This window comes from Strigops habroptila, chromosome 7 (assembly GCF_004027225.2).
Source record: "Strigops habroptila isolate Jane chromosome 7, bStrHab1.2.pri, whole genome shotgun sequence".
NCBI lineage: Eukaryota > Metazoa > Chordata > Aves > Psittaciformes > Psittacidae > Strigops > Strigops habroptila.
In genome coordinates, this window is record NC_044283.2 from 2562712 (window position 1) to 2795485 (window position 232774).

Below are 232774 nucleotides of genomic sequence, written 5' to 3' on the forward strand. Positions count from 1 at the left end.
GAGGATAGATCTCTGCAACACATTGCAAAGCCTTGTTATGGGAGATATCCCCACAAACCATCTGCAGAGTAGAGGAAGCCCTAAAAAGAAGCTGTTATTGTCCCTAAGAGCTGTGACCAAGGCAGGTAACAGAGGTAATGGGTGCAGCCACATGCCAAAGCTACAGCTTTGCAAGTCAAAGCAGTAGGGAGCAATCGTATATATGTGTCCTGATATGGGAACCACTGGCTTATGTAGGGCTGGATGAGACCCTGCTGTCATAGTGCTAGACAAACTGGAAGGCATCATGCCATAGCTGAAAGCAACTCAGAACATACCACAGTCTCTGAGCTTGGAGGGCAGCTAAGGATACTCGCTGCTCTTGATGTAAGATCCCAATTAAATTCCTGCCAATTAAATCCCTGGCTATATTCTACCCTTGAGCAGATTCCCATCCTGCTAGCACACTGCACTCCTGCCTGCTCACAGCTAAAGGAGCCTTCATGCTAGCTGGCACAGAACTGCTTCCATGCGTGGTTTGGGGGAAAAGAAACCCAAAACTGTCCTTTCTGAGTCTTTGTTTGGGAGGTTTGGGATGGATGTACTGCAGCCTCTCCCAGCCAGCGCACTTCTCTTCCAGCAGCATGTATCTGGGTGTCAGACGCTCTGCAATGGAGGGAGAACATGTTTTGGCTCCTCCAGGTCCCTTAGTTTTGCTGCAAGCTTAGATTTTTCCTTTTTTGCTCACTTTAGTACCACTCCAGCATCTCTTTCCTCCAAGAAAGGCAGCTTGGGTTCAGCCTTTTAAAGTAAGTATAATCAGAACTATCAGGATGCTTCTGCTATGGTCTCGCAAGTCTGATGATACAACAGCATCAAAGTTTCCTTACCAGCACAGAAACTCCTTGCCCAGTACATCCCACAATGACATTTCCACAGATGTCTTCATTACTTAGGTTATAAAGACCCCTTATCTCCACATTTTCTCCTCTTTCATTATTTCCAAACTGTAATTTTTTCCCTTTTAGTCAAACTTTTTGTTTGATCCCATCTGTTCACACTCTCCAACCTTATTATGTTCCACCCTTCTTAGCTCTCGGGCTCAGGCATTTTGTCTTTTATGGTAATTTCCAATTCTTCCCTCTGCAGAGTCGTTATCTCTGGACTTACAGCCATCATCAGCTCCCTGCTCTTCCTTTAGTCAAAACTATTACTGAAAATACACATATACTTTAAAAATGGATTAATTTCTCATCTTTCAACTCCATTTAGAAACTCTATTCCCACCTATAGGTTTCCCTTCCATCAAAGCCTGTGTTGCCTACACCCTGTCTCCAGCTTGGTGCTTACTCATCTTCACAGATTCCAAACTAATGCTCTTTTTCAGGAAATAACTAAATAAATAAGATGCCAGGCATGATGTCAGCAAATAGATCAGTGAGGTGCTCAGACAGAATGCCTCTCATATTTCTCTTTTCTAGGAAAAACACTGTTTTATGGCAACAAATATAAGAAGAAGGTATAGGAGGAAAGCAACTGTGGCAGGTCCTTGTCTTGAGCAACAGCTGATTTCCTACTATGACAACTGGGGTTCATCCTGTCTGGTTTTTGATGTCCATGGTGTACGCACAAGATCTAATCACCCAATGATGCTGCGAGGGCTGGAGCAGCTCTGCTCTGGAGCCAGGCTGAGAGAGCTGGGCTGGGGCAGCCTGGAGAAGAGAAGGCTCCTGAAGGGGAGACCTTAGAGCAGCTCCAGGGCCTAAAGGGGCTCCAGGAAACCTGGAGAGGGGCTTTGGGCAAGGGCCTGGAGGGACAGGCCAAGGGGAACGGCTTTAACCTGCCAGAGGGGAGATTGAGATGAGCTCTTAGGCACAAGTTCTTCCCTGTGAGGGTGCTGAGGCGCTGGCACAGACTTTTCCCAGAGAAGCTGTGGCTGCCCCATCCCTGGCAGTGTTCAAGGCCAGGTTGGACACAGGGGCTTGGAGCAACCTGCTCTAGTGGAAGGTGTCCTTGCCCATGGCAGGGGGTTGGAACTGGATGAGCTTTAAGGTCCCTTCCAACCCAACCCAGGCTGAGATTCCACGAATGTGCCACTTTGAATCCCTTGTGCTCAGGGGGCAGAGCAGGTACTGGTGGGCGGCAGTAAATCTGAAGAGCTGCATGCAAGGAAAAGATGTCATGATAAACCTTAATCTTGTGATCAGCTTGTGAATCCCTCAACCCACTGTGCTAATCGCCTTCCTCCTCAGCAGACTTCTACACTGGCTTTGCACAGCGGCCCTGATAATGAGCTGCGGGCTATCTATCTTTTCAGAGACCTTCCAACATCAAAGTCTTTGAGGGCCCAGTCCTAGGCCCACTGTTTCACTGGATGATTCTTACTGATGTGATGCCAGAGATATTAATCTATCCCCTGCATCGTGAGCACTGAAGCTGCAGCTGCTGGGAAGAACTGCTCCAGGCTGAGTCTTGGCAAAGATCTTGGCATGGGAACATTGAAAAGATGACTTAATAACTCCAAAAGATCCCAAATCATGCAAGGACCAGGGAATCATTACGTATTGGCAGGACATGGGATGGGAGGTCGCCAGCACAACTCATCTGCAGCTTATAAGGTATGTACAAGCCCATAGGGTTGACTCTGTCGCCAGCTAGCTCTAACTGGGGGCTCAACAAGTAAAAGGTAGATCAGAAACAGTCAAGGAGGAGAATATTGTGAGGTTACAGGCAGAGAAATGTGTAGCCAAGCTTATCCAATGTCACTGTCTTTATCTGAATTCCACCTCTCTGTGTCCTTGGTGTATTTTTCACCAATTCCCATTTTATTGGTTTAGGAGAATTAATCGTATCATCCAATTCTTCAGATTTTTCATCCAGTCCCTCCTCTGAATGAGGGAGTTAAAAACCCTGAAGATTTAGTTCATGCCCATTATAAAAGAACAGAACACCTATAAAATGTGCACTGTATCTTTATGTTCTTCTGCATCCCCACAACGTTTCAATGTTCTGTAGCCACATGTTGCCTCTGTCTTTCTAGTGCAACTCCAGACTTACACTAAGGCCCCAGATAAACTTTCCCACAAGGCACCATAGCCCCAGAAAGAGAAGAAAATATTGAATGTGTGTGTGTCAAATGCAAGTAAAATGTTTGCTGGGGAATGAACCAATTTATCAGAAATCCTTTGCTAAAGGTAAGATGAGAGGTAGGGAAGACTAAATTTCTCAGAGCACTGAGTTGTCTTTAACTGGCACTTTCTCCATGCTGACATGTTTGCAAGGGTCCCCAGGACAGAGGAACTTCGCTAAATCCCCTGTCTCTTGTACTATAAAATCTCTCAGACACAAGCTGAGGTGTATTTTGTCACCCCAGGTGGGAAAGATGCAGACACCACTATGAATTTATCTCTCTTAATTCCTTGGATGCTTTCATTCAGGGACTGGCTTCTTAGCACTGCATTAACAAAGCCCACTCCCAGGCAGAATTGCCTCACCAGCCTCATTTGTGTGCTGCAAGATAAGAGCATGAATTTGGCTGGTTGTCAGTTAATTAACAGACTGCTGATGAATTTGCGCCACTATCAGCTGGATATTATTGCTCTCCTGGGCACCTGCTGTCAATGGGAGGTGGAGGACAGAGTGTTTCGGCAATATCCGTGCTACAGAGCAAGCGGCCCCCCGGGTCTGTACCCCCCTGCCAAGAGCAAGCGCTGTTGTTACTGCCAGATATCACAAAGCAATGGATATTTCTAAAGAAAAGAGAAAATTGAGGACAAGATGCCCCCATGGCCTCCACTCAGGACAGAAAGACTTGTACATACACCTGAACTGTAATTACTCAGCTTGAACACATGCAAGGAAATAACATCTTTTTTTCCTTTTTTCTTTCTTTTTCTCTGTCTTTTTTTCTTTTTCTTTTTCTTTCTCTCTTCTTCTTTTTCTTTTTCTTTCTCTTTCTCTTTTTCTTCTTCTTTTTCTTTTCCTTTTTCTTCTCTACCCTTCTCTTCCCTTCTCTTCCCTTTTTTCCTTCTCTTCCCTTCTCTTCTCTCTTCTCTTCTCTTCTCTTCTCTTCTCTTCTCTTCTCTTCTCTTCTCTTCTCTTCTCTTCTCTTCTCTTCTCTTCTCTTCTCTTCTCTTCTCTTCTCTCTTCTCTTCTCTTTTCTTCTCTTCTCTTCTCTCCTCTCTCTTCTCTTCTCTTCTCTTCTCTTCCCTTCCCTTCCCTTCCCTTCCCTTCTCCCTTCCCTTCCCTTCTCCTTTCCCTTCCCTTCCCTTCTCCCTTTCCTTTCCTAATGATGAAGAATTCCAGCAAGTGGAACATGAATTTCTCCCTTCCCTGTGAGCTTCTGCACTCCCGGTTGCCACAGGGGTTTGAACACTTGAGATGGAGGAATAAATGAATGGATTTTTCCCCCTCATCCTTCCTTGCACAATTCTTTCACTCTTTTGAGGTACCCAAATGAGCTCAGCCCAAGGGTCAGGGTGGGTTTCATTGAAAATGGGCAGCATCTCCCAGGGTTTGGCAATAGAAGCCTGCTGTCAGCAGGAGACACATGGCTTTGGCGTGAATAGATGTGGCTTTGGGGAATTCTCTTTCTCGCTGCATGTTTTGGGGACTGAAAACCTGCTGATCAGGAGGTACCTCTGGTAAGGGATAGGCAAAGAGAAAACACATGGAAGGGAAAGGGAATGTGAGCACATGCTCTGTATGTGTAGGGAATAATCTGAGCTCAGGATTGGGCTTGGAGCAACGTAGTCTAGTGGAAGATGTCCCTGCCTGTGGCAGGGGGTTGGAGCTGGATGAGCTTTAAGGTCTTTTCCAATCCAAACCATTCTGTGATTCTATTGATATGATTCTATGAATGTGTTTTGTTTAATCAACCCTTAATTCTTCTAATTCTTTCACTCGAAAAGTGTCTCTCTCCCTCCTTTATTTCTACCCTGAAACGAAAGACTGAGAAGAATAAATATATAAGAATCATGAGACATTTTGGACTTCCATAGCATCTGTATAGTAGTCCAACTACTCCCAACAGGTTGCTGTGCCAGCCCAAGAAGGTGCATGATACAAAGGGAGTGAAACAAGTTTCTTCAATAAAGAGTTTGGTGTTCGAAAAAGTAGTACATGACATTGTGCAGGAGACTGGTCTCAAAGACTTCAAAAAAGCCACTGAAATACAAGTTCACAGCCAAAACTTCTTTATTTCCATACAGTTACGATATTGGACATCCAGCAAACATCAGTTAAGCCAGGTTTGTATGGTGGGGAATGCTGCCTGAGAAGCAGTAACTGAAAGGGATTTTTACAAGGGGGAATGGATTTAAACTGACAGAAGGGAGATTGAGGTGAGATCTTAGGAAGAAGAAATGCTGACCTCTCACATACACAGCCTTGACAGCTTTTTTTAATCATAGCATCACATTGGGCACTGGGACTTACAAGGTCAATCCCCAAATGACAGGATCACAGAATCCCAGACTGGTTTGTGTTGGAAGGGATCTTAAAGCCTATCCAGTTCCAAGCCCCTGCCATGGGCAGGGACACCTTCCACTAGAGCAGGTTGCTCCAAGCCTCTGTGTCCAACCTGGCCTTGAACACTGCCAGGGATGGGGCAGCCACAGCTTCTCTGGGAAAAGTCTGTGCCAGCGCCTCAGCACCCTCACAGGGAACAACTTCTGCCCAAGAGCTCATCTCAATCTCCCCTCTGGCAGGTTAAAGCCATTCCCCTTGGCCTGTCCCTACAGGCCTTTGTCCAAAGCCCCTCTCCATGTTTCTTGTAGCCCCCTTAGGCACTGGGAGCTGCTCTAAGGTCTCCCCTTAAGGAGTCTTGTCTTCTCCAGGCTGAACGAGGCCAGCTCTCTCAGCCTAAAGGAGCCACAAGGTGATTGAAACAACTAAAACCTGTGGGGTTTCACAAGGGGTAAGTGTCTTAGTCTCACAGGAAATAGGTGGCTTTTCCCTTTAATCTGTTTTGGCCTCTAAACAAGCTATAAGAAAGCATTACATCTTTCAGTGAGGGGAAACATTTCTGCAGGTCTCCCTCTACTCAGATGACTATCCTCGGTGATTTCTGGTTTGTCATTTAGTTTTCTTTCTAATTGAAGCCCTGCTGTAAAGAATTAAAAGTTTCTTGATGAAGGGATACACTTGCTTGTAAGTAAATCTGTGCAAGCTTTATCCACCCCTTTCGGACCTGCTCGGAGTTCTGTGATTTACTGATGTGTGTCTTTCTGTACCGAGTTGCTTTAATAGATATTTGGTATTTGCTGCTCTGTCTGTTAAACGCATCTGCAGCCCTCATGTCCTTGTGTTCTCTGCCAGGCTTGGAAATGCACCAGCTCTGATGAAGAACCTGCTGAAGAAGGAACAGGAGATGGACAGAAGCATCCTTTGAGGTGTATCATGCTGGCGGTCTCACATCAACCCAACATGTCCCTGTCAGCAGCCCTGGCCTTTCCCCTCTAGTACCATGGCTTTCAGCACCCTACCTCAAAGCACAGGGCCAGATGACAAGGATAAGTAGTGAAATGCAACAGAGAGACTGACAAGAAAGCAGAAGTGAGGAGCAGGGAGGATCTCTCATGTAGGGTGGGAAGATCTAGGGTTCAACAGGGGAGGAGAGGCCAACAAAAGGGGAACTCTCAGGAATCAGAGCTAGTCAGAAACTCCCTTTAGCTCAGGGTCATCCTCAGTTCCAGTTCAGGTGAATGCCTGATTGTGAAATCCCCTCCTTCACTGTCACCCGCTTGGGCAGATTGATGAGTCTTGGGAAGCCCATGTGCCCTGTACATCCAAGTGCAAGGATAAATAAGGCTACAGTGTGGTGGTTTCAGTCCAAGTGCTGCAGGAAAGCCAGGAGGTCCTGGCCATGCTTGCAAGGCTAGTGTTAGTCTTAACATCTGCTGTACTGTGGAAGGGTTCAGCCCTCTCCACTCCAATATAGGACAGTTCCTCCACCGACAGATATTGGGTGCCTCTGTTTGGTTCAGTTTCAGTTTATATCTAATGAGACCTTGCAATGAGTTTTTAACTGCATTGGAGAACCCAACCCCAGGCACCAGAGAAAGCAGAAAAGGTCAATTTCTGCTGATGGCATGGAAGAGAAGAGCGGCCTTTGCAAGAAGAAGATGTACGAGGGCGGTTTGGCAGCGGCTTCTCCCTGGTTCACGTTATTGGGGTATCAGTAACAAGGCTAATGGCCCTACGGTTCCAGATACAATGTGCAAGGCTGTTTATAGCCTCTGCTGAGAAGCAGTTACTTTTACTCTCATTGGCAAATCATTGTTTACGTCTCGTGTTTCGAAATCAGCTGGGTTCCAGCCTTCCCTCACCAACTGGCGGAGCCGAGTGAATCCGTGCCCATGTGCTGCTCTTTAGCAACACAAACAGCACAGCCAGATTCCACTTAGCAGGGTTTACTCGCTCCCCAAACATGCACGGCTTGGCTACGAGCACACCAGCTCGTTCGCAATGGCTCCTTCAGCACAGCAAGCACTGTGGAAGAGTCACAAGCGGGTTAAAAGGTGGTTGAGAACCTGCGAGATGCCCTGGGACAAGAACAGGCTTGATTCTTATGTTGAGGTCAGGGGTGCGCTGTAGTTCATCTTCTTGGAGTGATCAGCTCTGCTTTCCCAGCTCCATTCGTGGTTTTGGTGATGGCAGTTGACTCATGTAGCCATAATTTCATTTTGGCCTTCTCTCCATCTTTTCTAGGTCTATCAACAACTTTGCGTTTGTCCAACCTACATGTTGCAGTAAAGACCCTGGAAGCCCAGAAAACAGTTTAAGTTTGTGAAAGTGGAGGTGAAAGGCTTTAGCTCTGAGAAGATCTACATGAATACGTAGGGTCAGCTTGGATGGATCACATTCACCCATTAGGAGCTGCTCATGCTGCAGCACCGGATGTATGTTGGTGAGGCACTGGAACAGGTTGCCCAAGGAAGTTGTGAATGTCCCATCCCTGGCAGTGTTCAAGGCCACGTTGGACACAGGGGCTCGGGGCAACCTGCTCTAGTGGAAGGTGTCTCTGCCCATGTCTGGGGGTTAGAACTGGATGAGCTTTAAGGTACCTTTAACCCAAACCAGTCTGGTACTATGTTATTTGGAGCAGTGCACTAAAGCCACCCTTGCTGTTCTGCTTACTCCGTCATCAGATCCTTGCTTGGAAGCACTTTCATTCATCCTTGTGGGTTTATTATCTGCTATGGGAAGAAGAGACACAGTATCCAGACTAGAGGAGCTGTTATTGCTGGACGTCACCTGCCCATTGCCTAAATAAGTCGCAGATGCCCTTTTAGGCTGGGAAGTCTGTGCAGAACTCCAGCAGTAGTACAGTCAGCTACTAGACTCTCAGTAACTGCATTGGCACTTACAGTCCAATAAGCACTGCAGACATAATCTTTAAGATCTTTTATGCAGAATTAATCTACAAGGTTTAGACACAACTTAGAGGTGAAGACCAAGCTGAAGGTAATGCCCTGTTTATTGATGGGTGCTGCAAATGAGAAGGTGATGTAGAAAAAGCTAAAGAATTGTAGCAGAAGTGTTATAGCGATGTGTCAATGCTGTATTTTAGCCAAGTGGGCAATAACACATTGTTCAGTGGGGATATCTGAGAAACAGGGGCTGAAGCTTGTGTGTTGAAAAGAGGGAAACAGAGGGAAAAGGAGAAATTTAGAGGAAGCAAGGGCAGAGCACTAAGCCAGCCCACAGCTTGTTGGTTCATCTTGCAAAGGTAGGACATTTGAGGTCTGTTGACCATGCTCAGATCCAGCTCCCAAGTAGCTGTGTTTTGAGTGCTGGGGATGCCCACTGTATTGTTCCTCCTCTCTGGGAAGTGAGCATGGCTCAGAGAAGAGGGGAGGACCTGGGAGAAGCTGCTGCTTTTGTGTTTCCAGGTCTGGTCCCAGGTTCAGGCCTGACTCATGGGCATTGAGCTGTTTTGAAGGAGCCATATGGAGCTCCTGACACCCTCTGACTTTGTGTTACATAAAGGAGATACACCCCAGTGCCAGATGTGCTATATCACATTCCCCTTTAGCAGAATGCTTCGGCTCTCCAAACCATGTCATGTTTGTGTAGACTCCCCAGCACCAATTATGCAATCTTTCCCCTTCTCTCTAGCGAACAAACATCCAATTAAAATGTGCAGTTACCATGGTTTCTTCCTCACCAACCTGGGTAGTTTGGATGTGAAGTTTGGGTTTGTGGGGAAAGAAAGGAATAAAAGAAGAAGTATTTTCTTGTTAGGAAATGTACTCATTAATCTGATGGTCTTAAAATGTTCTTTTCAGCCCACTTTGTGTTTGGGAGTTTTGATGCTGTTATTTTGAGGGGTTTCCACTCAAATACATGGAAAAGGAAGAGCTTGGAATGGTTTACCAGGACAAATATACTGTTTTCAGAGTAAACTAAGCAGCCAAAGATGAGGACTGGAGCTGGGGAATGTTTTCTGGAGTATATGAATGTGCTGTTGGAAATAGTTTGTTGTTGGTAAAAGCTGGGTTTAATTGTAGTCTCTTTAAATTCCCTGAATGTCATATAAAATAAAAAGCTTTGCAACAAAACATGTCTTTTAGGGCAAAGTTGAAAATGAATGTAGAGCTTAGAAACAAACTGGAGTTGCTTAGACTGGGTTACAAAACCATGGCTTTTGTCATGCAGCATGTCTCACCGTCTTCCTTTGCAGAATCATCACACAGCAGAGGAAAGTGGACTCAAAACCTTGGCTCCATGCAATATCTGAGTGATCAGGCAATGTAATCCAACTAATTTCTCCAGTTTTCCCTGCAGGGAGAACAAGAGAACACTGCAAGCAGGCCACAGCAGCTGCAGAGATGGAAAGCAGAATGTGTCAGTGATATGGTGAAGTTAATCTCAGTTGAATCCCATTGCATGTTGAGACAGTGCAATGCTTAGCCTGGGCTGTGATAGAGACAAATAGCATTATTCACAGCTGTCCAAGCCATTGGCTCATATCTTCTTCCTTTGGAAACCTAAGGGAAGGCACAGGGAAAAAATGTCAAGACTCATTAAAACACATGTAGGTCTGCAGAGAGTAGCAAGTCATCGCAAATAATCATCATAATAATTCATTGTAAATAATCCATCATAAGTAAATTCACATAGAACCAGCAAATAAGTGATTACAAGAGCTGAGCAGGCCCAGCCAGGTAGTTAGGAAGGCCCTGGAGACATTTCATCTAGACAGATTCATCAACTTTGGCTTTCTCCTTTGGCTTCCTCCTCTCCATGTTCAAGGAAGATGAACTGAAATGGAAAGAGGCACAGAAAGGAAGTGACAGGATGACATTAAAGGGAGGCTATTCTACAAAAAAGCCCAACACCCCAAAAAACCAAGAAGAAAAAGGACAAGAACATTTGCTGGCTAACAGAAAGCCACGAGACATCCCAGAAGCTGGCTGGTCTACCAGGTGTGCTGTGCCACTAAGCAGACATAATGGCATAATAAATAGGATGGAGAATGGGTTAAAACAAGTCAAATGATAACCTAAATGTTTTCATCTCCTCAGTAGGTTTTGGTCTGGTCTGTGCCAACTAATGCGGTCCCTAACAAAGTGTGGAGACATTGCAGGGGACAGCAAGAGTCAGGAAATCTATCCTATTCTGCAGTAAGGGAAAAGGCTATGATCACAAGCCATGCTGGTCCACTTGTCTTTAGGGGCAGAGAAGAGACCTTAGCCCTGTTTAATTTGCTAATCAACACTTTGCCCTGCCTAATGCATTGTTTTTATAGAGCTTGGTTGAACTGAGAGGGTATGGTTGGGGTGAATAACAAGGAAGAAGAAGAGTTATGGAAGATAACAGTCTGTCTGCACAAACACTTGTGGTATAAACTGTGGAGGAATAAATTCTGGATGGGGTTTAGAAGGTGGCTTTTTCACACCACAACCATGAGGTGCTGAACAGGCTGCTGATCTGAGTGGTGGCTGGAGAAAGCTTGAGCAGACACATTCATGCCAACCCTGCTACTGCTACTTTGCAGTGCCATTCCTCATCCTATACTCATCAACAGGGTTTGACTTGGGCAGCAAGTCTTTGTTTAGCAGATGAAGATTGGCTCCTGGTGCATCCTGAGTGTGTTTTCTTCTGTGCTGAATTTTGTAGAAGGGAAACCTTCTACGAAAGGCAAAGCAAACCCCCCTGGGATCAGAAACATGAAACAAGTCTTTCTGGGCAATCAGAGACAGGAACTGGATGCCAAGCCCTTTGTGAGCTTAATGGAGACGTAATCTGATGGGAACACAGTGCTGTCATGCTTAGGGGACCACTGCTATGGGAATGCACACAGGTTTGAAGTGGTACCTTGCAATGACGCTGATGGTGAACTGCAACCATCTGGGCAGAGTGGAAGGTGACTTTCATGACCTCCCAGGTTAGGGTAAATCAAGCACCATAGCCACAAGTCTGCACCTTAGCAAATAAAGCCAGGACTAAGCAGGTTTCTCTAGAGGTCAAGGCATAGGACAGACTGCCTTCCTCCAGACCACTGGAAGGGGACTGGAGCTACCAGCTTTCCCATTTCTCTCTGGTAAGTGTGGCCTGTGCAGTTTCAGCTCATGAGATCATCTGCTTCCCTAAGGTTAGGATGGAACAACATTTCACCACTGGTGGAAACCTCAAAGCGAAGCAAACCCACTGAAGCCATAATTATGTCTTTATTGTCCAAGGCCAAGCTGTGTGCGGCCTGGCAACATGCCTTCCATTCTGCAGAGGCGATTACAGTTCTACATTACACATTGTGGGTTGGGGTTGGTAGTGCCGTTGTAATTCAGCGAGGGGCATCTCCATTCACATTACTTGCTTGGCAGTGCTGTGAGGGCCATGTGTATGTAGATCCCATAAGGAAGGACTTTGTTGCCTTTCTCCCAAGCAAGTCCCTCCTGGTCACCACATGGAGCGATGTAAAAGGGCTTTGTGTTGCTTGTCAACAGGAATGCTCTCAGCTGAGACTGAAAAGGGCATGGATGAGGTGGGTGCACAGCTGAGGCAGCAGCAAAGGAGCAGTGCAAAGGCAGTTGATATTTAGGCTGGTGAGAAAGTGTGGGGCTGGGGTGAGATTTGTCAAAAAGAGGTTTTGGATGTGGAGCAGTCTAGTGAGGAAGGTGGAAGAGCTGGAGGAAGGAAGATGGATTTGCTGAGAAGAAAGCCATCCTGATGGCAGGATTAAGTCCATATGGGTGGAATGACGGCAACAGCAAAGAGATGGATATAGGGTGTGAGCCAGGGCTGTTTGAGCAGATGATCGTGATGCTTGAGACCAATAAAGGAGCCCAGGGCTCAGGTGTGTGGAGGGGGAGATGTTATTAAGGTGCCCAGGTGTGACCAGGAGGGACTTTGATGGAGATGGCTGGAGAGGGAGAGAGGATGAGCTCTTGAGTGAAATAGTGAAAGGCAGAGTTGAAGCAGGGCTGCTTGTTAAATGAAGAGGAATGAGGGAGAAGAGTTGAGTCAAGATCCAGAGAGGATGAGAGGAGGGGCAAGAGGAGAAGGGTTTGACAGGGGCTGTGCCATCAAAGCAATATGTTACAGTGAAGAGAAGGGAGGCAGGTGAAGTGGTTTGAGGCAAAGGACCTCAGAGAAGAGGGCAGAGGCTGGATGAGAGATGGATATGGAGACTGGAGGAGAAGTGATGAGGAACAGATGGGGCTGTTTGTTGCAGGAGACTAAGGTAAGGGAGAGTGGGAAAAGGAGGGAGCTGGGAAAGGGTCTGTGTTTCACATGGCCAGCGTAGGATGGGATATGGGGAGAAGGAATGGGTTGAATACTGCAGAAACACTGGACATGGTGCCTCCATACTTTCCCTCCTGCAGAGTTTGGAGAGAGCAGCCTTGCTCCCTCGGGGCAGGGGTTGTCCTTTCTATTTGGCCCTACAGCAGTTGCTCTCATCCACAGCAGGCTTTCCTGCACCAACCCTATTTCTTCTCTCTCCTGAAGATTTCCTCTAAATCCAGGACAATGCCAATGAACTCTTGAATTGTTTGGCATTTAACCTGCCCAAACCCATTGCTCACCCACCTTCCATACCACGTGTGTGTGCAGAACAAGTAAACCTTAGGGTCTTTTATCACATCTCACAATTTTTAAGACATTGGGGAAGGAATAAGGTGCTCTGGTTAACGCTGAATGGCAGGTACTAAGGAATCAGTTGAATAACTCCTAGGAGATTGAGTTTCATGTTGATGGACAAGAAGTGATGAGTTTCATGAGTGTGGGAAGAGCCTGGGGTATTCATGACCACATGGAACTCCACTGACTTTTCAGGAGTGGCAAAGTACTACCTTGCAGTCAGGGATGGGTGGTTGGCCCTGGCTGAAGGGAAAGTCCAAGATTTGAGGAAGCTGATGTGATTTGACAGCTTCTGTGTGTCTTGCTTCTTGTCAGAAGGCTGCAAGATGGTGGTGGTGGTGGCTGGACCACAGAAAAGAAGGAGATGCTGGGCTGAACCACAAAGGGAGGGCTGAGAAATTGGCTTAGGCTTTGTTAGAGGAATATGCAAAGTTCAGTGCCATGAACCGTTGGGCTGTGGACATGTGTCTCTATGTATTGAATAAACAATGCAAATCCAAAGTAAATGTTGAACTAGCTAAGAATAACATGTCAGCTTAATCCTCAGACACCAGCAGCCAAGCGAAAGACAACACCACACAAACCACACCAGATATTTAGAGTGGACAAGATCTCTGCTAATAACCAAGATATTATCATACCATTTCTGCAAAACTGTGTTTCTTTTCCACAGAACAGGCTGTCCTGACCCCCTTCTTTGGGAGGGGTGAGCAGAAGCTGAATTGACTCTATGGGGCAGCAGTGGTCTGTGGAAGACCTTGCATTCCTTAGTTCATCTTGGCCATGCTTTGACTCCATGGCATGAGGCAGGGCCTTGTCCAGTTGAGTTTCTAAGGAACATCTGGGTAAATGGGTGTGGGATGAGATGAAGTGCACTGCAGTCCACCCTCCAGTGGGGTTTATTAGGGGAAGGATCTAGAGCATACTCTAAAGGACACTTGGGACATGTCTGGCACATGCTCCTGTCCTGTAACATAGACACAGCCAGAATGAGTAGGGAAAAGCTCATTATGGGAAGATGCCGCTGATTCTAAGACTGCTTAGGATGCAGAAGTAGTGGAGTGGGAAGCTTTGTTGCGTCCAAAATAACACATGGGCCAATGGTAAGTTATATTTAGACACCACAAGGGTAGTTTACCCACCAGGTTGGGACTTGGATACTCTTCCAAAGTTCCCTTATGGGAACTTGAATAAACTATTTCACCTTGTGTCACCTCAGCAGAACAGGGTCATTACTGCCTCCTTCAGCAAGATTGTCAGCATTTCTATATGTACATGTCTTGCTGTGCACCACAAATGATGACAGCAGTCATGGAGAGCAACAGACTGCTTGATGCAACTTAAAAGCGGCAGAGCTAAAGCAGAAGAAGGGAAGTTTAGGCATTGGAGCGTGTTGTTCCAGGATGTACCTGAGTTGAGGAGAACTCATAAAAACATCATGAGTATGGAAACACTCGCTATAAAATACTCAAAATGACTCAGTTTGAAGCAAAAGCCAGGGAGAGGTTCCCTACAGAAGTGACCCACGTTATTCTGCAGGAGATATCCAGGTCCTCCTGGAGGTCTCTCCACCCAGTCCTAGAGGGAAGATAATGGATGAAAGGGCCTGATTCCTCCAGGCAATCCTGTGTCATCTGATGAGCAGACAAACACCTTTCCCATCCCCAGCTCGGCCTGTCCTGGTGTGACAGGGAGGCTTCTCTGATTAGGTAAAATGCTTTGTGCAACACCAATGTCTTTTGTCACATTAAGGGCAGAGTATTTCTGAGTGTCTTGGCTCTTCCACATTTAGGGAAAAGACAAATGAGCATCCTGAGTTGCCATGGTAAATAATATAGCAGCAGCCCTGCTTAGTGCCACTCTGCAAATACTTCAATATTGAATGACTGTAATTTTGCTTCGGAGTCTGGAAAATAGGTTCTGAGACCAACTGAACAGGAGCTGATGAAAGTAATTTTGCAGCAGTCTCTCAAGCAACCCCTAACCCAGCCAGTAGGCAGAAGCCAGAAAAATAAGAAACCTTGTAGTTAGGGAGTTTTATAAGTATCTTGAAACAGGAATTGGATTGTAGATGTGCTATCAATGCACTTACTGGGGATGTGGGTTTGCTAGTGATTAATGGCAGGAATGCCTACAGCATACATCTCCATTATTTATGAAGTATTGACAGTGCACATGGCAGAGGAGAAGTCCCAGTTTTCAGCACAGTGATTTAAATACCTCTTTGGAGCAATGCTCCTTCAGGGGAACTGTTGAATGTGGTGAATAGCTTTGGGAAAATAAAATTCTCCAGATCCCCCTCTTTTTCCTGATTTTTAGTCCCTGATTTCTCCTCCATTCCCCTGTCTCAGCAGTCTGAGCAGAAATGCTGTGGTGACTGGAGAGCATAAATTGTCCTCTCTGTGGCAGGGCAGAACTTCACTTCATACCTCCATAACTTAGCCCTTGTTTGGTGTGCGATCAGCCCATGCTTGCCTAAGCTTCTTCCCAGGGCAGATACTTCATGCCTCAATTGCAATGGAGAAGAATGACAGCTCTAGCAGACTTTGCTGATGAGGAGTGAGGGGAAACTGGACTCTGCCCTTTGCCACTGCTGTCCTGTTTCTCTTTGTTGAGTGATGCCTCTCTGTGTTGCCTTTTTGGACAAGGAAGCTACATATGGGTTCAGTATCCCACATCCAGAGATGCTGTTCCTTACTGAGTTTGCTACATCCCACTGTAGCACATGGGGTAATAACAGACTGAGGTGGCATTGCAGCGGCCCAGCAATGGCTCTGCCAAGCTTCTCAACAGCACCTTTTATCAGTGGCAAATACACTTTAAAAGGCTTCAAAGTGTCCCACTAAAACTCAGTTCAGCTGAAACAGCATCTTCTTCACCTGCCCAAAGTCAGGTTGTGATGAATAAGAAGGTGCTAGGCACAGCAGAAAACCCTCACAAACACCTAGCCTGAAGAAGGAGTGACGTTTGTTCCTCCAGCTGGAACCAGTTCACACCATCACAGCTGGAGGTGATGGCGGTAAGGAGTAGGAGAACATGCACCATGCTGTTAAAGGTTGGACTTGATGAAGTTAAAGGTCTTTTCCAACCTAGTTGATTCTGTGATTCTGTAGGGGAGCAGGATCAGTCTTTGTAGGTACTGCCTCTATGCTGCTCTGTGAAGGAGGAAGCTGGAGAAAGGCAGAGATAAAGGCAGTCTCCTCTCAGACCCAGAAAACACTAGGGAGCATCTTTGGGCTCACAGCAGAGCTGGACAGAAGTCTGGTCTTTGCACCGCCTACACTCTGGGTGAGAAGACCAGCATCAGTCAGGTCCTTAGGCTATATCCTGGACTAAGTGGGGGGACTATACATGCACTAAGAGGAATGTGCTTAGTATTTACCCAAGGTACTGATCTTAGTACTTAGTCTTTTTCCAAGATATTGATCAACCAACTAGCAGCCTGAAGTGGTAGATTTTGGATTGTACTCATATACACTGAAAAGCATTAGCAAAGGTAAATACAAGAACTCTCCATAAAATCCTCTGGCTGTCTCTTGAATAAGACTCCTCTGAGTATTTAGTTGAGGGCACTGAAGAGATGTCTTCCCTAAAGTCCAATCAATGCATTTGGAATGTATTTACTGTCTTGTCCCACTGCTGAAATCAGCATCTCCCAATAGGAGAAAGGAGAAGCAAATGGTGGCTTTTTCTGTCTTGCCTCTCAGGGTCTCAGAAGGGCGGGAGTCTGTGGTGAGCAAAGGGTGCAGGAATATCTGATTTCCTTCTTTCCCGTTCTTTAAAACAGAAACAACTGAAGGATTCCTTAAAAATAAAAATAGAAAAGTTGTGTACAGAAAATAAAAAGGTCCCTCCAGAAACAAGCTTTATCCTGTCCTGTATCCTGGTGTTAGAGAAAAGATGACAAATTCATTCCCTTGGTAAAATACCAGTGGTAGGTCTCAACAGCATGTTGAGACACCAGTTTCTCCAGGAGATTTCTCATTCATTCACAGGCCTGGAATACATGGCGTGCTTCAACCACTGGGCAGGCTTGTACTGTCAAGTATTCATTCCTCCCTGTGGTTTTGGTGGCTGAAGAAGCTGGAAATCAGGATTACTCGATATTCTTCTGCCCAGCTCCAAATTGTCCTGCTCTTTTCCTGCAGCAATCCCTTCCTTTAAAAAAGTACCACCAACAATCAGAGACTTGAGAGCTGGTTAGAGACAAATCAGAGATGAAGACCTCAGTGCTGGCTGGAGCACTTGTGTGCGGGAGAAGCTCTAAAGCCTCGGTGAAGACTTGGACAGCAATAGGTGAATGAACTTCTGTTTTCCATTGGCATTTTGCTGAATTTCTATATAACACAGCCTGGTCCTATGAAGGGTTCATCACTCCTAAAAGGAACTGGCCTCTCTTGGTGTGTCAATGGATTAGTCTTTTAACGAGTCAAGCCTCGGTCTCTGGAGATGGCTTGGGTGGACTCTCACATTGCTAGGACCGTTTTCTGTGATGTGAGTGCCCACAGTCCTTTAAAAGCATTAGAGCTGGCCAAGGGCACCCTTCCTTCTGTGGAGTTGCTCCAAGAAGGGCATAGAGGTAAAGCCAAGCATCTGGGACAGGAAGGGAAGGCACAGAGGTTATAAAGAAGGTTTCCACCCATCCCTTCTCAAGGGAATGGCATCTCCACAAGTCCCTCTTGAGATGGAGGCTGCTGTAAGCTCAATGTAGGTCCCAAGAGTGCTATTTTTCACCCCTTTCCTCCCAACATAGAGCACCCACTACTCCTTCCCCTCTACAAATCACACCACTTTGGAGGGCTGCAGTTTTACTGTTCCTTCTCTCTCCTCTCTCAGCCTCTGTCATGGCTGGCAATGCATTCCATTGTTTGGCCTTTGCAGTGTCATTCATGTCCTGTAGAGAGGGGTTTCTCTTCTTTAAAGGGGACTTATAAGATGGGGGCAGACTTTTTAGTAGGTCCTGTAGCAATAGGAAAAGGAGTAATGGCTTAAAATGATTTAAAACAGGGTAGACTCAGACTAGATATAAGGAAGAATTTTTTTATGATGAGGAAACACTGGACCAGGTTACCTACAGAAGTGGTAGACGCCCCATGCCTGGAAACATTTATGGTCAGGTTGTATGAGGCTATAAGCAATGAGATGTCCCTACTCATTGCAGGGGGGTTGGACTACACGGTCTTTAGACATTCCTTCTAACCCAAACCATTCTATAATTCCTCTCAGAGCAGCAGAGACTGCTCTCTGGCTTGTGGGTTGCACACAAAATACCCTTGAGAAGACTTCTCGAGTTGGCAAGACCTTCTCTCCTTCTCCTGGAGCCCTTGTCCCACTTACCCTGGTTGCTTCAAAGCCATCCCTACAAGACTAGATATGTCAACAAGTGAAGGCTGTAAGGGCTGGTGATAGCAACCCCTGGTTCCAGCAGACATTTGCTGCAGAGATGGTTTTGAAGGCAGGTTTTCATTATGTGGGAAGTGTGTATCCAAGCTGTCCTGCAGGGTGGCGTGGTGCCTGTATTTACAGTGCTGGCAGCTTTCAATAGCAATCTATTTTTAATGAAACCAAGCTGGAATGTGGTGCCTAAACCCTTGATTTAAGGCAGATTTCTAGAGGGAAGATTTACGCAAATTTGCTTGATTGGAAATTAATTACTCCAACAGTCAAATTCAGCTGAAATAATCTTGCAGAGACGGCCGCAGGAGTCAGATAATTCATGTCAGGGAGAAGACATCAATTCACATTCCTTACATCTCCAGTTGGAAGGCTTCCTAATTCTGGAGTGAGCAGGAGGCATCACAAGCAAAGCAGAGGGGGGTGGTAGTACATTGAGTCATTCCCCAAACTCCTCCTGACTTTCTGAAGTGAGGAGCCATTATCAGGTTTACTCCTGAAGCAGAGGAGTGTTGTGGGCCTGGGGAGGCCCTGTTGGGCTCTAATCCTGTTTGCATTTCACAGCTTCTCCCTCATTTCCTGAGCCATTAGCCAGATTTGGGGAATGGGAGAGGAACTGAGCCAGCTCCAGGTCTCTACAGGTGATGGGGATATGCAGTATTTAATGTCACCCAGCATTACAGAAGTGTCTTAGTCACATAAATTATTTCATATTTAATTGCACTTCGGTCCTTAAAGCACTCAAGAGATGTTATTCCCTAACCCTCCCAAGGCATGCCAACCAGGTATTTCATGTATTTATGGCAGGATTAAGACACGGGGCTCTCTCTTCTCTATTTGTGCCCATGGTGAGCTTTATACCATGACTGGGGGCCACTTTCTGTGTTGTGTACACCTATCATCAGCTCTGGGACAGATTTAATTGCCAGCGAGCATCTTCAGAAAGCTTGAAGAATGTATTATTCAGGTTGGATATAAGGAAGATGTTCTTTACTGTGAGAATGGTGAGGTGCTGGCATAGGGTGCCCAGAGAAGCTGTGGCTGCCCCATCCCTGGCAGTGTTCAAGGCCAAATTGGACAGGGCCTTGGGCAACGTGGTCTAGGGTGAGGCTTCCCTGCCCGTGGCATGGGGTTGGAACCGGATGATCTTAAGGTCCTTTCCAACCCAAGCCATTCTATGATTCTCAAGTCCTGACCAGGATTCTCTCTAGTTTGGCTTTTTCTAAGAGTTGAAACCTACCCCTATTCACAAGGTCTGAATTTGGGCATCGTTATGTCTGAACCCAAGGCAGGAGGGAGGCAGCAGGAAGCAAAGAGTGGGGAGAATAGAGTCAGGTTGGGAAACCTGGCAGTGCCTTGGCAAGGTGCCTGCCTTAGCCCATCTCTAGCAATTGGAAGTGATTAAAGAGATGAAGTTCTCCTCCTTCCCCTGCTGCGTCCTGCTGGGCTGTCCAGGTTGGCAGAGGCTGTGGTCTGGGTTTCTCTTGTTCTCTCAGCTGGAATGCAGCTCCCGTGACAAAGAGGGAGGCTCTGGCTGGTTTACTTGAGCTGTTTTCAGCAGCGTCTGCACCTCCTCAGCCTCTCTGCTGCTTCGTGTGCCCCAAGTCCATTTTCCCTGCCATAGTCACTGCGCTGCACTGCAGGAAACAGACCCAGGGTAGGAAGGACGCTCCAAATCTCTGGAGCGCTGAAGGCTACATTTCTCTTTGAAGCTGACTTGTTTTTCCAGCCTTTTCCAGTTTGCTGTTGATCAGTGTGACATCTCTTTTCCCCCGCCAAATGCACTTCAGGAATTTCTCTGATCCTTTCCTTAGCCAGAGCGGAAAGCAGGACAAGTCATCCCTTCTCCTTCCAGGACTCAAAAACGAAGAGACTTCTAACGGAGCTGTTGCACCCTTGAAATGGAAATGACACCTCAGTTCCCCCTATTTGCCCACAGTTATCAAGAGCTTCACAATCATTGTGGCTGCAGACCACAAGGTGGGAACTGCTGAAAGACCTGACACCTCCTTGAAGGAGCTGCTGCAGACACCCACCTTGTTAAAATGGTTGGCATTCCAATGAAGTCCAGCTCTAGCCCAGTGCAATGTTATTAGTACATGAAAAAGGAGCTGTTGGCAAATAAGGACATAAAAATAGTCATTTGTCCTGGATTAAAATGTCACCTTGTCCATTCTTTGCCAGCGGACAATAATGAAAATACAGGAAAGGTGTAGGCAAGTCAGCCCAAACTTTGCCCACAGATTCTTGCCTCCAGTGAACACAGCTTAAGATGCTGAGGTCTAATCCACCACGGTGCTGTGCATTCAAGAAGATCCAGACTTTTCTGGAAGATAATGTGGAATTTAATAACTGCTTGCTCTCCTCCATTTTCTTAGAACTGACAAGTGGCTTCGAAACATATTGGGGGCAAACAGACGAGCACACCATGGAGCACAAACTCCTTTTCCTAAGGAGAGCTGGATAAGAAGAAATAATGGGAACATTAACAATGATGAATAGAAAAGTATCTTGTTTTCCTACCATAGGATGCTGCATGTAAAACGAATAACATAGAACATTAAATCTGCTTCGAGAAAGTGGCTGACAGCATCCTTTTAAGCTAATTAAAGTAATTCTGGGTAGCTTTTCCTTGCTCGAAATTAGACAGGGTAATTTTACCAATATTTAGGTCACTCTCGGTGCACAGACTGTATTTAGCAATGCAGGCTCTCTGACTAATGTGACTGTCTTTGCTTGCATTCATGGATATCTACAGATTTTTCTTTGTAGATAAATTTATCCCTGAATGAAAGATGAAAGATGAAATCTGGAGGATTGCTGCTGGTTGTTCCAGCCAATGAATATACACCCTCCTTTGAGCTTGAGGAAGGAGAGGATGGCCTATATTCTGTGTGGGAGATCATGAATAGTTTTACACAGATACAAAGATTGTGTTTTCTCTTTTGTTGTTCACCATGGTCTAATTAGTTCAGGATTAATAGGAATTAAGTGCCCTATTTAGCTGGAGTAGGTGCCCATGCCACTGTTCTTCGTGCAGTCAGCTGCATTTGATATTTCTGAGCAAGGGGTCTTAAGCAAGAGAAGGCACCTTGGAGTGATTCTCTTCTTGTTGAGGAGTCCAAAGTTTCATGTCTAATTGTACTTTCATGCAGGCACCACAGGCTTTCATGTGGCTTTGCCTCCTCATTCAAGGAGCAGTGCTAGCTCTGGAAAACTGAAAGGCAATAGAAGAGGACAGGGGTTTCAGCAGGCTTATGACTCTTGGCTTTACATCAAGGTTTTGGGCAGAAGTGGCAGGAGTGACTTAGTGTCTGGTGGAGGTTGCAACAAGGACAAAAAGCAAACAGATCCCAATCTGACGTGAAAAAAGCATTAACTACACCTGAGAAATTCTTGGCCAGCACCAAAGAAAAGGTCAGAGAAAAAGGATGTCAAATCTCGGTCATTCCAAGGTCCATCTAGCACAGTCCACAGGAGGCAAGGAAGAGATCATTAGATAAACAGTGAAAGAAGGATGAGAAGTGCAGTCACTTTTCCCTGCGGCACCTTCCAAGCTTGCAGCAATCAGCGGGTTAGAGATGACAGCTAGAACATCAAGTTTTGTTGCTGATGTTAGAGCCATCCCCCAGCAATTTGGTAATTCCCCCGGGAGCCTATTGATATTTTTGTCCTCCTTGACATCCAAGACACTGTGTTCCATCAGATTGCAGGGCACTTCATATGAAGATAGTACTCACTTGTATCTGCATCTTTGGCATCTTGGAATTAAATTAAACCAGCATCTGCCCACTTTGACATGGACTTACATCTTGGATTGATGGCTCTTGGTGACAACTTGTCATCTGAGGAGTCTTACTTATCTCCTGTAACACTATAGGGTGACCTTAAGCTTCTTCTGGAAGGGTTTTGGGACTTACTGTTTCATTTCTGTCATTGTGATCCCAGGACTGAGTACATCTCCATGTGTTTCCCTGTATGTGTTAGATGACACTGCTTCACAGTTAAGGACTGCAATTTTGTATGGATTCCTACATCTAATACAGCTCTGGCAGTGAACATGCTGTGTTGCTCCTGATCTATGTTCTCACTTACATGGAAGTGAGAAAAAGATCAATTCCATGGGATGTAGGCTTGTGACAACTGGAATCAATAACTACCGCAGGCAGCTTTAGTCCATGTGTACATCAGTTTACAGAAACAGCTGAAGCAAGGGCAGTAGTATCTTGTTCATAACTAGTGTGACAGTTTTTCCCCATGGAAAACTTGGAGGGGTTTTTTCCATTAAAAAATAAAATTTCAATATTTTAATTGAAAAAATCCTGATTTTTTTAAGTATCACTGAAAGCAGTCCCTTAGTGGGCCTTCTGCACCATTCAACTGCAACAGCTCATGGCTTTTCCCTTCCCATGCTAGCTCCCCTCAGGGTATATGATGAGTTTCTGTGGCTGTGGTACGTCAGGGAATCTTTTGTCCAACTGAAGTCCTTTCAATGAGAAGTAAAACACTAAAACACTGCTTCCAGGAAATGCAAGAAAATAAAAAAGTTATTAATATCTTTTTGTCCAGTTTTATTATTCGTAGTATTTGAGAAACTCAAAAGTACTAGTTGTAGATACAGCTAAATCTGTGCCAAGTGCTGTGTAAAGGAGAGAAAGACAGTCCCTGTCCCAGATTGCTTTCAATTGATGTGCAAGACAGGAGACACTAAAATGGTTTTCTAGGAAGGTTCCCAACTGCTACCACTGATAATGAGGCTGGCACCTTTGTTGGTGGATGTCACGGGTTCTTCTATCCAATTTATAAGGCTGTTACGGCCTGGAAAACACAAAGATCATTGCAGTTCCTTATATTTATGGCTAACAGCAACCTCTCCTTTCTGTTGTCAGATTGCTCCCTTGGGTTAACATCCTCTTGAGTTGTAATCACCAGATCATTTTGTCACCAAGGCAACCTCAGCATCCACTTTGGAAATCCGGGTGCACATTGCTTTAGCTTTGCCTATTGGCTCTGAAACATCTCGTAAAACTGCCTCCAACCTACTTCCACAGGAGAGTCTGGTTTTTCAGGGATAAATAACCCTTTGGAGAAGGCAATTTTCTGCACCCAGATGGGAAGTCTTAAAATTATAAGAGAATGATTTAACCCTGTCCCGGCCTGCTGAAGTTCTCCAAGCTTTAGTTACTCAGTGACACAGAAACAGCCAGAGCGTGCCAGAACCAGTGGCCAGCTTTGCTCCAGATCTTTGCTTTTGACATGAATCATTTCCAGCTGTTTCAAATAAAGATGTAAGAAATGTTACGCTTGATAAATTATGCAATTTTCCCATAGGGGAAGTTTCATCCTAATGGGCTGTTGGTAGCTTGTTTGTGCTCTGCAGTACGAGAATTGATATCCCTTTTCAGACTCATCTAACGTAGCTGAAGATGCTCCAATAATCAGATAAATGCCATTTTCTTTCCTTTTTAATTCTTTTTCTTTCTTTTTTTCCCTCCAATCTTTCTAACCTCTGAGCTTGCATAACAGCTCTTGGTGATGAGTGCCACTGCTTAATGGCGCATTGAAATCACGCAGTTGAAATTGATGAGGTGCTCTGCCTTTTAACTGAGTTGGGTGGGTTGGGTTTTTTTGCCTAGATATGATGAAAATAGTAAAATAAGGGATTCCCAGCCTGCTTTCTCAGAAGCATCCATCATTTTGTGCCTTACTTTCATGTCCCCTCTTCTCCCTCTCTGCTCAACGAGCTGTGAATTCCCCAAGGCAGAGGAAAGCCTTGTTCTGTTTTCTGATCTGAAATTCTTCTGAAACATGGCAAAAAAATCCACCTTTCTCAGCAGTGATGTGAACGTGGGGAAAAGCCAGAGAAAATATTGCCATCCCTGGCAGTGTTCAAGGCCAGGTTGGACACAGGGGCCTGGAGCAACCTGCTCTAGTGGAAGGTGTCCCTGCCCGTGGCAGGGGGTTGGAACTGGATGAGCTTTAAGGTTCCTTCAAACTCAAACCATTCTATGATTCTATGGAATATCTGATGTGTGCTTCAGCAGAAGGGCTTGTGGCTCCAGGAAGAGTTTTGCAGGAGCAGAGTGGTCTCACAGGGGCACATTAGGTTTGACCCATTTGCCACAGAGGAAGACAAACCCTTTTCTTTCAGCTTTTTGCTTTGAAAGAGGGAGGAGAGAGACAAGGAAGCTACATTCAGACTTCATCATCCAATTTTATTTTGACTTCTGAGGTAAACAGAGTCAAAACAGGATGAAGCAAGATGCTGTGAAGTTGAAGAATTTAGTCTTTTAATCTAAATAGTGTTGAAATTAAAAAAAAAGAGAGACATTTCAGACTTTCAGCTTGGAATTCATATTTTTTGATAGAGATTTTAAATTTTTTTTGAGGAATAAATATTTTTCTTTCTCAGAAATCCCAGACTAAAACCTTCAAATGTCCCTATCAGGAGATAGGATGAATTATATCCTAGTTAAGAAAACTGATTGGGGCTTAGGGGATGTGGATTTATTTTCTGGCAGGGTTACAAATCCCCTCTGTACCTCTGAACAAGCCATTTGGAAATAAATTCTACCATGGATTTAAACATCATAGTCCTGAGTGCTTCATTACCCCTTTTTGAGGTGTTTACTGCCTGCAATGGGACTGAAGTCCCTGAAGCGAAAGGAAAGGAGGCCAGGGAAAACATCCATATGGAAACAGCAGATTTTTAGTCTACCAGATTTTCTCGTTCAATGTTCTTCATCTGTTTTAAGCTGGCAACCCTTTCCTGAGAAAAAAAAACCATCCTTCCAATCCCTTACAATGCACAGGGATGATCAAAACTGTAAGATGTGCATAATCTGTGCAAAGATATTTGAGATGCTGGGAGAGATTGGTTTTGCCCTGCAGTCATAATGGGGTTTGCAACATTTTCCTCTTGGATATCTCTTTGCTTTAGATTAATGCTCCATCCCTGGCAGTGTTCAAGGCCAGGCTGGACAGAGCCTTGGGTGACATGGTCTAGTGTGAGGTGTCCCTGCTCGTGGCAGGGGGTTGGAATTGGATGATCTTAAGGTCCTTTCCAACCCAAACCGTTCTGTGATTCTATAATAATAGGATTTTTAGGGGTTTGGGACTTACTGACTTCCTTCTGTGATTCCTGCAGGTATCACAACTTCCAGCTCCAAAAAATACAAACAGTGTTTTCCTCTGCAACTGCAGGATTTTCCCTGCGTTAATGTCTCAGGATTACAGGTTCCTACCTCTCCCCAGATGTTTTGCAGGTGAAAGGGGAGGATATCCTTAGTTATAGGATGGGCATGCACAAGATCAGCCCTGCAGCTCACAGTACAAAAATAGCAGAAGGGCTCTAGACACTACCACAATTTTTATGGTGATGGATCTCTCATACCAGAAAAACGTACTTGAGCAGAAAGACGTCCTGCAGAGATGGATAGCAAAGGAAAATCTGACTGTTCTCCCACTGTGACATGGCTAGCCTTTCCTCCTGTCCATGGAGGGATGCCACATGGAGGGTACCACATCTGGGAGAGCATCTTGATCCTGCTCCCACCTGCTGAAAACAAGCCTACATGCAAGTTTAAGACAAACTTGCTGAGGCTGCAGATCTCAGCTGCCAGGGCTGGAGATGTGTGTCCTGGCTTTGCAGTAGAGGCAGGACCTTTGAATCTGGCATGTTTCTTCTGAAGGAATACTGACTTCTGCAGTCCTGTGTCCAACATAAGGAGGACGTGGAGCTGTTGGAGCGAGGCCAGAGGAGGCCATGGAGGTGCTGTGAGGGCTGGAGCAGCTCTGCTCTGGAGCCAGGCTGAGAGAGCTGGGCTGGGGCAGCCTGGAGAAGAGAAGGCTCCTGAAGGGGACACCTTAGAGCAGCTCCAGTGCCTAAAGGGGCTCCAGGAAACCTGGAGAGGGGCTTTGGACAAGGGTCTGTAGGGACAGGCCAAGGGGAATGGCTTTAACCTGCCAGAGGGGAGATTGAGATGAGCTCTGAGGCAGAAGCTCTTCCCTGTGAGGGTGCTGAGGCACTGGCACAGGGTGCCCAGAGAAGCTGTGGCTGCCCCATCCCTGGCAGTGTTCAAGGCCAGGTTGGACACAGGGGCTTGGAGCAACCTGCTCTAGTGGAAGTTGTCCCTGCCCGTGGCAGGAGGTTGGAACTGGAGGAGCTTTAAGGTCCCTTCCAACGCAAACCAGTCTGGGATTCTGTGATTGTAAATATTTAATACAAACCAGAGACAGGTCCACACTCCACCATGCCTTGAGCTCATCAATGCAGTTTGCTAGCAGAAAAGAGCTGCTGGGGACTGCTGTCTCTTGCTGAAGAGTCATTTAATTTGAAACTTGCTGCTCTATCAGAGCCTAGAGCCACCAATCCCTTGGGAATAGTGACACCCATCTGTTTACTGAGCTCTACATGTCCAGGGCATGACAAGGAACTTGGCCAGGTTGGTTTGAGGAGCCTGTTTTGAGTCTTGCCTCTCTTTTGTGGGATTGTGTTGGGGTAGAAGTGAATCCAGAGATGGCCTTTGATGCTGCCACTTGCTGGCAGCGTGCTGCAGATGTGGACGAGCGGTTCCTTCACTGTGAATGTGCTGAAGGCATGGGCAGAGGGCAGAGCGATGCTAAAATAAATGATTTCTCAGGAATGGGGTGGGGACATCAACAAAACCTCTGCATTATGCAATTGCTGCCAGCATTCCAACAGATTTAAAGCAGCTGCTGCTGGCTTTCCTTCTTTGCTTTCATAAACTGGTTGTTTGTCTCTTTGCTAGATCCTAGTGGATGAGGTGGTGGGGAAGAAAGAGGGGATGTGTGAATGGGAAGCACAGAGATGGTCAAGTGGGGGGATGGTGCCCACATCTGCTGTCTTTGATAGAAGAGAGCTGGATGGCTTGAAGCTTGGATGACCTGACATAGACAGCAGTGCTTTTGTAGTCCCAGGCAAGGAGCATGAGCTAAGGAGGTCCATAAAGAGCGAGTGGTATGGTTGAGCCAAAAGGATGTTCCTGAAAACACCAACTGGAGAGGAACAAGATGTTGCCATCAAGGCCAGACAACAGGCAACTCCTAGTAGCTGAGGCACAGGATGAGAACAGTTGAAGCAAGGACTTTGCTTCCACAAGCAAATAGGAGGGGATGTCTGATGTGGTTTTGAAGTAGCAAGAAGCAGAAGTGGTAAGAGTTGGACAGAGCTGGAGTGGGTGGTTCAAAGGAGAGGACTGGGTTTAGGGTGACACTGTGGAGGTGACCTTATGTTGCAGAATGGTGACTGATCCCACTGAGGTTGGGTTTGGCTGTGCTAGGCCTGAGATGGTGGTTGAACTGCTCATTGACAAGTAAGGTAGAGGATGGGATGGTGCAAAATCCACTTGCAGGGGGTGACGATGCGATGCACTTGTGTATGAAGATGAAAGGAGCAAGAGATCATAGAATCACAGATTGGTTTGGGTTGAAAAGAACCTTAATGACCATCAATTTCCAACCACCATGGGCAGGGACACCTTCCACTAGACCAGCTTGCTCAGTGGGGTGAGGGAAGGAAGAAGCATAAAAGAAGGGAACCAGGCAGCACAAGAAAGTCTACAGTTGAGAACTTGAGTCTCCTCTCTTCCCTCCAAGAAGGACAATTTCCCAATTTCGGGTGCAGTGAGGCTTTAGTTTCACTGCTTTGAGCAGCCTGCTTGAAACTCTCATAGGATGAGAGAAACACCCATGCCCAAACCATAACCAGTGCCTACATATGCAGAGCACCTGCCTATGGGTATGACTCTGCTTACATGTCCCATAGGGAAGCCTGGCATGCATTTTCCATTTCACCCCAGAAACAGCATCTCTGACACAGAGCCCTGTAGCAGCACCATGGACCATAGCTTTAAAACTCAACCATTAAAAAGAATGACAGGATATCCTTGACCCAGGCCCTTCCCCAACGCAAATATCCTTGCCTTCAGCCACATATTGCTGCCTTTATTCAGCCCAAGTATTCACCAGCTTCTTACTATTCAAATAATACTGAAAAGATGCTCATGCAAGGGTCAGCATATCTTAATGTATAACTAGTATTTCAGCAAAACCCCAGGAGCAATCAAATCATCAGTCACATAGAAAGAGCCGAGCCAGATATCCACAAAGAAGCCTTTTCCATCATTCCAGGAAATAGTCCCTCAGCTGTCTCCAGCAATCCTATTGTGAATAGATGTCTTTTGCCACTTTCCCAGAACATCCATAAATGCAGGGGGTCTGAATGCAGGGAGGACAGTGCAGGAAAACCAAGATTTAGAGTCTTGGTAGAGGCAAAGAAATTGCCCTGCTACTCAGCCCTCCCTCTTTAGTTGACATGAAATGAGCTCCAGCCCTACCAGTGATCCTCATGGTATGAGACAGAGAAAAAGTGGCTCTTCTGAGTTTCTTTTGGCTTAGGCCAGTCCTTAAATGCATAATTGGTGCAGTTTAGGTGCTGCACAAGGGGTCTCAGAGTCCAGAACGTGATAAGGTTGGAGAAAGGGTGGCAGTCAAATACTGCAAAGGGTTTTGAGCACTCATTTTCTTCCCATTTGTTTCAAGTCCAGCTGCCCTTTTGCAGTGAGTGTGTAAAGCAATTGCCATGGAAAACACCTCTCAGCACATCAGCTCTCCATTTTCCGAGGCTGGATTTTATCTGCATGGTTTGTTTGCTCTGTGGGCTGGTAGCCACATGTGTGTAAGGTCCCTTGGTTTTGCATATTGCCCTAAGCAACCAGCTCATTGCTGAGCTTCGTGTTTCCAACCTCACTGTCTCTTTCATCTTTCATGCTAAAAAAAGGAGCAGACACCTGCAGAGCTGCCATTTCTTTTTAACTCTTTGAGCTTTTCTGGTGGGAAGGTCAGAAGATGGAAGAGCTTGCTCCGTACCCTGGGTTTCTTAACAGACTGGTGTTTGTTTTCACATTAGAAAGGCTTTGTAGATAAAGTTTGTGCCTGAATCCTCACTCATCTGCCTGAGACAATCTTCTTCTCGCAATCCTGTGACCACTCCTATTAGGAGAGGCAGGAAAATAAGCATAGAAAGATGCTGCTCACCTTCACCATAGTCTTCCTGAACCCGCAAGGCATCCTCACCCTGAGTCAGGGAGTTAAACCAGATGGAGAATCCAACACAGGAGCAGACGTGCTGGTTGCACGTACTCTCTAAAACCCTGGATCCTTCCCCTTTTCTTTGATGGGCTTTTCTGCCCTGGCAAACGGAGATCCGGATACGGGTCTAGTTCAAGCAGAAGTGAACCCCACATGCTGAGGGTCAGTCTGGTCCATTAGGCAGTGTCTTTCTGTGTCACACCATCTATTTTGCAGCTTTGTCTCCACAGACAAAGCAAGATCTGCCCTTTGTGGACATGTCCTCTCCACCTCCTCTCCTCCCTGCTGCTTGGCTGGCCTGGACACATTCAGCCAGCTCCCCACCAAACACCCCTCTGGGATTTGCAGCAATAACCATGCCAGCTGGTGGAAATTTTTTCCTTGACTTAACCACCTCCCAATGAGAAATGTTCCTGTCTGTTTGTCAGTCCGTTTCTCCCCACCGGCACCAGGTCCTGGCAGGGTGCCCCATCTCCATAACTTGCCCTGCAGCTTTTTCTGTGGGGTGAAAACAACTAGGCGAATTAAAAGGAAAAAAAAGAATTCCATTGAACACTTAAACACAAAGACCTCACTTTTGGCTTAGGAAGCCTCTGAGCTGCAATTGCAGACTGACCGAGTATTGTGGGCAAGCGTTGCTACACGCTGCCCCTTTTCTTATGCTCATCCTTAGGCATCGGCTGTTATCACCCTGGCCAGAAGATAGGACATGGGGTTACTTGGACCCTGGCTTAGCTGCTGTGTCTGCTCTTGTGTGCAGGGTTAGGCCTGTGTTTCTTCAAGCGTACTAGAAGTAGCTTGCAAGGACCTAGAGAGAGATGAGCTGAAGCCTTCCCTCCCCTTCCACATTTTACCTTCTGCTTATTTAGTTTAAGATTAGAATTGTGTATTTTGTATTGTTTGGTGTTTGTATTGTATTAGTACTGCGCTTGATGTTCTCTATTGGTATTGTATCATGCACCTCGTTTTCCTTGTTTGTTGTTCAGCTTTAGAAACAGGAGCAATATACATTTCTAGTTACATCATCTAGCTTTCTCATGAACTAGAAGTTTTCCAGTCCCTAAGGTGAAAGGATAATTATGTTATCTTACCAAAACCCCCTTCTTTCTCCTAAAGGAGACTTCTGAGAAAATGAACACTTAGCTGAAACAAAGGATTATAAATACTCTGAGTAGAAATTGCTTCTCATTTCTTATTATCACAGCTTCACTCTTGTTTTAGTTCTGATTTCACAGCTGTCCTAGTTGGAAGAAACTATGGCAATAAACAAAGCTGAGAAGCCCTGTACTGCATGTTGGTGATATTAGAGCAGCAAGTGCAACAAACTATAGAAAATCTTATAAAACCTGAAAATACATCATATATATGCAGATTAATTGGAAAAGGAATAAAACATCACTTGTCTTTTTTCAGTTTAAATGCATAGAGTGGTTTCTCACCCAGCTGAAGTCCACTGTGCACCAGTTAGCTAGAGGGTTGTAGGGAATATTTTAGCAGCTGCTTCAGTCAAGTGACCTCTCCAGAGCTCTTAGTGGGATGTGTGACTTTGTCTTTGGCCATTGTTTTGTTCTCCTTTTGTTTAGTATCTCTTTCCTTTATGTCAGTAAAAGCATTGGGTGAGGGAGGGATGCTGCAAGGGGAGGCTTTAGACCATTTTAATGCAAGCCAGAGAGGGGGATAGCAGGCTGAAGGGTTGTGCAAGAGGCAAAACAGCTCTACCCACATTACCTGAGCATTAAAGGGCTCAGAAAAAATCACAAAGATGAAAGAGGATTGGAAACAAGGGCTTATATTGCCTTTTCCATTACAATACTATCGTGAGACTTTTGAGGAGTTCTAATATAAATGAAGAATTGGGTTTCCCACGTATTGCAGCACTTCATTATTAGAGAAAAATAGAGATAGACTAAGTGCAGATATTCTATTTATTCAGCAGTTATTATTTGAGAACAGTGTCCACATATGAAAAAGATTTTTACTTCAAATGCTTCCAAGGCTTTTGAAGCAAATTTGATCGCTGGCTAGGTCAAATATTACTTGAACACAAATAAACCCTTCCTCTTAACATTTCTGCTCTTACCTTGTTTGCTATAATGCACCTACTGAAAGGTTGGACACTGAGTGTCAATTCGTATTTCTTTCTGATATATCCCTTTCCAAACTGGAGTGTAGAAGGTAATGACGGGAGGATATTTACTCTGAACAGACACCCTGGGTCTGGGTGCACACCAGCTCCATGGGATCAGAACAAGGCCAGTGCTCTACCTTGTAACACCAGTCTATAGGAGATGTTTGGGGAGGTGCATCCACCAGCGCAGGGCCGCCATGGACAGGTACTGCTCTCCTGCCTCTAGTGATTTGTGACTGATGTCTTTATCCAAGGATGTTGCTTCGTGTTTAATAACATACAAGGGAGCTTCTCCCATTGAGCTGCCCAATTGCTTCTGGAGCTTGGGTAACCTTTTCTGATCTTAGGGAAAGGACATGTCCTCCCAAGTCCTGCCTTCTACACTCCTCAGTAAGAATGATCATTCTTACCACCTCAGGGATGGCTTTGGGACTGTCTGTAAAGCCCCTTGTACTGATGGCACCATAGTTCCTCATGCAAGACTGTACATTTGCATTGCTATTGGTGCAGAGAGCTGAGAACCAGACCCAACCCCATCAAGGTGCAGAGCTCAAAGGCTCAGGGCACGGCTGTGTAGGAGCAAATTGGCATCCCCTCTGTCATAGAGCCCAGTACACCCTCATGGTGGACCTGATGCCACTTACATGTCTTGCACATTGGTCTTGTGGTTGGCAAAAGCAGGATAAGCTGAGGGAGCCCCATGGTCACAGAGAGAAAGGATGTGAGGAGAGATCTGTGGCCAGGAGGTCTGAGGACAATGGGAAGTCTTAAAATGCCATTAAAAGCAAAAGAAATTTTCACAATGGTATTGAGCCATTACCGGGCTGAAATGGAACAAAAAAAAGTGTTGCTAATGATGAAGACAGAAAAGTTCCCAAAGTATTTCTGCTCTGTAGTTGGGAAGAGCCAGATAATGTAATCACAGCCTAGATGGTGAAATGCTTTCCATTCCAACAGTAACCCCCTAAGGGGCATTTGGGCAGCAGCTATTTATTCTTGACACGTCTGGGCCTAGATAACTGCACCCAGGAGCTTTAAAAGAGCTGCCTGAGGAGGTCTGTGGAAAGTTAATGATGTTTATTTTCAGTTGGTTTGGGTGGTTCTGAAAGATGAAAGTCCAGCCAATGTCATAACTGTGTTTTCCAAAAGGTAAATGGGATATCCTAGGAAAGTGTAAGTCCATTAGTCTGGCATTAATCCCAGGGAAAATAATACAGAATCTCACACAGGACACAATAAATTAGGGGAAGATCATTAATAGAGGAAGGAAATTAAAGGAGGGTAACAAAATAAGGCCAAGTAGTAATGCTGTTGAGTGAATTTGGTACCTTTTGTAAATAAGATTACCAAGTTTTACTGAATTGTAAGGCCTGATTTCATAGGTTTTGTCAGAAAGTTACTTGGTGCTTCAAGTTAGACCTGGTTTTAATTTGAATTAGAGTTACAATAGTGTGGAAGACATTAAATGGTTTGCAAACTAGCTAATGAAAGGATTCAAAGGGTAATTGTAAAGGCAGTAATAAATGTAGTGGCCATGTTCCCACTGGGGTTGGGGAGAAAGCATTTCCATGCTATTTAACATTTGAATTAATGACCTGAAGAAAACATACATTTGCTGCTGATAAAACCTTCCAGCTGTCCCAAAGAGCAGGGAAGTCATAAATGATGAAGGAAAGAATTGTGCAGTACAGAAAAATGTTGATTCTTTTATTGCCACACAATGAGGGTGCATTTGAACATGGCCATGTATGTGGGTAGGCAATAATCCATCGGCATGGGCTTTGGGAATTTGGGGGTGCAGTGGGAATCATGTGAATCTGGGTTCGCACTGCTCTTGGATGACCAGAGGGCTGAAGTGACCATGGTATGCAAAAGTGGTATGGAAACATAAAGTAGGAACGGGAGGATTGTGCTTACCATGGACTTAGTCCTTACAAAACCAGCACTGGAGAATGATCTGGAGTTCAGAGAGCCCAGGATGAATGTTAAGATGCCACTCAATCCTAATCTATAAAAGCCCCCATGGCGTAGCAAAGAGGGGTCTGACAGCAGAAGCCTCCTCAGTATAAACAAACCATTGCAAAACACAGTGGCTGGAGTGGGACAGACCAGGAATAAAGGATGTGAAGCAGGTTGCCAAGACCTAAATGAAAGATTATTATACCAAGCATTTGATTAGAAGCTGCTGGGCACAGATTTCTTCTCATCAACGTTGTACACTGAGATGATGACAACTGAATGACGGGGTACCTATGGCCCTCCATCGAGAGGATGTGCAGTAGACTTAGATGCAACAAGGTTTTGTCCCTGATGACACCACCAGTGTTGCTACAGCACAGTTGATTTTCTCTTTCACTGAGGCATTTTCTTTGGGCAAAATCAGGAGGTTGCACCAATTTCTGACTGTCCAGTCCCCTGATCTCTCAACACAGGGCAGCAGCTCAATGCTTGGCCCTTCTTGAATGGCCAAGGAGATGTTGACCCCTGAAAGCATGCAGCCAGCTCTGGCAGCACCAGCTGCATTAGGAAATCAAAGTGGCTCAACAGCAAGCACCATCAAAAGGGGGGTCTTGTAACCAATGCTCTTCCTCAGGGCTCTATTGACTGTTGCCAAGGTTGCACAAGCTTTCCTGAAGACTGTTGTTCTACATCAAAGAGGTACTGGGTAAACAAGGGAAGTGATGTATTTTCTCTGACAGATTGTGCTCTCACCTGGGCTGTCCCTGACCTTTTGCTGTGAAATAGCCTGATTCCATGAATGTCTAAAACTCTGTTGAAGTGCTGCCGAGGCCCTTTGAGAGCTGCCCATTATACATATATTTCCAACAACAACAACAAAACCAGGCAGGAAACCTATTTACTTTTTCCTTTATCTTTTCTTTCCCTAATCTCAATCAGCCCTCTGGCAAGTTAAAGCCATTCCCCTTTGTCCTGGCCCTACAGGCCCTTGTCCAAAGCCCCTCTCCAGGTTTCCTGGAGCCCCTTTAGGCCCTGGAGCTGCTCTGAGGTCTCCCCTTCAGGAGCCTTCTCTTCTCCAGGCTGCCCCAGCCCAGCTCTCTCAGCCTGGCTCCAGAGCAGAGCTGCTCCAGCCCTCGCAGCAGCTCCGGGGTCTCCTCTGGCCTCGCTCCAGCAGCTCCACGTCCCTCTTGTGCTGTTGCCCCAGAGCTGGATCAGGACTGCAGGAGGGGTCTCCCCAGGGCACAGCAGAGGGGCAGGATCCCCTCCCTGAGCTGCTGCTCACGCTCTGGGGGTGCAGCCCAGCACACGGGGGGGTTCTGGGCTCAAGCGCACACTGAAGCTGGGTCATGGGGAACTTCTCCTCACCCAACACCCGCAAGTCCTTCTCCTCAGGGCTGCTTTTAATTCACTCATTGCCCAGTCTGTATCCATGTTTGGGGTTGCTCCAAGTGAGAAAGCTCTTGCAAACACCATTAGCACAAACCAGCATTGTTAGCACATGACTTAACATAGAAACCTTCTTTGCAAGGAAGCCTGCTCTCAGCTTCTTCAGCTGGAGAAGCATGTCTTCTGGAGGTCTCAGTTAACAAAGCTGGGAGTACCAGGCAACAGGATTTCAGAAGCAGCATTAAATTCACCCTAATGATTGAGCTAATTAACAAGCAGTGGAGCCTGCCTCTGCTGGGAGATTTCCTCAGCCCTGTGGTTATTCATTATGGTATTTGTGATTTTCTGTCTGAGATGGCCTCAGAATTAGGGGGTGGGGATAGTATTTCCTAGACACAGAGTGGTTCCTGCTGTGCTTCAGAGGTGGCAGGGTGGGAAATGCATCAGACACTGTGACCTCCAACTACAATGTGAGTCATGACAGACATTATTCTCTGTCTCGAGAGGAGAGCTTTGCCCTGAGCAAAAGATGGCCAAGTTCATAAGGGCCACGAAGCAGGTTGTGAAGGGACAGGGAGGTACAAGAGGATGTTATTGAGGGTTGGTTTTGAACAATGACCTGTCCTTGGCTCTTCTTGAATGCCAGAAAGACGAGACACAAGTGCCCTACAAACGACAGGGAAGCCTCATTTTGAAGAGACAGTACATGCTGCAAAGTGAAGCAGTTTCCCTTCAACTTAAGTTGCCTACAGTCTTAGGCGTTATTACTGGGAGGCAAGGGAATCAGATCTTCTCTCCTTGGTGTTTCCTACCAGAGCTAAATAGAGATTTAGTGAAAGAGGGCAAAAACTGTCAAAAAAACATGCTCTCACATCAGCACAAAATGAACAACACAACAGTCCTGTTCATTGGCCAAGAAAAGGTCTGGCATGGAAAGCCACAGCTTCAAGGTGAAGTTCAATCCCGCTCCTTCAAAGGGCTGATGGGCACTAAACTCCCAAAAGTGACTTAACTCTAGGAAAATCAGTGAGAAAGCTCTAGATTTACCCAAAATCAAAATATGGTCACAAGGGCTGGTTGCTCTAGCTTAGTCCAGATGTGGGATTTAAAACACAACCCAAAATGCAGCACAGCATCTACTGTCATATTGATTGTGTAAAGTAAAGACAAATTTGTGGTTTTTGTTTTCACTCCTCTGACCCATTGTAGCTGAGAGATTCTTGTGTCAATGAGCAGCTATATCCCATTTTCTTAAGGGTAAGGCTTTACACAAGGCTCACCAGAGCCTATGAAAAGACATTGTGGAGGCCAGTGGATGTTAGACCTGGCTGCACTAACCTGCTAGGATATCACTGGAGGACAATCTGGAATTCAAAGAATCATAGAATCCTAGAACGGTTTGGGTTGGAAGGGACCGTAAAGCTCATCCATTTCCAATCCCCTGCCATGGGAAGCGACGCCTTCCACTAGAGCAGGTTGCTCAAAGCCCCATCTAGCTGGCTTTGTTCACTGCTTCTTTCCATCACCACCGGGACAACATTTGCTTTTATTTGCTTATCAGATTAATGTATGTGATTTCACAAATAAATAAGAAAGATAAGAAGATCACAGTGAGAGTCTTAATACGGACAGAAAAGCAGCGGAGAGAAAAAGAATGTGACTATTGTTTGCAAGAAGATTAATACAGTATCAAACAGAAATGCTGTCAGATTTCTAAACCTTATGTAACATTTTTCGTGGTCACTGCTTTCTGGGCCACCATAAAGAGCTTTTGTCATCAACACCTGAAGGGTTTCTAGCTGCCTCTTCAAGCTTTTCTCAAGTAGGGACAGGAATGGCAGATCCAAATCTGCTTGACAAATTCTTCTTTATTCTGTTGCGCTTTTTTTCCCTCTCTTTTCTTAGGGATAAGTGGTTTCTTTTAATAATGCTTAATCAACCCAATGCACAATAACATTCATTCACCTTGAGAGAGGGATCAGGCACTCAGAGCTTGCAGCTGCAGAGTTCAGGTTGGACGTTCAGCTACAGCTGTGTCCCCATTTCACCCCAGCATGGGGCGAGCTCTCTGGGATGAGACGTCACCTTATCAGTGCCTTCTCCAGCATCGACATTTCAAAAACAGCCCCATTTTGCTCAGGAGCGGAGTCACCACAGGGCTATTCCCACCAGCACTTATTCAGTGTTGTCTTCTTGTAAATAAATAGGAGCATCTTCTCTAAAATGTAATTGCATATTATAGAATCATAGAATCATAGAATGGTTTGTGTTGGAAGGGACCTTAAAGTTCTTCCAGCTCCAACCCGCTGCCCCGGGCAGGGACACCTTCCACTAGAGCAGGTTGCTCCAAGCCCCTGTGTCCAACCTGGCCTTGAACACTGCCAGGGATGGGGCAGCCACAGCTTCTCTGGGAAAAGTCTGTGCCAGCGCTTCAGCACCGTCACAGGGAAGAACTGCTGGAACTAGGGGCTTAGTCCTCATTGAGAAAAGGGAGAAGCTCTTAAAATATGCAAGTAATTCAGGTAGTCAAAAAGAAACATGACTAAAATTGCTCAGTTTGGACTATACTGTAAAGACTTAGCAGCTGATAACTGCAGATACTTCTCTTTATCCTAGAAATTAATCTCCTAGCTATTGAAAATATGCAGAATTTTTGGCTGAATTCAGAAAAAGAACCCCACATGTTGTGTTGTAACCTTGATAGACAATCTACTATCAGTCTTTGGGCACCCTTACTTTGCAAACTGACACAGATGGGAATTCATCCTTTGCTTCACGAGCTTCTGCAGGTATCACCAGGAAAGGGTTATATCCTCCTGTGTAAAAGACATCTGCAAATGTTTTCAAGAGTGTTTTCATTGTGACTTCCTCCCTTTAATTTTTTTTCCTATTGTAAGCAGCTTCGGAATTACATTAAATCTAATCATGAAATTAAGATAACAGTTATCTCATTAGTTAATTCATTAAAAGTTGATGACAAATCTACATATAGCCTTATATGACATTCTTTCATTTTGCCAGTGGAGGCTGGCATCAGAAGATGTCCACACTGACACATTCAGTCAGTAGCCTTGCTCCAGGAGAGAACATCTATTTGAGTTAATATAACAAAAGCAAGTTGGTTGTACTCTTGGGAGAAGGTTTGAGTTTATATAAAGAGCTGAAATTTGGGTATCTTCATTCACAGCCTTGACTAGGCTGCTGACTGGGACAGATGTTGTCAAAATGCAGTCTTTCTGAAAAGTGATAAAAGGAAGAGTTTGGGAACCACAAATGTTTCTCTGCCACTCACTGTTTCTCCAAAGCATATGGAGAGATTGTTTCTTTACTCCAAAGTCAGGGCGCACATCTCCTGTGCTCCTTGCCAATCATTAGCCATGTAGCTTTTGCTTCCCTCCTGCTGTTTTTCCCAAGGATGAATATTTAGCTGCTATGTATTTTGAGAAATCCACCTGCACATAGTCTTTCAGCATAAATGTCATCTTGGTCTCTTGATAGCATTGGTGAAGTTAATTTTATGATTCTATGATTCTGTTTTCGATGTTGACTTGGTTGTCCCATGGACATGGGTTGATCCCAAATTTGGGAACACAGTGATCTTCTCTTCCAGACACTCTGTTTTGCTTCCCAATTGCTTTTCTTCATGTCTCTCTCCACTAGGCTCATACTGGTGAAGCAACCAAGACACTGTGTGTCTGCCGATGCAGTTCAGCTCAAGCCGACCATGAATTCAGATGGGTCTCACTGTGAGCAGCATGAGAAAAGAGCCATCAGGTCTGTTTTGATACAACTCAATGTCCATTTGTTGTTGCAGGCCACCCTGATTTTCAGTTTGCATTTCCACAGCAAACTGCCCTGTGAAATAATTCCCAGCAGTGTGAAGACGTTGACAAATGCCAGCACTGGGACAGAGCAGGATCACTACAGCTGGAGAGTCTCTGTGTTTTATGTGGTTCGTGGAGAATGCACAGTACGAAACTGCAAAAGCTTTCTAGGAAAATGTCTTTGTCGACAATTCACAAGAAAGAAATGTTTTATACGGCACAGTGTACTCAGCACATCCAGTTCTAATGGTCCAAAGCAAGTCCAGTTTGTGAGCATTGTGCTCCTCTATCATTTCGAGCCTTGGCCCCATCTTGCCACCACATCAGCCAAGGTGAAATGCCATGTAGGGTATCGCAAAAGCCACATCACCAACCTATGTCATGGGACACCCATGTGGGGCTGGTCTGCTGCTGATGGGTCCAGTATACAGCGCAGACACACAGCAGGACATCAATAACAAACCATGTTATGATGGTACCGCTTCCTCTAAAGCAATGACAGCAAGGGGGGTGCAAGATCTCTAGACTTTGACCCACTGAAATCCCTCCAAAGAGTCTGGATCCTTTCTCAAAAGCCAAACTTGCCCAGAACATCACACGCAGACCCGCTGTTCCCATTCAAGTCTTGCTCCTGCTTACTGGCTAAGGACAATGCAAGAGCTGTAAGACTCCAATATAGTATATAACTAACTTCTAGAGAGGCTGTAGCTCACAACTCTGTCTTTAAAAACATATTTTACAGCTCAACACCCTTGATTTCCGGGAACTCATAAATAGAGAAGATATATTGTTCTTGGTAACTAAATAATATCATTAGAACCATTATGAATCCTGCAAAGATTATTCCTATCTACCTAATTTAATCATGTAACAATGACTATTACTATCTTGCCTTCTGCTGTTGCCATTTGAGATTATGGCCCTGGATGCGTGGGTAGCTATTATATGATCCAGTTCTTGTAAATGTGCATTACTCTTAAATCTCAAGTGCCTGTATTTCAGTTAGCTCCCTGAATTTATCTGTTCCAGGGCAGTATGGTGAAACTGAAGAAGAAAATGAGGAGTTCAAGGAACAACAGAGAGATTAACTCCTGTCCTTGTCATATGGATCAGTGTCTCATGACTGACTTCTCAAGTCTAGTCACACAAGAGATCCAGTGGAAGCTCCTCCTACGATTGACAATAACATCGCTCTGTGTGGCTTCTCAAGTGTCTATAAAAGGCTTGAACTCCTCAACAGCGTGGTCACCCCTGTTTGTCCTTAAAGAATGTTGTATTTTTGAAACCCACAATTTTCAGCTGATTTTGGCTCCATACTCTCAGGCTCTTGTACCACAAGTTGTCAGCTTCAAAAGGAGGAAAAGTGAATCCTTGTCTGTTCTCATCGTCAGATCTTGACATCATTCTCACCTCAAAAGTGTGATATATTGAGCAGACAGCACTCCCTTGTTGTGTGACTGTCTGACCTCTCCCTCCGCACACAGCTTCATTGCACAGGCCTCATTTCCTTAGGAAACTGGCTTCTAGGGAAAAACCCAAAATCCTCTACCCTTTTTTCTCCTTCTTTGGTAATGAAAAACCAGTGTATTTTTTTCCCTGATCACAGATTTGAGCTGAACCAGACAAATCCGTTGGATTCCCACAAATAAAAAAGAATAATAAATGTGAAGTCTGCCTTACTTTAAGATTAAATCACTGTGAGGACAATATTAGCCTCAGCAGAATATGTTTCATGCAGGCAAAGTCCCTGCAGAGAGCAGGGTTCATCTGTAAGGATGACTGCTGAAGGAACTCAATGTACCTCCACCTTACTCTCAGTTCTCTGCTGCAGTGGTGCTTATCCTCTGCACTACAGGAGCAGATAACAGTAGTTTCTAGGCATCTCCAGCAGGAAACAATGGTGTTTCTGGTGTAAAGAATGGAAAATAGGAAATGTTATTAGCCTACTTTACTAACACAATGGGGTACATAGGAGCATCCTGTGTGAATGTAAATGTTATTCCTATCCTACTCCTCCCTGATGCAACATTTTACTCCTTGTGCTGGTTCCAACCAAACCTGAAAGAACAACAAAACTACTGATTTTCTGCTGAGCAGAAGTGAGAGACCTCAGAAATCTCCTATGCACCCCTCCTCTCATGGCAAGTCCGTGTGGATAGCAGCACACACCCCGCCACCCCAAATCCATAGGAAGGCAGACATCTGTGTTCAGTTATTGCCACAACTATTTGTTTTTCTATCTGGTTTTAAGTGAGAAGGGTTGAGGATGCCAGATTCTGCTCTGGATGTAGGTGCTCACATAAGAGCAGCTCAGGTACTCAGTTACCAAGACATGTGTGATGGCATCATCCTGCCTTCTTGAGCCACTACATGTCTTCATTAAAGACTGAATGAATGATGCTCCATCTTTCACACTGACAACACCTCTGTGAAGTTATTGCTATTACTATCAAAAATAGCAAGACAGATCCCAATTAGTGATTGTAAATGAGACCTGCCAGAGGAAATCCCTCTTGATGGGTGACCTGATCTCTGATTTGAGTCTTAACACGCTGCAGCAAAATGCTGGCACCAGTTGTGATGTGTAGTATAACCTAGCTGTCAGGGACAACATGTTTGAAAGCTGAGGTAATTTCCATGCTGGGTGGAAACTATTTTCACCGTGGAATTCTTGCATTTCATTAATTACGAGTGATTTTACAAAGCAAATGGGTTGGAGGATATCCCCTCCCCATTCCTGGGCAGTATGGTAGAGGTGTGCAGTCAGGGCTCTGTGCCTGTCAATGACAGAGTCAGTCCCTGCAGAAACCTGCCACAAAATAGAGTAACCTGCAGAAAATGGGCTAAAATTGAGCATCTCCCCCTAGTGTCCCAGGCTCATTGCAAAGCTATACAGAGGGGACAATAACATCATCCCCTCTGTTTCAGAGCTCTTTGCAGTATATGTACTACCATATATAAACCAATAGGTAGTTTGCTCTCCAAGAAGCCATGCCATCTTCAGAGCCAAGACTGAAAGATGGGCTTTAAGTAAGACCAGCATCACACTGAGTAGGGAGTATATAAAGAAATAGCAAAAAACTTTGTTTTTAGTGACAGGCCCTGGTGAGAGGAGGAATCCCTAATATTTGTGATTGAGCAAATCCAGACCACAGTGAACAGATAATACAATACATTTGGGTAAAGCTCATAACTTTGCAACTTTAATGAAGTTTTTTGATTATTTTTTTAGACCCAATGTAAGACCCAATATAATAACACAAAGGGACGTGGAGCTGCTGGAGTGAGTCCAGAGGAGGCCACGGAGCTGCTGCGAGGGCTGGAGCAGCTCTGCTCTGGAGCCAGGCTGAGAGCTGGGCTGGGGCAGCCTGGAGAAGAGAAGGCTCCTGAAGGGGACACCTTAGAGCAGCTCCAGTGCCTAAAGGGGCTCCAGGAAACCTGGAGAGGGGCTTTGGACAAGGGCCTGGAGGGACAGGACAAGGGGAACGGCTTTAACCTGCCAGAGGGGAGATTGAGATGAGCTCTGAGGCAGCAGCTCTTCCCTGTGAGGGTGCTGAGGCGCTGGCACAGGGTGCCCAGAGAAGCTGTGGCTGCCCCATCCCTGGCAGTGTTCAAGGCCAGGTTGGACACAGGGGCTTGGAGCAACCTGCTCTAGTGGAAGGTGTCCCTGCCCGTGGCAGGGAGTTGGAACTGGATGAGCTTTAAGGTCCCTTCCAACACAAACCATTCTGTGATTCTGTGAGGAATGATGAACATTTGCACCTGGTAACATGAGGACTGTGTGACACAGCCTTATGTCACATAATATAAAAAAATTAGATAGTATAATACAAAAGAATGAGATAATGAAATAAATGTCATATAATTAAAGTGAGATTTACTGTCACTTGAATAGGTACTTGGGTGTATTTTTTTTTCTCCTCAGAAACTGGAATAAAAGCCTCTCCCTGAGATATGGAGTCTGTAATGATACTGACCAGCTGATTTTCATTTCTTTTAGTGTGGTTCCTTGACATTTTCCATCTTATCAATATCTTGTCACTATTGTGAGACAAAGATAAAGAAACATGCTCTGATACCAGGACAAGCATCTTATTCTGGAGAAGAATCAGGAGTGTGGGATTATACCAAAACCCTACTTACAACCCACAAAACCAGCCCTTGGAATAACATTGAAAAAGCAGGGAAATGAGTAAGAACCAAAAGCAAACTTAGCTGTATGGTCTAAGCCCTCCCTACCAGGTAGTCCCTCAAATATCCCAATTCTTTTGGAGATCTTTTACCTCACTTATCACTCACTATGGCTTCTCTAAATCTCTCCCTTCTGTAGAGGACACCCCTCTTGGAAGAGCCCTGTTCTGCCCCTGCCTCCAGGTGAACCAAGTTTCCCCATCAGCCTGCCCAACATCACCTGTGCAGCCTCCATCCCACCCCAGTTCCCATCTGCTGTGTTTTCAAACCCCAGGAAGATCCCAGGGAACAGCAATCACCACTTCACACCAACAGCCCACCAAGCTGAACATCTCATTGTAGCTTGAACAGCTACTCCTCATTGACCCATCTCCCTGCCTGGAGGAGAAATGCTGCCTGGCACACTAAATACTTCAATATTAACATTCTCCAGGCAGGCCAAGCCTGGGCTGTTGGACCACTGGGTTTAACCCAGTGAATTGAGGAGCTTCCACCACCACAAAGTGTAAATTAGCTTATAGGAAACAGCTGAGGGTAAAGGCTAAGGTGGGTGGGGAGGAAGACAACTTCCCCACCCTCATTAGAGGACCTGGCCACTTTACTGTGTACCTTTTTTTCTTCTCTCGTAGTAGAGAGGGGCTCTTTCTTCAGGGCTTTTGGTGGGGTGATGAATGGGGTGACTCCTCTGGGAGCCAGTAGGAAAGGAGGAGAAGGAGGGGGCTGCATCCTCCATCCCCTGAGCCCTGGGAAGATGAAAACTGAGTCAATAGAGGTTCTGATTAATGAAAATGGGCTCTCTGCCCAGCAAGGTAAGTTGTGCCTTTTGTCTTTAGATGCTTTCTAGTCTTTTTGTGGCTGGTTTGACTGAAGGAGACAATGGAAGTGATGCAGTGAGCCGTTGGGCTTTGTGTGTGGGGCTGGTAAAGTGAGAGAAGTGGAATGCTGTTGAACAGCTTGGTTAAAGGGCATCTGGTTTCTGATTTTTTTTTTTTTTGTATTTCCTTTTTCTTTTTAAGGATTTGGGGGTTTTTAATGTGTTTTTGAGGAGCCCTGCTTGTCTGTTGTGCCTTTCCTGAGAACAGTAATGCTCAGGGGTGATTGGAGAGGCCTCCCTGTAAAGGGAGGAGGGTGAATGGGTGAAGCTGTGGTATGATGTGAAACAATGAAAGGGGCAGAGGTGAGAAATAAATTCTTTCCCTTGAATACAAAGGCTGATGTAAGGTATTGCTTATTCAATTATTATTAATCTTCCAATATTAAGTTGCTATTAAAAACCTCCATCCTATTATGCATCCCATAACCGACTCGTACTTTTAGCTTATAAAAACCCGTTGGCAGAGAGACTACACCGCAGCCTGGGCAGTGGGGAAGCCAAGGTGATGAAAGGCTGTGTCTCTTCTCCCTCAAGTGGTGGCATCTCTAACTGTGCTTTTCAAGAGAAAAGGCAGCTACTGTCAATAGCTCCTGGGAAGGAATTTCCTTGCTCTTCTTCAGAGGAACAGCCAGCAAAGCTTCTTGTGCCTCCTGTGGTAGCATAAGCTTGTGGACAGGGTTATGTATGAGCTGTTTAGGTTAATGCTAAGATTTTCCTCACCAGGAGAAGCTAAGTGTGTGGGTAGGAGACCAGGCAATGATGTCGCTTGGGGATTTCATAAAATTCCCAATGAGAGCCTGGGCTGGAGGGGGATGAAATAGAGTGTGAAAGGAGCTACAAGCCCCTGGTCACCAGGGATGAGCCCACAACCTGTGTAATGCTGTGGTGGATAACTTGGCACAGCTGCCTTGGGAGATGGTGTAAGAGATGAAGAAGCTATGGGGATGGACCCTGTGCAGTGATTATTCCTTCATCCACTTATGAGAGCAGCCTTTGAGCTGTGCCTGTTATCTCTGGGTAAAAAGCCACCTTTGTATGAATACTGATGGTGGGGCAATGGGGAGACTCATTGTTCCACGAGTGATTTCTTTTCCTTTACTTTTTGTTTCTTCTCATCAAGATAGATCTTGATGGGTCAGATCACTCCTGAAGGGAAAGAATGAGGGATGTGGGCAACCGTAGGGTGGGAACTTGTATGTAGGTGACATGAAGGGGATTGAATGTTTGGTCCCTTTTTCAATGTATACATTAGGTCTGGGGTACAGGCAGCTCAAGGGAAAGTGTTCCCAGGTATGCAACTAGATGGCTAGGAAAATACCCCCAATCCCTGAGACTGCTGCTGATTTGGGATACTATCATATCTAAAAGGTTGTGTTGCAGCTGGTGTGCTGCTGCTTAAGAGAGGCTCAGGTGTGTCTTAGCACATAGCAGTTAATTCAGTTATCTGCTGCACCCACCTGTGTGTCTGCTCTGGAGTTCAGATATACTCTGCAAACTAGCCACCCAATACTTGTTTCTGCTGCTTAGGACTTGATTACAGGATAACTGTTGTGAAAGGAGGCACTTGCCCTCCTTCCCAGAGGACCTCAGTCTCTCCCTGTGTCCTCTGCTATTGTAGGGGAGAGGCTATAGAGGAGAAAACTGCCTTTCTCCTGGGAGCTGGAAAACTTCTCTCTGCATGGCCCTGGGAGAAAATGTGAGACTGAACTTCCCCACAGTCTAATCTTCAAAGCAATAATCTAATTTGCTGAACTGAGATATGGAACTGACCCAGAATATTAAATTGTCTTCTATTCCTTGCAGTGAATAGGAGCTACAGTTCAAAAGCTGAAGGCCCCTGTTGTCTCCCTCCTGATGAATGTCTCCTGTGATGCCGTATGCTGTTCCTGCAGATCAAGCAGTGGGGTGGGACTCACATGGGAGCCTTAAGGGAGGCTCTCGGGAGCAGAGAAGACATTGCCCTTTCATAAATCATTTGGTCGTGACAGAGGAGCTCCCTTTGGGGAAGTAGTGGTTGCGAACCTTCTAATGAAGTGTGCCCAGCCAGACTCCTCTTCCTGGGAAAGCCTGGGTTCAAAGGGTGCCTTTCAACTCTGAACTGCATGGTTCTCTGGTATTTGAAGGTGATTTTAACTAGAACTCTATTCTACTGCAAGCTTTTCCCTTAAAAAAAGACTGGAATTGAAACTTGGACCTTTAAAATAATCCTTTTGTTCTTGATGGGATGAGGCCTGTGCATCTGCTTGGTCTGCAAGTTCCACTCCTGTTTCCTTGATTGCCCTCTGTCACCTACCCCCAAAAAGCTGAATTCAAATCCTCTGTTGTTTAACTCACTGACCAATCTTAACTGTATTTGATGGGAGTATGTGTCTCAAAGGCTTTTGGGTCCCAGTGTATTCAGTGATGCTTTATTCCAACTACTTCTGTAATTATTATTTCTAGTAAAGTGGGAATCTTCAATCCCCAAAACCTACCAGCAAAGAAGGGGAAAAGCAGAGCTGGCTTCTTGATTACTTTCTGGTTTGCAAACCTAGGGAAGGATTTCCCTTGTCAGAACCAAGAGCAGATGCTGTAAACCTTCTCGTCTGCATTATCTTGGACTGATGTGTTGTATCTTAAGATCATCTTGAGGGAGAAAAAGAGACAGGATGCTTGTTTTGCCTTATAGGATAAGAGTGAGAAACTCTTAATAGCCTCTGGAGTGGATGTTGGTACCCTGTCTGGGTAAAAATGGAGGATGGTGTTCTTGTGAGACCTCAGGTACATGGTTTTGGGGGAAAAACAAGCTGCATTGTACTGTTTATCATTGAGAAGTGAGAATTCAATCAATTGGGCTTTTGACCCTTCATCACAGTGACCAACTTAAAATACAACTTCCTAGTCAGCCTTAGAGGATTCAGTAGCTACAGTCACCAGAAGCTTCTGCTTCACACAGATATACCTATATACGTGCACTTGGTTAGAGCCTGGAGATGGATCGAGTGAGCTGCCCTTTGACAAACCCATCTTCTGTCCCATAATTTACTGGTGTTGATGTAGAACTGACTCTTTAAGTTTTGCTCCCCCCAGCAGAGTGCAGGGTCAGAATTAGGTGGCGTATAAAGTTAATCATCCCATCTGCATGCTCATGACAGGAATTGAGGTAAGGGACATGCTGATAACATCAACCATACAATATATATGCTAATGTAGGAGACTGAGGGATGGCATGAACTCCAGCTTAGTCATAGGCTTCTCCTGGTCTTGGTAGGGGACAGATTTGCATAATACAGAGCACAGGAGAGGCTTCCATCATCGGAAACAGTGCCTACTCTTACTTATTTCCTCATGTCTGCTTGATATCTCTGGTGTTATCCTTTGGACTGGTGTGTGGTATCTTGAGATCAGCTTGGGGAGAAACAGAGGTGCTTAGTAAAGCAAAACATCAACAGGATGTTTGATGTTTTGTTTTGTAAGAGTGAGAAACACTTAATAGCCTCTGGTCCGGGATATTGGTGGCCTCTCTGTGTAAAAATGGAAGTTGGTGTTCTTGTGAGACCTCACATGATTCCAGGGGGAAAAACAAGCCACATCGTACTGTTTATCATTGAGAAGTGAGTTCATAGATCTTCTTTAACTTTTTATGTTTTAAAGTGAGGTATTCCCCAGGAGGAAGATATTTTGTGGAAGGAAGGTCACTGTGTTGTAAGCACCTACTGACTTCCACCAACCTACTGAGGTGGGATGGAGGCATTCAGTATCATGGCTCAGCAGTACCAGTGCTGAAGCAGTACTCGGTGAGGAAGCTATGAGGATGCAGGATCCTCCAGCCATACACTTAGTGTAGATAAGATTATGTGCTGTTGGGAATTGAATCTGCTGTGTAAATGCTATGATAAAGCAGTTTGAATGGTCTGCTGGAGCTTGGAGAGAGCCCTTCACCGATCTCCCTCTAAGCCCTGGCAAGGGGCTGATTCATTCTCCTATCTGGGGTTTTCTGATCTCACTGTGGCTCTTTCTAGAAGTTATGGTGCAGTTGGAATTAATGGATGTACTTTCCCAGAACAAAAAAACTTACATCAGCTGTTCCCATTAAATGGAATTAAGGCCAAAATGTCCAGATGTCACGCATTGGGGTTTTTTATCTTCATTTGACTATAGGAACTCTTCCTTAGCAATTCTGCATTTTGTTCTATTCATTAGCTGAGAAATCTGCACCGGGTTATAAAGAAATGAATGTGTTTTTAAAAGCATAATGCATGTTGACATGGGTGTGTTAGGGCTTGTGGCTGTATCCATCTAGGCAAGGGGTATATTAATACCACATGGTAGCTATGAGTGGTGCCTGGAAGACCAATCTAAAATAGCCTATAGGTATTCCATCCGAAACATCCATTCTCAGCATGTGCAGAACATCTTTGCTGATGGTAACTCTCCTCCTGCGGGTGGTACTTGTGCTGTCATGCTCTTGCTCCTACGATGGCAATGTGATGTGTGTCTAAACCCGTTAGCTGGAAGACTGACTGGTCAGGACCTGCTGCTCCTGCTGTGAGAACATCTTGATTGCTGGCTTCCTCATGCTAATCGAATCAAGCCCATTGCTTAATTTAATTGAAACAAAGAGGGATCTGATATGTGGCATCTGTCAGCAACCTCAGAAGGAGGTAGGGATGCAATTTGTGTGGTAGGCAAGAGCATTTGAAGTATTTCCTAGAATGTCATATTTCATGGGAAATGCCTTTAATTAGGTTTGGATATTTCCACGCTTCCTCACCAGACTGGGAGTGGGTTGCTCAGCTTGATGCCAGGATGGAATATCTCCTTTGTCAAGTTAATAAAGAAAAAGGTTTTTAAAAAATAAAGTAAATAATCACCTGGCTAGGCTTTCTGTTTTCATAGTTGGTTCCATGGTGTCTTCTTTATACATTAAACATCGTTATTATGCAGATATATAATTACACATGTATAATTGGTAATGAAAAAGTCCCCCAAGCTTGTAGCACAAAGCTACTGCAAGCATATTAAGATGTTTTTAGAGGAGGAGATGGTGAGGGGTGATTTGCCTACCCAGACTGTTGACTGAAATCAGAGCCAGTGATATAAGGAGGATGAAGACTGTGAAATGTTAATATCCTGGTTGATGCATGCCAGTGGAGGATCCAACTTCTGCTGTTGAACATGGTGGTGATTCAGTACTGAACTGCATGACAACTGGCTCCAATTGCCTTCCTGGTTTTGTTGTAGGGCAGAAGGAAAACTGAGGCTTTAGCTTCCTTCAAAAGTCTTTAAAAAGCCTCAAGTAAAAGGGTAGCACTGTCAAAGCACAAGGAACACTGCTCGTGTACCTATGTAACTTCTTGTTCTTGGATGGGTGGAAGACTTGAGAGCTGAGGGACTTGCAGTTCTCATGGTTGTGAACGTGTTACTGGTGGATGTGGTGTATCTGTCCCGCTAGCCTGAACTTGCTTGATCTGTGATGTGTGCCAACCTTCCTGAGTCATTGAGCATGAGCTGAAATTGAACTTGCATGAATTGAACTTTGCTTGGAATGAAGTATGTGCAATGACACATGCAAATGCTTAACTGGATGTGGATTTTTCATAAAGCTGTTTCAAGCGTTGCTTTCTCAATGTTTGTGTGTGTCGTGGTTCCTGATGTGGGGCTGGGGGATGCTGGTCCTTGGATGAGGATGGTAGAGTAGATAAAAGAAATGCAGATTTGCATTGGGCAATCAACATGGGCAGGTTACAGGGCACTGCTGGCAGCACAACTCCCTGAAATGATGCAGGGGCAAGAGGCTGGTGTGATCAGAGCTTGGGAGGCTGCAGACAGGCAGATGTGCAAAGAGCTGACTTGCTGCTCCTTGGTTCACCTGCACAAGAAGCTCCTTTTCTCTCCATGCACTCATTTTGTGATGTTTACTTATCTCTTTAAAACTGAAAATGGCACAGGCTTTTTCCATCCTGATTTAAGTTATTGAAAGGATAATGGCAGATAATTATCTGATCTAGCTGAAGATGTCCCTGCTAATTTCAGGGTGCTTGGAGTAGATGACCTCTGAAAGTCCCTTCCAACCCAAACCATCCTATGATCCTAACTACACTTCAGTGGCTGAGTAGTAAAAATCCCTGACTGGGATAGCTCCATTTGTCTTGCTACTTCCAGGAGTGCCTTGCAGCTTTATTAGCTCAGGCTGCCTGGTGTTTGAGATCACTTGCATGCTAGAACAATGCACGAACTCATATTTGTTTTAACCCAGGCCGGGTTGTTGGGAGCTCCTGTTTCTCCTCTTAACCATGTAAATGTTTTATGAAGTGAGTATAAAGTCAATAAACACTTCCTGTTTGACGTCTGCCTCGCTGCCTTGTGAAAGATGCTTTATAAAAACATCGGATCTCTCGCCCAGCACACGGCTTATCTCTGGTTCCCTGCTAAGCATGATATCAAAACTCATCTGGTGGAAAGAAAATAGCCCAACTGAAAGAGAAAATAAACTTGTGTCTTCCTCTCAGTGATGCTGAATAGATGATGCAGTAACACAGTGTATTGAAATTACTCTGAAATTGGTTTTTGGAGCCAGCTGAGCTTCAAATCCTGTTGGAAAGGCTCATGGAGAAAGCTGGACTGCACCTAGTGAGGAAAGCAAGCACTTGGCTTGTTTCTCTCTTGCCGCTTTTCAGCGTGACAAATGAAATCTGAATAATTACTATGTAAACTGAGAGCAGTTGTTTGAATCTGAGAGGGCTGAAAACTATGTGCTTTTCAGCTTTGTTTGCTCTGTTGCTGATGTTGATTCACGTTGATCGTGGTTGGCATCTTAATATTGTAGAATACAGCAAGCATTTCTGTTGAAAGTGGTAGGCAGGTTCCTGTTTTGCATGACTTTGCAAAGTTGCATTTGGCACAGCCAAATCTGGCACAGGCTCGTGGCTGGCAACTGTCTGATACCAGCAAGGGCTTCGTGCTGCCAGCATCTTCCTGTACTTGGCCAAGGCAACCCCAGGCCAAAGGTGGGTGCAGATATAAATGACTGAGGTGATGCAGATCAGAACCTTGTCTTTGCTCTTCCTTTTGTGTGAGCTATTGGCAGGTGTCTAGTAGGTATTGGCTTCGAGTTTGCTCTGCTTATGTGTATGTGTATATATATGTGTGTGTGTGTATATATATGTATACATACACACACACTTATTTTTAATTGTTCCCAGACCTCTATGGTACTACTTTCATTTGAGGGGAATGGCCTCTGTGAGAGATGTTATTCAGGCTTCTACTCTACTCCATCAGGTGAAATATCACTTAAGGAGTAGAGCTAACACACAATCTATGAAGCAAGAAAGATGAGTTGGTGAAGGAAAACACTGATAATTCCGTTTTCTTAGTGGTTGTGCGTATGTCTCTATCATATCTTAAGATGACAGTGATTCTTTTCAAACTGTCAGATCCTCTGGAAGATGTTTCCTGACAATAATAGTGCAATAGCTGGCTGCAGGACAGGACTTGGAGCAACCTGCTCTAGTAGAAGGTGTCCCTGCCCGTGGCAGAGGGTTGGAACTGGATGAGTTTTAAAGTCTCTTCAACCCAAACCAGTCTGAGATTCTGTGAGATTCTGTGTCCTGTGCAACCTCAGTTCTGATTTGCAGGGCTGCTGCACCACTGGCTGTCTCTGGTCAGCAATTTTAACTTGACTTGCATCTTCACACAAGGTTAAAAAGGACTCCAGCTTTACAGCTGCCTGTGGTTGACATAGTAGTCATGGATTTAGTGAATTTAGAAGTCAGGTTTATTCTCCCCCCAAATTCTTTTTCTTTCTCCACCTAAAGCTTGGAAAATGCAACTGTACCTCTTGTGCTCCTATTGTAGCCTTGACTCCTGAAGCAGTTTTGCTTGAAAAGCTTAGTTAGGGCAAATGTAGTTCTCCCATCCTCTATGTTTTTTGACTCTTCCTCCAGTAGGCAACTGCATCAGACATGCCTTTTCCCTTGCAGGAGAACCCCTGCTGTTCAGTTACAATGATTGCTCTCATGAGACCTTACAGGTAACAACCTCTGTGTTTTGCCCTGTGTGGGAGAGACTTGAGTCAAGATGAGTTTAACAAGTAGCCTCTAGCACAAATACTGTTTTATTGCTCTAAAGCTCCTTTGTGCCATTACAATTAAAATTAAAGGTCAGACTTAAGATAATTCCTCCCACTCTGAATGTGTTGTATCTTATAAAAGTGGACAAGCTGTGAATAGACAAGGCAGTAAAGCTCTTGGAGGTGGAGCTGTCAGGCTGATGTTACTGTGCATGCATGACTGCTTGCTGGCTTATGCAAATCTGAGCTGGGGTTGGGCTCTCTGGGTTCAGAGGATAAATCAAGAGCCTCTCAGATTGGTTGGAGATGGCTCCCTGCCTCTGAAGTGCACATGAGGAAGGCTGGTGATAGGTGCTGACAACATCCCATCCCTTGCCAGGGTAGTTATGTGCAGCCATGGTGAGTCTGGAAAGATAGAATCTGATCCCCCTTTGGATGTGGTGATGTCACATTCAACAGAGACACCATTTCACAACTCCCATCTCATCAGCTCCCAGCCTGAAGGAACTGGGATGTGTGATAGCTGGAGCCTGAAGAGGATTGCTTCCTTTTGAATGGCTCTCAGAGCAGATACAATCTGCTGTTGCTTTTGAAATGCCTTGTATGACAGCATAGAAATGTTTTGGTCCCTTTCCCACCTGGAGGGAGGGACTGAAGTGAATGTGCTTAATGCATCATCTGGCGGAGGAGCCCGTATTCCCTGACGCCTTTAGGTGATAAGATCTGGCAGGCAGGCTCCAGAAACCCTGCAGCAAGTCCTAGCTAGCTGCCTTTGCTGGCATCCAGTTTACCAACTGCAGTGCTATAAACCAATGCCCAAGAGACCAGTTGAGTGTGGCTCCAGGACAGAAAACAAGCCACAGTCTAGCCTTGGTTAACACTTTTCTGTTTCATGTCTGTGTTCACAGCAGCCTGAAGTTGGGCTGCTCTTTGTGATCTTTGATCTGAGGCTGTGATGCTCCCAGCATGACCATAGACATCTCCAGAGACCAGCTCTCCTCTTGCCTGAGAAAGCTGTTGAAATCTCAGCTGAATACATTTGGTTTTGGAGGGGGGGCACTGTTACCTTGTCACTGCTGCTGAACTTGGTGGCTGTAGGCTCTGTGAAATGCAGGTCATAAGGACAGCTGAAAGGAAAATACCAACTTGTGTGTAGCTCTTTCTTTGAAAGATCTGTTTTTCATTAGTGTTTATGGGCTGTATAAATCTCTGTTGTTAAAAGCCCTGAGGTAAGACAGTGGGATCTCGGTGGCAAAAGTATGGTCATGATGGGAATAGGAAAGTGTTTTGTTAGTATGCCTTGGATAAGGCACACAATATGGCAAGGGAAAGGTGTTCAAATGGTTCTCAATCCTTTTCAGGAAGCCACTGCTGTGTAGACAGTCTGTTTGCAGGGTCTGCCTTGGTTTGAGGTACTCGGGTGGGCAAATACCACTAGTTCGGATCAGCGTTTCCTTGCTAAGTGGTGCACGCCTATCCCAAAGTTTCTTAGCCTTAGCAGACTGACCAGCGTTGCTTGTTGGAGAGTCACATCTTGTAAACAGAGAATTGGCATCCTGGAATGAAAAGAGGGGGTAGGGGGGAACCCAAAACACTCCCAAACAAACAAAAAACCCACACCAAAACTAACAAACTGCCCCACAGCTTTGCCGTGTTCTCTGCAAAAGGACTGTATTTTCTTCCTCTTGCTCTCCCAGATTATTGTGTATTGTCTGCCACTGATTGCTATCTCCTGGCAGGCAAGTCAGGGTTTCCTTTGATTTGACTGCATTTGGAAACTGTAATTCTGCAAAGAAAGCTTGTGATTGGCAGCTGTCAGAAATGCCACTTGCTCCACATCTGAGTGCTTGGAGGCGGAGAAGCTGGTATGGGAAAGCGTGTTTGTGCACTGCTGTGGCTGTATGCAGTCCTCATAAGAGAAAGGTTAGGAGGACATGAATGAGACCAAAAAAAGGGAGTCTGACAGGGCTTTGATAGAAAATATGTATATTCCTTTTTCGCCATGAATCCCAGACTGGTTTGAGTTGGAAGGGACCTTAAAGCTCATCCAGTTCTAACCACCTGCCATGGACAATATGCAATTCAACTATTCTCACCCCAAGAGTTACCCACCTCAGAATGTCTTTTGTACTATCCACACCAAGGGAACAAGTGTGTGAGATCCTTGCCTTGGCTATCTTGCAGCTGAAAGTCAAAATCCCAACAGCAGCATCCCTCTAGCCCTGTTCTGCACAGAAGTACTTGTCTTGAGGCCACTCCGGGTAGACTTCCCAGCCTGCTTTAAGTTTCCTTCAGGAACTGTTGTTTGGCCTCATTCTGTGACATGACTCACTGGTGCTTTCAGCATCAACAGTGGCAGAAATAAGCAGTGTTTCTTCCAATGATTAGACATAATTTGTGCAGGTGTCCTGGTTTGAACTGAGATAGAGTTAATTTTCTTCCTGGTAGCTGTACAGTGCTGTGATTTGGCTTCAATGCTTAATAATAATGTGTTATCAATGCTGATAGCACACCAATGGTTTAGTTGTTGCTCAGTAGCACCTATGCTGATCAAGGACTTCTCAGTCTCATTCTCTGCCAGTGAGGAGGGGCACAAGAAGCCAGGAGGGAGCAGAGATGAGACACCAGGCCCAAAGCTATATTCCTTAATATCCCAAAGGGATATTCCATACCATAATATGTCATGGCCAATATATAAGCTGGAGGCGGGGGTTGGCCAGGAGGCACTTAGTGCTGCCTGGGGACAGGCTGGACGTAGGTCAGCAGGTTGTGAGCAGTTTATTCCACTCTCTATCTCCCTCTTCTTTCGTAGTATTATTTTACTTCACTTATTAAACCATTTTTATTTCAACCCATGGGATTTATCTTTTTCTAGTTGTCCTTCCCATTCCCCTAGGGTGGGGGGAGAAGGGGGCAAGAGCTGTTTGGTACTTAGTTGCTGGCTGGGGTTAAACCATTGCAAGAGGATAGAGAAGTCTGGAGTGGAATCATACTTTACCTGTGTGGCTGCTGTCCTGAGAGGAAAGTGCCTTTTATTTCTTGAGCAAAGATTGGCATTCTTAGTAAAAATCTACAATTTGAAGCGTAGAATAAATAATGTCGGAAGGGAAGTCTGGAGGTCTTGAGTCCAACCCCTTGCTCCAAAATCAGTGGGTTTTAAAGCCAGGTTTGTAAGAGCTTGGTCCAGTCAAGCTGTGAGTAATTCCAAGGATGGAAGACTCTCCCACTTCCTTGACATGCTGATCCTGCACTTAAACACTGTCATTAAGGAAGAAATAAAGAACCCCACAATGTTACTGAGTTGGCATTTCTGTTTTTTACAGGTGGCATTTGTTACTGTGCACCTCTGAAGTCTGTCTTCTCTATTGCCTTATGCTAGGTAGCCGTAGGCAGCAGTGAGATACCTTCTTAGCCATTTCTCCATGCTGAAATGATCATTTTTTTCCCCACCCTTCTTGCACATGCTTCAGTCCCTGATGGTTTTGGTACTTCCCTGCTGGTTTCACTTCAGTTGCCTCTAGTTCTGGAGACCCCAGGACTAGATGTAACACTCGGGATGTGGCCTTATCAGTCCTGAACAGAAGGGAAGAATTGCCAGGAAGTTATAGAAGAGCTTCCACATTCATGATACCTGGCAGAAGATGCCAAGGCAAAGTCCGCTGCTTCCTGAGGTCAGATGTAGCATGCTGTCAGAGGTTGGCTGAGACGTCGTCAAGTAGCAAATCTGAATCTGGCTCTGTATTGACTCTTAGTCACTGGTAGAGCTGCTTGCTTTAAGATGGTGATTAAAAGCCAAGGGGAGTCTAGCTTTCCTGGTTGGTTATCTCTTCAAAAGAAGAGAGGCAGAACACAAAATGGCATAAGATGAGAAACTAAGAGCTTAAATCTTATTATGAATCTACAAAGGAATGAGAGTAACACTACTTTGCCTTGACCTAGAGATAAACACAGTGGACTCTCGGCTGTCTGAAAGGAAAGCGTTCCTCTACTGTAACCTAGTTCACATGTGTCTGTGCCAAAAGGAGATGTCCCGCTGAGTTACCCCTCATCCATGATGTGCAAGCCCACAGCTTTAGCTGTTTCTTTGGATCTTGTTAGATCAAGAAAGTAGCTGATGGCATCCCCTAAAGTATTTCAAGAATAACAATAACCACTCCACATCTCTGGTATCTTCTTTCATTCTTCATTTTCCAGGTACATTCTTTCAATAGTTTTTAAACATTGGCATTTCCCCAAATAACTCACTTCCTCCCCTGTTCCTTTAGGAGAGATGACGCACTTGCTTGTGAGGGAGGTGACCTGATGCTCAGGCTCCTTCTTGTCTTGCATTAAGGTGATAAACAAAAGGTTTAAGGCTGCAGCAAACAGGCTGCAGCTTGGTATCGGCTCTCAGATGAGTCATAATTGAAAGGTGTAAAACTTCATGCACCAGCTGCTGCTTTAGCAATAAAACAATGGGCTTCTCCAGGCAATTAGCCTGGTGACTTCTGAGTTGAAGGCTTTCACCTGCACAGACAGTGAGACCAGAGGACTCCTTAGGTGATTTCCTGGATTCCTTTGTATATGGCCAGGCTTGTTAGTGCGACAACTCTGCCTTGGCCCTGCCTTGTTTCCTAATCTGGTGGTAACTTTGGCATGACAGACGCTTCTTTCAAGTGCAAGAGTCTGTATCTGACTTCTCCTTAGGATTTCAACAGTGTTATGCAAACGTCTGCTCTTGTCCTAACAAGAGGTCTGAACCCACGGCTGTTAAAGTTTGTCTGTGCTTATTTCTTGTCAGGAAGTCAGACTGGTATACTTCTTGCTCCAGGTCCAGTTCTTTTCTGGTGGGAGCAGTTCAGGCACTGATATATCTGCCTGTATTTGGTGGTGGTTCAAACTGGGTCTTTCTGGGATGGCTGCATAATGAGGCACATTCCCTAGATCAGAACAGTTAGACAATGCTGTATGTCTGCTGAAGCTGTCCTCAAGACTGTTTGTTTTGCAAACTAGAGAGCTAAGTTATCTTGCTAAATCAGCCAAAGATAAAATGAGTGCTGGGATTTTCCTTTTTTTTCCAGCACAGTGTTTGTCCGTAACACTGCTACAGTCATAGAATCATAAGATGGTTTGTGTTGGAAGGGACCTTAAAGACCATCTAGTTCTGCCATGGGTAGGGACACCTTCCACTAGAGCAGGTTGCTCCAAGCCCTGTCCAAGCTGGCCTTGAACACTGCCAGGGATGGGGCAGCCACAGCTTCTCTGGGCACCCTGTGCCAGCACCTCAGCACCCTCACAGGGAAGAACTTCTGCCTCAGAGCTCATCTCAGTCTCTCTTCTGGCAGGTGAAAGCCATTCCCCCTTGGCCTGTCACTAGTTCAGTCCCCAGACTTCCTTCTCTTGTCCCTCACTGGTGGTTCAACTGCAGTTTCCCTCTGCTCCTGGGAATGGAGCAGAACACTGCAGGTTCCTGGGGAAAAAGTGATGGGAGATACCAATCGGTCCTTCCCCCTGCTATGTCTGGGTCTGCTGGTAATGATAATACCTATTTGCAGTAAGGTCTGGGATTAGAGTCTGACATCTGAATAATCAGAGCCTCCATTTATCTACATCTATGTTGCACATCAGTGTCTGCTTGTGCAAAAATATCCTTGGGCTAATCCTAGAGGCTGTTGGTTTACTAATCTCTGGATTCCTGTGTTCTTGCAGTTATGGCTTCCCTCCATTCTTCTCTTGAAAAGCAGGAATGTATCTCTTATGAATAGGAGGGTTTGGCTCTCCAGGCCCTATCATCCCACTGGCATCCCCCCCGAAGAGATGGGAATTAAGGATTGAATTTGTAATAACAAAACAGCACAGCAATGCCTTGTGCAGCAGAGATGAAATGGCTGTTTTGTGTGCTGGAGGCTTGTAGCTGACAGATTGCTCAGCCTGGGGATGCCTTTTATTCCAAACCATAGTAAAAATAAATGTCAAAGCCTTTGTAAGCTGTTGTTGTGACTGAATGAGGTACTTGTCCTCAGAAATGTTCCCCTGGACTTGTGTGCACCACGAGCTGTCACAGTCCCTGAAGAATCAAACTTGATTGAGCCTCCAGCACTGTCTGCATCTAGATCTTGTCACTCAGATCTATTGTAATCTCTGCATAGGGTATTAGAAGTAGGCTAACAACTATGGAGGAGATGTTCCTAGCTGCTTCCCCCCCCTAAAGGAAGCAGGTTTTATGTAATGGTGCCACGTGTCTTTCCTTTCACAAACAACTAGAGCCAGACTTGATGGGTGATCTCAAAGCCTTTTACAAGACTAAAAGGACAGGGATGCAAAGAGGGAAATAACTAACTAGCATCTCTGCTAAAGGAGTTTGCTTGTGCTACAGTGGATGCTGAGGAATCCACCTGTGATTTTGATTCCAGGGGTGAATCAGTCACTGACTTTTGCTCTGCTCCTCAAGGAAATACTTGTTTATGCAGTGCTAGTCTGAAATACTAGAATCCTGCTCAACTTGGATTATGTAGCCATTTCTAACTAGCCCCTCTTCCTGTTCCTTGATGTAGGAGAGAGTTGGAGGCCACCCTCTGAGTGTTCAGAGCACTGCAGTCTCAATATTTTATTATTAAATAAAATGAAATAAAAGCATTATTAAATAATGCTTTGCTGGATGGAGAATGGTTGTATTAAACTTTTATTCTGACAAACTCTTTAACTCTGTACAGTTGAACCTTTTTCGCTTGGCTGTCACTTCATGATGAATGATGGTTCATGACAGCATAGCAAAACTGGCTCACAGTGTAACATAGCTGACATGAGGTGGGTGACAAGTTATGCTGGCAGTGGGTGCAATCCTCCCCCAAATCTTATTCACTCTGATCTTGGAGCATGTGCACAAAGCAGTTGTGCAATTGGGTTAAAGTATATTTACTTGCAGGAAAAACACGCTGTTTGGAAGAAGGATGTTTTGGTGGACACTCAGCCATGTTTCTGTTGCTTCAGGAAAACAGGATACATCCAGATTCTTTAAGACCTCAAAGCAGATGTATGAGGCTGAGAGACTCTTGAGGTTTGAGAGGGCTTGGTGATACCTCCTGAAGCAAAGCCTGCGTGTACACACAAAACCCATAAACATCATGTGGCTGAGCTGAGAGTTGAACCTTCCCCATATTGGTGTCGACCAATTTCTCAACTTGTCAGGGCAATATCAGTTTGTGTAAGAAAAAGTGGATGTGGGTGAGGTCATTCTGAAGACAACTTCTTGTGATTAGGATGCTAAAATGGGTAGCAGCACCCTTCTAAGAAACAAGAAAGCAAAGGAAGAGCTCTGCAGATGCCTATCCTGCAAGACAATGTGCCTTCAGGCGTTTACTGCACAAGCACAGAGGAAGCGATAGTGTCACTTAGTGAGAGTGTTATTTAGCTCATCTATTCACAGACCTCTGCAGCTCAAACCTGGTTAATGAGGCTATGCTAAAACACGGCTGGAGGGAAAGGACCTGGTACCTGCTGCTCAATCCTTTTCCAGTAAGGAAAAGGTTGTGATGAGCTGCAGTGATTCATATTGGGATGAGAGGATGGATGTAGGATTGTTCATGTCAAGTATGGAGCTATTGGATCTGAGCAGAGCTGCACTTGATCTTTGTGGTTGAAGTGGGGGAAATGTGACATACCTGGGGAACTTCTGTTGGGCTCATTAAAGCTCATTTAGACAGCTTTTATCTCTGTAGATAAAAAACTGATCCTTGAGGATGGGGTTGGGATTTTTAGGAAGGAAGCTGATATAAAGCTTCAGGATCTCCTCAGGAAGCATTTTGTGGGAAAAGCCTGTGGACTGAGAGCAGTAACTCAACTACTCCCTGTGGTTGGAAAGCCAAGAGATCATCATCTTAATTGGATGAGACCCATTCTCTGGCTTGATATCATCAGGTTTGGAGGGTGTCCTCTTTACCTTTCTGCTAGTCTTGTTATTACCGTTAAACTTACAAGAATTTAAAACAGTTTTGCTGTGCCCAGTAGTTGTTATAAGGATGATCTTGCAGGGCAAGTCAAAGTTGTTTGACATATTTGGGTCTGAGTTGAGACCATTAACAAGCACTTGCCTGACAGAGGTTGGCAGAATGACTGTTCAACCTGTCCTGTACTATAAGCACAGCTGTTTAAAGCACAGTAGGATTGTAGAACTGCTAATGAGGACTCTGCCTAGGTTGGGGATCCAAAAATCCTCATTTGTGAAAGCAATCCCATTGTAAACAATCTTTTTCAGTCTCAGCAAATAGACACTAAGTGCTGTGAAATTGCAAATAGTGAAACTGAACTGCAAGGGGTAACATTTAGGGGTAGAATCCTGTTTTGGACAGGCTTCATTACCTTTCTTCAAGGCATTAATTCAATAAAGCAGTGTAACAGATCCATTTCTGCCTCATTTTCAGATGCTATCATATGTTTTTATTGTGCCCTGAATAAGTTATAAGAAACTTTGGATGGATGAAAAGCTGGCAAAGGCTAGAAAAACAAAATGAAAGCATACAAAGTTGACCTTCTTCAGAGTGTAGGTTGACGGAAGGGGAAGAAAGAGCTGCTGGGGTCGAAACTGAAGGTTAAGTTTGCATAAGTTGTGTACCTCTAGTTGCTTACACATCCAACATAAACCTCAAAACACTTGACAGGATTCTTCCTCTTCAGCTCAAAAATTACACTGAATAAATTGAGGAAACCCAGTCTCTACAGAAAGAGGTGGTATGTTACTCTTTTCACGGGTAGATTTTCTGCTTTAAAGATCTGGTATGTCATTGACTAGAAGCAGGTATACTTGGCTTTCACCAGCAAATGGTGAAATGCTTAAATACTGCAGTTAACCCTTTGCAGTTATATTAGAGACTCATTTTAAGCATAAAAAGTCATAGTCGGCTGTTGCCAGATTTTGAAGCTTCTTTGAAGGAAGAAAAGATCAGAGTTCTTACTCCTCATAAAGCCTGTACCACACAAGTAAGACTGCTTGAAACTTGTGCATATGTCATCGAGGTAAGCTTTGAACTGGAGATGCATCCTTCATCTCAGTGTTTTTGACATCAGACGGCCAGGCACTTCACTGGGTAATTGTATTTGTAATCTTTGCACCCTGCATGGCTAGTGTACAATGTACAACTGGTTTCTGTCTTTGGGTACTGTGTAGACCCCCTCACTAGAGCTGGCAACCTCTGGAGCAATCTATGATGCTAGAATGATAGAATGGTTTGGATTGGAAAGGACCTTAAGATCATTCAGTTCTAACCCCCTGCCACAGGGAGAAACACTTCCCATTAGACCATGTCACCCTAGGCTCTGTCCAGCCTGGCTTTGAACACTGCCAGGGATGGGGATGGAGCATTCACAACTTCCTTGGTCAGTATCTGTTGTTGACTCCATGCAGGAAGATGTGACCATAGCTCATGTCTGTTCCAAAACATAAAGGCAAACTGAATAATAACCAGATACAAGGTTCTACAAATGTGGAGTAAGGCTTAGCAAACAGCACTGCTTCAGATCTGTTTCCCTTGAGCATAATGCCCAACGCTCAACTTCATGCCAAACTGTTAAAAACGCGCAGGCCACAAAAGCAGCGCTCGAAAGCACAGCATAATGGAACTAATGCTGTATGTTTTATGGTTGGATAATTAAAGACTGACTTACCCTCTTTCCCTCACAAAATAAGAAAAACTTGCAGAAGCTAATTCCTGCTTGCTACTGTGAAAGTGTTTGTGTGCTTCTGGCAGTAGCCTTGTCCATCACAAGGTTTGCGTTTCCAGAGCTGCTGGGCAGGCTTTGCTCCTTAAAACCTCGAGCAGCAAAAGGCTTTTCCAGTTGAGCAGCACTGGATATACACAATGTACTTTGGCCAACAGCTATCCTGACAAGGAGAAGGGGTGAAATGAGGATCCCTCCATGATACAGAAAGGCACGTTCTGTGGTGGAGCTAGTAGAGGACTTCTTCCAACATTCATCCAACACTATCTGTTGTTACAACTCTGGTCTTCCCAAGCAGCTACCTTGGCCTGCTGGCCTCAAACCTGGGTTTTGAATCTCCTTCAGTCACCAATTATCTTGTTATATCTCCTGCTGCTGCATATTTTCTGTCCTTATTTTACTGGCCCCTATTCTTCTGTTTGCCCCATACCTGCTTCCAATTTTACTCAGCAAAGCCAAAACCCTCGAGTCTTAAATTCTAATGTCTAAGGGTTGTTGAACATATGCAATTTAGTTGCTTTTCCTTCTCCCCTCAAAAGGCTTATAATTTGCCTGGGCTTTGGCGATGACAAAAATTAAATTGGACACACAAAGCCATCCCCTGCTCATTAAAGTCCCAGTTCTAAATCATGGGTCCAAGGCTTTTCAGAAGGGGGGAAAAAAAGTCACCAGAAATTGAACAAAACAATGTGTTTATTCCCATGCTGCTTTCTGAGAAGCAGTTGAATTCACATGTTCCAAAACAACTCTGCCCGAGGCAGACCCGGCTAGCATGCAAACTCTTATCCCGAACAGCCAGAACTTGATGAATTTATAAGCAACTGAAAACAGTACTGGGAAGGGTTAGGCAGCATTAATAATATTGTCTAAAGATACAGTTTTGGGAGGAGGGTTATCTCTTTTAAACGTGTCCTTTTAGAAATATAAATAAGAAAATGAAGCCCTGCTGAATTCCCATAAGAACACGAAGGATTTAGTTCAGACTTGCCGCACACTTGCGCAGACATCCACAGACCCCACATCATTTCTGTTTAAAAAGCCCAGTATTCTTGAATCCACCACAATAGCACAAAAGACAAATGGAAGCGATTGTGTGCTAGCAGAGTCTCTTTTCTTTAATGGATGCATTTCAGGGGTCATGGGCCATGTGGCCCTCCCTTAGATATACAATCAGGCCCTGAAAGAACATTGTCTGCTGGAGAACTTCCTCTGACACACCACCCTGCTGAAACAGCATGACAACAGCCGTGTTTCATTTTTCAAAGAGCTGCATTCAGCCAACTTTGTAATTAGGACAATGAGGAATACGTATCTCTAAAGCAGAGTGCCTTTTAATAGTTGATTTATTTTTAAGAATGGGTGTGATTCAACAACTTCTTAAAAACTTCTTCATCTCCTACTGTCTGTATCTTAAGGAATAAGCCTGGTGTTGATCTAGTGATTCTTTAAATGGGAAGCTGGATTTAGGTGACTTCACTGTTTTGAATGTATTTTATCAATGTTATCCCAGTGTCTGGGTTCTAAAGACTTGCTCCTTTACTGCTCTATTACTGCCAGTCTCACAGTGTGTTCATCTGACCTATTCAAGCGATGGAGATGTTTCCTCTGAGAGGTTAGTGGCGTTTGTGTAGTCTGACATCAGTGTGTGAGCTCTGTAGTAGCCAGCATGAATGTCTATGTGTTAGATGGGGCTGTGTTCCCCCGATTTTGGAGGTTGAAGGGGAAAAGAGCTGAGTGTTCTGGGGTTTTTGCTGCCTGGGTAGGAGGTTACGGTGTATTACTTGGTGCTTCACAGTGGGCTTTGAGAAAATGATTTGAAGTCTTTATTTCCATTGGTTTGGCCATCATGTGTGTAAAGGCTGACATGTGAGTAATCCTTTTATGCAACACCTCTAGACACCTTTTCCCAGGCCTGAATCATACTGGCAAACAAGGCATGGTGTTGTCAACAGGACTGGACATCGGGTTTTGCAGTAGGGAAGATGAACTGCAGTGGGTGATCTGGTCTTGAACAAGTGGTCTTGAGGCTTATGTTAATTCAGCTGCTTTGGTCCCCATCAGAACTGTCCCTCAATGTTCCCTGAGGCTTTGGCTGTTTGGGTACTGTAGTCAGGCTATCATTGTTTTCAACTGCTATCTTTAAAGCTGAAGACCTACATCTCCTCCTAAGTGCATCGGTCTATTTTTTGCCTTCCTCTGTACTTTCCAAGCTTCTCATGCTCTGAGCCTTAAAAGCAGTTGAGTGCTTAACATGTAACCTGGGATGAACATGGGTGCCAAGCTTGGAGATGAACAAAGCTGACCATCCCTTCCTCCACCCCACTAATTAGTCACTTCAAATTCAAGCTACACTTGTTGATGGAAACTTAAATTGCTCTTGGCATTTTGGGTGGCCTGGGTATCTCCCTGACCAGTCCTTGAAGGGTCTTGCTTGTAATAATGTTCCTTAGTGCTTGGCGTGGGCGAACAGCACTGAACTCCCAACAGAGCTCCATGGTAACAAGCAATGGGATTAACAAGAAAAATAGCCAGTTCTCCTGATTGCTAGCTCTTACAAAACAGCGTCGCAGCTGGAGGAGCACATGTCTGACTCAGGTGTGACCTGGGTTCAAACTGAAGTAGCAACTACAACTGATTTGTGAACCTACAACCCAAGTCTTGTTGTTCTAATAGGCTTTTGTTCTGCTCTGCAGTGCTCTTCTGGAGCCGGAGTAAGTTCAGAAAGGTACTAAGAAAGAGCAGGCTGTGAGCTCAGTGATAGGCATCCATTTCACATGCACTCCAGATATTGCTGACTCCTTTGCACCAGAGTAGCTAGAAAAACAAACTCTTTGATTTGGATTTCAGCATGACCATCTTAAGGGTCTTGCTATTAGTGTGGGATGGGGAGCAAGCAGGACAAAGGATAATGAAACTGGATTTTCCCAAAGCTACAGGATTTCCATTTCTACTCAGAAGGTGGTGATAGTTGGCAAGTGTTGGTGAGGATTTGTGTTATCAATCTCCTCTAACTTTCAAATGTTCCTAACAGTATATCTTGTACTCTTGAAGCTAAGCGATTTATCAGTAGTCCAAGTTTGCGTGTGTGAGTGCCACCTAGAAAAGCCTCAACTTCTGTGCTGAAAGAGTTGAGGATTTCCCTTATGTATAGACTACCTGAAGGTGAACACCAACAGGTTGGAGGAGACCAGTTTTTGTCTAGTGGAAATGCTGTTCAGTGCCTAGAAACTGGCTAGGACTTGAGCTGACCAGGCAACACAAGAGCTATGACTAGATCACAGATTTTGGAGGCTTTCTGCTGATAGTGCATTGAAATGTTGTGTTGCTTCAACCTTTAACCCTCCCAAAGGAAAGGAGTCCTCGTGCTCTTACCTACCACATATGAGAGTTGTATGAATATAATCTAATAGAAAAACAATAGAGCCTCAAGGCACAGCTACCAATGAGTTTAGGTACTGAAATTGCAGCCTGGATTTGGGGTAAATGTTGTAGGATCAATTTGAGAAGGCTTTGGCATCAGTTTCCATCACTGACAGATGTTAAACTTGGGAATCTACAACCCCTGCAACTGCTCAGTCACTGAGCAACCTTAGCTCAAATTTGAGAGCATGTCCCAGATGGAGGTGTATGGATGCTGGTGGCAAGGGAAACTGTTGGAAGCCCTTCACCCCCTTGGTGGGCCTGACATGTAGGGAGTCAGTGTGGTACATCTGGCCATGTTTCCATCTTGTGTGGCAGTATGGGGAGAAGGAGGAGGTCAAGAATAAGTGTGGGCAAGGAAAGGACTGTTTGTGTCCATTACACAGAGGTGGGGGAATGATTTTGAACATTGAATTTCTATTGGCAACAGCAGAATTCAGTTGCTGATTTTTGTTCTTGGTCAATAGTTTTTGTTTGTGCGGAGTAGAAAAACAGTTAAACCTGAACGATGGGAGCGCTGCTGCTGAAGCATTAATCACTTTTCTGACAAGTTAGGGTTTTCCTATTCTTTGATGTTTCTGGTAATGAAGATCTCCAAGGCTGACTGAAGAGCTGTAACAAGCCAGAGTACTGCTCCCCACTGCATTTTGTTTAAATGTATATATGACTCCCATCTTGCTGATTAGGGGAGGAAAACAGATAAGGTACCTCTGATGGAAATGTGCTTGGAAGAAGGACCCTTTCTTTATGAGAAACTTGAATGATTTTTCCCTGCTGAATTATCTTAACTTTTCTTCAAATGGCTTTTTTTCTTTTTTTTTTAATACTTCATGATGGCACTTAAATAACACTTTATGTCTCAAAAGTACTGAGTGTGCATTAAATTCTACTGTAGCTATTAGGAAATAAAGCTCCTGACTATTGGCAGAAAATGAATGTGATGCTTCTGTATTGGAGTCATTTACTACCTAAAATAGTAAAAGATGGGGGTCTAGCAGACAGTTATGTAGCCTAAATGTGACACAGATAGCTAGTAAGGAGGCCAATACAGTCGGGTATGGGAAGATTGAAATGATGAGCACTAATTCTCTGAGGCAGGTTGCTATTAACATGGCTATTTCTTGAGTAATTTTCAGCTATAGCTCTTGTCTCACTCTTCTACATGGATATATTAAATGGTACATGGTGTACCAGCAACTGAGCAATGTACTACAGGGAAGGGACATAGCCACACTGTGATGTGGCTTCTTCCCCCAGCAGATAAGGGTTTATAACCGGGATTGTCAAAATACAAAGATAGGGACTGGCTGTGTGAGGATGTTACCGGTTTTGCTCAAGTTGCTTTTAAATAAACAAAACGGGTTTTTTCTTAAGCAAACCTTCTTTGACAGGGGGGAAGAGAAGATGTCTTAAAATTACAAGCTTCTTGGCTTAACTAGCATAGTTAGCAGTTCATCAGCACTGTATATTTGTGGGTGATAGCTCCTTTCTCCTGAAGGAAGGAAGGTATGGTTAGTGATTACACATCTTGGTTTTGGTTTTAATTCATTGTGATCACTTTACCCTCTTTCTCAGTTGATATTGGTGTCTTGTTAACTTGGTTTATCCTTTTCCCTCTTGGAAAACTATTTTCAGTTCCTTTAGCAAGCTGAAAACCAGATTCATCGTTAATTCTTATTGTATTTTTGTGTTTACTCTGCATATATCAACTGTACTTTGTTCCTATTGCTGTTTTCTGTGAAGACACTATAGGTCTGCATGTCCCTCTGCTTCTCTAGCTGCTACTAGTTGAAAGCAGGAATTCAGCTTTCTTCGTGTTGACAGATACATCAGTAAGTTGTCATTTTCCTGCAGAACTAAAAATCTCTCCGATGTGTGAAGCTGGGCATCAACCTGAGCTCAGTGTAGCTTAATCTTCATTTGTGGCACTCTCTTCACCACCAAACACCCCAACCCTCCTGTTCAATTCTTCCAGGGTGTCCTGTGTGCCGTGGTCTCCTGTATCTTCTTCACTGAGACAGCTTTTGTCCACTCCAATTTGCACCTCCTAGAAGGTGGATTCTTTATTGATCTAAATGTGGTTTTATACACGAGCATCTGCTTATGGTTTTTCAATCTTGCTATACCTGGGAGGCTGGTTAATTATGACATCTCTGGTGTAAGCAGTTCCTTTAAGAGCTGGGCTAATGTTCATCAGGAGTGGTACTTGACTCTGAAAATAAAGCAGTTGGAAGCTGAGCCTCTTTAAGAAAGCCTAATTGCACAGAAATAGGAGAAGCTTTGCTTTCACTGTCCAAAGGCAATAGGTGACAGCTTTAGTTCAAATTAATCAGAGTCTGTGCATGGATCATCAAGAAAGAGTGTATTCCAAGTTCAACAGAAGCTCTTTAGAGGATTGGGGTCTCTACAACATAAGTGTTTTCCTCATGAGGCAGAGGAAATGGTGTTCCTTAGCAAAATGCATCTGCAAAAGTTCTACTAGAGATCCTGGTCTGGGAGATGGTGGACTTCATCCATGCTCAAATTGCAGCTGTGGGGGTTCTGGTGGAACATGGTTCTCATTCTTGCCATATGAATGGATCCTGATGTGTTGATGCTGGACTGTTGCCTTCTGTATCTGAAGGGGGCCTACAAGCATGCTGGGGAGGGACTCTTTGTCAGGGACTGTAGTGGTAGGACAAGGGGTAACAGGTTCAAACTTAAACAGGGGAAATTTAGGTTAGATATAAGGAAGAAGCTCTTTACTGTGAGGGTGGTGAGGCACCAGCACAGGCTGCCTGGAGTGGTTGCGACAGCGTTCAGGGACAGGTTGGATGGAGTCTTGGGTGACATAGTTCAGTGTGCGGTGTCCCTGCCCATGGCAGGGGGCTTGGAACTGGATGATCTTAAGGTCCTTTCCAATCCTAACTATTCTATGCAGGTACTGTATGGAGTAGTGCAAAGACTCTTGGAGGAGAAGAGGTCTGTGCATGTAGCTCTTAACCTGACTCAATTCTTTTATCTGTATGTGAACTTTGAGTGGAGAGTATTCACATGCCATGAATGCACTGTGGTCACTTGGTGTCTCCAGCTTTGCAGATGAAAGAATCTGAGAACAACATCTTTTTGGAAGAGTTTTAAAGGATACACTGATATAACATGTGAATATTCATCCGTGGAGGCGGGTTGTGTGTCTTGGAGAAGAATGCAAGTTTGTTTGCTTGCTTGGATGATTGCTCGACCACCACTTACAATGTGAAATATGAATTTGGAGAGCAGCTAACAGTGGCTCCAGTGACTGCAGGCAGATGTGGGGTGGGGCAGGCTCTCTCCAATGCTTATTTAATGACTCTGTTTTAAAGGTTGAATGCAGAAACACAGCTATGCATGCACATCCTCTGTAACCCTTGCAAGGCCTTTGACTGTTCGATTCTCACTTAATTGTTTCAGTTATACCAAGTGGGTTTGTGTGAAAGAATTGGGGGCAATGTTGAAAATAGCATCCTGTGAAGTCCTGGAGAAGCAGCACTGCAAGTTTGGCCTTACTTTTCACTTCTGATGGATTTTGGAGGCTTTTGAAGCCTTTCCTGAAGTGTATAAAAGCAAAGAGTATTGCTCTTTATCTCCATGGAGTGAGAAGGAGCGACCTTGACCCCCATTGTAACAAACCATCCATCAGCTTTTCACACAGAAGAGATGGGGTGATGGGGTCTGCTCTACCTGACTGATCACATGGAAGGGCAACATTAAATACATCTGTAATACAGCTTCAGATGAAACACCCTGTATGAGTGTGGGTTTAGCTGCATTTATAGTTTAACTGAAAGGCAGCCTGGCACTGACAGCTTAAAAGTGAATCTATAGTAGGAGTGTTGGGGTTTTTTTGCTGTTTTACTATTAATAAGTAAAATTGGTCTCCTCTATCCAAGCACTAGCAAAAGCAGAGCAGGAGATTAAAAGAAGTTAATACCCACCCCATTTTGCCTGAAAACCTCTTAGAAAATACAGTTCTGCATGGCAGACTGAATTATTTACAAGCCTTTCACTGCAGATTGGATGGGAAGAATAAAACATCTAAACTCTTTGACTTCTGCACAAACTGTGGACAATCCAGAGCACTCAGCTGCAGGTCCATGGATGCCCTTAACATGAAGAGAACAATAATGTCCATAAGCCTGCCTAAAACAAGCTCTGTGACTGTGGCTGCCCCACCCCTGGCAGTGTTCAAGGCCAGGTTGGACACAGGGGCTTGGAGCAACCTGCTCTAGTAGAAGGTGTCCCTGCCTGTGGCAGGGGGTTGGAACTGGGTGAGCTTTAAGGCCCCTTCCAACACAAACCAGGCTGGGATTCTATGGTGTGATTCTATGACACTCCCTCCACCTTTAGGTGGGTTTAGAAGTTTGAAGGTAAACCCATTCTAGTTGTTCTAGTCATTCATATCTGAGGTAACAATGCTTCCAAAATCAGGAAGCAAGGCTGCTTGCAAGGTTTACTTATTAGGGTACTGTGATGTTAATAAGTATTGTGTTTAAATGGCCACTAGTGATGATCTTAATGAGGGTGTTTGAAATTGCCGGTGGGAAAGTATGAGGCAGTTGGTGTTTAAAGCAACATTGTAATGCCCGCTTGTATTACCAGGCATTATATTAATATAGAAATACCTGTATCATCTAAGCACTTAAAATGAAATTTGCCTTAAGGGTCCACTCAGGGTAAGGCCATATATCTATTACATAGTACTCAAAACATCCTGTCTAAGGTGTCTGAAATTCCCTGTGGGTTAACCAAGCCTTTGGCTCATCCCGTGTGTCATTGCAGCAAGAATCTGCCAACCAAAACCAGCCTGATCCACTTAAATCAGCTCTTCCCTCAATGTCATTGGCCATTTTGGGCTCTTCTCTTGAATAATACACATGGACTTCTGGTCCCTCATCTTCCAGAGAAGCTGTGAGAGAAGGGATCATCATTGTGGCTTGTAGAGGTGTTCCCTGTCTTCCTCTCCTCTGGCTTTGGGATGCTCTGTTCTGCCTATGAGCACTCCTCACCTGCAAAATGAGGGAGGACGACTGCATTAAGGCAGACTTACCTGTGTTAGGACTTCCCCTTCACAAAGTATAAGAGGGATGAGCTGTCTGTGGTTGCACATCTTGCATGGGCCTTCAGTTAACTACTGCACCCAGATGTGTTAGCCTAGAGGATTCCTTCCATCTCTGGCAGCAGTGTTTCTTTCAAACTAAATGAACTTTGAGATGAAATGCAAAACAACTCTTTGAAATTAAAGCTTCTTAAGCTTAAAGCACTGCTAAAGTCATGCTGGGTTGCGAGATAGGTCTGAGTTTGCAAACCCCAACCCTGCTAAGAAGTCTCCCATGCGAGTAATTTCTGCCTGTTAAAAAGCTAAAGTTAACCCCTGGGATAACACCCCACACTACAACCAGAGAACAAATTTCTCTTTCTAAGGCACTGAGTGTTAAATTCCTACAGACTCTCTCCCTTGGGACACAGCTTGACACTTTATAGCAGATCTGAGAGCCTTTTGAACTTGGGCTCCAGCAACTCTTTCTGGCCCCATGTCCAGTTTCACATCTGACAAACTTCTAACTCGGAGTGTGTGAAAACAGATCCAGAACTTATCCATCCTCAATCCAAAAGGGCCAGGAGTTCAGGCCCACTTCAGAGGGCTTTTAGTCGAGCAATCCTGCTTTATGGGTTTGATGGCCAAATCATACTACAAGCCTGCAGGCAAAGGTGGTGTCATAGAGGTGGCATGAGAAGTGGCTGCGATAATGATGTGTGAGGTTGGCAAGGTTGCAAGGGCTGAATCCTGTGAGATTACACACATGAAACTTTGCTATGAAGCAACAGATGTCATAGCAAGGCCAAGAGGAATGCTAGCCAGGACTGAGCAGAGCAGACCATACATACCTATTCTGGACTTCGTTTCGTTGGCTTACAAAAGCATGGTGGTTGTATGGTGGTTGGGGTTCCTCCTCACTCTGTCCTTGGCTCTTCTGGCTGTACAAACATGCCATCCCCAGAAAAGCCTCTGATACTCAAAGGCACTCATGCTGGGAGATGTCAGCCCTCTAAAATGCTCTTTTAGGGGGGAAAAGAAGCAGAACTCTGCAATTAAATTCAGTCCAATTCAAGATGTGCAGAACAGGAATCCTATGGAGCAGGACAAAGCAGGACATGCTGTGTTGTGTATTCTGCTGGGGTTTCCTTTCTTATTAAATGACTTAACAGAAGGAAGCCATAACCCACTCTGTGTTCCGTCTTTGTCTGGAAGAGTTAACTTTGCAGCACAGAAACAATCCAGCACAACAGAATGACTGCATGGAGTGTAGCATAGCAATCCATTTGCTAAATGGTGGGTTTGCAGAGTGCCTCTCTCTAAGAAGGAACTCTTATACTACTGGGGGGGTCTTTTAGATGTAGCAAAGTCCATTTTGACTAATTCAAGACATTTACAGTGTGCGACCTTGCTATGGGCTGCATTCAAGTGCCACTACCTATTGAAACGGCCTTAGTCATCAGCTTTGCTTTGGCCACCCCATGAGAAAGGGTCTCTGTGCCAGGATGGAGTGGGCAGGGGGGAGCTGGATGTGAAACACTTGTCACTAACAAAGTGAGGGAGCAAAACAGGCTGTATTGTGGTTCCTACCTCTAGAAAAAATACTCTCAGGTTGTCAAATCTTTCTGGTTTTCCTTGGAGACATTGCTAAGACGAAAATAACCAGACAGCTTATCTGGCTCCTTCTAGAGAAGTGAAACACCAGTGGAGATGGATGAGGACCCATTCAGAGGCAAGGGTATAAACAGGAGTCAAGAAAGGTCTTAGTAGCTCTGACGTCCCTTCCTCTTCAGGAGATGAGGAAACGCTTTATATTGGGTTTACGTGGCAAGGTTTTGGTAGTGGGAGGGCTACAGGGGTGCCAGTAGCTTCCCCTGTGTTCAATGGAGCCAATGCCAGCCAGCTCGAAGACAGACCCACCACTAGCCAAGGCTGAACCCATCAGTCACGATGGTAGAACCTCTGGGATAATGGATTTAAGGCGAAAGAAAACTGTGCAATGCAACTACAGCTGGAAAAGAGAGGAGTGAGAATATGTGAGAGGAACAGCCCTGCAGACCCCAAGATCAGTGCAGGAGGAGGCAGAAGGTGCTACAGGGACCAGAGCAGAGGTTCCTCTACATCCTATAATGCAGACCCATAGTAAGGCAGGCTGTGCCCATGGGAGGTCGCATGAAGGTGTGTTAAGATTTGGGTTTATTTCTCATTACCTTACTGTGATTTGGTAGCAAAAAAATTAAGCTCATTTCCCCAAGCCCAATATGTTTTGCTTGTGATGGTAATTGGAGAGTGGTCGTTCCCTGTCCTTATCTCAACCCACGAGCTTTTCAGTATATTTTTCTTCCCCCCTGCCCAGCTCAGGAGGACAGTGGCAGAGTGGCTTTGGTGGGCACCTGGCATCCAGCCTTGGTCAATAAACCACACAGCCCAAATGACTTCAGTTTCAAACTTAAACAGGGGAGAATTAGGTTGGACATAACGAAGAAGTTCTTTACTGTGAATGGTAAGGTGCTGGCACAGGGTGCCCAGAGAAGCTGTGGCTGCCCCATCCCTGGCAGTGTTCAAGGCCAGGTTGGACACAGGGGCTTGGAGTAACTTGCTCTATTGGAAGGTGTTCCTGCCCGTGGCAGGGGGTTGGAACTGGGTAAGCTTTAAGGTCCCTTCCAACTCAAACCATTCCATGATTCTATGACTTCTCCAAGGTCACCTAGTGCTGTGATGGTGAGCTAAAGGTTACAGAAACAGGGGAAATTTGGACAGCAATTTAAAATGATGAACTGGCTGCAGAAGTTTTTCTGCAGAGCACTTGCTTTTGTCTGCACCAGGTTAGATCTCTCTGGAGATTGCCAGATTGCTTTTATTGAGCACCTTAAAGCCTGTTACAGATGTTCTGCTGTGTTTAAGCATGTTACATTCCCTCTGTGTGCCTCTGGATAGCTGTAAACCTAGAAAGCAGGCTTTGCAGGCCTGCTGCCTGCTCCTTTAATACTTCTAAGAACTGAATGCTGCAAGCAGAGTGTGTTTGTGCCGGGAATGTTGTGGCACTCAGAAGTGACACCCTTTACTGGGCTCTGCCTTATAGATAAACTTGTTCAGTAACAAAACACAGCATTTCTTGCACACAACTCTGAACTTTTTAAGTTTGTTATTATAATTATTATTATTCCCCCCCTATCCCCTTGAGCCAGGAAGCTTGAAGTAAATTTTCTGTTCTCAGCTGTACTTCTCCTCCCTGCTGTTCCTGGTAGGAGTAGCCTTTGTCTGAGAAATAGCCCCTCTGAGGGCAATAAAGGAGCAGGGATGAGGGTGCCAGGCTTATCCAAGTGAGAAATGAGCCACGGGCATTGACAACATGAGGAAGGATCACCCAGATGCATGGCTAGGACTGGAGAGACCTCAGTTTTGCTCCTGTTGCTCTATTCCCTATGAATTTGGGCATGTGGCTTTCTCTGCCTCAATCTCCTCCAAACCCTTCTTCTTTGAAAGGGAGTAAGGGGAAGCCCATGCAGGAGCTGGGGCACCTCAGGAGATGCTGAAAGGATGAGCTGCTTTTGGACACTATTATCTGCTCTTGTGGCTTTGTTCCCGGTGCCCAAGCACGGCCCCTGGAGCTGTCCCTGGACATGGGTAATTGTTAGAAGCTGAGACAAAACACGGCCAGCACAAACAGCTTCCCTGGCCGGCCGAGCCAGGAAGCTGCTGAGTGAGCGCTTCCCCTCGGAGCTCCTTCCGGAGGCAGGGAATCTTCCTGCATGGGGATGCCAGCCCTTTCCCGGCTATATTTGGAGGATCCGTGCACCACAGCTCTGTGTAACTCTTGCTGCATCAGTCCAGCTTTGGGCTGCTGTGGCGGAGAGGAGAAAGCCTCACTTGTGGGTTAGGATAAAGCAGCAGGTCTGCAGGAGGCAAGGTGGTTGCCAGTGGTGGAATAGCCCATGGCCGTGGTCTGGCTTCCCCCAGCAGAGGTGGCGATGGCAGGGCTGATATCTTCATCCGTATCTATTGGGTACTGAATGCCTATACCCCAAAGAGTGAGAAAAGGTTTGGGGATTGCATTACTTGGCAAATAAGACTGCCACTGGTTCTGAGTAATCCCCGTGGCGTTGCTTCAGAGTACAGTAAAGTATTTTGACTGTGATAGTTCAGGTAGCAATCATCAGGTAGCAAACTAGCACTGATTTTTGGATGGAGAGGCTGGAGGCAAGGTTATCTGTAGGAAAGCTGCTCAGCTTGTGCCTTTCTGCCTCCACCTTGGGATAAGAGGTCCTGATGGGGCTGTGAAGCAGATGGTGAGATCTTGTCCTAATGCAAGTTGGTTCTTATTGCTTTCAGACTTGCTATTAGTGTGATGAAGTGACTTGGTTTAGTGGTGGCCTTGGCAGTGCTGGGGTAAAGGTTGGACTTGATGGTCTTAAAGGTCTTTTCCAACTTACTTGATGATATAATAGAAAACAAGATGTATCTGAATGGTGAGCATCCTGTGGATCAGACTGTGGTGCAATGTGGTGAGGCATGCAGTTGAGGATGAGGTCTCTGCCCTGCAGAGCTGCAGAGTGGATGAAGGAGGTGCAGGGCTTTGGTATACCCTGGAGAGCTCCAGTGCTTGCTGGTCCTGCAGCTTCATTCATGCTCCTAGCGCAGGTACACAGGCAGCAGCTCAAGTTGGCCAAGACTGGGATTCCCAGCCCTCTCCAGCTCTCAGGAGTATGGGTTAGCCAGGAGCTGTTCATGAAAAGTACCTGGAACTCACCCAAAAATTGCTGGTCTTAAACTTATGGAGAGCTTCCAGCTCTGAGGAGCTGGCTCCAAAGCAATGCAGGTAGAAAAGGGTTGCTGTCATGTTTTCCTGTGCCAAGGAACCGCGTTCCAAGATTGTAATGGTATTAAAGGGAGTTTTTGACAGCCTTGGGGTCTCTTGGATATCGGAAGATATCCTGGTTATCTTGGATAGATGTGGTATCCCAAGACACTTCCCAGGACTCCAGTACCCCTCTCACACCAGCATGATAGTCTGGCAATGGGAATACCACCCTGAGGGCACTGTCTGCTCAAGGAATATGAAAGCCTCTGCTGTAAAGTGCAGGAATTCTACTTCACAGGTAGACTTGTTGCTGCTTCTATCCTGATCCCACTCTCTAATCACCCTGTTCTCAGGAATGGTTGATTGGAAGTATGTCTGTGTGTATGTCCCTCTAGTAGAGAAACCTTTACCTGTAGGAAGCCTGCTTCAAAGCATCTTAGCTCCTTCCCCCACAGAGCTCCCTGTTCTGTTCTTCTGGGCTGCCATGCTTTGTGCCTTCCAAAAACCTCTTCCAGATGGCTGTAATCACTGTGCAAATCACCTCACTTTGGAGCAGAGGTGCTATTGCTTCATCAAGCACCAGATTTCTGGAAGTCTTTTGTGTTAGCATCAAGTATTTTGTTGGGATAATAACTGGACAATTTAACTTCCAGCTTTAGCTCTCTGGTGCTCTCTGTTAATCAATGCTATCTTCATTAAACTCTACTCCAGTGTCATTACTGGAGCGTGATTTACAGAGGGAACTGGAACATCAACTTGTGTTATTGAGCTAAATTTGTTTAACCTACCTAAAATGGTCTGTCAAAGTTGTGTTCCTCCGGGCCACCACTAAATCTGTTTGTGCGGCTGAAGATCTGAATGACTGTGTGTGATCTAATCTCCCTTTGATTTAGGGTCTCTTGGTTACTGGAAGTGCAGTGAGAAGTTTCTGGCTTACCCAGACAACAATGGAGGAAAAGTACTATGACCTCTGGTAGGTGAGGAGAGGCATCTTCATGTCTTTGCTTCCCTTGTTCCTTTAAACTTGGCTTGTACTCCTGTTAAATGCAGTGCTTCAAAATGCAGAGGTGCCTATGCTGCCCCTTGGCATCATTGGAAGGTCAGAAAGGTAATGAGGAGGGACAAGGTCAAAAATAGGCTCTGTACAAGGAATAATACAAAGTTAGATTATCTCCAACCTGGAAAAAGTCACAAAGGAAGAGACTGAAGAGAGCAGACCAAGGTGGGAAATGAAGGCACATTAAAGATCTAGCAAAAGGAAACTCTTCTTGTGCACTGCACTAAGCTGTGGAGCTCCCTCCTGCAGGATTTTGGAGATGCTCAAATGCAGATGACCTCAAAGAATGAGTGAGCCCTTCTATGGAACGAACACCATACCCATTGTCAGCAGTTTGCATTGTGTTCAAAGGTAATGTACTGATAGCAGCAGTGCTCCAGGCTTTAGTTTTCTCTGCAGAACCAAAACCTTAATGGGATGTTTGTGTGGGAAGCATGGCCAGAAACACTCAATGTGGGTGTTGTAAGGAGATGGGCTGAGTCTTTAGATGTCTGCATCCTGCTTTTTTCCCCAGTTCTTACTAAGCTGTTCTTTGTTTTTCATAGGACTTGCTAACTCTTTCCTCATAGTTTCTGCTGCTTGTTGATGATCGTAACTGTTCTTATGGAGGAAATGTACCAGGTGAACCTCTTAGACTTTCAGATAATAACCTTGAATCTGGCAAGGATGGTGCTCTCAGCTCTTCAGTATGCTTTGTGGGACCAGGACACTGCTAGTTGGTGATTTCAACCTTTTTAATGAGTGAGGCTGAAAGCAGTCTCAACCCACACCAGATCTAGGCAGTGATAAGCTTGATATAGACTGAAATCAACTGCTAATTGTGCTAAACTGTTCTGAGCTGGAGCATGTATGTTGGGCAATAACAGATAGGACTTTGGTAAGGCTATGAGCTTCTCTAGAGCTGCCAGATCTCATTTACCTTGCTTGGGGTAGATCTTGAAACCTGAGTGGGTTTTGGTACTGAGGCAGAGCAAGCCTGTCTCTGGTGAGGACAAGAATTCCTTCTCCAGTCTGCTGATAGGGGATTAAAACCAGGGACATGATGTCTAAGCAAGCTGCCTGGGAAGAATAGGTCATGGTGAAGACACACAAAGCTGGGTAGCAAGCTCAGATCAAATCTTCAGTGAGGATTTCTTAGCAGGAGGGATTTATAAGAGCCTAATTTACAAGTGTGAACCAAGATGGAATATCTTCATCCCTATCTGTTGGGCACTGAATGCCTGTATCCCAAGGAGGTGAGAAAAGGCTTGGGGAGATTGTATTACTCAGCAAATATGACCACCATTGACTCTCAGCACTTAGCAATCCCCATGGCATTGCTTCAGAGTACAAGAAAGTATTTAGACTGTGATAGTTCAGGTAGCAATCATCAAAATAGCTTGACTAAGCTAGAGGGGAGCCTTGGAGCACATGCTGACAGAAGATGGCTGGCAGTTAACTGCTGTGATGTTCTCAGTGTATAATCAATAAAATACTTGTAATGGCACGCAGGTCCTCTATTCAAATGCTCTGTGGGTATCTGCTTTGTATCTCCAGGCTGAAAACAGCACTGTACTAGAGCAGCAGCCTGCCTGAGTTGCTCCCTTCATTTGCTCTCCTCTTTTTCATCAGCTGACAGTATTACAGCCTGTTGGTAGCTTAGTCTGACAGTGAGAGAAAGATTTGAACGAATAAAGTTCATGTCAACCATGACTCAGGTAGGGGGAGACGGACAAACATCTTGAAATAGCTGCATGGCCAAGGAGATGAAGTAGGGCTAATGCAGCTTCTTACCTAAATGTGTTTGTACTGTTTTGGGGAGGAGCATTGCTTGATGTACAACATGAGTGCTTGGCATGATTGTGTATTAAGGCAAATATACTTGCAGGAATTTTTGGCCAGATGTCTTTTCTGGATCAGCATATTGGTACCTGGAAGGGGATGAAAGGTCAACCTCTTGCTGCCCTGCAGGAGGCTTGCTCTGGGAAAGGCATCACTGAACCTCTCCTTCTCTAAAGCTTAGAGCAGTATGGAGTTATGGTAAACATGATCACTTAAGGACATCCTCCACAGCATCGTGCATTAGTTGGCTTAATAACATCAACTCTGTGACCCTAATTCTCGCTACTTCTCTGGTTTCCAGCAGGTCTCAAGTTCAAGATCTCAGTGTTCAGAGACAAAATAATCTGAGGCAGGTGCTGTCTTGGGGAAAGAAAATGCTGCAAATAGAGGAGTTGTTCCTAGCTCTGAACTAAAATGTTCTTAAAATCAAACTGCTGTCTACCTCACCAGGGTGTAAAAATACTCTCCTGTGGGAATAGCAGTTCTGCAGGCCAGTCTGATCAGCTGAATGTAGCTGCTTCTCTTCATGACAGCAAAGCTTCTCAGACACCAGAGGTTTTCAGATCTGAGATGCATTTTTCTCAATTTTGTGTTTTCAGCAGGAAAAGGAGCAAACCCTTTATGCTACCAAGAGTATGTGGCTTCATTTAGAGGCCAAATGGCTGTTCTGTTGTGGATGTTAAACCAGTGCAAGGGAATATTCTCTCCCTATAATGGGGTAACGGGTTCAAACTTAAACAGGAGAGATGAAGGTTGGATATAAGGAAGTTGTTCTTCCCTGTGAGGCTGGTGAGGTGCTGGCACAGGGTGCCCAGAGAAGCTGTGGCTGCCCCATCCCTGGCAGTGTTCAAGGCCAGGTTGGACACAGGGGCTTGGAGCAACCTGCTCTAGTGGAAGGTGTCCCTGCCACAGGCTTGGAACTGGATGAACCTTACAGTCTCTTCCAACTCCAATGATGATGTGATTTTAGGTGAAACCCTAGTTTTGGTGGTTCTGGTGCTGAGAGATCAGAAATTACAGCAAGGCTCCTTCCCCAAGCCCATCATTGTGGGTGCTTCAAACTGGTTGAACTCCTGTGGACTTTGACCACACAAAAGCAAAAAAGACAAAAAAAAGGAAGGTCATAGTGTTGCGTTGGAGTTGTTTTCCTGACATACTTTAATCTCTCTTTGTGTGTAATCACTTGCCACATCTTAGGACTTCAGAACCATTCTTCCTCACTGTGAGGCTGGTAAAAGGGCAGGGCACGGCATATGGGAGCTCCTGAGAAGGAAATTACTGTCAAGTTGCACTGTGCTTTAATTTGAGTCTTTTCTACCTACTTTCTCAGGATTCCTAGCCAGGAGCCAGTCTGTCTGTGAGAGGAAACCATCTGAATGGATGACAGCATGCCAGCGTTTCTGTAGGTGGCTCTTTGAAGTCTACTTGTTATCTTCAGCTAGGGCACCCAAAAAATATCTAGCAGTGAAGGACAAGGGGTAGGTGTTGTAGGTGTTGTAATTGCAGCTGTCTGCAGAACAGGATCTGCAGCTTGGCATACACAAGTCTATCATGGTGAACGATTCTGAATGCAGCTCTCAAACTGGCAAATAAGGGTTGGGATTTGTCAGGTTGGTGTATAAATCTTGTTTCTGCGCATTGTTGGGGGAAGAGCTCTGCTTTAAGACACGTCATATAGTTCTGTAATCTCAAGTGGAGAACGAGGAAAGGGGAATATGGATGTGCTATCTAAAAAATAGATTAAAAAATTAAGTGATGGAGTCTTAGAGACGTTAGTTTGAAGCTTTCAGGCTTGGCTGGGCACTCTGTGGGTTTGGTGTTGTGCACCAAGGCTGAGTGCTCATTCACATTTGTATGAGCTGAAATCATCTGGATGAGTTATGAGCTCTTTCCTATGTAAGAAAATCTCTTACCAAAGGGGTTTGGTGTCTTGAGGCATTTGTGCATTTGAACATGGTTAAATAGTTGTGTGCAGTTGCAAGGTTTAAGAAATGAATCCTACATTGAACATCTTGCATCCCTTTACATGTAGGGGTCTTTCCAGTGACAAGAAAACATTCTTCTGGCCCAGGATTGATGGTAAGACACTGAACTCGGAGAAAAAACCCGCTTGTTTCTCTTCCAACTCTCTGCTTAATAGAGAGAAACCCCAATAGAGAATAGAGAAACCCCAACCACACCAAATCCCCTTGTTTGCTATATGGCAATCTTTGGGCTTTTCCAGCGTGTGCAGGAACAATGCCCTCCTAGGAGAGGATGAATAGGCTGCATTTAACTGGCTTAATAGTTGAAACCTTTCCTGTTAGTAAGCCAGAATTACTTTGCTTGGTTTTGCTCTGTTCCTTCCAAGTTCCTCTGTCTCAAAGCTCGTCCTCAATTGTTTTCAGGTCAGTTTGCTGAGAAACCATAAGAATTTTATTGCTTGCTCTCAGGATCCTCTTTATCTCTGCCAACAATGTTGGAAGGAGTGATTCCAACTGCAGGCTTTAAACATACCTGCCCAATGCTTCATGCCAAGCAATGGAGCTGAATTATTAAAATGCCAACTGCTAATGCTGAGCTGCTTGATTATGGATATGAATGGGACAAATGTGAGCCACAAAACAGGCACAAAATCTTGCAGTCTACCTGGAATTTTTCATGGAACAGTTTCTCCTTGAAGCTTTTATAGAGTGGCAGGTGACTTCAAGCATCCTCAATTGGGTATCAAATGCTTAAGTTTTCCTTTCTCCCTTATAAAGACTGAGAAGAAACCTACAAGCCTACAAGATCACTCTGTAACAGTTTATCCCTTTTACAAAAGGTTGTAGAAAGCAGACTTTACCATCTCACAGTTGGTATTGATGATCATTGCAGGTCCCTTCCAGCAGCAAATATTCTATCTCAAGAATGGCTTGTCCAACTGTCTATTCCCTCTTATGGGAAATAGAGGTGTGTGGCTGGTGTTAAAAAGGGGAAAAAACCCCAAAAACAACCAGTGAGGTGGTGTTTGGTTGTAGAGAAGGTGCAGAGGGCTATCACCCAGCCTCAGCTAGGTAGGTGTATTTCTCTGCAGATTGCTTGAGTTCCTGCAGAAGGTTCCTTCTGAAAGGAATCTTGGTCTTGCTATTGCTTCAGTTAGGAAAGCCTTGGGTTGAATGAGAAGGAAGTTGTGTTTATGCTTATGGTAGGGTGGTGCAGCCATGCTGAACCTTGCTGGTTCAACACAGGCCATGGATAGCTCCCCGTGCAATGATGGACTGAAATGCAAGGTTAAGAAGCAAAGCCCTGAGCTTTGAGTTAACATCACCTACACTTAAAATACAGCTTCACAGCATGACTACTTGCATTAACCAACAAAGTGCTTGAACAAGAAAGATGGCTATTTGGAATGCTTTTGGGCTCTTTCCTGCTTGGCCTTATACTTTGCCACTATTCACAGGGGGAGTAGGTAAGTCTCTGATGGTATTGACAGTCTGTGGCATTTAATGCAAAAATACAATTATACAGGTTCTTAGCTGCTTCATAATGTCATCAAGAGCTTTATTTATCCAGTTCTTCAGGTGGTGGAAATGCTACTGGTCCAAACTAGTTTTAAGAACAAGTTCTATCTAATAGCTTGCATATTTGAGTCAAGCTTTTAACATCAGAAGAGGTTGATTTTGTTCAATATGGCAGTAGGGAGGGTAACTCTTGTCTGGAAGGTAGATTACAATATCTTAACTTACTGTTGAGAGGTGCTACTAGTGTTTATAATAGAGTGATGGTGAAGTCTGCGTACCAGCATCCTAAACCATGCTAGGTAATGGTCCCTCCGAACCCACATCTACTTGTGTGTGGAAATGAGGCAAAACTCTGGCTTCATCTTCAGGCAGTGGCTCCTCCAGTCTATTATGCCACTGATCACCAAACAGTTGATTAAGTTTTTGATTGAGAGCACTATTTTAATGATTTCTGCTTCAGTACGTGCATACCCAGCTACTGCTTTCATGCTTTAATTAGCTCTGAAAAGCTGACTTGTAAATGGGAATCTTTCTATCCCGTATCTCTAGGGCTGGAATGAGATGGAAATCTTTAATAATTATAAAACTTGAGCTATTTTACTGGCTTTTCTTATATATATGAATGCTGCCTGGCTGCTCTGTGCTAGAACATTTCTTACCCAGGAAGGTGGTAGAGGTGGTTAACATCTCCTTAATTCTGTAAATGACCAAAGTGCGTGCATTCATTCCTTAGTGCAGATAGGGGACTGCAAGCAAGGCAGCTATAAGCTCATCCCCTAGTGCCCCAAACCAAATTGAAGTTGCTATTAAAAGGGTTTTGTCCTATGTGTGTTGTTGAGGTGCACTGGTAACTACTACAGCTTCCACTCAACAGTGGGAAAACAGTTCCCCTTGTTGCTTTTAGTGCAGCCTGGAAGTTGTGTTTGTGCTAATGGTGGGGTGGTGAAGCCATGAATTGTTCTGTCCATAATTGAGATTAAGCTTGGCTTAACCTGAGCATCTGTAACTAAATTCAGTTCTAACATAGCTTTATTGCTGGTGAGGCCTTCAGCTCACCATAAACCTCTGCATCTAGGTAGTCAAGAGGTAATCCAGTAGGGACCAGGTATTGGCATTGCATTCTCTTCCTCATCTGTTAAGGTGAGCTGAGTCCCAAAGTGTTGCTCCGCTGTTGGTTGGTGCTGTTGTATTAGCTTTTACCATTGCTTTACTTGTTTTGGAGGGTGTCTCCTTAAAATTGGTGTTGCTCTGGAGTGATGGGCTCTCAAACCTGAGCAGAGGAGATAACCCACGGGTATGTGGAGACCCTCTGCTCCCAGTGAATCCACAGAGGATACAACACCTACTCTCTAAAGACCTGAACAGGAATGATGCCTTTCTCACACTCAATTCCAACCCTTTGGCTACTTGGACTTGACATGTTTCTTGAAATGCCGCCTCTTCTGCATCCTCTTTCCCAGTTCTGGTCCCAGTCTGCAGTGTCAAAGCCAGAGATGTCAAGCTGTAATCACTTAACTTAAAAACCCAGTGCATCCCTGCTACTTGTACCCTGCTGTCCCATTGCTGGGGGAGGGTGGGCCTTCAAGAAGAGAAAAGCAAGAGGCATTTCATGCAACTTAATTTCAGTTAAACAAGCTAACAAACTGTGAATCTGGTTCAGCAGCGAGTAAAACACTGTTTGGGCTTTGAAGCTGGTTGGGGGACGTGAGGGGGTTTTTTCAGTTCTTGTGTGTTTTTGCTGCCAGCAATTGTATCTGCTCAGTGAGATGAAAGTCGTCCTCCCAAAGTGTGAAGAATCTTCAAAACCGCATCCCAGATGATGATCCCTTTTTGTGTTAAAAGTGGGGATTTTAGCTTCTGGAAGCTGTTAGAGCAGCTCTTGACTACCAGTTTCTCTGTGCTGCAAGTCCTCATGAACCTGCTGCTGAGTCTTTGCCTGGGAAATGTTGGTCTTTGTTAGGCTTGTCTTTGTTCGGATTGTTTTCATCTCTGCTGCTTCCCATGTGGTTTTGCTTGGCATGAAGCTGCGCTGCTGCCTGGTGCCCTCCTCTTCTTGGTCATGAAGGTTTCAGGTAAACATTTACATCCCTTTCTGTTGTGTGATCTAACTGGATGTGTTAGGCAAGGGGCTTTGCAAGTGTGCATAGCTAAGACTTGGGTTATTCCTTATTACATTTTAAGATGTTGCTGAGTGTTCCTGTTTTTTATCTGTTGCCCTCAGTTGTGTAATTCCTTATTGCTCTATTACATGACATCATCTGGATCTGCTGTTCTAGTCTGTTCTTTGAGCTTCATAACACATTCAGCTGAGTCTTGGGTAAGGGCCGCAATTTACGTCTAAATCCATTAGAGTTCTGCAAATAAATAAATGCCGTGCTAAAGCCCTTATCACCAGCACGTTGCCTCCAGCAGCAGTGAAAACATTCACACTGTCTGAGTTGCTGCTCGCTGTAGAAGACAGACTGGGTTCCCAGTGTCTGCACTAGTTACTGAGGGGGGTTTTGCTTTAAATTATGCTCTTGCACAAACATCTGGCAAGTGTGTTCTCTACTGGAATCAACAACCTCTTCATGCTCAGAGGCTAAACTAAAGCTCAAGTCAGCTATTCAGTGGTGGCTCTGTGCAAATCTATTGTTTAGCTCTGCCTGAGATCTATTTGTTGGGCTTGCAGGGCTTTGGGTAGTTGTAACATCATGTAAGAGTAGGCTTTTCCCATGATCTTACCAATGTAGAGACCAACATAATGGCAAATCATCCTCTGAATGTCACCGAAGTGGCACGGCCAGGTTTGCTAATCCTGTTGCATAAGAATATTGTGTCCTGTAAGGGTGATATGTTGGTTCTCAGGCATGTGCTGGCAGGAGGGAGATGGAGCCTGGGTGCTCTGGTTCTTGGTTGACTCGGGAGCAATGACATAGACAGGCACTGTGCCCTGTTGTCAATGAGCCATGAAATAGAGGCAAAGCTCCATGGAGACATCCTCTATTGAATTGTGACAGAAAGGTAAATTGACACTCAAGTGTTAAAGTGGCAGGCTGCAGCTGAAGCTGCTGGCTGGGAGATGGATTTCAATCCCATGTTTCCTTAGAATAACCCTTTCATTTATACTAAAATAACCACGAGCAATGTTCCTTCAAACTCTGGTTCAAATCTTGCCCTCAGTTGGAACATGCTCAGGAGCCCAAGGACAGACTGTAGCTGTAAGAGCAATGAAGCTCCACTCTTGTGCTGTTCTTTCTACATCATCCCCCTTAGCTCTCTTCAGCTCTCCTACCCTATTTAGGTGTGATCAACCTTTCCTTTCCTGTAAGAGGTGGAAAGACTTGAGATGGCATTGGTGTGTTGTAGGACTCTAAGGTCTGGATTAGATTTAGATAAGGCTTTGTGTTGGCACTTTGCTGGGGGAATTTCTCTCTTTTGGAGACATCTCCAGACAAATTTGCTTCCTAAACTTTTTAGCAGACCACCAAATGTCCCTCTTGCTCCCTTTGTTTCCAAGTTAAGCCCAGCTAATGAGGACCTAAGTCTGACCAAGTCTTAGTACACTGCTCCCATCTTTCAAGTAAGATGTGAGTTTGGCCAGTGTCAGGCTGCCTGATCTCAACCATGGCTTGTGAAATGTCTTGTTAACATAGGTGGCCGAATGAGGAGCAGCTCTGTATGTTCTTACTGAGAGGAAGGCCTGAGCATCCCTGCTTCCTGGACACATGGGAAGGGAACGATTTTCTCACTGTATGGTCTAGGCAGCTTCCAGGTATGACCAAGTAGTCTCTAGTTAATGTTTTGGCCCTTAGGGCACCAGATAAGGAGAATGGGGTTCATTCAGTCCGTGCTAATCAATCAGGAAACAAAAGCCCAGGTTGTGTTGGTGTCTATCACATGAACCACAACTTAGTATGACAGACCTTACAGTCAGGATGCCTGGGTTTTGTTAGGGAATCTCTATTCCTGCTGCTCCTGTTGGTGTGAGACATACTTGAAAACTCCTCCAAAGAGGAAAAGACTTATTCCTGCTGCTATCCCCTGCCCCAAATTCATGTCCTTTAAGAGGGCTGGAGCAGGGACTTTGCAGTCAGATCCTCTCCAAGCAGTTCCCTCCTGTGGCATTCAGCTCCTTCCCAAGAAGATACTGGTTGTGTGAGAGTTGCTTCCTTTATGTGCTTGCAAGGGACCTTAAATACCTCCTGGAGGTGACAGCATCTTTGTCCCAAGAAGAATGAATCCTGTTTTGGGGGATGGGGAGAGGGCTTTTGTTTTAGGATAGGGACTTGTGTTTAGAATAAGGACTGTGCAGCAAACACAATTACAGTGTTTGAGCACTCAGTCCTGCTCACATCTCCCTGTTCTAGCTGGTGGCAATACAAGTTGGCTGTGCAGTCCTGGCCTAATAAAACCTGCATGCTGGCATAACTCTTGCCAGGGAGTTTCTGCCTCCAGCTCTGGCAGAGCACACTGGAGGAACTGGCTGCCTTCCCAGCTCCTACCAGTGCCAGGAGGAAATCACCATCTGGGTGCAATCTGCATCTAAAGAAGCCTGACCTTCCCAGCAGCCTGGGGTTTGAGCACCAGCTCCGGTCCTTGCTGGCCCTGCATAGCTCTGAGCATCTGGAAGTGAGAGCCAGCAGTGCTTGAGGAGCTGTGGGAAAGGTGTAGGAGAAGAAACTACAGCAGAGAGACAAAGGAATGAGTATTTGTATGTACAAATACATTTGTAAATACATATAATCTAACTCTTAACTATAACGAACTTCTTTTGTCAGACATGACTGGCTCTTCCCTTCTTAGTTGTGAACATGAGCAAGGAGAAGCAGAGGGTTGTGTCTTTGCCTTAAAGCACCAGATATATGGGTCGGCTCCTTGTGCTGCTCCTTCTTAAGTTCCCCTGATTCCCCCTGCCCTATGCTAAAGGCACTCTTGTGCCTTGCCTTGGAGTTGTTTTGTGACTGTTTCTGTGCTCTCCTCTCCTATTTGGATGAGTTGCTCAAGTGTGGGGCAACCCTAAAAGACGCGATTCATAGAGGGTATCCTGAGATGTGCTCCCTTGCATCTGGATGGACCAACACTGTTCTGCCTAATATTGATTTGTGCCTTTGTGGGCTGGAGGACAGACACCAAAAACCAAAGTGATAGTTGCTAAACTCACCCCAATGTCTTGGTCTGCAGGCAGCAAATGCTTAAATCACAAAGTCACTATAGTAGCCTTGGCCTCTAATATTGAATTTTCTTGAATCTCAAAGCAATTCTGGTGCCCCAAACCAGCCTGGGTCTCTGCAGAACAAGTTCAAATGCATGTCCTGAAGTGGGATACTTAATGCTGCGGTTGAGACCTGTGGGATCCAGCTCCAGGGTTGAGACCAAAGAGCGCTCAAGCAGATAGTGGTGAGACAAACACTTAAACTCTTTCCAAATGATAAGAACTCAAAAGGATGCTGTTACCTGGTGTTTTCCCCCTCAAGAGGGGGGTTCCTAGCAGGACACTGCTCCCTCTGCTGTGCTGCAGTATTTATTGCACTGTCCTGCAAGCAGAGCTGGTGGCACAAAGCAGGGGCTCCACTCGGGAAGCTGAGGTTTCACCTCAGTTGGAGTCAAAGCAGCAGGAGATTGGGGTGGGATTTAAGGCATTCAGGGCATGATTAAAACAGAATGAACCATCTCTGGCTGCAGGTATGGTAGTGCTTTATATCCCATGAGCAAATTCTTTGATTTTGTTTAGTCTTGGCTGTGCCACAGGCATGGGAATCCCAGTGCTGCTTCACGCATGAGTGTTGGTAAGGGTTTCTCTGCAATGCTTGGGTCCACCTAGTGTTTCTTTGCTCCAAACTCTTGCAGTCTCCAATGCCAGCCCACCAGGAACATCGGTCTTGGTAAAAGCCTCCTACCAAAATCAAATGTACCTGGTGTTTGTCCCTGGCTTTGAGGAAAACTGAGTGTCTTCTGCTCAGATGCACAGCTGATCCTGCTGGACCAGGCAATCAGGTCCTGTATGATCTGGTTATGAAGGCAAGCACAAACCCACTTCCCACTGGTTCCTAGCCACAAACCAGCCTTGGTACAAAGAGCTGCTTAATGCCAATCAGACAGTCAATAAGGAATAAGTTGCTAGGAGAGGATAATGAACATCTGCCTTGAAGAGAGGTGCATAAAGTTATGCTTCGTGCATAAAGTTAGTAACCTGTTGGAGCAGAATACTCAAATGAGACTCCTCAGAAGCTGAAGGGCTCAGGGTAGGGTGTAATTCCTGCTTCCTGGATCCAGCTCCCTTTGGGTGACTCTGCTTTGCTTAGCTGGGCCGGTGGAGCCTGCTTGTAAAGAGCAGGTCTGGAGCCACTGGAATAGACCAGAGAGAGCCAGACAGAAGGGATCTGATGTCTTCTCTGGTGCCTGGCACCATAGCAGATAAGCTGATACCTTCTAGAAAGCTATACTGGTGTGGGGGTAGTATTACTAGCAAAAGGCACCTACTGCTGTAATAACTATTCATCTTCATAGGGGAATATGGTTTGGCTTGATACATAAAAGGAAATTACTATAGGTCCTGTTTTCCACCGTTAGCTGTGTGTCCATAAGGATGTAGGTCTTGAAGAAATCCTGCAACACCCTGCAGGAGACCTGTATGAAATGCAGCCCTGCAAAGCTGTCCTTGCATGCTCTCACATGTATTCCCATAGCCGTCTTCTTCCTGGTTGTACTCTTCCAGGAGGAGCTGGCAAGGTGTAAAGTGTGTATTTGACAATGTGTTGTCTTGAATGTACACAGTCTAAACCACTAAACCAAGCATTAACTTCTGCAGTGCATGCATTTTCCAGCCCAACATAATTGGATTCGAACCAGATCTCCTCACCCTTCTTCCTATGATAATTTTTGGGTGGGAATAGGTTTCTCTTGTGAGCTGAAGGAGGTAGAATGTAGCATTTGAAACTGCAAAATAAGTCCTTGAAATGAATTTAGGTGCTAAACAAGCATGAATGCTCTTTTCCTCAGTATATGCTTGATCTATACAGTAGCTTAAGCCTTCAAACCTTGGAGGGGGTTTCCCACCTCTAGCCGAAATGATGTCAAATGGTTTTCTAGGTGCATGTTTCTGGATGTGGTTTGCTGATGTAGAGGATGGGGATGGTTTACTATGATTATGCTGCCTTGACACCAGGATCTGTAGCAATCAAATGCTGAGATGTCTTTAAGATCTCTCTAAATGTCCTTCACTCCCAATTTCCAAATTGCTTGCTGCAGCTGGATCTGCTCAGACCCTTCTGGAGGAAGGAAAGATGGAGAAACAAGACAGTCCAAGTTCAGTTCTTCATTCTAGTAGAGCTATTTATCCTAATATGATAGAGCGTATAGACTGGAGGTGATGCAAATGTCCTCTTGCCTCTCTAATTGCTGCCTTGCTTTTATTTCAGTGGAGGAGTGTTAAGCTTCATTCACTGCTTCCCCAACTGCTTCATGTTCAGTGCTGCTGGTGTTGGCATCTACCTTCAAGGGAGAGTGATTTGAGCAGGGAGGCAAAAAGCCCCTTACCAAGGCTTGCTTGGGTTGTGAGCAAACAAGGCAGCAGCTGGGGAGAACACACACACAAAAAGAGCAGTAAAGTGTAAGAACTTAAAAAATGTGCCTGTTCTTTTCTTAAAGCAAAGGCTGCAGGTTGGGAGCATCACTCTGTGCCTGCTTTTAAAAGCTTTGTTGTTGCTGCTTGATTTTGTAAAGAAACTCGAGGTGCATCTCTGTGCTGAGCTGCAGGGGTTGATTTTTGAATCTCAGCTGGCTGCTTTTGACTCCAATGTGCCTGTGCCAGGCTATTTCAGTGGCAGTTCTGAAGGGGCAGAGAGAAGCTGTCCGAATGATGGGACCCTGTGGTGTACATCAGCACACTTCATGGGAGAAGCAAGATCTGTCAGCTCAATGCTTTTTCCCAGCTCTGAAGCTATTAGCAGCATCTCACCTGATAAAGCTTCTGGTGTCACAGAATGGTTTGGGTTGGAAGGGACCTTAAAGCTCAGTTCCAACCCCCTGCCACGGGCAGGGACACCTTCCACTAGAGCAGGTTGCTCCATGCCCCTGTGTCCAACCTGGCCTTGAACACTGCCAGGGATGGGGCAGCCACTGCTTCACTGGGCAACCTGTTGCAATGTCTCCCCACGCAACCCTAGAGAAGTGAAAACTGATTTATTCTTTTTAATTGAAGAGACGAGCCTCAATATAGGAGGTGTGTGAGGGGAGAACCGACTTTAAGTCTTTTCCTTCGGAGCGCACCAGGAGCCGGACGCGGCGCGATGTGCTCCGGCGGCGGGGAGGGCGCTAGGACCCGGGCGGGGGTGTGACCCCGCTCCGTCCCCTCCCACTCCGCGGGTAGTTCATTTAATTCATTAATTAATTTTGGGGGCTGTGCTGCCTCCCTTTAATTTGTATTTATGGGGTTTGTGGGGTAATAAATAACTGACCCCCACCCCCACCCCCGTTTGAAACCACAAGAAAGCCCGAAAAGCGTCATGAGGAGGATGATGAGAACGGGATGAGCGGAGGAACCGAGGCAGCCATGGCAGTGAGACGGGTGTTCCACCTCCAGCCATGCGGTGAGAGGCAGAGCTGCCCCCCTCCGCGGGCAGGGGGGCACCCGTGTGATGAATTTTGGCCGGCAGTTTGCGGGGTTTTCCCTTCCCACCCCCTTGTTTCACTCCTGCTTTGTCTTATGCAGCAGCGGAGGGATGGGATGTGATGGGGAGGGTGATGTGGAGGGGATGTGTCCTCTTTTCCTTCTTGAAAACGAGGGGGAGATGCGGGAACTGTTCAGTTTGCATCTTTGCTCAAGGCTTTTTGGTTGAGGAGCCTGTTGCTCCCTGCAGGGAGGGGGGACACCCAATATCTGGACTGTAGCGGGATGTGTCAGCACACATACAGCATAAAAGTACCACCAAGGGGTGAAGGAGGGATGGAAACATCAGGGCTGTGCCTTCTGGAGGTGTTTTTCCCTCTTTATGTACTTACTTACACCTAATGATGGGAGGAGGACACAGTGAGGGGCTCAGCTCTGCTCTGGCACTTTGCTTGCGGATGCAGTTGCCTGACTTCATGTTGTAAAAGCTGCAATAAAAATGGGGAAGAAGAAAAAAGGTGTCACTGTGTGGCTCAAACTGAACTAATGTAAAGGGCTTTGGGCAGTCGTGTGCATTGGCAAATGGCTCAGTGATCGCTCCTTTTCTTCGGAAGGAGGGAAGAGGATGGGTTGAAATGCATGGTGTGATTTACACTACACTTTACAAGTTGTTTTCTGAGTGCCTCCCCCCTTGCCTTAGCAAAGGAAGCACTTCCTTAATCAGCATGGCTGCGTGAACATGGGTTTGACACAAAGTGAAGTGACAGGGACTTGAGTTCGTGCAGGAAAGTTGGGGTTTGTTCTGGAGTAAAAGCAACTGTAGGTGGCACAACAGCTTTGCCGCCTGCCAAGCAGTGACCGAGAGGCTGCTCCTTCAGCTTCTCCTGAACATTTTTTTCTCCAGGAGGATTGTGTCGTTGGGGTTTTCCCTCTTCCCCTTTCAGTTTAATGAAAACGTTTTGCTTTGGATCGGATGTTCTCGTCCTTAAAGCTTTCTTCTATGCAGCTTTGTCATAGCATCCCAGAGTGGTTTGTGTTGGAAGGGAGCTTAAAGCTCATTCAGTTCCAAGCCCCTGCCACGGGCAGGGACACCTTCCACTAGAGCAGGTTGCTCCAAGCCCTGTCCAACCTGGGCTTGTTGTGGCCACGACTGTCACTCTCCCTCTGATACTATACGGTGCAGGCTGGCTGTCCAGCAGCAACGCACATGGGAGCAATCTGCTGGGAATATACAACAATTTTCCCATATTACTGCAACTTGTGATGTTTGCAGGACTTCTCATGTGTTTTCTCTAGGTGTAAACCTATCCTCATTTATTCTTTGCAGAGTTATTCCTCCTCAAATGCTATAGCTAAAGTATGGGGTAAACCGCTTGACCCAGGACTGAATAAATCCCGTAGTGATTCACCCTTCTTACCCGAGTTGCTGTTGTTGGTTTTGTGGCTGGTTATTTGGAGGCTGGAAGGAAAGTTTGATGCAATGCTTCAGTCCTGTCTACACGGTCACCTCACTCACTGCCAGTCACCCAGAGAAGCTGTGGCTGCCCCATCCCTGGCAGTGTTCAAGGCCAGGTTGGACACAGGGGCTTGGAGCAACCTGCTCTAGTGGAAGGTGTCCCTGCCCATGGCAGGGGGTTGGAACTGGAGGAGCTTTAGGCTCCCTTCCAACACAAACCAGTCTATGATTACTACCACCTTGAGAGCCACATGTCACCGTTTCCCTGTTCTAGAGATACATTGGCCAATCCATCTCAGCCAGAGCCCTTTACTTCCGAAATATCTGTGGTTTCTATACAGTTGCTGCTCTGTAAGTATTACATACCACAGAGGAAGTTCCTCTCCAGTTCTTGTGTTGTTCCTTGGCAGTTTGAACACTTCAGCTTGTTTAAATGAGTGCTAGAAATGTGATGGGCTTTTGAATAGAGCACTTGGTTGACTCCCCTGGTGGTGTAAGATAGCTGTATGTAAACTTGTCATGCCTTGACTTCCATCGAAGCTGTAGTAAATCATTTGAGGCTGTAAACAGTTGTTAAAGCAAGCTTTACTTTTCTGTTGAGTGGATGTGAGAACAAAGATGTCTTGGTTTTGAAAGCAAAAGGATCTGAAATTGAAGCTTTCTATGTTGTCTTAAGTGTCTGTGAAGAGTTTGCTATTTCCTGCAGAATGGAGTTTGAGGTGAGCTGTGAAGTTGGATTTTAGTACAGAGTTTTGTCAGACTTAACCTGCTGCTGTTTTATTTGCCTGTATGAGAACAAAACCTCAAACCTTGTCCTTTCACAGCTGCGGTGGTGCTCTGTGTATATACTTTATGCCTAAACACAGGTGCTAAATCACATTATGTAGGGGAAAGCTTTTCTTAGTAATTCTAATACTGTGCTGTGGTTTAGGCTTCTCTGTGAAGCCCCAGTGATTCTTATCCCAAAGCTTTCTACTGCTGTAGTTTGGGTGGCCCTTGACTTACCTCTTCCTAGTGCAAACCCACTAAGCTACATCTTCCTAATGCAAAACAACTTCTAGAAAAGTCGCGTTTCCTTATGTAGGATTTCTCTGGGAGTAAACAACTCTCTGGGACACTTTAATGACTCATCATCATGAAACTGTCATCTCCCCTCTAAATATGCAAATAGCTGCCAAGCACACCAGCAGATACCCAGCATACGTTGCATCCAAGATACCTTTGCTGCTAGCAGCAGCTGAGGCACAGCATGGTGCTGTCGCTGCTGGTAGGGAGTCTGCTGGGAGGGATGCAGTGCAGAAAGGTTAAAAGCTGGGAATGCTGAGGCAGTTCCTTAAAGTTCATCCTCATTTGGGTCTAAGCAGTGTTTTGTGGGTATGAAATCTGCAAGGCAGCTCCTATGGGAGTTTGTGTTGGGATCTGGTGAAACAGCATCTTTTGTTTTCTCTTTATTTTTATTAATGCAATATAACTTACTAAATATGCTCTAGGAAAAGCTCCTCATAAAGCCTTTCTGCAGAGCATGGTGACGTGCTGGCCCAGAGCAGAGTACTGTGGGCTCCTGCATCTGTCATTGCTGGCTTTGATATCAAAGCACTTAGCTATCACTTGTGACTCTGTGGCTTTTCTATTCCCTCTTTCTAGATTCATCCCTGGGTCCGACTTGCAGTTAAAAAACAAAGCAGTGCTGAGGGTTTCAGTCTAACTCTGTGGCTGCAGAATCTAACTCTGTTGCTGCCCCATCCCTGGCAAGTGTTCAAGGCCAGGTTGGACAGGGCTTGGAGCAACCTGCTCTAGTGGAAGGTGTCCCTGCCTGTGGCAGGGGGTTGGAACTGGATGAGCTTTAAGGTCCCTTCCAACCCAAACCACTCTGATTCTATGAAGGGTCTGCAAGCTCTGATGAGCCAGTGGGAGTTGTGATTTGGGTAGGACTCGGGTAGAGTAGAGTCCAGTTTCAATCCTCATAGATGACCTGCTGAAAAACTGCAAGAAGACGGGGAGAAAAGCATGAAAACCTAATATAAGCTGCTGGAGTGGGTAATATTGACTTTATACTTGTGTTGGGCAGGAACTTTTCTTTCCCACACATGCTCTTTTTGTTCCCAGGTTTAAAGGAGCTGATGCAAATGGCAGCAGAAGGGCTTGCGGGGCTGTGGGTGCACTAGAGGCATCCTTGCAGCCATATCACAGTGGGGTGGATGGATAATAGTGGTAATGTGGGCTTTAGCAGGGTGGGGAAAATTGGATTTGAAGGTGGTGGTGAGAAGACCTCAGCTGGTCAATGCTTGGAGCTGGGCAACCTTTGTGTCCATGCACTGTGGGTGGGTTTTGAACAGTGAAGGTGATGGAATGAGTTATTGCTTACTCATGGGGGCAGACAAGGAGTGGAAAATTAGGAGGATGGGGCAATCTGGACTGAGGATGTGGTGGCCTTCCTCCCCTTTTGGTGCTGGCACCCTGCAGCAGTGGGAGCTGCCACGCGGGCTCACCCCCCTGGGGGATGAAGCACCCCACAAGGCACAATGTCAGGCATCAGCTTTACTCTCCTTTTCCTTTCACCCGCTGCCATCTCCTTCTCGAGGAGTTAAACACCTCTTCCCTGCTCCGAGCCTAATTGCATCCCCAGGGTTTAACACGCGTGTGTTTGTTTTATTCCACCGTGTTGGCTGTTCCCACCGGAACAGGCTGATTTTTTTAGGGATTGAGCTTTTCTTTTTTTTCCTCTGCTTATTGTGCACAAGAAGCTCCTGCACAAGACATTCGCTTGGGGGGGGGAGGAATTGTAGTAATGCCAATACTTCTTGAATATTATAAACCTGGCTTATCAGCCCGACGCAGAGCTGGAATTTGTCTCTTCCTGTGCTGCATCTCTGCTTTCTGAGAGGGGCGTTTAAATACAGGCTGGAGACGCAGCCTTTCCAGTGTGCTCTGCTGGGCTGTGACAGCAGCAGCGGGGCTGCTTGAGCGGCTTTTATTCTCCTTCTTTTTGCACTAATTCCTCTCTAAAAAGGAACTTTTTGGGGAGAAGGCTTTGAGACTGCATGTCCCAACAGTACCCGCTGAAGGAGGTGAAGGGAGACGCGGTTTGCTTCGTACCTGGCTCTCCTCTCTTCTCCGTCCTGATGGAGCCGGCTTCTTTTTGCTACCCCCGGCTCACCTTTCTCCGCTCGCCCTATGGCCAGTTCGGGGCAAGCGCTGGCTCTTCCCAGGACTTGGCTCCATGGCCACAACGTTTGGTGACGCAGAGATGGAGCAGGCCGGTGGACGGTGCGTGAGCAGGGATGGAAGGGTTGGGGTGGCAGAGAAGTCCACTGAGATTGAGGGGGGGCTTTGGAGATGGTGGGTAAGGAGGGAAGCAATGCAGGTAGGACTTGGTGGATGCGTTGGTATAGGTGTGTTGATGCACTCTCCTTTTGGACCTCTCCTGGTGGTGCTTGGCTGCTGTCATCTCCACTAAGGAGCAGCTCTGGTCCCTGCTACACCCTCGTGCCCGCGCAGGCTGGCCAGGGATTGCTGGTAAACAACCTCAGCATGGGAAAAATAAAAATAGAAACTGATCTTAGCCAGTCTTTTGTTTCATAAGCTGGTTCCCTTGCTGAAACGAATCCGGAGGGGTTGGGAACCTGAAATACCTGCTGGAGGCTCGTTTCACCTTCAGGGTTGTGATGCTGTAAACTCTGTCCTTTAAACTGTTGTTGAAGGTATCAAGAGTGGGTATAGAGGAAGGTATTAAGATTCTCTATTGCAGGTTTGTCCCGCTACAAGGAAGTACCTTAAAAGCGTCAGCTTGGTTTCAGGATTTTACATGTTGCTTTCCTGCAAAGCATCTATATGGGGAGACTTAGTAAATCCTCCTGGTTTAGGAGCTGAGCTTGTCTGTAAGTGCTGATCCCAAGGATGGGAGTCTTGGCTTTATGTTAAACTTCTTTGGGAATGTATCAAGCTTGATGAGATGAAGTTCTGAACAGCCTGATTTAGCTTTAAAGGTGGTCCTGCCTGGAGCAAGGAGTGGGGCTGGAGACCTCCAAGGATCTCTCCCACCCTCAGCTACTCCATGAACCACAGTCTATTTCCTTTACATCTTGTTAACAGTCTGAATAAGATGCACTTACCTGGCAAAGCTCGTCAGGTGGCATGCAAAAAGAATATGGAGGAGGCTGGATGAGCAGTCTCAGCAGAGAAAACATGTAGGAGGTGTTTAAAAACATGCATTGCCTGTGGTTTCATGCAGCGGAAACAAGTCTGAGGCAGGGACTGAAAACGGGGCGATGTGGCTCTGACTGAATCCCGCTGCTACAAGCAATGCTGCTTCCCAAGCCATGCTTTGTGCTGGGAAACGTTTGCTGCCTCCTGGTAAATAGGATAACATCTTTACTCAACTGACCCGCTCTTGCCAGCATTTGGATAACTCGTCGTTTGTTTCTGGTTTATTTCTTTTTAGGATCTGCCTTTTCTAAGGCTGACTTGATGTTGCTTTGGGGAGTTAGGTGGTTTTGTTTCCTTTATTTTTGGCCAGCGTAGACCATTCCTCTGGGCTTTAAATACCCAGCTGGGGGAGACTTGGCTTATTGTTATGAAAATCTTGAATTGTAAGGAAAGTGAAGCAGCAGAATAGGCTGGAGGAGGAGGAGGGAGAGGATGTGGCATCTTCCCCCCAAAGCATTTTAGGCACTGCACAGTTGAGCGCTGGGCAGACAGGCTTGGATAGAAGTCCCTTTGGATGAGGTGAGGTCTCTTTAGCTCTTATTTTCTGTGACTTGCTGTTAGAACAGAGACTTACCGCCCTGCTTCTCATTCCCTTAGGCAGGCTCCTCATTGAATGCATGCATTAACCCTTGCACTGCCTCTGTCAGTGAACTGTCATGCTGAGCAGCATGGAGAAAACATCAGAGCCCCGGTATCAGGCAGGCACCATGCTCAGAGAGTACAGCAGCTATAGCTTTAAGAAATGTGCTCTATCTACCTCTCAGCAGCAGGTTTTTCTTTCCCCTCCTCTTTCTCCTCTTCCTGCATCTTCCCATCCGCTCGTTTTCCCTGTACTTCTGTCTGTAAGGTACAGTATCCTCTCACTTCAGTTGAGCCTGGCTGCCACAAAGCTTCTTTTCTTCCTTAAGGAGGCACATGGGCTTTCTCCGTACAGCATCCAGCAAAACCCTCCGGCTCCGAAGCGCAGGGGCACTTTAATTGTTCTATCGTTCCTCCTCGCTACCAGAGGCGGATAGCTCCGACAGGGAGTGGGATCTGGGTGGCTGGGGGAGAAAACCCAAACACCACAGCCTGTGGCGGCATGTAGAGTGAAGCTTTGCCGGTGTGAAGTTAGCGGCTCACCGGCATCGCTGCTCCGGTTGGGAGAGCTGGGTTGGAGGTGTCCATCTGGGAGCTAATGGGTTGTGCTCTCACTCCACCCATCCGCCGCTCGCCAATTGGAAGTGAGGGAGAAAGATGCTCTGGATGGATTGATATTGGAGCCATTGAAAAAGCACGAGCCATTGCCACGGTGGCCACCTGAGCAAGTGGTGTTTGGGGAGCAAGTGTGGTGGCTCCAGGTGGGGAGCAGCCAGGAGGGGAGCAGAGGTTGTTGCAACAGCATCTCTATCAAAGAAGTAGTGCAGGTAAGTTGTAGTCTTAAGGAGAAAAGCTTCAAACTGGAGCACTACTGTTGCTGGGTGATGCATTTGGACAGGGAATGTAGAAACCCAGCTCTGCCAGCTCTTGAATTATTTAATTCACTAAAATAAGGCAGTACTTAATGTGTTTCCAGTGGGCTTTGCTGCTTAGTGATAACATCTATTGCCTGTGCCGGATGTCTCTGTGCTCTTGTGTTTAAGGCTGGAGAATACCTTTTGAATTCAATTTACATTAAGCAGAGTGCTGTCTGTCAGGCTTTGAATTTAGTTTCAAGATATGCATGGGGAGATGAGCACAAGAGATCTTACCTGGTTCTGGTTTTTGTCTAATTAATGCTAAAACATCCTCAACAGCCTGTCTGCGAGGCTTTACATGCTCATGTTTCACGTGGGGAGAGTGCAGTGCTGAGTGAAAACAAAATGCATGTATGTAATCCAAAATGCTAGCAAACATCATCCCTGGTGCTGTAGCCATGGAAGCCATGTAGATGAACCATAAACAAGGGTCCTAATGAATAACACTTCATCATTCATTGTCAGACTGCAATTATTTTGCCACTGGATCGGGGCATCTTTATTTTGGGTGGATGATGGACAGCAAAATCAGCTCTGGTGCTGCTGGCTCTCCCCCTGCCTGTGTTGTTGTTGTCACTGCTGCTGTTCTGTGGCTCCTAGACATAGAGACTGGATGGGGTGATGTGTGTTATCCTGTCAAGCTTGTTGGGATCCAAAATCCCTGTTTCTGAGGGGATGGTTGAGGTTGCAGAGTATCCTTTGGACTGTTCTTACTTTCAATAGCTGGGGGAGGCTTTTTCTTTCTGTGTCTTGCCTGGAACCACAGCTGAAAATGTGTTTGGTGATCCAGGTGGCTGGGCTTATTGTTCTACTTCTGTGTCTTTCTGTTTCCACTATGGATCTTGCATTTTGACATAACTTCTGGTTTTGTGTGAATTGGAGCTGGTCTCCTGTTCCATTCAGATGCCTTTTGCGGGGTGGTGGTGGGAAGGGGTGCAGGAATCACTCTGTGAAATCTTGGCCTGGCCACTGCTGCCTCTTCAGTAGCTGTTCTCATTTCTGGAGGTGATAAGATCATAGAATGTCTGAGTTGGAAGGGACCTTAAATCTCCTCCAGTTCCAACTCCCTGCCATGGTCAGGGACACCTTCCACTAGAGCAGGTTGCCCCAAGCCCTGTCCAACCAAGATTCTGCTTCATAGAAATGCACTTTGTTCCAAAATGTGATCCTGGGGGGATGCTAGAGTGTGAAATTGCTGGTGCTGGAGCATCTCTTCCACCTAACCCCAAACCTGATCTTACAGCTGCTAGTTTACACCTTGACCTAGCTTAAGTTTACAGTATTTAAGACACTTGGACCACTGCAGGGAACAGCTCCCATCCTCTGAGCAGCCCCAAGCAAGTGAAACATTGATAGACTGTCTCATAACCATTTCTGCATGTTTTACACGGTATCCCTGCAGATAAGTGGCAGGTGGTGGCCTTTGGAAGACCTGGCCTGTCCAAGGGAAGCATTTCAACAAAGACAAATCTCAGGCACCTTTTTGAATCCATGTTCAACCCTGACCACAATTTGGGACCTTTGTGGTATTTCGTTTTATTAAGAGTTATGAGGGTTTGGATAGGGCTGTGCCAGCGAAAGAGCTGTCTGAAAAGCTGTCAGGAAGAGTTAATGCTTTCTAAATTATTTAAATGTTTCAGGAAAAGTCTAGTGAAAAGCTTCAACCGGTCTGTTCTTGGGCCTTTGCCAGCTTGTGGGATCTCTGGAGGTATTTGCTTTCGTTTCCCCTCCATGTAGCACTTATGCAAGAAATCCTCGCAAGTCTTAAATCACTTTTTCGTTAGGAAGAAAAATGAAACCTCACCCTTCAACCTGAGAAAGCAAAAAGGCAGACAGGCCAAATTCTATCCTCCAGCCAAATCCCAAAGTGTGGTCGTTCCCCTGCTGCTTAGCTTGTCCTGCTCACCTGCAAAACGCTGGCCAAGAAACCCAGCAGAGGAGGAGGAAAAGCTATCCCGTTAGAGCAGCTCCACTGCTCTCCATTTCCAGGGTCACTTCCTCTTGCAACTCACCTCTGGGAGGCACCCTCGGATATTCATTGCTCGGGTGGGCTAAATTGTGATGAGTCAAGCTGGACAAGCTGGTGCTGCTGGTAAAGTCAAGCATCACTGACACCAACCCTTAGTGTGCATGAGGGGGGAAGTCTCTGGTAGCTGTCACTGCTGCAGCCAGTGATCTTTTATTTGCTGGATTTATTGCGATGGGTGTTCTGGAGGAAGGTGGGGAAGGGATGAAGAGGAGAATTGTTCAATGCAGTGAGGGAAATGCTTTGAAAGCAGACGTGTCTGATCCCTGAGCCTGTGTGTGGGTGTGTGTTTGCCTGGAGTGAGCAGGCAGGAGGATGCTTCCTGCTTTATCCTTTCAATATGATGCTTTTGATTTTCACAGCCAGTAGCTGTGAAAATTAGTTCTGGGGTTTCATTTACTGTGGCATGATTGAAGACCTCCTCACACCTTTTGCCTTCATCAGAAGAATATCCAGCCCCTTGCATATAATCCCTGATTTGATATTTTAGTGCTTCCTGAGCCTTAGAATCACAGAGTGGTTTGGGTTGGAAGGGACCTTAAGGCTCCTCCAGTTCCACCCCACTGCCACAGGCAGGAACACCTTCCACTAGACCAACCCCATCCAACCTGGGCTTGTACACTGCCAGGCATGGGGCAGCCACAGCTTCTCTCATGAAGCTGTAAAGGTGTGTTTTCTGCCTGGATTGGGACTGGCATGCCAGGGTGGTCACACTGTGATGGAGAACACTGTTTGGATAGTTCCACAGAGCAAAACTTTATGTCCAAGTGACTAATGCACTATGGGGTAGCACCATGGAAATAGCAGAGGGGTGAAGGCATGCCCTTCAAAAGCCATAGAAATGGGACACTACCCAGGGGTGTCTAGTTTTTGTAATCCAGACCTCTTAGTCCTAAAAATGAGTATTTGGGGGAAATGAAACCCTGGTGGGAAGCAAAAATGTGGTGAAAATCCTTTAGGAATACTTCTAGTAAGGGGGCAGGGGAGACAAGTGATGCATGTATGCAATTCCATGGAAGAAGAGTGTGTTAAACATACATAACTTATCAAGAGTGCTCTTTATTAACAGCAACATCCTCTCCTGTAAGGATTGCTAGAGGACTTGGCTGTGCCTACACATAAGGAGAGCAAAGCTTGTGCCCCTGCAGGGCTGAGTGTTCTAGCTAAGCAGTAATTTGCCATTGGATTGAGTTACTTTAAAAGCACCTTCCTTCTTTGTCTCTGCTCTGGCCAACTACTTTATCATCTCCTAGAAGCTTACCAATGTGGAGGGGTTTGGAGTGTAGATTTAAATCTTCCTGGCTCATGGCTGTCCTGTAGACTGTTTTCAAGACTTCAAAAGTTGATCTCTTGTAGGTGTTTGCATGCAGGCAATGTTTTATTCACCCCATTTAGGTAAAGGTCTCCAACAAAAATCCCTGCTTCACTACAATGTGGTGCTAGCACCTGCTGGTACTGCTGCCTGCACAAACCTCTAGGCGTGCCATGTGGGGATGAGTCCCTCATCCATCCTTCAGCATCTGGCTGTGTTTTTCAAAGGCTTGACAGGAAGATATTTAGATATGTGTGATGGGCATGTGGATGTAATCAGGGGGAGGAGGAACACAGCTGGTCCTTTGTAGAGCTGGGTAGCTTGTCACGGGGCTGTGCTGCTATGCCACTGAGATAAATAAAGGGGAAGCTGAGGAGGGGTAGGGCTTTGGTGTGCCTGGTGAAAGGGTGTATCCCCCTCAGCCTCTGCTGGGATGAAATGTGGATGGATGTAGAACTAGATGATCTTAAGGTCCTTTCCAACCCTAACCATTCTGTGTCTGCACTGAGAAAGCACATGTGGTTCTTGCAGGGGGAGCGAGGTTGTGAAGCTGTGATGACAGAGAGACCTTTAGTTGATCTTGACTCTTACCTCTTCAAGATAAAACTCCCTGCAACATAGCAGTTGCTGATACTTCCCATTTAATGACTTACAAAAGGTCTTTTTACCTCCCTGAGTTGTTTTCTATTATATTTTCCTTTGCCTTTATTGATGCAAAGTGGTGCTTTTTGGGGAAAGGTCTAAATCTGGGCTTGCCACAGGCAGCAGTGCTCATATTCCATATGTACCTTGGCATTTTCCTGCCCAAGTATTAACGAGCACATCTTACTCATCTTACACTTCCTTGAATTACAGTGATTGGTTTTGAAACCCTGACTTGTGTGGTTTGTTTTTTTCCGTTCTTTTGTTATGCCTCTCTAGGTGTAAAGGAAACCCAAAGTGTAAAGAAAATCTCAAGCTCCTGTCCTGCCAGTTGTTACTATCCAGAACTGCAGCAGAGGGGCATGCATCTCATCTCTGACTGTGTCAGTATGAGCTGTGCTTTCACCAGTGTTTTCCAGTAGAAGTATGCAGGGCTGTGGGAAAGGAATCAGCTGCTGGAGGTAGAGATAGAAATGAGAAGTCATGACTTCAGGCAAAATAGCTTTCTGCATGCTGCTGTCCATTCATTCTTGATGACTTGGATGGTTTTAAATAACTTGCAGCAAATGTTTCCACCAGGAGACCTCACTGCTTGGTTCTTCCCTGAAAACTGCCAAAATCTCATGTTTTAAAAGCACAAGTGGTGCTCTAAAGGAGAATCCTGATATACTGATATATTTTGAATTGATCAGATTTGCTGCCTGTTGAGCTCTTTCCCTATTCTGTGGTGATGTAGTTGCGTTACAAAAGGAGTTTGAGGCTTCCTCATTCTCCTGCTGTTGAGCTCTTGCTGCATACAGACAATTTTAAACTCTCAATTATGGATCCCTTTCAGATGATGTTCCACATAATTTGTTTTATAAAAGTCCTCTTCTGCAGATTTCCCTTGGGATATTCCTTGTGTGTGTGGCTTTTTCTCTTAAGTCTGTCTGGTTTTCTGCTGACTTTGGGTGTAGGAGGGAAGCAGCATTGTGTGGTTATTAGGTATCTGAAGCACATAAATTGCAGCTCTCCTTCTGCCCCAAACTGCACAATCCTGGGCGCAGCTTCCTGGACACTTGTGTAGCTCTGGACTCCCTTGTTCTGTGATGTTAATTCATGGTAGAGGGAAGAGAACTAAGAGTAAGAAGTGAGCTCACAGTTTAATATTGAACACCAGATCTGGTGAAGCCTTGGATAGGGGTAGTTTTGTCATCTTCCCCCTGATCTAAGCTTTGGATGAGACAGCATATTTGGTTAAGCTAGACTTGGCCCTGGATCTGTTTGAAGTAGTGAAACTAACAGCAATGTTCCCAATCAGGCAGGGAAACTGATGCCCAACTGTTTAATGGTAGTGATGGATACTTTTGGCATTGACTGACAAACTCCTGGAAGTCGGCTTGAAGTGGCCAAAACAGTCAAAGCTAAGGCCCTAAGTGTCTTCTGAAAAGTAGAGTTCTTTCCAGATAACTGGGCAGTTCAGTCTGTCACACTGAGACCCGGTAATTCCTCCTGGGGGGAAATTGGCAAAGTCTGAAGTCTCTTTCAGCTGAACAAGTTTTTTTTTTTTTTTTTATTTAGCTTCTTGCTCGGAGGCTCCAGTGTTTTGCTTTATCTAATTTAAGGCAAGACATCGCATGTGCTGATGAGTTTCAGAAATGTCCTCAAAGCTCCGGCAAGACAATATTGAGGAAGGCAGTGGAGATTAGGATAGTGGAGCACACACTAAGTAAAAGATTATGGAGGTACCGAATGTTTTCTCATTAGTACTTATGGGGTAACTAAATGTTCAGAGACAACCCAAGAGCAGCCAATATTAAAGGGCTTGTAAATGAAAAAGAACCTTTCCAGTAATTCCTTTAAAAATGGTTTTGTCTCAAAGTGAACTCCAAATAAATATCAGGACACCAGAACTAGGAGAAATTTACTGGAGGGAAGTCATAAAAGCCAAAGTCTGTACTGCCACTTGTAGAAAGCTTGTTCCAGAGCTATGTTTTGCTTCAATATAAGGCTTGTGCTGCAGACGACTGTTTACTTGGAAGATGCCAGCAGCAGAACATTGTAATTGAGTTACTGGAGTATCCAGAGAATGTGTTTTTATTTGTAATCCACTAATATTGCAAGGCTCAAGAGAACTTATTACTAACCTTAAAACAAGAGAGTTAAACTGGGTTATTAGATCTGAGACAGGTTTCCCACAGGAATTTAATAATGGAGGATGGTATGGTGGGGTTTTGTCTGGTTTTGTTGTTAAATGTAAATGTAAAAATGGTAAGAATGTAAGAAACCAGGAAGTGTGCCCACTTCTTGTCTGTGTCCCACTGCAGATCATCTGGTGCATCCTAGTCCTAAAACCAAGCACCTTAAACTACAGCAAATGTAACAGTCCTACCAGCTAAGAAGTCAACTTCATGTATCTCCCCCTTGGTGGCTCTTGGAGTCACTGCAATTGCTTCAAAGGGCAATGGCTTCTTTCTGAAGTCTTAAGCTGTATTCTTGAGTCTAGAGAAATAGGCTTTGTTTTCCACTTTGCAGCACTTCAGTGCTTCAGTTCTTCTACCTTTGAGTTCAGTGCTCATGAAGGGATGAGAAACTAGTCCGAAGCTTTCATTTGAAAAAGCAGCTAAGTGGTGGCACTTTCAATGCCCATCCACTTGAGTCTCATCTAATAGAATAAGGTGGGGGGAGTAGAAACTTATTTGCTGGAATAAATTAACTCTTAAAATTAAGAGCACTGCTTAAATTGTCAAAAGATACCACATGGGTTTTGGCAGATAATGGAAGGTGGCATCTTGTCCTTCCTTTTGAGAGGGAGAGAAATTGGGAAGTCTAGTTGTCCTTGTAGGTGTTGGATGAGAGAGAGTCTGGAGAGTGAAGACATGGACCTGGGGAGATACTAGAGGCATGAGTGTGAATTGCTGTGCTGTGTATCTTAGCTTCTTGGGGTAATGCCTTCCAGTTTTGTCTCTAGAAGCCTGACCTTATGTCTGGCTGAAATTGCTTTGCTTGGCTTCTTTTAAGTGATGAACTCTCTGAAAGAAAACCTAAAGGAAAATGAACTAGTGGATTGAGGGAAGTGGTGTGCCAGTGTGGAGAAAGGGAACTCCCCATGCCATGGTAGTAAAGCACTCCCCAGGTTGCAGGTCTCTTCCTCCAGCCTGCAAAGGGTAGCGCAGGGGATGATTTATACTTCATGGAAATGCTTCTGCAACTTCAGGCAAACCCTGGAGCACTGTAATGTTGATCTCTTATGTGTTTGAGACTTGTATTCCTGCCCAGGCTTCCCTGAGCTAAACACTTGCATCGATTATTGCAGTATTTTTAACTGCCCCTTGGTTGAGCTCTTTTCATTTCAAGAGTGGAGCTAAGATGGGGAGAGGAAATGTTGAGTTTGTGTGTGTGCATCAGGCTGTGGGTATGTACTTGATTGCTAGAGAAAAGAGGATGCTGCCTTGCTGTCAGTTCTGCACAACTCGAACCCATTGCTCCTGTCTCCAGCAAAACATGACTAAAGAGCCAAGACCTTGGATACTAAAATCCTATTAGCCTTGTGAGAGGAGAGGCACGTGGAGCCTGCTGATATGTTTGCCTTGCTGACTGCTACTGAGCATGCACTTAAGCGCACAGTCTGGCTGGCCTTGTCCTTAGTTAGCACCCCATAAACATAAGCTATGCTTGCTTGTGCTAAACTGATTGGGGAAATATGGAGAGCGGGAGGAAAGATTAATCACACTTTCCAAATCTGTCTCCTTTATTCTGCTCAGTTAAATAGTTGGATGCCACTTTCTCTAGATTCTCAGAGATGCAGATGGTGTAGGTCCCAATTTACCTTTCCTACCACCACTTCTGCTAACATGGTGACCTTTAAGCTAGTCCCATAGCTCCATGCGTGTGTCTGGACTTGTGCGAACACCCTATCACCTTTTACCTCCTGGGCATGTTACACACCATTCCTGATGTTAACGTGTGTGGCCCCTTCCGTGGGGGTTGTAATAACTTCTTGAAAGGCTCCAACAAGACTGTTTTGAAGTCTGAATCCTGTTGGTGCAATGGGATAGGATTATGTAGGGAGAAGACAAATCACTAGGGCTGGACTTTAGCCAGGACATAGTAGGGTGAACGCCTGACTCTCTTTTTCCCAAACGTGCCATTGCATCTTTTAATTACAAGGTTAAGACCTCTAGTTTATGACTCATCTGAAAAAACAGCACCTCCAACATAATTGCCTGAGCATGTTGCCTAGGGGACTATTGCTCATTAGTGACTCAAAGCAACGAGTGCCACCTAATGAAATGGCACTGCCTGCTGCAATACCCCAGCCTTGCCCTTTTCATGCCTAGTCCAAGCAGCAACCAAACCAGAGTCTCCCATAAAGGTGTGAAGTCAACCCAAGCAATACTGCAGTTAGAAGGTGTTTCTAATGAAGAAACCAACTAACCAACCAACCCTGAATTCCTTCTCCTTAGGCATTACCAACCCATAGAAACAAGTGTGCTTGGTTAAAGAAAAAAGCAAAGAGTGTCTCATTTTGCCTAGTGAAGGATGAATGTGTTGCTTCAGGCATCCTCAGAAGCCATAGTAGGAATGAGAAATGGATATGCCATCCTGGTGGGAATGTCACTTCCTTGGGTAATCTGTCTGCTTAGGCATATTTTGTTTGTTTCCCTGAAACACGTAAATGCAATCATTACACAATCAGAGCGTCTTTCTTTAAAGAACTTTCCTTTGATCGTTACCATGCTAATCAGCCTGGATGGATCTTCTCCTTCCCTTCCAAGTGGAGGGAAACAATTGTAATGGGTGCCCCTTGGCCACCGTGCCTTTGTTCCTCCAACCCATTGTTCTGGGATGAACTTGGAACGTTGTGTTTCTCTCTTGGACCAGACACTTGAATTGCCCTCGGGTTTGTGTGGTTTGTTTGTTGGTGTTTAAGTGGTCATCAGGGTGTCCCTCCAGGAGCCTGTGCAGTTAAATGCTGTCTGCACTGAAAGGTCTGAGCCACGCTGGGCTGTGACAAGTGTTAGGGCTGGAAGGTGCTGTCGTCAGTGGTGTGACTTGTATCCGCCTGACAAACAAAGGCTCCCGGTGGACCAGAATGAATTATGATGCTTGAAAATGTGGTGCACTGTAAAAGCAGAGGGGGGGGAAACCCACCCATGTAACCTGTAAGCCAAAAGTTATGGGGTAGAGAAAGTGTCTTTGGGAAACAGTCTCATACCTCAAACGAAAAGCAGGAAGCCTAATCTGTAGAACAATAAAGCAGGCAAAACCTCTTTCCTTGTTGGCCCAAATTCATCCCAGGCTTGCGTAGGTAATTTTTGATTAGCCTAATGAAGTGGGGAAAGACAGAGCAAATCTATTCCTCTTTCTGATTGCATTTTGGCTGGGAAGAAGCATGTCAAGAGGCAGCATCTAGTAGCAGATTTCGAAGGGACTGCTTGGGTGACCCTTGCTCAAGGCTTGATATGAAGAACTCTGTTATCTCACCATAAAACAGGCATGCACCTGTACAGGAAAGCTGGTGGTTTTAGCCCATGAAGTCCAAACTGTCAAATACTGTTAGTATTAAAAACAGCCAGGCTGGGTTTGGGTACCAGGCTGATCACACCTGAAAGCAGGTGCTCCTCTGCTGCTGGATCATCTCTTTGCATAATAAATACCCCATTTTGCCAGCAGTTATTTGCAGAAATGACTCACCAGCAAATAAAGCGTGTTCCATGGGGATTCAGTCCTGGTGCTGCTGTGTTTGTGGGTTCACTCTTGGTCAGCGTCACTTCCCATTTGTGGCTTCCTCGTGAAGACCCCATTGGTGCAGATGGTGTTTGCTGCAGGACCCTAGCTCAGGAAGTGGGCCAAGGAAGGCTGTAGCATTCTGGTGCTTATCTTCCAAGTGCCAAGCACTGTTTGGGGATATCCTGATGATTAGGGAGCAGCGAAATAGGATGTGAAATCCCATTCCCGGCTAAATTGAGTTGTGTTTTCTAAATTAAACTGGTTCTTTTTATCTGTAGCATAAGCTACAACCTAGACTTCATTATGGTACATAAAAGCCTTGTAAATACTTCTATTAATTTTTGGATGCACTTGTTCAGGTTTGATATGTCACCAAGATGATCAAGCTTGTCCTGATCTTTAGACTTGCTGTGTTGTGGTTCCAGCCCAGGATGCCTAACACTGCTTAGCTTATCTTCAAGCAGTGACTATGACTGTAAGGGATATTCTGGTAAATGCTAAAGTCAATAATCAAAAGGTTAAAGTTTCTACATTCAGGAAAACCTGACGCCTGCAGTATTTTGTGACTGGCTTTCTGCTGTAATCCAGGCTTACAGTGAGTTTAGCAGTAAGAGGAAGACGTTCAGCATCTTGATGATTCTTATGTTTCCTTTTTTCCTGTCTTTTTAGAGTCTCCACCAGCAGCAATGTCAAGAAATGGATACTTCTTTGAAGAAAGTGGCAAGTATTATTTGTCTTATTTGTGCATAGTATATCACCTTATTGGAGGGAGAACTTGAAAGAGGTGATACAACATCTATTTAGCTTAAGCAGCAAGCAAAGACAGTCTTACATGGAGGTTGTGTAATCTTGTACTGGAAGCAGACTCTGCATTTTTAAATCCTGTAGATGTTGTAGATATTCAAAGCAGTAAATAATCATCTTCATGTTGTCATCAGTGACTCTTCTGGGTGGCTCCTTGTTTTTCAAGTTCTTTCATTATGTTTTTCCTGTAATACAGGATGGCAGGTGTATTTGTCTCTCTTTCTGGAGCGGAGAACATATGTAGGTGTCAGATCCCTTTGGAGACATCCTGCCAAGAGCAACAGACAAATGTCAGATGGCTCTGGCAAATGCATATTTTAGTACAAAGTGCTCTCTAAGACTTATTTTCTTTGAAGCAAGAGTAAGTTTTGGTGTTTTGGAAACCTGTATCATCTGTCTCAACAAAGGTGTCTGACTTCTTGGAGATATTGTATTGATCAAGGGCCAAAGTATCATACAACCGAACTGGAAGTGCAGTGAAGTCCCAACTTCTTTACTGGATTTGGAGAAATAGCATGTGTGAGGTTTTTTAGGGAGAGATCATCTTCAGTGTTCAACTCAAGAACAGACTCTTCAGGATGTTCTCTTCAGGCTTCTTGCCCTTGAGAAGGTGCAGAGCTTGGAGTACTCGGGGACTTCCAAAGACTAAAATCTTCCTTAGGCCTCTAGACGCTTGCAGCTGTCACAAGGCTCATCCTTCTTGTTCCAGGGGTCCAAGACTTTGGTTAACCTTCGGGAAGGGGAAGCTGAATGTCTGCCACATCAGCTGTAGTAGATCCATCATCGCTGTTGACAGAGCTTCCTTTGGCACTGCCTTCTCTGAAAGCATTATACAGAGCCAGTTTCTAGGAGTAAAAGGATGAAACTGGAAGCAAGTCCTCTTATCTCTAGTAAGAGGTCTTTTCTGAAGGCTGGGTTGAGCTGCAGAAGGGCAGAAATTAATGCCTGATCTCAGGGAGGTTTCCTGTGGGCATGTGGGGCATGGGTAGCCCTCCTCCTACCTTCCCTGGCTTGTGGCCCCTTGGGATGTTGTTGGTGCTTTTTTAAGGACTGGGAACACAAGAGAGTGATCCGGGTTGGGACCTAGGGAGGTGACTAAGCCTCCAGCTTCTGTCTGTGTAAGGGCCTGGGGAGAAATGCTGCTGTGTTTAAAGAGAGGACAAAGGTGGTGATCTTCTAAAGTCACCTACTTCATCCCAAGCCTTCCTGCCACGCACAACACAAGCACAGCTGCTTGTCCTAGCATCTCATGTGGAAAGTCTCTATGCGCCCCCTCCTAGGACTCAGTCTTGTCTTCCTCAAACTATCCAAACAAATCCAAACCCAGATCTCTGAACGGTTTTAGACCACATGCTTGTAGTTGTGCAAAACTCCCCTATGAGGTATGCTTTTCTTTGTCAACTTGGTGCCATGGCAGTGAGCATTTATTTCTGTCCTATTTGTGTTATTACTCAGCTTCCTCTGTTGTCTTAAGGAGATACTACCTTCGAGCTACCATTAAGGATTTAATGAAACTCTGTGTGCTGTGTTCCTGCTTCTGCATGGTTTGGGGGAAGGAGGAAAGGTTGCTTGCAAGTTCCTCTGTTCAGTCTGCATGCAGCGTTGAAAGCTGTATTAATTGTCATTGAAAATACAGTGTATTTCTTGGTTATTTCATGCTCAAATCTGCTGTCATTCTTGTTTCTCATTACAAACTGACCTTTTTTTGAAAGTTGAGTTGCTGTTGAGTGCTGAGTCACCTTCTACTGCCTGATTTCACTCAGGGCTTGTTTTTTCTCATGGGCAGCACATCTCAGGGCTTGCTGGTGTGAATATTCACATCCCTCTGTGAGGCAGTGCTTTGGTGCTTTCTGTACAGAAGGTTCATGCACTCAGGTTCTTGAAGACTTACCCAAAAGCTTAATCAGGGCTAGAGGAAACAGCAGAGAAAGAAGTCACCTTTTCACGTAGTTTCAAAACTGCGTGTTTTGAAATGGAGCTATGGAATCATTAGGTGTTTGTTGGCACCACTTGATTGGATCTGCCAGTTGGTTATGGGGGGACCAAGAGATGCTCTCGTGCCGCCTTTAAAATAAAAACCCATCCCCTAAGCTGTATGTTAGGGGAAGGCATAGAAAAAACAGTAAACCTCTTTGATTCCCTTAGCACTTTGATTTTTCTCAGTAGAGAAATGTCTTTTGATGCTACTGCTCTTTGCACAGTTGAGCTTTTCCCTTATCTTCTGCTGAGATCTTGCATATACGTATGGTCTTGTATATCCTTAGTAATTAGGATGTTTTTGTTTCTGACCATATCTTAGGCTCTGTTCAGAGATTGTGTCTGTCTTTGCCAGCTAACTCTTTTTTTCTTACCCTTGTTGTGTTCTCAATAGCAGCTGCAGCAATGTTAAAGCTTAAAAGTTGAGACTTCAGTTTGAGTTTAAGCTGTTGTAGTGAGGGTCATCTTGGCTGTAGCACCAAAGCAGTGCTTTGTATGAATCTCCTGGATATTTACTGTTCATAAAAATTTACTGAAGGATCTAATAATCTGTAGCTCTGTTGATTACTGAGGAGCTGAAGAAAGCCCAGGAAGGATTTTCTAGTGAAGAAATGCTAATATATGACTATTCTGGAAGGTCAGAGGATTATTATGCCCCCAACTATGTAAAAACCTATTTGATAACTTCTTAAATGGCTAAAAATCTGGAAAGTTAATCAAAGGAGTCCCTGTCTTAAGCTACAAGTTCCAGTTTCCAGCATATGCTGCTCTTCCCTTATCCATAGGAAGAATTTGACTGAAAGCCAGTTTTGTGGCCTTTAGTGCATTGCAGAAGGTAAATGCATGCAATATGACTGGGGAAAAAAAAAATCTGTTTAGTACCTTGCTCAGTAGAAGCAACACTAAGAGGAAAAATAAGGAAATAAGTTTGTGCCCGTCCAGTTAGAAGTTTCTGACTGGAGAGTGTGGTGGCAGCAGGTATGATGGCAGATGTTGGCAGTGTTCTGTATTCCACCCATGTATAGTATCAGTTTTAATAGTTGTCCTCTAGCACATCTTGCTGATGAAAATCCAGGGCTTTACTCAGACTTCTGAGTCTGGAACAAGCCTGTTGCATACGCAAATGAACAAAATCTGGCATGGCTCAGTAATAGTTGGTGTCCCCTTCGTGCACCATGAGCAGGCTGTATGTTTTTCACTTGAATCTTCAGCAAGGTTGATTTGTCAAATGAGTTTTCAAATGAGTTGGCAAATTTAAGTGACTAATGAGATGATTGTGTAGACCCAATCCAGACCTGAAGATAATTGGAGTCCTGATGAAATGCAGCTTGGCAATCAATGTGCAGAATAACTACTCATCAAGCCCCACATTGTCTCTCAGCTGTCAGCCTCCTGCACCCTCTTTGGTTGTGATGGGGGGCGTATTCAGTGCCTGCTACAAGTGGATTAGCTCTGAAGGCACTGGTATTAGCTGCAAGTGATTAAATTCTGCTAGTGTATGATGAGCTCTTTAACTGACCCAAGAACTTGCCCTGATAAGATGCAAAACCAGAGGCTTTCTAGTTCCTCCTGGAAAATCCAAAGGAAGGAGTTCCAGTATAGTGTTGGGGATATCTGAATTACTGCATTGTTTCAAAGCTGGCTCAAGAGATATTGCAGCATAGATTTTTGTCTTCCAGAGAAAATCCCTCACTGCTTGGTCTCCTCTGACTTATTAATTGGCGTTGCTGGCACAATGAATTGTAGTTGTGTTGAAGGTCCCCAAGGCCCCAGTCTGGCTTGGGATGCTTGGCTATATTTTCTCTGCTGTTTTTTTTGTTGTTCAGTTTGGTATGTTGTGCTGTGGGGTGTTTTTTTTTCTTCTTCAAATTTGTCTTTATCTGCCTTGGAATTGTTTCCTTAACTAGGAGATTAATCTAAATCTCTTGGAAACAAATCCCTTTGTGATGGGTTTCCCTCAATGAGACGCTCCTTTTACCAGCAGGAGATGCACTGCTGCTACCTACAGAGAGCCCAAGGCTTGCAGGTCTCTTGCAGGCTTTTATTGCTGAGAACTATCAGGAGGCCTGTAAGAAAATGAACACTCCTGATTTCCGTGGGTTCTGGTACAGAACTGCAATTCCACGTGCTGCTATGTTTTGTGAAAACAAAGCAAAGAAATAAAAACAGAGCCCCACTGAATTACTTGGATTATTCACAACATTTCCTAGAAATCTGGCTGCAAAATACAATACTGGAATTAATTCAAAAGTGCTTGGGTGTTGTTTTTTTGTGTAGCAGATCAGTTCTTTCAGTTCTGGTATGAGCTATTACTGAAGTGGCAGAGGAAACTTCATGGTTCCATCTGGCTCTTCATGATGAAAGTGTGACCTGAAGTGGGGTTGGAGTCATGCAACTGAAGTTAGGCCAATGGTAGTGGGAGCTGTTATTTAAAGGACACAGGTCTGGTCTTGGTGTCTCACCTGCTAGACTCTTTCTGCCTCAGTTTTTTGACCAGAGGAGGTTAATCTGTGGTTTTAAAGCACTCTGAAAGCTTAGGTAACGGATTGACATCTCCATAGCAGGCAGCCATTACTCCAGAAGGGTGCAAGCCCATATCTGATGGGCTCCTGGTGACTGTTCAAGAGCCAAGAAGCATCACTCAACAACTCCCCAGATCTTCTACCCATTTAGCTACCTGTGGAGGGGCTGGGATTGGAGGATACTTCCCTAAATCCCATCTAGATAACCCACAGAAGTCACTAGTCTACTTGTGCCAATGCATAATATCTGGCTTAATAAATGAGGTCTTCTAACAGAGGCATGGGAGGTAGGGTCTAGACCCCTCTTGCCCATTAGTTGTCAGCAGCAAACCCTCAGCAGTCCAAGAACACAGAGAGCAAGTCCTTCCCCCACCTAGTTATCTTCTCCTGGGCTGGCATAAACCATGTCCACATGGCTGCCTGCTGCATGATGGATAAAGCTCCTTAGGACAAAAATAGTGAGCTTTGCCAGGGAATCTCTTGACTGTGAACCAAAGGCGCAGCTTAACATTCTAGCGAGCACCCAGCTGCATGCAGAGAACTGCATTATTTAATCAGCAGGGCTTAAATCTTTAATTTTGTGGGAGACAGCTTTGCAAAATATGAGTTGATGGCAGCCTTTGGCAGGTGTTGCACTGTGGCTGCAGCCCTGCAATTGTTCTTGTCTGTGAAATGGAGTAAACTGTTCGGAAGGAATCTTTCATGATTGCTTTTCAGACTCTTGTGAGTCAAAATAATAAGTAAGGCCCTCAGCAGGAACTTGTACAATTTAGGCAAGTATTTACCAAAAAGGCGCTGTTCTATCACTGCACTTGCTCTCTTCCTGTCTGAAATAGAACTATTTTGAAAAGTAGGTGAGATGTATCGACATACGAGATGTGATCAGAAACTTGTCTTGGTTAGTGTGTGAGTAGGATGCTGTTTAAACCCTTCTTTCTAGAACGCTGCGCAGACTGGAGAACTGCTAACTCTTGTACAAAGTTCTTCCCGGTCTCTCCTGAATCCTTTGATTGCTTGATCCCTGCTAATTTTAACTAACTGTAAGGTTATCTAACCTTTGGAGGCAATACAAGTCCCTGTTTTTGTGCAGAGTGTAAAGGTCAAAATGGAGGTGGAGGCTCCACTATTAATTGAGTTTCCTTTTGCACCCAGTGTTGGGGATTTGGGTATTTTCCGAGTGACGCAGTGAAGCTGCAAGCCTGCAGCATTTGGGGAACAAAGCAAGAGCTGAAAGCTCAGGCTGATCACTTCAGCTCAGGTTAATTAAAACTTCATGCTTTTCTTGAAAATGAGTGTCTACTATTGGATAGAGCAAGTTGAAAATCCATGAGTGGGAAAATCAGATGAAGCTGACTTCTTTTTAACTTAATGCCAGTATCATGACTAGGTTTTAGGTAGATATAAGGCTTAATTCTCTCTGAGTTCCTTTACAGCTGAGCACCGGGTTGCTCAAAGAACCAGACATAATTTTAGGGCGATGCCCATGTCCCAGTTGATGCCCCCTTACCTTTAAAAGCTATTGAACATATATTATTATTGCTTCAGTTGCCCTTTTGTACTTGACATGTAATTCTTCTGAGAAAGCTGATGTAAATAGCTCTTGGGCTCTTCTAAAGCAAGAACTTGCCAATTCACTTGACTGGCTGCAGCACTGCTGGCTGTTTGTGTAGCCGTGTGAGGTTTACAGCTTGAAATACTGAGTGGGGCCAATCACTGGATTTCAGTTGTGAATGGACTAGGATCAGTGACAAAAAAATCAGCAGCAGTGACGTTAGAAAGAAAGCCTTTGCTTTTCCCAGGGTGAAATGCCTGAGGCTGCTGAATCCAGCCGGAGCACAGCATGTACTGACGTTCCTATGTTCTGGCAAGGTGACCACAAGTGCTGTTTCACATAATCAACAAAAAGGGTTGTCCTGCAATTTGCTGCCTTCTCTGCCTAAAAACTCAGTTGAGAAACCTGAAACTGCTAGCTGATAAAATCAGATTGCCAATCATATGAGCTCAAAAGGAATCTTTTAATGTAACTTTAGCTTTCTGGCTTGTTGAAGAGACTTTGTGGCAGGAGGAAACTACCACCTCTAAAGAGGAGGCGATGCCATCCCATGATTCTGGAAGCAGGGACTTGCTTTTGGCTGAGGGCATAGGTGTTGCTGTGCAAACAGGTGCTATAAATGAGAATGCTTTCCCAGATTTAGTGTAGACTACCTTGGAAGTTGAGCATAAAAATCAGTGGTTTCCACAAAGCTGCTTGGAGTATTCAGACTGTTAATGTAGCATATGTGGTCCTTCAGAAATAAAGGCAGCAATTCTTGCACAGACTTGGCAGAGGTCGATAGCTTTTGACAAGCTTTGGTTTTTTCCAGCTTTCCAATTTTGCCCTGCTAATCTTGCTACATGAATATGTACCTTAATCTCACCCATATAAGTTTTGCTTTTAAAACAATAGCAGTATGTCTGCCTAAATAAAACGTGTAGCATGCATATGCCCAGAACTGTGGTAATGCCAAAAGGAAAAATGCCTCATATCCCCTCAAAACCTCTTTCTCAGTTATTTTATCTGGCTTACTGTGTTAAACTGAGTCTGCAGCAAAATGTGGATAGATGCATTTGCACTCCCAACCTCCTGGTTAGTGTGCACGCTTGCAGATGTTGATTAGAACACCATGATTTGCTTTGTCTCCTCTGAGGCTCACAGAGAGGTTATGCTGGGGCTGTCTCCGGCATAACTCTCATAACCTGGGATGTGAGATGACGTTGTTAGTAATAGAGCTGCTTCTCTCCCAGGAAACTGAGTTTGATTAAGATTTGCCTTTCTTGGAGAAGTCTGTAGGCCCTGGGCTGCAAGAGCTGCTCCCACAGAGCACTTAAGTCTTTCTAGGGAACATATATGATGTGGTTGAAGTTGTGCTTCCTGCTAATTACTACTCTGCTGACTTTTATTACCCTAGGTGCAGCTGCCAGTGTCACCAAAGCAGTGGTCAGAGAGGTAATGCCACCTCCCATTGCTGCTGTTCTATTCACTGCCCTTCCTGACAAAGCCCTGGGCTCTTAAAGCTCAGCTCAAAAGAAAAATAGCTGCAGGGCAGGCACGTTGTCAGAGCTGTGAGAGGGTTCATAGCAGCAGGACCAGGGAGATGAAGTGGATCTGAGGAGGTGATGAAAGGGGTGCAGGCTAGGGATGACTACTTTGATACTAGGGCAAGGCAAGCCTGGGCCAGACATGAATTACAGGGGAAGGTGTGATGCTTGAGGGGGGATATGGCTAAAGAAATTGAATTTTCTAATTTTCTTTTTCTTCCCAGCACCTGCATAAAATGGGAGATGGTTTATTTTCATATTGCATAGGATGGGCTGAGAGATGGGAAGAGTTAGGGTCAAGGCAGGAGCTACTTACAGCTGTACAGGGTGAGGAGCGGATTTAGTTCCTGCAGCACTGCAGGATGGTGCTTGCTGTCCTTGGCCTTGTGCACTTGTGCTTTTCTGTTTCTCTTTGCTAGGAGCTGAGTCCTGCAGGGTAGAGTGAAGTGGATCGTGGTGACCGTGGTGTTCTTAAAGGTGCAGGAGGGCTGCACCAATCTTCTCAACCAACCTTAACTTGGTTCCTAACTCTGCAGAATCTCTTTTCTGTAGTGCTTTTAGCCCATACTTCAGGCTGAAGCTGTACTTCCTATGCTTGGAGGTCTCATTTGCCCTGTTACGTATCTCATGGAGCTTCAGCAAATGTTGCCCTCATATGAAGGTAGCAATCTGCAGTGGTAGAGACGGGGGGGGCCCATTTTGGAGATCTTAAACTCTTCCCCAGCTGATCTGAGGCAGTATGCCTAAGTGTCTAACAGCCCTCCACCTCACCGAAGCAACTTCTCCTAGCACAGGCTATAAAGTATTACCGAGATTGTGCTTCCATATGGAAACCTGACTGATATTTAGACAAATGATGCACTGGCTGCATCAGATCCCGCTCTGAACTTCTGCAGAACACCAATTAGACTTTGAGAGGAGCTGAACAGCTTCTGCTGTCGCTTGTGGCATCAGCTGCCCTTCAAGCAGCAGGGGTGGCACTTGGTGATCATCAGGCAATGGGGAAGAAAACAGCTGCCAGGGCTGGAGGCAGCTATTGAGCCGTGCTCAGAGGGAAGGGAAGGTGCATCTGCCATGCACGCAGCTTATCTCCTCACCTCAAGGTGACCCTGCGTTTGACAGGCAGAAGTTGGCTTATGTTTTAAGATGCCTGGCAGACTAATAGACTGAAAAGATTCAAAACAGGAGTGGTTTGAAACCTTGAGGTGGTTTAGTGACAAAGCAGACACCTGCCCGGGAGTGCAGTTCCTGTGCAGCCCAGGTTTGGGATTATTTGCAAGCTGAGTGTTTTGTCCGTTCCCTTGCCCAAGGGACATGGGGCTCGGCTGCCTTTTGTTCTGCTCTTTCCTCCCCTAAAGAGGGAGGAACAGAGGATGCTTCCCTTGCCAGAGTCCTCGCTGACCTCTGCCCAACCCTCTGATCCTACTCCACCCTTGCCCTTCTTCCAGCTCCTGTGTTGCTTCTCGCCTGTCTCCGGCCTTGTCTGCTTTGAGGGCCCACCACTGCTGCTGTGCTTATACCAAGCCAGTTTCAGTGGCCCTGGAAGGTGAATAAATACTCTTCCCTGCTTGGTTTTTACTCACTTACCCATCTGTGCCTTAACTGCATTAGGACAGTGGGGAAAAACTCAACCATGTTCTCTGAGCTGTGTGCTCAAACCATCTTACCCCCATGTGCCTCTCATCTGACCCCGAAGAGGGAAGGATGGAGATGCACAAACCTACTCTAACAACTGCCCTGGGGCTGCAAGGATATGGGGCCAAGATGGAAAAGCCGGGTTCATGGATTCGAGCCTGCCCCAGGCTGATTTTTGCTTTGCAGGGCTGCACAAGCTCTCCTGGCACCAGAGAGACTGTCAGCACTGCTTTGCTGAGGTGAGAATATGGCGTCCATCATGCGTTTCAGAGGAACCAAACCCCAAATCTGGTGCTTTGTTTGGGACTGAGATCTTGCATGGTGCTTTGTAAAACTTCTGATGCCAGCAGGCACCCTGTCTAGCTGTTCTTCATTCCTCCAGGACACAGGTTGCCCTCAATCCTGGCACATCTGCCAGCCCTTGTGCAGGTATTTCATTCCTGGTGGTGCCTGCAGTGCCACGATAGTTCAGGTATTGTGTTCAGGGCTTTCCTGTGCTTTCCTCCCTCACTTCTTTCTGTCTTTGGACAAGTTTCTATCGTGCAGGAATGACACCACCTGCCTAAGCTCCACCAGCAGCAGAGGATGGCACCCTTGGTGCATTTTGCTGGCTGGCTGGCAGGCCAGATGGGGACAGCAGCACCTTGGATGCTTTTTAAAGCCTTCGGAGCAGTTCTGATAGGGATGATTCACGTTTATTCCTCTCAAGCAGGTAACTGAAGGAGGCAGAAATCAGGACAGAGAATATTCTATGAATAATCTGAGTTTTTTGCTGGGTTTTCCACACCTTGAACAAGCAGCTTAGAAGCTACCTGAAGGCTTGAATCCCCTGCAGCCCCTTTGCATGCTCTGAGCCCTCCTGGGCACATGATGAGTGCCTGTCATCTCACTGCTCGCAGCAGGAAGTGCTGCAGCCCCTGTCCTGTGTTGCCGAGTTCCTGTTTGTGGCCTCCCTGCTCCCGGCTTGTTTTTGTGGTGGCGAGCTGTCGCCTCAAGATCCCTCCGAGACTGTGTGCGCTGCTTTCAGCTGCTGCTGCCTTCACGTTTTGCTTAGACGAGGTTTTAAAAGCCATCAGTATTTCAGTTCCCATTCAAGCCTCTGCCTCTAAGCTCACCCTTTTCATTGCGCTGCAGTGCCTAAATCGAGCTAATGAAACATATCCCTCCTGCTTCAAATTAGGCATAAAAAGACTTTGTCAGAAGCTGGTAGAAGCTGCTGAATAATCCCGGTAATGTAAAAATTGACATTCTATAATGTTCCTAATTCTCCTAATTAAACATGATATATGAGCACGCCACAAGAGTCCTCCAGCTGCCTCGTAATACAACATTGCAGTGAACCAGCTTGGCTGTTGAGTGAAGCTAGGTTAAACTCTCATTAGAAGCCTTGCAAAAGGCTAAGGAGTTGTCTGCTGTAATTAAGACACTTGTCTCGCTTTCTCAGCGCTGCTGCCTCCCGTGACCTGCTCCTCTGCCCCGTGGGGAGCTCCGGGTCTGTCCATCCCTATCAGGTGTCTCCTTGGAAACTTTTAATTCCCTTTCTTTTTCCTTCCCCCCCCCCCCTTTCAGTTTCAAATTGCCAGTGAGGCAGCCGAGCGGATGAAGGTGTTGGGTTTGGGGTGGGCTGAGGCTGTGGTGGCTGCTTGGTGATCTTTATGGCTTTAAGTTGGAGTTTTCATCGTGGTTTTTGATCTGAGAGGAGCAAGGTGTTGACTCTTTGGCTTTGCTGCTCACACCATTAACTCGGGGTGTGAAACCTGTGGTCTCGCCTCCATAGCAGCCCTTCAGAGCCACACCTGAGCTGATTGCTTCTCACTTTTTAGTCCTTCACCAGACAAGGGGATAAAGAAACCCCTCACGAGGCGCTGGGTGCTGCCGAGGCCTCTCCGCAGCCATGATCAGTGGGTAACACCCGCAGCACGCCAGACCCAGGCTGCCGGCGCAGCCCATGTTCTCCCTAACCACCCTCCCCATCTTGTCACTGTCACCAGGGTACCTCAAATGCGACATGGACGATGGCTGCGAGGCCAAGGAGGAGACAGGGGGCGAGGAGCTCTTCGACGCGGTGAACAACACCGTCGTCTCGGGGGACAGCATCCGCTTCTTCGTCAACGTTAACCTCGAGGTGCCGCCGAATGCCACCGGTGAGTGCCACCACCCCGAAGGGGGCTGCGGGACATGGTTGTTCCTCACTGAGCAACTTTGGAGTGGTTTGATGCAAACCCCAATAAAAACATCTGCTGAGCAGGTCTGAAGCCATCAGCATGAAGTGTCCTGACTCCTTTTCCCCCCCTCCCTGTGTTAGAAAGGCATCGAGGCTGGGGCCTGACACCCTGCCATTGCTCTCACTGCTGTTGCCTGGTTGCTGGTAGAGCCATTTCTAGCTCTTTAGCTGAGAAATTGGGATTTTTGTGGTGCATGTGATCCCTATAGATTATTCAGGCACTGCTCTGGGGCTTCCCAAGTTTTTTTGAGGTGTTTTGATCGTGTGTTAATTGGAATGATAGAGGTGAATGGGGGGCATGGATGGCCTGGGTCAGTCACTGCTCTCCACAGCAGATGGTAAGGGAAGAAGGAGTGTGAAGGGTGTTTTGGGGCTTATGGCACGTGCCTTTTGGGGTTAATCGCCCTGGCTGGAGGCAAGCAATCCCTACACTTGCTGTGTGGAGGCAGATAGCAAAAATAAGGAGAAAACCAGCCTGTTAGACACCTCTGATGAAGGTCAGGCAGCTGTGTCTATGGTCTGGAGCATTGCTATAGTGCGTCATGCTCTGTTTATAAATACAAACTACCTGCTCCAGGTGAGGGCCCATGTGCCAAGTTCTCCCCCAGATATGCTTTAGTAGGATCAGTACCTGCTACAAGCTTCCTGCAGGGGAAGAGGACAGTGTTTTCTGGTGGCGGTGCTTGCAGTGTTGTTTGGTGCTCAGGGGGAATACAGCAGAGAAACGCATCCCTAAGGCTTCCATCCTCAGGGAGCTGCAGTGTCAGCTTGGAGTGGTGGCTTTGCTCCTATGTGCCAAGCGATTTGGGAGGGGGTAGAGGAATGATGATCAGAAAGCAAGTGGCAGGGAGTGCTCCATCTGGCAGGGACTTTAAGGCTCTTACTGCTGGTAGTGTGCTGCTTCTCAAATGAGAGTGGACAGGTAACTGTGAAGCTGTGTTGCAGATGGATATGTCTGCCCCAAACTGTGCTCTTTGTGTGCTCCCTGCCAAGCCAGCATCCTTTAGAAGCTTCGCCCAAGGTGGAGGGGACTTCCAAACAGCCTAGTTAACACAAACTGTGGAGGTATCTAAACTGCTTTCTATCAAGGGCTAAAATCCCTGGTTTGCTCTAAAGGTTGCTTTTGTCTCTGGCACACGTTTAACATCCTCTGTGATGCGTGTGCTAAATGGTGTAGCTGCTGGAAAATGCAGCTCTGGGACACGGCAGCAGCCTGGGTTTCATCCCAGCAGCTGGAGGCATCCTGGAGCCTGTGTGGGCACTATTTTGGATGGTAAATGAAAGGGCTCTGGATTATCTCTGGAGTCACAGTGTTGGAGAGTCCTTTAAGTTATTTTTAGATTACAATTGACCTATAGTGAGTGATTATTGGAAATAGTGATGCAGAATAGGCATAGCCCAGACCTTTGCTTGGCTATCTTGAAGTCTACTTTTTGAATCAGAGCAGTGACTTTAACTTTGGAATAATATCTAGCAATTTTCAAGCCTGCAATTTTACAAATGCCATTGTAATGGAACGATTTAAAGGGAACTGTTCTCTGCTATGTCAAGTCTGGGCTTAATGCCGTGGGGTGCATTGTTTGGGAATAAGGAATGCAAGTGCTGTGGATTCTTCAGTGTCTGAAGAAGCTGACTTTCCTTGTGTGTCTTCCTGGGCTTTTGATAGTTGTTTTCCCTTCCATTCAAAACAGGACAAAAAAAGGCTTCCTTATTTCCCTGAAGCACTGATTTTTATGATGGTGGTATTAGTTGTATTCTTCAGCTGAGATGTTTAGCATTTTTAGGGAAAAATGGTTTTCTGATGTGCTGGAATTCCTATACAAATGTGAGGATGCAGGTTTTAAAAATAGGTTTCAGGCAGAAAAGAAGTCCAGACTTTAAATAAGAAAATGTATGAAGTGAGATTTATTTTCTCTTTTTTTTCCATGATATCAAAGCAGTCCAGGTAGCCAAAGTCCAGCTTCTCTATCAGGCATAGGATTCCTCAGACTCCAGGTGTTTGAGCCTTCTAGGCTGTCAGCTCTTCCTCAGAGGTGGTATTACTGAAGCATCTTCTAGAGCAGATTTTATACACACCAAGTCAGCTTCTGGCTGCAGAGAGCATAGTTGATCCTCCTGGTAAGCTGACTTCTGAGGTGGTTGAAAATGGCTGAGATGAGCCCCTTAAGCTCTTCTAATGAAAGTAGCTGAAAAAAAAAGACCCTCTTCACAAGCTTCCTTAAGCCCCTTCCAGAAATGAGGTTTAACTATCCCGTGGCTGAGGTATGTCTAGGAGAATACTGTTCCTTGTTCAGCTCTGCAAGGGGATGCTTTCCAGAAATGCCCTTGCACTGCTGCTGCTCTCTGGGAGTTTTGTTTTATACTCAGGCTTTGCATTCCTGGAACAGAACTGTGGAGCTGAGCACTTGCAGTGCTGGTCTCCAGCAAGGCAAGCTGAAAAGAAAGCAGGTTTTGTCCTGGCAATGCAACATCCCCTAAACACCTCATTTCCAACCCTTAAGGGACCTAGTGCACCAGGATCCTCCAAGATCCTCTGGTGCTGTTTAAACACAGAGGAAAGCAAGTGTGAGAATGACATCTTTCCAATCCCCATCTCATTTTCTTGCTTTCTCCAAGCTGGGTGAAACCTCTGTTGAGCTGAAAGGCTTCTTTGTGCCAGAAAGCTAGATATTGTGCTGTTATGTCATGCAACACTTGATGGGGCTTGGGCAGAGAAGGACTGAACATGGGCCCTCTTGTACAAAGAGGGCTCTCCAGTGCTGCTTTTGTTGATTTGCTCCCTAGTGTCACATGTACTTGCTGCATGAAATACATTTGCTCAATCTCCAGCAGGAAAAACCTCTAGGGTGACTTGAAACAAGACAAATGTGGTATCTGTGAGTCTCCGTGCATGTTCCAGCCATCACTGTTCAGTTTCTTGGCTGAATGTGGTATCCAAATTCTCTCCTGATTGAGACCTTTTCTGGCAAGCTGCTGTGAGGTTGCTGCTCACCTTAGTGTAGGGCTGAAAGATCCAAAAATCCCATCTGGGGAGAGGATAAGTTGGTACCCCAGGGTCTGGGTGCTGGCAGGCAACCTAAGTGGAATTACAGATGTGGTGACAGCTCTGCCATCATCCTGTCAAGCTGTTAGTCTCTGTATGATATATGTACAGCTTGCTATGAACATAATTGGATGCACTTTACTATAATTCTGTTTTAAAGAGATCACTGCGTGGGATTAAACGTTGAGCCAACGAAACATAGCACGGCCCATAAAACTGTGACAATTAACCATTGTCATAAAATGCTGGGCTGTGCACACAGCTGGGTATAAAACAGGAAAGCTTGAAGAAATTTAGGGTTTAAGGTATGGCCTATCTCATTTTTAATTAATAATGGCTGTTGCTGCATAGAATATTGGGCCCAAATCAGTGCAGATGCCTAGGCACTAAAGCTTCTTAATCTTGACACTTGGGCCCTTTCTCGTGGGTGTTTCGTTGCTTCCTTGCAGCAGCTGATGAAAACCTTTTTTCTCTTCAGCCTCTCATCTTTCTAGCTTAGGTTTTGGTGGTAATACTTGTGTTTTCAGCAAATGTTAGCAGCTTCAACATGAAGGTGAGCCTTTATGTGAAACTAGATGCTTTTTGACCTGCGATCTGTATTTGTGGGGGAAGATCAGGATGGTTTGCAGACACAGACTTGTTCTGAAGTCACAATAAATGTGTACAATGTTAGGTCTTGGTGTGCAGTCGGGGGATCTCTTTCCTCTCCAGACCACTGTGCTACAAGCCCTGCTTATTTCATAGCTACCAGCTTAGCTCTCTAGTGGCTTTACAACTGCTTTCCTATTATCTCACCTAGCTAAAAGTGTAGCAATCGTTCTGTCCTAGCGCTATCTGGATGTCAATTTGTCTCTCTTTGTATTTTATACATGGGCTCTTCCATAAATCCCTCTGGAGCCTGGGCTGCAGTGTACATACCCGCATCCCTTCACCTGTTGCAGAAACATCAAACTAGTGATTTCAACCACTTGCTGCTTTATCTGCAGCACACTTGGAAATAAACCTCTGTGAATGAATGCAGCAGTTAGGATTAGGTTGAGCCTTTAAGTTGGTGGACAAGTAATGCAAGCCTCACTTGTTGCAGTGGGTCTGTAAAGTGTGCAGGTTCACAGCCTTGCTGTCAGTTACAGTGTTCTTACCTGCTTGGCAGCCCCCTTCAATCAGCCAGGCAAGTATTTTCATCGTTTGGACCTTATTCTTGTAGTTTGGGGGTTAAAAACAATTCTTTCAACCTTGTTCTTGCAACTTGGGGGTTTAAAACAATTCATCACCTCTTTTCACCAGATTGTGATAGAGGTGTTTGCACAGGATATTTTCCTAAATGTGGGCACAACTTAGCAGGGATTTGTGGGGCTGTATGCATTGCAACAGATAGCTGATGCTTGTACTGGTGGGTTTAGCTGCAGAGAGGTGCCTGAAGCAGTTTCTTTTGGGGGGAGAAGGCAAAATCCTGATGGCAGTGAAAAGCCAATTGGAAAGCAGGATGTGGCTTTGTCAGGGTGGCGGGGGTGGGGGGGGGGGGGAATAACGGAACATGACTTACGCTTCATGAGAAATTAAAGCCTGTTCCACCCTCTGAACAATTGATCATTCCTAGATACGGAGAATCAACAGTTTCCTGTAATCCACTCCAGAGGCACACACGTGCACGCCCGACGCTGCTGCTCCGAGCAAAACACTGTGCTCCAACTCCTGGCCCAGCCCCTGCTGAGATGACTTTATTCTTTAAGGGGACGAGGAGAAATGCTAGATGCTGGCGCCAAGGATATTCCAGAGAGAGTAGCGTCCAGAGACAAGTGGTCTGGGCCTGAATGGGTATCATTCTGCACACAATAGTCACATTTCCTCACATTAATACCAAGGTCCTTTTTATGTCTCGAGGCACAATGCTGACCCACGCGTTCCATCTGATAACTCCTGTTTTAGCAGTTTGATGTCAGTGTGGGATGTTGGGCTCCTGAAGCTTCCTATACTCTAATGGAAAGTGGATACACCGATTGTGTCGTGGGGGGGAGATGACCTCCCTCCGAATTTCCTGATGAGGGTGTTTTCAAAGTGGTGTTCACAAAGCCAAGGGAGGTGTATGTATGTGGAGGGGGGTTGGGTAGCACAAGTGGCTCTGCACAAAGACAGCGTTCTTCCTTTTAGGTGCTTCACCTTGAGTTTGCTTTGGGGCAGCTTCTCCTGGGATTTTAAGCACCCTGTCCTTGCAGTTGGGGGCAAATAGTATGCTGGGGTGTACCAGGAGGAGTGTGGCAGCAGGTCGAGGGAGGTGATCCTCCCCTTCTACTCCACTCTGGTGAGGCCACATCTGGAGCACTGTGTCCAGCTCTGGCCGCCTCAGGACAAGAAAGACAAGGACCTACTGGAGAGGGTCCAGCGGAGGCCACAAGGATGATCAGGGGTCTGGAGCATCTCTCTTAGGAGAACAGATTGCGGGAGCTGGGGATGTTTAGTCTAGAGAAGAGCAGACTGAGAGGGGATCTCATCAATGCAGATTAGTATCTCGAAGGCAGGTGCCAGGAGGATGATGCCTGACTCTTTTTGGTGGTGCCCAGAGACAGGATGAGGAGCAATGGCCATAAACGAAACCACAAGCAGTTTCACCTCAACAGGAGGAAGAACTTCTTTCCATTAAGGGTGGCAGAGCACTGGAACAGGCTGCTCAGGGGGGTTGTGGAGTTTCCCTCTCTGGAGACATTCAAACCTGCCAGGACAATTCCTGTGTAATCTGCTGTGGATGGCACTGCCTTGGCAGGCTTTTGGACTGGATGATCTCCAGAGGTTTCTTCCAACCTTAATGATGCTGTGAAACCTATTGCAGCTTTTCTTTAAAAAAACACAAGATGTTTTTGCAATGTGTGCGTGTCCAAGGAGTTGCGTGTGACAAGTGACACAGTGCTGAGCACTCTTATCTTGTCCTGGCTCTGTACAAAAGCCCTGGTCAGTCTGCCTCTCTATCTCCTCCACGATGTCCATAACACAGTGCAAGGCGATAGTCCTTCACCCACCCAGCTGTTGTGATGTCTGTGCTGAGCATTATTCAGGTGAGGTTTTCCTTCCCAGCCTGCTCCAGAAACTTGCTGCTAGTTGCTTATTCTCACCTGCCTTTAACCTGGGTGTTGGTTTAAGAGGGCTGAACCCAGCTGATTTTAGGCTTTCTGCTGCAGCTGAGCTCACTGGCCTATTGTGGGATAGTTGGGGCACAGCTATCTATCTGACAATATTTAACCCAAATTACTCAGGTCTAATGGGGGTGAGTCTACGCTCAGTTACAGCCATGGCAGGACAGCGAAGCAGAGGATCCCCTTGAGATCCTGCTTGTGATGAGTTAGACATATCTTGACTTGTCATAACAAGCTCTTCTCATGCCATGTGACAATGTTCTTATTTTTTTAAGGCAACGGATTCTAAAAGCAGAATAATTTTCTGCTCACAATGTGATCCAATACAAGTGGTTGAGCTTAGATGTGCTCAGACCTCTGAAGAAAGCTCAGATAAAACAGCTTTTTCTTATACTAAAACTCCCCATATCTTAAATATTTCTACTTATAAGAGGTGCTTGATATTTTTCTGAGAGAACCATGGAAGTGCTAATGTAGTATTTTGCTCTGATTTATTAGCCTGTTTACCACGCAGATGCACTAGGGAGTGAATGTAGGTCTAAAGTAATGTCCACTGACACCTGCACAGCCAAAATGTTCCTGCTTTCCAATTTCCACTCCTTTATCCCAGAGAAGGATGGTCTTAAGGTGATGCAAGCCTCCAGTGGTGGCTTCACTCCGAAGACTTTTGGGTCTTCTCAGGTGTTAAGGGCAGCACTGGGGACCTGTAGCAAGGAAAGGGGATCTTAAGTGAAAGGAGATCTCTTAAGGCAAGAGGTGAAAAGCCTTCAACTTCGGCATATGACTTTCATGGGTTTGTTTTCAGGGTTGTCTTTGCATAGAAGATGGCATTATCTGAACAGGAGGTGGAGGGGATGCAAGTAGGGGATTTAATTTCCCTGGGTTGCTATTAGGGATGTTATTTGAAGGGCAGCGTGGATGAAACCGCTTTGAAATACAGCAAATTTCCCTCTCCATTTCTTGCTTCCGAGTATTAAATCTCCTTGTTCATCTGGAAGGGTCCTGTTCTTCTGCAAATGGTGGGAAATAAACAATGGAGAACGTGCCACAGTGCCTTGGCAGAGCTCTCAATGTGCTGACACGAGGCCACAAGTGTAAGTCTAATATTGGCAATTAATCAGCTTCACTAAAACTGAAGTGAACTCCCAGCGAGTCACTGCGCGTAGAGCTGCGTGCCTGTGTGCACGCCTCCTAGGAATTCGGGATATGAGTGTCCCCTTGATGTGCCTGCCAGGGGATGTTGGAGATGCGTTGCTGGCTTTTGGGTTTTCCCCTGGGCAGAACCTGGAGCACAGCCTAACAGATAAGGTCGGCCACCCCTGGCAGCTCTCCTTTAACTGTGTGTGAGGACACAGACAATAATGCCCGCAGCTAGCTAGCTTGCCTAAAATAGAGTTTTGCAGCCTGCTTTGTCCATCGAGGAGGGCCATAAAAATAGAAGTGAAAAGTTTTCATGGCCCTGACCTCTTCTTTCTGTTTAAGTACACTTAATCCTGACATTCAGGTGTGAATTCTAGTTATTACTCTTGGTGGTGAGATGTAACTGGTGATTGATGGATAGTTTCTTCTTTGTCATAGAGGGTGGATCTGTGGCTTTCTGTATCCATTTTGTCCCCATGGAGGGTTGGCTCCTCCATGGAGCTGCAAGGGTCTAGGGTGTTGCATCTTTTCAGCTCCTCCGTAACTGGAAGGAAGCAATAATAGTGCTTTGAAGAAGGAGAAATGGGTGAAAGGCTAATGGTGGTTAGTCTTGGGCTTTAGCCAAGCTATCTCCCGATGGATGTGTCTTGGAACCTCATAGAATCATAGAACGGTTTGGGTTGGAAAGGATCTTAAGGTCTAGTTCCAACTCTCTGCCATGGGGCACCTCCCACTAGACATGTTGACCAAGGCCATGTTCAGTCTGGCCCTGGACACTGCCAGGGTTTTATCCCACATTGCCTTGTGGGTTCCCCTGCAGTAAGTAAATGGGTGGCTCATAAATGAGGTAGAAGAGCGCTTGGGAAGTCTGTGTGCATTTTCCTCCCATTTTTCATGTTCCAGTGGATTTGCTACTCTCCCTTAGTAATATTATAGCATTCCAATGGGCCTTTAAAACAGCATCCTGGAATTGGGATGGCCATATCCAGCTGTCTCGTTTCCGTGGATCAAGTCTGAGTGGCATGTTGCTTGGATGAAATGCTGAGTGAGGCTCTGGGCTTTCCAAAGCATCACCTCCCTACCCAGACCAGCTTTTTTTTTTTGAGAAGCTTGAAAGATCCTGGTCCAACAGATGTAATTAGATGTTTTTGCTTGCGTTGATAAAGCAGCACTCGGTGCTCATCCAAGATGAGTACCTGAGAGAGCTGTCAGCAGGGAAGAATATTGATACATGCTTGAAACTGATAAGAGGAACCAGGAGTTGCTGCATGATAGAAGGACAGCATGAATTTCTGTTGTGTTTGCAGGCATCTGTAAGGACAGACTGCAGATATCTTCTAGCACGTGCTTGCCATTGTTCAGGGTTGGGGGTATTTTTTTGTCTCTATAAAACTATTTCTTGCAAGAGCCGAAAACCCGAAACATGTTTTCTCCTCAATGAATATTTATAGCTTCCAAATCTTCCAGCATACTTTTGCATGTGTAATTAGGCTGTAAGTTGAGTAAGTGAGCATTGGAGAAGTACAAATACAAGAGCCTAGGGAAAATGCTTGATGTTTCTGGTTTATTTGGGTGCTTGCTTTTTAATAATAAATAGCATTTTTTAGATGAAACAGCTTGCGTTTTCCAAAAGATGCGTCAAAAGCAGTAATGATTGGGACCGTTGCACCAGCAGGCTTGTCTAGTTAAGTGATGTCTTTTAATCACATGTACAGCATCGAACTTCACCCAACTTCTTCCAAAGTTAGGTGATGTAACCAAAGCTTCTGAACTGTCTTATTTTGTTTAGTGGGAGATAAGGGAGATGAACCCTTTCCCTCTTTTCCCGTCAAATCTGCTCCCAGTTTGAGTTGCATCTTTTAACCCTACCATGGCATGACTCGAATTTCTGTTTGATCAGGGATGGTCTTGGTTAAAGCAGCTTTCTCTGTGCAAAAAGTAATTGAGTTGTTTTTGAGTTCTGGTGTTGTCATGTGAATTACATCCTTAACTTATTTTTTGGAGAGTAGAAGGGCTGGGCTTGAAGGTGCCTCTGTGTGTGCGTGTTCAGCCTGTGAAATGGGATTGCAGCAGTTCTTACAGGTCAGGATTTGGAAGTCCAGATCTGGAAGCAAAACCCTCATCCGAGTAGCTGTAACTCTGTGTTACATCTCTGTACTTTTCCACAGCTTGGCCTCTGGAAAAGTTTTTGGTCTTCAGTGGGTTTTTTCCATGCTCATTTGAATGACAGCTGTTCACTGTTTCATGTGTTTCTTTGGTAGCAGCTCAGTCTTGTGGGTTTTTTGGAGGGTGAAGATGAGGACTTGAAAGATGCACAGGCAGTATTTGTGGTACTAATGATGCTGCAGAGAAGTTGCCTTGGATGCAAGCAGTATGGAATGGGCTTGTGGCAAAACCGATTGATTTTTTTTCTTTGTCTTTTAACTTATACCCCAAAAGTTGCTTCATAAATACCCAAAGAAGATGTTAACGTTGGTGCTTGGAAGTTTGAACTGGGAACTTCCTGGTACCCCTGTACTCAGCTGCATATTAAGTAACACTTATTAGTCTCTAAACAGCAGTTTTCTTTCCCAAGAGCTCCGTTGCTTTACGCTGAGATTTATGGAGGCAGCGTGGTGAGTTGACAGGACATTAATTTGCTCATCTTGGAGTCACTGCGTGTGATCTCTCGCAGCCTGCTCCCTTGGAAGTGCCTGGGTGTTATTGTTGACTCTTTAAGGAGGACAAGAATGGTTTCCAACTGAGCGTGACTCATGCAATCTTAGCCTCAATCTATCAAACAACGATGCATTGGATTAAATGATTACCTAAAGGATTAGGAGTTAGATCTTTTTGGGAGGCAAGGGGTAGGGAAGAGTAAAAAATACATAGAGAATCTGAAAATAAAAACTCCCAAAGTTGCAAGAGACAACCTCCAACTAATCAGATAATGCCAAAAGCTGCTTCTACGCTTGGTTTACACTTCCAAAATGGGAAATGTTGTAAAAGTTGAATCTCTGCTTTTCTGTGGAGATCATCCTCTGCCAAAAAAGTGATACTTCACCTTGTTCTGAGCCTTCTGCTTGGTTCCTGCTGCCTGTCAGGTACCTGCAATAGCAACATTGTTCTGATTTTATTTGATTTTTCCCTTTTCCAGATGAAAATGAAAGTGCTGGCTGCGTGTTACTGCACACATCAAGGAAGGTAAGTAGGGATGCTGCATGGTCAGTTTATTTTTACATCATCTAGAAGCAGAGAAAAGGACCTTGAAACACTCTGTGGGAGTGGGGAAATGTTTGTTACTGACTTAAACAGAAGGCATGTTAATGCCTTTTTCCTTGAATTCCTCTTTCTTTAAACCTAACAAGCCATGCGCTGCTCATTCTCCAGTTTCTCTGTAATTCTGATTGTTCCACTGCTTTTTGTCTGAGACAATTCCTTGACATGTTAATTCATCACTTTCTCTTCTGCAGCTGCCTGCGAAGGGATCCAAGCATACACCATAGAGATTCAGGCTGCTGAGCTCCTCTCGAGCCGAAAGCAGAAACACTCAATAGACATTGCTGTGATTTTGGTTTCCTGTTTATTCCAGCTAATCAGGTCTGCCTTCATGAGGTTCAGCAGGAGTGAATTCCCTGGAAACACACAGTCTAGGAGGAAAATTAGGAAACAACGCTTACTTTACACTTGCTCTCGAGACTGTAACTCAATAACAATAAGGTGAAAGTGCAAAAAAACCTCATATAAACTCTATTAGTACAAACCTCCGACTATGAAAGTACACAAAGTATGCAGGGAGGAAATGGGTTGATATTTAATACCACATGAAGTCTTTGGGGTTGTGGAGCTTTGAGTTGTCTTGAGTCTTGCCTCATCTGCTGGTTGCAGGGGCTGGCTGCCTGCCTGAGAACTTGTAGCATCACTGATCCTGGTAAATCATATTGCAAGCTTCGTTGAAGGATGTTACCTTGGATTCTTAAATCTATGTACCAAAGCCCTGGGGGCTTTATAGGGAATCACAGAGAGCTCTTTAGCTATGCTTTGCTTTTAGGCCTCTTAGCTGAAATCCTTAAAAGGTGTTTCAGCAGGCTAAATTAATAGGGGGAGGAAAATGTGTAATGGCCTCAGCAGAAGAAACCTTCCCCCCTCCAGGTTAAAACAAAAAACCCCAAAACAACCCCAAAAACAAACCCACCACCATCAAAAAGAAATTAAGCATTGTTTGATATTAAGCCATGGAAGTTAAAATGAGTTATTCATGCTCAGGAATGGAAATGTCTTTGTCAGTAATTTGTCTTGTCTAATACTAGTGCTGAGGCTCTGAGTTATATACACTTGACTGAAAGTAACCCAAGAACCTAATCACTTAAAGTGCAAATTCTAACCCCGAATGCAGGATCTGCCTCTGATAAGAAATAGTTTAAAACTGCTAACACAAGTGTCTCTTCTGTTTTAATTTTCCTTTTCAGAGCTGTAGGATTCCTGCTTTTTCTGGCCTACAGTTTGTGCTTGAGCATCGTATTGAGCTGTTGAACAACAAATACCAGAGAGCTAGCATGCCTTAGCAGGGCTTGAGAGAAGATACTATTGCCAGGTTTTGCCCCCAGGGAGGATGAGTGGAAATTTTGTGCTTTAAATGCAAAGGAAATTGGGACCTGAGTCACAGAGGAGATGGCTTCAATTGTTTGTGAAGAGGGAATTACTAGCAGGAAAGTGGTCAGGTCAGAAGCTTTGTCTAGAGATGTTCCCCTGCTAGGTTGTCCCTGTGTCTGGCAGTAGCCTGTGGTACTTGTGCCCCTTCAGGAGAGCTGGAAGGGCAATCTGTCTCACGCAAGTTGCTATCCAGCATGTCACTTGGTAGGCATAAATAAGGAGAAGCTCACTGAAGTGGTTTGAACTATTTAATCATCATCATGGTGTGTTTCTGAGCAAATTTGCCCAAGTGATCATGGCAACAGCACAGGCAGAGCTCTGCTTGGGACAACATGGCTTTTAGATACCCCTTTTTGTAAGGTTCTTGAGATGTCTGTGAGTGGAGGTGGTCTTCAGAGCAGCCAACCAGCAGAGAACTTGCTTTTTAGGCTTTTTTGATGAGTGTTGAGAGCTCTTTTTTGCACAGATAGTATGTGACTGGCCAAGAGACCTGCCTGAACTGGTGGAGGCTGTTTCAACATGTTCCTCTTTCTTTGGTCCAACAGCCTCTTCTCGCCGCGATGCTATGTGCAGCTTTGCAATCAAGGATACTCAGTGCTATTAAAAAGGGTATTGGGTAGCTGTCTTGAGTTTCTTGCTAAGCAGTTTCCAGCATCAAGTTTCCAGCATCAAGTATCCTGGTGTGACTTAACTATCTAGCTAAAAAATACTTGTGAAGGAGCCATCATTAATCTCTCCTGAAACCACCCGGTGTCCTGACTGGAACAGTTCTTTTTGAGCTATCCTCTGAGGTGTTGCTGTACCAGTGCTTCCACTAATTTGATTCTGGTTTGTCTTGGAGTGATGTATTTGTATCCTTTCATGGTAGTTGCCTTGCAATGCTAAATGAACATATATTCCCCGATGTTATGGGAGTGATAACAAGGACGGATATTGCCCCTATTTCCTACACAGGGGCAGGGGAATAAAACAGGAAGATGGAAAGCTGTAGCATGGAAAATTATTTGCCCAAGGCATTGCCTGAAGCCTGTGGCAGAGCTGGAGCTTCATCCTTATGACTTGTAGTAAGCTGCTGATGGGGCTGTCCTGCCGCAACAAGCAAATGATGCTGTCACGCACAGCTTGCTGGAGGATCAGAGATGATTGAGATGATGTGGGCAGATAATAGCCCTCTGCTGAATGCCTTTGATTCATTTCTGCTCTCCTTCAGATATCCCTCAACTTTCTCCTTCCGCTGTTCTGGTGGCTTCTCTCATGCATGGGAGAAGTTGGTGACACAAAGCCACTCTTGCTTTTTTGGAAGCTCCCTGGCACTCCTGATGCTGTAACCTTCCTTGCACCTCCATGAGTATCTCCTCTGCCATTCACCTTGTTAAATCCTGTCTAGGTCATTTGGCCTCTTTACTATTTGAACCTCCATCCTAAGTTGGATTTGCATGGCAGACAAACCAAAATGAGTTACCTTTGGGAGATGGTTGCTGGTCATATGGTGACCTCACGAACACCAGTGTTACAGATGGTGATAGGTGTTTTAATTTGCTCTCATGCAGTGATAATTTGAGATTGACTTGGCCACTTGCAGTTACATGATCTCTTTTAGGTGGAGTTTAATGAAGCCGTGTCACTGTCTCCTCTCCTAAGAGCAGATGGTAACAAAGCCTTGGGGGTGGGAGCTGAAATCCTTCAGAGAATCCTCCCTCTCGAGGATGCTGTGTAAGAAGTGATTGATGCAAAGTAAAACAGTGCTAATTGCAATGGATGTGTACTGACAACTTGATAGTTGCTGTGATAATTACAGTAATTAGTGAGATGTTAGCATTTTTTTCCCTGTGTCTAGGCTATAAATGGAAAAGGTAGAAAGGGTACGTGTGAGAGGAGGGGATCCATGAGTCAGGCTTAGGGGTGGCCCTTTAACTTGGGGAGAATGTGCCAAGGTCCAGGTTGTGAAGGCAACTTGGTGACAGATTTGTGAAAGCAATTCAGAGCTTGTTACTGAGCTTAAGGGGAGCTGAGATTTAAATGTATCTTGACAATCTGGTCCTCAACATCATGAGTTCAAGCCTGGCTGGTTTCCCGTCGGAAGGAAGATCCATATAACAAAGTGCAGTTCCCATTTCCTCACTCAATCTTAAGCTGTTGAAGGAGAGGACAGAACTGTCAGTCCTTCCTGACCAGCACTGTGAGTGCTAATTCCATGTGTGGATTTCCAAGGACTGTGAAATGGGAGCCATGCATTTGCATTTTGATCACTCAATTAACAAACTTCGCAGCTGACACATACAGAAAGGCATTGAGATTCTGTAATACAGCTTGGTTGTTCTTCCATCTCAAGGCCAACAAGTCTGGGACAGCAGAGGGAACCAGCAGAGAGCTGAGACAGTTTCAGGCTCTGTCTCCTACCCTTATTTATTGATTCAAAGCTAAATGTAATGCACAAAAGAATAAAACTTCCTTGGGAGTGGGAACAATAAAAATTTAGGAAGTTTAGGCTGGATAGAACTCCCCATCTCCCACTTCAGGCTCCCTACCCTGGGGCACTGGGAAGAGATGGTTCCCAGTTTGGAAAGAACTGGGTTAGATTACACTGAGATGCATACTGGTAATTTTTCATGCTGCTGAGCTCAGATTGCTTCCAAATAACTTCTCCTACATTTCTGTGAACTTCTTGAATTATTTAAACCTAAAGAGGATTTTAAATGCTACCTTTAGGCATTTTTCTTTTAGGCAAACATATATGCTTTATCCTAGGCAAAAAAACCTAATATTTTTTATACCCTGACATAGAAAGAAGAATTAATGGTGTCTAGCTGTTTGCCTATGGGTACTCTGTTAGAATAAGCCTTGAAAATGCAAACCTTCATTGTATTAGTGCATAATGCATCAGTGCATAAAACACCTTTTCTTCTATAATGTGATCTGAATGGCCAAGTTGATTCCAGAATCATTGGTTGGGTGGCAGTAACATCAGCAAAACTGCTTGTGAGCTACACAGATCCTAGGCCTTTGCTGTTAGGTGTTGCATATATCTGTCTAATGCTCTGTCCTCTTCTTAACACAGTATCTGAAATTAAAGAATTTTGAGGAGGAAGTCAGAGCCCACAGAGACCTGGATGGGTTCTTGGCCAGAGCCAGCATCATCCTTGATGAAACGGCCACCTCCTTGGACGATGTTCTTCGAGAGATGCTGAAGCACTTTGCTGAAGATCCTGAGAACATGGAGCCAAGCTGCAACTTTGAAAAAATCATGAGCACTTTATTCACAGATTCAGGGACCCCACGAGAAGGGAATGGTAACAAACTCTTGACTTGCTTTTGCCTGTGGGTTACTGTTAAGTTGTCATCCTTTCTATTGGTGGTGTGTTGAACACTCACTACTGGCGTGGTCCCCAGCCTTGCATGTTGCATGTGACACTGGGGGCTTATTTGTCCATGTCAGACTGAAGTGTCTCATGTCTCCAGGGATTATATGTTTTGGTGGAGTCCCTGTTTCATTAAGATAACATGTAGTGGTGTTCTTTGGGTTGAGAAGTTGACAGCACTGGATTGTCTTGTCTGTTTGGACCCATTAGGTGTGCTTGTCCTCAGACAAGTTTTCAGTGCTCTCCAGCAGGGAGACACTTGATAGTGTCTATTCAGAAATGGCTCCTTTGCCTTGTGATTGTTTTTCCATCTGAATTCACACAGGCTGGGGAATTTTGCCTGCTTTGGATGAGTAATTGGTTGGGAAGGGCTGAGCCTTTGCATTGCTCCCAGCCCACTGGAAGGGATGAGAGACACTTTTCCTCCAGAAACTCAAGTGGGGCAGTCCTAGCCAATGTTGTTGGCTCATATGTCACCTTAAGCTATTAGCAAATGTCATAGCATAGCCTAAAACACTACATTTAGCCCAAGATGTAAAGAAGCTTAACCAAGCATTATTTCTCTGTAGGCACCCATGACGTTTCAGACTCAACAGGAGCGAATAAACAAACATGTACATCGCACCTCAAATGTAACTGTCACAGCCTGAGTGAATTTGTTTAACAGATATGTCAAGTCCTGAGCATGTAGTAAGCATGTTCATGCTTTGGTTACTTCTTGCTACCTGCCTTAGAGCTTTGCATTTATAATCTCTTTAATTTAGGCTTTCTGCCAACAAAGCAAACATAAGCAGTGCCATAAAATAAAACTAGTAAATGGGAAGAGGGGGAGAGAGGGCAGGGGATTCAGAAGATGCCTCTTCCAGTCTTGTCTCTGTGTGTATGTGTTGAGTAATGCTAATCTAATAGCCTAATATTGCAGTCGGTTGATGTTGGGAGGAGAAAACAGCTGCCTTTCCAAGCTGCAAATAGTTTAAGGGCAGAATTCAAAAGCATCAGGACAAATGTTTCCACCTTTCTCTGTTGCCCCCCCATGCCCTTGCATCAATCCACTCTGCAGATAAATAAGTATGCTTTGTATTAGTAGTCAGCTTCCATTTGAGAGGAAATGTTATTTGCAGTGGGAAATCAAACAGTCTGTAATGTTTCTCTCTCTTCTCTTCCTAGTTCACCTCTTATCGGATACAATTCAAGGGGTCACAGCGACAGTCACAGGGGTGCAGTATCAGCAGTCCTGGCTCTGTATCATGTAAGTACCTGGATTAGATTAACAGAATCCACTGGCTGCTCAACAATTGTCATTTTTGCTGCTGCTGGGAAGAATAGTGCTTCAGAATGTGCCCTTGTAGGTCAGGAGGGTAATGCCCTCTTCGTCCACCCTGCGGGATCTCGGTCTCAGCAGTAGGATGCTCGTCTTGGACAAGCAGTAGCCTGGGCAGAGGTGACCACAGTCTCTACATGGCGTTAAGCTCTTGGATGCTATAGAAATCTGGTGTTAACAAGCTAAGAATGCTGAAAATAAATCCAAGCCAGAAAATGCTAATTACTGAGAAACGTTAATGAGAGGAGCTTCTGAAAGGGACAAGCAGGCTGGTTTGTGGACTACTTTGCCTGCCAAAGTCTGGGAACTCGTACCAAAAGATTTCTTAGGTCCTTTGATGAGAACATATAAATTTTGTAACTGAAAATTGAAGTCAGAAATTCTGACACTATTTAGACAGTGATTACTTTGTCTGGCAATTAATTCAGGCGCTGATTAATTGTCAACACTGCTAAATATTGGAGCAGACACTTAAGACAGTAAGGACTCTATCACCTGGGATTTATGAGACATGGTGGCTTCACCCCAGCTTCCACTTGACCAAAACTGGGTTTTGAAACTATTGTTTCCAAATCAAGCATGTTGGGCAAGCCAAACTGTCCCTTCACAGTTTGGCTTGCCCATTCTTCCCTGCCAGAACCCAAGTCATTGAGCCAACCAAAGCATTGCAGTTTGACTTCTGGCTGTTGCTTTATGCATATGCAGTCTCTAAGTTGAATTGTCAAGAAAGATGTTAATTCCTAGAGAAATTACTAGGATATCTTGGATAGGGGCCTAAAGGCTTGGGGAGTGCATGCACATATTTTAGCCTTCACAGCCAGTTTGCTAGGACAACTGTCACAATAGCTTTCCTTCTACTAGCAGTTCTTCTCCTACCCTCTGCTTATGGCTGGGAAAAAATGCGGAGTATTCTGCCTCAGAAATAGATGACTTAAAAAAATAAGACGTATAAAAATGACCAAGAAGCAATAAATAAACCCACCCTTGTTTCTAATCCCTTGGAGAAAAGGATGTGGTCTCTGTAAAAAGGGAACTTGCATATCAGGGCTCTGTTCTTTATAAATGAACCGGATAAAGTCTATGTTGCATGTGCTACTGTCTCTGCATATAGAAGTGAACTGGATAAAGTCTATGTTGCATGTGCTACTGTCTCTGTTGGCTCTACTCTGATGCTTGGTGTGTACAGAGTAGCTTGCACAAAGAAGAGTTTAAACAGTAAAATGGTCTTTCCATACTGATAAACGAAGCGGCTTTAGAGCAGTTTTGTCCACTTCAGGTGCCAGAGGTGGCATAATGGCAATAAGGATCTGTACATCCTACTCTAGGAAGGGTGGAGGGTGGAAATTTCTACCATGGCATGTGACATGGCTCTATAGAGGGCTTTGGAGAGCGTTGACTTACTAACAAAGCATTTCTAGAGATCATGATACAAATGCTGTGATTATATACATGAAACTGAAAAGGGTAGGTTCAGCCTCTCTGTAGAAAGTGTGCCAAAGCTTTAAATGCATCCATGTGAGTAATACTAGCTTCCATGACAAGACATGATTTGAAAGCTAAGCTTACAGCCTGAAGGTGTCTTGTGCAAAACTTTCCTTGTTTCTTCCTTTTGTTACTCTGAAGAGGGAGAAGAAAGTGGTGGGAAAGCAGTGATGAGTTATTAACTATAATTATCTAATTATTGCACTGTATTACTGCTGTAGCTATTGTGCAACAGATTGTGAACCATATTTTTAGATCTTACATTTTTCTTGAAGTCAGATTGCAAAACAACTTCCAAAACTCTGAAGTAAAAGGCATTTGTTGACGAAAAGAGTGGAGAGAGCCTCTAAGATACTTGTTGTTCTTCATCCTTGCATTTATTCTATACTCTTGGCTAGATTTTAAACCAGCACTGCTGGGTTTTGTGCACCTCAACCAACTTGTTATTCCTCATGGATGAGATAAACTGGAGTACTGTTGTGGGATTATATTAATGAGGAAGAGCAGCTCAGAGATATGGTTTTGACAGTGTTGTTTCTGCATTGATTTCAAGGGGAAAAAGGAAGACAAGACTTGTGTAGGATTTTCAATGAGTTGTGCAGAGCCTGGCTGCAGAAGAGCATTCCTAATGGACATGACACTTGGGTTCCCTCTCTCTTTGGTGCTGGAGAAAGGGCTGCTCTTTGAGTTATCTTCAGTGGGACAGAGTGGTGGGAAAAACTTAGGGTGAAATAGCTATTCTGCTTCTGTTGGAATTGGTGGTTTCCTAACAGTTTCAGGTCTATTGAACCACCAGCAAGGTCAGATGTACTATATGGATCTGGGCTATAGCCACATGACAGAACAAACTGTTGAGGAATTGAAGATCTCAAGGTTTGAATGTTCCACTGAAGTCCAGGAAAAAACCCCAACTGGCTTCTGATCCACAATAGGCTTTTTTGTCAATAATGACCAAACCCTGATCTTGCTGAAGCCATACCAGGGTACATAAGTTTATGGAAACCTTGAGGCTCCTTCACTGGAATTCTGTGTAGCTGAGACTGTGGCACAGTCCTGCACGCCCCACTAACCAGCAGTGTTCAGCTCTAGAAGAATGAAGGTTGCTAAGTATTTGTGTACGTGCTGGTTTTCTAACTGGAAAGCAAACTTCAGTGTTACAGATTAGCTTCATCAGTCAAGGACAGCATCTCAAACCTTGGGAATCATGGACACAACTCTTTCTCCTACTCATAATATTTGCCAGAACAGCAGGACACAAGCTGGTATGGAGATCTCTTGCTGTTTCACTGTGAAGCTGTTGGTTGATTGTTTCATTAGAGAACCTGGGATAAGGGATAGCCAGACCTGTGCCAGAATGGGGAGTGCTGAACTGTTATCCTCAGACTTATTCAGTTATTTAGCATGAAGAAGTTCTGCTGTCAGTAGGAGTCTAGGGATGTACTTTGTTGCCCCTCCAGCATGCAGTGATTGCTGCAGGTAGATGTACTGGTAGGAGGGTGCTCAGAGTTCCCTATGAACAGCCCAGAGCTAAGAATCTGGTTTCATAGGTGAGTTTCCAGGTAAGTTGAGTAAGTGAGTTTCTGTGTAGATGAGGGCCTTGGTGACATGGGTTAGTGGTGGTCTTGGCAGTCCTGAAGTAATGGTTAAACTTGATCATCTTAAAGGTCTTTTCCAACCTAGTTGATTCTATGATCCAGAGTTTGGAGGGGGTAAACTGGATGCTTTGCATATCTGGATCAGGAAAGGTGGGGACGAAGCCCTTGTGAGAGCTATTGGTTTTGGTGTGGCACAGTTTTGTAGCTCAAAAAGCCCAATGAAGACCTCCACCCTTATCCAATGGAGAGTATATGGGGAAGCGGCTCTCATCACAAGCCAAGTCTTATCACACCCAATTGCTTTTTTCACCCTCTGACATATGAAGATGCAAATGCCTATTTTAAATTATTTTTTCACTTCTAATGAAGGAAACCTGATGCTATGGACGTTAAAGTAGCTTTTAACTGACTGCTGGTGGATGTCTCCTCGACATTCTCTAGGAGAAACACCAGCTGTGTGGGTTATTGAACAAATGCTCCCTGAGCTGAGTGGAATTCCCCAGGCATCACAACTTCCAGCCTATATTCTTCTTGCCAGGAGATAAATATAATTGCTTTCTTCCAAAGCTGAAACCTTAGAAAAACAAGAAAGCAAGCTGCTTCATAGTCTGGATTGAGCAGTTGAAGAGCAGTATCATTTGGCTGCATTGATGAGGCACATGGATTGGTGAAGGACTTATTTTCAGTGCATTAAACTGATTTGCTAAAGCTGTTTTAACATGCAAAGCAGAGGGAAAAAGCCTCTCTGCAAGCAAAGAGTGGTTTAGTGATTTGTGTGCTCTGTGTTGCTATGAAATTGCTTACTTTCATATAGCAATGGTTCATGTGGAAGAGTTTACCTGTTTTTGAAAGGCTTCCTGGGTTTTTCTGAGTTATTGTGAGGTTATTTTGGATATCAAGCAACACTGCTGTCCAGATAGAGTAAAGTTTGAGTAGTAACTTCTCAGATTTAATGTGTAACTGATGGTTGTGTGAAACTTGAAGAGAGATCCATTAGTAACATAAGTAATGCAAAGCCTGTTTTGGGTTTTAAGGATTTGTGTAGACCCAGAAGTTTGTGGGTCTATAGAAAAGCCATGTTCCTTCCAATTTAGCTGTTGAATAGATTTCAGGTAGACATCCTTCAGTTACTGTGTATTCCTCAGAATGTTGCCCCGTCTTTCAAAGAGCTAAATGGGGTCCTATGGGAAATTAAACAGTTCAGCTGTTTAAAACAAATATTATCCTTTAGATTTATGATTACAAAATATGCAGTCTTGTTTACAAGAGCCTCTTCTCCAAAATTTATCACCATCATCTATCTCAAGTGTTCTTTGGGTTCAAAGAACTGATTAATTTCCTTTTTAAGTGCCCAGCCACCCTTGCTGGGCTCTCCCAGGTTATGCTGGAGAGCTGAAGCTCTTGCAGGTGCTGTTATGAAGAGATGTTCTCAAATTCAAACCCTTCTTTAGGAATTTGGATCCCAAGGAGGATCTGTTGGAGAGAAGGCTGACTCGTTCCAGTGCCTGCAGCATCTGTACAGGGAGGAGGAGATGTCTCCTTATACATTGTCCCATAGGGAACACTTTCCCCTAGAGAGATTAACTGCTAGAGAGGATGGGTCTTTCTGGAGCCCAGCAAAGTGCATTTACCAGTCCAAAATGATCCAGCTTGGAGCAACTTTTTTGCTGTAACAGCACTGTACCAAGCTGCGGGTGAGCTGGCTTGCTGGTCACAGCTTCATTCCTCGCTTGCAAATTCTGGTTTCTAAAAGCTTGCGCCTGGAGCTGCTCCACAGAGGAAGATTTATGTGCAGTGGATGAGAACAAGAAGTGTCATTGTTGTTCTGCATCAGGACAGGAAAAGGCTGGCTAGCTGATTACCTCTGCTGGGCACTTTTTCTTACTGCAGGGGATCATTTGTTTCTGTATTAACTTCCTTTCTTGCCCTGTTTAAAGAGGGTTTCTGTTTCTCTTGGGTCTCCATAGTTTGACCTTTTTGATGATTTGGTTGAGAAATGTGTTATTACTCTGATAACATCTTGGGTGTGGGGCAGACCTGCAGTTTGTGTGACTCGGTGTATCAGTGATTTTGGTGGAGCGTAGCCAGTTCTCACCATCAGAGTGCCACACTCAACGCTGCTAGATACACAGCCTGGAATGAGAGGAGCACAGCAAAGCAGAATGAGTTCTATAACTTAAATGCCCTTTTTATGAGCTCAATTATTGGAGGATCAAGATAAAATTGCTGAGAACACAACCTGGCATCTCATTAAATCATAGCCCAGCTTTGCCTTGTGTGACTAATACTGGGTGAAAATAGATTTTTCAACTTTCTGGCCAAACCAAAGGAGAATCAAACTTAGCTCAAACCAAACCAAAAGGGAACTTGGAGGCTTTGGCCAAACCAGACATGATTTGGAGTCAGCTGAAAATGCCTTGCTGGTTCTTAAGCTTTTGGGAGCTTTGGCTATTTATCCTTCAGATTATTACTTCTTTTTTTCCTAGTAGGAATTTACTTAAGTGCTACTTGAAATAAGTTGCTTCATTTTGAAAGTGACTCTCCTCTTGGCCTGGTCTGTGCTGAGTTTTACCTGCAGTCTTGCATAACTTGGGATTTCCCCATGTGAACCAAGTAACTTTACTTCTTTTTGCCTTTTACAAATATTTGCATAAGTCTAGTAGGGACTGCAGTTTGGGATTGTGTTATATTTGTTTCTGGATTCTGGAGTAGAAAGAAAAGTGGGAGCTGTAAGCGCTACACCAGGGAATAGGATTTAAGTCAGCTACATAATGGCTCAGATTGAAGAAAAGCTGGAGATGCTGGATGGTACATGTGCAGAAGTGACTTGTCCTTGCACTAAAAGTACTGAGACACCATTTTTCCCCCTGAATAAATGGATATAACAGAGGGAGACCAGGCTTAGTGCAGATGAGGCTGCATTCTGCACATAGGCGCTTGTAGGAGTGCTTAGACGCATCAGACCTTCTCTGTGGCACCTGTTTAAATCTGGTTTTACTCTGCTTTAGCCTTGCTAAGCCAACTGAGCCTCATTTATAAAGGTATTATTGACTTAAATTGTGTCCATACATAGACCTGAACTAGGTTGGCAATTCTTCAGTGGTTCACACTCAGCTTTACTGATGTAAGTGATGCTGGGATTCAGATGTGTGTGTTGGTGTCAGTAGAGCTCTTCACAGAAGAGTTGAAAGGAACTGTCTCATAGGCGTGAGAAGTTTCAAACTCCAGCACTGTAGATAAAACTACTTCAGATAAAAATGAGTAATGATGACAGTGGATTTTTTGGTGCCTCGTAAACGTGCTCAGGGGTGCTAAATCTTCCAGTACTTCCTAAGCACTAAGGAGTGAGATCCTCTTGTTGCACACTTTCTCAGTCCCTCCAGTTAAGGAAAAAGAGGAGTCCTGATTCATTGAAGCACAAGGTTTTGGCTTGGCTGCCAGGAAAATTAGGTTGTATGTGAAAGGGATCCAATAGCAAAGAGCAGCCTTTTAGAGTCAAGTTTTCCCCTCCATACCCAAGAAGTTATTGAACTGAACTGTGGTGTAGCCCTGTGGACTGGCACTGTGGCAGGATAGCATAGCCTGAGAGGCAGAGGCAAGTTACCAGAGCTGAAACATAACCCTGTCACTTCAGGGAGAAAACTAGGTACAGAAGAACATGTGGCTTGCTTAATTATTGCACTATATAATAGGTTTTTCCAAGTAACTTGCTATATTGCAGCATGATTTCATGTACTGTAGCTAGGAGAGCAGGGCTTTTGCACATTGGCTTTCCTACCTTGGGTAGGAGCAGTTGAAGTTGTTTTTTGTGAGGTTTCAGTTCTTGGATTTACTCAAATGGGGTGGGAGCAGGCATGCAGGTATTGAAATGGCTGGTAACTTGCACCTCCACAACACATAGAAACTTACCTTCATGTGCACACCTTAGTATCCTGTCCCACTTCAGGCACCAGGGCATGTGCTGATGTGATCAGCCCTTGCCCTGTAATAAGTCTTCTCTGGCCGTAATTTGTACTTCAGTAGTTTCTTGCTAGGGCAAACACATAGTAAGAAACGTGTAGCAGACATGGTAGGAAAGGGATGATGTCTGGAAAGTGTAGTACAGCTAAGTGTAGTTAGTATGGCTCTGTGAGCAATAGGTATCTGATATCTGCTTCTGGCCATCTCTGGAATAGAAATGATGTTCAGAAAGCCCAGAAAGCCTTCCTTTTCAAAACAAATTGAAGAGCTCAACAGCAGAGTGTGAAAATGCTGAGAACAGGGCTCAAAATAAAAGGGTAATGTTTGCTCACGGTGCATTAGCCGTTCGCTGTTGGTGACCAGGTGGATGAAGGTGAGAGAACTGAATGTGCTGGACCATGAAGGTTTTCCTGTTAGTCTAAAGCCCAGAGTTCATGCATCTTCCCCATTGACTTGTTGAACTATAACACACAGAGACTTGTATGCTGTCCAGCCACAGCAGGATTGCTACCAAGAGCTTTGATTTGCTTGCGAAATAGTGTTGTCTGTGCTCATTTTATCCCTTGGGAGGGAAGGACAAGGGTTGTTTCATATCCAAACTATGGGTTTAGTCAAAAAGATAGCTTACGCTCTATTTCCAATTACTTTAGAAGAGATTTACTCCTAACCTTAGGACCTGCCTTAATCGTTCTCTTTTCCAAAGCTAATTCAAGTAGAAAAAGCACAAGGGACTGTGATGGAGGGGAGTCGAGAAATAAATGAAATACTGTCATCTTACTCATGACCTGTATTGTTCTAATTAAGCTGTTTGGTTGTTCTCTGACAAGTGTCTTTGTCAGATTAATTTGTGTAAGTAGGCTGCTTCCAATCTGTGATCAGGAAGTCAATAAGAAAACACTTGGTGGTGTGATTTTTGCATGCAAGTTAGTAAGAACTGAAAAGAAAATATAATGTGCTCCTGATGAGTACATCTCCAGCCAAAGAGATGGCTCTTCATCTCTTCAAGAGCCATTACTGGAACAGCCTTCAGGGAGCATGGGTGTGACGATACATGTTGCAAGGAAAGAAATGGAAGAGAAGTTAAAGGAGAGATGAATCCTCCTATCACAGAGGGCTGAGATAGGTGCTTGCTAGATAAATAAAAGGGAGCAAGCAGTCAAAGCGACTTTGAACCAGAAAAAAGTCACTCTGAGGTAGGAAAACACTCTTCCATACCTCTTTCGGTGTTAACAGACAAACCCTGTGTACATGTTTTACCAGTGCTTTTCAGAAAATTTGGGAAGTAGTAGGTGGCTTTAATGGGAACAGGAGAGCTGCATTCCAGGCTGGTGTTAGCAACCTGCTGCAACTGCACCAAGCCACTTCCCAGCAGAAAAAATGATGGCTATTCAGATCACAGCTCTGTTTAAATATCCCATTCTGGTCTTTCACAGCATCCAAAGATGCTCTATGTTTATTTCAAGTTGTTGCCAGTCTTTGTTGCGGGAGTCAAACAGCCATCACATCCAGCAGGGCTGACTGGATTGCAGCCAAGGATTTCCCTCTGAGCAGTAATCCTGCCTGCTATAGCCTCTGTAGATCCCGAGCAAGGAGGTCAGCTTGATTTCTATAACTCACCTGTACTAGAAAGGGGAAAAATAACAGCTGAGAGCAAATAGGGAAATCCATTCCAACAGAGAGAGAGCAGCCCAAGGCAAAAGTGGAAATATGTTGGTTTGGCACCTTGCCTTAATGTTTCCAAAAGCACTTTGGGAGATGAGGTGAAATGAAATGAAGTGTAAACTGCTTTCCAATAATGTAGGTGGTGTTTGTTTCGAAGAGGGCTTTTCTGTGAAAGCTTCTGTAGCACTGCAAGTACTAGGTATGTTATGCTTTGTCTTTTGATTTCTTGGCTATTAAAAAGCAGACAGAGAAGAAGGAAAATATGGAAATCTTGAAAGTTGTTTCCCATAAAAACCTGGATGTAAAATTCTGCAAAAGTTAGAATTTGGCTGATAGTAACTTAAAGGCACCGTTTGAGAGTTCAGAAGTGACCCTTTAACAACCAACATCATCTGGTATTTCTCAAAGTTGAAATACATGTGTAAACCTTGGAAAGAGCATGCCACGGTCTCTTCTCCCAGGTAACAAGGGATAGGACAAGAGGCAACAGCCTCAAGCTGTGCTGGGGAGGTTTAGACTGGATATTAAGAACAATCTCTTCACCGAGAGGGTAGTTGGGCATTGGAACAGGCTGCTCAGGGCAGTGGTCGAATCACCATCCCTAGAAGTGTTCACACACCGTGTAGACGAGGCCCTCAGTGACATGGCTTAGTGGTGGCCTTGGCAGTGCTGGGGTAATGGTTGGACTTAATCATCTTAAAGGTCTTTTCCAACCTGACTGATTCTATGTTTCTATGTGTCATAGAGCCAAGTATAACAGTGCCATCTTTCTTGACAGTTGCACTATAAAGTCCCTTCAGCGACGTCACGTTTGCATCAGCCGCCTGGAGAGGCCTCAGAATTGGGGTGAAAACTCCTGTGAAGTGAGATTTGTGATATTAGTCCTGGCTCCTCCGAAAATGGTGAGTATTGTGTTTGCATTTACTCTGGTGCTTCAGAGGGTTCTCGGAGATTGCTTTTCCTTAGTCCCTTAGGGTTAATGACAACATATTATTTTTTTAAACACAAGGGGATGTGAAAAAGCCCGAGATAATCTCAGCAGTTGTCAAGATGATTTATACTGTGTTTGTGAGGGGTAGATTAGTCAGCTGTGTCCTAGTCTCATCCCAAAGAAAGGCCTCTAGCCTGACTTGGAGGAAAACATTACAGATCAAATGTGTCTTAGTCCCCATATACTTTTTGCTAGAGCTACAGTGATGCATGCTTTACTCTATAGATAATGCACTTTTTGCATGCTGTGATGCGTATGTAACTCCACAGATTCCCCCCTCCAGCTTTACTAGTTTAGCTACTACTTTCAGAGGTAAGGAATTCTATTCCTGGTTAAAGCCATGCTTGTGAAGGCCTCTGAGTCTGTAGCTGATGCCCCATTGCAAAGGTCTGGGTTGCTTCTCAGCAAGCTCTCTTGATGGAACACTGAGTCATGCTGCAGATGTGGTTGCAGCAGATGCAGATGGACTGATGTAACCAAGAGGAAGATGTAATTTTGCGATCTCTGTTACAGTATGGGCAAGACTACTTGGGGGCTGGGGTGCTTCTCAGGTCAGACTGTCCTGAGGTCCATTGGGATGTGTGTTCATAGCTTTTGGAACTCAAACCAGCAAGGTTAATGCTTAACCAAATGTACTTGCTGGTTCTTTGGTGTCGACAAGTCCAACAAGTAGTACATTAGTACACATTTACTGCAATATCATGGGGGGCATCAAGGTTAATTGGGGATCACCGTCTTCCTAGAAAGCCCTGGCTTCATCAAGCTAGTGTGTTCTTCTAGCTAATGGTTGAATGGTTCAAAGCTCAAGACCTTTTCACACTTAAGGTGGCTGTTTACACCTTGGGGCTACTGGGTCTGTGCTTCTGGGAGGTGCTGGAGAGGTTGGAGACCTCGTCTGGAACAGGACACATCCTGCTTCAGTTTCCTGCTCTTCTATGCTATTTGTGTGACCTTGGGACCTTCTGGTCTGTCTGTCTCCTCTACCCCTCCACCACCAGCCTTATTTAAATGGAAATACTGGTGTTTCCTTATTTCCCAGGATTTTTGGCAGGTTTTTCCCAACTGAGCAGTTCAATGCTTTTGGCATACATCTCAAACCCAACAGGCTGCAAACATATTGATGTTCCTTATGAAAAGCAGCAGGGAAAAAACTAAACCCATGTGCAATTGCATTGATCTCTCTTTCATTGTATGGCAGTCTGCTTATCTCCGGCCAGCTACGTGCAAAGCACCCAGCAAACAGCTCTGCATCCGCTTATAGCCTCAAAGTTTGCATTTCCAATGGACAGCATCAAATTAAGGGAAGGGAGTGGAGGCCAAGCAGAGCTACAGTTGCCAATATGCTTTTTATTTTAAATGAGTTTATCTAAGCCAGCTCTAAGTACGCATTTCTGGTACAGCAGTTAAAATAATTAACCTGCTGACAGTAACAGATGAAATGAGCCTTGCTTGGAGAGAGAAAAAAAAAAAAGCCCAGAAAATGGGCATCTGTTGTGTTAAGGAATCCAGATCCTTGGCCTTCTCTAATGTGGAGAATGGAAAAAAAACTTGTTCTCCTGCAAATCTTTGTGCTCTTTCTCTCTTGGAAGGCAAAGAAAGGGAGCAGCATTGGGAAGCTTGAGGTAAATGCTTGCAGCATCCAGCCCAAAGACTGCTGCTGCTTAGAGGTGAAAGGAGAAGACTCCCCTGTGATGGCAAATGCAGGCTGAAAGAACCAAGCTTACAAATTCTGCTCCCAGAGCAGATTATCTTAAATCCAAACCCTTCCCTAAAAAGTGAAATTGAACATGTCCTAGCAATCCCTGAAGGGATATTCTCTGTGATGAAGAGAGGGTGATGGAGGAGAGGGGGAGGCAGGGCAGTATGAGTGATGAGGAAGCATAGTGTTAGTGATGCCTTTGGGACTAGAGCAATGCCACCCACATGTCCGTGCTGTCTGCATCAAGCAACAATGAATTATTTGGTTGTGTTCATGGAGAATTTGTTCATCTGCTTTGTTATGAATCATGCAAACTAATTCAGATCAATCACACATGCTCGCTACTACATTTCACAGTACTGCGAGGAGGTTGGAGGCTGTCCAAAGGAGGGTGGTTGTTTGGGTGTCTTTGGCAGTTGCTGCGTGGTGAGTGTAGAGAGTAGCTAAGGCGGGTGGGTTAAAACTTTGCATCAAAAGGAGCTCTTAATGAGCTATGGTTCTACATAACTTTGCCTTGGCAAGTATCTTATCTGTCCTGAACAAAGTAGTACAAGCAGTTGGGCAGGCTGGGGATGTAGAGCTTGGATTTAGTGGGTTTGTGCAGGGACAGGGAGCTCATTCTCCTTTACAGTTCCTTTGTATCTAATTTCCAATGTGCTTGGAGCAGTAGGAAAGCAGGCTTGGATACTGTTGAAGCTGGATCCTCAAAGATCAGGCCTGTGGCTCACAGAAAGGTTAAAGCCTGCGCATAGGCACTTGTTCCTCTTTCGTGTTTGCAAGTCTGCTGTCCCTTCCAAGCATTTAATGAAGATAGACAGTGCAGCTCGTGTGCATGCTCAGCTGCTTCTTTCTTATGCTTTCCTCTGTGTGAGTAGTTACTTCAGCTGAGAGCTCTAAATCTCCACTTGTGCTGCCAGAATTGCCCCAGAGAGGCCAACTGAATTGAGTTTTAATGCCCAGAAAATGGGAAGCTGATGAAGCAGATACACACAATAATCTCAGTCTTACAGAAGAGACATCAGGACACTTGTACCTGCTGGAACCTTGACTACAGCATCTTTCCACCCTAGTAGCAGTAATGCTGAGATGCTGGAGGATAGTTAAGACTCTTTGTTTAGCCTTAGCAGCTTGGAAGGGAAACCAGGGACAAAATGCATGTTTAGCACAATTCAGATTTGGATCAAATCCTGGGAAGTTGATCAGGTAAGACTGATCAGTGCTTCTGCATGTTGTTGTACATACAGGATCCTTCTGTGGTTGATGTGTTTGTTTGCAACAGCTTCCACATGTACCCTTTTCCATTGGGTGTTTCAGGGGTCCTGGAAGCCAAGCAGCTTGCTCTTCAGTTCCCAGTGGGGTAAATCAGTGGTTCTACATTATAGAAGCGAAAGAAAATAGTTTATAAGGGGGTTTTTTTCTGTCTTTTTTTTTTTCTCTTTCCTGTTCAGAAAAGTACCAAAACAGCCACAGAAGTGGGCAGGACCTTTGCCACAATGTTTTCGGACATAACCTTTCGGCAGAAGCTCCTAGAAACCAAAACAGAAGAGGAGTTCAAGGAAGCCTTAGTCCACCAACGCCACTTACTGACGGTGGTGAATCAAAGACCTTCGATAAGCGATGGGCACAAGTCGCACGGCCCTAAGCCGCTCAAGGTAAGGCTGACCAACATCTGCCCTGCCCCTGCTTCAGAGATGTCCAAATGCATAAAGACAAGAGGTTTGGGTAAGAAGATTGGGCTGCTTTGCATCCATTGGGCTCTCCTAGCAAGCTGTAAGCACTGAGCTTTCTACACACTGCTGCTGTGTCTATGTCCACCTTCCTTAGTTCCTAATGTAAATCTAAAAGAGAAAACCCACTTCAAAGAGGCAAGTGCTGAAGGGGTGCAGAACAGTAGGGGGTTGAAATGGTTACAGGACTTTGATTCCAGATGCTTAGTCAAGGGTGGGATTAATGGATCACTGTGCATTGTCATTCCAAGGTACTTAATCCTTAGAATCAGAAGTCTCTGAAGGAAGCTGCTGCTTGTCTTTCCCACAGCCAAAAGACTTCTTGGCCATTTCTGCATAGTAATTTCACTTAAAAGTTGCCTGTCAGTATTTGGCCTGACTTCTTGCTGTTTGATCTGTAGTTCTGTAAAATATTACTTGCTCTGTACTTTAAAGTACGAGGGAAATGCTGTAACTGTGCTTTCTTTTCTGGAATTTCCTGTGTATTGGTCATTGCTTTGTTTTTCCGCTCAAAAATTCATTCTTTAAGCAGACAGCATACCTGAAAAACAAACTGTGCCATCTCTAGCCTGCTACTCCTGTCCCTGAATTACAAATAACCTTAAAGCTTCGAGCTGCCTGCAGTGCAGAAGCTGGTTAACTTATCGCTTCTTTTTACTCCCCTCTGGGTTTTGATCTGCACATCTGGAAATAAGCAAAGCTCATGTTTTTCTTGCAGAATCCCCTTGCTTATAGGTAGCGCTTTGAACTTTCCTACACCCCATACCTGCTCTTAACATTGCAGAACAAGCCCTGAAACCCTCTTTAAACCTAGGTTCGTGCAGGGTAGTAGTATTCAAAGTAGTTGCTGTGGTGTAAATTTAGGTAAAGCAGGTTTAACCCTTTACACTTGGTCTTTCAAAGGAGTTTTTGTTAGAGCAGTTGAAGTGTCTGGCTCTGTCTACTGCTAAAACAACCCCTTTTAAAATGCCTGTAGAGGATTTTCTGGTTTGGTGAGCAGGAGGGCTGGATGCAACACTGAGCTTGTAGATGTTGGCCCTGAAAAGTAATGGTTCCTACCTGCCTAACTGGGCAAGCAGCCTTGGCCAGGCATGCTTCTGATGGTTCTGAGCCAGTGCTGAGATAGTGACACTTGTTTCTTTAGCATTTGCTCTTGGCATGGATCATTCTTGGTCTGGATTAGGTAAACTGTTGTTTTCAAAATGTTTTATCCTTCAGCTCTCAGGAGATGCAGCCTGTGTAGTAGTAACTCTGCTTTCTCATGTCGCTTGGAAGAAGCTGTCCCCATCCCACCTTGCCAGCGTAGGCCTTAAGAGCTGGGTTGGGGATTTCTTTTCCTGGCAAACAAAGATCTGCCTGGAGAAGTGAGTTGATTTGAGATCATAGCCTGTGTTCCTCAGTTCCTATGAGAGCCATCTCCAGCAGCATCTCCTCCCCCTCTGCCTGCCCTGTGCAATAGCTTTCTAGAAAGGAAACATTTAATACGAGCACAAACTCATATGAGACCAGGGGTGTAATTTCAACCTGTGAACCACCCCCAGTGAACTAAATACCCTAAGCCAGAGCCACTCTATTATTACAAGTGAGCCCTAGGGAGGGACCAGGAGGGGTAAAGTCTCTTGGCAGCACAAAAATCTGCCTCCTGCATCCCTTCTACCTTTGGTCCTGAAGTGATGGGAGAGAAATGGGCCTCAAATGCTCTGTGAATGTAGGGTTTTTGCAAGTGCTCATTTTTACCTCTGCTGAAATGCTGAAGGAGACGTGACAGTTGCGTACCATGCTGTGCTTCCAGCACAGTCAATTTGCTTTGGCTCATCTTGCAGGATTGTTTAGGCAAGGCTACAGACTCAGTCATAATTAAGTCAGCCTGAAATCCTCTTGTTTACTGAGGCATCTAATTGTGATTTTGCTCATGGAGGAGCCTCTCACAGTTGTGATGCTTTCTGGCTGTGATTTTTGTGTCCATTTGATACCTGTGTGGATTTGCTGAGAGGGCTGGGCTATACTTGCTCAGCATCAGCAGGAGGGAGGATAGTATGTGTCCCTGCTCTATGTAAAATAGTTATGTGTCCCCCCAGTACTTTTGGGGAGGAGTGAGAAAAAGTTTGTGGTGTTGGAGCAGATATTTTCTGTTTGACTTTGTAACTGCTGTTAAGAGGTGCTGTAATGGAGCTGGTGCAGGGCCTGGAGCACAAGTGTGATGAGGAAAGGCTGAGGGACCTGGGGGAGTTTAGTCTGGAGAAGAGAAGGCTCAGAGGGGACCTTATCACTCTCTGCAACTGCCTGACAGGAGAATGGAGCCAGGAGGAGACTGGTCTCTGCTCCCAAGGAACAAGGGATGGGACAAGAGGAAACAGCCTCAAGCTGCACGAGGGGAGGTTTAGACTGGAGATTGCCTTGGCAATGCTGGAGTGAAGTTTGGATTGATGATCTTAAAGGCTTTTTCCAACCTAGTTGATTCTATGATTCTAAGTGCTGTCTTAGCCTCTTCCTCTAACCTAAACAATGGTCACTTATGGCAAAAGACTTAGAAGGATTTGTAAAATGGAAAGTGGAAATTCATTAACTTTGTCTAGGTCGTCTTTGTGTGTGTGCTCCTTTTCCTGCTCTCTTGTCCCTCATGTATTAGGAGCAGCATGGGCAAAGCACTAGAAGGACTTGCAGAAGAGAATAAGAATAAAGAGACTAAAGGAGGATTTGGTGTAGGGTACCTGAGCTGCGGTTCCTAAAAGCTAATAAGCCTTGAGCTTGGTGTTGGTGGGGGATGCAGCTTTGGTCTTCTGGATAAGGCCACACAGGATCAGGATGTTAAATCCAAAAGACAATAGGGCCATGAGAGAGGTACCACCACGAATGGGAGTGGACAGCCAACGGGTCAGCCACATTTGACCTACTTGAAGGAGAAGGAAGCAGGGAATGGCTGTCCAAGAAATTCCCAGCACTGTATGAGGCAGCAGATCAAAAAGGGCAAGAATGAAGTGTCAGCTCTGCCCTTCCCAAGGGTTTTTGAAACCTCACAAGGTGCTAGCTCAGAAGATGACAGAAGGCAAAAGCCAGCCTGAAACATGTCTGGAGTGGAATTGGGACAATACAGATGTATGGTGGATAGGTTGAGGGATAAAAGTAAAACCAGAAATGGCAGTAACTTCAGAGGTCAGTAAATCTGGTCTTTTACCTCCTCAGTGCAACCCAAGTTGAGTGTGAGGTTAGTAGAGCAGAGAGGAAAGTTAAGAGGAGGATTAGCTGTACGAAAGAAACAGCTTTCCCAATATTTAGATGAGGTTTAGCTTGACATCCCGACGCCCCACTCTTGACTAAACTTACACACATGCAAGCAATAAATGCATGAAGGAATTAGGGATCTCAAGCATAACCCATTGGGTCACCCCTGTCTCAAAATCTGCCTCTATGTGCCTTGCAGGGTGAGAAGTCGGGCAGTGCTTTACCCTTCTGCACATTCACTGCTGCCTGTGGACAGGCACTGTGCATGAGTGCCCCTTCCTTCCCCACCCCACATTCAGCCCCAGGCCAGCAAGGGAGCCTGTGGCTTCTCCAGAAGATGAGATACCCCGAGCATTGTTTTCCATGTACTCACTGCAGCGAGATGAGTAAACATATTAGTCATTAAAGCTATTGTGATTCTCTGGCTGACTCGTGCCTTCTGGAATCTCTTTCTAGGGGGTAGAAATTAAATTGCTTTTCAAGTGCATATGGCTTTGATGTCCAAATACGCCTCCAAATATGTTTTAAGCTCATGGCTTTTTCAGAAATGCTTCAAATGCAGATGTTATGCTGGTGTTTGCTGTCTTTTCATCCTGATTGTTCAGGTTAGAGAGTTGAAACTGTCCTAAAGTAATACAGGTGTATTGGCAAAATGCAACAGAGCTGGCTTAAGTGGGTGAAAGATGAGATGTCATAGTTACTGGTATAGGAGCTGGTCCTCTGAGGTATCTTTTGTGCCCCAAACCTTAGTGCTTGCTGTGCCCAGTGTATTCCTTCTAAAGCAGAGGTTTCCTTGTTGTGTTTTACTTGTGGCTTTGATCTTCCAGGAGCTACAAAGCAGGTGAGTCCCATGAGAAAATGTGTGTTTAGGCTGTTAAATAAGCACTGTAGTGTCAAGTCCTTTCTAAAGCAGTAGTTGTTATCAGTTTCCGCATAAACCATCTAAAGCAAGATGGCCGTGTTGTGTTGAGATGATCTGTTGATGTAAATCTTGGATTTGTGATTTCTTTTCCCACCCTTACAGACCCTAGCAGAGGTAATCAGTCTTCTGTATCTAGTTCTTCAACAAACAAGGAATGTTTTAGATGAGACAGCTGGAGTAATTAGCACTGTATAAAGGTGCATTTGATTTTCAAAGTAGAATGTGTTCTCTGAGTTGAGGATAACAGGAAAAAAACCTGACAGGTGCCTCATTTGCAAGTGTTGCCTACTCTGATGCTTTCCATGTGCTTTCTGTAAGGATGTAGTTGTGAGAATTGGGAGGCTGTAAGTCAATAGCAGCTGTCACATACTTCTGAAAAGCTCCTTATTGCCTGTGGCGAGCATCACATCATATAAACAATCATACTGCACCTTGCAGGCCCCCAAACCAGAAATAAAGGGAAGGTGCTGGGGTTTTGGAACCGTTTCACAATGATCCTACTGTCTTTTAATGGGTAGTAATTATGGCTTGGGTTATATGAAGTTATTCAATCTTTTGGTGGAGTTTGAGGTCTAGACAATTCCTTTAGAATCATAGAATAGTTAGGATTGGAAAGGATCATCTAGTTCCAACCCCCCTGCCATGGGCAAGGGCGCCTTACGCTAGACCATGTCGCCCAAGGCTCTGTCCAACCTGGCCTTGAATGTCTATTTGAGATCTCCTTTTCCCATGGTAGTGCCAAGGAAGGAAGCACTTGCTGGGAATCCCCTTTCAAAGGCTTTACATGGATTTGGGAGGAAGAGTTTTTTTATGGTGGCATCTAAAGAAAAGTAAGTTTGCTAAAGGGATGGGAAGGGCATCTCTGATCTGATGTTTAACCTCAGGGTACTCAAGGTCTAATCCTGCTGTTGACCTAGGTGTTTTCAGTGAGTCACACTGTGCATCAACTCCCTCACCTGCAAAGCAGACACGAATGGGAGGGTTAAAAGGGAAGGAAGGGAGGAAAATAGGGTGGTCTGGGGGATTTTTCTCTTTCACAATGCTTCTGAGGATATAAATTGAAGTGCAATGGGTTTGTTGTTATTATCATTGCAAAATCAGATTTGAATGCCCTATTCAAAATGACCAGTTTTGCTCCTATCAGTATTGAATAAGGAGGTTAATCTCTTTAACAATACATGAGCCTTTCAACTGACATAGCACTTCCTTCCTTTCTTTAGTTGCATGAGTTTCTCAATGTTGGCAAGGGGATTTCTGATGACATTGCACGAAGATTTCCAGTGTACGCTTTGGACTTCACTGATGGTATGTTGGCCAATGTTTATGAAAGCATTGGCCTGATCTTGAATTTTTGTGATGCGATGTCCTGTTTACAGTGTGCATTGAATGTGTTCTTTGATATGTGTAGTACCTCTCTGACTCCCTATTTAACAGCATATTTTGACTAAAGCCTGTGTCTAGGCAGCGTGGCACACTATGGATGACTCTTGCAGTGTTCCCTTAATGAAGATGCTGGCTGTATGTAGATGAGGATCTTAATTTTTATTAAGCAATGAAGCCATTAAATGGATTGATTGTTGCCGTGTGTAGACACAAATCAACTCATTGCAACCTAATTACTCAGCTCTGGCCTAATAGACCCTTACTGCTGTCTTTGCAAGCCAGCATCAATAGCAATTATGGTGATGCTGGGGGAGTCGAGAATGCTTAAACAACATCTGAGCTGTGGTAACTTCAGCTCAGTGCTTTTAAAAACAGGATATAGCTTGTCTGCTGTAGCCAGATCACAGGAGTGTTTATACTGAGCCTCAGGTTTCAGACTTTATATAGCTCCCACAATGGCCTTGTTTGGTTTTAAGAGTCACTTTCTCCCTTTTTGCTCTCAAACTTCCACTTTCAGAGATTCTTAAAGGCTGTGAAAAGTCTTCTGGGCAAACCATGATTATAGAGCCTCAGCCTGACATCAAAACATGTTCAGTTCTTACAGCTTATTGGGGAGTTGGTTAATATATTCAAGTATCAAACCCAGAAAGCTTGCATAAAGTGAAGAATGTTGGCAGGGGGAATCTTGGGGCTCTATCAGACCCCTTCCTACTGTTAAATCCTCCTTAGATTGAGACACAGTGTCCCTGTGTCTCTGCTGCACCGCTGCTGAGGGCTCTATCCCTTGGAGTTGGCATAAGAAAATAAGATGCCTACCTGAGCCCCATTTTGTAGATAAGTCTTCTACTGCAAAACCACCTTCCACAACAGCTTAAGCTTGAGAGCAAGCATGGGCAGGGTATGGATGTGTGTCCTCCACTACGTTTCAACAAGGATGGTCACCACCAGTAGAGGAACATAGCAATTAGCTGATGGCTGCTTGGCTGAAGGGGATGCCATGTGTCTGAGGGGAGCTGCCAAGCAGTTGCTTCCAACAAAGATCCAGCTTTGTTGACTAGGAATGCTTCATCCACCACAGTGTGTTTTGCAGTTAGTGATATACACTCTGCTGGAAAGAATAAAACAGGATGAGATGCTGCATTAACACAGGGAGTTGTTGGATGCTTTCTCCAGGTGCTTTGTAATCACTGGGATGAAAGTATTTTCATGAGGGTTGAGGTAACAGGAGGGCAGGCTCTGTCTGAAGTCAAGCTAATGCTATATTCATGGGGGATTTGAGGCTATGTTGAGGAGGCGAGGGGACAAGGAGTCTTGACAAAATAGAATAGCATGTGCACCATTGGCACCAGATCTGGCAGGGGATTTATGCTGCTAATCTGGATACCTCTGGAGTGGGTTCAGGACACTTCATCTCTATGGCTGTTGCTTAGGAGTGCTAACTTTTCATTATAAAGGGATATTGAAGCACTTCAGTAAAGAAGTGCTGCAGAAGCACCTTGTTGGGACCCATGAGCATCTCGAGACAATGCAGATGTGCTGTGGCTGTTGGTGTCCTGAGCACAGTGGGTTCACAAGCACAAAAGCATCATATGATGGTCCTGCGGCCAACTTTGGCTGTCAAAAGATTTGGAAATGCTTTTCAGGGCTTATGTTTTGGCTCTGTATGCACCCAAATTAACCTCTGCAAGCTGCCTGTCAGCTATAGCCACGTCTACAAGCTTTCCATGAAGTGATGTGCATAGCAGATCAGGCTTGGCATAAACAAAGTGCTGGGATTGACTAGCTTGAAAGAATTGTTCCCTTGGGTACATCATACATCTGCCCTGAGTGGTAAAACACTGTCATAGTGAGAATCCAGCCTTACAAACATTCCAGAAAACCGATTTTTGTATAAAATGCAAGTATGTGATAAAAAGTGTCAGTGCATTGTTATACAATGTCTGGAGAGAAGAAGGTGCAGAAACAAGCCAAGTGAAACTCAACAACTACTGCAGCTCAAATGTGAAGTATTCACCTTAGGAGCAGTTGTGCCCTTTCAAATAGGATGAGGAGAAAAGAGGATATTTTCTAGAAACATATATATTAGTATATGCCATTTCTTCCCTGAAACCAGAAATTAGGATGAATTCTTTAAGATCAGCATGGAATGAAAACCAGATGGAGCATAATGCATCTGCCATAAACCACCAAGACCAAAGGTGATCAGGAATGTGAAATTCCTGGACCATCTCAAAGTGTACCAGAACATTGGGGATTTGAGCCATCCAAGTATCTGCACTCCAGACAACCACACATGCACCATCAAAGAGCTCTAAAATATAAAGATGCCTTTTTCAGTGGTTGGAGTCTCTAAATTCTCAATCTGAGAAGCATCCGGGGTTTGGGGTTAGACAGATAAACAGGGTGATAAATCAGAAGGCTTTTGTAGAGCCAGCAAGTGCTTTTGTCAGTTGGACTTTTGTGGGATTGGTGGTCTTCACACATTGCACAAGGCTGGCCATTACATTACCCTTAAACACCATGATTTGGGAGAGGAAAGAAAAGAATCATTCTCTTTTATTTCCTCCAGATTAGGAGCTTGCCAGCTTTGCTTTGGATTGTGAAGTCTTGTGCATTTTACTGAAGGTGCAAAGATCAAGGAAGAGTTTGCTAAACTTTTAGTGATAGGTATGGCTTGTAGTAGGTGTCTTCCGACAGGAGCCTTTGAAGATGAACAAATGGATTATGCTGAGCCTAGGAACACCTGTAATCTTCCTTTTAAATTAGGATTCACACCATTTGGCATGTAGTCTCCTCTTAATGACTACAACCTTTCTTTATGGGATTCTGCCTTAAAAAAAGCTTGTACAGAACTTCATTCTGATCTTGTCAAATAGGCTCAAAGTGTGTGCATCAATATTAGTACTCTTTAAAACTCGGTCAAAGTGTAGGAGCTTTCTGAATTTTTTAATATTGAGGCTGGTTTGGATGGAGGAAGGAATTCTGCCTAGGCTCAGCTCCGAGTTTCCCAAAACCCCTTAAAGCTGCTACCCTTATTCTTCAGTGTGTATTTCCTGGTACAACATGGAGGAATAAACACTTATGGATGGAGTGCCTGGAGTGCCAGAGGGGAAATTTGAGGTGCCTGAGCTTTGATGCTGTATTCTGCTGTATCCCTTCCCCTCTAGGGGAGGGAGGGTGAAGGGAAGAGAGGAGAGAGCTGAGATTTATTCTCTTTCCCTGTGTTTAACTGGACCTGTGTCCTTGGCACACACAGATGTGGTGGTAGATAGTTCAGCTGATGTGGATTCCTCCCTGTCCTTGGTCCTGCAGAGGGTCCCTGACCAGCTCTTGCGAATAAGGCATCTGCTGGCAGCATCCTTGGGATTTGGTGGTGATAGTTTGCAGGAGGAAGACCTCCAGAGCTCCCTGTAATGTGGGCAGGCTTAGAAGGAAGGCTTGAAGGCACTGGAAAACTGGGATGTGAAAGGGAAGTTTTGTTTTGCTGATTGTCTAGGATAGCACAGAGCTTAAACCTGCTAAAGTGTTGACTGTGGATTGACCGTGGCATGTGCCAAATCTTCACTGACTCTCCCACCTCATTGCACTGACCACTTTGGCTGGATTGTATTCTTGAAGGCGGAGGAAGAACAAAGGGATTGCATACAGGCCTTTTCCCTTCAGTGCCTCTGCTGCCCTCGGTTAGATGATAGGGCAGCTCCTGCATCCCTTTGCAGCCCTTCATTCCAAAATATCACTTGGCTGTAACAGTTCAGTGGCCAATTGAAGGCAGACTTGTTGGTTGCTCTGGGGCATCATGACCTGGGTTGCTTTTGAAGTCTCTCTCTTTGTTCATGGTGAATGGGAACACATTAAAGATACATAAAAACATCTTGTTTTGTCTGCGGATGTTTCCTTCCAAGAGACTAACACTTCATGACAAATGGGCTGAAAGAAACAAGAGAAGAAAGGAAAGCTCTGAGCACTTGATTTGTTTCTTCATACCTCTCTAGTCTGAGCACATGCTTTGCTTCTCTGCTCCAAAATCAGTAAGACTGGAGTTCTTTTTCTAGTTCTTAGTCTCAATTGTACTGTGATTTACTCTTCACAGGACTTCAGGGGAGATTCATCTTCTGTTCATCTTCAGAAAACTGGGCAGAATCTAGCAGCTATTAGCACAAGTTAAAGCCCAGCTTGACGGCATTAAGCAGAAGTTTGTAATGCTTTGAGTTTTAATGGCTCAAAACCTGTGAACAGATATCCTTACTGTGTGTTTTTTAGCACTGAAAGGTGATGTTTTTAAATCAGGGCTTTAATAGACACATCCCACTGCTGTGCTGCAGATCAGTGTAATTAAACTTGCTTTGCATTGGGTATTTCAGAGAATTGGGAAGGAATGTTAATAGACATCACATAGAATGGCCACCTGTCTCAATTTTGATTCAGTAAATGTACAATTAGTAGACTTAAGGAGTTTTAGTCCCAATCTCTGGGTCTCTTGGCCATTAACTTATTGATGAAGAAAAGTGAGGCCAGCAGTGCTTCAGTTTTCTCTGCAACTCTAACCTTGTCTTTTAAAAACTCCGGCATTTCAGAAATGGAAGCAAGTGAAATAGAACTGTCATGTTGATGAACATAATTGCCTCCCATTTCAATGTGTAGATGTACCTTAATTTCAAGGGATTGCTTCTGTAATAGTCAGCTACTCCAATTTCACAGCTGGACCCAGAGCTGATTTCTCTGCTGCACATTTAGATTGTGCAGTTGGAGTGACATGTTATTCAATGGCTTTGTGAGCCTGCTGCAGATGAAATGCCATCATAACGCAGCCCACCTTCTTTTCAATGAAGTTATGTCAGTCCCTGGCTTGCAAACAGACCCTGAAAGTGTTTAGCCAGATGTTGACTTTAAAAAGGCAAAAGGTAAATTGTGGTTAATGCTGCATTTTTAGTGCTTGTTTCAGGTGAATATGTACAATCAGGCAGTATTTGCTCATGATTTTAACTGCCATTAAAGAGTGATTAATCACGTTTGTGAAAGAGGATGTTCAATTATTGTCTCCATTATGAAGTGAATTTTGCTGCCCACCAGGAGGGATTCTTTGCTCCTTGGATCTCATCTGACTGATTATGGACTAACAAAAGTACTGCTTTGTATTGGAAGTCTTGTATCCAGCCATGGTGTGGCAGAAGGACCCCCATGATCAGCAAGGACTCCTGCTGCTTGCTTTGCAAGGATAGAACCTGAAACTAAAATCTGTGTATTAGCTTTTGTGATGCTCTTCAAGGCTTCTTCCTTCCTTCTGCCCTCTCATACTAAGGTTTATCTACCTGAAAGGTGTTTTTAGAAAGCACCTCATCATTTATGTACCTTTCTCTGCTCAGCAAGTGAGCTTTGCTTTTCTTAGTATTAGTTGCTTCTCTGGTCCTGGTTGCCTGTCATCTTATGAATGATTTCAAAGCTTTCAGGCATTGTTGCCTCTGAACTTTCATGTTGGAAAGTCTCATTTGTCCAAAAGGTGGTATTCTGGAGTGGCACAGAGTCCTCTGAACAAGGATATGACCATTTCTACCTATAAAACTGCCACTCAGTCCACTGCTTGTCCTGCCAAGTCTTTCCTTTTCTCTCAAGGTCTTAGGCAGTTGGGAGTGTGAGATAGGAGTCTACAGCTATTGGACTTGAGATCACATGAGAGAGCTTCATCTGCAAGAAGTAGATTTCAGGCCCTTTGGTTGCCAAGAGTGGTCAGGAATGTGGTCTGTGATTTCTAAATCTTCACAGTAAACTGAAAGGAATCTGCCTTGAAACAGCTGGTCATAGGACTCCTGGAAGGTCAGGCTCATATTTGAATGCTTGAGATGTCTCTTGTCAAGTTCTAGCCCCTCCCCTTTATTTTGAGGTTGCTGAGCATCAGAAATCCTATTTTTGTCTGTTCCTCTCATGTCTGAGAATAGGAACCATCACAAGGTGTCCCTTTATTCATATGGCTGCCTTTTCATTACACGTCGTCTTTGATTTTTGGTTTCTGCATCCCCCTTCTCTCCTTATCTCTGCACAGCAAATGGTGCAGAAAGCAGATGTTAGATAAGATCCCAAAGTCACAGACTGAAATTTCATTCCAGTGATACAGTTAGTCTGTTGTGACAATGTCCAGATTCTCTGTGTTGCACCAACAGCCTCTAATGCAAAGCCCTCCCTTCTCTGATTCAGCTCATCAGCTTCTAGCTCCCTTGGCAGGGGACTGATGCTTGCAGAAGCTTAGATGGACTTTTGCAACTTAGAGGCAGATGCCTGTGTGAGAGTTAACTGCTGAAGAGGCTTCCAGAAAGGGGAATTAGGCAACTCCAATCTTGTCCAAGTGTCTCACAGCAGGAACGCCACCAAGGATGGTAGCACAGGCGGGTTGAAGTCTGTTTCCAGGTTTTCTTTGAAAAGGCTCTCCCTCTTTGAAGAGGCTGTTCTGTGGAAAAACTGTTCTCCTCAAGCAATATCAGCTGTGGCCATCTCTCATCCTTTCTCTTGTGTGATATGAGCTCACTGGGGGATGCGCATCAGCCTGAAAACAGGAAAGGGAAGGGAAGCTACTTCAGAGGCCCTTAAATTCATATTATGACACTTTAATTCTCTTTCTGTCTGCTTTTGTTTTGGCCTGGTGTGTTTTTTCCGATGGAGATGAGAGGGGGTGAGTGGATGGAAAAGAAAGAAGCCATTCTTTTAGAAAAGCTCTTTTTTTAAGGCAAAACTCTTATCATACACATTCCTGACCTCTTGTGCTATTTCTTTGTGTAAGTCTGCTAGCACTAATTGGCTCAGCATAGCATATTATTGATTCAAGCCTATAACCTCAGATTTCTGCCTAGGGAAAAGCGAAGTGCTTCATGTTTTCCTGCCCAAGGCATCATGAGTTGTGAAGATGAGTGATCATCATGAAATTCATTAGGGGCATAGACCAGAATACCTATAAAATTGATATTTAAAAGGTAGGGATGGGGGGTTTATAAAACTGAAACTTATGGTTTCTGCTTTGATCCTCTTCCAAGCTTTTGGGGCTGGCAAAACTGAGTGAAAGGTTTCCAGTATTTCCTGTTTTGATGATGCCAGAAATGTCTGTTGAAGCAAACTGGTGGCATGTTGGTGCTTCTACTGCTGGTCCCAGATGAACAAAAGAGCGTGGTTGTATAAAATCAAATGGTAAAGACCTACCTATATGTTTAAGAATAATGCATAGACTGAATTTCTACATCTGTCTTTCAACATGAAAAGAACTTACTTTACCTATGGCTGATTTGAGTAGGGTTTGAATGCTTTACAAATGGGCAGTACTAACATGACTTTTGTTATGGTTTACACTAGGTATTATTGGAAACAACAAAGCTATAGGGAAATACATCACAACTATGATCTTTCTGTATTTTGCCTGCCTCCTTCCATCCATTGCTTTTGGGTCACTCAATGATGAAAATACCCGAGGAGTTATTGGTAAGTTGATCAGTTTTGTGTATCTGTTATAGGATTCCATGTATTCAAACTGGGTAGCTCTGGTCATAAAAAATTGTGATGGTTTTTAGTTACTGAAAAAACCCTCACAACTGAAGGTTTTCTAATTGTTACGCTCATGACTATTTCTCATAAGACTAGGAAAATTAAACACTACTTTGGATAGTTATCATCTGACTTGGACTTGGGCACATGCTACTGTGTTTTTAAGTGATGTTCACTTTATAACTATGTAATCTGCACATTTTTCCTAGTACAAGCTCCTCTGCTTTTGATCTGAGTTTGATTGTCAGTATCCAAACCACTGGTATAGCAAATGATGCTTTGCTCTATCCCAGTTGCGGCCCTGAAGCGGTTCATACTGCTGTTAAGAGTTCATGGGAGTCTTAGTTTAAATCTTGTCCTGAAGGCCTCCACAAACACTGGTTATGTTTTTATAGCTGTTTAAAATAGATGTTAAAAAAAAAACTCAAAACAAAACCAAAACAAAGGAGGGGGAAAAAAGAAACAAAACCCCCAAATCAAATAAAAACCCCAACTTTCGTAGTTCAACATCTAGAAACCTCATGGCCTCCTAAATTACTGGTTCAATTTTGTTGGCAAAGGATCACTTCTTGCTTTCACAACCTTCTATACCCTCTGAACATTGCTCTCACTCATTAGCAGTTGGCTTCTATGCCTCGTGAATGCTCCTTGGTCAAGGAGGTGTTGGTTTAAAACCCTGTTTGTTTCCTTCCTTCCTGATTGCTTGTAGATGTGCAGAAGACAATCGTTGGCCAATGTATTGGAGGGCTGCTTTATGCACTCTTTTCAGGGCAGCCTCTAGTTGTACTCCTAACTACAGCTCCTTTAGCACTCTACATCAATGGTAAGTCTATTAAACATGTATGTCACGGGACCGGTGGGATTGGGATTGGTGGAATGGGACTTTGTGCAAGAACTTTAAAATCCTGTTAGAGCTTTAGTTGCATTTTGTTTAATAAATCAATGTTAAAGGGATGCTTCTGGTGCTGAGGGAAAGAGGAGGAGTTTGATTCAGGTTTAGTTAAAGTTGGTTTCTAAAGGAATCATTTTATGTGGAAAAAAACACCTTGTGAGATGAAGCAATGAAAAGAAATGCTTAAGGGAGGAAATCTGTTTCATCTAATGGCTTTCTTCTGTGGCTGCATTTAACAAACTTGAGGATAAGAGCCTGAGACAAAGTGGTTTTTGTTGTTTGGTTTGGTTTTTTTATGGGGAGTGGGTTAGTTTGGGAGGGGGGTTGATTGGTCTGTTATGGTGTGGTCAATAGCTTTCCAGTTGTGGTTGCAAGCTGATATTGCTGAGCCAGAGGTGTAACAGAGCAGACCCACTGTCTATAGGAACAATCAGATGGGCTATGATTAGCTTGAAAGGTTTAAGACATGAGGTTTTGTCCACGGTACAGTGGCTGAGTACACAAGGTGCAAAAGCACGTATGAGATACCTTGATCAACAGCATCCTGAAATGTCAGTGAGAGCAAATTTCAAGGGCTGATTTTGTGGCCTTAATCCCTGGGAAAGATGATTTGAGCAGAGAATAGTTTTCCAAGTGCTTCTTCCTATTTCTAGTGGAGGAAAGGGGTGGGGAAGAGGAAAACAGTTTGGGTTGATCCACTGTTCACTTGAGTGTGTAAGAACAGACCTTTAATGGTATCTCCTGTAAATCCATTGGGATAAAGTCTTGAAATTGGTTCTTTTTGCCATCAAGCAGATGGTGATCACAGGGTGGTAATGACAAAAGTTTAATCTGACATGTGAATGCTTCCCTTTTGCAGTCATCCGAGGAATCTGTGATGACTACAACTTGGATTTCAGTGCTTTCTATGCCTGGATTGGACTGTGGAACAGCTTTTTCCTTGTGATGTACTCCCTCTTTAATTTCAGTCTCCTGATGAAACTCTTTAAAAGGTAGCTATTTTCAAGAAGTCATATTTTGATCAGATTATTCAGCAAATGGAAAAATTATACATTCCACAAGCTCCTTAATTACAAACTTGCTGCAAAATGTATTTTGCGAGATGAGGCTAGTATCATTTCAGCTTATTGTTCCAGCTTGAAAGAAGCTCTTAAAAGATTCACTGGGTTTTGTTTCCTGAGTTGGAGTTTAACTAAAATTGGTATAATTTCATGTAAATGCAGGAATATGCTGATTTTCCTTTGAATGGAGTTGAATGCAGACTCTGCTAATGGCTATATTAATGCCTGGGATTTTTTCCACAGGTCAACAGAAGAAATAATTGCACTTTTTATATCCATCACATTTGTGCTTGATGCCTTCAAAGGCATTATTAAAGGTAAGCTTTCCAACAATGTTTTTCAATGCAGATCTTCCTTGTCAAAGAGAAATGCAAGGCTGCAAATATGCATGATGTTTGCTTGTTCCATGTTCGTTCGGGGTCTTCAGGGGAAAACTAAATCAGCGTGAGATTGAAGCAGCTCTTTGTCAGCAGTTTACCTGGATGCTCAGAATTTCTATCAGCTCTAATTTCAGTTAGCTGAGATAAGACCTAGTGTCTTAACTTTTACTGAATGGAGAAACCATAGTAATGTTACTGTGAAAGTCTTCTGATACCAGTCTCTTTAGTCCTGGCAAAAAACAGTCCATTTTAAATGCAGGGCATCTAGACCTGTTTCCTCACCACATTATTGAAACTACATGGGTTGAGATTGCCTGTTCTTACATGAACTCTGTTACCTTTCTTTAATAGCAGCATGAGGACTTCAGTGCCTTCCAGCATGCTCCTAAAGCTATTCTACCATTCCAGTCACTTAGTCCTCATTAGTTAAGTTCTAGGTGAGGAGCCTTGAGGTTTAACAAATTTCTCTGGTACCTCTCTTCCCATCGGGATTGGCAGGATGTATTTGTGAAGGTGAAAGATGTTAGCAGAAATGCCATGTGGTTGGCAATCTTTCTGTTCATCCCAGTGACAAGTTGTCAAAGTCTACATTCCTTGTGTGTTGTGACCTAAGGTTAGCCAAGCTTGGGCTACCCTTTGAAATCCTTCAGGCATACCTAAACACTGAGCACATCCCTTGTTTTCAGGCTTGGCTCATTTTGGTGTCTTGCATGCAGTGAGAACACCTTCAAAGGGGTTTGACACTGCAAAGGAATTTGTTGACATACTTCCTCACTTCATTGGAAATCCTTAATTTGGCTTATATGTGCTTTGATTGTGCAATCAGAGGGGTTTTTAACTCTGCAGAACACCTGCATCTTTCAGATACCCTCTTTAGACAAAGGTTGGTGAAGGAGATACTTTGCTTTCTCCTTGCTCACTATATAGCTGTGAACTTTGCTTAATGTATACTGTTAGTGCCCTGTTCTGGAGGTATGGGACAGTCTCCCTGTGGCATTTAGGTATTCCTCAATAGAACATTCTGCTGCTCTGTAAAAATGAGCAACTGCAAATGCTCACAGTGCTTCTGTAGGAGAGAGCTGATTTCCCATAGCAGGGGCATAGGATGCAGGTTAAAGGTACAGAAAGCATCCATTGATCTCAGCTGCTGGATTTCCAGGAACATGCAAGTAATACATGAGTATGCGCTCAATACAAGAATATTGCAGTAGGGACAGGAGAGGATTCTGGAGGTTAATTAGTGTAATTAGTGAATTAGAGCCATTCTCCCTTGTGCTTGGGAAGGGCTGAATTTGTAGGAACAATGGTAATGAGATCTAACCAACACTCCAGCCATTTGCCAGCTCATGTTGGCTTCAGCTGCATCTGGGATTATCAGTACATCAACAGATGAGACACCAGATCCAGCTGTGTTCCCAGATGAAGGGCACTGATGCTGCCAGAAACAGACTATCCTTAACCCTCTCAGTGCTCATATTCAAACACATAACACTGCAGACCATGGCTGCAGCTTGTTTGTTGTCTTTCAGTCCTGTTTTGTAGCAGAAGGTGATGGCTGCTGCTGCCTCCTCCTGCTCCCGCTCAGAGCTACAGTTGAGCAGTTAAGCAGAAAGAGAAAGCTGCTATCTTCTCCATGCTGTTCAGTGTGTTCTGGTTATGGCTAGCCAGCTGACAGCAACTTTGGGCTTCCTTAGTGCCAAGGGGACACTTTCTCTTGCCCAGATATGTTTTCCTCAGTCTGTTCAAAGCCTTATTATTTTATTTGCAAGATACTCATGCAGGAAAGAAGAGGGGAGGGATGTGATACTATAGAGGAATCAAGCCATGTGCATTCACGCTATCCCGGTGACACTTTGTTTTTGCCATGTGGCCCAGCCACCAAAGCTGTGTTTATTTGATCTTGACATCTGCACTCTGCAGGAAATGGTGGTGAGCTGGCTGAAGCAAACAAAGCGAGTTAATGTTGTTGGAGGGAACTTGAGCACACGCTAGGCTTGAGCATGGCTCTGTTTCAGCGAGGGAACCACCTGCTCTGCTGCTCTCTCAATGTGGGCAACCAGATTCGCTTATCTCTGTTATGAAAAAAAGCTATAAATCTGCAGGAATCACCTTATAGCAAGTCCGTAATGCAGGATGAAGGCCTCCACTAGCCATGTTGGCATGTTTTTGATGCTTTAACTAAAATACAAGAGTAAAGTCAAAGTTTCTTCCCTCATATTCAGGATTGAGTGGAGCAATCCTACCTAGTTTTGAGGCAGGTGCAAATTGAATTGCAGCCTCAGAGGGAGCGTATGTTGATGTAGTCAGGCTAAAGGCAAGGTACCAAAGATGTCTTCAGCCCTAAATGCATTATTGCAATATAGACAAGTGATCTTAAAGGTCTTTTCCAGTCTAGTTGATTCTATGATTCTAAGGGTTGGGAATTGAGCAAATCCACAACACCCAGAACTAAGTAACTTGTTTCTTCTTCATTCCAGTTCAAATCTAAATAGGGAGGCATGCAAATACATTCTGCATATTTGCCGGGTTATGTGTGCTATTGGTTTATCACATGCTCAGTGACTGTGTATGCCTTTAGGGCTTAGTAACACTTAAGGTCAGCTGAGATGGTGAACAGGCAGTCAGCCCTGGCCAGCTGCAAATCCCCAGGAAATACAGCCATAATCACTTCTGTTATGACAAAAGTGTCCTTTCATGTTTAGAGCCGGAAATCACAAATCCTCCAACAACCTGTTCTGTGCTGGTACATGGGTCACAGCAGTGCTCCGTGCCTCAGTTTACCTCTTTGCAAAGCAGGTGTGGGTGTCCTGCTGGGCTGGATGCAGCTGCGAGGATGGAGGGAGGAAATGATAGCAAAACATCTTCTGCAGCACACGATGCAGGAATGCTCAGTGCTAACTGAGGTTGTGATTGCTCCTTGCGGGGGGAACATTTCTCATGCTTTAAAAGCACAATGATCTCCTCGTTTCTGCTGCTGCGAGTGAATTTAAAGGGTAAATCTCGAACTGCAAACCTTCTATGATCTAGAAATCCATATACAGAAGTATTGAATGTGAAACAACCAGGGTTTTTCTCATGACCTATATGCCCTATTGACCCCTTCCACTTGTCGAACGCCTGGACTCCTTTTAAAACATAAAGGTGGTAGAAAAAGATTATTACTGCTGTTAAAATCACAGCATGGCTAAACATGGGGCATTTTACACTAGGGTGAGCTCCAAACCAGCAGTAAACCGTGCTTCAGCCAAAATCAAGGTGGTTGCAAGAACCAATTGTGCTTTGCAAGAATGTTTAAAGTTTTGCTTGTTTCAAATATTTAGAATTCCAGTGTGGTTTGCCTGCTTTCCTTGTAGCTGCTGCATAATGAGACAATTGATTGTTATTTGGGGCCAGGGGGGAATTGTTATGAGGCGTATTGTAGCCTAAGCTTCAGATTGTTGTGTTTTTGACTCAAGAGGATTAAGTTTCTCTCTGAAAAGTTTAAGGGGTATTTTAACTAAAGAGAAGAAAGGTAGAGAGACCGCAAAGCTCTGACGTGGTGGTTTCCATTGTTCTGTATCTTCCCATTGGTATGGAGAACAGCAGGTGCTGTCATCTGATCATGGGAGCACCAAGGATGCAAAGCCCAACTCTCATCTTCTGCTTTTACTTGCTCCTTGTAGCACCTCAAGCTCTTGCTCCGCAAAGAGGTGAAATCACCCCAAAACCACATTTATATGCTTGGAACTAGCCAATATTGTAGAAATGGGAGCACAGCTATCTAAATGCTGAAGAGCAAGACTGTATTTTCAACTGTTAATGACTTATATAAATGCTTCCGAGCTAATCTAATGCATTTATGGATAGTTCCAAAGGCATTACTGGGTGTTTCGCTTGTACAGGTTTACTTCAGGTGCCCTCTATTTCCATTTGCAGTGTAAATTTAAATGTTCTGCCAGGTTTTGCATATCATCAACACTTATCTTTAAAATCTGGACCAGCCTTGGAGGAAAAGTAATTACTGTACGTTTTGAGGTCCATTGAAGTGTCTGTGCAGCCTGGCTGCTCTTAATTTTTACAGAGATGCTGATGGAATTTGTTTACCAGGCTGCCGAAAGTAAGTGTTAAATATATATGAGAGCAGTGATTCCAGTGCTAGGAACAACATTGATAATTAGCACTGAAAGTCCTTACAGTTCAAACGTGTTGCTTTAGATCAGTTTAACTTTTTACCTATTAAAAGAAGTGAAAAATAAGAGAAGCAGCACTCACAATTTCTCTTCACTGGTTCAAGGGTAAAGCTATAAGCTTGGTGAAGCATAACATTAATACTGCATGATCAAGCAAGGAAGAACCACTTTATTTTACTTGCTTTGATTGTCACAAACCTATCCTAATGCTTTGCCTGTTGGTTGTTTGTGCAGTTTTTAAGAAATATTACTACAGTGGGCGCACAGGAGAAAGTTACTTGGAAAAAGCACCAACTGATGCTATTCCAAGCCTCGGCATCAATACCACCTTCTTGATGAATTCATCAGTGAGCAGATCCATGTCCCTAGAGAATCAAACAGGCACGCATGATGTGCATTATGGACGTGAAACTGCCGTCCTTAGTCTCATGTTGATGTTGGGTACCCTTTGGCTTGGTCATACGCTCTATCAGTTTAAGAAAAGGTGAGTTACTTCAGTCTTAGAGCTCAGACTACTGATTATCTCCTATTACCTGTGAGGAATCACTAATGGTTTAGATCTTAAGTTTGTAACCCAGAAAAATCAGGTGGAACTCTTCCATTAGTGGTGGTGGAAGCCAAAGCCAGAGATGAACTTGGCTGGCCACCTGGAAAATGTTAGCAGCAGAACAAAATGTTCAGTCGCTGGACGATGTCCTTCTGTATTTGGTTTGGCGTCGCAAGTGACTTGTTAGAAAGCTTTGCGTGAACCATGTATTTCATGTTGGAACTCCTGTAACTCTCCCCAAATAGGCATTGAATCATTTTGGTGGGCAAAAATCACTGATGGTGCTGGAAGGTCTACTGGAAATGTACCTTCAGTGTGCTCTTGGGTGTCAAATGCCCAGCTGTAGTTTGGGATTTACTCCCATTGCCTTTAAAACTCTTCATTTGAAATGCTTGAGTAAGCAATTAAACTAAAGTGGAAAGGAGACACAAATTGGTGTTTGGAGGACTTATTTTCTAGTTGGCGTCTTAGTTTCTTGTTTCTTTATGGGTTTTGCTTTTGCATTCATCAACCTTCAAAGGCTGTAGATTTCAGAGGATTTAAGGCTGATTTAAAGACTAATTTTTCACTCCAAGTATCTCTTTAGAATTGCAAGATTGGACTCAATTTTCACTTGTTAGAGCATTAATGCTATCTGGATTGAGCGATTGTCCCTACTTGGAAATGTGGTGTTGATAGTAGGTTTTATTTGTCTTTAAATTGCAGCCCTTATTTGCATGCCAGAGTACGTGAAATTCTGTCCGACTGTGCCTTACCGATTTCAGTTCTGACTTTCTCTGCTGTGGGTTCCTATATCTTCAAGGAAATTGAAAGTAAGTTATATTTTCATTCTCTGGAATAATGGGATGCATGGAAAAGAGAAATTAAATCCTAGGAAGGCTTTCCTAAACAAAAGAAATAACACATATATATAACTCCATACAACTTCGCAAATACCACGTGTACTCCACACCACCCAAAGAGCTCAGATTTCCTCAGTATTAGATTTAATTAATCCAAAACCCTTAATCAAATGAGGCTGGATGAAGTTTTGTCTCTAGACAAATTATTGCAGTGTGCCTTTTCATGTCAATGTAATTTAAAGTTCGTATCTCTTACAATAAAGAGGATCAACAATTTCTGGCCAAGAACAAAGGGAAGAGTAATTAGCAGACAGGAAGGGTTGTTGCCAGTCATACAGGCATAGAGTTGATGATCCCAGTCTGTCCTCTTTGTCTCCAGTTTACGTTTTCCTAATTTAGGTGAAATGGTGCAGAGCATCTGTGCAGTTTGAAGTTAACACAAGGAAATCTAAAAACGAGACACCATTCATTGGCCAAATAGATCAGCTTTTCCATATCAGGAAGCGATAATGGGGACAGGAATTGCATTGTCCTGTGGTGACGTGAATGGGTGATGTGAGGAAATGTATGGAAACAAATAAGAAATGGCTTTTTTTTTCTTTCTGTGATGGCCATTCCATCCAGTTGGACTGTAAAATGGTGTGTGGCCATGTGTGATTTATCCCTAGTCATGGATTTCTTCCAATGGCAGGAAAGTAGGGGCATTTCATACTCAAATGCCTTGCACAGCTTGTTGGATATGAGGAAGTTTTGAAATGCCTCTGTCAGTTGATTAACAGAGCAGGAGGACTATACTGTTGTTAGAAATAAGGTTTTCTAATTTAAAAATGCCTTGCATCTGTGGAAAACAAGTTTCCCTCTTTTGTTTTGCTCGAATATATGTAATGCCTCACTAGAAGTAGCAGTAATCTGTCAAATCAGGATGGCAGCCAAGTTCTAAGAGGATGGAGGAAAAAAATAAACTAAAACAGCCAGATGAGCCTGTCTTCTATGGCCTTCTGGCTCCCACGTGCCAGAGCATCATGTCTGGTTTGCTGCATTGGTTCCTAGTAGTTCATGGTGTATAAAACATTGGTTGAGCCCATGTGGATGGTTGGATAAGAAGGTGCCTCCTAATATCATTCTCCTCTTTCCAGTGTCCAAATTTAACTACAACCCATCTGAGAGCTTGTTCGTGCTGGCCCCGGTCCAGTCCCTCTCCATCGGGTCAGTGATGAGCGCCATGGGGCTGGGGTTCCTCCTGTCAATGCTCTTCTTCATAGAGCAGAACATCGTGGCGTCACTCACAAATGCACCGGAGAACAGGTAATGCTTTTGGTACTCCTCTGTGGAGGGACATCTTTGAGTCTTTTCCCAGCACTGCTTGTCCAAAGCTTGCCTGAACATCAGGGCATGTTCTTCAGAACTTCTGTTGTCACAGATGAAGATAACTCTCCACTGCTTAACTCCTTGCCATCCCCAATACCCAATATTGTGGCAATAAGTCAAAACTACAAAGCATCAATGAGCTCACCACCTCAGCATGTTTTTTCTTTGCCCATGTGTGAATGTTATGTAGATACGTTGTATGGTTTGAGGTCTACAGATATTTAAGTAGCCTAAAACTCACACTGCTCTTGCAGCACAGGGAATTTTTTGAAAATGAAAAGTCAATGACCTGCATAAATGTCGTAGCATGATATGCTGCAGCTGAGCATCAGAAAAAGAAGTGTTTGGAGCTGTTAGTCTCCAGCTGAGAAGGTGGAAATAGCGCAGTATGTCTAATGTCTGATAGGTCTGATTTATGTGCAAACTTGAGTCGAGATGTTGCGCTGTTAAAATATTCCCTCTGATGTTTCTGTGCCAGCTGCAATCAGATATGATATCAAGAATGAACGTGTATGACTTTTCCAGGGAAACTACCATGTCTCAGAGGATGCTTTTGCTAATGTAATGTGTGGGAGGGTTCTCTCCTTGCATAACCTGCATTAATATTCTCCATGCTGTAGCTAGAGTGGCACTGAGGGGGGAGAAGACAAGCTCAGATTCAGTTATACTAATTTGGTTTTCTGTGACCGCTTAATTTTTTGTTCCTCTCATCTCTATTATATCTGTTTAAAAGTGTTGCATAAATCTGTAATATAACTGGGTCATCCATTTCCTGATAGGAGTTTCTTCTAAACTTTTGTGGGGCTTTTTTTTTTTTTCCACTAAAGCATCTCTAAGCAATGTGAAATATTCTTCAGTGTTCTTCCTAGTTTTTCATAACGCCTTGTTACAGGACTAGGCAGAAATCAGGGCATGGGTTTTTAGAGATGGAAACAACAGGACTTGACACTTTCTGTTGTGGTACCATCACACAAGAAAAATATCATCATTTATACCAGCCAAATGGAGAATATGCTGCTTGGTGTCTTAACAAATGTAGTGATTTTGTCCTGTATTAAAAACAGGGAAAAGATGCTGCTTGCCTGAAAGTACACTAATGTGCTTTAAGAGTAATCAAAGCAAGGGTATAGGACAGTCCAGGGAATACTGGGCTGGTTGGCCTGTGTGTAGATAATCTAGGATAAGGCATCTTTGTGTGTTGAGCTGGACAAGCTCAGTGTAGCCTTATGCATTGGTCAAAGCAGGTGTATGCAACACGGTGCTACCAGACTGATGAAACCAAAGAGTGTCCTAAGGGGGCTAAAATGATGCTGCTGTTAGATGCAAGGCCTTTGTACATAGAAAGCCCTCTGAAAAGGGCAGACAGGACAATCAAATGATAACCCTGGGGATGCTGGAGATGCCTTTGCTCTGAGAAAGCGGCACATGAGCAGGAGCTGTGCTTTCAAAGTGTGAGCTAACACAGGAAGTGTGTTTACAATCCCACCCTTCCTGCCAGCACCTTCCAGCTTTGAGGTATGGCAATGTAGACATCTACCTGACCTAGTCACCCTGTGGCCCCTTCACTCAATGGAGGTGAGCACTTCCAGTGAGACAAATCTTTTTGTTCCAAACCAAACCCCACCCAAGACTTCTGCTGCCCAAACAATGGCATATACTGCTCTTTGAGGTAGAAATTAGGCATAGATCTTCATGTGCTGCATCACATCTACTAGCTCCATGCACCTTATGTCTTAGAGCATCTTGGATGTCTCCAAGTCTCTGCTTAGGTATTGGACAGAGCTTGCTTGGTGACATTAAGACATGTAAATGATGGTCCATTTCCAGTTGATGGTGCCAGCAGAGCAATTGAGCTGATCCTTTGTGTTGTGTGAGGGTGCCAGCTGCTGTCTGGTCTGATGGCCAGGCAGGAAAACAGCTATAGACTTTTAAGTTAGACGTCAAAGTCTGAGAGCTGAATCCTTCCCCAACCTTTTCCTAAAATTTACTCGCAGTATCTGAGCAGTTGGTACCAGATGGGTATATTCAGGAAGGAGGAAGGCCTTGCAAAAAGAGGCAAGGTTAAACTACATGTGAGTTCAGTGTTAGTAGGTGCTCTCTGTGTAGTCCTTGCAAAGCAAATGTGAAGGGGTCAGCTTCCCTGATGAAGGCTGTCAGTTCCCCTGTCCCCTAAGAAACAAAGCAGAGAGGCTCCCCAGTATTCACCAAAGCTAGCAGCATATCTCCTTGGTTGACTACCGAGGAGGAGCTGAAGTTTAATGAATTCATGCCCCATTTTCTTATCATACAATAACATTACGTAATCAGGGGATTACTGCAGCACATGTTCTGCTCATGGGGAAGGAGGGACATCAGAGTTAAAAACAAGACAGATGGGGAAACTTCAGTGTCAGTAGTTAGGCAGCCCATGCCCAAGTTTCTAACCACTCCCTACATGGACTCTGCTAGCAAGTATACATGTGTATTTTGAATGGACTGCAGTAAACATAGGGGCAAAATGCTGATGAAATTTTCATGGGCTGTTATTTGAGTGGGCTGCGTTTCTGCTCAGTGGTGTTCTTTCCAGGAGATGACTGCTTTGGGAGCAAGCTATCAAGTTTTATTATGTTTTGTGTTCATGTAGCACAGACTGTAAGGCAGGAGGTGTGAAATAACTCGGTGCATGGAAGTGCACTTTGGTGTTTAGCATTGCAGCTCAGGTTCAGCAAGGGCAGCCTCTTAGCTTGCACTGGATGTAACTGCTGTCAACATAAACCTCGTTTCAGGTTGGTGAAGGGAACAGCTTACCACTGGGACCTCCTGCTTGTTGCGCTGATTAACACAGGGCTGTCTGTCTTTGGCCTTCCATGGATCCATGCTGCTTTCCCTCACTCCCCAATGCACGTCCGTGCCCTGGCTTACGTGGAGGAGAGGGTTGAAAGTGGACACATCTATGAGACGTAAGTAGGAACTGCAGAGCTGCCTTGTATCTCTTTGGTTTTATTTGTGGCTTCCTAATCCTTTGGGTATAGTGGGTTACATGGTTGAGGAGTTAGCTGTCGTCTTGAAGACCTGCAAGATATGGAGGTAGAAGGAAGATGTGCCAAATGAAGCCACCTCAGCCAGCGTGACCTGGCTTCATCCTCCTTCACCAAAGTGCTTGTTTTTAGGACAAACACAGATTTATGCTCTTTATTCAGCCTGCAGGGATTCCACCCACTCCAGTGCAAATTGTCCTCTGGAAGAGTCAGCCAAGGACTTTTTCAGGTTTATCCTTGTGGAAAGCTGAGGAGATGCTTTAGCCGGATCTTTCCAGATGTCTTCACCAGAAAAAATCCAGTCTGATTCATTGCCTGAAACCTGTCTGGTGGTTATTACAAAGAGTAGGAAAAATGCAGCATTGTTTCAGAGCTCCAATAGCATCTTCCACCACATTTCAGGAATGCGAGATGCTTATTAAATTCTCTTGCTTTTAGGCAAAAGCAATTGTGAAGCCATGCCCAGGTCACGGCTTTCTATTTAAGACCAGCTTTTTGGCTGTTCCAAGTTGTCCAACACACTCTTATCAGAGACCTATTTAAAGAAAAAAGCAAAATGAAAAATCTAATTTCTCATGAAACCTGCTTCAGAATAGAGATTATTTGGTCTGTTTGATCTCTGTGTGTTACAGTTGAGTGCTTTTACCTCAGAAGTGGTAATTTCCACTCATATTCCATTAGTTTTAATTATCCTGTCTTGGTTTCCATTTTCAGAGTTGCCACTTATCAAAAGTGAGGCTAAGTGGTCATTTACTTTGGGGGATGGAGTGGGTCAGTCTTTTAATTCCAGTCTCACCCTCATGTTGTTCTTAGTGCCAGCTGGCCCAGCACAACCTGCCACAGCTGCTTTTTGGGTCAGTAGTGGACAGATTTCACCTTCCACATCTGGAAATTGCTGTCCTGATGCTCCCTGTAATGCTTTTACAGACCTTTCCTGGGAGATTAGTCCCTTGGGCTTGTATTCCCAGTAGTATGTGTTGGTATTAGTTGTTCCCACAGCTATATCTGTCTTGAATAAATGCTAAACCCTATTTTAAAAACCCCAACAACTTTGTAATTTGAGTTCTGTAGGGTGTTAATCCATGCCTTTGCTCCTTATGTCCCTAATCATAGAATCAACAGAGTGGTTTGGGTTGAAGGGAGCTTAAAGCACATCCAGTTCCAACCCCCTGCCACGGGCAGAGACACCTTCCACTAGAGCAGGTTGCTCCAAGCCCCTGTGTCCAACCTGGCCTTGAACACTGCCAGGGATGGGGCAGCCACAGCTTCTCTGGGCACCCTGTGCCAGTGCCTCAGCACCCTCACAGGGATGAACTTCTTCCTAATTCTTTCCTGATCTGCTCTGAGATATCTTTGATCTCCATTTCTTTGTGAAATGCAGAATTTACACTTTGAAATCCCTGTGCTAAGCCTCCCTCCTGTTTCTTCCATTGTCAGTTTTAATACCTGGTAGCTACTTCTGTTTTTCCACCCACTGTCTTGATTCTGCATTCTGGCTGCTTCTTGACAAAGTCAAGTCCCCTGCTTGAATTAAGGTCTACCTGCTGTCCTCGTCCTCCTTCACCCTGCTGCCCAAAACTAGCATCAGAGAGCCCTCTTTGACCATGCTAACCTAGATATGGCTCCAGTGATTATCCCAAAAGGGCAGAGGGATGCCCTAATCTCACTAAGCATGTTCCGTCACCGTACAGCTCTTTCTCTGCTGGAGGCAAGTCGTTAAGTAAATGAGTGCTGTGAACTGGATATTGGGAGTGAAAAAGGGAACAAGGATTTCCTAGTTATTTGAACTCCCTTTGAGACTGAAGCTTTTTTGTTCTCTGCAAAGCACTGAGCTATAAACAGGAGGCTCTGAGCAATATTGTCATCTTTCTGTTTTGTTTTCTCCTAGTCAACTCTGCTGAAAAAGAAACATATTGAAGCTCAATTAGAAAATCAGGAGTTCTTTCAGTGCTGGCTCCCCTGGCAGGCTCCTTTCCTGCACTCAAATCAAAGCTCTCTGTGAGGATGATGATATAAACAAGGATAAAAACCTGTCTCAATGAAAGCAAAGTTTTCTTCTCTCCTGTAGAGTAACTGCTCGAGTTTCATGTGGCAATCTGCAAATAGGCTCTCACTGCTCAGATGGAGGAGGTCAGGAATGGCTAATCCTGTGCTAGCCAGATTTAAAGGATTCTGGGGAAATGAGCCTGGATTATGCTCTTTTAATTTCCCTTAATTACCTCATTTCCATTGCAGCACAGACTTTCTGGAACTGTTTCCTCAAGGCCAAAATGGATTCTGAACACATGCAAATTATAGTTTCTTTTGTTGACTTAATGTGACGGTGATGTCCTTACCCTAGAAATAAGAAACGTGCTAGAATTGGCAGAAGACCAATTTGAGGCTTGGAACTTCAGCTTTAAACATCTCATGTTTGGTTAATTATGAGTAATTTTAACTATGTTCTGATAAGAAATTTCAAACTACTTTAATTTTCAAACTACTGCCAGCAGGAACTGGCACTTGTAGTTGCAGGACATCTTATATGCACTCAAACACTCTTTAGTGCCATGATTGCTGCATCCCCAAGAGATCACAATAGAAAACTTCATGAACTTCAAAAATCCATTACCAAAGAGCTGCTACTCCGAGCTGTTCTGTACTTGCAGACTTGCATCTGGTCAAAATGTGTTGGCTTCATCTCTCATTTTGGTCCTGAACTCTTCAGCTTGTATGACTTTGAGTCTAGCAGGCATGTGTATGCTCAGGCTGATGCTTGCAGGTCATGAGCATCCCGAGCAGTAGGTTAGATCTTCACCTGAAATAGCAGAAATTCTTCCTCTGTAGCTTGCTGTACTCGGATGAATCTAAATCAGTTGATGCATCCTTTCACTCCTGCTTTACTGGGCCAGTTGAGAAGCCTGTAGTGGTTCTGGTAGCTCTGAAGTAGCCTTGACCACTCCTTATCAGGCTATCAAATTGTTCTGAATTAGCACTTGCAGTTGCACATGGAGCTGCTTGGCTCTGTTCATCTCAGAGACTTCTATTCTGTGGTGATCCAGACCTGGAGGCAATGGAAAAGGTGCCAAACTGTATTCACCTAGGTGATGCCCCAGTTCTTCCAGAGCTGGCAGGAGCAGTCTGCAGATAAGAGTGAAGTGCTCTGCTCTCCCTCAGTTTCTTTAAGCAGTGGCAGGGACCCCTTGCCATAGGTGACTTGCAAGAGGATCTGAACAAAATCTGTTTTGAAGGAGGAAAGATGTGGTTTGTGCTGTGTTTAAACATAGGGAAGGGGAGAGGTTACTTATAGGTTAACATCTCCTGTGGCTCTTCTGTGCATCCTCTCTTGGTAACCCTAGATAATATGTATGATCTCCCTTATTACTCAGCAATGAATTCAAGCCTTGTCCTCAGGACTTTGTGTACTGTTTGGGATGTCTGCTGCTCTTTAGCTCATGTTAATTCTGCCATGTTATCCAAATCTTGAGGGCAAGCCTTAGGCTGTTACCCTTCCCTATCTCTCTAAATACAGGTGTGGAAGGCTCCTTCATCCCTGCAGCTTCATTATGCTTTTGAATGTATTAACAGATTTGAAGTTCAGCCTGACCTTAGTTTTATAAACAAGACTCAAAAAGTTAATATTGAAAGAAACCACTGGGAAGCAATCTTCTTTAGAACAGAAGGGATTATGAAGTCCCAGTAGTACATATGTAATAGAAGGAAATGTATTTTGATAGATCTCATGGCTTGTTCTTGTGTTAATCCTCAGGGTATTTTGGGTACAGGGTTATTTGGAATATCAAGTCTTGCATCCAGGGAGTGAGGCCACTAGATGACACCAAAACAGCTTACGGACATCCATTTGTCCTGATAATAGGGGGATTTACTCACTTGCTTATCCACTGAATGGGTGGATTTATCTTCTCAGGAGAAGTTAAGAATCCTCCTTTTCTTTATTTCCAAGTAGTCTTAAAAGATGAGGGGTTTTTTTCCTCCTGTTGTTTCTGGTAATTTGTTTTGAAGTAGGAGGAGATGCTCACAGGTTTAGCTGAAGTGAAAAGAAAACAGAGCAACCTCCCTTCATCCCTCATGTGGGCTCTGAAATTTGCTGTATGCTTTCCTGTCAGTCACCCCCACTCCTTCATCCCCCCAAAAAATCAATCTGTGCTCTCAGCTATGAAAAACTTGCATTAATTAATTACATGTTTTGCATGGTAATAGGCAATTTGCAGTGCAACTGCCATTATCCACAGCAGAATTAGCTTTCTAGCTCCCTCCATAGTGCTCTTAGCATTCCCTTCCATATAAACAAGGAGATGCTCATATACATCAGAAATGCTGACTCACAGGCAAGAGAATGCAGACTTCTTTTTACAAGAGGTTCATTAGTTCCTGTAGAAGTCAATGAGTTTTCTTCTGGATAAGAGCCAATTGCATATGCACTGGGTAAATTGAGGAAAGTATTACTGCCCAGAAAAAGGATTCTTATCTAGTTGGGGGTTTTAGTTTGGTTTTGGGTTTTGGTTTTGTTGGTGTTTCTCTTTCTTCAATGTGCTGAACAGAATTAGTTTAGAGGGCAAATTAGTTCAGGATAGGGTCCGTGGAGCTTTGCAGAAGGGGAATTGGGCATTTTTCCAGCTGCTGTGTTTGAGCTGTGGATTAAGTGCCTGGCCTGGATCCAGCAGAGCTCTGCCTTCTCTGTGTCAGCACGAGGCCAGAAGCGCTGATCTCAGTGCAGTGGAGATGAGTTTCCCTTTCCCAAGCGGCACGTGTCCTGCACCTATGCACAGTGAACCCCAGCGATAAGATTATATGGATACTGGGATATTACTCTGTTCCTCTAATCCCTGTTCTCTTGCTTCCAGGATTGTGAGTGTGAAGGAGACCCGGCTGACAAGCCTAGTGGCAAACTTCTTGGTTGGCCTCTCCCTTCTGCTTCTCCCCTTCCCTCTTCAGTGGATCCCAAAGCCAGTGCTCTATGGACTCTTCCTCTACATTGCGTTGACCTCCATTGATGGGAACCAGCTCTTTGAAAGGGTGGCACTCCTACTCAAAGAACAGGTACACAAACTGGGGCGCCAGATTGGTGGAATAGAAAAGGAAACATTATTGACAACCTTATTTTACCACCTTAGCAGCAAACTGTGCCAGGAGCTAACATGGAAGGGTGCTGGTGTTGGGAATGGGACCACCCCTAAAACTCCTGTTCTCAGGAGGCTGATTTCCAGCTGCAACTTGCACTTTGCATATCCCTTTCACCTTTCTCAGCAAAGTGAGAATGATATTTGGTGTCTCCAGTTTAACCTGGTCTGCCAGTGAGATATGAGCAAGAGATGCCTTTTCCATTAAAGGGGATAAATTAGTGGGAGAATAATGCAGAGTCAAATACGAAAAGTGGCATGGTTATTGTTGGGTTAAAAAGAGGTGGTAGCTGAATCATTCAGAGAATGGCACTGTATCTCATCTGTCCCTCAAATTCTGCATTAATTGCTTTCTGCATTTCCCTGCCACAGAAGTGTTTGAGCTTTGTTGTTCAGAGTGATATCTCAGATAAAGAATCATCGAATAATAGAATGGTTTGGTTTGGAAGGGTCCTTAAAGCTTATCCAATTCCAACCCCCTGCCACAGGTAGGGACACCTTCCACTAGAGCAGGTTGCTCCAAGCCCCTGTGTCCAACCTGGCCTTGAACACTGCCAGGGATGGGGCAGCCACAGCTTCTCTGGGCACCCTGTGCCAGTGCCTCAGCACCTTCACAGGGAAGAACTGCCTAAGATCTCATCTCAATCTACCCTCTTTTAGCTTTAAAGCCATTCCCACCTGTCCTATAACTAGGACATTATATTACATATAATCCTTTTCAGTCTGCTAAGAATTGCTGTGGAGCTTCTATCTCCAGAAAGCAAAAGTTAGTGCATGAATGGAGCCGGGATAGCTGGTACCAGCGAAGACCCTGTTGTAGACACACTGGTGTAGAGTGCAAACCAAAACCACTCAGACAATGTCTTTTTAAACAAACAATTGCAGAAACTGCTGCTCACTGAATGTAGGGTGTTTGTAAGCTTTAAAAACCCTCTGTGATGCTGTCAGCTGCAGAGTACATGCATTTCAAAACCAATAATAACAAATATTAAAAAGCACAGGCATAATGCCAGCAAATGGTGATCTTTGCTTTCCCTAACAAAACTTCAGAACAGGTGGGTTTTTTGCTGTATTTTACACTTTCATTTTGACTTGTGTGAAATGCCACAGGATAAGATTTTAAACTCAAAATGAAATTACTTCCATTATTGAAGCCCTTCTGATGTGGGATGAAAACAAATCTGGAAGATGTGTTTTCAAGCTCTCTCTGTTACAAGTGCTAAGAAGGTGTTAGTTTGCAGTGTAGGTGGTACCTGGAAGCAATTGTGAGTTTCCATCTCACCTTCTTTTATGTAACAACAGTCAAGGCCTTAATAAACCCAACATTTGGCTCTGCATCTCTACTAATCTGTCTTGATCTCTAATATTACATCTCAGAGGTTAAAACTGTGAAACCGGGTAAAGATTACATTTGTCATGTCAATTTTTGAATGAGGATTGAATGGTTACTGGTGTATGTAGAATGAGACTTCTGCTTTTATTATAAATAGTGTGGAATTTTCCAAGCTGGAAAATTAAAAAGTATTCTCAAATATGGAGATCTCCCTTTTCTGGAAACCTTTTAATGAGTCATGGCACAATCTGAAATCCATTGAGTCTGTATCGGTGCCAGCAGACAGTCGCTCATACTCTTCGTTGATGTATAGACAGTGAGTCAAAGCCTGTGCTCAGACATGAGCAAGGAACTGTCAAAAGAAACCACGAGTGATATTTAGCCTATTAATGTCACTTCCCCCTCACCTTCTTTCTCAAAAATTAATATCTTATATGACTTGAGAAAATCACTGCAGTTTGAGTACAGCCTCTTTGTTGGGGAGTTGCATCTCCCCAACCTCATCTGCTGGTCTTCTCCTTGTTCACCTAAGAAATGGGACCACCAGGGGCAAGCATGGAGCTGGAGTCTGGTCAGCAGAAAGGACAGAAGGCTATAAAATAATGAGGAGGTGTCTTTCAGGTGGAGAAACCATCCAGCAGTAACAGCATCCGAATGCATCTGCTTACCATCACCCCCCTGCACACGCCTACAGGCACTTCACCTTTTGCTTCAAAGCCCTGATAATCCTACTCAGGAGAATCTTATTATTGTACTTATCAAGATATGTTATTGCACTCCAGATGCTCCCAAAAGCAATCTTAGCTGTGTGGTGTGTCTTTTCTTCTCCGGGTTTCTAGTGCCCAGTCATCTTCTGTGTATTGCTGCCAATGCTGTGGTTTAAGGCACTTGCTTTAACCCTACAAATCCTGTGTTCTGCTGTTGAACCTGTTGATGTTGATGCTCTCCATATGTGTATAAATTGATGGCTTCCTTAAAACCCTTGTGTTCAAAAGTCTGTGCCATATTCTGCAGTCATGAGTCCAGGTCTCTGGTGCCTTTCTAATGTGTAATTCTTCTCTTCCCAGACTGCTTATCCTCCGACACATTACATCCGCAGAGTGCCCCAGAGGAAGATCCACTATTTCACAGGCTTGCAGGTCCTTCAGCTCCTCATCCTCTGTGGTTTTGGCATGTCACCGTTGCCCTACATGAAGATGATCTTCCCGCTCATCATGATAGGGATGATCCCAATCAGGTACAAAGCTTGGCTGCCTTTTTTTCTCTCTCCCATGGGTTTTGGCTTCAGGCTTGGACTGTAGAAAGTCTAAGTGGTCTAGAAGTACAGCTGGCACTTTCCTGAGTAGCCAGATCCTAGAGGTGGGTGATGGTGACCTCTTCTTCACCGGCTGCTCAGGCTTGAGGAGAAACAGTGCAGAGAGCCTGTGATTTCACTGATGCTGGGTGTTGTGCAAAAGCTTCTGTGCTGGTGGGGACTCTTCTTCCAGCTAGCAGAGAGACAAATAAGTCTCCCTTTGCAGCGTCTGTGAGATGCCTGGTGTTCCTGAGAAGCTGTAGGCTGAGCCTTCCCCTGGGTGGTATTTGATAATGTTCTCTTTGTCGAATTGCTTTGTAATTTGATTTCCTAAGCCCTGTGCTCAGAGCAGAGCTAGAAACTTTTCCTAAGAGGAATCCTTATCTCTTATCCAGAGCTGTGGTGACCTTGCAGACCTCCTGCACTGCTGAATGCTATTGCCAATGATCAGTTAGGTCAAACTGGCTATAATATCTTGCAGTCTTGAGAGAATCATTGAGAAATTATACTAATTTCTTCCTTGATGTTCATTAACAGTGGCTGCCCATCATTCTCCAGTTAAATCATTCATGTTCTCCATCCTTTGGCTATAATGAGAAGCCATAATAAGATCTTGGAAGGAACAGATCCGTTTCCAGTCCACTTGATTATTTTTAGGCCAGGATGGTATCCAGTGATATCTGGTTGTCTTTGAACTTGCAGTCTCAGAGATTTTTCTGTCTGATCTCAAAGTTCAGGGCTACCAATGTGATAATCTGCAAAGGCAGCTATTGCAATGTTTTCCTTGGATAATAAAGATGAGTCCAGTTCTTTCCAAAACAAAAGCAAATGTCAAAGCTACCATGGCCTTCAACAGGATCAGGTTAGGGCTATTTGTTTATCTGTAGAAATCCAGGCCAATCTTGGAAAACATTGAAAGCATTGTTCCTATGGTAAGAGTCTCTCACCCACCCGTCACATAGGCATCACTTTGGATGACTGTCGAAGTGGCTGGTAAAGATTTCAGCTGTGTGCAGTGCTGGGTGATTGACTCTTGTGGGAATTGCAAGTCTCTGCACAGAGCAGCTCAGTGCAGAAATAAACATGGGACACTCTTTGCCAAACACATTGGACATAGCGTAATAAGCTAAATCAGTGTGGAGAGGGTGCTGTCAAGGAAACTGATTTTGTAGTAAGAGCTAGATAATTTAGTGGTGCAAATATCTCTTTATTTTTGAGTAAACAAGATACTGTCATCTTACACAAGCTTTGCTGCTAACTCATTTCTCTTTCCAGAGCAGCTTTTTCTTGTAGCTGCATAATCAGCCCTGCTGCTAAGGGAAAGATGGTGCTGCCTGGCACAATAGAGATTTGCCCTTGGCTTTCCCCTCTCTGGTTTCTTTTGCCTTCATGTAGTTTCTTTGGACTCCAGCTGAGAAGGCAGCACTATGATGTAGCTCTGTAGTTAACAGTGACTTTTTCACAAAGATTTGGCACTCTAAATAGATGAGACAGAGTAGAAGAAATTAAATCTCTTTTTTTTTTTTTTTTTTCTTAAGAAATGAAGGAAGGAAGAGGAGATGGGACAGTAGCCAGGGGTCAAAGTCTAGAATCAAACCCAGATGAGTGAGTCATGGCTCAGTGTCCTGTCCAGAAAAACAGATATGTTACTTATCAATCTCAAACCCACGTTTCCATCTGTCCAACAGCATTAGACCCATGATTTGTGTTGTCAGTGGTGAGGCACCAGGGGTGTTAATGTGAAAGTAAATGCATTTCAATGGCTTCTCATTATTGCAGGGGAGAAAGTGATCTCTTTGGGTATTACCAGTTCCTGGCTTTGATTCAAAACTTTGGGATGGCTGGGATTTGGTTGCTCAGAGAGGAAGAATCTTCTCTCCAAGTTCTGTGATGCTTATCTGTGCTCTCGTGGCTCTCAATTTTATCTCATGACAGGTCTGTTTAAGCAGATGCTGGTACTTCTCAATAGTAAGTGCTGTTTAGGATCTCTTGCATAGCTATTGAAAAGGCCCTTCCAGGCTTTCTAGTGCTTTGTGCCTTATTTTAACAGCTGAAGAATAGCTTCCTGTTAAGCAAGGAGAAGTTTCAAAACTAAACTTGCAGCAGGACTTAATGAGAGCAACCCCAAACCCCTAAAGTAAGGGAATTGCTGTCTCTATGATCCAATGGAGAATCCAGACACTGGGTGGGGATGGAGTCTTACCAGCAGCTGGAGGGATGAATATCACAGTCCTTTTTAGCCTCTTGCTATGGTCTTAAGTCTTGCTGATACATTTGGTGCCTCTCTAAAGATTAAAGCTTCAGTGTTGTTTATTAAAGCTCCTTTGTGGTGAGAGCTGAAAGGAGTGCATGGCATACTTGGAGAACTGAGGAAGTGCAAGACAAATAACCCTTGTATGCAGGTCTTTGAGCCAACATTCCCACTAGAGGGAAAGTGGTGGAGAAAGTTGAAATTAGAAATAAAGAGTGATTTTTGCCAAAGTAATTAATCCACTGGCAAACTAGAGGCAGAGGAAAGTTACTACCTGGGAAGTTATACCTGGCTTCCCAGAACAAACTGGGAGCATAGTAGGGGGTTGGGTGAGGTGGTGCATTTTTGGCACCTTGAAGACTTCATGGTGACAGAATGCTCTAGGCAAGTGACTTTTCTCTTGTGAGGATGAGGATGTTCTGTTTCTTCTTCAGCTGAAGTGAGGAGGCTTCTTGCAGGAGGAGCTCTGCACTGTTATTCCTATAAATACTGTATTTGCCTGCAGGATTGCCTGGTTTTACTTTCTTACACTTCGTTTCCCCTTCAGTTGGGTGAATCTGTTGTAATCATGGCCATGGATAAACTCTACTGAGAGTCTTGGGACAGAGAAAATGTTACATGACTATAAACAAGCACTAATGCTGTCTTTCTGGTTCAATCTTAGGTATAACCTGCTCCCTAGGATCATCGAAGCCAAGTACTTGGATGCTATGGATGCAGAACATTAAACGGGGTCCTCCGCACACAGAGCAGCGAGGACAGCTCTGTCAGAGTTGGAAGGCAGCTTTGCCGAGGCGTAGAACAATCTATCTGCAGTTCTTTCTTTCACCACTTTCTTTCTGCTCTAATACAGCATTGGTAATCCACACATATCAAAGATCAATTGAGCATTGAAGTGTCAGACCAAACCAGCCTTGGACTTGAGAGGCTGATGCTCTTTGGAGCTGTGAGGCAAGCAAGCTTTACGGAAAATGCTACTTTCCACATCCCCAAAGTGGAAACCCCAAAGATCAGCATGTCTGTATGGTTGGAGCATGCGTCCTCAGAGTTGTCATGTGTTCCCTTGTTTGAGGGTGGGGGGAATCTCTCTTTTTATACACCATGTCCCTTTCATCTAAAACACAATAAGGAAAGCAACTGACCTTTCTTTTACAGAGTGCCAGTCCTGTTCTGGCCTTGGAATTCAATTTCCCGTGCAACCAGTATTTCCAAATTGGTATTCTGGGTGGGATAGCCTCATGCTAAACCACTGATGTCAGGAGAGATGTCTGGCCATCTCTTCAGATTAGCAGGGTTGGAGACAGATTTAATTTGTACTGATACAATCCACAGCTTTGGATGAATATGTAATTCCTACAAATGAGCTGGAAATGTTCCGAAGTTGGGCTCTCATGGAGATGTTGATGAAACCACATCTGGGTCTAAGCTATTTGGGAATTATTTTGGATGGTTCTACCATTACTTCTCAGTAATCAAACACAGAAGTGTAGTTTTGCACAACTGCAATGTTCTTGCTTGCACCCGGAGTCAGATGCTGAAGCTTGTCAAAGGGCAGTTGTGTTAATGATTGCATATACATATGTACAGTCGTGCCTATGTGTACATATATACATATGGATTTGTGTATATATTTTGCATAGATATACAAATAGGCCTGATTCTTTCCAAATACAAATGTTTTGTGCAGTGTTACCCGTGATGTCTTGACCATATACTTGTTCTCTGCTTCAGTGCTGCTTTTTCTCATTTGTGATATGGTCACTTTTCAGTTACTGTTTTTGTTCAGGTGTTGCTTTATTCAAGGTGTTCCTTTGCTTTCTCTTTCCCATGGCTTGAGGCCTTCATCATTCTGTCTTGATGCTCCAACATGTGAATTTTGCATTTAATTTTAATGTACAGCATGCAATGAAAGCTTTCCTCTTTTGCCTAATCAATATTTGTTGGTCATTTCATTTGTTTCTGTTTTGTAGCTCATCTCCAGTTTCCCCCACTCCCAGACGTTATATTATATTTCTGGATGAATCTAACTTCTGCTGTCTTTTTATATTTCAGTTTATTTAAATTTGCTTGTGCTATGGTCATTTTTCTTATTTGGAGTACTGTGAAACAGGCTGCCCTTTATTTAGTTCAGTGCTTGCCCTTTGCTGCACACTACAGGTTGCAGGTAAAGTGTTATGGAAAAATGTGGACCTCTGAAGATAACGAACTTCCAAAAGAATAGAAATGAGGGAAGAAAAGTAATGTAAAATGAAATGCAAATATATTATTAGCACAAATAAGTGTTACTTACCAATTGCTTGCCCAGTAAATGGTGCAAAGATTTTATCAGCACATGCCCTACTGATGGGGTGTTCCGCTGCTTGATGAGGAAGACCAACTCCGTAATGAGGGATGACTATGCTGAAACTAAGCCAGACTCAAGCCACTGAGGATTTGGTGTATTTACACTAAATATCAGGTTTTATTTCATCTTAATGTAGCTGCTTAAGGCTTTAAAACGTGTATGGAAAACTGAATTTTTAGTTTCCTATGAAACCCTTCATCTCTGTATTGATATTTGATGGAGGAGATCAGTAAGCATTCCCAAGAATGTGGCCATGGTTTATATATCCCCAAGCAATTACAGGAGAGAGCACTCAGCTTGCATGCAAGCAAAACAGCAGAGCATGACCTTGAAAGCATGATGTTCACATTGCACCCACCAGCTCTTGTGGGGCTGCTGAGAAGTGTCAGTGTCAGGATGACTACTCCAATACAGCGGCAGGTAAGACCATGTTTGGCGTTCAGTCAGTCTTGGAGGCAGCAGGGGTAACTCATGCCCATGTCTGATGAGTGGCATGACAGCAGGTATAAATCTGCGTGTGGATTCTGACCACCTTCATCAATATTTCCTGACTTTTGAGTCATTGGTGTGGCGAGATCAGTAATAGCTCTTATGAAGGTCTACATGTGGAAACAGGGGGTAGACAGTCAGTAAACAGGATTTTGGGGCAGCGCAAAGGCGGAGGTGGTAAAAGGATGTCAGATATTCAGTCAACAGAAAAATAGTAGGTGACAGCAAACAGTTCAGTACCTGCTATAAGACAGGGAGTGCAAAGGCCTGATGATGCTTAAATAACATGCTTTCCCCATGAATGTCGAAAGATTTAACCAAAACTAGAATCGAAAGTGTTTGAGCATCATCTGGTTGAGTAAGCTATTAAACACACGTGACCTGGCATTCTGTTTCTGGTGTCTCATCTCTTGGCAGGAAGAAGCCACCCTGTGGGATGGTTTAAATCATACTGTGGATGTTGTGGCTGGAGGAAGAAGAGGATGTGTCCAAGGGAATGTGGCTCTGCTCCTTTTTGAGGAAGAGCAGAGGCTCTGGGTTAAAATTCCTCCGGCACAGAGCATAGTGGGGTGAACTGGAGGAGGAAATAGCTTTGAGATGTACCCTCCATCCCCTCGCTTAGAAGGACCAAAAAAGTCCCCATTTAAAGCCTCTTTGAAAGCATCCATTTCAGACAGTGTCAAATGTTGCTAACTGAGATAATTTAGCATACAGATAGCTTGGGGGTGAGGTATTAAATATCCATCACAGCTCTTGTTTGTATCTTGTATTGCTATTGCTTTACCATTGTGACTTCAGTGTTTCATATTTTCTTCATGGCATCAATAGGATTCTGTTTCACGGGGTTTTCTTTCTACAGAAGTCAGGGGCCAAAGAATCAACTGATGGGAAATGAGCACAACTTGGGAAAAGAAGTTGTGCTGGCTTAGACTTCTTGAACATTTGGACCCATGTCTCAATATATGGGTGGAAGGGAGATGTGAGACTCGAGGCCTCTTGTCTAATAAGGGGTTGTAATGATCCTGCAGAGGATTTTATTTCATACAAGTACCTTTTCTCTTCTTGTTTGCTTCTGGTTTTGCTGACTTAAGTGCAGGCGTTTCCAGGAAGTAGGCTAACTAGGGAAGGAGTTGAGAGTCGATTGAGCACTTTAATACTTCTGTGAAGGTTAAGACAATTAGAATGTAAAAGAAGTTTTATTATAAGCTCTTTATATACGCACAATGCTATGTATAACTGTTGCCAAAGAACTGGGTTTGGAAGATGTTGATGGCTATTAAGAGAGTCCACGATGTTCACCTGGAAGCGCAGGTAGTAAAAAGCTTCTGAAATGAGTGGATTTTGGAAGTCATCTTTTGACAGCTGCCAAAATGATCAGAATCTGGGGATAGAATAAAGTTCTACCCTTAAACTTGTAGGTTTTGATCCTTGCATTGAATGTAGGAGCTAGATGTTAGCTTGATAATTAAAATTGGATTTATACCTGAATAGCTTTGTTGGTCTGAGACTTATTTTGTTGCCTTCAAAAATACTCTTGACGCGCTCTGTATGGAAGTAGATGTGTTTCTCCATGTAAATTAAGGAAAGCTGGTGAAAACATGGACTGCTGATCAGGCAGCATAGCACTTTCTAGATTGCTTAGGAAGTGAATCTGACAACTTCACTAGCAGCAATCCCCAAATTCCCTGGCGTCAACATTTGAAGCTATTAATAAATGTCAAGCTCTACTTGGATATGCATCAGTACACTGCTGCGAGAGGATGGGCATGGAGTAAATGAATTCAGCTGGCTTGCTTCGGGGCTGGTGATGTGTTTCAAGATGAGTCCAACAACTGTGAGACATGATGCACACTTCCTGATGACCTGTGTGAACTGGGATGCTCTAAAAGGAAATACAGTAGATGGTCACATTTCCATATACTGTAGGTCAAATGATTCTCCCCAAAGGTCCACATCCCCAGCTGCACCAAAAGACTGAATCTGTAAACTTGTGTGTATTGTATTTGGCTGCTTTAGAAACTGCTGCTGGACTGCGTTCTGTGGATACTCTTAAAAGAAACATGAAGTTGGCCAAAGCTTGGATATAGCTGGAGAATGCTTTGGGGTGGGAGGGAAGGGGTTTTCTTGTTTCTGGAGTTCTCGGCAACAAAAAAGGGACCTGAGACATGCTATGGCACCAAAAGCACCTACCTTTTTCCAGTCTGTGTCCCACTAAGCATGTATCTACACTATCTGTTGACACATGTTCATGTTACTCCTTGATCAAGCTTTATATCTTGTTTGTTGTGGTTTATATCTTCCCTTTGCAGTGTTTATACCCACCTGGAAAGTTCATGGGCAGAACCAGAGTTGGCTCAAGCTTATCTCTTGTGTCTGTCCCCCCGGAACCTCAGTGCAAGCCACTTTCTGTCATCTCCTGACCCAGCTCTCATCTTCCCCAGCCCTTCTGTGGAAGCTGGGTCTGACATCTCCGCTATGGAAATGCTGCCAGAATGGGAATTTTTCTCTGGAGAACTCGAGCCTGTGGCTGAGCAGCCGCATGGCAGTGGCAGCTCCCTTGGGATTCACTTTGCCATAATAATAAGCAATTACAAAGGATTCGTAATTGTCCTACAGTTGCACTGGCTTCTTGCATCTCTTTAGATGATTACTTTATGGCGCAGTGTTCCAGTTGGGCTGTCCTCCTTTCATCTGTCAAGCTTCCAGAACAACTTAAATAGGCATAATGGGATGGGTTTGCCCCATTTTCTATCTGTGCTGAAGCCTGTGGATGTTAGAAGAGAATAGTCTTCTCTAATTGTTTTCATATCTAATTAAGGCATTTAAGTACCAAACCCTGTCCATTACACTTACTGGCTTGCAGATCTGGTTGCAAAGAGCAAACCATCAATATTGTGTAAAGAGCAGACAGACGAGGGAGTTGCTGGAGTACAGGCTTTAGAAATACAAATTAGCACTTTCCTCTTCAGCTTTTGTCTTGGTTTGAAAGGAAAACACACAATCCTTGGCTGTGCCTGCCTTTCCCTTGTAGAAAACTCTGCTTGAGCTCCGATCACTTGGCACTGTTCTGATGTCGCATTAAATATTAAGAGCCTGTCCTGGGGGAGATGCTGCCTTCTGCTCCCCATCTGCATCTCTGCTGTGAAGAGCTGCTCACTGACTTGGAGAGCTGAACAAGGAGAAGAGGGGATGCATGTGGCATCTCAGTTGGTCAGATCCTTGCTGCTGTAAAAGCTATTGGCATCCCTTAATCTAGTTGCAGGAGTCCAAAAGGTGAACAAAATGGTGAAGAGTTGGAAAAACCAGCTTTCAGTTAAATACTTTCCCTCTTGACCTGAGCTATGCTGGAGTTCTGCTCTTAGCATGAAGAAAAAAAGAGCTCTCTAGCAGTGAAGTATTTGTTATGTGACCAGGGTTTTGCAGAAAATCAGCATATCAAATTCAGCAGTATCAGTTTCGGTGCTTGGGAGGCTGGGTGAAGGGCTGAGATCAGTTCTTGCTCTGCTATCAGCAACCACGGGTGTCTCAGCACGCTCTTTCCAGGCATCAAATTTAGATAAGTTTCACATGATGGGATTAGATGGTTTCTGCAAGTGTCCGTAAGTGTGATAGCAAAGTAATAAGCCATACTGGTCTCTGCTGGATATGGCTTGAGCAGGAGGGGCATGAGTGATGGCATCTCCAGTTTTGAAGGCGATCTCTTTGTTAGAAGAAGCTGATTGACATCTGATTGACGTGACTGAGCTTGTGCAGTGTATCCTGCTCTCAGTGAACTGCTTACTTCAGGAGCTGTGTTAGCCACCTTTCTATTATGTAAATCATCATGTATTTATGAACTTCTCAAATCTGGGACCAGCTCTACTGATTTCAGACTTCCAGCATGAATAGGCTCTTAAGTAGTGATTCACATCTTCATTATGGAGCTCCCTTTGCCCACCTAGGTCTTAGCATCTACCTCTCATTTCCAACCCATCTGATGCCAAAGTGTAATTAGGACCCTGGGTTTAAGTGCCCATGTTTAGAAGCTGTGGCCACCAGGATGTGCATGGGATATGCTCATGCCCAGCCAGGTTTAAGTGGATCTATTCCCATGGGACAAAGGGTGATTCAGCTGCAAAGTGGGCAGCTTATCGTGCTGTTGACCCTTTGAGGATTTAGCCTTTCATGTTTGGCAGAGCTGCTCTGATTTAGTAAGGAAGGTGGCTTAGTGCCCTGTTATTTTCAGAAGTGTTTAGCCCCTCTGTTCTCCCTGGCCTTTATTGATGTGGAGTTGTACCTTGTTCCTACACAGTTGTTGTCACCCAATAAAGCAGGAATTCTCCTATTGAAGCGCAGCAGCTCAGCTGCTAAAAAAACACCTTCTCCAAAGTACAGGCTCTTGAATATTAGGGCGAAACAAGCCCGCTTCCCCTTGGTCCAACCTGAAAGTGGCTGTATCTTCCATGCTCCCTCATTTTCTCCTCCTGCATTCCTTGGAAGGAGTGTAAATGCAGGGTAAGCTCCGGAATGTGATTTAAGGAGAAAGCAGAAGCACACCCAGCTCATCTCAAATCCCACATCCCCTTTCCATGCAGAAGAGCAGCGGTGGGTTGATTTTCCAGCATGTCTCATGGCACGTAACTGGTTAAATTTGTCTGTATTTGGTGACCAGGAGGTTTGTGTCACAGACTGCTGGGGACTATTTTAAGTGAGGGAAAGCACATGTTCCTGTTGAGGGAGATATGGCCTATAGATATTGCACTTGCTAAATCTGCTCTTAAAGCGCATGCCTCTATCTAGTGTTGATTTTACAGTGAATGATTTCTTTTGATAAGAGTTGCTTGGGGCAGGGGGGGAGGGAGAGGGAATTCCTTTATTGTATAAGGAAACTCTGTATTTAAAAACAAAATAAAAAGGAATATACTGTTTATATATTTCTACTCTGTGCCTAATCAGTGTCCTTTATTTAACCTGAAGTTCCCAGCAGAGCTTAGACTTCTCTCCCAGTGCTGGTGTATGTATTTCTCTAGTGACTGATGGGGATCCCTGTTGCTTGAGGTACTTCTGTAATCCCCAACACTTGTAGCATTTTAGCTACATTTAGAATGTAAGGACATGTGTTGTCTTACCCATGGGAGTCCAGAGAGACAAAAATGGGATTCCTTCATCCTTTAATGGGGAAGTGTAAAAAATAACCACACCTTTTACCTGATGCAGTGCACTGAGAGCATCTGGATCTTGTGGCTCTGACTTCCTTGGCATCATCCAACCCAGAGATGAGCCCAAAATCTAGTGTATTTTGTCATATGGGAGCCTGAGAATGATACCCTTTTCCAAGGAGTATATTCACTAGTTGCCTACTGGGATCCAGGCTTGGATTGCTGCCCTCCAACTCCCTCTTACCCACCAGGAAGAACTTGACAGAAAGAGGGGCTTTTTGCGTGTGAATGAAGCTGAGGTTTGGTAGGGGTAGGACTGACAATGTGTGGGTCTGGCAGCATTATCTAAGAGGAGCTAGAGCCTGCAAGCTTGTTCCTTACCTCCATCCATTGCATGTCTCCAGGTCCTGTGGGATTCCTCCTCCGCAGAGAGGTCAGGTTGGTCTTCATCAGCATGAGCTGCCCTAGAAGCAATGTTGGTGACCCTCATATAAATATACAAACATACACATATATATATTTTATATACATATAAATATACATGGACAGGCTATCAGGAAAAAAGGGAAGCAGTCCTTGTGGTGTTAACTCCGGAGAGCTGTGAAGCATGTGGGCAGTCTCGCATCTAGGACCTGAGCTGCTCTGTGCTCTGGTCTGGAAACCTTTGCCATGTGGGTGATGGGTTCAAACTTAAACAGGGGAGGTTTAGGTTGGAGATAAGGCAGAAGCTCTTCCCTGTGAGGGTGCTGAGGCACTGGCACAGGGTGCCCAGAGAAGCTGTGGCTGCCCCATCCCTGGCAGTGTTCAAGGCCAGGTTGGACACAGGGGCTTGGAGCAACCTGCTCTAGTGGAAGGTGTCCCTGCCCGTGGCAGGGGGTTGGAACTGGATGAGCTTTAAGGTCCCTTCCAACCCAAGCTATTCTATGATTCCATGTGCCAGTCCCTGGTGCTGTGTTTGCTGCACCAGTCATGTACCATCGCCTTCTGCAGAAGGGTGAAGCAGGAACCAGGGTCTGGGGAGCCTTGTGAGCCCTTTTTGCAGCTTTATGTTGCCTTAAGGCAGGTAGACTGTATCCTCCTTTACAGCAAGGTCCAAAAAGGGACCTCCAAAGGGATCCACATACACATTCTCAATCTAGTCCAAGCAAGAAGCAGCTTGAGATGGGAGGGGAGAGGGGCATGTGGCAAACATCTCTCCCTTTTGAGGTCTCAGTCTGTCTTGAAGGGTTACATAGGTGAGGGAATTGCCCTGAACACCCAGGAAACGACTTGCGAAATGACTGGAGACAGAGAGTGTGTTTCTACCCAAGACTGCTCCCTCCTGGACAGGCTGGAAGCCCCAGAAACAGGACCAAAGAATGGGTAAGAAGTGGTTGTGTGCCCATCAAGTAAAGCCTCCCAACTGACCCTATGGTATTTCTATGGTAGATGTCTTTCTCCAGTCCATGCGGGTCTCTTCCCCAGGACAGCCCCCAGGTCCCTGCCTGGTGCCCAGGAGCATCTTTGGCAATCTTGGAATGCTTTACAGCACCTTTGGGCTCAAGTGGGCTGTAATGAAGCACTCAGCGCTACACCATAAATATAGAAGGATGCACCAAGCCTCTTGTGACGGGTGCTGAGGAGCAGCGAGGAGGTGGGCAGGACATGTTTGGAGGTCACTGTATGGAGGTTTAGCAGATGGGCATCTGCTTGTGACTGTGGGCAGCCAGGCAAAGCCATAACCCTGCGAGGTGCAAAGTGCCCCCGATCAAAGCTGATGTCTAATAATAGTTGGTTTAAATGTCAGTGGTGGCTGGTGTAGGTCCAGGGTAGGGAAGGAAGGGGTCACATGGGGATATGTTTCTCCTACTGTGTCCTTCCTTCCCCACTAGGACACACACAATGCACTGTCAGGAGCATTGCAGGAGAGGGGTTTAAATACACATTGGCCAAAAACTACATGGATAAAGGGTTCAAAGGGCAGTCCTGCATTGATTTAAACTGAAAGAGGAGTTGGCATATTCCTCCCTGCACTTCCCAGCCCTTTAAAATACTGAACTATCTTCCTGGAGTGCTCTAGGTCTGATGGAGTCTGTCACTGTCCCCAGATGTGCACATACCACTGCAGCAGAGCTGGTGAGAAAGATCCCCTTTGTCCCTGTCTGCTGCATTTAGGGGGGACTGAGGACCCAGATATGGACCAGGAGAGAAAGCAGCTGCAGTGTTGTAGACAGTGAGGGTCAGTTATCACAAGCTCCTAGTGTAAGATCCAAAAAAGCCATTAATTGTAGCTGCTTTATTATTATTATTATTATTATTATTGTTATTGTTATTGGTTTTTATTATTATTATTATTATTATGTTTGGGATGGGATGTTCTGTTTGTTTGTTTTCTGGCAGGCAGTTTGCAGCCCTGAGCCTTCCCAGGCACCAAAACCTGCTGTTTTATCATCAGGGATTTAATCTGCTGAGAGCAGGTGCCATCTAGGGGACAGACAAAAGAAGACAAGGAGAGGTTTCATTCCCAGACCTGCACTATTTCCTCCACCACGCCAACTCACCTGCAGCCTCCAGGAGCCTCAATCCATCTCCACTTCCAGTCACTTCAGCACCAAGCACGGAGAACCCCAGGCTCAAGACAAGGAGCCGGTGAGTGCATGGCTTGATGCAAATTTAGACAGCCCTAATCCTAAACAGAAGCCTTCGTGCAGCCCTTGTGCCCAAAGCCATGGACCAGAGAAGCCTACAGTGAGGTTCTTTGGTGCTTTGCTCTGTGCGTGAGGAGAAACCTCAAGCAAGATGGAGCGCTGCGAGCTCACCTCTCTATAGGCATCACTCGTGTTTCCAGCTCTATGTTTGCCATCATGTCCTGAAGCAACCTTCCCTCTTCATGCTGCTCTCCAGAAGACTGTGTCCTGCTGGGTTTTGGAATAGGTTTGGCTAGGAGTGCTTGATCTGCATCACTTCTCTCCCTCTTGAGTATGGATGGTCCTGAGGTGTAACACCAGGATCATGCATCAAGTGGGGCTGGTTTGGCACTATATGGCTTTATCTGAGCTGAAAACACTAAATCAGCACCTACCTCACTGCATATACTTAACAATCAGGCTCTACTCAAAGCTTTGGGGATGGTGGATGGGAGCGTGGTAGGTGGAGATGCTGTACATATATTGCTTTGAATCAATAATGGGCACTAATGGTACCAGCTCACTAATAAAGGTCTCGTAAATGGGTGAGGCAGAGCTAAAGGGTTTGTGTTGGGAACTTCAGCTACATCACTCAGTTTTCACCCCTTCTCTTCCTATTTTAGGCTCTTTGGGTTTTCTCTGCTTTCCATCAGCCCCCCCTGGAAATCGTTTTAGTACCCACCATAGGCAGATGAGGATGGACAGGAGGGCCTGCAAGGCCAAAGGTTTGCTGTTGGGGGCTCATCTTCTTCCACCTCATCCCCATCCTACAGCAAAGGTCATTCCTGCTCGTCCCCATCCTCCCCTGGGGCAATGCCCCCTTTGCAGGACATGGGGATGAGGCATTGGTGCTGCCATGGCTTGTCCTGGCTTTAGCTGTGGTGGGACATGGAGATAATCTTTAAGAACCTAAATTGACAGATCTTGGGGGATTTAAGCACTAAAAGCTGCCTGTTGTCCGTGCAGACTCCAGCAGAGGGAGTGTGGCTGCTTCTAACAGCTTTGATACCTCCTTCTCTACAGCAAACACCGTTTTGAGATGAGCTATTTGGATGTCTCCATTGGACGGCGTTTTCCTGCACATTCCCGATTACTCCCCATGCACTCAACCAGTGATGCTTTTATAAAGAGATGGAAATTCATTTTTTCTTCTATTTTAAGGAGATCCAGAAAGAAATAAAACAACCAAAGACTGAACTGTGAGTTTTAAGTCACAGGTATGTTGTTAACTTGTCAACACTGCATTGGCTTTTCCCTTCATGTCTTTGCTGGTTGGGTCTCCGTGCTGAAATCCTTTGGCTACCAATGTCACCACTATGGGATAGGTCCCCTGGTCCCCACAGGGCACTTTGAGCCATGTCCCTGCTATTTGCCTCTGTCCTGGAGGATGGGTTTCTGCAGTGAGTTAAATCTCTGTATTGCTACCGTGGTGTAAAGGGATGCTAAAGAGATGGGAGGATGCAGGGATGCTCAGCTGGGCTCACAGCTTCACGCCTTGGAAAGGGGGATAGGGAGGAGATCCTGATCCAACCAAAGCTGTTCCACTTCACGCTATCATTTCTTATTTAGGGACTCTTCTTTGAACAACTTTTGTACCTTTTAAGATTGTGGGTTGATTTTTAAAGGATATGTGTGTTTTGCAAGCTTTAATGCAGAGTTTTGCTGAATTTTTGGGCTGTTCACGTGCCTCAGTTTCCCCTTAATCTCTGGTTCATTTGCAGCAGAGCTCAATTCCCCACCCCATGTGCTGAGGGGCTGAGACTGGCCGCCTTGGGCTGGACCCCAAGTCAGTGGGTCCATGTCTGGGACACCCAACCACCTCTTAGTTACCATGTTCCCACCACACTGAGATGGTGTTTGCTGGGTGAAGACCTCTGGGGCTTTAATGCTCACCAGGAGAAGACAGGGCTGGTTTGAGGAGGGTGGAACTTCAGACACATGCTCAAGGAGAGGACATGATGCTTTGAACAATTTGGGTCCCTAAAATTACCTTGGTCATCATTACTCCTAATCGCAACCACTGGACAAGCACTACAGTATCTGCACATGGTCAGGTTATTGGCCACCCTACTGTGAAAGTGGATTAAGCCCCACAGTTTCCAAACCAGAGAGGGTTTAGATACCCCCAACCACTTCATAGTGAACTTCTCTGGAGGCAAGAGCAACCCTTAGCGATGCTCCTTGATAGCTGATAGCATAGAGTGATTAATTTTGCCCATCTGGGCAGGCTCTGGCTGCAGTACAGGGAAGATTGCTTTGGCTGCTGGTCCTGAAAACACTGAGAAGTTGAGGACTTTGGAGTTAATGAGTTTTCTCAGAATCTGCATATTAATAACTGTGCCTATTACCACACCATTAGCGTTAATAGGCTGTAATATTAACAACTAATAGTTAATAAAATAGTCACTTTAATGGTCATTTGTACATGAAGATGGAAGAATATATCTGGGCACTGCCTTCGTGAAATGGTGGGAGGACTTTGTTCATCTCCTGCCTGCTGCAGAAGGAGGGGGAAAACCTTGGCTGTTCTGTGTCTTCAACTTCTCAGCTGTAGTTTTTAGGGCAATTTTCTTTGGAATTCATCCATCTTCCTCCAGCAGCATCCCTGCTCCTTCAAATCTGTGCTTTCTTATCAGCCAAAGAGCAAATGATAGAGTTAGGTGCTAAGCTGAGGTGCGCTGGCCATTTCCTCCCCTAATTGCCATTAAATGCAATCAGTGCTTCCAGGCATTCCCAAGGAGCAAATGTCTTAAGAAGGTCATCATGGCCTGCAGCTGGAGAGATGCTGCACTAAGAGTTGTAAGGAGAAGAGGAATTATTATTGTTAATCCCTCCTTCACACAGAAATTGGCATTTTCCCTTCTGGCCTCCCAAAAATGAGCCCATGCAGAGAATGTGCCCTCCAGTCGCTCAGTGTGTGTCCCATGAGCTGGCTGGTGTGTTTCTGCTCTTGTTTTTCCAGGAATTTTATGCTTCCCAATTTAGCAAAGCAGCTCGTTCCCCTGGAAAAGTGGGACAAAGCCCTCCTCTTGTGTCCCCAGACCTGCAGGACGTTTGGAAGGGAGAAGATACAGGTTATACCCTGCCAAAATGGGGCTGGGATGGGATAAAGGGAGGTTAATTCTGGTCCCTGAAGCTATTGCAGGATTTTGAGGCTCTGCTATAAGTAGTGTAAGGGGTTGGCCAGAGCAAAAGGACCATGAAGTTTGTCACCTTTATAAGCAGGTCCCTCTTCCTTCCTCTGCGAGGACATGAACCTGACCAGTGTGCATAAGCCAGTGCTTCCCAGCAGCACATCGAGAGGGAAACAATCCCTCCCTGTCTCTCCTTGCTAATGCACAGGAGCTGCTCATCATGTTCCTCTCTCAAAGGCAACCTCCATTGAAGCTGGAAAACACCTTTCTGAGCATCCCCAACCCTGTATCCTTTCTGCCAAACCCCGGTCCCAGAGGTGGGAAGCAGGGCAGGAGTTTGCAGCTCATACACAGATGGTTTTCCTGGATGGATTGAGATGAGCTCTGAGGCAGAAGCTCTTCCCTGTGAGGGTGCTGAGGCGCTGGCACAGGGTGCCCAGAGAAGCTGTGGCTGCCCCATCCCTGGCAGTGTTCAAGGCCAGGTTGGACACAGGGGCTTGGAGCAACCTGCTCTAGTGGAAGGTGTCCCTGCCCATGGCAGGGGGTTGGAACTGGATGAGCTTTAAGCTCCCTTCAACCCAAACCAGTCTGGGATATGTATGAGTCTATGAAACTCTATGGGCATGTGCCTCCAGGCCGCCTGGGCATGTAGCACCTGGTCCTTCGGGGATGGTTTTCTTCTTGGGTGAATTTGTCTGGGTTTTGGAACTGCAGAATTCTCTAGTCCTGCAGCAGGAACTTCTGCAGATCCCTCTTTCCCCTTGGAAATACCAATACCTTGAGTGTATTTTCTGCCTGGATACCGGTGCGTTAAGACTGGCTGCTGAAGCAGCCCCTTTGCACAAGGACCAGGCTTTGCAGGTTGTGTTTGTGTATCATCAGCCCCATCCCATCCTGGCCTGTCACCGATCTTGAGGGGCTGAAAAACCCCACCTGTAATGCAAGGAGCAGAAAAACCCAGAGCTGCCGCACACCCTGCCCTGGTGAGGAAGCTATTTTAGCCAGCCTCCCACACAGGCTGTGCTGCTTCAGCAGCAAAGGAGAAACCCTGGCGTTAAGCACAGCGTTAAGAGCCCTGTTGTAGCTCATTGGCACTTTCCTTGCAGATGTACTTTGGCAGGGAGCATCTGCCCCCCAAAACCTCTTGAGGTTGATGCCAACTCTGACCTGAGGTGATGCAGCACTCTGCACCTCAGAGCTTTAAAGGTGTTTCTCCTATAATCACCCCTCCATGCTGTCCCCAGGAGGACTGGAGGGTGCCAGGGTGTTTGCACAGTGGTGGGATGGATGAAGGAGCTGCTGGCACCAGGGATGGAGATGCCCATCCCGCTCCCATAGTACTTAGCATGGAGCAGGGCAATGGGAAACACTTTTGGAGCTTGCAAGCAGCTCCAAAGCCACCTGCTTGCACCTCTTGTATCTGAACACCCATCGCCTTACAGGGTGCAGGATGTGGCCTGTGCAAGGGGGGAAACCCCGTGCTGTATTCCCTCCTTAGGGAGGCAGCAGACGGGATGTGCTCCTGGGAAAACTGCCTTTAGGAACAACCAAATGCAGGAGATGTCTCTGCTCCGCTTCTTTCTCCCCAGGAGGAACAAGCAGCAGCTGCCTGATGCCCTGGGTCAAAGCATCCCAGCACCAAAGTGCTGTGAAACATTTGGTGGAGAGGGAAACGGATGTGGATCTCTGCAGGCTCTTTGCCTGGTTTGTTCCCTCTGTTTTGGTTTTGCTGGGATAAGGGAAAAGCTCATCTTTAGGGATCTGCCTCTCCCTGGCTGGTTACTGCTCTTCAGCATGGAGCTGAATGAATCATAGAATGGTTTGGGTTGGAAGAGACCTTAAGATGATCTAGTTCCAACCCCCTGCCATGGACAGGGATGCTTCACACTATGTAGGACCTCCTACAAGCAGTGGGGATGGAAAAATGCATGGAGCAGGGAAAAACCCCTCTCCTGTTAAATAACAACCATAACGAATAATGGGGAGTGGTGCTGTGAAACAGCCTTTCTCTGTACCCCCACTCTGTGCCCTGCTTCCCGGGCTTCAGGCTGCTCCTCCTGCGCCTGCCTCTGCATCTTCCCAACTTCCAGCCTTTCCTTTGAGGTCCTTGCAATGTGTCCCCCCCCCCCCGGCTCCATCGCTACAGGGCTGGGGGGTGTCTGCAGACCCCATCCCCAGTGCCTGCAGCTCCCGGGGGCTCAGAGGGAGCCGGGGACCATCTGGGTCCCTGCCCGAGAGAGGCGAGGGGAGGGCGGTAGGAGGGACCGGGGAGGCGGGGAGGGGAGAAGGATGCTCCGGGGGTGGCTCTTTGCTTCCTCCCCTGCCCGGAGCTCGCAGGAGCTCGCCTGGAGGATGTCTCACCCCCTCGGCACAGGTAATGCTGGGACCCCCATCGCCCCAGGCTTGAGAATGGGCTGCAAAGGGAAGGAAGGGGTTTGAATCCTGCTTTGATTTAAACGAAACTCCCTTCAACGGGAAAAAAGGGCTTTAAAACAAGAAAGAGGATGCAGGATGTGCATGATGCTTGGAGCAGGGCATAGGGGTGAGCCTTACCCTAAAGTTGATGGCTGGGAAATACTTACAGGGGTGAATACCCCGGGGTGGGAGCGTGGTACCTGCTCTCTGTGCTTCTCTGCTGTGTGTGTGGTGATGCTCACAGCGCCGGGCATGGGCTGGAATGCTCTGACCGTGTGTGGTACCCCGGGGATGCTGCATGTGATGGATATGCTCCCACTGCACTCTGCAGCTCTGCACAACGCTCCTGTGTGTACGTATGGTCGTGTGTTTCCATGACATGCCATGTGCATGAATTTACAGGCACAGCTTTGAAGTTCCTGTGTTAAGGCATGTGGGTGATGTGCATGCACACACATTTGTGGCTGTGGCTTGTGTTGTCACATGCTCTTCGATATCCACATATGAGAATATGCATGTGGCTGCACGGGATTTCGATGTGTGGATGCAGAGAAGTGCACAGCTCAGCAGTAGCACATCATACCATGGGCATTTATCCGATGCACTGCTGGTATCCATCCTGCTGGAAAAGCAGGCAGATGATCAGGCAGGCACTGCAGGCTCCTTTAAAAGTGGAGAGGAGCTTTCTCCGAGCATCCTTCAGTGTGTCTTTAAGCAGACTTGGGAAGCAGCTTCTTGCCAAGCACGTGAGATCCAGCCGCATCCCAGCTTTGGGATGCAAGAGCTGGGGTCGGGGTGAGGAGGGATATTTTGTATGCTTATCCTGCTTGTGACAATATGTTCTGGTTTGTCACTGGAGGTGTCACTGCTGGGAGAAAACTCGTGCTGTGCCCTGCTGCTGTGGTGAGCTCGGAGCATGTTGCTGAGGGTCAGCCCCAGGCGGTTTCTGGAGCATCACCTTCTCTTTGTGGAGAACGCAGAGCAGCAGCAGCACCCGGCGCAGAAACCGCTCCCGAATCCATCCATGACTGAGGAACAACCCTCCGTCCCAACCGAGCCAGACCTGCCCTCCTCCAACCTCACCAACGCCACGGACTGCGGCGAGGAGATCCTGCTCTATGGGGACACCGAGAAGATCGTCATCGGAGCTGTGCTCTCCATCATCATCCTCATGACCATCGCTGGCAACGGGCTGGTCATCATCTCCGTGTGCATCGTCAAGAAGCTCCGGCAGCCCTCCAACTACCTGGTGGTGTCCCTGGCGGCCGCTGACCTGTCGGTGGCCTTCGCCGTCATGCCCTTCGTCACCATCACAGACCTGGTGGGGGGAGAGTGGCTCTTTGGGAAGGTATTTTGCAATGTGTTCATCGCCATGGACGTTATGTGCTGCACCGCCTCCATCATGACCTTGTGCATCATCAGTGTGGACAGGTAAGGGAAGACAAGGCATCTGCTGAGTGTTCACATGGGCTCAAATATAATGGTGTTTCTGGAGGTTGAGGGCCACTAGAATCATGTTCCTGGTTGGATCAATGCTTCTGCATGTGTTTTCCAGGTGCACAAGGTTGCTGAGGGCTTGCTGTGAGAATTAGGTGCCTCAGCCCCTTTGGAAGAGCTGCCTTAAGGTGCTTTCTCAAGCAACTTCTCTAAGTTACTGGCTTAGTCCTCCCCATCTAAGCAGCTGCCTCATATTGTTCTTTCTCCCTACAAGAAAGCTGGAGAGGGGCTTTGGACAAGGGCCTGTAGGGACAGGACAAGGGGAATGGCTTTAACCTGCCGGAGGGGAGACTGAGATGAGCTCTGAGGCAGAAGCTCTTCCCTGTGAGGGTGCTGAGGCGCTGGCACAGACTTTTCCCAGAGAAGCTGTGGCTGCCCCATCCCTTCCAACCCAAACCAGTCTGTGATTCTGTAAGTCCTTGGCTTGAGGAGCAGAGTATAGCGGATAGACCAATGACCTGACCTTCTCCATGGAAGGAAGCTGGACTATAAAATTACTCAAGAAAACAAAAACCCCCAACAGATGTACTTCGAAAATCCAGGTTATGGGGCTTCTGGAGCCCAGTCCTATGGGATGCTCTGCTGCTCCCTGGAGTTTTGCCCCAGCGGAGGATCATAGAATCCCAGACTGGTTTGTGTTGGAAGAGACCGTAAAGCTCAACCAGTTCCAAGACCCTGCCACAAGCAGGGACACCTTCCACTAGAGCAGGTTGCTCCAAGCCCCTGTGTCCAACCTGGCCTTGAGCACTGCCAGGGATGGGGCAGCCACAGCTTCTCTGGGCACCCTGTGCCAGCGCCTCAGCACCCTCACAGGGGTATCACACTAATGTCACTCATCTAAAGGATGTCATCAACTCCCTTCACCCCATCCCAATCCCCAGATGCCCTGTTTGAGCCCAGTGCAGTGCATTAGTGAGGCTTTGCTGCCTTCAGCTCCCACACCTGAGGTCAGGAGGGAAAGACTAAGACAAAGTGGCACAACTCGGGCAAGTCAGCACCTCCGAGGACCTAATTATAGCAGCCTGCGTCACTGGGGACATGGCAGTGACGAGCCGGTGGGACAGAGCTGACGCACGTGCTGGCTTTCACGGGGCTTGGTTTGGGTTTACGCTGGCACCGCTGAGCTGGGCTGTGATAAGCTGCTCAGAGACAGGAGGCTGCATATGAACTGCGTGCCTTTAGCTATGCTCCTCAGGTGTGAAACTGGGTGGCAAAGCAGAAAGGACACAGGAAATCCTGCTGATGATGATTGATGTTACCCCCATCAGGTGAATAGTAAGTTCTGTCCCAAAGCCCTCAGCCTGCACACTGCTGGTCCCCCATGAGCTGCCTTTTCCCTGATCAGCTCAGCACTGCTGGTTTGAAAGCATAATCACTCGCAGGATGCACGGCAAGGTCCAGCTCTTCTGCTGAAATGGCTTTTTCTAATGAAAAGCCTGTCTGTGCAGAGGCAGGTGTGCTCAGACCTGACAGAGGTTGTTTCTGATAGAGAGGAGAGAGTAAATGCAGTAATGGAACATGTCAATGCTGCTTCTTGATGAGTGAGGAGCAGGGAAGCAGCTACACACTGATGAGATTGGCTGTGCTTTAAAATTTCCCCTTCCTTTTTCCCCTTTCCTTTTTCCCTGTTCCTTTTCCCCCTTCCTTTTCCTCCTTCCTTTTCTCCCTTCCTTTTCCCCCTTTCCTTTTCCTCCTTCCTTTTCTCCCTTCCTTTTCCCCCTTTCCTTTTTCCCCTGCCTTTTCCCCCTGCCTTTTCCCCCTTCCTTTTTCCCGTTCCTTTTCTCCCTTCCTTTTCCCTCTTTTCTTTTCCCCTTTTCTTTTTCCCCTTTTCTTTTCCCCCTTTTCTTTTTCCCTTTTTCTTTTCCTCCTTTCCTTTTCCCCCTTTCCTTTTCCCCCTTTCCTTTTCCCCCTTTCCTTTTCCCCCTTTCCTTTTCCCCCTTTCCTTTTCCCCCTTTCCTTTTCCCCCTTTCCTTTTTCTCCTTCCTTTTCCCCTTTCCTTTTCCCCCTTCCTTTTCCCCTCCCTTTCACCTTTCTCCTTCCCACTGATCCCATCTTTTGTTGAAAGACTTTTCCCCCCACTGATCCCATCCTATCTCATCCCATCCCTTGGACAAAGGCTCTTCAAAACATGCAAACAAATGGGACTGGCCTTTCACAAACATCATTGCAATTGATTCCTGTTGTCCATCACGTCTGCGCGCAGGCAGGTACCTGGGGTTAGTTTCAGTTTGCCTTTCCCCATTGAAATGGGACCAGGCAGGAGGTTTCTGGGACACCAGCATGGGGGGATCCAGTGTTGATGGCCATAGGGAAGACAGTGGGAAGGAAACGGCTCCATGCAGGATGGAGAGGAGTTGCATCTGCATAACTGAAATCCCTGGTTTAAATGGGAGCAGCTCAGAGGAGCCCAGGAATGGGGCAGCTTCAGGTCTTCAACTCTTGCCGACAGTGTTGAGCTGAACGGAGGGAAAACCATCCCACCCCACAGGCACACTGAGCCCCACCTCACCCGGCTCTAAAACACTCATCCATCCCCTCTTCCATCCCTGGCAGTGTTTAAGGCCAGATTAGATGGGGCTTGGAGCAACCTGCTCTGGTGGAAGGTGTCCCTGCCCGCGGCAGGGGGTGGAACTGGATGAGCTTTCAGGTCCCTTCCAACACGAACCGTTCTATAACCTCTGCTGCACCTTCTCCTGCTGCCAGCCACGCAATCCCCACCATCCTTTTTGGGTAGTTTAGAGGAAAAGGTTGCTGCAGGAAAGGAAATGATGGAGGGAGCAGGTTGCTTCAGACCTATCAATCAGCAGGGTAATGAAGAAAGAATTTGTGATACGAGAAGCTGCCATAGAGCCTGAGTCTTCTTGGGCTTGTTCTTGGAGTGCATTTGCACAAGAACTGCACTGTGCTGGGAGCCCAGCTGGGCTGCAGCATCACTATTTGTTCCCAGACCTTCCAAATACCTGATGGGTAAGTTGAGCAGTTAGAGGGCAATTGCCTGAGATGCATTTCTAGCTAGGAAAAGAGAAAAAGAGCAAAGGTTGTGATTTGAGCAGGAGGAGGACTGGCATGGCATAGGAATAGGCTGGGCTGTGCCCACCTTAGTTCTAGGTGGTAAGAAGAGCATGTTCCAAGTGCAGCAGGGAATGGGAGTAATTGGGATGTCCTCTGATGTGCAGAGGAGGAGTAGGTAACTCGAGCACCATCCTGCTGCTTTCTGCTTCAAGGGTCCCCAGGAATGGGCTGTGAATTGTGTGAATTAACCCAGGACAGTATCTTGGGCATCCTGTAAGTCACCATTGCTACACATCAAGCCATCATCCCCACTGTTCCCACAAGGCAGTTGATGGAGATGGATTGATGGAGAGCACTGATACAGGACCACTCCTGGATGTCCTTCTCCTCCAAACTTGGAATGGACAGGATTTTTGCTTTAGCTCCTAATGGAACCATCTCTAAAAGCACACTTTTCCCTGTCTGTGATGCTACAAAGCAAAGCCGACCACAGAGCCAAAGCAAAAAGATAGCTGAGCTTGCAGAGAGCCGGAAGAGATGAAATGGTTTTTCATCTCAGCAAGGCATTAACTAAAATTTCTCCCCCCCAGTGATGATGGCAAGCTGTTCCTCCTGCCCTGCAAGAGAGAAAAGGAACAGCGCTGGTGCTTCTTGGAAGTATAAATATCTCCTCTCATTCCAGTCCTGAAAGCCAACTTGGTCAGCACTGTAGGTACCTGCCTCTTTCTGCCAAAGAGGAGGTTGTGCTTTATTGATGGCTGAAGTGTCGTCATATTTGGTTAGCTCAGATATCAAAAACATTTGTTTTGCCCAAGATGATGAGCCCTATTAAAAGGTAGGCTGCTATTATTGATTATTAATGCAGAGCACTTTCTAAAAGCCTCTTGATTGAAGCTGGTAGAACCAATCTGGGCTGAAGGAAGATTTGATTGATTTTCTTTTGAATCTGAAAAGAAATATGCTGGAAACATCCATTTTTCTCTTACATTTTTCTTATAGAAAAGCCTGCTAATGCTATGGATTCTTTAATGCTACAGACCAAAAACAAGACGACAAGAAAAAACCCCTTTTGCCTGTTTAGCTTTTGATGAAGCTCTCTGTAGAAATGCCAAGCAGCTGACGAAAGAAGCTCCCAAACCCCACATATCACTTCAGGTTTTCCTAATGGAGAAAAGGTCTCCATCCTTTTCCTAGGCAGCCCTTCTGGGTTCTCCCATCACCCTGGCAAGTATTTTTTACCCAAAAGCAGATGATCTGCCTCGAATTGGCATTGTCTTCAATAGAAAGGATGCCTCCTGAAAGAGTCAGTGGGATGAAACCTTCTGGTTTGCCTTTCCATCGTCCTTCATCCAAACATGTCCCAGGCCAGGTAGATCCCCGCATTGCATTTCCAGTGAGCTGGGATGCATCCACGGGGTGCTCTCACCAAGCCTGGCTTAGGACATGGGCAGATGAAGACATAGGGAGCCTCCAGTTTCCGTTTGCATCCTCCACCTCGAGGCTCCCTCTCCTTAAGCAGGATGGGGCAGGCACAGCATCAGCTTGGAAGTCAGGAACAGAGCTTAAATGTGGCCAGGAGGAGGCATGGGATTGAGCAAGAAAGCAGTGGGGTCCAAGAAACCCCAATTCTGGGCTCATTTGGGCTCAGCCAACCTGTGTGAGTGGAGGTTTGTCCATTCCCAATTCGCCAGCTGCAGAATGGAGATAAGGGAACCTTGGAGAGCTTTTGTTTTCCTTTATTATTTAATCCCTGAAATAAGGATTGAAGAATTAATGTTGATCTTATTCTAAGTGCACTGAATTGGCTCGTCCATGGGGTTGATGGTGGAGCACAGCTTGGGGCAGGTCTCCTACCCCATGGTCAGCGCTCAGGCTGCCAAGACATCCGTGGGAGTGAGGATATGGAAGGAGTTTATCGCACAAGAAAAAGTGGCTGCACAATCAGCTCTGCACAGGGGGGGATCCTGCAGAGCAGCACAAAGTGCCGGTAAATCAGTGCTCTGGGAGCTGGCTTTTGTTACCTGATTACCACTAAACTTGATTAACAACAAGACACACACAACTAAAAGAAAAACATAGGGAAAAAGAATCGAAGGAAGAGAATTTGATTTGAATTTCATGGCATGTCTGTGCAATCTCGCCTCCCGCACTGCTGTAAACGCTGGCCTATTTTGAGGTCTTCCCGCTCTCATCAGAATGATAAGCAAAGACCTCAAAACAGCCCCGTTTCCTCCACCCGCAGATGAAATGTGTCGGCTTTGCCTGCTTTTTAAATCTTGTCACTGTGCATTTGGCTTGGCTAGCGTGTAAATTCCTTGAAGTTTTTGGCAAATCCCGAGTGGATCAGCTTCTTAAAGGAAACGCAGTAATAGCATAATAAAGGATATCACACCACACAGCATATATTAGTTTGCAAAGTTCTCAGCTTGGGATATGGAGAGGAGTGATTTTTTTTAGGTGCTGAATTTGGAGATGCAGCAGCAGGGCATGGTTTTCTCCCAGCTTAGAGGACATCTCCCTCTTAGAGGACTCTTCTCCCTCTATAACCCCTTTCTAGAGCAGGAGGGAATATATATAATCATAGAATGGTTTGGGTTGGAAAGGACCTTAAGGTCATCTAGTTCCAACTCCCCGCCATGGGCAGAGAAGGAGAAAATGACGTGTTTTGAAAGAACAGCACCAAAAACCAGCCCTGCTGCCCACATCTCCTCCTTCACAATGCTGCTGGGCATTCAAGCAACAAAGGTGGTCATGGAGAGTTTTGCTCGGGTTTTGTTTCTAAGGCCAGCTAAAGAAAATACAGAGAAAACCAGGAAAAGGATAAGTCAGTGAATGAATTCAAACTCATCTGATCAGGGAGGCAGGGTACAATACTTTGGGCTTGGAATTTATTTAGCAGTCAGGAGGTGAGGATGAATTGGATTTATCTTTATTTTATTTCCAATCTTGGGAAAGAATCTGGAAAAGGGAAATAATCAGGGAATAAAAAATTTCCAAACACCTGCAATGAGGCTGATTCTCAGAAAAGAAATAATGATACAATACAGGTAAAAGTCTCTCCAGAAATGTTCCTTTTGGGGCAGAAAAGTCCATTCTTCCTTTGAGCAGCTTCAAAAAGTATCCATAGTGCTTCTGTTCTCATTGCCCCTTTGGATTGACACAATTTATCCAAGAGCAATTAAGAGATGTTGTGATCCTGCCTTAAAATGACTACACATTCCTGACAGCGGGCAGGTTTGGATCAAAAAGGCTGTAGCATAAAAGAAATCCACATGACTTGCAAGAGGTTTTTGCTGGATTGATTGAGGCTGAACAGCAGGCAGATGTTGTTCAGTGGGAACATTGGCTGACAGTGGCCAATACCCTGCTGATTTATGGGTTTGCAATTGTAATTTACCAACTAACAGTTGACACAATTTCTTAGTCACAAAAACCCTCTCAATCAAGGCTGGGGATGATTCAAAATCACACTCCATAGCCTGGGGTTCAAAATCATACAACCATAACCAGGAGATGATGGTTGACGCACTCTCCAGCTCCTTTCAGTCAAGCTAACAAGGTAACTTCTATCTCCAGGCATCACGATTTGTGAATCTGTGGTTCACCACATGCTTTTGGGCTCTGTTATTCAGAGCTCCTCTTATTTTACTCTTAAGGGAGGGCTGGACACCATCACTTCAGGAGCTATGGGCCGTACAAGGGAGAAGGCTGCTCTAGCTGTTTATGTCGCTCTTGTCTTGGTCTCCAGAGCTCATCACAAGTAGATGTTGCAGGAACAGTAGGTTTGTCCTAATACTGGAGGCCGGATGGAGAGGGGAGTGGTGGAGTATGCTGCTGACAGTGGTGTCTCCCATGGGTGCCAGGGCTGTAAGATGCAAACAAACCCTAACCCATCGACTGAAAGAAGGTATGAGTGAAGAGCTGTCAGTCTTGCTTCTCAGTCCATCACCCAATCAGTAGCTCTTCTTTCTGTGCCCATCACATCCTTAAGTCTTCCCAAAGGCAATACTGCTCCCATGTCACCTGGAGAACTAAGAGAATGGTGGTGTCCTTCCCACTTCCCATTAAACAGTGGTATGGGTCTATTCATTTCATCTGGAGCCAGCCCTGTGTATCCTGGTGCTAGTATGACTCCGTGGATATCCCACCCCACTCCTGTGTGCTTCTATGGCTGGAAGTTACTGCATGTTCTCTGTACAAACTAGTTCTGGTGGAAAACTGAGCTTTTTTTAAAGCATTTTTATCCCTCAGGAAACCATGTGGAGCTTGGACTGCACTCAGCAACTAAACGACATCTCATGTCATGTATGGGAGAGATACAAGAAAGCGGTGGGGAATAGCTGAAACAGGGTGTTCAGGCAAGAGAACTAAAAGGCTTTCAAAGGAGGTACTCCAGCTTTACAATCCCTGTACATGTTTTCATTTGATTTAATTTCTTGCCTTGTGATGGAGCATTAACTTGTGATGAGGAAAGAAACCCACCCAACAGCCCTCACACCTTGCAACCCTCCTCACCCTTTGCAACTCTCCTCTTTTCCAGGTACCTGGGGATCACTCGGCCACTGACATACCCTGTGAGACAAAACGGGAAGCTGATGGCCAAGATGGTCTTCATCGTCTGGCTCCTCTCTGCCTCCATCACTCTTCCTCCTCTTTTTGGCTGGGCCAAGAATGTCACCGTGGAAAGAGTCTGTCTCATCAGCCAGGACTTCGGCTACACAGTCTACTCCACGGGGGTTGCCTTCTACATCCCCATGGCGGTCATGCTCGTCATGTACAGCCGGATCTACAAAGCAGCCAAGGTCAGCGCCGAGAAGCATCGCTTCATGAACTTCCCCAAGCACTATGAAGAGGAAGGTGTCTATTGCCTCGAGGCCTCCAGCCGGAGCCACCACAGCTCCAAGCGCACCAAGGCGGTGGAGGAGTGCGCCACGCTCTCCAAACTGCTCCGGCAAGACCGAAAGAACATTTCCATCTTCAAACGGGAGCAGAAAGCAGCCAGGACCCTCGGCATTATCGTGGGGGCATTCACCTTTTGCTGGCTTCCCTTCTTCCTGATGTCAACAGCTCGGCCTTTCATCTGTGGCATTCGCTGCAGCTGCATGCCCCTGAGACTGGAGAGGACTCTGCTCTGGCTAGGATACACCAACTCCCTCATCAACCCTTTGATTTATGCTTTCTTTAACCGAGACTTGAGGACTACTTTCTGGAACCTCCTGAGGTGCAGGTACAGGAACATCAACAGGAGACTCTCCGCCGCCAGCATGCATGAGGCCCTGAAAGCCACAGAGAGGCATGAATGCATCCTGTAGAGCCATGTCCTCTCACTCAGTGCCTGACCAACGAATCCCTGCCTCTTCATTTCAGGTTCCTTGCTTCTCTTGCCTCCTGGGGCTGGTGGAAACCATGCGTGCCATCGTCCCCCCTGCCACCGCTGAGAATGACATCCCTTTCCCTTGCCCTTGGAGAAGCTGAGGTTCTCCTCACATTGGGAACAAAGTAGGCAGCCCTTACTTCTCACCATGTCCCAAGTGGGAGCTGAAAAGCTGTGAGCAAGACTGGGGGGGTTCAAGGTCTGCCACCGACTGAGGGCAAGTCACACCACCTTTCTGTGCCTCAGTTTCCCTGCCTGTTAAAAGGAAAAGAAACCCTCCCAACCAACCAAAAAACTCCTAAAAACTTTATCAGACTGTGTCTCTCCACCTTCAAAAAGGGCTCCAAGGTCTGTGGAGGGCACACAATAGACTATGTAAAGATGACATTGGCTGTACTTCTCTATCGAATATGGCAGCAGCTATAGGCTCTGTTGTAGATTCAAGTACCTGTGCCATCCCAGCTTATACGAACTCTTTCCACCTATGTAACTGCATTTTACACGCTGAGCTCATGTCCGGGTTTGCATGTCAGAGCAGTAATACCAATGACCCCGTTTCCCCTCACACTGTAGCACTGCAGCACTTGAAAGAAGCACGCTTGCAGAATGGAACACAACTGAACATGAAGCTTCCTTTATGGTTGGATAGGAAAGTCTGACGGCCTCCTCATCAGGGCAATGACAGTGATGTTTATTGGGTTGTATGGTAATTCATTCTCGGACAAGTGATGTGTGTTCATAATTCGTGGCTAATTGACTCCATAAAAGCACGCTTTGGTTGACAACAGAAAGAAGTATGTGATTTCTCTGACAGCTTTACAGTGTTTCCGTATGATGTCCAGCAAGCTTGGAAAAATACACTAAATGATGTATCCTTTTTTAAAAAAGGAAAAAAAAACCTCATCTGGTTTCCTTATTTTGGTGTAGACATTTCAGTCACCTTGATTTCAAAGCATCCCTTTACTCCCATGTGGTGGTGGGACTTGTCTTCCTGCAGTCCTCTTTGTTCCTGACCAACCTCATTGCGTGAACCTTGCTTTGCAGCCCCACAAACCCTTACTTATTTGTAGATGATGATGTCTGCTCTGTGGGGTCAGTTGTTTGAACATCTCCTATCTGGGTGTTCTTGTCAAAGCCAGACTGCTCAGAGGCTCAGGCAAAGAGGTTTCTTGCCCTCCTGCCACTATAAGTTTTCTTTATCAAGCAAGAGTGTATGAGTGGTGGTAGTCTCATCTCTTGCAATGCCATGCAGCATGATGCCTCCATGCATAGCTAAGTTGGTTGTTGGATCTCTTGGTTGACTGCTGGCATGGTTTGGCTTAGTAATCAAGATTTCTCCCATGAAACCTTTTGTGCTCTCACTTCTCTTTTTGACAGACATTTCTATCATTTTTCTTTTAACACTTGCTTTTTCTGGAGATGCCCAACAAGGTCTCCAGTTTAGACTGGTGATTTACAGCAGGAAAAATGGCTCAAGCCCCAGTGGGCTTGAAGGGACTGAGAAGTTGTGCACAGAAACAACAGTGTGTCCAGATATTCTCCAAGCTCATGTCCTCACAGCCAGAATTTCACACAGGAACAGAGGAGGTGGTTGTAGCTGTTGTATGGGTCTCCAGTGGGAAAAGCTTAAAGAGCAGACAGCAAAGAGATTTGAAGGAGGACTTAGTCAAGAGGGATCATGAAGATTTAGCTGGAGCTCTGCTTCACCTGCTATTTCATGCAGAAGCTCTTTGAAGAGCAGTGAGTGATGCTGCTAAGATGGTTAACAGCTTGCTTTCTATTATTTCCCATGATTTGCTACCTATGTTGTTGTATGTTGGTGCTAGGTTTGTGCAAGGCTGTCTGGACCAGGCTGCCTTTTGAAGGCAGAGCATCACACCCCTTGCAGCCATGTTCAATTCCTTGCCCCTACTGCTTGACCCTACTGGGGTCTCTGGGATAGCCTGTGGTCTTGCATCCTGCAAACCAGAGACCCCACCAACCCTCACTCTCTTGTTTTCACATTTCTGACACATGAAGTGTTACTAAACCTTGCCACAACCTCTCTACTTCCCCTTGATGGTGTATGTTCACCTTGGTGCACTTGCTACTCATCACTCTTCCCCAGCTTGATTGAAACTTCTCATGATGCTTCTGCTTCCAAGCCCATACAATAAGTCATAGAATCATAGAACAGTTTGAGTGGGAAGGGACCTTTAAAGCTCATCTAGTCCATCCCTCCCCGCCTTGCAATGAGCAGGGACATCTTGAACTAGACCAGGTTGCTCCAAGCCCCATCCAGAAGTCCCCACACACCACATCTCTAGGGCATGGTCTGACTGCCATGACCTGCTTAACAAAAACAGCCCCTTTCCTTGCATAAAACACTCTGGGCCATCATCTCCTTTGTCACAACATTTTAGCAGCAGCTGGTCTCTGGCTCTGGCCTGCCACGGGAACATGAGATTCCTGCAGGGATTCCTCCCTAGGCTCCCCCAGCTCCTTCCCTGCCATGAAGCTAACTGTGCTCTTTTGACAAAGCTGTCTGGATTAAAACTAAGCAGCTGTTAATTCAGACTGTCTCATCAGGATGTGAAAGCCCCAAGAGAGCCCATTTCATATTCAGCACATAACAAAAGATTCTGGTTTGTGCTGCTGCAGTATATTTATATGCCTAAGGTCACAGTGGCATGGTTTTTACTTATTTTCTGCATTAAGCATTCTTAAACTGCCTTCAAAATTCATAATCTTGTTTCATTCCACTTAACATCCCTATTCTGATGGTATTTCTAGCACTGCTTTAAAGTATTCTGCAGAAGACCTATGAAACCATGTTTGAAACTTAAATGAAGTCATATGAATATTGTTTTTTCTGGTTTGATGGTTCTTCCAGAAAAAAAAGAGTAGGAGAAAGAACATAATTCTGAATGGTTCAAAACCCAAACTTCTTCCAAGCAAGAAATCAAGAAAAATGGTTCATTTGTCTTAAAAATCAATGTTTTCTTTGGCGATGTTTTGTATCACGCCCAAAGAAGTGGTAAATGCCCCATCCCTGACAGTGTTCAAGGCCAGGAGGAACAGAGCCTTGGGCGACATGGTCTGGGATGAGGTATCCCTGCCCATGGTAGGGGGTTGGAACTAGATGATCTTAAGGTCCTTTCCAACCCAAACCATTCTATGATTGCTCTAGGCTTAATGATCATCTTTTCTTAATTTTTATCTTATATATTCATTTTAAGCTGTAGCTGTGTTGAAAAGCAAAGCCTTGTTCCCAGTAAAAATTCCAATAGCTTGTGTCCAAAGGTATTTAAGTATAACTTCACTAAACCAAACCATTTCCCTAAAAAACCAAGATAGCTTGCATGGTTTTTCCAGTAGTTATTTTCTCAAGCTGTGAGACATCAGCTTAAACTCTTGCTTTCTAACTCTCCAACATTAAATTGTGTTTAAACAATGTGCAGCCAAAGATATCAAGGCCTTTTCCATACATGAGTGAGCACCACCCATTTAGTTAAAGCCAGTCAAGATCCTTGTAGATGAGCTGCTAAATCATGCTGAAAATACTCAGTGGGTTTTTCCTTTTTTAATCAGACAGGAATCAATGCATTTGGCATCTGAAAGAAAAAGGGCTTAAAATAAACCTGAGCCATTTTGAAACTGATTTTAGCGCACACAGTGTGCCTAAGCAAACTGTGTGAGATGTGAGAGGAATCAGCTCTGTAAGACTCCCTGTTTAAGCAAAAATCCGAGCTCACAGAGAAGAGAATCAATTTAGGAGGACAAGAGAAACTTTTGTGGACAATCAGAGAGTCCCAGAAGGGGAGCAGCAACACAGTGGAACAGAATGAGGAGCCTCAGGCAGAGGAAATTGAAGTAGCTCGTGCATAAAACAAGTAGGTCTCAAGTCAGATTTTTATTCCGCTCCATGTGCAGGAGAAATACTTACAGAAACATGGGCAGAAGTGACCTGGGGAGAAAAGATAGTGTTTGACAAACCCCTATGGCTGCCCCAGCTGGGGTATGGAGTTTTTTGATAAAGACATTGAGCAAAGCCAGGCGAGATCAGCCAGAGATGTAATGAGAAGCCCAAGGCAGTAAAAGCCTGTAAAAGCCCATGTGTCTCTTCCTAAAGAGTGTGAAACCTGCCCACTCTCTGAATCCACCACTTTGTAGATGGGTTTGGCTGATAGAGATGAGTGCTGGAGATTTGCACAGGCAGCTCAGCAAACCCACTCTGTTCTTCATCTCCACTTGGGCCCGGCCAGCTCTATAACCTCCTGATGGCTATGTAATATTGATAGCTGAACCACATCAGACTGGAAGCTGAGCTAGACCAGGATCCTACCTTGAGCAGAGACCACTGGTGGATTCTTACGGAGATAAATCACCAAACCCATTGGGGTATCATTCCTTGTCCCAGCAATTAAAAGCTCATCAACTTGCTGAGCCAGAAGCACTCTCATATATCTTAATAACATCCAATGGGTGCTTTTCTTCTTACCTTTTATGTTTGCCCCATTCTACCATCCTGAGGCAATGAGCTCCACAATTTAATCACTTTTCAAGTAAAGAACTATCTCCCTTCACTCATTTAAAACCTGCCATCTGCTCAGCTTATTAAAAGCTGGCTAATCCTTGCATTAGGAAGGAGAATGAGTGATCATCCCTATCCACCCTCTTCAGGCTGGTTATGCTTTTGTAGACCTCTTCCATATTCTTTTTGGACATAAAGTCTATCCCGGCCATGAGTCCTTCTCCAACAGCAGGCGTAAGGAGATGCCTTGGGAAGAATATTGGAACAAGAACAGTTTGGGTTATATGCCTTCCCACCTTCCGCTACTTTCAAAGTATCCAACCATTTTTAGTTCAGGAAATTCTCTGCTCAGATGTGGTTTCTGTGCAAGCCTCAGTGTAACCCCTTGCTTTTCCATAAGGAAATGCCAAATCTTACATCTGGGACTGGATAACCCCATGTAACAGCCCAGGCTGGGGCACCTCAGAGCAGTGCACTGCTGAGCTTGGTGAGGAGAAGGCAAAGGGGAGAGCTAACGGTGGCCAACCAGTGTCTTGAGAGAGATTACAGGGAAGATAGAGGCAGGCTTACCCAGAGAGGTGTCTCCTTCTATGGAGATATTCAAACCTCAGCTAGACGAGGCCTTCAGCAACCTGAACCACCTCTGAAGCCATCTTCGCTATGAGCATGACGTTGGTTCAGAAACCTCTAGGTTTCCCTTCCAACTTCAGCAGTCTATGATTTGGATGATTTGTCTAGTTCCCCACTCAAACTCATGTAAATATTTACCATCCATATTTTTTTTGGCAAGACAATCCACAGATCTACCACCTGCCATGTGAAAAAGCTCCTTCTATTTTGAACCTTCTCGTAGCATTTAAGTTGCATGTCTAATAAAACTGAAAGTCGGCCACACAACACTTTCCACCTGTGTTCTTCTGTAAGAAAATGCTTTCCCTTTGTTGTTTATTGCCATTTTAATCTGGACACATTCCATATTCACCACGCAGGATCTTCACTTGCCTGACTCTATTCCTTTTCTCCATCTCATGCATCTCTCTGAGGCAGAGCTTAAGCAAACCCCCAATAACACCAAATGAATGGGCAAGCCACTGCCATTGCGGCACATGATTAAGGCAATGGATGGCTGTTTCCAGCCTTTCTCAGCACTGGCACACAGGGAAGGAAGCAGACGCTGCTCTGTTTAGATGGTCCCACTTTCTTTAAATGACTACAAGATCTTTCACGTACAACATACAATTTCAAAAGAGAGCAAGAAGAAAGTGGGAGTTGAAAGATGATATTGTACAAATGCCTTATTCTGCGAAGAGCTGAATATATCCTGCAAACAGACAGTTTTCTTTAGCTCTCTTTGCTTGCATCAAGACTTCTCCTTGGGTGAACCTTGCACTTAGCCCCTTGGTCATTCAGGTGGGCACCCATTTACAACATACAAAGCCTCACATCTGGGTTGTTTCCACATGTTTCCTATTTGAGATATCTGCTTCCCTGTGACAAGAGTATCACAGCTCCCTTAAAAACAAAGGGGAAAAGGGAGCATCTCCTGAGGAAAATAACCCCAGAAAGCGTCTTGTCACTCTGTGATGGAGCGTGTGAACCCAAGAGGTTTCAGGGCAGTGGTGGAATCACCATCTCTTGAAGTGTTCACAAACCATGTAGATGAGGCCCTCAGTGACATGGGTTGGTGGTGGCCTTGGCAGTCCTGAAGTAAAGGTTGGAGTTGATGATCTTAAAGGTCTTTTCCAACCCAGCTGATTAGATGATTCATGAAAGTAGCTCACTCTAGGGTGTAAACAGCTTATAGGTGGTGGCATTTAGGCCTGTCTAGGATTTGCTAGTGATGGACATGAATAGGATCCCCAGGCATGGGATATGGAGAAGGCTGAGGTTGTGTATGGCATGGTGTCCCAGCCTAGGTGGAAGAGGAGGTCTCTCTGCAGTCCCACATTAACAGAGGGTCTTACATCCAACCTGATGGATGATGACATCCATAAGCTTGATTGAGCCTCATGTCCTTTGACTGCTGAAGCAAAGCATCACTTGTGTGGGCAGGTTGCAAGAAGAGCCATCCTGGAGGCATGCTCACTGACAGAGTCAGGATATATTCATACCATTATACATCAATCAGCCCCCAGGATTTATGTGCTCACCCCGCTGTGTTTCACTATCAGTGCTGAGTCTAAGCCCTGAACTTGCCCCCTGTCCAAGGCAGCCACATCCCAGGCTATTCCAGATACTCTCAGCTCTGGGCAGCCTACATGCACTGTACATTCTCCTGCCTCCCCCACCGAGCACATGGACCTTGGACAGCAGCAGCAGCAGGACTCATGTGCTGCTGCACAACTTGCCAAAGAGCTGCTCGAGCAATTAAAAACAGCACAAATCTTTATAGGCTGCAATGTGTGTGTGATGTGTGTGCGTGGTGCCAGCAGAGAGCTGGGAACTTGCAACGCTTGCTCCAGCCCATGCAAAAAGATGATGAAAATTAACTCTTTCTGGGTGATGAGAAAGGATGTGTAAACACTGAGCTATTTGCAGCCACTTTTTTAGCCTCTCTGCCACTCTTAGCTTCACATCTCTACCCCTTTAACCATAGTCAGTGGTCTGTTAACACAGCAATAAGGAAAAGAGGGAGGAAGACTGTGGCCAAATGCCAGACACTTGGTGACAATATGTGACAATATGTAAACCATCAGCACAGCTCACGGGGGCTCTGCTCAAAGGCTGTGATTTTTCTGTTTCAATGCAGACAATCTGAACACCCAATGTACATTTTTAGACTGAAATGCTTCAGTCATTCAACTCACCGAATAAAGCTTTGGGCAACAGCTCCTGTCATGTGCCTGGCGTGAGCAGACCCAGATGAACTGCAGCCATACCTCTAGAAGATGCTTTCTCTAAATGAGAAGCAGTAACACGCCATGAGTATGGTCCTGCAATGTCCTAGCAAAGGTACATGTGGGCTACCTGTGGTTTTCATCAGTCTTTAACTTCATATTGCTATGTTCCTTCCCATCTCAGGACCATGTGCAGATGTAAATGAGCACCTGAACCCTCAGGTTTGGGTTGCATAGTAGTATATGAGACAATCTCCTCTTAATTACTATGGAAAATACTATTACAGGATCTTTAAACAGCGCTTTAGGAGGGTTTTTTTAATCTCGTCTTAAAGGCTGAAGGAGAAATATTCCTGATAACAAACCACGCTCTTTCCAAGCACCACATTTCTACAGCATTGTCAAAAATGTCTGAACCACATATGGAAATTGATGCAGCTTAAAGAAAATGGTTCTGGTTGACTATCCTTGGAGACATTAATCAGAGTTTAGTGCAGTCATTTCTCTGTTATACCTTCAAAAGACATCCAAATGCCAACAGCCTTTAGCAAGAACAATTCCAGTGTGCAAACACGGATGTGTTCAAAGGTGCCTGCAGGCATGGTGTTCCTGTGGTGCAGCCCAAATACCCAGTACCACCAATGGCTCACCAGCCCTTCTCCCCAGCCTATGCATGGCCTCCGTGGCCCTGCCAGCACAGCAGTCCATGGGGAAACAACTCAAACAACACTTAGGATCAGATTTGGGGCTGTCTTAGCTCTTGGAGTCAGGCCAGGACATAATGTCATCCTGATACAGTGGAAGACTGCTCGAAGAAGGGTGCAGAGACCCTCCAAGTCTTCAAGGCTGCCAAACTTTGCATCATGAAGCCAGGGTTGTACCATATGAACAGTAGAAATATAACATAAATGTACCATTTAGATTAAGAGCAATGAGCATAAGGCTTGGGACTGCAGGATCAAACCAAGGGATGAAGCTGCCTTCAAAGTAGCTGGGAAGTAGATTGTTACAGGGAATGCCCATCTCTATAAGGAGCTGTTCATGCCACTTTGCGAGAAAGAAGTGTTTCTGGTACAGTCACCAAAGAGTCATCTGTCCCCAGTAGGTATAGACTGTGCTGCCCACCACCCATGTATGTGTGCGGATGCCAAAATAAAAGATTAACTACAAATTCCATTGGGACACAGATTTCTTCAAGTTTGTTTCACTGTTCTTCCTCATTCCTTTATGTTTTAACACTGGCAATTAAGTGAAAACTGACTATAAATGTCTAATGGCAATGAGTCCTTATTTTAACAACAGGAACGCTAAATAGCAGTCCTCTCTCTTGTATATTTAGTACAGTTCTGAAAACTGATCCTAACCAGAAAATCCCTGGCACTATCAGACTTCTGGCTGAAAGACCCTCCAAAAATGAATTCAGGCTTTTCTTGCCCCACTAGTTTCCAATGTAAGGTTGTTTTCTAATAAGCAACACCCTATAATATCTTTTCCAGAAAGAATCTAGGGCTGCATCTGCAGTTGGAAAGGTGTTAGCAGGAGAAATAGAGAAAGCAAACAATATTGCTGTGAGAAAATGCTGCAAGATTGGGGGAAGAAAAATCAAGCAAGCAACAATTCAGGATGTGTGTTGTTTTTTGAGATCAGAGTGATGTAGCACCTTTCTTCTCTGTTTTTTATATAGCACACACATTTTATGATACTCACTAATATATCTTTAAAAACAAAAAGCTTCAAGAAAGACATATCAACAAAGATGAACTGCTAGTAATTCTATTGAGCCCAGAGAAGAATAAACCAGTACGACCAGCAGATGTAGAGTAAATCAATACATCAACACGATCCCATTATTAGGTTTGAATTCTATTACCCAGCCTCCTAAATCACCAAACAGAGCTGCAAGAGGAGGGGAACTGTGCCTTCCCCTGCTTCAGTAACACTTTGCAATAAGTGACAAGAAAATGTTGCTCTCAAATCTAAAGGTTAGCAACTCTTGGGCATGGCCATTGCAGGCTACTGCTTAAAACAACCCTTGCTCTCATGGATAATTTGGCAAGACAATATTTAGGTCACATTAAGCCCAAGGAGATATTCTTCTGGCAATCTCCCCATGAACTAATTGGCACACACATGTTGTCCATCTGAGTTAGCTTCTCCCATACCATGCCTTGCCCATGTATCACCCACAACCTGCTCTTCAACTCACAGCTCTTGCGTCTGAACCCACGCCCATATTTCAGAATTTAGGCGCTTGGTTCAGGCAATCAAAATGGGCTTTGTTAGCATGGCAGCAGTCATTCAGCAGAGTAAAAAGGAGATAAAGGGCATGAGCTGCAGTTCTTTGAAGAGGCTGTACTCCCTTTCTTCTTCTGGGTCACAGCACAGCGTGACAGAGCCATTGCTTGCTACAGTCTATTGCTAGGAGAGCATTTTAGGATCTACACTTTATAGGGGATGGTGTCTAGACATAAAAGGCTAGCTCTTTCCTTGAATTCCTTTCAGAAAATACTTCAAAAGAATACAAACCTGGCTGGATAGAAAACTAGTTTCTTTTACCTTCCACAGGCCCTGCCAAAGCCGGATTCCCAAATCATTGCAGTACCAAGACCCACAGTTTATCCACACTCACCTCTCTGGTATCCAGAATCACCAAAACACTCCTCTTCATAAAGATTCAATTCAAAATTCTCCATGGACCACAGAAACAAGTGGAAACAGCTCATTTTTGATCCTTGCTTATGCCTGATGTAGTCACACAATGCTCCCATTACCATTTTTGGGGAGAAATAAACAGTTAGGAAGTTATTTTCTTGACCAAAGATAGATGTCTGCTGTAGATGAGATTAATTTCACCCCAAACTGGCTGTTTCTTTCCAGGCACTATATAGAGCGCCCACAGCGACTTGTTCAGAGCAGATGTCTACACTGGAGGGATCTGCATTTGAATGCATGCATTCTATCATGCCTGCATATAAATTGGCCAGAGCTAGAGCTGTAACTATGCCTTGGAAAGCTGGATCAGAACACTCAGCATAACGGGCTGCTCAGAAATCCCACATATACAGGGACTGTCATGGTCTGTGCCAGTGATACCATTAAAAAAAATCAGACCACAAAGAGGGTTAGAAATCTTGCAATTTCTGGCTGAGAAAAGTAGAGGGAAATAAGGTGGGTCTTTAACTCAATGTAAAAATGATGAGTATTCCAGTGCTTGCTGTAAACTCATAAAGGGTCAGACCTGGGGAGAAGCTGATGCACTAGATCAGTGTCCATCCTGCAACAGTTTGTTCTCCTATAGGTGCACTTCCACGTACTTCTGTATTGGGAAAGTCTTGACCCAGCACATGGGCTTTCTCCTCCTCTGCCCAGCTCAAGATCTTAGGCTGAAATGGCCATTTAAAGCAGTCATGTGGTTTAATTTGAATGTGATAGATGCACAAATGCTTAGCTGGCCATGTAAAAGCACCCAGCTGGACTGTGGGACATCAGCTTTCCCATCGGCAATGCATTGCCCCAAAAGACATGACTCCTTGGTTGTGAAGTCTCACCGCTGGCAAATTTAGCTTACTCAGCCACTCTAACCTGACAAACTAGGGTCAAAACTGACCTAGGAGGGTCCAGCCAGGTTCAAATGAGGGGAAAACTTCAAGTCAGTGATTAAAAGTACACACACCCCATTTTGCATGCCACAAGGACTAAGTTGGTGACAGTTTAATATCACAGCTTTTAGAAAGCTAAAATGACATTATTTGGGATTTAACACAAAAAACTCTGACTGACACAATGGCACCAGCTGATGGGATGTTCAGTTCTCTCTCTACTTCCCAATGTCCTATAAAAATAAGTGATAGAAAAAGAGATCACAGCGAGAAGTCTCGGCTGTCAAAACATCTATCAGCAAAATGAAAAACAGTGTGGACATCTTACGCTCAGTACTTTTATTCTTACTGCCAAAACAAAGACAGAAATATTCCACTGTAAGATCTGGACAAAAGATCAAACAGTCAACCTTGGAAAATTTCTTCTTAGTATCAAGAAAAGACACCTTGATACCTAAGGAGACGAGACCCACTTACATTGCTCCCAAGTTTTTATTAAAGCTTTTAGCACATGTGCTATTTTTTCCTCTCACAATATCTCACAGTAGGTGGGAACAGAGTGAAATAGTCTGCAGCCTAGTAATTAAATAGGCTTGGTTTTTATACTGCAAATTACAGCTCGATGTAACTGTCTCAGGTATATATAATGCTCCAATCACTGTCACACCTCAGTGCTCTTCCCTCTGTAATGTATTTAGTCTCTCATCCCCCTGCAAGGCATGAAGTGCTATTATCTTCATCACGGAGGCAGGGGTGGAGGGACCTCCTGGGTACCTCACAGACACTTTGTTACACAACCACTTTCTTGGCCATACCAAGGGCAAGCTGAAGAATGGGTTCAAACATAAACAGGGGAAGTTCAGGTTAGGTATAAGGAAGAAGTTCTTTACTGTGAAGATATGAGGCACTGGCACAGGGTGCCCAGAGAAGTGGTAAATGCTCCATCCCTGACAGTGTTCAAGGCCAGGTTGGACAGAGCCTTGGGTGACATGGTCTAGTGTTTGGAGTCCCTGCTCATGGCAGGGGGTTGGAACTGGGTGGCCTTAATGCCCATTCCAATCCTAACTATTCTATGATTCTATGAAGAATAAGCTTCCCCTATGTTTTTCCCCGTTCAGGAGCTTTTCAGACCCTCGTAACTGTGTTACCCAAGATCTCCCTTCTCCACCCCAGCCTCGATCTCTTCACCATGAGGTCTGGGCAGTTTCCAGTTTGTCAGCAAGACCTTCTCATGAAATGGCTCTTTGTTTCCAGTGCTTCCTTCCTTCGTTCCCTGCACAGGATATTTATAGAGAGCAATCATATGATGTCTCAGCTTTCACTATCTAAGTGGGGTAAGCCAAAAATCTTTTTGTCTCCTCTTATAAAACAAAATCTTTGTTCATCTCCTCATTGCTCACAACAGTAGAATCCCAGGCTGGTTTGTGTTGGAAGGGAGCTTAAATCTCATCCAGTTCCAACCCCTGCCACGGGCAGGGACACCTTCCACTAGAGCAGGTTGCTCCAAGCCCCTGTGTCCAACCTGGCCTTGAACACTGCCAGGGATGGGGCAGCCACAGCTTCTCTGGGCACCCTGTGCCAGTGCCTTAGCACCCTCACAGGGAACAACTTCTTTATAACTAACCTAAATCTTCCCTGTTTAAGTTTGAACCCATTACCCATTGACCCCTAAGGCTCAAGGCGTATCTTGTCAGGGTGACTGTGTCTACCCTATACATTTGTTGCCCTCTATCTTCTCTGGGCCTCATACAGCAATACTGTGGCTGTAACAAACACATAAAAAAAATACATATGGATATACATTTATACTTAGAGATACTTAAATGCACACACAACATTTTGCAATCTTCAGAGGATCCAGAACAATATGAGGACTGTCCTACATACAGTGATGTTTTAATAGCATGTCCCTGAGAGTTTCCACTAGAGAGGGACCAAACCCAGACTCCTAATGTTAAATGTCCCTGGTTCCTGAATCCCCCAGATATGAAGTGACAGCTCTTTAATACATATCCAGTAGTTGCTTATACACGTGTGCTGGCCTCATGTTAGATATAAACCAACATCTCCTGCAGTGAGCAGCCTCGCTCTTACCACACAATAAAGGTGCACCCAGGGCTTTCACTACAGGAAGCTGTGCTGGTGCAGGAATAACTGCAAAGCTTATGTGATCCACTGCAATCAGAGACAGGTGTGGAGCTGCCTTCAGCCTGAGTTTCATTCTTAAATCACACAAAGCTTTCCCTTTGCTCACAACTCAGCGGGATTGCCACTGGAAGGGGAATGGGAGTGCAAAGGCAAGTTGGCCACCACCTTCTCTGACCAACCCTTCCGATTCTCACACCACTACTTCACTGCTGGAAAGCAAACCCAAAGCTGTCCCCATGTCCAAAATACCTCCAGCCCAAGTGAAATACCTGCTGCTGGTCATCAATGGGAATGAAGTGTACTAATGAGTTGGCAGAACACCTAGGCTCTCTACTAAGCTCCTTCTATGACTTACAGAGCAAGCCTGGCCAAGTTGACTCCCTGAGTTCTTGTTTCTCCTCCAACCCTAAGCCTGTTTTGCCTCTGTTTCATGAGCTTTGATGGACAAGAAGCAAAAGATCATATTCAGCACCTAGGCTTAAATTTATCTCCAAGTAAACCACCTCTGGAGATGTTTCTCCTGACTATACATTCATTATGATCAAGTATATTACTTGATCTATGTATCTGTGCGATACCTACAGCCCAAGGACAGTCACTATTTGTTAAAAACATACCACTAATGCAGTCAGCATTCTGGGATTTCAGCCCAGAGGGAGAAAAAGGCTTTAAACCAAATAAAAGAAACACATGTTGCATGAAGATACAAGCAGAATAATCTAATTGGTGAGCATTAAAAACAGAAGAAGACCCATCATATGCTTAAAAGCAAAAGATGCCCCAGAACTCTGATATTTGCTGGTTTATATGTCTCTTTAATCAGGTTTTCTTGTTTGTTTGCTGTGTAGCCCACTAGAGTTACTCCATCTCCAGCTCAAATTGCATCTGTGTCTACTTGAGCATAACACGAGTCACCTTGGAAAGAGCACAGCAGAAAATAATAGATAAAAGCAACCACTGGCAAATCTTTGAACAGTAACTGAGGAGCAGCTATTTCACTAAACCCAACTTCAAGTCAATGTGCTCTCTCACCAGGCCAAATATTCCTTCCTTAGGATTAAAGCAGCTCTCCTAAATGAGGCTGGCTGTGATTGACGCTTTAATTGACTGGCACAATTTCATGCTTTACTAACTCTGGGCTCCTCAGTTTAGCCATGAATAAATTTAACTGTTAAGTCCTTGCATATAAATCCTCTTCTCTGGAAGTTCATATTCTCCCTTTAAAATGTAAGCTCAGATTAACAAGACTCACCAATGCATCAGAAGCTGGATGCAGTGATCTGCAACATCCCCTGATCAATATGCTCACCAGTTCCCTCAGCTCCTTCCCTTCTGGTCCACCACAAAATGGCTGGTAAAGGCACCAGGTGGGATGCCTCTAGCCCTCATGTATTTTGTTATCCCAGCATCACACTGACACCTGGTCAGCAATTAGTGGGATAATCAACTTGTGCTGAGGCTGATGACCAACAGAGGAGCAGAACAACATCTCCTCTCTGAGTAGCATCTTCTTTGCCTCTGGTACTTGACCTAGGGCAAGGATAACGTTTTATTGGGGTGCCTCACACAGCCCCTTTTAATGTTGTAGGCACAAGACCTGGCCCTGAGCAACCATGAGAGGCTGTGCTCAGCTCTTCTCACCTTTTCCAATCACACATTGTCTCAGATACAGCTTCCTCATGCTTCTAATTTTGCAAGAGCTCAGGTGTGATATCGGCTTTGTGCCAGCTTATCTCCTGCTGTCTCACATCTTTTATATAGTTATTGACATTTGAAGTTTATGTAGGCATTGACATTGTAGGTCTGGTCTATGGTTGCAGTACGCTTTTACCTTGGTTTAGAGCCCATAATAAAGAAGGGTGAAAACACAGCCCCTCAGCAGACTGCATGTTTCAGGCAGTATTTTTAGTTCTTCAGTGTTTTGTTTATTCCCATGTGTCTAAATCTCCTAATTTAGCAATCACGGCTGGTTCCTGGACTAAGCACTTTTTTCCCAGGAACGTCCTCCTCCTCCAGCACCTTAAGTGAGGAATATTTAGATTCATTTCAGGTTGAAAAAAAAAAACCAAGCTGCAGCTGAAAATTCAAGTGAGGTTCAGAATTAAGCCAAAACACTGTGAATCCATGAAGGCTTTTGGATTCCCAACCCTGTGTCACCACATGCAATGAGATCACTCAGGTGCCTGAGACTGCCTTTGAGTGCCAGCAGTCTAGAAAAGCCCATTTCTTCCAAAGGTATCTTTGATTAAGTGGAACCATCCCCGTTTCCAAGATCTCCCCTTCAGATGCTCACCCAGCTCCATCTGACTCCTTTGGGCTGTCCCTTCCTCCTCAGGGAAACACTGTTCAGAAGCTGGGATGCCTGCAAATACCACGAGTCCATGTCCATAACAAGGAAGATGCCCTGAAGGTGTTCATAGGAACCCATTCAGAGTGGCTGATCCAACTGGACTGTTGGTTGCTCCCAGATGAGCTGGAGGAAAGCAGAGGCAAAGAGGAGGTGACCAAACAAAAACCATTAATGGGCCCCTTCTGCAGCACTGAACTGAGTCTTTGGAGTCCTCCCTGTGAGGAGATGGTCTCAGGTGCCCCCAACAGCTATGGCATGACCAAAAGCCCTGCTAGAAACAAGCCACCCTGATCAGCATGTCTGTCTCATTAATGGATCTTGGTGAATCATGTTTCCTTGCTCCTCATATCATAGCCTTGCAGCCAAAAAAAAGCAAACAGAGATAAAGATGTCATTGGTCCACTCTACTCAGCACTTGTCAGGCCACCCCTGGAACACAGTGGTTAGTTTTGGTCCCTGCTGTACAAAAAAGATGTGAGTGGGCTGGAGAGGGTCCAGAGAAGGGCCACAAAGATGATCCAAGGGCTGGGAAGTGTGTGAGGAAAGGCTGAGAGAGCTGAGACTGTTCAGCCTGGAGAGAAGGTGGCTCAGGGGAGATTTTGTCACTGTGTTCCAGTATTTAAAGGGTGGCTACAGAGAAGATGGAGACTCCCTTTTGACAAGGAGTCCCGTGGGAAAGCTGAGGGGTGATGGGTACAAATTACTCCTGGGGAGATTCCGACTGGACACAGGAGGAAACTTTTTCACAATGAGAACAACCAGCCATTGGAATAATCTCCCCAGGGAAGTGGTGACTCCTCAAAATTGGACACTGTTAAGTTTGGGCTGGACAGGGAGCTGGGCCACCTAGTGTAGGTCATGTTTTGCCTGGAAAGGTTGATCCTTGAGGTCCCTTCCAACCTGGGATATTGATTTACTAACACAACATATGCAAGCTTTCTCCCTGGTGTGTGTTTAAGCACTGGTGGGACGTTGGTAAAAGAGATCATTGCTTCCTCTAAAAAAGAATAAACATCATAAATACCAGGAGTGCTTGCTAATATAGTGGGGTTTTTCTGGTTTTCAGGACTCTCTTGGTGTTGTAGGAATGGGCTCCCTGAGGAAAACATGAGACCCATACTGATTTGAAGGAAAGTGGCTGTCGTTTTCTCATGCAGTGTGTCTGCTGCCCCTTAAATCATGCAGACAAGCAGCAAGACTCCCATCTGTTGGCTCTTTATCTGTCTGGCAAGAATTTGGTCTTGTGATGGTTTAAGAGATGGACAGGGAACATTGTGGGGTTTTGCTGTTTCATTATGGCCACCTGAACCACGTTGCTTTGTTTCATTTGGGGGGCTGTGGGGTTACGGGGAAACCCCATCTCAAACCTAAGCTTTGACCATGACAGTCCTAAATTTAGACCTTGTCCATTTTGTTAACAAAATGCAAAGCAGAAAGGTGGTATAAATAGGAATATTTCTGGGTATTTCTGTAGGACCTTTTACCCTTTGCACATCATGTCTGTTACTAGGTTAATAGTCATGGTTAATTAGCCAGCCTTCCCACACAATTGATGAGGACCTGGAGACCCATCATGCTCCTTGTCTTCACTTGGTACCCATGAATTTTCCTGCTTCTTTATGTACCATTCCACCATGGTCTTTGAAGATGGACTTGCTGCTTTCTCAGGGGACAGGCAGTGCGTTAGAAGGGATAATGGTTACAGATCTCTGTTGGTGGTCCCTGCTCTTCTTGTAGCCACAAGTACAGGATCAGTCACCATCCATCACTGGGCATTGCCATCTCTGCCTCCTCCTCCATCACATCCCCAGAGCTGAGGCTTATCCTGCATCCTCAGCATCCACGGTGCAGACATCTGCATCCAAGCCCAGCACATCTGGGTGGCTGCACCAACCCTCACCTTTCTTCCACAGGAAAAGGCTGTTTCAGCTTCAATCTGACTACCTATAACAAAAAGCTTGGCCTTGCTTCGGTCAGTCTCGATGCTGTGAATGAAGATAAGTCAGTGGAGTTGGGATAATTCAATTTGCTATAAGGGAAAGCAGATATAGGCTCAATTGCCCCTGGTTGTTCACAGAAGAAAGGTTGTGGCACAACAAAACTGCAACTTGATGAAGATGCTTCAGCAGAACTTAGGGATAAACGGGCTTTCAAAAGCACTTGTTTTGAAGGGAAACTAGCAACAGAAACAGACTCTTTTTGTTGGGAATGGTGGGAGGAAGGTAAAAAATAACAGTGGTGGAAAACTTCACCAGCTCTTTTCTACGCCTCATCTGCAGCTTTATTAGTACTCCTAAATCTGTTTTGCTAAATATAAACATCACCAAATTTACATAAACTTCATTAAAAGCGTATGTCTCAACTCTGCTGCTCCTGTAACACACCCAGGAAATGGAGAACTGGAGAACTTCAAACTCCTCTGCAGTAAAATAAGCAACTGCAAGAGAAACAGAACAACATTTTAAGAGCATTTTTGTCCTTTTCCCTGTTTTATTTCTGTATGTATCTGTCTGTGCCCTCAGGAATTGTGAGTGACTTTTCTTTCGCTTTGGGGTCCTTTCTGCCCCAACCTGGAGCGATGCTTCCTATCTCTTTGTATTACATTAAAAAAAAGAAGTGGAAGACAAATGTGATGGGCATTGCACTTCTAAGTGCTTTTATTTCCCTGCTAGTCCTGCTGCTCATGTCCCCGGTGAAGCTGACCAGAGACACCCAGGAGCAGTGCTGATAGAGGATGTCTCCTCTGAGAGATGCTGTGGGACTCAGGCATGTGTCAGTGAGGAAAAAGAGGACCATAGTTCTGATTGTTTAGCGCTTAACTAAAACCCAAACTAAGGTGTCTGGCGGGAAGTGCTTGGTAGGACCACAGATGCTGGTTTCAATTTGGGGCCTCTTAAGGGTTTGCTGGAATTTGCTGGGGTCATGTCCCTAGTGCACCCAGTGCCTCAGTTTCCCCGTGGAGTCAGACACTTGAGAGATGTCAGATTTGGGCAGTTATATTGCACAACTTCTGATGGCACATATGCCTGAGTATTTCCTTTCCATATCATTAATAACCTAATCACAAGGAGGGGAGAGGAGGACGGGATCTGGAGGCAGGAGCAAGGCAGGCAGATCTGTATCAGGACATGACAGTCTCTCCTTCAGGTCTGGCCAAGGTGTGTCACCTTCATGCTTCAGCACGCAGTGCTTAGAAGGGAGGCAACCAGGAGGCTGGGAGTTCAGACCAGCCTTTCATTTCTACTCTGTATCCACCTATCAGATAGGCCCAGGAGAGCTGCTTTCCTTCTCCTTGCCCCTGCATCAGTGCTGGAGAAGAACTAGGGAGAGAACACAGGGAAATGTTTAGATAGGATCAACTTCAGCATCACAATGTCAAGGAGAGCATCTGGCCAGACAAATTAAGACATATCCTCCCCTCGCTTCCCTCCCCACTGCTCTGGGGATATTATGGTAGGAAGAAACCTGGTGCCAGATCTACTCAAAACCAGGTGAATGAGATGCTTTGTCATTCAGTAATGATGAGCAAGGAAAGAAGTGAGGGCAGGGGATTTGGTTATGTGCTTTTCTATCAGCAAATCATTTCTACCTTGCTTTTTCCCTTCCCAGATGCTCAAACACTGCTAGGAACAAAGTTGTCCTCCCTCTCCAAGGTTAGCCCTACCAGTGCTCATCAGGAGTAGCTGTTCCCACCAGACCTTCCCTAGATACTCCATCTTATGCCTGCTCTTTTCCCACCAATTTTAAACATGACAGCTTGAAGAAGAAGGTGGGTTGGTGTTGCTGCAGCCCCACCATATGTCCCCAGCCATGCTCCTTCACCAGCTTCCTCTATGTATTTAGGCTCTCATCCAAGGCAACCTCTCAGTAAGAAAACGCTGAGCCGTGCAACCCTGAACCTCTTGTATAAACCTCAGACCTGGTTTTTGGCCAGAAATCCTCTCGTGGACAATGGGACAGAGACTCACACACATGCAAATTCTCCCATAATAACTAAGCTCTGTACCTGGGATGTGTCCAAGGGTTACATCAATAGTGAGGAAGGTCCCGATCTCCCCTTGTGTCTGCCTTCACCCCCTGGACCATCAAGTGTTTGAATGAGAGGGATTTATTTGATGATATGGATTTAGTAGGAGATGGATTTAGTAGATGGGCTTAAAGGCAATCCAGTCCCTATGATGGAGACAACTTTCCCTGTGACATTAAGGAAGAGGCAGTGACCAGGATGCAGCTCCTTGTACTATGAGTGGTTTGAGAGGGGGGCACACTGCAGGTGTTTGGCCTTCTTTAGGAAAACAAAGTTGTGATTAGGGCATTAGAACTGTGATTAGTCTTCTGCCTGGAGAGCTGAAATGGGATGAAACGCCAATCCAGACAATGGGGACCAAGCCAGACCCCACTGAAGGGAGGACGGGTACCAAAGAAATCCCAAGCAAGAGACAGAATCTTATTTACTAAAGGTGCAGTTTCTTTCCTTCTTTCCCAAGGGCTATATTAATGCTCTTTGGAAACAACAGTCTGCAAAACATCCTCACTATGATTGCCCATGCACTGGGTGTAGTGTGAACACGGTCTTCAATGATTTGCAATCCCACAGTCAGAAAACTCACTCTTTAGCATCCTGCCCTATGTGATAACGGGGGAAAACAAAACCCTTCTCAGGAACTGGCGTCTGCAGCAAAGAGCCCTCTGGATTCCAAGTATTTCCTTTCACTGGAGTAAATTATGTTTTATGCCTATAATTAACTGGGAGCCAGTACACACTGCGCTGGTTTTAAGCTGACTCAATGCTGTCTGCGAAGCACAGTGTGATAAAACAGTATTCAAATCAGCTTCTTAACTAAGCTGGCAAGTGGCACAATCTGGAGAAGGATGCCAAAAGTACGTGGAGGTTTGCAAAGCCCTGGGCGTGGGGAGGGATTTCAAGGAGTGTTTTCTTTAAGGAGCTGGTTTCCAATTCGCAGCCTGTGGATGGGTTTTGAAACATGAGAAGGGCCCCACAATGTGTTCCCAAAGCCTCACTGATGTGTTGAGGTACTCAAACGCATTGGAGACATCTGAGGCTGGAAGCCACAAGTGCTAGGCAAGGGGGTTTGATGAAAACAGATGAAATAATGAGCAGTTGTGGTTAAAAGGATGAAGTCTTCCTGTTCACCACTTGGTCTAGGTGGAAATGTTTTATGTACCAAGTGAGACTCACTCATGGAAGTTACATACCTGGGGCTTGGCTTTGTGTGACTCTGTTCTGCAGGGGTTTGGCACAGTGCAAATCAAAGCTATGGACTCACTACCTCATCCTCCTGCAACAAAGATATAACCAGAGCTAATTCCCATTTTGGTCCAGTCTTTATTATTCCTTGTGCCTCCAAGCTAGAGAAAACCATTTCTTTCCTTACTCTATCTAGATTTTCAGAGAAGTTTGGCAATTTTTAGGCTGCCAGCTCCACTTCTAAATGTTCTGCCCAGTTCCCTAAATAAAAGCATCAGAAAGGTCAAGGCTCCAGAAATGTCCTCTCTTCCAAACCAGTATATGGCGGAATGCTTACCTCAAGTTTTGTCAGTGGTCTAAGCATGTAGGAAGTCAAGGAGAGGTGTGAAAACGTCTAACGTGGGAAATGGTTCACTGCCCAAAAAAGCTGGTTTCAAAGAGATTAAAGCTTTTCTTCATTAGGTGCTTTTTGATAAATGAGCAGTCCCATGAAGCTGATCCAGCCTATCTCCAGCTCCATGTGCTGTGCAGCTCCATGCCAAATGGCAATGGGACTGATAGGAAAACAGAATGCCCTTTTATTCCCCCTGTTTAACATACAGGACCAGGATTGTTCCCAGGGATGGTGGAGTTGAGCAAGACGACAGCCAGGTTATCTCAGGCAGCCCTGAGCTAATGCCATCTGTAGCCCCAGTGTCTGAAGTCCTCAAGCACAGCCTGGTGAAGGTGGCCTCTGGGTCATTGTTCCACAGGACTCAATCCCATCTCTTTCTCAGGCCTGCCAAGATGTGAATGAATGGGAGATACCTCAAACTGAAGAAAACTCCATTTAGGGGGGGTTTACATGTTGATGCCAACTTGTGAGCTAGCTGCTGAGGTTCCTCGATAGTTACTGAAGGTCAGGGCTGTGCTGCTGGTGGAGCTGGAGAGAGGGTCAGACCATCCCACCTCTGTCTCGGTACTCCAGGGGCATGTGGTGAAAGCTTTTCATGATGACAAAGTGATTCAGCTCTGAGCATTTACAGCTCCAGTGCTCCAGAATGATCTCTTGAAGGCTTAACTCATAAGGAGACCTTCCACTTGGCTCATTAGGACCTTCCAAATGCTGGTGGATGGGATAATGAACCTGAAGGCTACGCAGAGAGTGCTTGTGACAGCACCAGACCTAAAACTCACATGCTCTCCCGCTCCTCCTCCCCCTGTATGATATAGCCATGCTCTCTGGTCATGCTCATAATAGCTATTAATCACCATTTTTTGGAAAACAGTGTGATTCTGAAGGTGGTTGACCTCTATGATGTCAACAGAGGCATTATAATGCTTATAAACTATGCCTTTCCTTGAATAGGCTGTTTTCTTATTGCTGCATATTATTATGATAAATAGTAAACTATAGAAAGACCAAAACTGAAATGAAACCTTTGAGTTTTGAAGTTTGAAACTCAAACGTTGAGTTTCAAACTTTAGTTTGAGTGAAGTGGAAGAATTTCTCATTGGTCTGATGGAAAACCTGTATTTTTGTTCCTGGGTAATTTTGGCAAGTTGATCCTATATGGAATATATCTCTTTGTTGAAATCACAGATTCTGACTCAACTGAAGGTAATATTCCCCCCCACCCCACCCATTTAGTATTTGATGTGGTGATGAGAGTTACCTCCATGCACACCAACTTTGTTGACTCCTCGAGGAGAGGGGAGGTTTGCTTCCTTTCCAGTAAATATTTTAGAATTAGTGAAAAACTCATGTTCTACATCAATATAAAAGTAAAAACAATTTATGTCTACAGAAATTGCAGTTACATCTGGAGAGGTTCCAGCACAAGAAAAGGAGATTTCAGCACTGCACCAAGGCAGGGCAGACAAGATGAGAAGTTTCTGTGAAAATGCAAAGGCATATGACAGCAGATTGGCATGGAATCATGGAATCATAGAACAGTTTGGGTTGGAAGGGACCTTAAAGCTCGTCCAGTTCCAACCCCCTGCCACGGGCAGGGACAC

General features: G+C 45.0%; 2 protein-coding genes across 6 annotated transcripts; both read left to right on the forward strand.

The window, feature by feature from the left end:
* Window positions 1-89712: 89712 nt before the first annotated feature.
* SLC4A11 (solute carrier family 4 member 11) lies at window positions 89713-188966 on the forward strand. 5 transcript variants are annotated; one of them, XM_030492282.1, is made up of 21 exons: window positions 89713-89883; window positions 107423-107473; window positions 118761-118913; window positions 129438-129484; window positions 133992-134223; window positions 134862-134924; window positions 135460-135541; window positions 145091-145214; window positions 148451-148654; window positions 154094-154178; window positions 161589-161714; window positions 162487-162600; window positions 163529-163661; window positions 163974-164047; window positions 168514-168763; window positions 169532-169638; window positions 170805-170973; window positions 173802-173975; window positions 178898-179093; window positions 181574-181743; window positions 184716-188966. In XM_030492282.1, exons 1-21 carry the CDS (start codon window positions 89823-89825, stop codon window positions 184777-184779), a joined length of 2679 nt encoding a protein of 892 aa, XP_030348142.1. In that variant the 5' UTR covers window positions 89713-89822; the 3' UTR covers window positions 184780-188966. The 5 variants fall into 5 exon arrangements, with proteins under 5 accessions (XP_030348142.1, XP_030348140.1, XP_030348141.1 ...); XM_030492280.1 differs by lacking the exon at window positions 89713-89883 and adding an exon at window positions 94220-94626; XM_030492283.1 differs by lacking the exon at window positions 89713-89883 and adding an exon at window positions 96611-96971.
* An 11158-nt stretch (window positions 188967-200124) lies between these two features.
* LOC115610433 (5-hydroxytryptamine receptor 7-like) lies at window positions 200125-210907 on the forward strand. Its single transcript, XM_030491945.1, has 3 exons — window positions 200125-200196; window positions 201097-201668; window positions 209287-210907. The coding sequence occupies exons 2-3, from the start codon at window positions 201154-201156 to the stop codon at window positions 210056-210058; spliced, it is 1287 nt and encodes a 428-aa protein (XP_030347805.1). The 5' UTR covers window positions 200125-200196; window positions 201097-201153; the 3' UTR covers window positions 210059-210907.
* The last annotated feature ends 21867 nt before the right edge of the window (window positions 210908-232774 follow it).

Excerpts from the sequence above, each read along its gene's own strand:
- SLC4A11 (XM_030492280.1), top strand. The coding sequence starts at position 94,401 with ATGTCCCAACAGTACCCGCTGAAGGAGGTGAAGGGAGACGCGGTTTGC. Across the intron at positions 94,627-107,422 it reads ATGGAGCAGGCCGGTGGACG|AGTCTCCACCAGCAGCAATG; the intron begins GTGCGTGAGCAG and ends CTGTCTTTTTAG. Across the intron at positions 134,925-135,459 it reads ATGTACATCGCACCTCAAAT|TTCACCTCTTATCGGATACA; the intron begins GTAACTGTCACA and ends TTCTCTTCCTAG.
- LOC115610433 (XM_030491945.1), top strand. The coding sequence starts at position 201,154 with ATGTTGCTGAGGGTCAGCCCCAGGCGGTTTCTGGAGCATCACCTTCTC. Across the intron at positions 201,669-209,286 it reads TGCATCATCAGTGTGGACAG|GTACCTGGGGATCACTCGGC; the intron begins GTAAGGGAAGAC and ends CCTCTTTTCCAG.